Genomic DNA, 271,743 nt, shown 5'->3' with positions numbered 1-271,743 from the left:
GTGTGGTTGATTGGTGCGGGTGTCCCGGAGATGTTCCCTAAAGCGCTCTGCTAGGAGGCGCCCAGTCTCCCCAATGTAGAGGAGACCACATTGGGAGCAACGGATACAATAAATGATATTACTGGATGTGCAAGTAAAACTTTGATGGATGTGGAAGGCTCCTTTAGGGCCTTGGATAGAGGTGAGGGAGGAGATGTGGGCGCAGGTTTTACAGTTCCTGTGGTGGCGGGGAAAGTGCCAGGATTGGAGGGTGGGTTCTTTGGGGGTGTGGACCTGACCAGGTAGTCGCGGAGGAAATGGCCTTTGCGGAAGGTGGAAAGGGGTGGGGAGGGAAATATATCCCTGGTTGTGGGGTCTGTTTGGAGGTGGCGGAAATGTCGGCGGATGAGTTGGTTTATGCGAAGGTTGGTAGGGTGGAAGGTGAGCACCAGGGGCGTTCTGTCCTTGTTACGGTTGGAGGGGTGGGGTCTGAGGGCGGAGGTGCGGGATGTAGACGAGATGCGTTGGAGGGCATCTTTAACCACGTGGGAAGGGAAATTGCAGTCTCTAAAGAAGGAGGCCATCTGGTGTGTTCTGTGGTGGAACTGGTCCTCCTGGGAGCAGATCCGGCGAATGTGGAGGAATTGGGAATACGGGAGGGCATTTTTGCAAGAGGTAGGGTGGGAAGAGGTGTAATCCAGGTAGCTGTGGGAGTCGGTGGGTTTGTAAAAATGTCAGTGTCAAGTCGGTCGTCATTAATGGAGATGGAGAGGTCCAGGAAGGGGAGGGAGGTTTCAGAGATGGTCCAGGTAAATTTAAGGTCAGGGTGGAATGTGTTGGTGAAGTTGATGAATTGCTCAACCTCCTCGCGGGAGCACGAGGTGGCGCCAATGCAGTCATCAATGTAGCGGAGGAAGAGGTGGGGAGTGGTGCCGGTGTAATTACAGAAGATCAACTGCTCTACGTAGCCAACAAAGAGACAGGCATAGCTGGGGCCCAAACGTGTGCCCATGGCTTCCCCTTTGGTCTGGAGGAAGTGGGAGGATTCAAAGGAGAAATTGTTAAGGGTCGAAGCTACTTGGATGCTGCCTGAACTGCTGTGCTCTTCCAGCACCACTAATCCAGAATCTGGTTTCCAGCATCTGCAGTCATTGTGCATGAGGTAAAAGCATTCAGCCAAGTCCCTTACCTAATCAATCACGGTTGAAACATATGTTGAGTACACAAGTGGTGCCCCAACTAGCATTATTTACAAGGCCAGCCATTCAACCTTCTAGTGAAGTAGTTAAACTTATGTTATCACTTTAGTAAAGTTTATAGGTGTACTGTGGCATGCTATTGGAGGTGTTTTGACAACTTTGTTGGATTTTGAAATGAATGCTGCTGCCTATTGAAAGGGGGGTCAGGGGAGTTAGTGATCTGTCCACAGAAATCTGTGACAGTCATAGCTTAGGTTTTAGTTTGCAACACCACAGAGTGATGAAGCTAAGGTTACAGAGGAGGGAAGCTGTACACAGTGGGTAGGAGGAAGTGGAGGGGACAAGGAGAAACTGTTCACAGCCTCTTCATTCTCGATGGACTGTCCACCCTTTGAGGATTAGATGGTATATATCACAGAAACAAACCATTTGGTTTATGTGGCTCTTTCTGTAAGTTATCCTCTCAACATAATTGTTTCATAATTTCCCATCTTTCATCCATCAACTGTATCCCATCAACATGTCCCCTCAACCATAATCCTGGAATAAAACTCATCTTTGCGGGACTGGCTTCAAATTATGTGAAGTGATAAAGCTGAAAATGTGTATTGCATGTGCAAACTTATGTTAAGTTGACTAATGTAATGTAAGGTGCATGGTTAATATATACTTCAATATCATTTATTTATGTGTTTGGATTTTTGAATTTGAACTAACGGCTTATGGGTTTTCCGTAGACTGAAAAGCATTAATCCTTAATAATGGTATTTTTGTAATCATGGTGATTTATTTTTAGAAAAACACAGACAGATAACTTTGGAGGCTAATGGGAATATGTTTACAATGGGAGAATTTTGGAATGAACCAAGTAAACAGGGCTATGCATTTTCCTTTCAGATAGAAGATTTGGGAATTTGTTTTTTGGTGTTTGGGGAGAATTCTCCTAGGTTTGGAAATGAAAAGCCTTTTTCTAATTTCAGTTTAGGAAGTTCTACGTGATTCTTAGCTGAAGCTGGGTTTTGATCCTGAGAAAGGACGAAGGTACTTTAGGATAGCTAAAAATAATTATGAGCAACACTTCAGTGTAAGGAGTTTAATTAAAGTTCAAGACCAGGAATATTTGATAAAGTGATGTAAATCAAAAAAACTTTAGGTTTAGGCATATGACGAAACAAGGAAGAAGCTACCAGATTCTGACTACCAGGAATTGAAACCATAGCGAAGTCAAACCCTGTACAGGATAGAGAAGGGCATTCTCGCCAGTGGTTGAGTGCTGTAGTGGGATTCTGTTGGAGCTAATGGTGATACATTTTTATAGTGCGTTTCATAATCTTTAAACATGTGACCTGTAAATAGTTTAATTTATTTTATATTACCTTCATTTCCTTTGCAGAATTAACTCCTGCTTTATTGTTAAATCCAAATCTGCAACTTTATGCGCTTATGTTTCAATGAGAGACCATTTTATTTGAACCAAAATAAAAACAAAACATGATCAAGTCAGATTTCAGTTTGGAATCTGACTTATCCAATAATAACATGAGCTGGGATCAAACACTAAGTGAAAACCTCTTCCTGCATATTGAGTTAAGAGACCAGATTCAAGTATATTGTAAGTGAGAATGTGGCATGGTTTATCAGAGTTCTGCTTCCAATTGTATTACCTAAAGAGACTAACATCCATACTGTGGGGATATGGTCAGCCAAGAATCTCCATTTTCCATAAAACAATAAAATAATATCCTAATTAAAGCAAGCTAGAATTTCCAGAATAAACAGGACTCTTCACTAAACTCAAAATAAAAACCTGAACAATATCTAATTAAATTCTGAATATTTTGTAAGCAGTTTTCATTCCTTTCTTTCTGCTTTTGTTTGCTACACCTTCACACCAGCTACTCACATCCATATAGAGTAGTAGGCGATAGTAAAGGAACTGAGATTGTGTCTGTTACTTTGCATGCTCACCTACCTTCTGTAAAATAAAACAGCTTACATCGTTCTTTCTCTCACTAAAGGGACTTCCAATCTGTCAACCAGAACAGTGTAGGTGAATATACAGTTCAAGAGATAGAATCAACTTAAGACCTCAAAATTGTTATACCATAGTTCCATGAAACAGACACCATTCTAAATTTGGTGCATGGTGGCGAGATGGGAAGGCCTGGCACTGGTGAACCCAGAAGAGTCTTTAAGCTAGATACAAAATGTTCAGCAATTGGTCAGAAGCCATCAGTGCATGCATAGTATTAAGATTCATTGTGTCATTTTACCTTTTATGTCAGAGGATAAATGTTAGTTTCATCAGAGTTCTGATGTTATAATGAGTTCAATTTAAGACTAACTGATGAATGAAATATGTGAAATAAGCTTACTTTCAGTCCGGTTTCAGTGACTACAATGTTATTTGCTGCACAGAATTCCCCATAATTTTGCAGAGATCATGATGTGAAAAAACATTTCTCTATTAATATTCATAAATAGATGAAATGCACTGTATTGCTCATGAGGGACATCTTTGAGGTTTATTGGTTAGAAAAGGTTTTTAGTTGATTTTGATAATGTGTATGCAAGACCTCTGAAAACTACCCTCAAATTTCATTTTAATGTTCCGGGTATTTTTCTCTCATGTGCACCACATATTGAAGTAAGATTAAGACTAATTTATAGATGATGACAAATATTCCTGAAATTACTGATCAGTAAGGTACTTTGCGTTTTTTTAGTACTTGTCTGGTACAGATGTGTACATATTAATCTATATAACAACAGCTACTGCATCAGAGTTAACTTTTAATGAACTAAACTTTACATTTATACAATTATTAGTTATTCATCGATTATAAAAGACCGCATGTACAGATTGAAGAGAAATGCTGGATATTAACAAGACATTCTCACTGCATTTCCAGAATTTTAGTTAAAATCTCCACACCTCAAACAACAAAAAAAAATTAGTTGATCATTTCTGAATTATGATCATTTGAAAAGCCTATCAACTGTACAGCACCTACTGGATATCATGGAGTAGTTTAATTCAGTGCTTCTGCTTACATCGTGAATTGTTACACTATCATTCAAATAGTTTAATTTTTTTCAAATAAGATTACCATATTGCTCTTTTACAAAATTTGAGATCAGGGATGGTAATTAGTTGTGGGTTTACTTTGATGTCAACAACATCTGTCATTTCAGTGTACCTTGTCATCCTGCGTAAATAATCTCAATATTAAATGAAGTTTGTCAAACAAATAACAGATTACTATTGGCTACCATCACGTGTAAGTGTGAAACAATACATAGGGTGAAATTGTCCATTTCTTTGAATGGTGTGGACAATGGCAAAAAATTGGGAAAATACAGCGACAATGAAAAAAATCAAACTCTTGCTTTTGAAAACGAAATTTCCAATTTTTACCTTATGGTTTCAAGGGCAAGTTCTGAATTTTGCTAATGAGAGGTGACTTCTTTATTTCCATGTTTTCCATGTGATTATAGACTGATCTCACCTCATTTCTGTTAGCTACCCTCCTTCTCTGATGTGATGAATTAGTGCTTCAAAGTCAAAGAGTTTCCTGGCTGCAGCAGCTCACCGTTTGCTTCTCCGGCCTTCATCCAGTTTTTCCCAGCACATACCATCGACACTAAGTTTTTCCACCCTTCAACTATACAAGAGGCTGTCACTATCCTACCACATCATCATGGCTGCTTCACATCAACTCCCACACCCCTTCAGCTCGTTGCAACTTCACGTTGACACACAGAGTTATTTATGCTTTGCATACTTTTGCCTGTTGCCTTGGCCACAGAGATTCATGTGCATCTTAAAGCTTTTATCTTAACAGTTTTAGCATTTGCTCACATGGTGCTTACTTGGATGTTGCCAGCCTCAGGCGCTCACATAGTTTTTTAGCACATAGCTTTTACTTAGGACTGAAGAGTTATCAGCCTCTGTGACTTGCATTGCTGCTTAGTAGCAGAGTGACAGATATGCAGCTTGTTACTGTCCAGAACACTAAAGGGGGTGCACATATTGCTGTATAGCATTGGGCTACATTGATAATATATCTGCAACAACTGCATGTGCTTCGACCAAATCATCATGTCCTTTGTGAGAAAAAGGAGGGCTGTGCCCATTCGGGAGATGCCACAGTCAAGGAACTCATCTGATTACAGTCCATGATGTTGCCTACAATCAGTCAGGTGCTTGGTCCAACCACATTCTGGGGATCAGTGTCTTGCAGCTCTGAAACTGGGCCATGATCAGTCCTGGAGGTCAAGTGCAACTAGTCCAGGGATCACAGTTATATCAGTCAGGGTACCTTGAAGACACCTGTCAGGAGGCTGGGCCACTCCTCAGTCAGTCCAGGGAGTGGACCATGGTCAGGTGTAATGGTTCCGGTATTAAAATCTAGGACTTTCATGAAGGAATCTATAAAGTCCTGGGAAAAATGGGAAGCTGAAGTCTGACATTGGGGTTCGTTGGATTGTAACACTTCAAGATTGTAACACTTCAAGAGTGATGATAGTGAAAGGCAGTTATTTGATATAGAGGGGTGGGTTTTCAGAGTGCATAGGGTGTATAGAAAGCTTGCAGGAGAAGGGTTTATGAAGTAACAATCACTCTGGTGTCAACAACACATCTACACACACCTACACCCACACAAGCCCACACCCTTATCTCATTGTCTCACCAGAGAATAGCTTTTCGGTCTGGAAGGACCATGGTGATTTTACAATTACCAAAATGCCATGTCATCATATAAGGTGAAAGGTTGCCTGGTATGGAAGGTTTGAGTTGTAAAGAAAGGCTAGATAGGCTGGGCTTTTTATCACTGGAGCACTGCAGGTTGAGAGGCGACTTGATAGAAATTTATAAAATAATGAGAGAATAGATAGAGTTGATGATAGTTATCTTTTCCCTAAGATAGGGAATTTCAAGACTGGGGGGTGGGGGAGGGGTCACATTTTTAAAGTGGGAGGAGAGACATTTTAAAAAGACGATGCAATTTTTTTTACAGAGGGTGGTTCACATATGGAATGAACTTCCTGTGGAAGTGGTGGATGTGGGTACAATTGCAATGTTTAAAAGACATTTGGATAGATACATGAACAGGAAAGCTTTGGAGGGATATAGGCCAGGAGCAGGCAGGTGGGACTAGTTTAGTTGGGGATTATGTTTGGCATGGATTGGTTGGACCGAAAGTTTCTGTGCTGCCTGACTCTATGACTCTATGAGACGAACGTGGGGCCAACACGGACATGGCAACTCTCAATGCAGTGGGCTCAGTAGGTTTATGGGGAGCTTTAACTGTTATACAACAAGTCTGAATATAAATGGGGAAGCCTTAAAGGTCATCAGGAATGCAGGGACAGGAGCACAAAAGGAAATATGGTGGATGGGGGGTATTGTCCTTCTCGTCAACAGAGGTGAAAATCACTCACAAGAATACAAAGTTGAAAACTGGTCATCTTCTGACCAAACCCCAAATGTAACAACGGAGACAAAGTCCTATGGTGTATCCACTAGAGAAGGTGCAAATCTTGACCTACTCTTGGGAAATAAGGCAGGGCAGGTGACTGAGGTGTCAGTGGTGGAGCATATTGGGGCCAGCGACCATAATTCTATTAGATTTAAAATAGTGATGGGAAAGGATAGACCAGATCTAAAAGTTGAAGTTCTAAATTAGAGAAAGGCCAATTTTGATGGTATTAGGCAAGAACTTTCAAAAGCTGACTGAGGGCAGATGTTCGCAGGTAAACAGATGGCTGGAAAATGGGAAGTCTTCAAAAATGAGATAACGAGAGTCCAAAGACAGTATATTCCTGTTAGGCTGAAAGCAAAAGATTGGTAGGTATAAGGAATGCTGGATGATTAAAGAAATTGAGGGTTTGGTTAAGAAAAAGAAGGAAGCATATGTCATATAGACAGGATAGATTGAGTGAATCCTTAGAAGAGTATAAAGGCAGTAGGAGTATACTTAAGAGGGAAATCAGAAGGTCAAAAAGGGGACATGAGATAGCTTTGGCAAATAGAGTTAAGGAGAATCCAATGCGTTTTTACATATACATTAAGGACAAAAGGGTAACTAGGGAGAGAACAGGGCCCCTTCAAAGATCAGCAAGGTAGCCTTTGTGTGGAGCCGCAAGAGATGGGGGAGATACTAAACGGGTATTTTCCATCAGTGTTTACTGTAGAAAAGGACATGGAAGATATAGAATGTAGGGAAATAGATGGTGACATCTTGAAAAATGCCCATATTACAGAGGAGGAAATATTGGATGTCTTGAAACACATAAAAGTGGATAAATCTCCAGAACCTGATTAGGTGTACCCTAGAACTTTGTGGGAAGCTCGGGAAGTGATTGCTGGGCCTCTTGCTGAGATATTTGTATCATCAGTAGTCACAGGTGAGGTGCCGGAACACTGGAGGTTGGCAAACGTGGTGCCACTGTTTAAGAAGGGTGGTAAGGACAAGCCAGGGAACTATAGATCAGTGAGCCGGACATCGGTGGTGGGCAAGTTGTTGAAGGGAATCCTGAGGGACAGGATGTACATGTATTTGGAAAGGCAAGGACTGATTCAGAATAGTCAACATGGCTTTGTGCGTGGGAAACCATGTCTCACAAATTGATTGAGATTTTTGAAGAAGTCACAAAGAGGATTGATGAGGGCAGGGCAGCAGATCTGATCTACATGGACTTCAGTAAGGCATTCGACAAGGTTCCCAGTGGGAGACTGGTTAGCAAGGTTATATCTCATGGAATACAGGGAGAACTAGCCATTTGGATACAGAACTGGCTCGAAGGTAGAAGACAGTCTGTGGTGGCAGAAGGTTGTTTTTCAGACTGGAGGCCTGTGACCAGTGGAGTGCCACAAGGATCGGTGCTGGGTCCACTACTTTTTTTCATTGATATAAATGATTTGGATGTGAGCATAAGAGGAAATTGGAGATGTAGTAGACAGTGAAGAAGGTACCTCAGATTACAATGGGATCTTGATCAGATGAGCCAATGGGCTGAGAAGTGGTAGATGAAGTTAAATTTAGATAAATGCGAGGTGCTGCATTTTGGGAAAGCAATTCCTCACAGGACTTATACGCTTAATGGTAAGGTCCTAGGGAGTGTTGCTGAACAAAAAGACCTGGGAGTGCAGGTTCATAGCTCCTTGAAAGTGGAGTCACAGGTAGATAGGATAGTGAAGGTGGCACTTGGTATGCTTTCCTTTATTGGTCAGAGTATTGAGTACAGGAGTTGGGAGGTCATGTTGCGGCTGTACATGACATTGGTTTGGCCACTTTTGGAATATTGCATGCAATTCTGGTCTCCTTCCTATCGGAAAGATGTTGTGAAACTTGAAAGGGTTCAGAAAAGATTTACAAGGATGTTACCAGGGTTGGAGGATTTGAGATATAGGGAGAGGGTGAATACACTAGGGCTGATTTCCCTGGAGCATTGGAGGGGTGACCTTATAGAGGTTTATAAAATCATGAGGGGCATGGATAGGATAAATAGACAAAGTCTTTTCCCTGGGGTAGGGGAATCCAGAGCTAGAGGGCATAGGTTTAGGGTAAGAGGGGAAAGATATAAAAGAGAGCTAAGGGAAAACTTTTTCACTCAGAGGGTGGTACGTGTATGGAATGAGCTACCAGAGGAAGTGGAGGCTAGTACAATTGCAACATTTAAAATGCATCTGGATGGGTATATGAATAGGGAGGGTTTGGAGGGATATGGGCCCGGTGCTGGCAGGTGGGACTAGATTGGGTTGGAATACCTGGCCGGCAAGGATTAGTTGGACTGAAAGGTCTGTTTCCATACTGTACATCTCTATGACTCTGTGACTCTAAACGCAAAATGGGCAGAGTAAGTTCCTATCTTTCACTTTGGGGTAGAGTATAATACTTTAAATAAAACTCTACTAGGGTCAATTGTCATAACTTTGCATCCACTGATACTGCAATATTATCCATCTGCTACCAAATTGAATTTCATGGAAAGGTAAATTTCTTGGTAGCTTTTAACATTAAAAATTAGGCAATCGTTTCCATTACACACTTTGCGTCCATTGACCCCCTGCCATGACAGATACACAGTGATGCGATGCAAACTTAAAAGTCTCACCTGGCTTTGCCAGTTGTGCACTATTTTTCAAACCAGACATTAGGATCCAATGCTTCAAAACTATCACATTCCCATACATAACTGGAAGTAAGAAATGAATGGACTGTGATGTTCCAGGATGGCTTCTGTTTTGGGAGAGAGGGAAATTGTGGTGGACAAGTGCCTGAATTTCTCTCTCCCAGTGTGCATTAGCACTTTTCATCAGCACCATACACTGGGATAAGGTTATGCAGCTCAGAAATCCATAATAGGACATATCATTGGCCTCTTTGGGAACCCTCCAAGTAACACTGTGTAAAAGCAGAACATGCCACTTCCTAATGTTTCATGTGAGGGATCAGGAGTGTCACTAATATGCTGCTCTATTTCCAAAATGCTCCACAGACATACCTGAAAAGCGGCCCATGATTGTAGAATTCCATGTGGCCTTGGTGAACATACAATGACCGCATTGAAGAAGATATCAATTACAACACTGTCACCAAACTCTGCCAGAACAGAATCTCCAGTGGCTGCTGCACAGCTTCCAGAGGGAGAAGCAGCAGATAAAATCCAGCAGAATGCAGAGGACAATGACAAGACCCTGCATTTGGTAGCCTAGCTGTCATAATCTGCAGCTCTTGGAAACAGAATGCAGACCGTGGATGACCCAGGCCATCATCTCCAAACTGTATCATTGGCTGAAAGAGGAACTGTTCACTGACAGGCCATCCCATCCCAGTGCCAATCAAGTTAAAAACTGCTGGCTGTTCATTCCAAGGAGTAGTTGAGGTCCTGTGTATTACCTCTCAATCCTCAGCCCATAAATGCTCTGGAATACAGGTTTGATTACAGAGTCACTAATAGTGGGCAAACACAATTGTGATGTATGGTGTCAAAAAGATTATATTGAAAAGAGGTCTAGGGATTTTAGCAAGCTTGGCATTCGATATCCTCACTGGGGAATAATCATTAACCAAGCAAATAAAATGCTGAACTGCATTGCCAAAACAGTAGGGCATGAATCAGTGAAAGTCAGGCTCAAACTGTTTAATGTATTAGTCATACTGACTACTTTGACTACAATGTCCAGTTGTGATCGCTGAGACACAAGTGAAACATTCAAACTCTGAAGCAGTTCAGGGAACTGTCATTAGGCTGAACCTTGACATTAAAGCAGTGAAATAAAAAATGCTTGAGTCAGTTAAAAATCAACAGGAATGGATATATGAACCTAAATGGGGGAAATGGCCTTCCTTTTTTTCACATTCACCTTATGATTTTCTAACACTAGGTATGTGATCTTGAACCAACTCAACTTTGAACTGCCTTGCTGACATCCCAACACGAAGAATATTCACTAGATGTCATCAGACACATAGGCATTAGAAGAGAAAAAAATTGTCATAACTAACCGTACAACTTCATCTTTCACTCTTAATAAATTTGAAGCAGATGATATAATTTCCCATTATTATATTGGCATTCCTATGAAATGGAGTACTGACAGATACTTACAGCTGGATTTACAAATGGGGTTTGGGAACACAAAACCCTACATCTCACATCACAACTGTCTCACTTATGCACCGCTCTTTGAAATGAAAGGGCAAAGGCGATCTCAGCAGCAAATCAACAGTGCCAAACAGTTCTAAAAGGAGAGAGTTGCGTGATGGGTCAAAGGTAGGTGGCAGTTATAATGGAGCTTCCTTGTTGCTGAAGATATCAGACAGTACCTCCAGAAGGCCAGCAGCACATATGCTCATATAAGCATTCATATGGCCAAATGAGAGCTAATGTGCTCTTAGCAGGACTTATACACTTAATGGTAAGGTCCTAAGGAGTGTTGCTGAACAAAGAGACCTTGGAATGCAGGTTCATAGCTCCTTGAAAGTGGAGTCGCGGGAAGATAGAATAGTGAAGAAGGTGTTTGGTATGCTTTCCTTTATTGGTCAGAGTATTGAGTACAGGAGTTGGGAGATCATGTTGCGGCTGTACAGGACATTGGTTAGGCCATCATTGGAATATTGTGTGCAATTTTGGTCTCCTTCTTATCGGAAAGATGTTGTGAAACTTGAAAGGGTTCAGAAAAGATTTACAAGGATGTTGCCAGGGTCGGAGGATTTGAGATATAGGGAGAGGCTGAACAAGCTGGGGCTGTTTTCCCTGGAGCGTCGGAGACTGAAGAAAGGTTATAGAGGTTATAAGAAACCCTATAGAGGTTTACAAATTATGAGGGGCATGGATAGGATAAATAGACAGTCTTTTACCTGGGGTGGGCGAGTCCAGAACTAGAGGGCATAGGTTTAGGGTGAGAGGGGAAAGATGTAAAAGAGAGCTAAGGGGAAACATTTTCATACAGAGGGTGGTACGTGTATGGAATGAGCTGCCAGAGGAAATGGTGGAAACTGGTACAATTGTAACATTTAAAAGGCATTTGGATGGGTTTATGAATAGGAAGGATTTGGAGGAATATGGACTGGGTGCTGGCAAGTGGGACTAGATTGGGTTGGGATACCTGGTCAGCATGGACAGGTTGGACTGAAGGGTCTGTTTCCATGCTGTGCATCTCTATAACTCTACGACTTGTTTCAAATGTATGCTGATGTCGTATTTCTAACTTCTAACCTAACTTTTTTTTTGACTTATGATACAATATTCCATCAGCTTATCAGGAGGCTGGAGATATTGGAATCTCTATCAAGAACTACCAGGAAGGGTGACAAATACTTCCTCACCCTACTTGTGTGGCAGCTAGTTAAAGCAACAGCAAAAGTCTTTCTTAAAGTATACTTCAAACTTTCCAATATTTTCTTTCTGCTATTTTTTCCATTATTATAAAAAGGATGCTGAGGGTTAATTGAGGGAATGGTGTATGAAAAAGTAAAATTAGTAATTGAAACATTACTTTGATTGGAGTACAAAGTAACTAGACAACAAATTGATGTTGCAGGAAAACAACGGAGTACAACATAATTATTAATCAATGTACAACCTCTACCAGTTGGGCAATTTCCAAATTATCAAAAGAGAATAACGAATCCAGTCGGCTGCAATCATAAAGTGACAATAGCCCAAAAATTGCAGTCTCTCATTTTCGCATACAAAGCCATAGGTTACTGGGGTGTTTAAAAATAGCAGAGTAATCTCATAGTCTTGCACGATATTTGAACCACAAGCAATTTCTAAGCAAATATTATCAATGCTTTCATCATTTCTTTGCAGTAGTAGAAGAAAGTGGTTATTTATTTGATCCCAAAGAAATGATACAGTTGTGTTACAGATGTAGTCATAACAAACGAGTTCCCATTATTTGTAATTATTCCAGAGAAGAGAGCTTGCAATGATTGGAGTTTACTGAATGATAATCCTTGCTTTGTATTTCACATTGTATTTCGAGGTTTGTTTGTTTTTTCATCCAATTGCAGACAGATATATTATTGAGCATTGCTCTTGTGATGCAGTGGTAGTGTCCTTACCTTTGGACCAGGAGGCCTAGGTTGAAATTCCACTTGCCCCAGAAGCGTGTAAGAAATTTTATAGAATTAATGAGCTGATTAATAGAGAAGTTCTCTTTATCCCAGATCCGCTAAAAATGGGGACTTCATTCTGAGTAGGGTAATTCAATATTTCCATTTGAATTAAAAGGAAAATTATTTTACATATAATTTATGTCAAGCTAACTTCTCTTGTAACTTACGTTTGAAATGAATTTATCAGAAAATAGGAAATTCTGAAAGGATTTTCATAAACTCAGCTGATAGACTGAGTTGTTAAGAATTTAACATCGCCTCAATTAAGCAAATGTGTTGGGTCCAAAGTCCAATTCAGGAGAATCTAGTTCAGGAGAAATAGATTCAAAATGACTTCATGCAATGTTAAGGTTTTGTGGGCACTTCCTCTGATATCTAACCTAGTGCTGAAAATATGAAGTGGGCTTCATTTTAAAGCCCCACTGTTCAGTGCTTATAGAGTAGGAATTGAAAAGTAGATACAAGGTGTCAGATGTTATATTTATCTGTCTGAATAAACAAAGTCACAATGATTAAGGTTGTCATTATTGGCCAACTGATAGAAAGATATTTAAACTGAGGTGATTTAAATCCTGATCCCCATTCACATTGCAAGGCTTTTGTCAGCGATATTTATTTTATCAGAATGATGTAATTTTAAGCATCTTTCACTGGGTAAAGTTTACAATTTTCAATTGATTATTTGAATGAGGTACTAGATGATATGTACAAAGGCAAAACATTGCAGATGCTGGAAAACTGAAATAAAAACAGAAAATTCAACCAATCAGGGAGTACCTGTGGAGACAGAAACAAATGTAATATTTCATATTGCTGGCTTTCCTCAAAACTAGAAAAATTTAAAGATTTAACAGGTTTAAAAGGTTTAAGTCTCATCCGTTATAGGAAAGGAGCTTTTTTTAAGTTACACACTAATAAACTTACATGTGAAGGGTTGGAAGTATAGCACTAGTCATCTTGCTTTGAGGTAATTTGTTTAAAAAGACACATACATCACAGACTTTGTTTACACATATATAATGGATGTTGTACATCCTATGATGGGATTCTTGATATATGCAAACTCTGTAAACATCCTGAGCTCGATTACAGAATTAGACCTCAAAGTTAACAATGGTCTGGAGTAAGTCATGGATATTTCAACATTTCACAGGAGAGTGTGCAGCAGTATACGATTAGTTTATTTTATAACCAACTACCCAACAAATACATTACAATACGCAGATTTAAAAAGCATTGGCCAAAGAACCGTGGGAGATGAGGGAAAATGTTTTTACATAGTGAGTTATGAGGATGTCCTGCCACACATCTGCCAAAAATAGAAACAGGCAGCTTATAGAAGCTCCAAACTGTGAATGTAGGAGAATCAGGATAGGTGAAATGGAATCCAAATTGAGTGCCAGGGTATGCTATAAACAAATGACTGTGTCTATATTAATTACGGTGAGATGCAGTGGCAATTTCTATGTCATTTTGTACAAAATGTTGTGACATAGTTTTTTTAATTTCTGAAATAAATCTGGTTAGCTCATTCACAACCTGAGTCCATTAAGTGCATCACATTGTTAATCCCATTTTCTGGAGTGCTTGAGAGAATTAATGTGCTTGCAAGCTTCAGGGGAGTCCTAAGTGTGCAAACTTTCTGCAGGGGTAGAAAACACAACGCTGCTCCTTTAGCTTCATAGGAAATGTGAAACCCATTCAAAGGAAATGGAGTAAGATCATTGCAATAGATTGTTACTCATTTTAATAACTGAAATCCAATCATATTGTTGGGTAATGTGTTGTGGATTGAAGAGTGAGGCTTTAGCTCAGGAATCTTTGACAAGGAGGATGAGTGAAGTGATTACGCCATAGTTGAAGAGGGTGAAGACATGACTGCCAAGCTGGTTCAGTGTGCTATGTGCTTGATGTGGGAGGTCAATGACTCTGGTGTGTCTGGCTCATATAAGTGTGGAAAGTGTGTGCACGTTCAGCTACTGACAGAGCATATTGCAGCACTGATGAAAGAACTCGAGGACCTTAGGCTCATCCGAGAGAACGAGATCTTTCTGGACAAGACCTTCAGCGAGGTCATTACACCGACCACACCAGAAGAGAGCAGACGATGAGGAAGGCAGAGAAGAGACAGGTGCAAGAGATGCCAGGGGAAGTACCTGTCAGGAACAAGTTGAATCTTTTGGAAACAGTAGAGACAGATGACACTGCCAGTCCACGAGGCAGCCAGGTCTGTCAATCAAAAGTTGGCGTGGAGGCAGAGCAGAAGAGTCGGACATCGCACAGAGCCGTGGTAATAGGGGACTCCATAGTGAGAGGAACTGACCGGGGTTTTTGTGGCAGCAGGCGGGACTTAAGGATGGTGTGTTACCTTCCTGGTGCCAGGGTTAAAGACATCACAGACAGAGTGCAGGACATCCTCAAGGACGAAGGTGAAGAACCAGAGGTGGTGGTTCATGTTGGCACAAATGATGTCGGGAAGAAGAGGAAGAACATACTACAGCTGGACTTCGGAGAACTAGGAAGAAGGCTGAAAAGCAGGATGTCCAGGGTGGTTATCTCCGGTTTGCTTCCAGTTCCTCGGGCTGGTGAGGCCAGAAACAGGGAGATAATGGACTTGAACCTGTGGCTGGGGAACTGGTGCAGGAAGCAAGGATTTAAATTCTTGGATCACTGGGGTATGTTTTGTGGTAAGCATAAATTATATAAGAGAGACGGTTTGCGCCTTAATGGGTTAGGGACCAGCATTCTGACAGGCAGGTTTGCCACTGCAACACAGCTACGTTTAAACTAAGTAGCGGGCGGGAGGGGACAAACTGGATGTTTAAGAAGGAAATTGGAGAGAAAGTTAGAACAAGGGAAGTCAAGAAAGACAACTGTATCAATGAGGCAGAAAACTCAAAAAGGGATCATGCTGTAAGGCTGAGTGAAATAGGAGTTGATGGGAAGGGTGAGGGCAGTAACAAATTAAAAATACTATATATGAATGTATGAAGCATTAGAAATGCTTACGCTTCGGTTACGCCATGGGTTATGCTTCGGCGGGGCGGTGTGGACTTGTTGGGCTGAAGGGCCTGTTTCCATACTGTAAGTAATCTAATCTAATCTAATCTAAATAAGATGGATGAGCTTGAGGCTCTTTTGGAAATTAGCAGATACGACGTTGTGGGGATAAATGAGTCATGGCTTCAAGTGGACAGGGCCTGGGAAATGAATATTCAAGGCTACACGTGCTTTTGTAAGGACAGACTGAAGGGCAGTGGGGGTGGGGTGGCCATGTTGGTAAGGGATGATATTCAGTCCCTTGCGCGGGGGGAGCCTAGAATCAGGGGATGTAGAGTCAGTGTGGATAGAGCTGAGAAATTCTAAGGGTTAAAAAGACCCTCTTGGGAGTTATCTACATGCCCCCAAACAGTAGTCTGGATGTTGGATGTAAGTTGAATCAGGAACTGAAATTGGCCTGTCGCAAAGATGTTACTACAGTTGTTATGGGGGATTTCAACATGCAGGTAGACTGGGAGAATTAGGATGGTATTGGACCTCAAGAAAGAGACTTTGTGGAGTGCCTTCAATGTGGATTCTTAGAACAGCTGGAGCTGGAGCCTACCAGAGAGAAGGCAATTCTGGATCTGGTATTGTGCAGGGACCGCGAAGTGAAGAAGCCATTGGGAAGTAGTGACCATAATACAATAAGTTTCAATCTGCAATTTGAGAGGGAGAGGGTACAATTGGAAGTGACAATATTTCTGTTGAATAAAGGGAACTATGGAGCTATGAGGGACGAGCTGGCCAAAGTTCAATGGTGCAATAACTTACCAGGGATGACTGTGGAGGAACAATGGCGGATATTTCTGTGTATAATGGAGAAGATGCAGGATCAGTTCATTCCAAAAAGGAAGAAAGATCCTAGGAGGAGGCATGGGATGCCGTGGCTGACGAGGGAAGTTAAGAAAAATATAAAGTTAAAAGAGAAAAAGTATAACATAGCAAAGATAAGTGGGAAAACAGAGGACTGGGAAGCTTTTAAAGAACAACAGAGGATTACTGAGAAGGAAATAAGCAGAGGAAAAATGAGGTACGAAGGTAAACTGGCCAATAATATAAAGGAGGATAGTAAAAGCTTTTTTAGGTATGTGTAAGGCAAAAAAATGGTTAAGACTAGGATTGGGCCTTTGAAGACAGAAACAGGGGAATATATTACGGGGAACAAAGAAATGGCAGGAGAATTGAATTGTTACTTCAGATCTGTGTTCACTGGGGCAGACACAAGCAATCTCCCTGAAGTAACAATGGTTGAAGGACCTGCACTTAAGGGAATTTATATTTGCCAGGAATTTGTGTTGGAGAGACTGTTAGGTCTGAAGGTTGATAAGTCCCCGGGGCCTGATGGTCTACATCCCAGGGTACTGAAGGAGGTGGCTCGAGAAATCGTGGATGCGTTGGTAATTATTTTCCAGAGTTCGATAGACTTGGGATCAGTTCCTGCAGATTGGAGGGTGGCTAATGTTGTAAGAAAGGTGGGAGAGAGAAAGCAGGAAATTATAGACCAGTTAGTCAGTCCTCAGTGGTGGGAAAGATGCTGGAGTCTATTATAAAGGATGAAATTACGACACATCTGGATAGTAGTAACAGGATAGGTCAGTTCAGCATGGATTTATGAAGGGGAAATCATGCTTGACTAATCTTCTGGAATTTTTTGAGGATGTAACTCTGAAGATGGACGAGGGAGATCCAGTAGATGTAGTGTACCTGGACTTTCAGAAAACTTTTGATAAAGAACCACATAGGAGGTTAGTGAGCAAAATTAGGGTGCATGGTATTGGGGGCAAAGTACTAACTTGGATTGAAAGTTGGTTGGCTGATAGGAAACAAAGAGTAGTGATAAACGGCTCCATTTCAGAATGGCAGGCAGTGACTAGTGGGTTACCGCAGGGATCAGTCCTGGGACCGCAGCTTTTTTACAATATATGTTAATGATATAGAAGATGGTATTAGTAATAACATTAGCAAATTTGCTGATGATACTAAGCTGGGTGGCAGGGTGAAATGTGAGGAGGATGTTAGGAGATTACAGGGTGACCTGGACAGGTTAGGTGAGTGGTCAGATGCATGGCAGATGCAGTTTAATGTGGATAAATGTATGGTTATCCACTTTGGTGGCGAGAACAGGAAGGCAGATTACTACCTAAATGGAATTAATTTAGGTAAAGGAAAAGTACAAAGAGATCTGGGTGTTCTTGTACATCAGTCAATGAAGGTAAGCATGCAGGTACAGCAGGTAGTGAAGAAGGCTAATAGCATGCTGGCCTTCATAACAAGAGGGATTGAGTATAGAAGCAAAGAGGTTCTTCTGCAGCTATACAGGGCTCTGGTGAGACCATACCTGGAGTACTGTGTGCAGTTCTAGTCTCCAAATTTGAGGAAAGACATTCTGGCTATTGAGGGAGTGCAGCGTAGGTTCACGAGGTCAATTCCTGGAATGGCGGGACTACCTTACGGCGAAAGACTGGAGCGACTGGGCTTGTATACCCTTGAGTTTAGAAGACTGAGAGGGGATCTGATTGAGACATATAAGATTATTAAAGGACTGGACACACTGGAGGCAGGAAACATGTTTCTGCTGATGGGTGAGTGCCGAACCAGAGGACACAGCTTAAAAATATGAGGTAGACCAATTAGGACAGAGATGAGGAGAAACTTCTTCACCAGAGAGTGGTGGCTGTGTGGAATGCTCTGCCCCAGAGGGCAGTGGAGGCCCAGTCTCTGGATTCATTTAAGAAAGAGTTGGATAGAGCTCTCAAGGGTAGTGGAATCAAGGGTTATGGAGATAAGGCAGGAACAGGATACTGATTAAGGATGATCAGCCATGATCATATTGAATGGTGGTGTAGGCTCGAAGGGCAGAATGGCCTACTCCTGCACCTATTGTCTATTGTCTATTGTTGTGAGAGACACGTGCATCATCTTACACTCAAATGCCAATGTTGTATGTTTTACTGCCTGTCTATTTGACTAGAAACAATGTGGATGTATGGAACCATTTGCAGATTCTCTGAAAGTGTCATGGCTCCTTAGTTTAGAGTTTAATATATATATGGCCTGAAATTTCCAAAATGTCCTGACAGTGGTTATTCCAGTGTGAGTTGTGCATGGAGCCCTTGTCAAATCGCCATCTGAGCACACTTCAAATGATTGAATTTTCCACTGGCCAATTCCTCTATGCCTGGAACCCTTTGAAATTCTCCAGTTAAATTGGAGATTTCGGAGAGTTCAGATGTAATTAAGCCAAATAGTTACTCAGGAAAAAGTCAGACTATTAAGTACATAGTTTAACACTTCAGTAACTAGTCAACTGATCCCAGACTTACCTCACACATCCCCAATTATATTTCTCCTGGACTTAATCCCCAAAACTCTGAGCTAACATCCACACAGGAAACAACAACTGCCCCATAGGAACCTTGTTCCCCTTTGCCCTTACCAACTATGCCCCACCTCCAATCCCAATACCATTCTCCCTCCTGTTGGTCCCTTTCCAGCCCTCTCTGATGTCAACAGGTCCAGTTTCTCCCACCCACCCTGACCTCCACAAAACACTGCATCACATACATTGCCACATTGAGCCCTGGCACATGACAAACTTGCCTATCCTCTATCTACTTGGCATTCTATACACTAAGCATAGTAACCCCTATTCAGCCAGGGAAAGCACCCTTCCTCAGCTGGCACCTAACTTATCTGGCATCTATCCCAGTACTCATCTGGCTTCCTATCCCTGGTACATTCTCTCTACTCATGTAGAATCCTATCCATGGCACCATACTGTTTCTCAGCTTGCACCATAACCAGTTGACACCCTACATACCTGGCATGCTACCCAACGGGTATGCCATTCCCTCAACATCGATCATCCTACTCCTGGTACATTATCCTCTTACCAAGTAGAACCCTATTTAGCTGCCACCTCTCCCACCTGGCACCCTATTCCCCCTACCCTCCAATCAACCTTTCAACATGCTTACATTACTTAATTACAGCTTGAAAGCATCTGTCAAAATGACTGCCTGGACATTCAAATTTCAGAATGCAGCAATTCAGAATTTCTGCTGTGGAAAAAGGGGCCTGGTTTACTTTCATCAGATGGTGTTACACTAAGAAAAAACTGTCAGAATGGAAGTATGGCTCTGCATTTTAGAGGGAGACCTGAACAGAAATTCCTCTCAGAATTGCAGAGCTCCCTTCTTTCATAATGAAGGGACAGAGTGGCAATCTGTGCGCGATCGTCTCTCCTCAGAAAATCCATCCCATCATTTTGAACATAAACTAATTTATTGGGCAATTTTCAGCTTTAGTTTTGCCATATTTTATTCCCTCTCTTTCCCCCTTGGCAGGAGGGTGCACTTGGTATGAACAGCCCAGTGTCGGGTCACAGCCCCTGAGGTCAGAAACCAGGAATCAACATGAAATATCCAAAAATAACTTCACTTAAATTTTCCTTCTACAGGGAGATGCTCAAAGTTTCCCAAAACCCCACGCAGTGGCTCAGATTGAGAGCTGAGCAGAAGAGGAATCCAATAGCTTCACTGCCACCCTGACTCCCCTTGCAGACTTCTGTTGTCACTGAAATGTTGCTCTAATTAGAAACCCTTTGCCATTAGTCTGGCCTTCTCTGAGTGAACTAATCCCATCAGGGTGGAGGATTGGGAGGGAGAGCAAGAATTAGTGTAACACACCAGGCCAGGGGAGGGTTAAATCTGGCCAAGTTTTCTTTTCTAACTGCTAGTCAACCTCAAGAGGGTTGGAATATAAAAGCACCGTTGTGCTACTGAGACTTTATAAAGCTCTGGTTAGGCCCCATTTGGAGTACTGTGTTCAGTTTTGGTCCCAACACCTCAGGAAGGACATACTGGCACTGGAGTGTGTCCAGCGGAGATTCACACGGATGATCCCTGGAATGGTAGGTCTAACATATGAGGAATGGCTGAGGATCCTGGGATTGTATTTACTGGAGTTTAGAAGATTAAGGGGAGATCTAATAGAAACTCACGAGATAATACATGGCTTGGAGAGGGTGGACGCCAGGAAATTGTTTCCGTTAGGCGAGGAGACTAGGACCCGTGGACACAGCCTTAGAATTAGAGGGGGTAAATTCAGAACAGAAATGCGGAGACATTTCTTCAGCCAGAGAGTGGTGGGCCTGTGGAATTCATTGCCGCAGAGTGCAGTGGAGGCTGGGACGCTAAATGTCTTCAAGGCAGAGATTGATAAATTCTTGATGTCACAAGGAATTAAGGGCTACGGGGAGAATGCGGGTAAGTGGAGTTGAAATGCCCATCAGCCATGATTGAATGGCGGAGTGGACTCGATGGACCAAATGGCCTTACTTCCGCTCCTATGTCTTATGGACTTATGGTCTTAATACTTGCTGGAAAGTGTCTGAATTGAAGTTTCCTCAATTATGCTGCCAATGTTCTGGCTGTAATTGGGACATGCAAGTGCATAGTCTCACTAAAGCCCTTCTTGTTTAGCAACCATCCAGTATGTGGAGATGTGGAGAAACAGAAACAGATTGGGAAACAGATTTTGGAAAGGTGCAGAAGCCACAGGGTAGTAGTCATGGGTGATTTCAACTTCCCAAATATTGATTGGAAGCTCTTTAGATCAAGTAGATTGGATGGGGCGGTGTTTGTGCAGTGTGTCCAGGAAGCTTTTCTAACTCAGTATGTAGATTGTCCAACCAGAGGGGAGGCCATATTGGATTTGGTACTTGGTAACGAACCAGGACAAGTGATGAACTTGTTAGTGGGTGAACATTTTGGTGACGGTGACCACAATTCTGTGACTTTCACCTTGGTTATGGAGAGAGATAGGTGCGTGCAACAGGGTAGGTTTCACAAGTGGGGGAAGGGTAAATACGATGCTCTAAGACAGGATCTGAGGAGCATAAGTTGGAAGCATAGGCTGTTAGGGAAGAATGTCGTGGAAATGTGGAACTTTTTCAAGGAACAGATATGACGTGTCCTTGATATGTATGTACCTGTCAGGCAGGAAAGAGATGGTCGTGTGAGGAAACCTTGGTTGATGAGGGAAGTTGAATGTCTTGTAAAGAGGAAGAAGGAGGCTTACATAAGGTTGAGGAAACAAGGTTCAGACAGAGCGTTGGAGGGATACAGGATAGCCAGAAGGGAGCTGAAGAAAGGGATTAGGAGAGCTAAGAGAGGGCATGAAAAATCTTTGGCGGATAGGATCAAGGATAACCCCAAGGCATTTTATGTGTATGTGAGAAACATGAGAATGACGAGAACGAGGGTAGGTCCGATCAAGGACAGTAGTGGTAGACTGTGTATTGAGTTGGAAGAGATAGGAGAGGTCTTGAATGAGTACTTTTCTTCAATATTTACAAACAAGAGGGACCGTATTGTTGAAGGGGAGAGTGTGAAACGGAGTGGTAAGCTAGAAGAGATACTTGTTAGGAAGGAAGATGTGTTGGGCATTTTGAACAACTTGAGGATGGACAAGTCCCCCGGGCCTGATGGGATATATACTAGGATTATGTGGGAAGCAAGAGAGGAAATTGCAGAGCCGTCGGCAATGATCTTTTAGTCTTCACTGTCAACGGGGGTGATACCAGGGGACTGGAGAGTGGCAAATGTTGTGCCCCTGTTCAAAAAAGGGAATAGGGATAAGCCCGGGAATTACAGGCTAGTTAGTCTTACTTCGGTGGTAGGCAAAGTAATGGAAAGGGGACTGAGGGATAGGATTTATGAGTATCTGGAAAGACACTGCTTGATTAGGGACAGCCAGCACGGATTTGTGAAGGGTAGACCTTGCCTTACAAGTCTTATTGAATTCTTTGAGGAGGTGACCAAGTATGTGGATGAGGGTAGAGCAGTGGATGTAGTGTACATGGATTTTAGTAAGGCATTTGATAAGGTTCCCCATGATAGGCTTATGCGGAAAGTCAGGAGGCATGGGATAGAGGGAAAATTGGCCAGTTGGATAGAAAACTGGCTAACCGGTCGAAATCAGAGAGTGGTAGTAGATGGTAAATATTCAGCCTGGAGCCCAGTTACAAGTGGAGTTCAGCAGGGATCAGTTCTGGGTCCTCTGCTGTTTGTAATTTTTATTAATGACTTGGAAGAGGGAGTCGAAGGGTGGGTCAGTAAATTTGCAGATGATACGAAGATTGGTGGAGTTGTGGATAGTGAGGAGGGCTGTTGTCGGCTGCAAAGAGACTTAGATATGATGCAGAGCTGGGCTGAGGACTGGCAGATGGAGTTCAACCCTGTCAAGTGTGAGGTTGTCCATTTTGGAAGGACAAATAAGAATGCGGAATGCAGGGTTAATGGTAAGGTTCTTATTAAGGTGGAGGAGCAGAGGGATCTTGGGGTCTATGTTCATAGATATTTGAAAGTTGCCACTCAGGTGGATAGAGCTTGTAAGACGGTCTATGGTGTATTAGCGTTCATTAGCAGTGGGATTGAGTTCAAGAGTCGTGAGGTGATGTTGCAGCTGTACAGGACCTTGGTTAGGCCACATTTGGAGAACTGTGTGCAGTTCTGGTCACCTCACTTTAGGAAAGATGTGGAAGCTTTGGAGAGGGTGCAGAGAAGATTTACCAGGATGTTGCCTGGAATGGAGAATAGGTCGTACGAGGATAGGTTGAGAGTGCTAGGCTTTTTCTCATTGGAACGGTGAAGGATGAGTGGTGACTTGATAGAGGTTTATAAGATGATCAGAGGAATAGATAGAGTAGGCAGTCAGAAACTTTTTCCCCAGGTACAACAGAGTGTTACAAGGGGACATAAATTTAAGGTGAAGGGTGGAAGGTATAGGGGGGATGTCAGGGGTAGGTTCTTTACCCAGAGAGTGGTGGGGGCATGGAATGCGCTGCCTGTGGGAGTGGCAGAGTCAGAATCATTGGTGACCTTTAAGTGGCAATTGGATAGGTACATGGATGGGTGCTTAAGCTAGGACAAATGTTCGGCACAACATCGTGGGCCGAAGGGTCTGTTCGGTGCTGTATTGTTCTATGTTCTATGTTCTATGTTCTTTTACTTCCAGTGGGTGCTGTATTTTAATAAGTCTGCAATAATGAAATTTGATTACCTCTGCCATCATGACCCTTTTAGTAAAGCGGAGCATGAGAAAAGGGCGGTTCCTACAAAATAACACAGGATTGACTTAAAAGAGAAAATCATGGGATGGATAGGCAGCGTGGGTAAAGAACTTTCAAGACTTGATTCTTTAAATGAGAAGCTAGCTTAAAACATTCAAACAGGACTGCTTCAGGAATATTCACCAGGATCAGTAGATGATGACACAAGGAGGAATAATCATGTCGCATTCATAGTGTCATCAGAGATTTATAAAAATCCAGGCATGCAATTTTTAAAAAATCATTCATGGGATTTGGGTATCACAGGCTAGACCAGCATAAATTGCCTATCCCTAGTTGCCCTTAAGAAGGTGGTGGTGAGCTGCCTTCTTGAACTGTGCGAATCCATGTGTTGTCAGGGCAGCCATAGTGCTGTTCGGGAGGTAGTTCCAGGACTTTGACACAGCAACACTGAAGGAACAACAATTCATTTCCAAGTTACAATGGTGAGTGGTTTGGAGAGGCCTGGTAGTGTTCCAGTGTATTTTTTGACTTTGTCCTTCCAGTCAGTAGTGGTATGGGTTTGGGAGGTGCTGCCTAAGGCGAATTTTTGCAGTGGAAAAATGTAGATGGTAGGCACTGCTGCTACTATGTATTGCTGGTGGAGGAAGTTCTAGAGTCATAGAGATCAACAGCCCAGAAAAAGACCCATCAGCCAATCAAATCTGTACCTGTCAAAAACAAGCACCTGACCTATTCTAATCCCGTTTTCCAGCACTTGGTGCATAGCTTCACATATCTTGGCATTGCAAGTGCATAACTAAATAATTCTTAACTTTTATAAGGGTTTCTAGCTCTACCACTTTTACAGGCTGTGAGTTCCAGACTCCCATCACCTTTTGGATGAAAAACGTTTTCCTCACGTCCCCTGTAACCATCCTGCCTCTTATTTTCAATCTCGGCCCCTGAGGGATTGATCCCTCCACCAAGAGAAAAAGCTCCTTCCTCTCTATCCTATCCATGCCCTTCAAGTTTTATGTATCTTAATCTTGTCCCTCCTCTATTCCAAGGAAAACAACCTAATTCTCCAGCCCAGGTAACATCCTGATAAATCTCTGAATCCTCTCCAGTGCAATCACATCCCTCCTATAATGTAGTTTCCAGAAATGCACCTAAACTCTAGCTATAGATTAATCAACCTTTATATAGTTCCAGCATTATCTCCCTGCTCTTAAACTGTATGCCTCAACAATAAAGGAATGTATCCAATTAACAATGTATGATTATAAATGGGGTGCCAGTCAAGCTGGCTACTTCGTCATGGATAGTGTCGAGCTTCTTAAATATTATTGAAACTGCACCCATCCAGAGAGTCAGACAGTATTCCATCACACTTCTGACTTGTGCCTTGTGAATGATGGATAGGGTTTTGGGAGTCAGGAGGTGAATTACTCATTGCAGAATTCCAAGCCTCTGATAAAAAGCATTATCCCAAGGATGTTGGAAATCTGAAATAAAAACATAAAATGTTGGACAAGCTCAAACGTCTGCCAGCATCTGAGGAGAAACAGAGTTAACATTTTAAGTCATATCAGACTTAAAATGTTAACTCTGTTTCTCTCTCCACAAAGTGTTGCCAAGCCTGCTGAGTTTCTCCAGCATTTTGCTTGCATTCTGAACCTCTCACCTGGTCTTGCAGCACTGTATTTATATGGCTAGTCCAGTTCATTTTCTCGGAGAAAGTGAGGACTGCAGATGCCGGAGATTAGAGTCCAGGGTGTGGTGCTGGAAAAGCACAGCAGGTCAGACTGCATCCGAGGAGCAGGAAAATTGACATTTCAGGCAAAAGCCCTTCATCAGGAATGAGGCTGGGAGCCTCAGGGGTGGAGAGATAAATGAGAGAGGGGTAGGGCTGGGGGGGGTGGGGGGAGGGTAGCTGAGAGTGTGATAGGTGGATGGTGGTGGGAATAATGGTGATAGGTCCGAGGGGACGGTGGAGCGGATTGGTGGGAAGGGTGAAGGACAGGTAGGACGGGTCATGAGGGTGGTGCTGAGCTGGGAGGTTGGAACTGGGATATGATGGGGGGGAGGGAAAATGGGGAAACTGGTGAAATCCACATTGTTGCCATGGGGTTGGGGGGTCCCGACACGGAAGATGAGGCGTTCTTCTTCCATGCGTTGAGTGGTGAGGGAGTGGTGGTGGAGGAGGCCCAGGACCTGCATGTTCTCAGCAGAGCAGGAGGGGAAGTTGAAATGTTCGGCCACGGGGCGGTGGGGTTGGTTGGTGTGGGTGTCCCGGAGATGTTCCCTGAAGCGCTCTGCGAGGAAGCGTCCTGTTTCCCCAATGTAGAGGAGACCGCATTGGGAGAAACGGGTATAGTAAATGACATGTGTGGAAATGCAGGTGAAACATTGATGGATGTGGAAAGCTCCTCTATGGCCTTACACGGAGGTGGGGGCGGGGGTGTGTGGGTGCAGGTTTTGCAATTCCTGCGGTGGACGGGGAAGGTGCCAGGAGAGGAGGGTGGTTTGTTGGGGGGGGCGTGGACCTCATGAGGTAGCCGTGGAGGGAACGGTCTTTACAGAAAGCGGATAGCGGTAAGGAGGGAAATATATCCCTGGTGGTGGGGTCTGTTTGTAGGTGGTGGAAATAGCGGAGAATGATGTGATGTATCCGGAGGTTGGTGGGATGGAAGGGTGGAAGTTCATTTTCTGGTCAATGGTAACTCCAAGATGCTAATAATGGGGAATGCAGAATTGGTAAAGTCATTGAATGTCAAGTAGTGATGGTTAAATTTATGTTTTGCAGATCAATGTTACCTGGCACTTGTGTGACATGCATGTTACTTGCCAGTTCTCAGACCAAAAATGGTGTTGCCACATTTAGATAAAGACTGCTTCAGTTGCTGAGGAGTTACAAGTGGTGCTGAACATTGTACTTTCATTAGTGAACATCCCTACTTCTAACCTTAAAGTGGAGAGGGAAAGTTATTGACCCATTAAAGATAGCTAGCCCTATGACACGTCCCTGAGGAACTCTTCCAGAGTTGCCCTGAATCTGAGATGACTGGCTTCCAACAATCATCTTCCTTTGTGCCATGATGGAGGGGAAATGAGAAAACTGTGGTATGATTTCAAACAGAAGAACATTTCACCCTAATTCCTATTGACTCAGGTTTTGCTTGAGCTTCTTGATGCCACACTCTTTCAACTGTAATGGGAGTAACTCTCACCTCACCTCTCAAATTCAGCTCTGTCATCCATATATGAACCATGACTGTTATGGGGTCAGGAGCTGAGTTACCTTGGTGGAACCCAAACTGCCAGTGAGCAGGTTATAGCTAAGCAGATGCTGCTTAATAGCACTGCGGATAATCCCTTTGATTTCTTTACTGCTGATCAACAATAGACTGATGGTATGATTATTGGCTGAGTTGGATTCTTCCTGATTTTTGTGTATAGGACATTCCTGGGCAACTGTTCACATGGTCAGGTGGATGCTAGTTTTGTAGCTGTACTGGAACAGCTTGGCTAGGGGTGTGGCAGGTCCACAACATATGTCTTCAGCTCTATTACTGGAATATGTTCAGGCCCCATAGCCTTTGCAGATCCAGTACCTGCAGCCATTCCTTGATATTAGCAGATGTGAATCGAATTTGCTGAAGACTGGCATCTGTCTAGGCCAGATGCTGATGGCAGGATCCTCTGAAGGAGGCTGGGATGGATATTCCAGTGCATCTGGATGACGCATTGATGCAAGATCAGGCATTGTATGATGGTGCTGAATGCTAACATTCACGATCTGGGATTACACAAGAATAACCACTTGGCACTCTATTGCAAACCTATTGTTTCCACAAGTTTGGAATCTCAGAAATGGCGAAGACAGAAACACATGGAAGAAAATTACTATTACTTTGTTGGACTAATAGTTTTCTAAAAAAAAGTGCATATATTACTTTAATAATCACACTCCTATTTCAATTACATTGGTAACTATCAGGTAACAAATAACTCAAAATACATATTTTTTTTAAATTTTATAGCAGAAGTACATCGGTTAAATAGCTACAATGGTGTCTTTATGTTGATGAATCACCAATATCTCCTTTCTCCCCATTTCTATTCTAAATAGTCAAAACTCAAAGTAGAAACAATATTAACATACTTATTGGAGTTTATATATCTCAAAAAATGTGATAGATTATTTTCAACATGTAATTTCAGCTGTTTTTTGAAGACCCATGCAGAAATCAAAAAAACTTTAAAGGTGCAAATGATGCTGCAAAAACATGCCAGAGATGGAATGGTAACAGAATGTAAAGGGTTAAACCATTGTTGGGGAAGGGAAAATGTAGAGATGACCAAAGTTGGAAAAAAAAATGGTAGGGGAGCCAGAGAAAGTTTGAGAAGAAGAAAGTGTGTGCGAGACTCAGTGGAAGAAAGACTGAGTCAGAGTCTGAGTGCAAGTCAAAGTGAGATTGGGAGAGAAGGACAAAGAGGCTGTGTGCAAGTCAAGTTATGAGAAATAGGGAGCTTGAGAAAGTGTGAGTCAGAATGCGAGAGAAAGACACTGTGACAAAGTTTTAGAATCATTGAGAGGCAAAATCAGAGAAAGTGTGAGAATCTAATGACAGACTGAGGGGCAGCGAGAATGTGAGTAGAGTGAGTGAGAGCATCCAGAGTGCATGTGTGTGAAAGTCACTGGGACAGACTTGAGTGTGCGTCCTTGTAGGGTTTTGTCAGAGAGAGAAATTGAGAATATATGTGTAGTTCAGAGTGAGAAACTCAAAGTCAGATTATGTGTTTTAGAGACAGAGATAGCAGGGGTTAAAGCATGGCCACCATAGTGAGCGAGACAGAGGGGGAGAGCAGGGGACAGGCAGATATTGTGTATGGGTTCGTGAGAGAGACTAAAAGACAGACAGCAAGTGTTAAAGTTGGATAAGCTGAAACAGAGAAAGAGATGGGTACAGCAAGAGAGACAGAAAGGGTTGGAGTGAGTCAGGTTGAGTGCTGGGGGGTGCAGAATGAGAGAGACAGGGAAAATGAAAGACTGAAACCAAAAGGGGTTGGGATTGGATGAGGCAAAAGTTATAATAACTACCACCCACCACGTTGAAAAGGTTGAATAAGTGAATGTGTGTGCAGGCAACAGGGAGCTGCAGTATAATCGAGGGGAAATGTGAGACTGTCTTACTCACCCAGCCACATAGAACTCTATCCCAAATAAAACTAATCCCAAAATACACCCTGATAAAAAAAACATTGGAGACTGCGCGTGGAAACTTTGCTCCTGACTCACCACTGTAGAAACCGCGGAGTCATGGAAACAGCTAACACTATTCGTTACGGACACCCATGTGTTTTGTTTGCAATGTTGTGATGCAGTTTATATTTATTTACTCAATTTCACGAAAGCTGCTGCCTTTAGCTCTCTTTTCATGCGGTTTTAGCTGGAGGGGAGCCGTCTGCAGCAAGGAGCCTCGCGTCAGCACCACTGGCGGGGGCTGCACATCTGGAACTCCTTACAGATGTTTCCAAAAATGTCCAGATGCATCATTAAAGTGACAATTATTAAGATATTAGCGAGCATTCCTCCTGTTATACTTGTATAGTTTGCTAGCACGAAAAAAATTTAAAAGTGCAAAAAACGTTTTATTTTCATTTCTAAAACACAGTGCCTCAAATTGTTTAGGAAATTCGGTGTGTCGAAAACTCTCACATATTGCCCTGTTCGGTATTTCATCGCCACTCAAAGCAATAAGACACATTATTGTTTCTAGACACCCGAAATTTCTCTCAGTAACATCATTAATACATTGCAGTATTAAAATCATTTGAAAGTCTACGCTTCAACACGTTGTGAATAGCAAAGAGTTCCAGAAGTAAATCCATACCTTGATCCATAGACCTCATGATGTGATAAGGCACCACTCTGCAAGCAGCTCCTCTGAACATTTGCAGGCAGACCGGTTAACATCAGTATTCTAAACTGGAATTTCAATGCACATCGCAGGGTTGCGACTTCAGACTCTTTGTGAGGAAGGCAGGACAGGAGCGATCTGACTGTGCAGCCAGAGTCCGAGCTTCCCATGCGCTGCACTGACTTTCCCCTGTCCCAGTTCTTACTCACTACAGAGGGAAAACGCCACTTCCTTCCCAAGGATCAGAGTGTTTATAGTTTCGCTCCAGTAAAATAACGGGATTCCCTTTATGTTTCCTCCTGTTTAGTCCGTTGCCTTGACCACCTTGGCAGTTATCCCAAGCCGAACTAAGGGGTTTCCTGCAAACTCGTAACTCTGGAATCCATGACGTCGCCACAGATAAATGCCAAAGAATTTTTTGTGGGTTTCTTATTCAGAAATACAAGTGCTTCATTGTCAAATGTACTTCTCAAATCTGAAAGACAAAGAAATTCGGCAGCCCTTTTAAAAAAGAACAGCTACTTTTTACAGGCTCAGTACTCCTATAGGAATGTTGAAAAAGTCGCTCTCCTTTCGTTTCTCAATCAAACCATTTTTATTTTTATTACGTCAAAGCACCCTCTCCTCACCATAAAACATTTTACTTTAGTTTTTTTTATGCTATTGCAACTCAGCCTAGATCACCTCTAAGCACACCTTCAGAATTTTCTCTGCAGTTCAGGTAGGTCATTGACACCTTCGGGATTATTCAGAAAAGGTACTGAGTACAGAGATGATTTGGAATTCTCAGTTCTAAGGGAAATTCAGAACTTAGTTTATTTGTTAATTAAAGTGTGAGGAATCATGATCCAACTTTTCTGAATGCTGAAAAGAAAAGATTATCCAGATGCAATTCAGTGGCATGAATTGGGCTTAAAGTACAGGCCCAATGACAATGAATGTAAAATGTAAAGTTCTGTAATTCTTGATTTTTGTTTTTAATTCTGCGGATGAATGTTTCAAAATACAGTTGTGTCTTTAGTACTTAGCTGAACTACAAGCAGGAGAGAAACGTTCATACTTGCCCATCCAATTGTCAGAAATGCAATTATTCTACTTTCAAATATTTGCGAAGAACAGCGTAAATGACATTTTCATCACACTTTTAATGTGGTCAAATATTCAAAGGTGCATCACATGAGCATTTTAATGCAAAGCATGACACCACTTAAGGAGATATCAAGTCAAATGAGCCAAAGCTTGGTTATTGGGGCAAGTTATAAGGAATGTCTTAAAAGAGGAAAGTAAAGAGATGTAGAGATAGAATTTCACATTTTAGGCAACTGAACACATTATCACCGGTGTTAGAGCAAGAAACCTGGATTACACATTAAGCCATAAATAGAGGAACACAAATCCATGAGGATTGTGGGAAGCAGATTCACGGGAATGCCATCAGCTGCAAGATCCCCTCAAACCACTCACCATCCTGACTTGGAAACATATTGCTGTTCCTCCAGTATTGCTGGGTCAAAATCCTGAATTCCCTCCCCAAGGACATTAATGGTTTACCTGCAGCACATGGACTTCAACAGTTTGATCAGGCAGCTCAACCACACCTTCTAAAGGCAACTAGAGATGGGCAATAAATGCTGGCCCAGCTAGTGTCACCCATTTCCCATGAATGAATAAAAAGAAAGAGTGGGTTAAATATTAGAAGTTACCACTGTCTTGATTTTCCACAGTTAGCTAAGAGTTGACAACACATTTCCTAGACAGCTAGGTCAATAACTTCAAATCTACCATTGGTCTCTCTCATGTTTCCCTGGATTGGAGAGACAAAGGACTTGTTGCTGCTTTTTGCTAATAAGTAATCCCCATTGGAAAATATTCACAGGGAGATGATCAAGAGCAGCTGTCTTACACTCCCACCCAGTTACATAACATGTTGATCTCACTTACTAAAATGACATATAAAAGACACCCATCTGAGAAAGCTAGTGGAGCTATTGCTACTTTGGACTGTATCCCAATCTGATCGGATAGGAGGATCTAGAGGGCAAGGGGATGATTGCTGCTAGGTGTGGGAAGGAGGTCTCCACAATTTGGTGGGCACATAAAAGAACTTTTCAATGAAAGGAATTCATCTGTGTATTGACTAATATCGCTGAAAATGATCAAAGTGAAATAAGGATGAAAAGCGAGTAAGAGAAATAAAATGAAGAGAGACAATGGTGAAAAACAAAGTCCTGACGTGCATATATTCCATGAATGTCATGCCAACCAAAGCAAGACTCAGGTAATCGATTATATTATATTAAGAAAGATAAATAGACATATTCAGCTTTTGTTTATTTCACCTTTGTAATTTTCTCTCATGGCATTCCAAACAACTTTCCTTAAAAAACCAACTAGTTGGAAAGAGTCCAATTAGAATTTATTGATTTGTGGAAGAAACAGAACTGAAGTGCCCTTCCTCATTCAGAGCCTTGTGTTCTTATATTTACTTATTTCATTGAAGAGAACAAAAAAGAACTGATATTTGCATTTAAAAGAAATAGCTTAAAAATACATTCAGGCATTTTCTGTTCTTATTTCTTTGCTGCTGATTTTTACATCACAAGACTAGTGTTAATAAAGCAAGCCTTTATAAAAGCATAGCTTTTCTGTTGAACAAGCTTCAGGTAAAAGATGGGTTGCCTGCATTTTTCAATTTTCTTTTCTCCTTGACAAATTAAAGTAAATTCGCCACAAGACATACAATCCTGATATGTTCATGCCTATCATTGAAGACTTGAAGTTCTATAAACTACAAATCCAAAACAGAAATAGAAAATCCTGGAAACAATCAGCAGGGGAATTTGTGGAAAGATGTCATTTTAACATCTCAGAGGTTGACTCCTCACATGAGGCAAGGACCTTGTCAAACCAAAACCATGACCACCAATAGCCATATCCATTCATAAAAGCTTTCATTTCATTCAAGAAGAAAGTTAAAGATGTTACTTCCATGCCCTCAACAAGAGCAGCACTTTGGCTCAGTGGTCAATACTGCTGCCTCACAAGTCAGGGATCCAGGTTCCATTCAAGTCTTGGGTGACTGTCTGTGTAGAGTTTGCACATTCTCTCCATGGGTTTCCGCCAGGTGCTCTGTTTTCCCCTCACAGTCCAAAGATGTGCAGATTAGCTGGATTAAACATGCTAAATTGCCCATAGTGCCTGGAATATGCAGGGCTAGGTGGATTAGTGATGGGTCTGGATGGGGTGTGCTTTGCAGGGCTTGATGAGCAGAATCGCCTCCTTCCACACAGTAGGAATTTTATGATTTAACCAACATTCAATATTATCATAACAAATTATCTGACCATTTATCTCATTTTGTGCTTTGGATCTTGCACTATATAAAGCAGCTGCCATATCTGGGGTAGAAGAGTCCAGAATTAGAGGGTAAAGATTTAGGGTGAGAGGGGAAAGATTTACAAGAGACCTAAGCAGCAATGTTTTCACACAGAGGGTGCTGCACGTATGGAATTAGTTGCCAGAGGAAGTGGTGGAAACTGATACAATTTCAACATTTAAAAGACATCTGGATGGGTAGATGAATAGGAAGGGGTTAGAGGGATATGGGCCAAGTGCTAGCAAATGGAGCTAGATTAATATAAGATGTCTGGTTGATATGGACAAGCTGGAGTGAAGAGTCTGTTTCTGTGCTGTATATCTCTATGACTCTATCTGTCTTAATGGCAGTCAACATGTAAAAATAAATGATTAGCCACGAGGTACATTGAAGCATGAAATGTGTTACATAATCTAAATTAATTCCTTCAACTCCTGGCAATGTGGATCATGTTAAAATTGAAGATATGACATAAAAAAATTTGTATTTAAGTGTGAATGACAAATTTGGCATTTTAGAGTAATATAAAACATTATCTGAGGGACTATGGCAATTTTGGTCAACAGTACCCTTTACAACATCAAGAAATATTGTTTGCCATATCGCTCAGTGCATTATAGGACCAAGCTGCTGCAGGGAAACAATTGTAATTCTATTTGCATAAGAAAATACCAAATACATTATGCAGTTGATTATCGATCAATCTTGTTTCCACTCTGGTTTTTCCATTAAAATAGCAACTGTGATAATGCTTGCTTAAAAATTATTTTTTGGAGGTATTAAAGAAGAAGAATGGTTTACTTTTATTTAAGGAGAAGCTTTCTTTCAAACTTATCCTCTTTTTAAATCTTCATTTGTGCTTCCTACATCTAATTGAAATTATAATGGGAAGATTACAGTATAAGGGTATCAGATGACTGCAACATTGAAATCTGGGGCATTTTTATACTTTAGCCTGTTACGCACATTGTTAGTTTAAGGCATGTTGTATGCTGAAGCTGTGAGGCATTTGTATTTTGTTTCCACTCAGATCATTGCACATATCTGCTCACTATTCAAGTCCTATCTTTCAGGTCGTGAAGTCCTTTTCCCTGAAATTACCTCCTTAAGTCTCTCCACCTCTCATTCCCTCAGGCATTTTTTGAATCTTTCCTGTGACCAACCCTTTCATCATCTGTTCTAACATATCTTTCTTCATCTGATTATGCTCTTGAAAACATAAAAACATTATAAATAGAATCAAGAGTTGTCTACATGACACCTTGAACACGCTTCATCAATGAACGTGACATGGGCAATCTTCAACCTCACTGCCAGTCTTTCACCCAGTCCCCAAAACATTGATTAATTCAAAATCCAAACATCTATCCAAAAACATGCTGGGATATTAAACGATACTAAGGACACAATATAAATGCAAGTTGCTATTCTACAACTGGCTAAGAACCTCTGTGTTGCAAAGGGGTGGGGGGAATATCAAAAGTCACTGTTGGAAAAGACAGTATTAGGTTCTGCTGTGATGCGTCCATGGTAACTGGTCTGCTGACAGCTACAGTCTAGGCCATGGTTGCAAATTTAAGGCTTCCCAGTGAGACTATAATATGAAATCTGGATTACTGTCAGTGCACCTGTACTTCTGACAGACCATTCCAAGCAGGACATTATCATTGCCAACACCAATACAAGACATTTTCTCCAGTGATTGCACTCCCTTTGCGTGGCTGCTACTGCCTTTAGGGAGCTTGAAGCCATATGAATATTCATGGGAGATCCCTGATTGGAAAGTTTGAAAATCATTGGTCTAGCCTCACACGGGTGAGGTAGAGAAAGATTGCCAAGGCTGGTGGAATAATACTCTAGCATGAGTCACTGCCTTCAAGAGCGATGGGAGAAAGTTGGAATTGAAAAATAAAGCATGTGGGGGATTTTTATTGCAGATTTCACTGTCCAAGTTAGTTGATTATGAGATGGTGAAGTTTCCCTTTCCCAGTGTGGATCAGGCTATCCTGTCAAATGTATTATTCATGATGCACAGTACAAGTTGCCCAATCTAATTTAATGAACATCTGTTTAATGATTAGTTGCAAAGCCTTGATATAAATAAATCTTGATCAAGTTCAAATGTGTTCTTGATCCAGTTTTGGAATAAGCATTTGTTTTAAAATAGCTCCTTTATTCTGAACAAGATTCCACTGTCCTTAAGGCATGGAGACTTTTGCATTGCTGTCAGCAGATGTCTGTGCCAGATTTGTGAATTTTACTGTATTTAACAACACTTAGAGACATAGGAGCTATTAGTCACTTGGACTTTAGGACAGGAGATCCCATCAGCGTGTCCACATTGGCAGACAGTGCTTTTGCCCAAAAAAGTGTGAAACCACTGCTATTTCAATCGTAGCATGTGTCCATACATTGTACACGACTTATAAAATAGGTTTTTTGAAAAAAAATCAATAAAAAAATGTTCGGATCAACATTTGCTTTGAAAAAAAATCTTGGCTCCTTAGTTAACAGCATAAATTTGGAATATGCTATTAATCTCATCCCAATTTGTTCCCTCCAAACACACTTTTCTCGTTACCAATGGAATCATTTAAAAAGCTGGAACGGGCGAAGCCTGGAAATCGCAGTATGAGTTTGAACACAGAAAACCGCTGATTGTGTGCGCCAAGTGGTGGAGACTGGAAATATGTTAAACTAATGTTTGTAACCACGTGGAGACTTCCAAAACAATAACAGTTGTTTTGCCTCCTCTTTGTGCCGCCTTTGTTTGCACGGAGATCGATTAAACATGTCCTTGAGGAAAACACATGCCATAAATAACATCCACCTACAGAGGAGGAGCCTCTTAATGTTGGAAACAGAGTGTGCAGGCGGAGAAGAATCCACAACAAACAAATTGTTCCCCCTCTCCCCCCCAATTTTGATCCGACCAAGTGCTCAAAAGCCAACCACATCTGGGAAATTAAACCCTGTCCTGCCCTATGGTATGCAGTTCCCCCCATCACTGGTCTCTGCATTTTCCTTAAGAACCCGGCGAGAGAGTTTGATCATTGGCGTTTTGCAAATGGATGATTAACTCTGATGATGTCTAACACTGAAGTTTACAATTAAGAACCAAAACAGGTCTGGCAGCATCTGTGTAGAGAAATCAAAGTTAATGTTTCTGGTCCGGTGACCCTTCCTCAGAACTGGTACGATTATTGACTACAGAATTGAATTATAATTAAGACTTTGGCTTCTGATAGCATTTTGTAAAGGAGAAATAGTGTCGGTACTTTTCACAAAACCTTGCGCCAGCCCAGGTGAAGTTGGTTGAGGGGATTAGTCAGGAGTGGATTTTATGCAGGGATTTCTTTTCAAGCTAACGTGTCTAGAAGCGTTTTGTGGAGGTTATTTCATTGGGGTCTCAACAACTAAAACACAGCTGTCAAGCAAGTCAAAAGTCAAGGAAAGAACTGCATTCATATATCACCTTTTAGATTCATAGGGTCTCCCTTGGCACTTTACATCCAATAAGGTGCTTTTGAAATGATGTCATTGTTGTAATGTAGGGACTGCGGTAGTTAATTGGCATACAGCAAGTTCCCTCAAACAGCAATGTGAGGGTATAGTGGAAGTATCCCTTTCTCTGATCCAGGAGATTTGGGTTCAAATGGCACCTGCTCAAGGGGTGTATAATAACATCCCTGAACAGGTTGATTAGAGAAAGAAAACAGCGCTGTGTTAATGAACAGATCATCTGTTTTGCGGTGTTGTTCTTCAAAATATTGTTATGGAGTCTTCTTCACCCAAGAGGATAGACAGGGCCTCAACTTAAAGTCTATTTTAAAACAGTGTATAGTGGGGATGAAGACATTATACTAACGTCTGAAGAATTGAATTTGGAAGAGGAGGAACAAAGGTTAGAAAGACTTTGGTGGAATTGAGGGTGGGGTGGTGTTAGCAGTGGGGAGGCTGTACTGAGATATTAACATGAAGATGATAACTTTAAACATGAGCTACCGGGGGAACAGCTACAAACAGAATTATCATAGAACCCCCTACAGTGTGGAAACAGCCATTTGGCCCAAGAAGCCCACACTGACCCTCCAAAGCATATCCCACCCTGACCCATTCCCCAACCCCTATTATTCTACATTTCCCTTGACTAATGCACTTAACCTACACATCCCTGAACACTACGGGCAATTTAGCTTTGCCAATTCACCTAACCTAATCTTTGGACTGTGGGAGGAAACCCACACAGACACGGGGAGAATATACAAACTCTACACAGACAGTCGCCCGAGGCTGGAATCAAACCCCGGTTCCTGGCGCTATGAGGCAGCAGTGCGAACCACTGAGCCACCATGCTACCCCAAATTAGCAACATGGTAAACAAGAATGACCACAATTTATTTCAATCTGTATTGATGTTTGTTTTCTCCTGAAAGTAAGAGTGCAGTTTACAAGTACAGGTTATCTCCAAACCTCTGCCCTTCTGGACATGGAGGGAACACCTTTTCTCTTCTTTCGATTTCATTGCAGTAAAATCAGCTGGAGTATATTTGGAAAGGACTCAATTTGGCTGTATCTGAATCTGAAACCCAGCGATTGATATTAGTTATGCATGAGACAGAATTACAGACTATGAAAATCTGCAGTGGGAAAGGACCCTCACCACTTCTGAAGCCCCACCACAGCAAACACAGTGGGTCTGGTTGCTGTCAGAAACAGGATGAAAATGCCCCTCAACTTCAATGTCCTTTGTTCGCTGACTGAAATAAATTCCTGCTTCTGTAAATCCAAAGAGAAAGCCCACAGATTTTGGAAGGTCAGTCACATCGCATAAGGAGCTGCCAACACTTGCTGCTGAAACAAACAATCTCCCTGTTAGGATGTTAGTCTCAGTCCTGCCATGGGATAACCTGTTCATTTTGTACAGGTTCCATCTACCCCAGAATTTGCCACAATACTCAGAAATCAAAAGAACTTCTGCACTCCCCCCCCCCCCCCCCACCCCCACAAAAACCACACCATTTTCCCAGTCATGTGTTCATTTGCTTGATCTTCCTATTCTTATATTCACTAGCATGTGGGCCTTGGGACAGTCCTGTGATTATTGCCTTCAAAAGTCATGCTTTTCCATCTCTTGCCGAGCTTCCCAAAGTCTACTTTTAGCTTCTCATTATTCCTATATTCACATTGTTGTTGTCAATGTGGACTACAACCTCTGGATATTCACCCTCCCCAAAACAATATTCTGCAGCTTGTTCTATGACACCCTGGACCCTGACACCAAGGAGGCAGTATACTGTCCAAGATTCACATCGATGGCCCAGAAATACATGCCTGTTCCACTGACTATCCAATTGTATATTGTTATCGCCCTTCCACACTCCTTCTCTCATCCCCTCTGTGCTATTCATAGAATCCTTATAGTGTCAATAGAAGCCATTGGGCCCTTCGAGCCTGCTCTGACCCTCTGAAAAGCATTCCACCCTGACCCAACCCTTCACTCTCTCTCTTTATAATCCTGTAATTATCATGGCAAATCCATCTAGCCTCACATCCTGTCACACTATGGGGCAAACTAGCATGGCCAATCCATACCATTGATTGAGCGTTGCTGTACCACAAGCCTGGATGTTACTACATTTTTTCTGATGATAACCCTACCAGATTCCAAAATGGGAAATCAGGTAGTAAATGAGGTAGACTCAGCAGATTCCTGTACTACCTGTGTGGTCTTTCTAGACTACCCAACAGTTACTCTTTCCCGGTTCTTCCTGGTCTTAATCTAGTGGGGCCACTGCTTTAAACAAACCAGCCGTATCATTCTCAGCTTTGCTGATGCATCACAGTGACTGCAGCCATCACATAAGTTCCAAAATCCAGAGCTCAATTAGCATTAGTGCTCCATGATTGTAAGGTATCCATAGTCATTTGGGTGAACTCCTGAAAGCAAGAAATATATGGTAGAAAATAGAAGAGAGAAAACAGAGTGTGCTGTAAATATTCAGCAAGGTACTCAGATAGCATCTGTGGTGACCAACAGAATTAATATTTCAGCATATGATGTGTATCTAACTGGCATCCACTAAACCGTCTTAAAGCAAGGCCAAGCCTTACCCCTAACTCCATGCTCAATCTCAAAAAGCAGCAAATTAGTTAATCCCCCCATGTTATTGAATAACTATTCTTCAATCAAGTTCACAAAAATATATTACCTAGTTGTTATCACATTACTGATTATGGGAGCTTGCTGTGCTCATTGGCCACCTCATTTGCTGCTGACTAAACTTTAAAAGTACTTCATTGGTTGTATGATAGTTTAAGATGTCCAGTTGTTGTGAAAGATGCTATACAAATGCATGTTTTTCTCTTTCTTTCTTCCCTGATGCAGCGTGACAACTTTACCGAGGCAACTTCTGTTATAAATGTGCACTTAGAAATTTAGGCTGAAAATAAGAACAGATATGTATGATTTTAAAATGGAGACAGAATTATGTTTTTACACATTGATCCAATCGCCCCTACCCTCTAACCTTATCCAAAGATATAGCTGAAAATGTGTTGCTGGGAAAGCGCAGCAGGTCAGGCAGCATCCAAGGAACAGGAGAATCGACGTTTCGGGCATCAGCCCTTCTTCAGGAATCTGAAGAAGGGCTGATGCCCAAAACGTCGATTCTCCTGCTCCTTGGATGCTGCCTGACCTGCTGCGCTTTCCCAGCAACACGTTTTCAGCTCTGATCTCCAGCATCTGCAGTCCTCACTTTCTCCTCCTTATCTGAAGATATACTTTAGTTACTGTGTGCAGCTCCTCAGGAAGTTGACTGATACATATTTTTGAAAGCAAGTGTGGACTGTGACCAATCAAGGCAGGCCCCTTGCTACCTGTTGGTTTGCCCCACTCTGTAAAATAACCTATCCATCCTCACATCGAGGAATGCTTGATTTGAGACTTGTAATTTAGCATTGAGAAACAGAACAACATTCCAATTTGTGTGGCTTCATTTAATTAGCAGTAGCCAGAAAGTAAGACAGTTAAGTTTTTAAAAATGTTTTGTTTCTTTGCATTTTTATATACATGTGGATGTAAATCAGTTCAGGTCCCATTGCTTCGGATGCCTTCAGTATGGCATTTTTACTTACTTTCCCCTGTTAATAGTTTGTTTCATTTTTCGTGTTGTTTTGATTGCTTTGATGTCCAAGAATAAGATGGAAATGTATACTCCTTCGAGAATATGAATGTGATGTGTGATTCAAATAAAGAAGTAGATTCATGAAAGACCACTAACTGCAGATGCAGTGACTCTGAGGAATTTGGCCACCAGCTTCATTTCCTCAGGACATGCATCTGGAGAAATCAAAAGAGTTGTATCTTCAACTTCTCAAGGCAGGCTATACAGAGTTGCACCATTTGTTGCTTAAAGACACAGCCACATTCTTCTAATTTACCTCAGGAAATATCTGTCACATCAAAGACAGCTGCAGTATCAAAGATGAGATAGTTACTGGATTTGTACAAGTGCTTTGTTCAATGGGATTCATGGCACCTGGTCCACCACAGCTTGCAGTAATTTTCCTCATGCCATCTTCTGCTCTCCACCTCACCAGTTAAGTAACTGAGCCTCCCTCTCAGGGAATTGTGCAGCTGGAGAGGTGAGATCTTTGGGCATTCATGCCACTAGCGCCATATTTAGATGTAACTTACGCACCAATTCAAACAAGATATTGGCCCCTGTGCTGCTTAAGTCATAGTATTCAAGACAAAATCCAGAGGGGATTTCATGGGTTTAAATCACATCCTGAGATAGTACTGTATCCTGGATGAGGCAGGAGGCTTAGCAGTGCAGGGTGAAGTGCACACTGCAAGGATAAGTGTTTCTCTCTTCTATCTCACACTCATAGGGTCACCATTCACTCAACACATTCATCGAGGTTCCACAGACTGGCCCCTGATAAGCCCCATAACCATTAATGATTCAGCACTGACCATGAACTCCCACATCCTCTAACTATGGAACACTCTTGGGACTGATGTCTCCTTAAAATTCCAACTGACCTACTTAACCTTCAGGAATGACCACATCACAGTCCATGTACTGCAAGGACACAGATGCCCAATAGGACCAATTTCCTGGCCAACCCCCTGGACTGAAATCATATGAGCCCTTTTACTGACTGTGGTACTAAACATTCTGTGACTATATTCCCCCTTCATCCCAAGAAACAAATACTCATCCTTTTTGAGTTTCACACATGACCATTTGGCTGGAGCACAGGCAGTGTATTGCATAAGCTGGTCCCACATGCTACAGGTTTTATACTGATGCAGCACAGTCCACCTTCAAGTATGCAGAGGCTAGCAGCCATCAAGTAAGTGATAAAATGAATGAGTGCTAAGCAAGCAAGCAAGTTAGTTTCCACAAGATGCAACCTTTGCATGTGTAGGAGATGCCTTTGTCCCCCAGCTGGCAAAATGACCAGATAGAAACATGCAAGTTATAGGTGACCCTACACTCAAGTGACATTTCAAAAGACTTTGGTATACAGTCATTTTCTTCTCAAGATGGTCACTTTGTAAACTGGGTTCACTCTTCTTGAGAGAGAGGGGGAAAACATAGACACCTAAAAACATCTGTATCAGTACAGCACTGTCTTTATCTGTTTTCTCCAGCTTCACCTTACCAGTTGTATATTCAGAGAAACTTAATTTCCTTATCTCTACTGCAGTTATTGATTCAGAACAGGTTTTGAACTTTGTCTCATCTCAGATTTCATTGATCTCAGTGTGCTCTGAATAGTCAGGAGATAGGGTCTTTCTCAACCAGAAGTTTATCTTCTAGCTTCATTCCAATTTTGTGGGATGCAAAATTGTGTTTTGTAGCTATTTGGGCTTTACTCTATCTGTATTGGGTTCCTGTGTGAACTATAGCCATGAAAATGTTTTAAATTGTGTCTTCAAAAATTACATCCTCATGTAATCAGGTTTTATTTTATCTATATTTAAAACTAAACCTTCCTGAGGAGAAACAATTTGCATGCAATTAAAATTTAGGTTGTTTCAGATAACTGGGTATCAACACATGTTAAGGGGAATTGTTTAAGCAGCAGTCAGAGTACATCTCCTGGAAGGCAGATTCACTGTGGCAATATTACTTGAGCAAGATAAACACTGAGTGAATGACTCTGAAAAGAACTATCGTCTACACATTGATTAAAATTATATAATTAACAGAGTAAATGGTTTGCATATAAATAGGAAACTCAAAGAGGGTGATTGCTTACTTGGAATTGATGTGTGTAGTCAGTTACTTTAAATAACTCACCTTTCAACAACTTTGCATTACTGAGTGTCTGTCATGGATTCATTTTAAAAATAGAAGTTGTTGCAAACATTGTAGCCTAAATATTCAGAGGCTGTCAATCTGTGTTTTCTAATTAAATCAGTAAAGTAAACATAACCTGTTTAGGCTCCTCTTCGTGCTGCCAATTTGTTGGAAAAACCTTACATAATCCTGTTTTTTATTTGACATCTCCCTTTCAACTTTAACAGCACTGTGGAATAATCTGATTTTTTTTTACTGTGTAGGGTTCTGTGCCTGGTTTCCTGATGTACAAAATGTATTACTGATTTAGCAAAATTCTGGTCCATCAGATTGGGCATTCATCTGAAAACAAAATTACAAATCTATTTAGATGGCAGGCAGGAGTTACCACTGAAATAGACTTGTGGTACGTTTTGAGGTTTTAAGCCACCAGGCTGTGGCAGTTGTATTGGATCCTGGCCAAAGGAGCAGGGACCAGTACAAACATACAAAGCATTGGGAACCTTACAAACAGTTTGGAATCTTTTGATATGTTTCTACTGTGGCAGTAAATGCCATATATTCTTTTAGTTTAGTTTAGTAAAAGCAATTTGACTCAAGATCCAGGAGGTGTTTTTACAGGTGTCACAAGTTTCCCTGTTCGATCAGAAAATGACATATAAATTCCTCACAAATCTGACTATCCACAATGAAAAAGGGAACAGTGTGAATGGAACACTTTCCCATTTATTGCCTCTATTTCTTCAAATCCACAGGCAATTCTTTTGCAAAACTATGAAAATTAATTAAGATCAAAAATGTCTGCTCACCTTTGTGTACTTATAAATTATAATTATCAGACTCTTGGCTCACAGTTCTATTTCATTAAACCATAACTCAATTTTGTTAAGTATTAAGTACTCACACAATTAACAAAAAAACTGCACCATTGCAATAAAGAGTGACATACAAAACTATATGCACAGCTCTTTACCAGCTATAAAACAAACAACCTACATATTTAAACGCAGCATTCTAAACTTGTAAATCTATTCAGCAGGACCCCGCACTACAAATGAAAAAGAATTAGCAGCTATGGGGACTGATGGAATTTTACTTTGTGTTTGAACTTTTATCCTTTGCCTATTGAGATGAGTTGAGATTTCATCATTGTTGAACTTGATCAATATAACCATTTCCAATGAGGCATGGTTATAATATCTATAAAATTGTAACCAATGAAAAAGTCCATGGGATGAACCTATCCATTTTCAGTTAGTGAGTGTTTTGGTGAATGAGATTTGTGATGCACAGCCCATCGTGTCTAGGAGTGACTTTTCTCTCATAATCTTCTGCTTTTCACCTTGTTGATTATTCAACCAAGTTCTTCAGCAACCTTCTTGTGGAAATGGGTGGCACAAGAGACAGAAGTGCTGCCCACTGCTGGGACTTCTCCGCTACACACCTCTTCAGATGCTTCAAGCCAAAAACACTATAATCCTGACAGTGTGATCCTGCACCTTTGGTCTTGAGGAAATCACCCACAGAGGCTTCATAGACAGAGAGCTGGAGGTCTGCTGGAGGAAATGGAGAGCCAGGCCTTCCCCTGAAGTCAGACAAAAGGAAGCCACAACATCAGAACCAGCCAGCCTGGACACAAATATTGGCCCAGAAAACACTGTAGTGTGTGAAGATGGCTCATGATCTTCTGTGCTCTGCAAGAGTAAATGCCACCATCTTCACTCTGCTACATCAGCACTCACTCTAACTTGACCACTGCACAGACATCTCACCAAGGCCCATGAATTACCAAGCTCGCTACTACATGCATCATGTTCACTCAACAGCTCTCACCCACCCTATTATCCCAAACTTCAAATCGTCCCTGCCTCTGTGCTTCCTATTCATTCACTGGAGTCTTGTTCCATCCACTTTCATCACAGTTAGTCCTTCCCTTTGTTTTATTGCAGGAAATATTGCCCACAACCAGACCAAGACTGGTGGGCAGAGGCAGATGTCAGGATCTTTATTCCTGTTTAGGAGAAAATCCTCAATCTGGCCAAAGAAAGCACAAATACTCATATAGTGATGGAGAGACCTCAGTGACAAAGCAGATCAGTGAGGTCTATTCTGGTGTGTTTTGCTACCCTCCCATTACCAACAGCTCTAGCTCATTCTTAACCTGCACGAGCTTTTATTCCCCTGGTCAAGCTAACTCCCTCTCTTCTCTAAGGCAGGTGCTAGCAGTGCACAATGAACCTCCCCAAGATGTCAGAGTCGGACATCTTCAGCTTCACTTCTACCTCTGAGGAAGAGACCATTCAATTCTCTGAGGATAGAACAGCAAAGTTTCAGCTGCCCCCTCCACCAGCTCCAAGACTTTCACCTCGGGAGGTACTTTATTGAAATGAGACTTAGGAGCACAATCCGATGTGTATGTCACTGACGCTACAGCTGGTCAAGGAAGAAAGATGGCTTTCTCGGTCCCAGGTGGAAGACAATCTTATAGCTTGGATAATTTGATGATTAATGATGTTGTCAAACTGCATAGATAGCACAGGACCATCAGGCAACTTTGTCAGACACAGTCAGTCGGTCAACTGGACCAAAGGATGACGGGCTCCACAAATGCTATCAGTGCCATGCTGCTTCCAGGATGCATGTGTCAGGGTGCCTCCATGCACAGGTTTGTGATTGGCTTGGAGAGTCAGCTCCAGTACACTCAGATGTGTGCATGGACCCAAACCCCATTGTTGAGCATCCATTGTCAGGGCAAAATGGAGTGATCTGATTATTGTGACCTCAAATCAATGTGCCCCTTCCTCTTAGGTAGATGATGGAGCCAACAGATACTCAGACAGCGAGCTCTCCCACTGCACCTTCCCCATTCTGTGATAGCAAAAGCTTACAGAAATCCAACATGGGGTGCGGGTTAGGGTGGAGAGAATGGGGTCGTGGGGAGCGTGTATCTGGGCAAGATGCCCCAAGCAGGGTTAGGCCTGTAGACTCAAATGCCCCAGAGACAACTGCCCAAGTCTCCCAATTACAGATCATATTTCTCCACACTGGATCCAGAGGTTATGACTGCACATTGAAATTATAGGAGTGAAAGGAAGAAAAGCTTCATCTTGCCTCTTGTACAGCATGTGCAATGTAACCTGTATGCCTCTGTCTTTTCACTGTGCTTAAGTACATGTGACAACAAATAATTCAATTGAAATCAACAACAGTACATAACTGTAAAAAGCCTTCTGCTTTTGTAAATATATTCTCATTAGCACACTTAAAATATATGCTCTTATGTCATTTTCACTGACAGACCTTGCTAAATTGCACTCATTTCAGATATTAATCACTTCTTCATCCCAAAGATGAAGGATGTTATATTTACCAAACATTACTCAGTTCCGACACGGAACCAATTCCTGGACATCAGATAGCATAAGTATTTTGAGGACTGCAACCATGCTGTTACACTTTAATGTGGTCACTAATGAGACCAAGGACTGCGTGTAAGCTTTATGCAATGCACAATGTGCGGGGAATGTGTTTGGGCCTGGCCTGCACATGTCATTCCATGCTGATATACATCATTCCATACTACACACAGGGATGGGGATAGAAATTCTGGTCCTTCAGTGCTGTATTTTGCCCAGGCCCAAGCCTGATCCAAGCACACCCACAGTGTGTTTCTTAGGACTCTTCTCAAGTTGTTGGCTATCATGAGAGATTTCATGGCACTGCACAGCACTTGGATATGATTCCTGGCAGTTTTAACACCCGTCTAACCTTAGCCCCACCTGATGGTAATGCACTGTCTCATGGATTGCTGCTTTTTACGAACGCTGGATTGAAAATATCGTGTTTAAGTATTTAAAAGTTGAGTAATGCAAACATATCAGACATGCACTTAAATGGATAAATAGATGTTTATTCAATCAACAGAAAATGTCAAGGACTGCAAAAGTAACCGAGGCCATATTTCTTTTGAACTAAATATGGGCTGTTGCTATATAACCAACAGAATCTTAATGATTAAAGGATAAATCCAATTCATTCATCCTGGAATCTCATTTGCATATTTTCAAAGTTCCCTGTCTGATGTATTTGTGACCTCAGACTGGTTGCACTTAATCTGCAGGACTGACTGAGTTCAATTCCTGCACTGCAAAGGCATGATTCCCTCGGCTGTTAGAAAACCAAGCACTTGATTGATGTTGGCCAACCTCTGGATTGCAATATTGAATGAACCCCTTGATCGAGTGCAACCGTACTCTATAACTGACTAGAGACACCAGTGACCTCTCAATGGACTGATCTGCTTTGACTGCCATTTGCGTGAAGCACATGCAGTGTGTTTGCTACGTATAGCAATCACACATGCTGGATGTGTGATGTTGATACAGCTCAGTGCCATACAGCAACCTGTCAAACCCTCTGACTGCTCAGTGCTCCCCAACATGACAGAGTGCTTGACTCTCCCATGGTTCTAAAGGAAAGTCAGGCCATTGAGGATATGCCACGCAGCTTAGCACTAAAGAGTAAAACCATGAAAACACCTTGCAAATGTGTTGGCTATCATGAGAGATTTCATGGCACTGCACAGTGCCTGGAACCCTCCAAATAAATACAAAGTGAATAAACATTCAGAAAGTGAACTTTGGATGTAAAAACCATGTCTTTTCATTCTTCTCTATTTTTAATCTTGGAATGAAATAGAAAATCTGGTAAACTTTTCAGTCTGTTAAATTGATCCGATACAAATCTTGAGACCTAAGCAAAGATTGCATATTCAAAAAACAGCGCTGGAACTTATAGGAATATGTACTATTTCCATTCAAGAAGGTTTAACATCAACAGGACTCTGAGGTGTGGTCGTAATCCACTTCTTTGGAGAAGCAGGAAATGTAAGAAAGAGTAGGCCACATATTCTGACTGCAGCTGCTGGGTTACTTGGGAAATGGAATCAGATGTTGTATATTTTACCACATGGCTGCTTGAAAACAAGAAGAAACAGACTGTGCTTAGACAAGCTGCCACATCCAACAAGCATGAGTCAATCTTCCTTGTCATAAAAACCCTAAAGGCCTAATGTGCATAGCATTTATGCAGCTTCAGCCAATAGTTTCTCAAAGCTAGAAAGTTTGTCCAATCTAGAAAGGCTTTTCTCTTGAAGAGTTCCACTCAACCAGTTTACTTTCAATATGAAATGAGTGTTGCTTGGAAGAATTGCTGTGGATAATACAGATGTAATAAGGAACTTTATACCCTTTAATACATTTTCATAGCTTTGCTGCCAGATGAAGTCTGTCTGGCCTGATCTTTTAAGACTACAAAATATAATTGGTGTAAATAAGCATGCCCTGAGATTCATTTCTGATAATCATTGGATTTCTTGCTCTACTTTTATTAAGGTGAAATCAGCTGGTCTTTCGCATTATCAGAATAGAGTACAAAATAGCGGGCTGAATATTATTGTGGTGTTCGGAAACTGATCTTCCAGACATGGCCACTGGTATTTTTAAAAGTTCAGCCAAACACCAGGGAGTTTACTCACAATCGAATTTAGAATGGCGAGGTTGAAAAGCCAAAGTAAGGCCCGCCAAGACTCACAGATTAATAGGGAGAAAGTGAGCACTGCAGATGCTGGAGATCAGAGTTGAAAAGTGTGGCACTGGAAAAGCACATTCCTGATGAAGGGCTTATGCCTGAAATGTCAATTGTCCTGCTCCTTGGATGCTGCCTGACCTGCTGTGCTTTTCCAGTGCCACACTTTTCATCACAGATTAGTAACTCCAGTGATTGGGAGATGTCAATCTGAAGCCCAGGCAACTTTTAAAACATATTTTTAATATAGCTGCAATCCTGGAGGATTGACTGGTTGTCTGACCACAGTCCTGGAAGGAAAAACCTAGTAACAACTGAATATGAAATTGAGGGTAGAAACAGTACGAGAAGAAGAAAAATTAGACGAGTGGATAAGATTGAAACAGGACTGAAGAAAGCCAGAGAAGCAGTAAGATGATGTGTGGCTCACTAAAACAATAGTGACAAAGAACAAACAAAATTTTCTCACCCCCACTTGTGGGCAACTTCACTATTCTGACTTTGATCTTGAAAAATGGCTTGGAATCGAGATCATGGCACAATGGCCAATCGCACAGAATTAGTGGCCGGCCCTCTCCAATCCTAACCCTGACATTTTTTTACAAATGGGGTACAAATGTAATGAATACTCTTTTATGTACAAAAGTTAAGACATTTTAAAAAAGGGCTAATTAAGAACTATTAGAGACTCCAGTCCCCTTATTCTATACTAATAACACTTCATTTACCTGGTGTAAGTCTCAACAATCGCACCATGTACTGTATTATGTTTTATGAGAAGATGGTTTTACTGCTTGAGAGAATTTACATATGCTGTGTAAAGCAGTTCCTCACTATAGCAACAATACATCATTGTTTCTGATATAATGTTCATTCCTCTTGACCCAGGAATGCTATAAAACATCAAATAAGATTTTATTTGTACAATGCGTACCCTCACTAACAATCTAGTCAAACACACTGAATTTGGTTTGAATCACTGCATCAATATAAAATAGGTTTATGCAGCTCTTTTAAACTGTTAAACCGCTTTCAAACTGGGTTCTGTCTGAACCCAGTCATGGTGTTGCACACACTGTACCCATGCATAGCAAACCATTCCTTCATTCTCAACACTCAACAACAGGAAGTCATGAATCCCAAAGCTACTCCTTGTTCTTTTCAACAATAAAATACCAACACAAATTAATTTGCTTTTACAGTAAGACAGGCTGTCACTAGTCATAATATTCAACATAAATTTCACTTGGTATGTTAGTAATATTTTATGTCTCTGCAGACAGGCCAAGGCACACCTTCCTTCACTAACAACGTAGCAATTTGAACTTAATTCTACTTCACATTTTTAGTATGAAAAGGATGCCCCATGAAAATTCATTTGTTTGTTTTTCATATATTCTCTTCTCTGTGCTGTGGAATGCAGAGAGGTCATTTGACATATGTTGTAACTCAGTACACTATTTCCCCCCCCACCCACAAACAAAAAGCTATAACACCACCCACACGTTCTACTCATTTTCCAAATGTGACCTCTCCTCTCCATGTAATCGGTTCCACTGGGAATAGTATGGGACGAGTTTAAAAATTTCATACCAATTGTACATTTGTCAGTCAGTCATCAACAAATGTGGATTGTTCAGTTACTGAAGATACTCTCTGATCAACAGTGGATTTCTAAGTTTATTTTAGTCAGGGCCTTTTTCCAACTTTCAGACTGTGCCTTTTGCAGCTTTCCCAGGGAGGGCTCTGTGCCAGCTGCAAACTGGATGAGTCACCTACAGATAAGGCTCCTCCCATATCTCTCAGAACCAGTCACTGGGTGGAGCACTGGAGTGTGGCAGCATTGATTCGCTCCCGATCTAGTCTTTACTCCCACCTGCACAGGAATGTAGCTAAAATTAGAAACTCAGAAATGCAAGAAGATCCATCTGCTCCATCGTTAGTTGTTCATTATTCAACTGGGTAATAACAAATTGAATTTAACTAGGCAGGCTAAGCATTGTCCTAGCAAAAGGTATCACTAACATCTGCATAAGTGAATCATCAGTTATACATGCACTGCTTCAGTTATTACTCACAAGGTAGTATTTTTAATGTATGGACCTGCTTGTAGTGGGGAAGTCCAGCAGTGGGCTGGATTTTGCTGTGTTGTTTTTTTTATTCAGACACTGCACTACTATGTTGCTTCTGGGTTTCCTGGCCAAGAGCAGTGCATGAGCTTGTCACAATCCACATCTGGCTTCAATATTAAAGGCAGCCTTAACCAGAGTCAGAATCAATCCTTATCACAACTGTCAGAACACAGTAATAGAAATGATGGCATCTCAATGTGCAAAGCTTGGTTCCTGATCCACCTGGTTCTCTGAAGCATCCCAGAAAGGTCTTACTTCAGATTATACCCTTCACAATGGATGTGAGGAAGAGACCATCGACTGAAAGAGAGATAGTGCCTTGAAGTGGGGGCGAGGACCCACAGATGCACTCATGAATTCAGAGCCAAAACTGATTCAATGATTCATCTTCCACAGGGAAGATGCCAACCATATTGAAGTGCCATAACTTCTCTCCTTGACTTTGCAATTTTCCACTACCAAACACTCCTCAGGCCAACAAAACTTGTTCTCCATCCATTTATCTCACAAGGTACTTACTTATATCCACTCCTGAACATTTGGTTATGTGATATCTAAGTCTGAGACCTTGGATCTCACAGACAAATATCTCTTAATCTCCAATAACCTGACACTCTGGTGGTCTGTTGATTTCTAATGTCAAGAGTGTGTTGCTGGGAAAGCACAGCGGTTCAGGCAGCATGTGGAGCAGGAGAATCAACGTTTCAGGCATAAGCCCTTCATCAGGAATGCCTCATCCTCCACTGCAGCTAGGGAGACCATCACTGGAGGGTCACCTTGTATCCTTTGATCCTCTCTGCAGCTCTGTGTTCTCTTCTCCTGTATGGAAGGAAAGCAGAGAACTGTGAAAGTGAGACATAAATTATGATGACGAGACAACGTATTAGAAAGTAACTGTGAGCCACAAGACCTAGTCTGATGAGCTGGGTGCCCTGGGAGGAAGAATCCCAAATAAATAAAGGAATGCTAAACGATGCTCCCGATGATGGGGAGCTTTGGGGCTTTACACTAAGTGGAGTAATTTAACTTAATTTAATTTAGTTTGTTCAATTATTTATTGAATTTTAATATGGGTAGTTTTTTTTATTGTTATTTGCTTTGTGGAGTAGAGTAGTAGTTTATTGTAATTGTTGTTATACTCTCAGATTGTTATATTTTTTGTAATTTTATAATTTTGTAAAGAATAAAAATCTTTTCAATAAACAATATAAAAAGAAGGTATCTGTGAAGGATGGACATGAGATGGCCATATGATATGAAGAAACAATTGGAGGTATTGGATGCTGCAAAGGCCACGGGCCTTGACAACATTCTAGTAAAAGCACTAAAAAAATTGTGATCTAGAAATAGCATGTCCCTAGCCAAGCTGTTCCAGTGCAGCTACAACACTGGCATCTATCTGATCTTGTGGAAAATTGCCCAGGATTAATACATACATAAAGACCAGGACAAATCCAACCTATCCAATTACAAATGCATAATTCTACACTTGATCACCAGTAAAGTGATGGAAAGGGTCTTCAACACTTGCTTAGCAATAACCTGTTCACTGAGGCCCACGTTGGGTTTTTAAAGGAAGACTCAGCTCCTGACCTCATTACACCTTGACCTAAATGTGGACAAAAGAGCTGAATTCCAGATTTGTGGAGAAAATGAATCTCCTTGACATCAAGACTACATTTAACTGAGTGTGGCATTGAGGAGTTGCAGTAGAATTGTAATGAATGGGAATCAGGATAGAAACTCTCTGCTAGTTATTATCATACCAGACAAACAGGAAGATAGTCATGGTTGTTGGAGGCCAGTCAACTCAGCTCCAGGACATCTCTGCAACAGTTCCTTAGGGTAGTGTCCTCAGCCCAACTATCTTCAACTGCTTCATCAATGACCTTCCATCCATCATAAGGTCAGAAATGGGTGTGTCCGCTGATGATTGCTCAACATTCAATATCATTCACAACTCCTCAGATATTGAAGCAGTTAGTCAAACGCAACAAAATTTGGACAATACCCAGGCTTGCCCTGACAAATTTCAAGTAACATGACACAAATGCCAGTCAATGACCATCACCAATATGCAACAATATAAATACCGCTCTTTGACATTCAATAGGGTTGCCATCACTGAATTCCCCCATGATCAACATCCTTGGGGTTACCGTTGACCAGAAACTCAATTGGACTTGCCACATAAATAAAATGGCTTAAAGAGCAGATCAGAGCCTAGGAATACTGCAGCAAGTAACTTACCTAATTCTAGTTACTCTCTAATGGAAGAAAGCAGTACTCCAGTTCAAACAAGGCGATACTGAAGGAGACTTCTTTTTATGGGCTCTATTTCAAAGGCTTCTCGAAATGGATCAAACCAGTTGTCTAATAAACTAGCTTCAACTGAGTACCTGTAAATTCCTGTTGTAAAGCTGCAATTAAACTGCAAGCAATCAAATGAGCAACTTTTAGTTAACTGCTAAATTAACAGACTAGATTTTTGATTGAAATTAACCCTTAAATTAAGTTATTCCTTAAGACTTATTGCTGAAGACTCCCTGTTTCACTAAACTCCATTAACACACCAATGCAACAAAGCAGCATCCCAGTGCAGCATGGAATGCATCAGCTCCCACTGTAAATTCACAGCTGAAAAGTTGTTCAAAATGTTCTTTCCAACATTAATGGATAGAATTGTTAACAGAAATACTATCCTATGAAAAAAGAAGATTTTATTCTATTTGATCTTGTTCTGTTGATATTTTCAGTGTTTTCAAAATCAGTTTTGCCTACCATCATGGTCAGCATTTGTTTACCACCATTTAAGACTCCTCAGATACTGAAGCAACACACTTTCAAATGCAGCAAAAGCTGGACAATATTGAGGTTTGGGCTGACAATTCAAATTTAACATTCACACCAAGTGTGAATAGACTGGGGCTAGTTCCCTGGATATCGGAGGCTGAGGGGTGACCTTATAGAGGTTTATAAAATCATGACAGGCATGGATAGGGTGAATAGACAAAGTCTTTTCCCCAGGTAAGGGAGTCAAAAACTAGAGGGATAGGTTTAAGGTGAGAGGGGATAGATCTAAAAGAGACCTAAGGGGCAAATTCTTCACACAAACGGTGGTAGGTGTATGGAATGAACTGCCAGAGGAAGTGGTGGATGCTGGTACAATTATAACATTTAGAAGACATCAGAATGGGTATATGAATAGGAAGGCTTTAGAGGGATATGTGCTAAATGCTGGCAAATGGGACTAGGTTTATTTAGGATATCTGGTTGGCAAGGACAAGTTGGACTGAAGGGTCTATTTTTGTGCTGTATATCTCTCTGACTCTACCTGTGACTAAACGTGCCAGTACCAGGCAATGAATATTTCCAAAAAAGGGAGAAAGTAATCATCTCCTCTTAACATTCATTACTAACACTGAACTCTCATTATCAACATCCTGGTGGTTACCATTAACCAGAGACTGAACTGGACTGACCATTTAAACACAAGTTACTGCAAGAGCAGATCAGAGACTAGGAATACTGTAGCAGTAACTCACCTCCTGACTCTCAAGAGGTTGTCTACCATCTACAAGGCACAAGTCAGAAATATGATGGAATGTTTCCCACTCAACTAAATGATTACAACTCAACAACACTTGAGAAGCTTGATGAGATCGAAGAGAAAGTAGCTTTCATGTTTGGCACCACATCCACAACATCTTCAGAGGGCGGTGTGGACTAGAGACGCTGACTGGCCTGCTCCCGCATTATAGGGATTCAATGATTTTATATGGAGTACCAAGTACATAGGAACCTGCAAGATTCCGTCTCAGCCACTCATCACACAGACTTACAAATCATCACTGTTTCTTCAATGCTACTGGGTTAAAATGCGAGAGTTCCCTCAGTAATGGTATTATGGCTGTACCTACTCCAAATGCACTTCAGTGGTTCAAGAGATCATCAATTGGGCTAATAGGAATGGTCAATAAATGCTGGCCCAGTCAGTGAAACCTACATCCAATTAACATATAAAATATATAGGTTGAGTTTATCTGACACAATGATGCTAACTGTTTACTTTTGTGGAATGAAATCCATACACTGTTATTCTGTGACAATTTATAACATTCATGAAGTAAGAACAATAAAGTTAATGCCGCAATGTAACAATAATCTTCTAATCTGTGAGATGTCAAGAAAAACCATGAAGTTAATTTGTGGCAAACTCTTGCGACTATGTTCATATCCAGCGTGGTTACATCACAGACACTGCACATAAATAGTGAATCGCTAATGAAAGTAATTGAGCAAGTCAGCAAATTAAAGACATTGGCATCAAAGTATGGGATGACATCAAGTCTATGGAGTATAGACGAGGATTTTAGCTCGGGTATATTGTTATCTCCAGATTTAACTACATTCCAAAGGCATGAATGGGGCTTTCAGCAGCAGATGTGCTGATTAAGAACAAGCTCTCCAAGCGGAAGCTTTTCACTTGGGAAAAGAGACAAACGTCCTGGATTAGAACAGCGAATTCTCTGAAATGGGTTTTCTGTCTTTTAGCACCATCTACTGGGCAATAGTGCAATAAATGTGCATATCAGGGATCCACCTCACTCACTAATATCTAGAAAAATTGCAATCCCCATCACAAAAAGGCAACTGTATTGAGTAATTTGAAAATGTTTACCTCTTTTACTGAACCTGGAGTATTAATCGATTCATTAGCCACTTTATGAAAAAGTGCTTTTTCTTTGCAGTCTTTATATGGATTTGTACCTATGGTCCTTGGTATTTGATTATAGTTGAGTACAGTGGCCCTGATATTAATATTTAAAGTTTCTTAATATTCAAGATTCTGAGATGGAGTTGGACAGACTTGAGCAAATCCCCGAAATAATGACTACAAGTCAGTTTCTGCAATATATTTTGATTTCTAGGTTTCAGGATTCCACTTTGCGTGGAGGGTCTGATGCACACTCAGATGACACAAATAATGTGTCCCCTTATTGAGAGGCCATTGTGGAAATTTAATTGGAAGGAGGCAGTTGGGCCTTAGGATGGATGCACATAGAGTTTTAGGCCTTCACTCAGAGTCAGGGTGCACTACAAGCTTAATCTTGGATACAATCAGGGTCAGGCCAGACAGACATTACCTCAGGAATCAGAGGCCAAAACCAACCAAGAATGTGAACTGAGCAACTGGAGAGTTGTGCAGTACTTTTGGATATGATACAGGAAGTGACTTAATTACCTAACTAGGTCATGAAAAGTGAGAAAGATTAGCTGATTCATCCATTTTCTGGGTACATTGTCACACACTCCTCTCACTCTGTCTTGCCAAGAATACTCCACATTATCACTCGTTCAGTATGTCTGCACTTCCTCGCTATCCTGGCCACTGCTACTCCATATGCTGTTGTCAATCACTTGTTTATAGGATTGATTATACATTAATGATCTGGATGAAGAAACTATGGGCATTTTGGCTAAGTTTGCAGATGGTACAAAGACGGGTAGAGGAACAGGTAGTACTGAGGAGGTGGGGAGGCTGCAGAAGGATTTGGACAGGTTAGCAGAGTGGGAAAAGAAGTGGCAGATGGAATATAACATGGAAAATTGTGAGGTCATGCACTTTGGTAGGAAGAATAGAGGCATGGACAATTTTCTAAATGGGGAGAAATTTTAGAAGTGCAAAGGGACTCGGGTGTCCTAGTCCAGGTCAGGTTAAGTTGGTCGTTTGGAAAGCAAATACAATGTTGTCATTCATCTCGAGAGGACTAGAATATAAAAGCAGGGATGTACTTCTGGGGCTTTATAAAGCTCGAGTCAGACTACATTTAGAGTATTGTGAAGCACTTTGGGCTCAATAATCAGGAAGGAAGTACTGGCCTTGGAGTGGATCCAGAGGAGGTTTACGAGAATGATCTCAGGTATGAAAGTCTTAACATATGAAGAATATTCGAGGACTCTGGGACTAGACTCAATAGAGTTTAGAAGGATGAGGGGGTCTTATTGAAACTTAAAAATACTGAACAGCCTGGACAGAGTGGATGTTGGGCAGATGTTTCCGTTAGTAGGAGAGACTAGGCCCCAAGGGCACAGCCTTAGAGTAAAGGAAAGACCTTTTAGAATGGAGATAAGGAGAAACAGCTTCAGTCAGAGAGTGGTGAATTTGTGGAATTCATTGCCACAGAAGGCTGTGGAGGCCAGGTCATTGAGTGTATTTGAAACAGAGAAAGATAAGTTCTTGATTGTCAAGGGGATCAAAGGTTACATATAGAAAGCAGGAGAATGGGGTTGAAAAACTTATCAGCCATGTTTGAATGGTGGTGCAGACTAAATGGGCTGAAATGGTCTAATTTCTGCTCCTATATCTTATGGTCTTATGATTATTGAAAACACTGTTAATGATGGAGGTTGGAGACATGCAGTGAAGGATTTTGTAAAAGAGAGCAATTATTGGTGGCTTTCTTGGCTCCTCCTGATCTATCTAGATGCCTGTAGGACAATGTCAGCATTTAGGTGGTTTGTTCTAGAGCAAGCTGATGCTCATGTGGCTTTTGCTGCAATGAAAGCTTTTGAGTTTCATTGATGGGGTTTCTCACATGTGTCATGATCTATGTTTTTAAGACTGACTGTTCTGGCAGACTACCACATATGTGTAATTGAGGATATCCCTGTGACTGTGGGAAGTCAGCCAGAGAAACAAATACAAGTGCTTATCTATTCCAGCCATTGTCATCACAGAGGTTATTTGTGTAACCCTCAATTCTGGCCAAATAATTATCCATCCATCAGTTACCACATGCATTTTTGCAAATTAATTTTGCAGGTTAACAGACTATTGATATGGCTCTGGTAGTACATCATAGCAAGACCTTCAAAACCATAAGAAACGACCATGCACCATCAACTAAACAACATCAATCTTTTCTCTTACAGACAATATACCTTGGCCTGAAGTCTCTCAAACCCTTCTGACTGACACAAGAGTAAATCGGCACCTGTTTCTGACCTTGTCATTCTGCGACTGACTTTTCTATCTGCCAAGCAAAGTCGCCACTTTGAATAAAACCTATTGTGTATTGGTTGTGACACAGCTATGTGTCCCTAATTAGGCTGCACTGCCAGACACATTCAAACCAAGTTTGTTAAATTTGGATTCAGGAACTCGACTGGGGTCAGGAGCTGGAATGAAAACAAAAAAAAATGTTGGAAATCACAGCGGGTCAGGCAGCATCCATGGAAAGACAGCGAACTAACTTTTTGAGTCCAGATAACTCTATATCAGAGCTGACACTTATGTCAGACACTTATGTCAGCTCTGATGAAGAATCATCTAGGCCCAAAAAGCTAGCTTGCTTTCTTTCCATGGATGCTGCCTGAGCCGCTGTGATTCCCAGCAATTTTTTGTTTTCAGTACAGATTCCAGCATTTGCAGTAATCTGTCCCTACTCAAGAGCTGAAATGTTGGGGTGCAGACCTCTGGGGACAATATTGGCCATTGTGGAATTCTGGCTGAGCTGTAGCAACTGTACTCCCATTTGAACAGGCTTATGATCTCGCAGTTCCATAGCTTTATCTCCTTCATTCACACAGTTCTCATTGAGTGGCTATGACAATTTTCAAGCCTCAACATGGGTTCATAATGGGAAAAGGTTTGGGAAACACTGTATTAAAAAGGGAAACCATTCAAACACTGGGTGTGGACAGCGCTGGGTTATACATTGTAACTTCTCATCATCTTAAAAATATTGCGAAGACATTGAAAGAGAAATGATAAAGAGTAACATAGTTAAAAGGAGTGATTGCTAGAAAAATCAGTAAATAGCTGAAAATGACATTTAGGATATCCCTGGTGAAAAGAAGACTAGGTAAAAATCAAGCAAGTGGAAAATAATTTTGCCAGCACGAATCTCAGCAAGAGCTAAAGTATAGAATTATTGCATTCCTTGACAATGTGTTGTGGTCAATAAGAGGCTGATTGGTAAAAAAAAAAGTAAACATTTTGAAGGTTTATATACCATTAAAAGAAAGAAGACTGGGAGGTAGAATGAAGAAGATTAGACAGAAAAGGCAATGGGTGGTCAATATTTCTATGATTAAAACTAGTGTTACCTAAATTGAAACAAAGGAAGACAGCAAATCTATAATCAGGGAGACACATTCAACAAGGATGACATGGGAAAAATCTTTTAGTGAAGAAATAACAGATGGCTTTAAGGTATGTTCTGCAGAGCAAGGTAGTTGGGGAAAGGGATAGATGTGGCAGAGAAAGAAACACAATGAAACATAGAAACAAATTTGAAAAGGGGGTAAGTTCAAGTCCAGGACATTTAGATGTTCAGCAGAGAACATATAAATTCGAGCATTTAGCAATAATGACGGAAAATAAATAGGTAACAAGCATTCAGAATAAAGCAAATTGGACTGTGTGGGTGTGATGATCAAGGCTAGGTGAAAGATTCTTGGGGAGAATCAGGTCTGGGCTTGGCTCTTGCCTCTCTGAATTATAAGGTCAAATCCCATTTCAGGCTTCAGCATAAAATCAAGATAGACCTTCTACTGTGAAGGAGTGCTACACTGTCCGAGGTGCAGCGTTTTGGACAAGATGTTAAGCCAAGACATCATCTGCTTGTTAGGTAGATATAAAAAATACCCCATAGACTATTTTGAAGATGAATGAGGAAGTTTTGCCCAATTTCCTTCAAAATCTAACATTCAAAAACTGATGAGGTCATTATCACATTGGTGTTTGGGAGCTGGCTGCCACATTTCCACCATTACAACACTGACTATATTTCAAAAGTGCTTAATGTTTGGGAGAAGATTTGTAGCTCGGGTGCTCGTTGTTGTGGTTCTGTTTGCCGAGCTGGGAATTTGTCTTGCAAACGTTTTGTCCCCTGTCTAGGTGACATCCTCAGTGCTTAGGATCCTCCTGTGAAGCGCTTCTGTGCTGTTTCTTCCGGCATTTATAGTGGCCTGTCTCTGCCGCTTCCGGTTATCAGTTCGAGCTGTCCGCTGTAGTGGCCGGTATATTGGGTCCAGATCGATGTGTTTGTTGATAGAGTCTGTGGATGAGTGCCATGCCTCTAGGAATTCCCTGGCTGTTCTCTGTTTGGCTTGCCCTATAATGGTAGTGTTGTCCCAGTCGAATTCATGTTGGCTTGTCGTCTGTGTGTGTGGCTACTAAGGATAGCTGGTCGTGTCGTTTCGTGGCTAGTTGGTGTTCGGGTATACGGATCATTAACTGTCTTCCCGTTTGTCCGATGTAGTGTTTTGTGCAGTCCTTGCATGGGATTTTGTACACTACATTAGTTTTGCTCATGTTGGGTATCGGGTCCTTTGTTCTGGTGAGTTGTTGTCGGAGCGTGGCTGTTGGTTTGTGTGCTGTTATGAGTCCTAGTGGTCGCAGTAGTCTGGCTGTCAGTTCAGAAATGCTCCTGATGTATGGTAGTGTGGCTAGTCCTTTGGGTTGCTGCATGTCCTCGTTCCGTTGTCTCTCCCTTAGGCATCTGTTGATGAAATTGCGAGGGTATCCGTTTTTGGCGAATACTTTGTATAGGTGTTCCTCTTCCTCTTTTTGTAGTTCTGGTGTGCTGCAGTGTGTTGTGGCCCTTTTGAATAGTGTCCTGATGCAACTTCGTTTGTGTGTGTTGGGGTGGTTGCTTTCATAGTTTAGGACTTGGTCTGTGTGTGTGGCTTTCCTGTAAACCTTTGTGGTGAATTCTCCGTTCGGTGTTCTCTGTACCATCACGTCTAGGAATGGGAGTTGGTTGTCCTTTTCTTCCTCTCTAGTGAATCGGATTCCTGTGAGTGTGGCGTTGATGATCTGGTGTGTGTTCTCTATTTCTGTGTTTTTAATTATTACAAAGGTGTCATCCACATATCTGACCCAGAGTTTGGGTTGAATTTGCGATAAGACTGTTTGTTCTAACCTTTGCATTACTGCTTCTGCTATGAGTCCAGAGATCGGTGAGCCCATGGGTGTTCCGTTGATTTGTTCGTATATTTGGTTGTTGAATGTGAAGTGTGTTGTGATATCCAACATGAGCAAAACCAATGTAGTGTACAAAACCCCATGCAAGGACTGCACAAAACACTACATCGGACAAACAGAAAGACAGTTAACGATCCGTACACACGAACACCAACTAGCCACGAAACGACACGACCAGCTATCCTTAGTAGCCATACACACAGACGACAAGCCAACATGAATTTGACTGGGACAACACTACCATTATAGGGCAAGCCAAACAGAGAACAGCCAGGGAATTCCTAGAGGCATGGCACTCATCCACAGACTCTATCAACAAACACATCGACCTGGACCCAATATACCAGCCACTACAGCGGACAGCTCGAACTGACAACCGGAAGCGGCAGAGACAGGCCACTATAAATGCCGGAAGAAACAGCACAGAAGCGCTTCACAGGAGGCTCCCAAGCACTGAGGATGTCACCTAGACAGGGGACGAAACGTTTGCAAGACAAATTCCCAGCTCAGCGAACAGAACCACAACAAAAGTGCTTAATTGTCAGTAAAACACAGTAAGACTTCTGGTGGATGTGTAAGGATCTATATCAATGCAAGTTTTTTTAAAATTGGACAGGAAATCCAAGCAAATGAAGTCTTTTGACAAATTGAGATAAATAAAGAATCAGATCTTGAGGAAATTGTGTCACCTGATCCTCCACCTCACTTAAGTTTACAGTTTATAAATATATTGTAAACAAGGGTAGTGTGTGTAACATCACAGTCACATCTGTCTGGCGTATTTAATTCATTTCTACTTCAAAACCCTCCCGTACATTTTCAGAGTATAATGTACATGCAAACAAAGCAGTGAAGTGCATGTAATACATGTAAGTTACTCGGCTGAACTAAATCAATTATCTTCCAATTTGCCATCTTTTTTGACAGGTCCTCTGTAGCCATAATCCATCCGTGAATTTACACAATATGTCAACAGTCCACTCAACCACAGAAGTATCATTTCCAAATCTAGCCTGACTGTGGCTACTATATGCACTAACCAGCCACTATTATTAGATAAAGATCAGCAGTTTTTTTTTACACTTAGCTAATCCTTTGCTGAAGCAAATAGGAATGCTCACATTAGATTTCTGAAATGGTCCAACTTAGTGTGGATCAAGTATGGAAGTTGGAATCTTCCTAGTCTATGAGTCAGTCCCATAGCATTATTTCAGCAGTGAGGTGGCTTGTACTGCAAGTGGACTATATTAATATCAATATCCCAGTTCCAATCTCATTTTAGTAATGTACAGTAATGTAGATGCTGTTCTTAAATGAGGATTTTTAAAAAGGACCATATCCTCAGAAGTGTTGGCGCTTTCAGAAAAGAAAGTAAATTGGAAATGGAAGACTTTAGAGAAGGTTTGATTGTCTCACACTCTCAAAAGACTCTTGTAACTTTAACCAGTTTTAAAAATTTATACTTGCTTGCAGAGAGCTACGCTAAGGGAGATTCAGTAATAACGTATGTACACATATTCCAACTTGGTGTTACAACACAGAGACACGCAGCCAAAAGAAATCAGCCTTTCTATCTCTGCATTCAGAACACAGTAAACTTAAACCCCTGAATACCTTCAATGGTTACTCCAATGGTTCCTAAACATACGTTTGAAAACAAGTCGAAGACTTTGCCAATAATTAATTTTGGATACTAGTTTTGTATCTTAAACAACACACTTAATAATTTTTAAAATATATAATAATTTTAGCAGAGAAGATAAATTAATTAAACAACGTAATCTAATTGCAATTTTGCTTTAAACCTGAATAGTTTGTTTTCAGCTCCCTTTCACAGAGACAGATGGACAAACACAGGTAAGGGATAAATAAAAGAAAGTAGGAAAACTGTTCAGAATACTTAAATGGTTTACATGAAGCATTGTTTCATAGGCATAGATGGTGACTCCTTGATTGCTTTTCTGGAGATGTTAACTGAGTTACCTTTTCAGTTCACTCAGGCAAAAGGTACTAATATTTCATCTCAGCTTTCTGCTTTTATACCAAAAGCTGGCAGGGGAGATTAGGTAGGGAGCTTTCAAATCTTCACATCAACAGCCAAACATTTCTCTCCAGAAAATACAGTTTAAAAACAGGTCAACTCTGGTTCCTCTCTGCAAGACTGACCTTTTGTTTTCCTGAGGCCCCAATTACCATTCAGCATCTGCCAGCTGCTTGAATATAGGGCTCTTCCAGACTCACTGGAACCAATTCTCAAGTCCGTCTTCATTTATAGCTATTGCTATCTGTTTGAGCATAATGCTCTTCCAGGGATTGCTAATCAAGAATCAACTCACAATTAACCTCCAGGCCTGGCCTTAAACAAACAAAAGCATGTTTGGTCTTCCTTTTCATTTTAGTACAAGCTGTCTCCTAAAATCCCAAAGTCCTCTTCAGCCCACAAATTCCTAGTTCACAGCTTCAAACCAAATTTGATAAAGAAATAAACATAACAAAAAATCAGCAAGTGTTCTAACATCTGTCATACCACATTTGTCATGCCATAGTAGGAGGTATGATCAGTAAGCTTGCAGATGATATGAAACTTGATGATGTGTTAATAATGAGGAGGGAAGCCTTAGATTACAGAATGATATAGATGTACTGGTCAGATAGGCTGATAAGTGGCAAATGGAATTAATCCTGAAAAGTATGAGGTGATGTATTTTAAGAAAACTAACAAGGCAAGAAGTACGCATTGAATGGTAGGATCCTAGGAAGTACAGAAGATTACAGAAATCCTGGTGTGTGTGACTATAGATCCTTGCAAGCAATTAAATATGTGGATAAGGTCATTAAGACAACCTATGGGACACTTGCCTTTATTGGTCAAAGCATTGAACAGACGAGCAAGGAGGTTATGATGTTAATCAGGCCACAGCTGGAGTACTGTGTGCAGTTCTAGTTGCCACATTATAGGAAGGAAGTGAGTGTTTCTGCCTCCACCAGCAAACTAAGCAGCAAATTTTAGAAACCTACCATCTATCTGGGTGAAAATGTTTCTCTTCAAGTTTTTACTGATCACCATAAATCTGTGGCTCCTGGTAATGGATTTCTCCACCAGGGAATACAACTCTTTCCCATCCACCTTACCTATGCCCCCTCATCATTTTGTACATCACAATTAAATCACCCCTCAACCTCCATTGTTCTAAGATGAGCAATGCCAGCTTATCCAATCTTTCTCCATAATTGCAATTTTCAAACCCTAACAACATTCTTGTAAATCTCCTCTTTACTCTCTTGTGGGCAATTATGTCCTTCTTATAATGCAGGGATGAGAATTCTCCACCAAATTCCAGCTGTGACCTAATCACCATTTTATACAGTTCCAGCATTTTGTATTCGATACCCCATTCAATAAAGAAATTTTTCCACCTTATCTACTTCCAATATTCTTTTCACAATATGCTCAGTGGTTAGCACTGCTACCTCACAGCACTAGGGACCTGGGTTCGATTCCAGCTTCGGGCGACAGTTTGCATGTTCTCCCCATGTTTGCATGGGCTTCCTCTGGGGTGCTCCAGTTTCTTCCCACCATCCAAACATGTGCTGGTTAGGTGGATTTACCTTGCTAAATTGCTCATAGTGTCTTGAGATGTGATGGTTAGGTGGATTAGTCTTGGGAAATGCAGAGTTACAGGGATAGGGTAGGCGGGTGAGCCTGGATAGGATGTTCTTCGGAGCGTCGGTATGGAGTGGGTGGGCCGAATGGCCTGCTTTCACGCTGTAGGGATTCTATGATTCTATGATCTAATATTTTACTCGCCTCCTGAATAGATAGAATGCCTGCATCAATCGTCTCCTTTGCAAAGGCAGAGAAAACAACGTATCAAGAATAACCCTACCCAGATCTTTAGTATTCATACATAAGTTATCTTGTACATCTGATAAACCCTACTCTTTTCATGCTCTTAATGTGACAAGGTGATTAATAAAATATCTTAGAATTTTCTTGATTTCACAGACCAGTTTTGTATATGAAAACAAAGGCATGATATGGCTTTCTCATTTTATTTCTCCCCTGTACTTCTGTATTCCTCTAGGCTTTCTAAAGTACTGAGTCCTTTGTGCCTGCCATTAGCTTTCTCTTTTTGCTTTACCTTACCCTGTAGACTTCTGGGTATGAGAGTATCCTAGATTTCGAGTACCAACCTTTTTCCTTTGTGAAGATGTGACCAGTCTCAGAATGCCTTCTGCTGATTTTACACTAATTTCCGTTCAAGTCACTGTGTCCAGCCCACTTTCACTCGATCCTTTCTTAGCTTCTCCCCAACTGAGAACTTTTACTGTTATATCTTTGTTCTTTTCCATAATGATGCTAAATCTAACAGTGCTATGATAATGATCTCCAAAACAGTCACACATTGCTATTGCATCCACTTACATTCAAAGACCAAATCCAGAATTATGCTCCTTCTCGTTGGCCTGGCTATGTGATGGCTAATAATGTTTGCTTGTCTGTTTTAAGATTGTTTTACCCTCCCTGCCTTTCACACAATTCATGTTCAAGTTGATATTTGAAGAGTTGAAGACTCCCAAATATGACTGGTGTGGGAATCCCCAGCGTGGCAACATCTCAGCCAGCATGGTGGCCTCCCAGCGTGGCAACATCTCAGCCTGCATGGCGGTCTCCCAGCGTGGCATGGTATCTAAGAAGGAGGACTTTTGATGGTACATGGTGGTCTCTTAGCCTGTCATGGCCTTTGCATGGACTTCTGGTCTCAAGGTGATTTCAGTGTGATCTCCCAGCCTCTTGAGCTTCAAAGTGAAGCCTCATGCGGTCTGCAGCCAAGGCACAGTGGGCGCTGGAGACTAAGTGCCACAGTGGTCTGGATTGGAAGACCATTGTTCTGAACTTATTTTTGCAATGCCAGTTTTTTTATTTCTCTACTTTTCTAAGATCGTGTAAGTGAAGAAACTATGCTGAAAAATGTGTTGCTGGAAAAGTGCAGCAGGTCAGGCAGCATCAAAGGAGCAGGAGAATCGACGTTTCGGGCATAAGCCCTTCTTCAGGAATCCCTTCTTCAGATTCCTGAAGAAGGGCTTATGCCCGAAACATCAATTCTCCTGCTCCTTTGATGCTGCCTGACCTGCTGCGCTTTTCCAGCAACACATTTTTCAGCTCTGATCTCCAGCATCTGCAGTCCTCACTTTCTCCTAGTGAAGAAACTATACCTAGGTACCTTTTTACCTAAGATGGTGATGTAAGTGGTAACTTGTGAACTTTTCACTGTACTCATTTGAGTACATGTGACAATAAAAAGCTAATTCTAATTCATTGTTTCTGGAGTCAGAAATTTGCCTCCATAACTATTCTTCTGTTTCCCTCTCACGAACTTGAGGGGTTTGTAGTACACTTCTAGCAGCACAGCTGCTACTTTTTTCTTCTGTCATTCAGAATCACTTGGCAATTTTCTGTTTCCTGTTCCTTGCTCTGAAGTTGTTCTACCTGATTCTGCCTTTAGGTTCTCATGCCCCTGCCAATCCTGTTTAAGCCTTCCCTGACTGCATGAGCACTGTTGCTGGAATTTCCCTAGAGTTTTTGTGTTGCTGATGCACAGGCCACATCTTGCTCAGTCATAGGAGTGTGGTAACAACAACTGCTCTATGCATAGGGACTGTTGTTGATACGCAGAAGTCTTTGTTATCAAACATTGACTGTTGTAGTTTGTTCAAGGCTGAGCTGGTGCAGCTGATTTCTTTTAATCGCTTCTCCAAATCTTTAGTTGTTTGGTGCTTTCCATAACTGGTTCAAATTGCAAAATTGTGCGGTAAGTAGAATTGACATTGCCATTGCCATTCTCTGTAAGGACGTCCCTCTGCCCAACTTTCTGGGGAGTGGTAGTTGAAGGAACAGGCAGAGGATAGACAACTTACATTAAAGAAAAGGCTGGTAATGGCCTTTTTTTCTCATGTTCATAACCCAAGGGGGCACATTTCCAACATTGATGATGATTCATCCATGAATTCTCCCACAGGGTACTGGATATAACTTAGAGACTCTTAGTTAAAATTGTGATGAGGGGTACTCAAATGTTCTTTCTAGCAATTCTCATGTGAAGAGCTATTGTAGCCATCCTGAATAGGATTGCGAATGCATGACCAATGTCCTCAATAAGTGGAAGGTTCATGAAACGTTTCCATAGAGCCTCTCAATGGATACAGTATGTCAGTTTCATCAGCATTAATGCCGTGATCCCAGACTCCAGTGAAGGACTTAAGTGAATGTGCTATTCTGACCTCAATGAGTTTGACAAAAAAATCCATAATTCTGGGATTATATGTTCCCGAAACAAAACAAACAGACTTCATTGCCATGCAGGTCAACTGAAAGTTACAAGTCAAGGAGGCAGCATTCTAACAGCTCAAGGTCAAAGACCAAAGACAAATCTAGAAGATGAAAGGGTGCGATGGGAAGAGAAAGACCAAGAGATCCAACGGTACTGATCATCATGGCAGGCAATGCTTTTTTTGAGACCACTAGGAGCATGTGTAAAACAAGATTAAATAGACAAAATCGCCTTTGTTCATAGGAGAGTATTTCTGTTAGCAATGGAAAGAACATCTTTAACAATGCTTCAACTTTGAATCTATGGTGTTAGCTGGTGCATTCCATGCTGCATTGGAGTACTGCTTTGATGCATCAGAGTATAATTGAAATTTGGTGAAACAGAGGAAGTTGCAAGTGGTAGGTTTTAAGAAATAATTTAATTTGAGGGCTAATTTCAATACAAAATCTTGTCTGTTCTTTCATTCAGCAATTAATGAAAAGTTGTTTCATTGACTAGGTGCAATTTATTTGCAGTTTTAGAACAGGAATTTACAGGTTCTATCTGAAGTTAGTTAATTAGACAATTTGTTTAAACCAGTTCCAGAGGCTTTTGAATTAGGGATCATAAAAGGAGGGCTTCTTCAGTCCTGTCTTGTTGCACTGGAATACAACATTGTTGCATTAGAGAGTAACGAGAATTTGGAAAAACAGGTTGAAGTAAATCAATTCCTACTTTTCCCTCTTTTCTCTCATTGGTGAGTACTTCTGCTTGTTCATATCCTAGTAAGACCATAGGAAATTTAGAGCATAAGAGGAAAGAGGAAACACTGGGGGGATGACTGAGGAGAAAATAGAAACTGAGGCTCAAGAGCTGCACATTTACCTGCAGCCCAGAGAGAGTGAGAGGAGCCAACAGAGGGAGGTAACTTGGGGATCAGAAAGGGGGGGGGGGGGGGGTGAGGAAAGCATGTGATATCACATCACAACTTAAAGGCCTGTTTTAAATTCATTTTTAGATTAAAGGTAAATTAGAACAATGTTTTATACATTAAAGACCAGAAGGAAATTTAGAAATACAACTTAAAAACTAAATACTTTAGAGATGCAGGGCCAAGCAAAATGTTGCACCTACCTAATGTAGGAACTGTTCGATCCATTTGTGGTTTAGACTGGCTACATCTGGAACAAACGATGGTTGCTCAAGGAACTGCAGCTCAGATAAACTGTAGTCTGAGCTTCTGTCACTATGACACATCAGTGAGGGGGAGAGTTATCTGGATGCTGTGTTTCAAGAGGCAGTTACAACTTGTAAATTTAATACATCAAGTGGTCAGAGACAGGAGGGTGTGACTACAAATGACGCAGGTAGAGAGATCCTAAATTTAGCCTTGGAGGAGTCTCAGCTATGTCCACCAGGTCTGAGGTACATGTTCCCTATGTGCATGAGGAAAAGGATAGTGGGAAAATAGGGAAACCAACCACTGCACTGTGGTACAGGATGTCATTCAAGCAGGGTTGGTTTGCAAAAAGAAAAATGGTGTAGTGGGGGATTTTATACTTAAGGACACAACTGGCATCCATTCTGTGCAGGATCAGGAGGTGAGGTGTTGGTCTTGTGGTACTATTGCTGGACTATTAATCTAGAAACGTGGTTAATGTTCTGGGGACCCAGATTCCAACTTCTGCCACAGCAGATTATGAAATTTGGATTCAATAAAAGACAAGTAGAATTAACAATCTGGTTGTCAATTGTCACGAATAATGTCTGGATCATAATGTCCTTCAGGGAAGGCAATCTGCCATCCTCACCTGCTCTAATCTACATGTGACCTCAGACCTACAGCAGTGTGGTTGACCTTCAACTGCCCTCAGAAATGGCCAAGTATGCTGGTCATTGTATCAATTGCTATGAGGTCTCAGCAAAGAAACTGAACAGATCACCTGGCATTCACCTAGGCACGAGAAAAGACAATGGCAAAAACAGCCCTGTTGAAACTGCAAAGTCCTCCTTAAGAGTATCTGGGGGCAAGTGACAAAATTGGGAGAGCTGTCTCGCATAGTCAAGCAACAGCCTGAAATTGTCTGTAAGGTATGATTCTAGGAATATGACTAATGTTCTAGCAACTTAAGACTGGGCATCCATGAGGTGCTGTGGTCCATCAACAACAACAGAATTGTACACCTGCATATTCTGCAACCTCCTGACCTAGCATATCCCCAACTCAATCATTACCATCAAGCCAGAGGATCCACCCTGGTGCAATAGAGAGTGGAGGAGAGCATGCCAGGAGCAGCACCAGGCAGACCTAAAAATAAGGTGTCAATCTAGTGAAGCTACCAAACAGGACTGCTTGCATTGTCAAATAGTGTATGCAGCAAGTGATAGACAGAGCTAAGCAATCCCATAACCGACAGATCAGATCTAAGCTTTGCAGTCCTGCCAAGACCAGCCGTGAACGGTGGTGTAGAACTAAACCACTTAGTGGAGGAGTGGACTCCACAAATATTACCATCCCCAATGATGGAAGAACCCAATACATCAGTGCAAAAGGTAAGGCTGAAGCGTTCGCAACAATCTTTAGCCAGAACTGCCAGCGGATGATCCATTTCAGTGTCTTACAGTCGTCCCTAGCATTACAGATACCAGTTTTCATCCACTTCATGTGATTAGATTAGATTCTCTACAGTGTGGAAACAGGCCCTTCAGCCCAACATGTCCACACCACCCCTCTGAAGAGTAACCCACCCAGACCCATTCCCTTACCCTATATTTACCCCGACTAATGCACCTAACACTGTGGGCAATTTAGTATGGCCAATTCACCTGACCTGCACATCTTTGGATTGTGGTAGGAAATCAGAGAAACCGGAGGAAACCCATGCAGACACGGGGAGAATGTGCAAACTTCACACAGACAGGCGGGAATTGAACCCAGGTCTCAGGTGCTGTGAGACAGCAGTGCTAACCACTGAGCCGCCGTGCCGCCCCCACCAAGAAATGGTTGGAGGCACTGGATATTACAAAGCTATGGGATCTGACAACATTTGGGCAATATTTCTGAAGACAAGCTAGTATTAATGGGGCATGTTAACTTTAACATGGATTAGGACAGGCAGGCAGACAAGCACTTGTCAGAAAACTAGCAAAGTTTTGAGTGTGTCCAGGATATTTTCCTATCACTGTATGTCCTGGATACAAGGGTCAAGCAATATTAGTAATTAGTAATGAGCCAGATTTAACTAATAACCTAATTATTCATGAATATGTGTCAAATAGTGATCATAATGTGATTGAGTTCAACATAGTACTTGAAAGCAAAAACATGAATCAGCTACTAAAGTTTTAGAAATAGATAAGGCTGACTTTAATGAGATGAGACAGAGACTGTCCACAGTATACTGGGAAAATCAATACAAAACCAGTCTATTACACTTGAGAGGGAAAAGTTGCACTTCATACAAGAAATAACAGCTATGGACAACTAAAGAGAGAAGGGACAGCATAACACTAAAAGACAGGGCTTACAAAAAATGCAAGAAACAGCACACACATCCTGCGGAATGGGAAAGATACAAAGATCAATAAAGGGCCAAAAATCAGCTTATAAGAGCTACTAAAAGGGATTATGAAAGGAAACTTGCCAGGGCCAGCAAAATCAAAAAGAAATGTTATAGTTATCTAAAGGGAAAACAGGTATCAGGAACAATGATGGCCCACCAAAGACTGAAAATGGGGATATTGTGAAAGACTATGAGGAAATGGCAGGCATGTTAAATAATTATTTTACCTCAATATTTACAGTAGAAAGGTGGATAGCTTGTCAGAAGTTCTAAGAAGATTCATAGTGGATCAGGGACTAAATGAAATTAATGTAAGTAAAATATCAGAAATAAGGAAATTAATAAAATTTAAGTGATAAATTCCCCGGGACCTGACAGTTTCCATTGGAGGGGCTTATAGGAAGTAAAGGAGTACATTGTAGATTCCTTAACTATGATCTTGCAGAGTTCCCTAGATAAAGGACCGCTCCTTCTGGATTGGAAAATTGCACATCACTCCTCTTTTTTCAAATAAGGGTGACAGAGGAAAACCAGAGAATGACCGGCCAATTAGCCTAACATTTGTGCTGGGGAAATTATTGGAGTCAATAATCAAGGATAGGGTAACCGAACACCTCAAAAAATTTCAGTTAATCAGAGAGAGCCATCATGGATTCATAACAATTAGGTTGTGCCTGACAGACTTCAATGAATGTTTTGAATAGGTGACTAAGGTAGTGGACTGGGAAATGTCTATGGATGTTGTTTATATGGACTTCCAGAAGGCATTTGATAAAGACCCAAATAGGAGACTGTTAATGAAGGTAGAAGCCCACAGAATTGAGGGAAAATTCCTGACGAGGCTGGGAAATTGATAAGTGGCAGGTGACAAAAAGTAGGGATAATGGGTAGGTATTTAATTTATCAGGATGTGATCAGTGGAGTCCTACAAGGATCTGTATTAGAGCCTTATTTGTTCACATTGTTTATTAATGACTTGGAAAATGGCATAGAATGTCATATATCCACATTTGCTGATGATACAGTTAGGTGGCATTGTAGACAGTGTCGATGATAGTCCATCAATATCTCTTTGGAATGTTATGCTAAGTGAATAGGTAAATCAGATTGGGGGTTGGGGGTGGGTGTCAGGTGCCTGAAGCTTTAAAACAAACATGTGCAGAAAGTATTCAAGAAGGCTCATGAAATACTGATCTCGAAGAATGAAGTATACAGATGTAGAAATTATGTTGCAACTAAACCAAACTCTGGTTAGAACCCACTGGGAGTACTGTGTGCATATCATAGCACCATACCTTAGGAAGGATATATTGAGCTTGGAGGGAGTACAATGTAGGTTTACAAGAATGATACCTGGACTTCAGGGGTTAAGTTATGAGGAGAAATTACACAAATAATACCTGTTTTCCTGGATTTAGAAGGTTAAAAAGAGTGATCTGATTGAGGTCCAAGATCTTAATAGGAAGAGATAGTTTATTTCTAGCTACACTATTTCCACTGATTGAGGAATCTAGAAGTAGGAGGCATAGTCTGAGAATTAGGGTCAGACCATTCAGTTAGATGCTTCTATGTACAAAGGTCATAGATGTTTGGAATGTTCTCTTCCACAAATGGTCCACAGAGCACAATCTGTATGAATAGGCAATAACACCTCCTCCACAATAATCTTCAACACCAAAGCTCCACAAGGCTACTACGTACTCAACTCCCTACTATATACGTTATACACACACGATTGTGTGGCCAAATTCAGCTCTGACTCCATTTACAAATTTGCTGATGACACTACCGTAGTGGGTCAGATCTGAAATAACAATGTGACAGAGAACAGGAGATAGACAGGTTAATGGCATAGTGTAAAGACAACAAACTCTCTCTGTGTCAGCAAAATGAAGGAGCTGGTCATTGACTTCAGGAAGTGAAATGGAGGACATACCCCTGTCGATAATAATGGTGCTGAGGTGGCATAGTTTGAGAGCTTTAAGTTCCTTGGAGTAAATATCACCAACAACCTAACCTGGTCCACCCATGTCGACACTCCAGTCAAGAATGCACACCAACACCTCTACTTCCTCAGAAGGCTAAGGAAATCCGATATGTCCACAATGGCTCTTATCAATATTTATAGATACCCACCATCGAAAGCATCCTATCCAGATGCATCACAGCTTGGTTCTGCAACTGCTTTGCCAAAGACTGCAAGAAACTACAGAGAGTTGTGAATGCTGCCCAGTCCATCATGAAAACCAGCCTTCCATCCATTGACTCCATCTACACTTCCCACTGCCTCAGGAAAGCAGCCAACACAATCAAAGATGCCTCCTCCCCTGGTTATACCCTTTTCCATCAGGCAGAAGATACAGAAGTTCAGAAGCACATACCAACAGATTCAAGAACAGCTTCTTCCCAGCTGCTATCAGACATATGAATGGACCTCTCATATATTACAGGTGACCTTTCCCTGCACTTTCTCTGTAGCTGAAACACTATATATTTCATTTTGGTTCTATTTCCCTGATATACTGAGGTACAACCCCACCCCTTCCCATTTATCTCTCAGCTCCAATCCACAAGCCTCATTCCTGATGAAGGGCTTATGCCTGAAACATTGATTCTCCTGTTCCTTGGATGCTTCCTGACCTGTTGTGCCTTTCCAGCACCACATTCTCGACGAAGATATGACTTGTCTGGATATCACGCAAAATAATACTTTTTATGGTATCTCAGTACATGTGACAATAATAAATCAAATCAAATTATGGATGCAGGATGAGGTATTTATTTTAAATTTGAGGTTGAATTTTTTTGCTAAGCAAAGTTATGAAAGGGCATTAGCTAAAAGCAGATATATGGTTATGGCCATGGACCAACCTGAAAGGTTGAAAGGTGAAACATGCTTGAGGGGTTGAATGGCCTACCTCTGTTCCTGAGCTATCCCCAGTAACCACCAGAGTCTACAGGTGAACTACCATCAATGGGAGAGCTGGAACAATCAAATGCATGAAAACAACAAATCCTTTGGCCTGATGGTATCCCAGCAGAGGTTATCAAAGCTTTGGACTTGTATCATGAATCCATTCACACATCCTGTAGATTTGGGAGGAAAATTAAAAAATCCCTGAACTTTAGAAATGCAACAATTGGAACTACCTTCCAGAAGGAAAAGTCATGCTGTGGAAACTACTGAGGCATTCTCTTTGTATGTGTAGCAGGGAATGTCCTGACGTATGTTCTCCAGAATGATTACATCCTGAGGAAATCCTCCCAGAAACGTCAAACATTAGACATTCCAGAGAGTCTAACAAGGTATTTGTAGCTGAACAAATCCAAAAAAAATGTTATGGTATCACTAGGCACTCTCCAAAGCAGACATTGGCCTGACTAATGCACTTGAATCTAAATCATGACACTGTGTGGGTTAAGCTCCAAGGAATTGTGTCCAAGAAACAAACCTCAATCCTGCAATTACTTTGACACGACTGCATCTACCTTGAACGGGAGATCTGAAAGAGATCCACACTGGGGGTCAAACAAATTGCCTCCATGTTATTAACAATCTGCCTGACAGCTACTATTCACTCAAACATACAAACATCCTAATCAGCAACATACTAATTCAGCATAGCAGTAGGTCATTTGGCAATGGACCTACTGTCATTCAATAAGAAAATGACTAATCTGATTGAGGCCTCAAGCTAACTTTCCTGATTACCCGTAATACTCTTTCAGTCTCATCAGTTAAGAATTTATCTACTACTGCCTGAAAAATATTCTATGGCCTTGTCTCCACAGTTTTCCAGGAAAGAATTTTGCAGACACACAATTCTCAAAGTAAAAGATTATTCTTATCTGTTTTAATTAAGAGGCTTTATTTATAAACCTTGAACTACCCACTGTCTCCACTTCTAATCTCTCTTACTCAGGAAAAAATCCTTTTAGAATCTACCAGGTCAAGCCCCCTCAGAATTTTAAATTTTTAATAAGAACATTTCTAGTGTCAGGATTAAAATACCATCTGAATGGAAAACCTCAAACTCAATTGTTACTGTCAAAATTAAACCGACCACTGTTGATATACACCATCACAGTATGTGGATGACTGCAGTGTCCTGCTCACTCTGCATTAGATTTGTAAGCATTCTTGATTTGTACAATACACTGTAAAGCAAATCTGGCCTGACCTTGTCAACCCATATCTAATCAGCCAAATATTCTACCTCCAATTTACACTGAAGGAAACATTCTGGGATGCATTGATCACTTCCCATCCCTGGCAGCCATCTCTCTGAACGCTACCAATGAGGAAATGATCAGCCAACAGCTGAGCAACCCACCTCTTCTACAAACAATGTCAGCAATAAAGTTTTCTGCAAGTTAAGAAAAATCCAAAGATTCATAGCAGCAGTTAACACTACACTCCCATGTCACAATGGCACTTGCACAGTTTTTCAATGATGCACAAGAGCTCTAGAGACATCTCAGCTCCAGGATATCTCCTCAGGAGTTCCTCAGGATTGTTTGCAAGGTCCATTTATCTTCAGCTGCTTCACAATGACCAGATACTGAACACTGACCTTGGAGAGCAAGTTCATAGCTCCTTGAAAGTGAAGTTGCAGGTGGTTAGGATAGTGAAGAAGTAATTTAGTATGCTTGCCTTTATTGGTCAATGCATTGAATATAGGAGTAATGAGGGCAAGAATGCTAAATCTCTGTGCATTGCGGCTGTACAGGACATTAGCTAGGCCACTCTTGGAATACTATGTACAATTCTGGTCTCCCTGCTATGGGAAGGATGTTGTGAAACTTGAAAGGGTTCAGAAAAGATTTACAAGGATGTTGCCAGGGTTGGAGGGTTTGAGCTATAGGGAGAGGCCTAATAGGTTGGGACAATTTCCCCTGAAGCATCAGAGGCTGAGGGGTGACCTTACTGAGGGTTTATAAAATCATGAGGGGCATGGATAGGATAAATGGACAATGTCTCTTCCCCGCAGTGGGGGAGTACAAAACTAGAAGGCATAGGTTTAAGGTGAAAGGGGAAAGATATAAAAAGGCAACATTTTCAAACAGATGGTGATGCATGTATGGAATGAACTGCCAGATGAAGTGGTAGGGGCTGGTACATCATTTAAAAAGCATCTGGATGGGTGTATGAATAGGAAAGGTTTAGAGGAATATGGACCAAATGCGAGCAAATTGGACTAGATTTTTCTAGGATATCTGGTCAGCATGGATGGGGTGGACTGAATGGTCTGTTTCCATGTTGTACATCTCTATGACTGCATTACTAAGTCCGTTCCCAAATGCAGCAAGACTGTGACAATATTCAGGCTTGATCTGACAAGCGGCAAGGCAAAGAATGTCTCCAACAGGAGAGCATCTAATCATGAGCTCTTGATATTCAATGGAATTACCATCACCAAATCCCACATTATCACATCCTGGGGATTATCATTGATGAGAAACTGAACTGGATTAGGCATACAAGTATGTAACTACAAGAACAGTCAGACATTAGGAATTCTGCTGTGATTAACTCACCTCCTGACTCCCAAACATTTGTCTACTATCTACAAGGGATTGACCAGGAATGTGATGGGATACTCTCCACTTGCTTGGATGAGTGCAACTCCAACAATATTGAAGAAGCTTGATACCATCCAGGACAAAACAACCCGCTTGATTGGTGCCATGTCCATAAACATTCACACCATTTCCCAATGACACACAGAAGCAGCAGTGTTCCATTTACAAGATGCACTGCAGAAATTCACCAAACATCCTGAGACTACACCTTCCAAACTCATGACCGCTTCCATCTAGATACATGAGAACACCATCTCTTGCAAGTTCCCTCTAAGCCACTTACCGTCCTGACTTGGAATATGTATTGCTGTTCCTCCACTGTTGCTGGGGTAAAATCCTGAAACTCCAATCCAATAGCATTGTGGGTTAACCTACTCTCAATGGATAGTAGGTGGCTGAAAAAGGGCAGCTCATTGCCACCTTCTCAAGGGCAATTAGAAATGAACAGTAAATGTTGGCATAGCCAGCAAGACCAACATCTATTGAGAGAATTTTTTTAAAAATCCTGATCAACAGTGCTTCCAATGCATCATCTAGATTCATTGGGGTGAAAAAAGAAATATCAAGCATGAAAATATGGTGAATGTGGTGGTCAACATTTCAACAATTGGTGGACTAGTAGTGTCTTTAATCGATTATACAAACAAAATTAAATTAGTGAAATAGTCATTGAACCTATGTCAGAATCTTGCACTATGGATCAGATGGAATCCCACATGAGAAGGCAGATACTCTTGACTATTGAGTTTGATGGAATTAAATGTTTCCCATAACTCAATTAGAGATTAATGTCCTTTTAAATGCTGGCCAATCTCTTGACTTTTTTTCTGTCTTCTTAATATAGATGATTTAGTATGTCTTCATGTAGAAATGCAGAATTTTGAAGGGTTGCCGGACCTGAAATGTTGACTGTTTCCTCTCCATGGATGCTACCAGACCTGTCTCCTGAGTTTTTGCAGCACTTTGGTTTTGTTTCTAATTTCCAGCATCTGCAGTTTTTGTTTTGCTTGCAGAATTATGCCTTGCTTGCCTTTGAAGTTTAGGTTATTGAAGAATCCTCATTCATCTCTGAATGGCCAGGAAGAATGCACTACTTCAGTAATTTGTTAGATGGGTTCAGACAACCCAATTGTAAGTATTGTCCTGAGCTAATGCAGCTGGTCATAACAAGACATCTATAGAATCTGCTCTGATTGGCTTTGACCAAAATGTAAGAGGCTAATATTAAGACTATCTTCCAATTCTGATTCAATAATATCCACATACATCTGAAGAAATACATTTGTTCTTAGCAGGGATTGAGGTATCAGGGATGGTAAAATGCAGATCAGGTTCCCAATTTAAAATGTTTAAATTCCACCTTCAGATCTACACAAGTGGGCATTGTAGTTCTGGAGATGCACTAGAGATTTTGAGGCGATCATTAAGTTTTTCTGGTTGATTTGACAGTGCAATGTTTACTGCACAGGTATGTATAATACGGTTATAGCGTAAAAACTAGAGCAAGAATTTCTCTTTCATTGTTGGTGTAGTTGTTGCAAGCTGTTGTAAGGACCTGAGAATCAAATCTGGTCAGCTTCTCAGCCTGTAGTGGACCCACTCCTAGGTTTTTTTTTGTGATACATCCAGTGCATCCATGGTGAGCTTGGAAGGATCACAACATCAAAGTACACATTTACTTGGATGATAGAACATTTTTGAGAAATTGAAAAATATGCTGATTTTACCAGCATACAAATGGTGTGCTTTTGCAAAGACAAGGAGATACTATAATGTTGTAAAGGTACAAAAATGTTGAAACTGAGTCAAGTAAGTCACCTTTGTTTTACAGTGTTGGTAAGATCAGTACATCTTTTATTTGCTGAAAAAAAAATGATTTGACTCACGTCAAATTAACATTTCTTAGTATAGCAAATGAGACTTGTTATCAGGATTAGATGGAGCATTTATTTTATACTCATAGTAAATTCTTCTGGAAAGTGCAATGTTAAAAAAGGTCAAGGAGAAACTTTCAGATCAGCATGGCCCAACCTAAACAGAGGTTGTGAGCAAAAACCACCAAACTGCTCTCCCATTTTCCCTCTGCCTGTGTGGTTTTCCCCGGATTGTTTGTCTGTGTGCATGGGGGAATTTTTAAAGGATTTAAATTAAGTTGTATAGTCTATTCACTATAGTATAATTGTTTGTCACTAATGACCTGCAATAAATACGATTTAAGTACAAGATCAGAATTTTGTTTTTTTTTAAAACCTTCCATTTTTTGTGATGACTCCATAAATAGCAGGGCTTGATTTCTAGCATGTTATTCTAATGAGTCATATGTATGGACTTTTCCCAGTAGCTAAGCAAATCTTACTGTTTTGCATCAGACACCCAAATCTAGGAGGCACAACTCTTGATGTTGTTTAGACATCCTAAGAGAATTTAAAATGTTTATGTCCTAATTTTGACAATATACCTTTGAAGTTTCTTTGCCTGTTATTGATCTAGCACGGTATCCATTTTCCTTTCTGAAGTTAAGCTGGCCACTTGATGGAGGTTTGTCTGTATACCAGCAAGATTGTTTATAACAGCATTGAAGAGAAAAAAATTAAGATATTGAATTTTGTCTTATGCATTTTACAACAGTCAACAAAAAGACATTTGATAAGTACAGGAATAGGAAAGGTTTGGAGGGATATGGGGCAGGAACAGGGAGATGGGACTAGTTTAGTTTGGGATTATGTTTAGCATGGATGAGTTGGACTGAAGGGTGTGTTTCTGTACTGTATGACTCTGACTGTTAACTATGTATTTTACCTGTAGATTGCTGACTGCTGGCTGACATTTGATTACTTGCTGACTGTTCAATCTTGCTAGACATCATTAGCATTATATCTTTCACCTCAAGGTCATGTTAATGATAATTCAATAGTAATTGATTAACTCCATGGATTTTTTATTTTAACAGCAAAATACATAATTTTTAAAGCAGACGTTACAGCAAACCAACTGATTCTATATGTGCGCAGCTTGCAAACCCAAAGCAGAACAATTAGAGATGCAACTTTGCATTAACAAAGCATATAGAGTCCTTAAAACGTGACCTCAAAGACAATGTGTGCATGGAACACTGATAGCAGCTCAAACTGCAACAGAGGAAACTTTGATTGGTAGAGTGCACAACAAATATTAAACGATGAACTCATAAGAGATAGTAAAGAGTAAATATTACATTCAAGAATCATAAAACAGATTTGTACACGGAAAAAAAAGTCATTATTTCTGGGAAGAAAAATGTTCCACAGGTAAATGTTATGATAACCAGCTAAACTTTAGCACAGAGAAGCAGGACTTAGTAGATTCAAAAGATTAGCCCTGTCTGTCTACAGATGTTGCCAGACCTGCTGAATTTCCCCAGCCCTTTGTTTGTTTCAAATTTCCAGCATCCACAGTACTTTGCTTCTATTTCAGGTCAAGTTAAAACCCTGGCTGCAAAGGTTTTACCCACATAAATAGTCAGGCCAATCTGCAGGTTTGGTTTAGTGTGAAGTTCCAAGAACTAGTTTATACGTAGAATTGAAGACCACAGAACAACATTTACAGTTTGATGCAAATCCTGTATCACTATCACCTCAAAAAGGTTGCAAAGTAGCATCAGCTAGGCTACATTCAGTAGGTGACTCACTTCCCATTTATCACTCAATTAAAAACAGAACTGATTGGAACAAAGACAGGTTTGTATTTAGATAGCATTTAAAAAAAAGTCACTGGACATCTACAAGTATATTACAGGTAATGAAGGGTATTTGATATGCAGTGATTGTTGTTATGTAGGAAACACAGCTGCTAACTTGAATGATCTGAATCTGTTGTAATATGAAGAGGGATAACTATTAGCTCAAGACAGCAAATAATTCCCTTACAAAACGTGCCTTGGGATCATGGGATCAACCGCTCCTCTCACACCAAATCTAAAGGGCAGATCAGGCCTTAGTTTAATGTCTAATCTGAAAGATAGCATCTTTAACAATGCAGTGGTCCTTCAATATCACTTGTAGTGCTATGAACAAGATGTGGTATTTTCAGTTGCCGTGACAGAAAGCTACCTACCTTAGCACAGTATAGGAATATCAGCCATGATTGTGCTTAAACCCTGAAATAGGATTTGAATCTGGTGACTCTATTGCTGCAAACCAGGTGACAGAGATCACAGGTCCCAGTGTTGCTCCTGCTCCCGCCCCTCCCACCCAGTGCACAGCAGCCCTTCCCATGACCCAGCCTAAGCCCAGTGGCCCTTCCCATTGATCTAAGCACTGCAGGTCCCTCCAGAACTCTGGCTATTGGACCCTGATGTACCAACATCTCCCGGGCCATACTATCAACTGAACCTTCTTCAGCTGAAACACAATAGCCCGAGTATAAATGGGAAGCAGCTATGCACAACTATTTATCTGATATTAGGACTCTGTCGCAGTCCAAAATAATCAATTTGATTCACCTGTCAACCATGGCTTCATTGATAGCACTTCTCCTCTGATTCACAAGGTTCTGTGCACAAATCCCACTCCAGGGACTCAGTGCATTAATCAAAGCTGACATTCCAATGCAGTGCTGTACTATCAGAGCTAACACTTTTTTGCTGAAACATTAAACTAACCTCCCGTCAACATGCTCCAAAGATTATTTTAAGGTAAACATTGGAATTATTCCCAGCAGTTGGGTAATCTGTATTCCATAGTCAATAACACAAAAAACAAACAACTGCTTATTATCACATTGCAGAGTCTAGAAATTTGCTGTGTGTCTTGGCTGCTCTTCCTCCTAAATCAGTGACTGCACTTTTAAAATACTTCTACTTGCTATAAACACTGAAATGCATGGTGAAAAGAGCTACACAAATATTTATCAGTTGGATTATCGATTGAAGTCTCACGTGTTTTATGTACAAAGCATAAATATACAACTGTTTAAATTATATTAACTCAAAATTAAATACTGAAAAAATTATTACTTAGAAACTGCAATCCCTAGATTTTGCAGCTGTAATGATGGCAAAGCTGGTGACATTCAGCACTATTCCTCTGTGAAATGAGGAGCAATTAATGGCATCCTAAGTGCATGATGCTTTTGTAAATCCAGAAATTGTTGTCAGTAAACTTCAGCTTCTCAGGCTGCCTTGTTGAAGGTTTTTGTTTAAACTGCTGCGAATAGTAGAAATCACTTGATTTGACAGGGGGAAATTTTCATTTTTAGTAGTCTTGGTTTGCAAACCCTTTAAAAATGACTGTAGTGCAATAGGTTTTCCAACAGGATACAAAGTCATAAATTACTACAGGACAACCCTGACTACTAATTTTGCATTAAATGAAATGTTAGATATATCCATGATGACAAAAACTCTTCCATAAAATTTTAAAGGAATGATCTTTAATAATTCATAAGTTTTTTTTTATTTCTACCTTCAATGTCTATTTCATTTCTGTAAAATGACTGAAGTGCAACATATAATCTACAATTTTTACTTCCATGCTTTGTAATTGAGAAAATGTTTCAAAGTGACTAGTTATTTAGTGTGATGATATTACTGTTTCTGGACATTAGAATGAACTTTAGGAAAGGTCAAATCTACAGCACACATTTTGCTAGACTTTTATGGACAGCTTTCTTCATGTCAGGAGCAAATACCGTCATTTCAGTGTTGACCACAAAATCCAGGCCTTTTGACCTACCACAAGCACAGAATCAATGCTAAATTTGTCTACACAAAAGTAAAAACACATCAGATGATAAGCACTTTACAATGTTTGACATAAGATGTAGCTTAAATAGAAGTTATCCAACAAATTAAGAATGTAACAAAGACATTGGAGTTAATTCTCCTGTACATTGCATGTGGAATGAATTATCATTGACACACCAGTTTAGTCAGACTGATTGTTGTATACATTTTCTATACTTAAAACAATTTGCTCTCCAAAAATGTTTGCCATAAAATCAAAACCTGCTACCTATTCACAAAGTTAACCAAATTGTATTCTCAGGTTGTTGACAGTTGACAAATTATGGATTTCAGCATGAAGAAGTAGCTTTCAACTTACGGGATATTTGAGTCTTAAAAGTTTTGTTCTCTGCTTATAATGTTAGTGACTTTCCAAGCTGTGTGGTTCTGGAAAAGCACAGCAGGTCAGACAGCATCCAAGGAGCAGGAGAATTGAGGTTTCAAGCATAAACCCTTAATGTTGATTCTCCTTCTTCAAGGATGCTGCCTGACCTGCTGTATTTTTCCAGCACCACACTCCCGACTCTGATCTCCAGCATTTGCATTCCCCTCTCCTTACTTTACAAGCTGGCCTATTATCTATCATCTTTTCCAGCAGCAACAGCACACAGTATGGGTTAAGTGCCCACGCCAGCTTGCTACACACAATATTCTAAACACAGAATTAACTTTGCTTATCTAAACTAGTTCATGGCAGAGTAGTTAAGCCACTGGAGTTTTAATTAAAAAATGATATAATCACTGAAAAGCTAGATCATATACATGTCCCAGAAATGATTCTGCCCTGCCATGATGTAGAGGTGCCAGTATTGACTGGGGTAGACAGAGTTAAAAAATCACAACACCAGGTTATAGTCCAATAGGTTTATTTGGAAGTACAAGCTTTCAAAGCAATGCTGCTTTGTCAACTATCTGATACCTGATGAAGGATCAGCGCTCTGAAAGCTAGTGCTTCCAAATAAACCTGTTGGACTATAGTCTGGTGTTGTGTGATTTTTAACTCTATTCATTGCAAGAGAAGAGTCGGGATAACAAGTCATAATTAAAAATAAGTAAAAGCTAATGTAATGTTTGAGCTACCTGGGAGTCATTTAATCATCTAGAAGCCTGCCCAGCTTACAGATGGTGTATAAAGATACAAAAACGAAAAAAGAAAATGAAGCTATTTTGTGTATTTATTACAGTATCATTCATTGCACTCTTTAAAAATAACAGATTTTCCACAGCACAGACACACTGACAAGACACTGGATCAACACAATGTTCACAAGATTTTAATTTTATCCTCTACAAAACACTAAGATAACATCAGCACTTTAGAACAAAACAAAGGTTTCATTTTTAATAAAGCAAATCTGGCAAATGGTAGATCTGAATTATGGGGCACCAAACTCAAACGAACAGTGCAAAAAGTGACAGCCATTTCTTTGGCACTGGGAATATTTATATATTTGGAGAAAGGTGGTAGAATTTTAGTTTGCTGAGATCCAGGAGGTGAAATGACATTCAACCATAAAGGCCATATCTGGAGTTACCATTAACAATATTGCACCAGTACCCGCTATGGAGTCAAATTTAGTAACTGAATTCATTATAATAATGATTTAAAATTGTTCAAGTATCTAACAGAATAGAAAATTACACAGATCTTAAACAAGCACCATTTAGACCGTTGAAACTAGAGATTCATCAGTGCAAATTCAAAAATAAAGAGGAAGGGGTGGGAGGAAAACTAAAAAAAAACAGCAGTCATGATTTATACCAAGTTCCATTATATGAGCTTTGTTTGAAGATGTGCTTTTTCTTATCCCAGTCAGGTTTAATACACCAACAAGTAATTAAAACTTAGACTGAAACTTAACATATAGTATTAATCAGCACCCCCATAAAGCTGATATATCCTTAATACATTATTCACAGTATAACCTTTAAAGTGAAGGCTTTTCAAAGCCCCATTCCAAAGAAAACTGCATAACAAAACCTGACTGGACTTTCTCAGCAGCTGTGGGCAACCACAGGAGAGCCATTTGACTTCTATTTAATATCTGAGCTACTACTAAAAGTCCAATGGGCTCAAATTTGATTAGTGTCTAGCAGACCAGATTTCTGTCGCAGATCCTTTTCACTCCAAACATAACTGGGAACAATTTTCTCAATGCCAGAGATCCCATACAGAAATCACTGTCCAGCTCCCCCCACCCATTACATGGTCTCTGGCAAGCTCCATTAAATTCTGTGCAGAGTGTCAGAATATGTTGGTGTGCCTCAGAGTTATCACAAACTGGACTTTAAGGCAATGAGATGCAGAGGACAGGTGTTCATAAAAATAGTGGGTGATCTGGTCTCTATCACAATGCAAGTACATTAGTTGCATTTGTAAATTTACAATAAAAAAGCATGAATGACTAGGTAAAATATCCATAAAAGCAATTTGTACACTTCTTCTGAATGACATAGGAATCTTTATAAAGGTGATACATCAATTTTATTTTGTTATTGCAGACAATACCTTTCCTCCCATAGCAGCCATTGTTAGGGTTGTTCTATGATCTGATTCCAAAGACTTTGCACTTTTCTTTTAAGGGCAAGTAACAATATAAAAATTGTCTCCCACATGCATTATTTTGCTTTCATTATTGGTTATGGGATTTTAAAAAAAGCTCATTTAATACACAAGCTGCTTGCAGAGTTGATTTTAATCTTGCACCCCAAACATTTATTGTAAATAGTTTATTAAACAGTGTTCAATGAGGTTTTACAGTGGGCTGCCTTCACACGTGATGGGTAGTTGCAATCTTGAAATGCAGGAGATAAAACCCACAGGTACTTCCAGATTAGTCATGCAGAATCAGTAATGATGTTCAAGATTTCAGTCAATCAATTGATATTTTGCAGAAAAGTCAGTACCAAACGTTTGCAATTTAATTCTTCAAAAAATTGAGAAAGCTCAACCATGAATATTACAATTGCTTTTTTGTTTAAAGAAACAAGCTATTGCAACTCCTATAGCCTATAATCCAAAAACAAGTGACTTCAGAAGGAGAGTAACTGAGCATTTAAGAAACATTTGTATTAATCCATATGATCTTCCCTTTCCCACAAAATCTTGTGCCAGTTCAGTGGATAGCAAAGTTTTGCAATTCTATTTGGAACCTAGAGAAGTTGCTGTAATGAGGACAAAAAACAAACGAGTCCCTGGCCTTTGTTGAATGAAGTTCATGTTATCCCTTTGCACGGATTGGCTTGGTAATCCATTTAAAAAGTATTAATCACTTGATACCTTAAACATGCAATGGAGCTTTAGCCACTAGGAACTATGAATGAGCAGAAACATAGAACCACAAATACTTTATTTATTCAGCTTATAGAGTTGATCTAATCATCTATTTCAGACATTGCTTTCATATATCTTATTGCAGTTTCCTACAATCTGAGAGAATGGGCCCAGGCTTGAGAAATGTCAGTTGCTACCTGGATGTAGGTTTGCTCGCTGAATAGGAAGGTTCATTTTCAGATGTTTCGTTGCCATACTAGGTAACATCTTCAGTGAACCTCTGGACAAAGCATAGTGTGGTGACTAAACATCTGAAAATGAACCTTCCAGCTCAGCGAGCAAACCAGCATCCAGAACCTCAACCTGAGCTACAAATCTTCTCAAAACTGGCTAGTTAGATACCTATTGGAGAAGATGAGACTTCTTCTGGAGAAGAGAAAGGTGAGGAGCATTAATAGAGGTATTCAAAAGCATTATAAATTCAAGAAACTGTTGCTCTTGGTTGATGGATGAATTTAAAAAAACCCAGAGAATATTGATTTAAGATTACTGACAAATGCGGAAATGTTGATGAGGATTTTTCATGCAATGAGAGATGAGATCTAGAGTGCATTGCCTGAGAATGTTGAGGGAACAGGTTCAATTGAAGCACTCAAGAGGGACCTGGATTATTACCTGAAACAAAAAAAATCAAGCAAGTGCAGAGCTATAGGGACAAGACAGGAGTGTGGCACTTGATGAAATGCTCTCTTCAGAGTCAGCACATGCACAGAATGGATGGAATAGCCTCCTTCTGTGCCGTAACCATTCCAATTTTGATGTTAACATTTGCCTGCTACAGGCGAAAAGAATGATCTTCCTTGGCTCTACTTAGTAGTGATGTGATTGATCCTAATAACATCATAGATTTCCCTTTATGTATTTAGAGAAGTGTTGAACAAACTAAAAACGAGTTACCTCTGTTGAACACCCTTTTACTCTCAAGCTTGTTAGAACAGTGTTCGAGTAGCTCAGAGACAGCACTATTGCCCATTTCTTGTTCAATGTAATAAACCAACTGGAAAACTTGCACATTAATCAAATCTCAATGATCAGAACAAAGGGATGGTAACAACAGTGTTAGGTACATAATTTAGCTATATTTACCAAAGACTTTTGTGCAGCAGTTGATTTTTTTTTTGCCAGCAGACTTGCAGTTTCTTAGTTTGCACCTATCTTGAAGACAAATGCACGATTACCACCCACATTTTACCCACTTCCAGAAGCTCTTTAATGCTCTGACCTTCAATGTTTAAATATGATTACTTGCTTTTCAGAGGGTTTATGTCATCTAAAATTATTGGTGGATGTACCAAAAGGAGTTAAAACAATAGGCTTCAAGGTAAAAATCTGCACATTTAAGGACATATGACGATGCAGAGCCTTAGCATTCTGTACATTGTGATCAGCAGAAATAAAAGAATTCAGAGGGGAACAGTCATATCTAAGCAGTAACCAGCACCATCAGCAACAACAGCAGCAGCCTGGTACTTTGTTTTGTGTCAATGTTCACAAGTACAAAAGGCTTCAGGCCAGCTGGATTATAAAAGGGAACAAAGTCCATGTAGGTACTCTTTTCCTCAATCTCCACTCCAGAACTGATTTACTTTCAATACTTCAGACACCACCATCTCAATTAAAAGTGGGTTTAAAACATTTTTCACAAAATGTGTGGTTTTCATAGAAAATAAGAAAGCCCATTAAAAAATGAAATAACTGAAATACATGCTAAGAATTTGGGGAACACACAAATATGGTGGCAATTAAAAGGAATGGTACATTAATACTTTTCAGGTAAAAGCAAGTATCCAAGGAATGTCCTGTGTGGCCTTAAATTGTAATCATTATCCAGGGTACTTGTAGGGACTGTAGAAACATTTAACAAGTGTAAATATACCTACAAGGTTCTGTGATTTAAAGTGTTCAGAAACATTTGGAGCTATAAAAGGAAATGAAGCATCTTTTTAAAAAAAAGTCAGCAAGTAAATTAATGGCTTGAGAAAAGGTATTTTAGGAATTGCACCAAATGGATTAAAAGGGCATCAATTAACACAGGAGGACATTTCACAGGAGTGATATGATTTTTATCATTAGTTCAATTATAAACAGGATAACAAATTGGTTTAATTGTATCAAACACACATCTTAACCATTGAGGCAATTAATAAGGATATAGCTCTATAAAACTAAGAGTAATGCACACTGACAGACGAAGACCATTTTAAAATTTATGCCCACTTTGTTGTTCATATTTTCATGCACTATTATTTTTCAAACAACAGCAAACTTTCTCCAACTTCCTGTCAGGGGGGTTTGGAAAGCAGCTACTTTCTCTTTGCACAAGGACAGCTAGGTGACATGCGTTCATAATTCACTCACCTCTCTCCTGCCAAGTGCTTCTTCAATCTCAAAGGGAAACTGAGAAATTCATGATAAGGGTTGGCTGTAGCATTAACACTATAATTAAATAATGGTTGGCAGTTGACCTGCATCAGGCCATACTAAATTGATCACAAATATATTACACTAACTTTTTCTTTCAAATGCAAGAAAATAGGTAAAACACAAATCTGGACTTCAAATACTTCAGTTAGACAGTTGTCTTTTGACCTTTACCTCCTTCCCAACCACATGGGATGAATGCAGATTTCTCCAGCTTTCTCATTTCCCCTCCCCCCACCTTTTCTCAGCCCCAACCCTCAGACTCAGCACTGCCTTCTTGACCTGCAATCTTCTACCCGACCTCTCCGCCCCCACACCCTCTCCGGCCTATCACCCTCACCTTTATCTCCTTCCACCTATCGTATTCCCAACGCCCCTCCCCAAGTCCCTCCTCTCTAATTTTTGTCTTAGCCTGCTTGGCACACCCTCCTCATTCCTGAAGGGCTTATGCCCGAAACGTTGATTCTCCTGTTCCTTTGATGCTGCCCCAATCAGTTAGTTGAGTGAGTATTTGTTCAGTCTCTGTTACAATAAGATGCTGCAGGAGATTGACAGCATTGATCAGCAAATGGGCTGGAAGTCCAATGAGTCTTGGTTTGTTTTCCTCCAGTTACAAGGAGCACAAAGAAAGCACTTCAAACACTATGCCTTATTTATGATGAAGGTAATGAACTTATCTTGGATGCAGGAGTATATTGTGAATACAAATCTTTCATCTTACAGCATTCATATTTGGTTGTCCAAATTCACAAAAGCTTCAAAATGAAGTGTCAGCAACATAATAAATACAGCTTTTAAATCCTTATCAGACATATTACTTACACACATTATTTTAAAAGCATACATACATGTGTTGCCCGTATTGGGCACAGTTATAATACATCCATGTAAACTTTACAGCCTCAAAGTAGTACAGTCCTTTTCTTTAGGACCAAGAATTCAAAGTCGAAAATCAACCTTCCAATCTCACAGCAAGCATTGTAATGACAATTGAAATCATTAAGTCATTGCTGCTTTTAGTTGTAAAAGACCCAGGTTGATTGTATAAGTAAAGCTTTTCAAAAAAAAGTAAAATGTTTACAAGCAATGATTAGTGTGTTTGACATGTATAGGTTTCCACTGTATAATAAAAGGTGATATGTACATTTTACCTTGCACAAGTTCAATTTAAAGAACAGAAGGGATGGTTACGATCACATACGATTTAACCATACTTTTCATTCTAGATTCACCAGGACACAATATCATCTTTTCAAAAATAGTATCCACTTCTATTGCATAATTTACAATTAAGAATGTTTTCACATTAGCACTCCTGACACAATTACTCTATTCTTTTTACTGTTCTCTTTTATCATGTCAAGAGAGAGCCATGAAAACAACCACTTGTGGCTGGGAAGGTGAAACAAGTCTTTTTAGTGCTAATATTATTTGAAAGTAGGAGTAGATGTTGTGAAAAGAGAATGTGGCTTTGCAATTATTTTACAGGAAGTTTAAGTCAGCATCCTTGTTTCATTCATCAAAGCAACAGATATCTAAACTGAGAAAAGCTATGAAAAAAGCCTTCTGAATACAGAACAAGAAATGTAGGTAATTACCACTCTGGGTACCTTACTTTAAGAAAAATTGTACTGGTTATAAAGTGCACATGTGATCTATGACACATTCAAAACACAGATGGATTTATAACAAAATAGAAAGTACATTGGCTCTATGAATACATCGATTTATGAACTAAGTATTCTAATATAGATGAACAATTTGTTTGTGTGTTCATTACCACAATTCAAATAGAAAGAGGCCTCATGGCACTCCCAGTGGAACAGTGTTTTAGTCATTATCTTGACGAAGGGACTCTATTATCAGTCTGAATTAAAGAGATGCTGTACTATTGTAACTGTAACTAAGGAGGAAACACGTAGACATAGTTGAGACATTGAAGAAAATATGTTAATTCATCCAGTCAATACGTACAACTTATTTGGAGAATGGAAACAGATCAACAATTTGATCAAATCCTGAACAATAGTGGAAATAGGTCACAAACAAAATAAAACAATGTTCGAAAAGGGACAATTTTAAATAATTTTGTATTGGTGGCTGAATCACTGTTTCATTGAGTGGTTGGTGTTCGGTTTTCTTTAGTTTTTTTTCTGCCTGACCTACTTTTGAACAATACCATGATTCCCTTTCTGACTCTGGTAGCAATTAAAACCTATGACTCTGAAGCATTATACTGCATCTCTGGTAGTGTCTGCTGGCCAATTGTTATTCATCAGTCGGTCAAGAGTGTCACAGTTATAATTTTAGTGCATCAGTAGTATTTGAAATTGTCAAATAAACTTCTCAAATTGTTGGATGTGGATCCCTAATGGAATGGATTATTCTTCACATCTCACCATCTACGAGGTAAGCTTTGAGTAACTGGGAGGGGAGAATCTTCTTCTCAGATATTTCAGTACGTACAGGGGAAAGCAACTGATGAGAGTGATTACTGTGACTTTCCACAGGAAGGATAGGGTAATGATGAAGTAGACATCTGCAACAGAAAAGCAAACAGTGTGTTAGTTACAAACACAGCGAGTATTACTTTTGCTTCTAAAGTGTATTGAGTACTATTTTTTTGGATTTAATTGATAGAACTGGCTGTGTGAATTCCCTCATACAATGTCACTCTTATTCTAATACCAACTATAGGGGACTGATGACATTAACGAACATGAGGTCATCAGACATTGTGAGCCGCCAATCGGATTGGAGAATTCTCACAGACAGCAAATCTAGAAGCAAATAACACTTCACTTACTCCCTCAATTTCAGAGCAAAGAAAGTCAAGTCATACAAATGGGATTAAGATAGAACTCGAAGGCTTCAATTATTTTTTAAAAATCAATGGAATTATTTTAGAATGGAGGGCATGATGCTCCAGATTTCTACAATTAGTTTCTCAGAAAGAGATGTTGTTTAGCATTAATTGTGACATACTATGTCAGCCAAGACTCAGTTGCTTTGCATCTAAGAAGGCATAACTTTAGAGAGACAATAGCTCTATAAATAGTTGAAATTCACATTAAATCACTGATTCTACATTGAAAGCACCTGCAAATACTGCAATAAAGTACCACATGGTGCCTTTGTGGAGCAGGGTATCAATGATAGCAATCTCTGGTTTTGCATTTAACTGTGTAGACATGTCCAAGGTTAATGTCAATTTGCTACGATAATGTGGAAAACATGGACACTATCTTTGGAAAGAGAAATTTCAGGGCATTCTAAAAAAATTCATCAGTGTTAAATTTGTAATTCTGCAGTTCAATGCATCAGTTCTGTTGAAAAGTGATTGGACCCTTAATTTTCTCATGCCACAGAAAGGAGTCCAGTTTCTTCCACTTCTTGAATCAATTCCTCTGGAGGCAAAGAGGCAGGAGAAGCTACCAAGTCTTCAATCTGGGCTTCAAAACAGTCTGCCCTAAAGGGACACTCAAAAACCAGGTGTACAAATTACCTCAAAATAGACAAATAATTATGAAATCCAATATTATTACTAAAGCATCTGTGCATCACTACCTACAAACATGTACTTCATAATATTTACCTATTTACTGATAAGCTTTAAGAGTTGTGTGTTGTTCTTTCATAGCTGGAATGCACTTGAATCCTAGCACAGTCTGAGGGATGAAAGTGTCTTGATTTGCCAGATGCATTGGTACATGATTTGTATTTGGGCAGTTTCAACTCAAGTCACTCTAAGCATCAATAATGTGCATATGACTTACTTTATACAGACATGTTTGAGAACACGAGGACAACCTTTTAAACAAAAATTCATTCATGGGATGAGAGTGTTGCTGGCTGGGCAAACACTTAAAGTCTATCCCTAGTTATGCTTCTTCTGGTTAGCTGACTTCTTGAACTGTTGTAGTCTATGTGCTGTAAATAATCTCACAATGCCATTAGGGATAGAATTACTGTTGCTTGGTCAAAATCCAGCAAAGGAATAGTGATAGTGAATGAGTGGATGGGAGATCAAATTGCAGGTGATGGTGTTCCCATGTATCTGCTCCCTTATCCTTTTAGACGGAAGTAGTCATTGATCTGAAAGTGCTGTCGAAGCAGACTAGCCTGAGACAGCTCTCACACATTTGGTACTATACCCCAGATGTTAGCAAGAAGGATTCTGCAGGGCTGATAGGTCTGTTTTAGCCACTATTGTGTCTGGTCTCTAGGTTGAAGTGGGGTGGTCCATCACTGCATGGTCTTGATTCCTCCATGACCAAATAACCTGACAACTTCTAGTTTCAGTGTGAAAAAATGAGTAATGTGTTGTTGTAAACGTCAGCATCCATGTATTCCAGCTAGATCAGTGCATTCCAGAAAAGGAGGGTCATGACTTCTCAACACAATTGAAGGTGTAAATGTGACTAATTTAATGCTGTATGGAGGCTAGGTAAAAATGGGGCGCATAATACAAACATATGCCAAACAATAACAGTTTCACTTTTGTCAGCAGATTTCTTGAATGTGTCAGAGATATTGTAAATTACCTGTTATGAGCAGTGATATCCAATTTCACAGATAATGATTTAGAAACAAGACTGCATTTTGTATTTAGAATTGGATCATTGGAGTATTACACACTAATAGGGATTTAGGATACAGTGAATCTGGGAAGCAGTGACAGTGAGATGGTCAAAGTCACATGGACAGTTCACAATGAAAACATCTAGCCGTCTGGTTGAAAAACTGGATAGAGGCAACTGTCATGGAAAAGCTTGGTGTTGTGGTGGGCAAGTAGAAGAGGGATGAAGCAGAGCTCCTTGGTAATAATGATGGCTTCTCAGTTCCCTCTTCTCAGTGTACATCTTTACTTTCCTATTCCAATTTTGCACTCTTGTTTGCTTGGCACCACACTCCTCTAATCGCTGAACCTTTCTTGTCTTCTAACCTGTCCCAACCTCTTCTGTTTTCGTTTCCTCCTCTCTGCCCTTTCCCTTCATGTGTATTTGCTTAGGCTGGTCACTTCTCTACCTATTACCAGTTCTAAAGAAAGGTCATTATCTTGAAAGACTAACTTGTTGCTCCACAAATGCAACGTCCTGTATGTTTCTGGCAATTTGATTTTATTTTTGATTTTCAATATCTGAAGTAATGTGCTTTTGTAAAGGTGAGGAATTGGAGATGAGAAGAGAATCACATTTTATCTCCCACTATTTCTTAGAGTCATTGAGATGTACAGCATGGAAACAGACCCTTCGGTCCAACCCATCCTTCTTGTTGAAATGCTGCTGTTTGAACAATTTCTCCAAACTTACATTGCAACAAAGAGGGAGTTTTCAATCCAAGTGGAGATTGAGTGAAATCGTAACACATATCAATGGACTACAAGGTGACACCCGTATCCGCAGAGTCATTTTCTGCTGTTTCAGTTACCTATGGTTTACCACGGCCCAAACATATTATAGGGAACCTTCCAGAACCAGGGACCGGAGTCTGCAGGAAAAGCGAATTTCCCATTGAAATGAATGGGTTCGCTCCTTTCTGCGGTTTCAGCCTTCCGTGGTAGGTCTTAGAACACATCATTTGCGGGTACGGAGGCATGGGGGCGACTACTGTACATTCAGTTACTTTGCAAAAATAAGGCGGTGAGCTGCACGACATCCTCTTCCCGAGAGTAGAAGTTAGACCGTAATGATGTCACCAAAGCCATATGGAAGTGGAAGAGTCACGGGCAGAGTAACTCCCACACATCCTCTAGCCAGCTAGTGATGTCACTACAGCAACAGCCCACTCTCAGCACATATGCACTTCAAGTTAATCTCCTCACAATCAGGGTTGCTGTTGTTTGTAGATACAAGGCCATGCAAAGACTTATTGGCATGATAGTCAGTGGGAAGTTAAATTTCCTGCTGAAACACCAGCTCATCACAATGATTTTGTTTTCCACTATGACAATTGAAACCACATTCACTTACGTTAATACTCAATAATTAAACATTTCACTGAAGTGAATAGAAACTGAAAACCCAGAATAATTTTCCATCTCCGCTAACGTTTTAATTCTTCCAAACTGTTTTAGCTATGAATATATACATCCTTTGACAAATTTGGACAATTATTTCAGCAACATCATTAACTTCATTTGCAGTCAGTCTTTTATAACAGTTGACCATTTTTTTGTTGCAGGAACAAGGGATAACAGCAATGAACGATTATTCTGATGGTCACCAGTAGTCATTTAGACAATGGTTTCAACCTAACTGCCCTACTCATTCATTTATCAGTGGATAGATTATCCAGTTTTGCCTTTTTTTAAGGCTTTTCGTATGACATGAACATCACTGGCAATGCATGCATTTACTGCCTAATCATAATGGTCCTGAAGAAAATGATGTTGTGCCCCTTTCTGGACTGGCTGCAACCCATCTTGGTCCACTCACAGCTCCAGGATGGAGGCTGGATGACTGTGGAGGCATGGTGACATAGCTCCAAATATTTAACTGGTATGAGACTCAGAGGAACTTGCTGGTGATGGTGTTCTACTGCTATTGTTCTTCTAGGTCATAGACATTGCAAGGTTGAGAAAGTGCTTCCAGAGGAGGCTGGTTGTATTACTGCAGTGTACCTTGTAACTGGGGTTACAAGCAGGTTGCATTGTCCTGGGATAGTGTCAAGCCTGGAGTACTGTTGGAGTTGCATTTATTCATGCAATTATTCCATCAAAGTCCTGTCTTGTGTTTTGTAGATTGTAGACAGACTTTGGAAAGTCAAACAAGTGAGTAAACTGCCACAGAATTCCCAGCCTCGGACCTGCTCCATGAACCACAGTATTTATACGATGTACCTGCCATAAGACCTAATTTTGTGATTTAACTTTTAGTGTAGCACATTATTCAAATGCTTTTTGAAAATCCAAATGCACTATACTCACTGGTTTCTCCTTTTAAAATCTTTAATTATATTATCAAAAAAACACTAGTAAGATTTATCAAGTATCATTTTCCTTTCATCTACCTGTATTGGTTCTGCACAACCATGTTATCAAGACTAATTGCCCTGTCATTGTGGTCCTAATATAATCACTACAGCTCTCAGACTAGCAGCAGCAGTTCCTCAGGGGAGAGTCCTAGGTCCAACCATCTTCAGCTGGTCAAAAGTGGGGATGTTCACCAATGATCGCACAATGTTTAGCACCATTCACAACTTCTCAGATACTAAAGCAGTCCATGTCTGAACACAATAAAACTCAAATATCAAGGCTTGGGCTGAAAAGCGACAAGTAACATTCATGACACACAAATGCAATTCAATAACAATTTTCAATTAAGAGGCAATCTAACAAACATCTCTTGACATTCAATGACATTATCATTCATTAACATCGTGGGGGATACTACTAACCAGAAGCTGAACTGGATTTGCCACAGGAGCACAATGGCTATAAGAATCGGTGACAGGCAAGGAACACTGTGGTGAGTAACTCAACTTCTGACTTTCTAGAGGTTGTACACCATCTACAAGGCACAAGTTAAGAGTGTGATAGAATACCCATTGCCAGGAAGAGTGCAGCTCCAACAGCAATCAAAAAGCTTGACACCATCTAGGGCATAGCAGCCTGCATGACTGGCACCATACATTCCTGAAGAAGGGCTTATGCTCGAAACGTCAAGTCTCCTGCACCTCGGATGCTGCCTGGCCTGCTGTGTTTTTCCAGCACCATATTTACCAACATCCACTTCCTCCACCACCAACACTCAATAGCAACACTATACCATGCACAAGCTGCACTGCAGAAATTCACCAAATATTCTTAGAAAGCACCTTCCAAACCAATGACATCCACCACCTAGAAGGACAAGGGAAACAGATACATTAAAACATCATGACCTGCAAGTTCCCTTCCAAGTCACTCAATATTCTAACTTGGAAATTTATCACCTTTCCTTCACTGCTGCTGAATCAAAATCCTGGAAATCCGCCCCCCTAATGGCATTGTAGATCTACCTACAGCACATGAGCAGTAGCAGTTTAAGAAAGCCGCTCACCACCACCTTTTCAAGGGCAACTAGGAATGGGCAGAAAATGCTGACCTAGCCAGTGACATCAATAGACCATGAGTGTGTAAAAATAATCTGACCTATAGTTCCTTTCCTTTCACTACCTTTGGAATTATAGGATTACATTTGCTACCCTTTGATCCCTGAAAAATGCTTGAAGGTCAAATCAGTGCATTTGCTCTCTTTGTAGTCAGGGTGCAGCATTATATCTAAAGGGATTTGTTGCCTTATGGTCCTATCAATTTGCCAGTACTATTTTTTTTTACTAATACCAATGTCTTTAAAATTCCTCATTTTCACTCTATCTTCAGTTCTTCACTGCCTCTGATAAGTTTCCTGTGTCTTCTATCACAAAGAAAAATAGAAAGCATTTGGCAATGTCTCTGCTTTTTGATCTGTTGGCTTTCATGTAAGGGCCCCACATTTACTGTTAATCTCTTACTTTATACATATCTATAAAACAGAATGCAAAAGCTTTTAATGTCTCCATCTAGTTTACTCTCATATCCTATTTTTTAAATTTCTTGGTTATCATTTTCTTTAATTACTCAGGCTTTAATCTTTCTTTAATCGAGTATTATCTTTAATTGCCCTAGTTCACCAGAATGGGAATATTTTTCCTTTTGATTTAATAAGGGAATGTATGATCATTGCGCTTTGTGAAGCAATTCTTTCAATGCTTGCCATTTCCTATCTACCATTACATTTGCAAAGCTAGCCTTTCAATTTCCTTCACCAACTCACCCCTCAAACCAAAATAATTTGCTTTGTTTAGACTGGCATACTTCATTGGAGAAATAACAAATCCATTCTCAGCTCAATATCAAATTCTAACCCACTGCATATTTTATAAACATGAATACCTATACTTCTACTACTACGTACTAGCTGGGACGGTGTAAAATTGCAAGGAATCATTTTTATAAAATGAGATTGGGAAAGGATTAAGAAATTCTGTTTATTCGTTCATCGAAGTTGTGACATTGACTTACCAATGAACTCATGCAAGAAGACAAGCGAAGCAATGTAGCAGCTGAGACTGAGAAGTTCCGCCACAATCATGAGCCAGTGCCAGGTCTGGATAGTTAGCGCCACCATCAATAACTCAGTGAGAATAAGTGAAGTAAAGGAAATGGCTACTGCATGCACAAACTCTGAGTCAAACAACAGAAGAGCTCCATACATTATTATACCACCTGGAAAAAAGAAAGCAAAAAATACTTTTATTCTTTTTTGAACAGAGATGCTGACACTGACAAATGAAATAGTCCTGCATGTACAACCCCCATCTCTGAATCAGAACATTGCTGGTTGAAAATTAACTTTAGGCTTTCACTCCAGAGCAGTACCAAGGGAATGTGACATGGTTGGTGCTGTAATTGCTCAGATAAGATATTAAACTAAGGTCTTTTTAGGCCCTCAAGTAGATGTCAAACAATAACATTCCACCATTTAACGAATAGCAGGAATGTTCTCCTGGATGTCTGATAAAAATGAATCCTTCAATCAATACCACAAAATCTGGTCATTATGATAATTAGGTATGTGGGATCCTTCTTTCCCCAAATTGGCTGCTGAATTTCCTATATTGCAAGAGAGTGACTGCACTTCAAATAGTAGTCAATTGTCCATAATATCTTTGAACATCCTGAGGTCATGAAATGCATTTTTTTTCTTTATTTCATATCTATTTATGATAAAGTGTAATTTCCATACCTTGGTATATACTAATTAAAACCCAAATCAAGAAGGTTTTAAAGGAGAGTGGCCGGCCCTGAAATAGAGAAAAGAATCAGTTTTGAAGATACTCTTGCACCTTGCTGTTCAAGTCAACACAGAACAGAAAATCTACATATTTTACAGTTATTTTTAGATTTAGACTGTAAAGCTCAATAAACACATTTAATTTAGGTTTCTTTGGAAACTAATCAATTGACATTTTTAACAAGTAATTGAGTTATTCTCGTATTTGGAGCTTTTAAGTAGTATCAGTTCCTGGAACTGGTGTTTTAACTGCATCAGCTGTAGCATAAATTTCCATTGCATCTTTGTCATGTTAGACTTGGAGTTTTGAAATCTGTCAGCATAGATTCAATGTTGCAGTTGTAACATTCTTGCTGAAAAGATTATTTTCCGTGCTGGGAAAATGCCTCATGAACTTTATTACCTGAAGTCATCAATGGGCTGTGTTGAAAAGGAAATGGGTCCAATCATGAGAAAAAGTTTCCCCACATTTTATGATGCAAACAATAAACTAATCCTTGCCTATCCCTTCTCTAGCAGAGGTCATCATTTATTAATCAACTTTACTATTCACTTAAGACCAAAAATAGAACATGGATTATCTATAAATATACTTCCATTGCTTTCTTCCATTAAAAGGTGTAAATTCTCCTAGTGTCGTATGAAATTCTATGTTGTGAAATATTTACAAATGTTTAGAATAGAGATTATGGAGGCAGGCAATGAACTGTCCCACTTTGATTGTGTTTTGAATGGAGACTTTTTCCGCATTACCAGGCAACCACAAAGTATCCCAGCTACTGACCATCAATCTCAGAAAAGCTGTGGCTAGCACATCTGAGAGACTCGTAATCCTGAAGTGACTGCGTAAGACCACAAACTGCTGCATGTGATTGTCATAACCACTGTACTGTAAGGCCAAATAGAATTGTACTAATCCAAAGCCCCTCTGTTCAGTTAAAGCACTGTAGACATAATACAGAACCTCAATAGGTAGGAATATCCTTAATAAAGTCCATATATTATCCACAAATTCACAGATCTCAGCCAGGAGAATGATGGGAACACAACCATCGATTGTAGGACTTCAGAATGGAAGTTGAGAGGAATAATAATTAGCAAAGCATCACCCAGTTAGCCAGCTCAAAGTACAAAGTTTGATGTTGAGGAAAAGTGCAATGACTCTCCCTCCAGAGTTAATGCAGAAACTAACTTCATATTTTATTGTTGGGACACTTGGTAGTGACATCATCAGGAATCACTTCCTTCCAGACTGGATGGGGGAAAAATGGGAAAGTACTTCAATGGGAATGGCTTCATCACTTATTAGGCCCAGTGTGGGCAGCAGTCATCCACAGAAGGACAGAGGTTCAAGTCCAAGTCATGGCCATCACTCACCCTCACCTCCCTTGCAGTTAGATCCCTTTTCAGTATTCTCAATCAGGCTATTCAGGTGACTCTAGAGATTCTGTTGATTTGTGTTGTGTTCTAGTGAACAAGGAGGAGAGGAATTGCAGTTGAGATTTATTTGACCGAAGTGTGTTGCCAATGAAATTCTGGTAAAAATGAGGACAAGGATTTCAATTGCCCTTAGTCTCCAGTATGTGGATGTCACTGGAGAGTTCCTGTTCCTGCCCTAGAACATGGTTCAAGATGATGAAAATAGAACACATTCAGAAACATACATTAAATGTTAGTTTCCTTGTGGAATCCTTGAAACTAATAAGCATTCAGAGCAGAATTGAGAGGGCCAGAATAAGAGATTTCACAGCACCTGTTGTTAAGAAGTTTTGATCCTTGTTGGCATCAAGGGCTGTGCATGTGAAAATGCTGTAGAAACTCAATTAATATGTAAGTCGCCAGAAATCCATTATCCTTCATCCTAACAAACATTCCTTAGTACACCTCCATCCCTCACAACTGTTAGTTCACACTGAATGAGTCAATGCACTACCTCAGTGGACCTTATCAATAATGAGTTTGCAGTTATACAATGTCTTTATTATAAAAAATCTTTTCAAAGTATTTCCATTTGTTCTGAACTGAGCTTCAAACACTACTCCCACTCAGCACCAAGATGGTTTACAGCTGACTCCACATCATTTATCATTTCCAGCCTTACATTACTTCTATCATCACTGAAATTCTCATCCACTTGCTCATTACTTTAAAACTGGACTGCTCGAAGCCACTTTGCAGCATCCTATGCAATACACCCTTATTCAAAGCTCCTCCACCTTCATTCTCTTCTGCATCAACTGTGGCTCAGAAGGGAAGGATGGAGAATAGGAAAGTGATAGTGATAGGAGGTTCAATTGTGACAGGAACAGGTAGGAGATTCTCTAGTCACGAGCAAGACCCCCGGATAGTATGTTGCCTCCCAGGTGCCAGGGTCTGGAGTGTCTTGGATTGAGTCTACAGGATTCTTGAGGTGGAGAGTGAGCAGCCAGAAGTTGTGGTACACATCTGTACCAACGGCACAGGTCGGGTAAGTGGATGAGGACCTGAAAAGTGAAAAGTGAATATAGGGAATTAGGTTGAAAGCTAGAAGGCAGGATGAGCAGAGTAGTAATCTCAGGATTGCTACGAGGGCCACATGCTTTTGAGGTTAGGAATAGAGAGAGAGCGCAGCTGAACACGTGGCTGCAAGGCAGGTGCAGGAAGGAGGGCTTCAGATCTGTGGATCACTGGGATACCTTCTAGGAAAGGTAGGATCTGTACAAGAAGGACGGGTTGTACCTGAACTAGAAGGGCAACAATATATTGGGTGGGAGGTTTGCTAGAACTCTTCGGGAGGGTTTAGACTAGATCGGCAGGGGGTTTTGAACTGGAGCTACGGATGAGATGATGGACTAGGTCGTGAACAGCCAGATACAGTGTGCAGAAAGTCTGAGAGAAGGGATAGACACTTGAGAGGGCAACAGCACAGTTAGTGTGATGGGGTGAAGCGTGTCCATTTTAATGCAAGACATATCAAGAACTAGGGTGATGAACTTAGTTCCAAGTACTGATCCATGCTCTATGATGTTGTGGCCACTACAGAGACTTGGATATCACAGGGGCAGGAAAGGTTGCTGGATATTTCAGGGTTTAGATGTTTCAAAAGGAATAAGGGTGGGGGAGTGGCATAGCTAATCAGGGATAGTATCACAGCTGCAGAAAGGGAGGTCGTCGAGAAGGGTTTGTCTACAGAGTCAGTATGGGTGGAAGTCAGAAACAGGAAAGGAGGAGTCACCATATTGGGAGCTTTCTATAGACCCCCCAATAGCAACAGAGATCCAGGTGAGCAGATTGGGAGGCACATTTGGGAAAGGCGTACAAGTAACAGGGTTGTCGTCATGGGTGACTTTAACTTCCCTAATATTGATTGGAACCTCCTTAGTTCAAATAGTTGGGACGGAGCAGTTTTTAAATCAGGTGTGTCAGGAACGGTTCCTGACTCAATGTAGATAGGCTGACTGGAGGGGAGGCCATATTGGATTTGGTGCTTGGCACAGACATTATGGAATTTTTTTTTATTTTGGGGAAGGAGAATTATAATGCTATTTGGTAGGAACTGGGGCACCTAAATTGGGAACATATGTTCTCAGGGAAATGCATGACTGAAATGTGGAGGCTGTTTCGTAAGCACCTGCTGATAGTGGGACAAACCTGTCAAGCACTGAGACAAGGAAGGGGCGTTAGTTTGAAAGAACCTTGGGTGACAAGGGATGTGGAACTTCTAGTCAAGAGGAAGAAGGAAGCATATTTAAGATTGAGGAGGCAAGGATCAGACAGGACTTTAGCGGGTTACAAGGTAGCTAGGAAGGAACTGAAGAATGGACTTGAGGGGTATAACGGGGCATGAAAAAGCTTTAGCAGGTAGGATTAAGGAAAACCCGAAGGCATTTTGCGCTTATGTGAGGAGAAGGGGATGGCCAGTCCGAGGCTAGGGCCGATCAGGGATAGTGGGAGGAACATGCACCAGGAGTTGGAGGAGGGAGGGGAGGTTCTTAATGAATACTTTGCTTCAGTATTCACTACTGAGAGGGGCCTTGCTGCTTCTGAGGACCACATGAAGCAGACTGATACGCTTGAATAAGTTGATGCTAAGAAGGAGGATGTGCTGAAAAGTTTGAAAATCATATGGACAGATAAGTCCCCTGGGCCAGACAGGATATACCCAAGGTTACTACAGGAAGAGAAGGAAGAGATTGCTGCACCTATGGTGATGATCTTTGTGTTCTCACTGTCCACTGGAGAAGTGCTAGATGATTGAAGGGTGGCAAATGTTATTCCCTTGTTCAAGGAAGGGCATAAGGATAGTCCTAGGAATTACAGACCAGTCAGTCTCATGTCTGTGATGGGTAAAATATTGGAGAGGGTTCTGAGAGACAGGATGTATGACTACTAGGAAAACCATAGTTTGACGATATATAGTCAACATGGCGTTGAGAGGGGCAGGTCATGCCTCACAATTGAATTCTTTGAGGATGTGATAAAACACATTGATGAAGGTGGAGTAGTGGATGTGGTGCATATGGATTTTAGCAAGGCATTTGATCAACTTCCCCATAGTCGGCTCATTCAAAAAATAAGGAGGCATGGGATACAGGGAAATCTGGCTGTCCAGATATAGAATTGGTTGGCCCATAGAAGACAGAGGTTGGTTGTAGATGGAAAGTATTCAGCTTGGAGACTGATGACCAGTGGTGTTCCACAGGGTTGGGTTCTGGGACCTCTGCTCTTTGTGATTTTAAGAAATGACTTGGATGAGCAAGTGGAAGGGTGGGTTATTAAGTTTGCCGATGACACAAAGGTTGGTGGAGTGGTAGATAGCCTGGAGGGCTGTTGTAGGTTACAACGGGACATTGACAGGATGCAGAACTGGGCTGATAAGTGGCAAATGGAGTTCAGTAAGGTTCCTCATGGGAGACTGATTAGCAAGTTTAGATCTCATGGAACACGGAGAACTAGCCATTTGGATACAGAACTGGCTCAAAGGTAGAAAACAGAGTGTGGTGGTGGAGGGTTGTTTTTCAGACAGGAGGCCTGTAACCAGTGGAGTGCCACAAGGATCAGTGCTGAGTCCACTACTTTTCATCATTTATATAAATTATTTGTATGTGAGCTTAAGAGGTATAGTTAGTAAGTTAGCAGATGATACCAAAATTGGAAGGGTAGTGGATAGCAAAGAAGGTTACCTCAGATTACAGCAGGATCTTGATCAGATGGGCCAATGCGCTGAGGAGTGGCAGATGGAGTATAATTTAGATAAATGCGAGGTACTGCATTTTGGGAAAGCAAATCTTAGCAGAACTTATACAATTAATGGCAAGGTCCTAGGGAGTGTTGCTGAACAAAGAGACCTGGGAGTACAGGTTCATAGCTCTTTGAAAGTGGAGTTGCAGGTAGATAAGATAGTGAATAAGGCGTTTGGTATGCTTTCCTTTATTGGTCAGAGTATTGAGTACAGGAGTTGGGACGTCATGTTGCAGCTGTACAGGACATTGGTAAGGCCACTGTTGGAATATTGCGTGCAATTCTGTTCTCCTCCCTATCGGAAAGATGTTGTGAAACTTGAAAGGGTTCAGAAAAGATTTACAAGGATGTTGCCAGGGTTGGAGGATTTGAGCTACAGGGAGAGGCTGAACAGACTGGGGCTGTTTTCCTTGAAGCGTCAGAGGCTGAAGGGTGACCTTATAGAGTTTACAAAATCATGACGGAGCATGGATAAAAGGTCTCTTCCCTGGAGACTTCCCTAGAGGGAATAGGTGTAGGGTGAAGGAGAAAGATATAAAAGAGACCTAAGGGACAACTTTTCTTGCAGAGGGTGGTACGTGTATGGAATGAGCTGCCAGAGGAAGTAGTGGAGACTAGTATGATTGCAACAATAAAGAGGCATTTGGATGGGTATATGAATAGAAAGGGTTTGGAGGGATCTGGGGTCAGGTGGGACTAGATTGGGTTGGGATATCTGGTCAGCATGGATGAGTTGGACCGAAGGGTCTGTTTCCATGCTGTATATTTCTATGACTCTATAACCTAGAAAAGTGTGAAGAGATTCACTTTGGAATGTCAAATTTGAATGCAGGATACAAGGTTAAAGGCAGGATTCTTGGCACTATGGAGGAACAGAGGGATTGTGGGGTCCATATCCACAGATCCCTCAAAGTTGCCACCCAAGTTGATATGGTTGTCAAGAAGGCATATGGTGTGTTGGCTTTCATTAGCAGGAGGATTGAGTTTAAGAGCCGCGAGATTATGCTGCAGCTCTATAGAGCCACACTTGAAATATTGTGTTCAGTTCTGGTACCTTATTCTAGGAAGGACATGGAAGCTTTAGATAGGGTGCAGAGGAGATTTACAAGGATGCTGTCTGGACTGGAGGGCATGTCTCAAAAGGAAGGTTGAGGGCTTTTCTCATTGGAGCAAAGAAGGATGAGAGGTGACTTGATAAAGGTGTACAAGATGATGAGAGGCATAGATAGAGTGGATAGCCAAAGACGTTTACCCAGGGCGGAAATGGCTATCACGAGGGGTTATAATTTTATGGTGATTGGAGGAAGGTTTAGGAGAGACAGAGTGGTAGGTGCATGGAATGCACTGCCAGCAGTGGTAGTAGAGTCAGATACATTAGGGACATTTAAGCGACTCTTGGATAGGTACATGGAAGGTAATACAATGAAAGGTACGTAGGTTCATCTGATCTTAGAGGATGATAAAAGATCAGCACAACACCAAAGGCTGAAGTGTCTGTACTGTACTGTTCTATGTAACTTCCATGTCTCTTACCCGTTATCTGTCTTCCACCACAAAATTTCCGATCAACGTTTGCAGGATATGGTGTGTCGTGGTTTTATTTCAAATTTCATTTTTTATTTTTTATTTCAAATTTCAATAGCGAGCAGTAAGATTGGATTCAATAAATCTCGTACTTGTGGGGTTATCACCACAAGAAAATACCGTACAGCTGTAAAACCCAGATGGTTTTCTCTGTTAAAAGTTATAGAAAAGTCACAGTGAGCTTAAAATTTAACTCTGTTTCCCACACCACAGGTGGTGTCAGTCCTGCTGAAGTTGTCTGGCACTTTCCCATTTTATTGGCCTACTCTCTACCTACCCTCTGTGACTTTGGTCTCATATTATAGCTTACTCTTGGGTCAGGATTTTAGTTTCATAGTCAAGATTCCAACTTGGAATCACTTCCTGTTTCTGACCCCACAGAATGTTGGTGTCATCCTCTTAAACGAAATTTTTGTTAGGTTGGCCAACTGTTAGCATCTAGTGGGATCTGAAGGCAAGTTAGACCACGGAAAAGAACTCTGTTACACGTTAATTAAGAGACAACCGAATGAAAACCTAACTGGGTATATGGGGTGATGTGGAGGTGCCAAATGTTGGATTGGGGTGGACAAAGTCAAAAGTCACAAGTCACATGAGACCAGGTTATAGTCGAACAGATTTTTTTTTTAAATCACAAGCTTTCTGAGCACTGCTTCTTCATCAGATGAAGTCAGGTATATAGGAAACAAATGATCAACAAATTTGAAATGTGCAATATAATAATAGAACTCTGACCAGAAAGATATTTCCCTGGTCTCTGTCAAACCAACATAATCTCTGGTGCTTAAAAATCAATTAATTCTCAGATGGTGGTGGGCTCTCAATAGGAGTTTCTCCAATCATGAAAATACATGGAGTCCATTAAGGTAAGAGGGAGAGGGCACAGAATACTTTAGGATGGAGGTACCTGCTCAGCCACAGTATCAGACTAATTTTGTAGACAAAGAAGGAGGGATGGTGAGCGTTTTAAGTGGCTGTGGGACGTATTGATAGTGCAACATTCATAGGGAGACAGAGCACTTATTCTCTCAGTCTGCCAGTTGGAGGATGCCCCTTCTCCCTGACGATACTTCAGTCATTTAAGGGACCGATCTGCCATGTAAAAAAGTGACATGGAAGAAAAGGCCTTAACAGGCCCCTGAAACCTTTTATCAACCATAGGGGCAGAAAACGGGGAATATTTGCTGACAACTGCACAAGTGTTCAGCACCATTCCAGAGTTAGGTACAGAAGCAATATTTGTTCATATGGAGCAAGACCTAGAAAACAGTCAGTCAGGATTAGCCTGATTGAAAGCAAACCATTGAATGTCTCTCTACCAACAACCAAGGAGTTACCTTTGACCAGAAACTAAACTGGAACAGTCATATAAATATTGTGCCTACAAGGACAGGTCAGAGACTGGAAGTTCTGCAATGAGTAACATACCTCCTGACTGCCTAAAGTCTGTCCACTACCTATAAGGCACAAGTCAGGAGTGTGATGCAATACTTTCCTGAACGGGTTCAGCTCCAGCAATGTTCAACAAGATTTACACCATTTAGAACAAAGCAGCTGGCTTAATTTGCATCATCCACTCCCCCCATCACCAACAAACTCTTGTTTAGATTAACATAAATTCAAGCAGTGAGCAGCAATATAAATGCATCTTGTGACATTCTCTCCATACAAAAAAGTGCACAGTTTTGAAAAGTGCTTGACAATGGTGACAAAAGGCTGATTCTGTTACAAGAATGTCTGTAATTCAGAGGTACTTCATCAGTTGTATAGTACATTGGTGCATTCTGAGGTCATGAATGGCACTTATAAACGCAAGGTCATCTTACTTTAAACAAGATACTAAAATGAAAAAAGTTGATTATAAAGTTCAAATAAGTCAAATATTTCATCTAATATATGAAAGAAGGTTAGATATACATTTAGATATTTATATAAATAATATAGAACTTGCAAATCTAAACATAATTAGTTCAATTGGTAACATTCTAAAAATTACATTTAAATGACATACATTCCTTGCATAGCATACATTTATAATAAGAGGTTTATTCTACTACATACCTTCGTAAGATCTTTGTATAGTTCTGGATAAAGCATTGCAACTTCTGACTTCACATCCTTGTCCAGAACGAGAGAGAACACTGGGAACATGGTATAAATTGTTGAATACCTGAGAAGATAAACATAAAATATCATTTCATTTTCACTTCTACATTTCTCCTTTGATCAATAACTAAAGCATCATGATTTTATAAAATGATTTCCTTAACTTTAGAAGGTGCCAATATTGGAAAGGCTACATTTCTCGCCTATCCCTTAAGATAACTATCATGGACTCTATCCTGCTGTGGTGTGCGTTCAGGTTAGAATGGTGTAAAATTGGAGAGTCACTTTAACATTACAGAGCTCACATTATCTTGCTGCCTTAGTCTGCTGCTTGTAGATATATGTTTTCCGTCATAGATACACCTTTTTGGGTGTATCCTGTGCATAACACAGCCACTGTAACCTGCCAATAAAGATATGCATTGGCATATCCATTGGCAGGGTCACCAAACAAATTGCTTGCCTCCAGATGATGTTGTTGCAGTTGAATCCATCCCAATGAGTGGGGAGTGTTTACCATTCTCCTGACTTTAACTTAGACTTTGGAGGTTCACCAAATGAACCACTTCTCACAAAATACCCAGTGTCTGCTTTTTTTCCTTGTTGTGAATGTGTTTGAACACAGCAGAACCATCAATAAACAGACCCAATCATGGACTTAAGGCAGGAGGAAGACCACTGAGGAAACATTGGGTAGGAATAATCATTCATTCTTAAAAGAACTTCTGATCAATGTCCGGGGACTTGGCTCATTGGCCTTGAGTAATTGCAATTACCTGCTTTTGCCTCAGGTTTAAGTCAATGAGACGTTTCCCCTTCAACTGCACTAACAACACGAGTAAAAAAAAAACTAAAGCAGTCCCATAATAGAAATTGAGAGAGTTAGATAGTAGATTAAAGAGGAAGATCAGTAAAGTTATAATCCCTGGATCAATTCCAGTGCCACGCATTACTGAGTGTAGGTATTAGGAAGATCAGTCAGATAGATGCATGGCTAAAGAGATGGTGTCAGAAGGAGAGCTTAAGATTTTTGAATCACTGGGAGAGCTTCTGAGGTAGATGGGACCTGTACAAGTTGGATGGGTTACACCTGAACTGGAATGGGTCCAATATCCTTGCAGGAGGTTTTCTTGTGCTGTTGGGAAGATTTGAACTTAAATTACCAAGCCAATGGGGCACAGAGTAGATGTACATCAGGAGCAAGGTTCAGTCAGATATAAAAAAATACTAATCCAACAGGCAGAGGGGACATGGGCATGATAAGGCAAATGGGAGGATCAGAAGGTTAAACTGAACCCATTTTAATATAGACAGCCTGACTAGTAACTGGCATTGAGCAGCACATGATATTGTTGCAATTACTGAGACATGTTTGAAGGAAGGACAGGATTGGTAATTCAACTCTCCAGGGTATAGAAGTTTCAGGAGTGATTAGGGATGTAAGAGGGGTAGGTTATTACATTATTGAGAAAGGAGATGATCACTGCACTAATGAGGGAGGATGTCTTAGAAGGCTCTTCAAATGAGGCATGTGGGTAAAGCTTAGAAATAAAAAAGGTGACGTGCCAGATAACTGGTGATATCAAATATGGTTAATTTGTTCAGAAGGGCAGCAGGGATTGGCCAATAATTACAGGTCAGTTCATTTGGTGCCACTGTTAGGGAAATTATTGAGAAAAAAATCATAAGGACAGGATTAAATCAGTATTTGGAAAGGCAACGGTTGCTTATAGATAGTCAGGGTGGATTTTTTGGATGGAGATACTGACTAATTTGAGTTTATTTTGAAAACGTGACTTAATACATTGATGAGGATAGTACAGTTGATGTGGTTTACGTGGACTTCGGTAAGATCCCAGAATGAAAGCTGGTTCAAACATTAGGAGCTCATGGGATCCAAGGCAAGTTGGCAACCTGGATCCAAAACTGGCTTACAAATAGGGGGTAAAGGGTGATTGTGAAGAGTTGTTTTTCCAATGGCAGTCTCTAACTAGCAGTGTATGACAGGGTTTGTGCTGGGACCCTTGTTGTTTTTTTATTTACATTAACGATTTGGATATGAATGTAAAAGGTATAATTAGTAAGTTTGTAGATGACATAGAAATTGGTTGTGTTAATCGTGAGAAGAATGTTCCCAGGCTATAGTATGATACTGATCGGCTGGTAAATTGGGCAGAGCAATGGTAGATGGAATTTAATTCTGATAAGTGAGAGGTGAAGCATTTTAAAAGGCCCAATAAGGGAAGGACATACACTAATGAGTGGTAGGTACTTAGGGAGTACTGAAGAACAAAAGGACCTTAGTATACAAGTTCATCGATCCCTGAAGATATCAGCACAGGTAGACAGGGTGGTGAAGAAGGCATGTGAATGCTTGCTTTCAATAACTGAGCCACAGAATATAGGATTAAGGAAGTCTTGTTACAACTTTATAACATTGGTTAGGCCACAGACAGTACTGTGTGCCATTCTGATTGCCACTCTATCAGAGGATGTGACTGCATGGAGAGGTGCAGTGGAAATTCACCAGGGTGTTACCTGGGATGAAAATTATCATTTACAAGGAGAGATTTGATAAGCTGGGTCCATTTTCTATTGGAGCAGAGGAGATTGGGGGGAGGGGTGTGGGGGGGAAAGAGGGAGGGAGGGATCTAACACTGATGTACAAAATGATGACAGGCATAAACAGGATAGATGATGAGAATCTTTACTCTGTGTCTAAGATCAGAGGACATAATCTCTTCATTCAGACGGTGGTAGAAATATGAATGAGCTGCTTGAGAGGATGAAGAAGGTAGGAACTCTCGCAACATTTAAGCAGCATCTGGACAAGCACTTAAAAAAAAACCAAGTCATAGTAGGCAATGGATCAATGCAGGTAAATGGGATTAGTATAGTTTAGTATTTATTGGTCAGCATAGACGTGGTGGGCCAAAGGGCCTGTTTCCACACTTTTTAAAAAATGTTCAGTAAACCCATCTAGTCATTATTGCTTAAATTTGGTTTGGTTCAAGTTTGAATAATGAAGATTCTGGGATCATCCTTATTTTTTCATGCTTGGTTCTTCTATTGCATTTATTGTTATTGTATCCTTGGCATGTTTACAGTCTATCAACCCATATCATCAAGTTCCAGCTCGTCAATAACTCTCACAACTAGGTTCATAACCGTAACACTAATGAGTTTTAAAACAGCACCTGACGATCATTTAGCAGCATAATGTCTCAATATCATGTTCCTGTCCTTATGAAACAGTGCTTTACCAGTAAGACTTTTCTAGCAAGAGTATTAAAATGTACAAGTATAATACTTTTCATCTATCATACTTCAGGTGTCACATTTTCTGTTCCAATGTACTACAGATCAATCTAATCGAAGACATTCCTTGCTACTGATTTTTGGAACAAATTTGCATGTGATCCAAAAATCAATGTAAAAAGAGAAAACAAAATCAACCATTTGAAACGGAAGGAGAAACTACTCCACCATTAACACAATATGGGGGTCCCCAATTTACAAACTTCCGATTAATGAATACAATCCCATATCAGGGTGCAACTTTAAAGATCTGACATACAAGCATTTCCTATACTTACAAATGGCTACTTTCATACTGGCCAGCATTGTGTTTCAATTTGCATATAACTTCACTTGCCAGTTCACAACCCAGGACTGCCTGTACTCATTAACAGATCATGTCCAATCTCAACACATCCAAAATTGTACTGAGCACACTTGAAGATGAGGAAACACAGGCAATTCATCCTGAGAACACAGCACACTGCCATGGATTATATAGAACTGCAATAAAAACAGTAAATGCTGGAAATACCCAGAAAACCTAGTTAAGGCAGAAACAGAGTTAGCAGCTTATTTGGTCTGATAATGCAGTCACCAACCTGAAACATTAATTCTGTATCTCCCTCCATAGATGCTGCCAGAACTGCTGGCTATTTTCAGCATTTTCCATTTTTATTTCATTCGGAGTTCTGACTCTCAGCTTGAAATGTAAATCATTTTAATATGACACATGCATCCTGCTGAGTTGCAGTTTCAAATTAACAAGTGTGTTCCAAATACATTCCAATCTCTAAGTTCCTGCATTACATCCAAGTGACCACTCAAGTGCTGTTTGTTTGATGACTAGGATCAGTGTTCTTTGAGCATGGATTCACCATAGCAGAATAATGCATTATCAGTTATATGATGACTCACAACTTCCCTTACAGCAGCAAATCATCCATGAGCAAAATCACAAGGGGATCTCCACAAAAGTCAGCGATTTACTGTGATATTGTTCAGGGATGATGTCCATGTAGACATCACAGTCCTAGGTCTGAGTTTATCACAGATGTAGCCATTCTGAAATTCCAGTGTCCTTCTGCACTAGAGCCTAATACTGACAAACATACATTGGGAAGTTTCATGATCAGATAAACACAACAAATCTAAATTGTGAAGGGTCTATTAACATTACAATTAGACTGTGTTGTTAATAAGGCATGATTTTACATTACAAGCATATTATATATGAAATAGTACTGTAATGCATCCCTTACTAATTAGTGTAATATCTGACTGAACAATTGAAGCTCCATTTGTTTTAAAATAATTCTAAAAGTAAATTTATTTGCATAATAGTCACACAGAAAATTAGAAGAAAATGAATACTATTACTCAAACTGTTCCTTATGATGAAACACCAAAGGTAAATAGCTACTCAGATTTAAACAGCCACATTTAGAGCAAATTTTACTCAAATCAATTTTAACTCCCCTATTGAGTTTCATCCTTGCTCAGTGTACCATTTTCTAACTAATGAAAGTGACCAATAGTTACCTGAAAGCCTACTATAACTTACCCTTCAATTTCCTCCATTTTGAGGAACCTTCCTTTCGGAAACCCTTTGGTATCAGGTACCAGCTACCAGCTAAATTGAGTGTATTAAAGTTGCCATTGTCCTGATGGACCAGGAGGTTGCTCTGTCATTACAGAGATGACTGGTGGTGGTTTAACCTTAAGATCACCACATCCCAGGCGAAGGGAGAGGTTTAGAAGGACTATCCTTCATGGTAACTTCATCTGGTACAGGAAGTGAACCCATGCTATTGGAATCACGGTGCATTGCTAACTAGCCATCCAGTCAACTGAGCTAGCTGACCTCCTTGAACATGTGTAGGTTAGGTGCATTGGTCAGGGGAAAACAGATTAATAGGATAGGGGAATGGATCTAGGTGGGTTACTCTTCAGAGAGTTGGTGTAGACTTGTTGGGCCAAATGGCTTATTTCCACATTTAGGGATTCTATTCTACATTACATATTACTCAACACATTATAAAAAAAATCTCAAAAACTTCTGAAACAGATAGAACATCTGACAATTTTCATTTCAAATGCACGAGGGTTAAGAAGAAATTAATGAATTTCTTTTAAGAGGCCAATATGAGGTAAGAAATTAGCCTTTTTGTCCATGAATTATTCACAAACTTAATTTTTACTGTACTCCAGAGGCTAATTCAGCTTTCCTCAAGTAGTATAATTATGGAAGGTGCATCAACCCATGTATAACTAAAATGATACAATTTACTTACCCTATAACAAGGAAACCTTGATACAGAGGAATGGAAGCAAAATAAAATACTGAAGAAAAAACAGCCTGTGGAAAGACAGAGTTAATTAACAATTGGAACTGATTTAACTGGCAAAATTGGACATATTAGTAATTACTTTTGAAACAGACAATTACAGAAAATATTAGTGGGCTAGTGGTGTAATGGAATCACTTCTGATCTTCTACATCACTACATCTGACTTCTGCCAAATCTTTGAGGTTTGTGCCAGCTCCCAAGGAGAGTGGAAATACACCAGCTCATTGTGTCCTAATAACTGGATTCTAAGCTGGCAGGAGAGGAGACTGGACATCTTGTTGTTCTTCAACTCGATAACAATGTAAAGAGAAGGTCACTGCTGTCAATATTTAAAAGAACACTGTCATCTGTCAATGTCCATAATTCCAATAACTGTTTACTAATATCATACTATTACTTGAGTGCATGTTATTTTTGTTGGCGAAAGGGAACCATATTCCTTTTACAATACAACCAACTCTGCACAATAAATCATTGAGTTTTTCTTTCCTTCTCGATGTATTTAAAAATTCTTTATGAGAAAACATAAGGACATTACTCAGAGCATTAAAAGTTACAAACTCAGATGTGCAGCAATTAAAGTGACCTGGTCTTTTAATAGACTAACCCCTGTGCAATAGGGAATCAGAGGTAGTGTCAATCCAAGTCAGCAAGGTACATTAGTTGTCTTCAACGAGGTAAAAACAATGACTGCAGATGCTGGAAACCAGATTCTGGATTAGTGGTGCTGGAAGAGCACAGCAGTTCAGGCAGCATCCAAGTAGCTTCGAAATCGACGTTTCGGGCAAAAGCCCTTCATCAGGATGAAGGGCTTTTGCCCGAAACGTCGATTTCGAAGCTACTTGGATGCTGCCTGAACTGCTGTGCTCTTCCAGCACCACTAATCCAGACATTAGTTGTCTTGTCTTCTTTCAAATTTAGGACTGTTTGGAATGGTTTCCCATCGACTCTGGCTTTGCTAGAGTGCGTTGACAACAAACCCGGTCAAATAGACTGAAAGAGAGAGAGGTGACAACCGACACAGGCATGTGCATGTGTGCAGGGTGGGTAAAGGGGAGAAGCTGCACTGCACTGGAATGATCAATGTCTGCACAACTGTGGGCAGACCAAAGCTTATGTAAGGAAGGTCAACATTGTAATCCTTAGTTCACAGGACATCAAAGGGGAAGGTGAAGTCTAATTGAGGGACAGTCCAAGCTGATGGATAGCTGGTCCAGGGGAAGAGGGTCCAGGGGAGGGGAGGGGGGGGGGGGGGAGGGGGGGGAGTAGTTCTAATGTGCCATGGAGCTGACTGGGAGAAACTCTGCAGTGAATGGCAGTTGATCAAGGGTGATGGTGGGTGGCTCAGGAGTCACCAAAAAACAAGTCTGATGGAATGATGGTCATGATTGTTAGAGGAGAGGGCAAAGGGATGGTGCAGGTTGATGCATTGTGGACAGGTCCAACAAGGAACTTCAACGCATTTTCAAAAAAATGATAAGCAGCCAGAATGACACTGCTGGACGGCAGGGAACCTGGCCACGTATCATTTAAACGTGATGCATGATGTTTCGACTGCTTGAGATAATGGCAGGGCCAGTGACTTCCTGCCCATCCTAGCTACAGGATTGGCTGGAGCCCTTGCCTCTGCATATTTTATTGGTTGGCCACCTCAAGCTCCATTTCCAAGCAGAGGTGGCATGCATTCCAGACCTGCTGTCAGCACTGTTAAGATGGACAGATTCCATTCTTAATGGTGGCACGGTGGCTCAGCATTTAGCACTGCTGCCTCACACTGCCAGTGACCAGAATTCAATTCCACCTTCAGTGACTGCCTGTGTGCAGTTTGCACGTTCACCCAGCATCTGCATGGGTTATCACCGGGTGCTCCAGTTTCCTCCCACAATCCAAGAATGTGCAGAGTAGGTGGACTGGCCAGGGGAAACATAGGGTTAAGATGATGGGGAGGTCTGAGTGGGATGCTCTTTGGAGGGTCGATGTGGACTTGATGGGCTGAATGACCTGCTTGCACACTTCCACAAACAAGAACTGAAGAAATATCGGGAGAGCAAAATGCAATAAGGATCCTGAACAGCTGCGATAACTCTGACTGAATTTTTTCCCCTCTGAACTTCAGGAGCACTGATGCATATTACATGACAACGGCTATAAAAAAAATTCTGGAGAAACTCAGCAAGTCTTGCAGCATCTATAGAGATGGAAACAGTTAATATTTTGAGTACAGTGACCCTTCTTCAGAACTTGCCAGAAACTTTATTTTTTCCTTTCAGTCATTAAGGAGGTCAAGCTCCAACAACTCGGAGGTACCTACTCCCCTCTCGAAACTTCCTCCCTCCGGAACTTTCCTCCCTCGTCTTCCCTCTGCCTCCACCACCTTTCATAACCCCACCTTTCATCATGTGTTTACTATCCCTTCTGACCTTCTGCTCTCTGATGCTGAAGTTTCATACTGTCCCGCATCCATAGTTCTGTTTTATGTTTTGCTATATTTACTTATTTAGCTCAGTCAGCACAATCTGACAATTGGAACTGCTGCTTTTCTAGACAGTGCAGTTAGTGTGCTGTTATTCATTAGTCCAGCAGGAAACCACTTCTTTGTTATTCTTTCAACAAAGATAAAAATGGTTGGTGTACATAGATTAAAGACATTTGCCTAGCTCTAAGCTGGTTTTAGAAAGATTACCCCTTCTATTGCTTAACTTCCTCCTGCAATATCTCAGAGTAAACAGATGGAAACTGAGATGAGTGGTGGTGGTGGTGTGCAGTTGGGGAAAGGGGGACTTCTGAAGGGAAAGGATAGTCATGATTGCTCCCTTTATTGTGAAATAATATAGAAAATTTATTAGAAAGAAAAACACCATGAAAGATGCCCTTAAAATGTTGTGACATTTTGCTTGTGGTTACGGATGCTGACTGAACTGCTAGCCCACAATTCAAACCAGCGGTCTTTTGTTGCTGTGCAATGCTGTAAAGTTTCAAAACTTGCTTCTCAGGGAATAGTGGTTTGCTTACCTGCATGGTACTAATACACAGGCTCCTGTGGATCACAAACTGGCTAAGAGCTGCTGACCTCTTGTAGCTGTTGCGTCCGTGAACCATCAGTAATCTACCAAGGTGTTTGAACTGAGTTATAGAGAAATCAGATGCCAAAGATGCTTGCTTTCCTTCCTAGAGAAGTTGAAACAAAACTCATGACTTTGCTCAGCAGTGTGGGTTTACCTCAAAAACAGTTTCTGAAAAGCATACTTACAAGTTGGGATGCAAACAAAGATAGCAATGTCAAATTTTCAGTTAAAAAATCACAGCACTAGGTTATAGTCCAACAGGTTTATTTGGAAGTACTAGCTTTTGGAGTGCCACTCCTTCATTAGGTGGTTGTGGAGTATGCAATTGTAAGACACAGAATTTTTGGCAAAAGTTTACAATGTGATGTAACTGAAATTATACATTTAAAAATACCTTGATAGTCTGTTAAGTCTCTCATCTGTGAGAGTGACCATGATAGTTTCACTTCTTTCATATGTAAATCACAATACTTGTTTAAAAAGTTGCATTCTCAGGTTAACTGTAACAATTGGTGTCAACCCAGATAATGTGTTGAGGGTGTTCACCCCTGTGTGCTGTTGTCTGTGCCATAATGTTTATACTGATGCTAAAAAAATGAGTTAACATAGTCTTACATGGATTCATGCAGTTTTTGAGCAAAGTACAATGTAACTCTGCAAATACTAATTCACTCCACAAATATATGTGTATATGTGTGCCTGTGGGTTTGTGTGTGGGGTGGGGGGTTCTGAGTGTCTGTGAGACAGTGTGTATGTGTGTGTATAAAGGGGTCTAAGTCTATGAGAGGGTGCACGTGAGAGTGTGGAAGTGTGTTTGTGTTGGAATGAGTGTCTGTATGCGTGCGTGAATGTATGGGAGCGAGAGCGTGTGTGTGCGCCCGTGCGTGTGTGTGCGCGTGTGTGGGTGTCATGAACCCAAGGTCCCGGTTGAGGCCCTCCCTATGGGTACCCATAGTGTGGGAGCGTGTGTCTGTACACACACACACACACCCTCTCATAGACTTCGACCCCTTTACACACACACACACACACACACACACACACACACACGCATATGTTTGTGGGGTGAATTTGTACTTGCAGAGTTACATTGTACTTTGCTCAAAAACTGCATGAATCCATGTAAGACTCTTAACTCATTTTTTAGATGAGAATCAATCTAAACATTATGGCACAGTCAACAGCACACAGGGGGCGAACACCTTTAACACATTAACAATTGGTGTCAACCCGGGTAAAGTTAACCTGAAAATGTAACTTTTTAAAAAAAGGTTGTGTGTGATTTACATATGAAAAAAGTGAAACTATCATGGCCCTTCTAACAGATGAGAGACTCAAGAAACAATTAAGATATTTTTCAATGTATGATTTTGGTTATATCACGCTGTAAACTTTTGCTATAAATTCTGCGTCTAACAATTGTGTACTCCACAACAACCTGATGAAGGAGCAGCACTCCGAAAGCTAGTGTGCTTCCAACTAAATCTGTTGAACTATAACCTGGTGTTGTGTGATTTTTAACTTTGTACACCCCAGTCCAACACCGGCATCTCCAAATCAAATTTTCAGGTGATCAAGGAAATCAATTAAAATAATCTGACTATAGCAGCATGGACTAAATTGAAACCCAGTTAACAGAAATGAAGGACAGTATTCCAAGTCATCACACCATTGCATTCCATTACTTAAGTCGAAGTCAAAAGATGTTTAACCTTGTGTCATTCAAATTCTGGCAGATTGCACAAATAGCATGGTGTCAGAGGACATGCATTCCTTTTTATTTTGTATACCATCAGATAAGTATAGGTTACTTTTAATTGTTTTAAGTAATAACTTACTCCAGTTCACAATACTTCTATAAGTATTGACCTACAAGGAATTAATGTGTCATTGTTCCTAATTACTATATTACCAATTACATAAATTATATTGGCTGCTGTTTAATTAATGAATTCCATTGTTTTATAATACAGTTTTGTATTTGTTAACGGAAACAAGAAATTTGTGAAAATCATTTGATCTGAACAGTTTTAGTTAAAACCCATTTTTGGTTAATTTTCACAGATCTTTGATACCATCAGAATAAATATACACTGAATGAGTTTCCAAACATTATTTCTTTGAGTTTTCCTCAGATTTCTGATGGAACATGCTTTTGCTTGCGTATGTCTGCCAATTAAAAATTACCCATCACCTTCTCTCCTTGAAAGTAGCCTTGGGGGCCACTACTCCTCACTTAATTCCTGTTTCTTGTGTCTGTGGACCGTGACCTTTTGCTTTGAAAATGCTTAGCTTCTTCCTCAGAAACCTAATTTTATTGAAACCTATAACATAGGAGCACCACACAATTCAAATCAAAACCTTGAAAATGTGTTTTTAAAACCATAAATTGCACGAAGCCTTATTTTACAACGCTGACACAGGCAGATTTGCAGTCCTGACTCATCTTTCTCATTTCCTCATCATGGAAAGCTTGGAATCAGTTTAATTTTCTGGTGTGACCTAAATTACAACAGTGAGGTGCTCTCAAAATGTAGTGAATATCGCGCTCATTCTTGCAACACTCCCTGAAATACTAGCTGCAATATAAAGGTAAAATTTCCGGAGATTCACTAAAGCAGAGAATCAACCAGCTGCGCAAGACCTGTGACATTGAAAGCAGACACCACCGGTTGAAATTCAAAGAGTTTTAATGGAGCAACTCCATGTTAAATTTCACTATTCTTTGACTATCAATTATTTAAAATCACCTGCTTTTTTAAAAAGCACCTTAGCAAGTTCAAACCTCGCAAAACATTGTGTCTCTCATAATTTAATACATAATTAGAAAATTATGCAATATGTATACAGAATCGGTCACAATTTGATATAAAGTGCTGCAGAAGCATTGTCAGAAATCATGCAATGTGCACCCTGGCTTAATCCAGAACTGCAAATGATGTGGGTCCATATCATATATCTGACCATCGCACATGTCTGAATAAATGCTCCCATGAATCTAACTCACGTGTTGTACCTCATTCACAGCTGAATATTGCAAATTGGTTAATTTGAGTTAGTTCAACCAGTATAACTGCTGTAAAACATCAACAGAACAGCTTAAATCTATGAAAACTAAACATACCAATAAGTTTACAAATGCCAACACCCTTACCTTGCCTTCAATCCCTACTCCACAGTCAGCAGCCTGGATCATACTGACATCGTTTCCTCCATCACCTGTAACAAAATGTGCATAGATTTAAAACTGACTTGGATTCAACACAGTAGCACATTAGTTCCCACATTACACACAAGGTACCTCTCAGTTCCAGGTTGTACAGTATGAATATTGGGTAGAGTAACTTCACATTATTCTGCGTAATATCAGGACTGGCTAGATGGCATGTAAATGGTTTGCAGATACTAGATTGTAGTCACCTAATCACCCGTGGGTATGAAACAGTCTGACAGCTCAGTGACAACACACATCACTTTGTGATTAGTACAATATATAACCGCAGGCAACTCAGACATTTCTGAACATGATCATCCTAAAACAAACTTTAAAATATTGAATATTCTGTTCAATTTACTCTATGATAAATTAAAATATGACTGATTTCCCCTCTGAAATTTCTTTGACATGAAAGTATTACTCCTTGTTTCCACAAGTATGATGACAATTCTTCAAATCTCTACCCTTTTCTTCCGTCTCCCCTTACAAGTACTCGCTGGCAGACCAACACTTTTATTACCCGCCCCACCCAAACATGAATCAGGTCAATCTTATTTTGCCAACTCAAGTACCCTGTATGGCTTCTAACCTTAGATTTGCAGAGTAACCTCTTAAAATGTTAGCGCAAGAGTGTTAGGGAGACTTTTACTAATTTTCCCTTTAGAGTCATAGAGATGTACAGCACGGAAACAGACCCTTCGGTCCAACTTGTCCACGCCGACCAGATATCCCAACCTAATCTAGTCCCACCTGCCAGCACCCGCACCCTCCAAACCCTTTCTATTTATATACCCATCCAAATGCCTTTTAAATGTTGCAATTGTACCAGCCTCCACCACTTCCTCTGGCAACTCATTCCATACACGTACCACTCTCTGCGTGAAAAGGTTGCCCCTTAGGTCTCTTTTATATCTTTCCCCTCTCACCATAAACCTATGCCCTCTAGTTCTGGACTACCCCACCCCAGGGAAAAGAGTTTATCTATTCATCCTATCCATGCCATCATGATTTTGTAATCCTTTATAAGGTCACCCCTCAACCTGTTGTGGTCATAACGGAGATGTGGGTTTCACTGGGGCAGGAATGGTTGCTTGATGTTCCAGGGTTTAGAACGTTTAAAAAGAACAGGGAGGGTGGAAAAAGAGGAGGGGGTGTAGCATTGCTAATCAGAGAGTGCATCACAGCTACAGAAATGAAGGTTGTTGAGGAAGGTTTGTCTACTGAGTCAGTATGGGTGGAGGTTAGGAACAGCAAGGGAGCAGCCACTGCATTGGGGGTTTTCTACAGACCACCAAAAAGCAGTAGAGCGATTGAAGATCTCATAGGCGGGCAGATTCTGGAACAATGCAGAAGTAGCAGGGTTGTTTTTATGGGTGATTTCAACTTTCCCAATATCGACTGGAACCTCCTAAGTGCAGATGGTTTGGATGAAGCCAATTTTGTCAGGTGTGTTCAGGAGGGTTTCCTTACTCAGTATGTTGACAGACTGACCGGGGAGAGGCCATTTTGAATTTGGTGCTCGGCAACGAACCAGGGCAGGTGTCAGAGCTCGCGGTGAGAGAGCACTTTAGTGACAGTGATCACAATTGCCTCACATTTAGCATAGCCTTGGGAAGTGAAAGGAGCAATTACCGAGGGAAGATATTCAATTGGGGAAAAGGAAATTATGACGCTATCAGACAGGAGTTGGGATGTATAGATTGGAAGCAATTGTTCCACAGAAAGGGCACAGCAGACATGTGGAGACTATTTAAGGAGCAATTGTTGCGAGTGATGCACAAATTTGTTCCTCTGAGGCAGGTAAGAAGCGGTAAGATTAAGGAACCTTGGATGACGAGAACAGAGTAACTTCTCATCAAAAAGGAAGAGGGCAGCTTATGTAAGGTGGAGAAAGCAAGGATTTAGCACAGCTTTAGAGGATTACACGCTTGCTAGAAAGGAGCTCAGAAACAGATGGAGGAGAGCCAGGAGGGGGTACGATAAAGGCTTGGCAAGAAGGATTAGGGAGAACCCAAAAGGTGCTTTACTCATACGTGAGGAACAAGAGAATGATCAGGGAGAAGGTAAGGCCGATCAGGGATCGCGGAGGGAACTTGTGCATGGAGTCTGAGCAGATAAGGGAAGCCCTAAATGAGTTTTTTGCTTCGATTTTCACCAAGAAAAGGGAACTTGTTGTAAATGAAAACTTAGAGGAGCTGGGATACAGTCTTGACCAGATCAAGATTGATGAAGTTGATGTGCGAGAAACTTTGGAAAACATTACCATTGATAAAGTCCCCAAGGTCAGACCAGAATTATCCGAGGCTGCTCCGGAAAGCGAGAAAGGAGGCTGCTCAGCCACTGGCGAGGATATTTGTGTCCTCACTCTCCGTGGGAGTCTTACCGGAGGATTGGAAGGAGGCCAATGTTGTTCCTCTTTTCAAGAAGGGTAATAGGGAAATTGCTGGCAATTACAGACCAGTCAGTTTTAGGTCTGTGGTCATCAAAGCTTTGGAAAGAATTCTGAGGAATAGGATTTATGACTATTTGGCAAAGTATAGTGTGATTAAAGGCAGTCAGCATGGCTTTGTGAGGGACAGGTCATGCCTCACAAATCTTATTGAGTTCTTTGAGGTGGTGTCAAGACAGGTCGATGATGGTCGAGCAGTGGATGTGGTGTATATGGATTTCAGCAAGGCATTTGATAGGGTTCCCCATGGTAGGCTCATTCATAAAGTCAGGAAGTTTGGGATACAGGGAGATTTGGCTATCTGGATTCAGAATTGGCTGGCTGACAGAAGGCAGAGAGTGGTTGTAGATGGAAAGTATTCTGCCTGGAGGACAGTGTTGAGTAGGGTCCCGCAGGGCTCTGTTCTTGGGCCTCTGCTCTTTGTAGTTGTTATAAAATGACTTGGATGAGGAGGTTGAGGGTTGGGGTAGTAAATTTGCAGGTGACACAAAGGTTGGAGGTGTCATCGATAGTATAGAGGGCTACTGCAGGCTGTAGTGCGACATAGACAGGATGCAGAGCTGGGCTGAGAAATGGCAGATGGAGTTCAACCTGGATAAACGCAAAGTGATGCATTTTGGAAGGTCGAACTCGAATGCTGAATATAGGATTAAAGACAGGATTCTTGGCAGTGTGGAGGAACAAAGGGATCTGGGTGTGCAAGTACATAGATTGCTCAAAGTTGCCACTCAAGTGGATAGGGTTGTTAAGAAAGTATTTGGTGTTTTGCCTTTCATCAACAGAGGTATAGAGTTTAAGAGCCATGAGGTTTTGCTGCAGCTCTGCAAGTCCCTGGTGAGGCCACACTTGCAATATTGTGTCCAGTTCTGGTCGCTCTACTATAGGAAAGATACAGAGGCTTTGGAGAGGGTGCAAAGACGGTTTACCCCAGGATGTTGCTTGGACTGGAGGGCTTGCCTCAAGAAGAAAGGTTGAATAGGCTCGGACTTTTCTCTCTGGAGAGAAGGAGGAAGAGAAGAGACCTGATCGAGGTGTACTAAATAATGAGAGGAATAAATAGTCAATAGCCAGAGACTTCTCCCCAGGGCAGGATTGACTGGTACGAGGAGTCATAGTTTGAAGATATTAGGAGGAAGGTATAAAGGAGACGTCAGAGGTAGGTTCTTTATGCAGAGAGTTGTGAATGCATGGAATGCGTTACCAGTGGTGGTTGTGGAAGCAGAGTCATTGGGGACATTTAAGCGACTCCATGGACATGCACATGGACAGCAGTGAGTTGAGGAGTGCGTAGGTTGTTACTATATTTTACATTAGGATTAAATTTCGGTACAACATCGTGGGCCAAAGGGCCTGTTCCGTGTTGTACTTTTCTATGTTCTATGTTCTAACCTCCGATGCTCCAGGGAGAACAGCCCCAGCCTGTTCAGCCTCTTCCCATATCTCAAATCCTCCAACCCTGGCAACATCCTTATAAATCTTTTCTGAACCCTTTCAAGTTTCACAACATCTTTCTGATAGGAAGGAGACCGGAACTGCACACAATATTCCAACAGTGGCTTAATCAATGTCCTGTACAGCCATAACATCATGTCCCAACTCCTGTACTCAATACTCTGACCAATAAAAGAAAGCATATCAAATGCCTTCTTCGCTATCCTATCTACCTGCAACTCCACTTTCAAGGAGCTATGAACCTGCACTCCATGGTCTCTTTGTTCAGTAACACTCTCTAGGACCTTACCATTAAGGTGTATAAGTCCTGCTAAGATTTGCTTTCCCAAAATGCTGCACCTTGCATTTATCTGAATTAAACTCCATTTGCCACTTCTCAGCCCATTGGCCCATCTGGTCAAGATTCTGTTATAATCTGAGATAACCTTCTTTGCTGTCCACTACATCTCCAATTTTGGTGTCATCTGCAAACTTACTAACTGTACCTCTTATGCTTGCATCCAAATCATTTATGGAAATGACAAAAAGTAGAGGACCCAACACCAATCCTTGTGGCACTCCACTGGTCACAGGCCTCCAGTCTGAAAAACAACCCTCCACCACTACCCTCTGTCTTCCACCTTTGAGCCAGTTCTGTATCTAACTGGCTAGTTCTCCCTGTATTCCATAAGATCTAACCTTGCTAACCAGTCTCCCTTGGGGAACCTTGTTGAACACTTTACTGAAGTCCATATAGATCACATCTACTGCTCTGCCCTCATCAATCCTCTTTGTTACTTCTTCAAAAAACTCAATCAAGTTTGTGAGACAAGATTTCCCACGCACAAAGCCATGTTGACTATCTCTAATCAGTTCTTGCCTTTCCAAATACATGTACATCCTGTCCCTCAGGATGCCCACCACTGACGTCAGGCTCACTGGTGTATAGTTTACTGGCTTGTCCTTACCACCCCTTCTTAAATAGTGGCACCACGTTAGTTATCGAGGAAGTGAAAGGTTGTGATACTTGGGACGATATTTAGGAATAACCAAGAGTCAGAGCTTAGCTCAAGTAGGCTGTAATGTCAAACATGCATGACGCAACTACTTTAATTTCTGATTACTTTGTCCCAAATTCAAGAAAGGATGTGAATAAACAAATACTTCCAGGGGAAGACTGGTGGTGTTGTATATCCTGTACATAATGTGTCTTAATGGCAAGCACTCACAATAATTTAAAATACTGAGACAGGAGTGTCATGTTTAGCATTTTCAGTGCTTAAAAAGTTAATAGAAGATAACTGTTGACTGCCCATTTTGTAAATCCAGCGGGATCATTAAACGTCTTCCAATATTGCCTCCAGTTACACACTATATTATGCTGGATATAACAACTGGTTGCCATGTTTCACTTTTCTTAAGACAGCTGTGCTTCGCTTTATGTACTGAAGGAAACACGTCTGCTCTTTCAGCTCTGCCTTAAGATATGTTGTAAAAGAAATATGCTGCCTTGCATGTAGATTTAAAGCAACATCCACTACAGTGTGTGGTATTTAATTTCTGCATCGACACATAACTGCCAACTGACCATCAGACAAGGGCCAAGTCAGAGGCACTTCACACTCTAAGGTTGTGAACTTATGTAAATTATTCTGACCTTTGACATATGGAAGATTTGGACTAACAATCTACCAAGAACAATGCTTCAAAAGGCCTGCTCACAGATTTGCTTATTTTGTTTGTTAGAATCTGTGGATAATGGACGGTGTTGAAGTCAGTGGTGCCAAGTACATTCAGTTCCTGAGGGAAAAAAATTAATTGTGTTATGCAACAGCGTCACCTAGTTTTTAGTTAAGGAAATGTTACATCTCTGATGATGTGTTTCACTCATCTGTTTATGCTTACTCTTAATTCATGTGATTTGAGTTGCACATAAGAGATCACAGGTTTAATCCTGTGTTGATCAAGCTCACCTAGTGGACATCTTCGGAGCAAAATCGTTACCATTCATGACCCAGGGTTTAAATAAATTTAGCAATAAGGGTACTGCTGGAAGTCAATCACAGTTTCCACTCAATGACAATATCCAGTCAGTGACCCCACACCACCTGAAAGAAATATCCTGCTAACATGCGTGCTCCAGCTGTACATGTGACAAATAGTGCAGTAGCAAAGGGCCAGCAACTGAGGAACTGTGGTCAAGCAGAAATCACAATTCCAGGGAAGAAGGGGAGAAAAAAAATGTCAAGAGAGAACTTAAGTACTGTTGGATCTTGACATGTTTTACTAGTGTGCTGCTTTTTTGTGGTCAGAAGGTGGCACTGTTTGATGGCGGTGGACTGCAGGTTCTGCTTTTGATCAGAGTTTACATAACATTCATAGGAAAAATTTGTAGAGGCCCGTTGGCTCATTACATCTTTACTGCCAAATTTACAGTATAATCTACAATAGTCCCCCTTCCTCACACTATGCCTGTAACTCTGAATGTTATGACATTTCAAGTGTTCATCCAAGTACTTTCTTTTTTACATGTTGAGGTAGGGCATTCAAAACCTCCTCCCACTCCCCACCCTCATCCTCATCCTCTGGATGAAAAACATTTCCTTTGAATTCCCATTAAATCTTCTTCCTTTCACTTTAAAATTATGCCCCCTTGAAACTGATCCTTTGACGAAGGGTATCAGTGCTTTCTATTCACCCAGTCCTTACTCATCATAATCTGATGTATCTCTATCAGAATCTGATGTATCTCTATCAGGTCCCCCTTTAACCTTCTCTGCTCCAAAGAAAACAATTTGATTTTATCCAGCCTCTCTTCATAGCTGTAACGCTCCACACCAGGCTCCATTACCAAATGCTCCTGATCAATCTCCTTTACACCCTCTCTGGTGCAATCGCATCCTTCCTATAGTGGACAAGCAGAACTGCACACAGTCTTCCAGCTGTGGCCTAACCAAAATTCTGTACAGATCCAACATGACCATCCTGCTCTTATCATCTAGACTGACTGATAACGGTTAAGTGTTCGGCTGCTTTCTTAACTACTCTCTTAGCCTGTGCTGCCACCTTCAGGGATTTGTGGACAAACACTCCAAGATCACTCGGTTCCTCTGAGCTTCCTACTGTCTTGCTATTCATCGAGAATTCCCTTGTCTTGTTCCTTCTTCCAAAGTGCATCAGCTCCACATTTTTATCAGGGTTAAATCCCATCTGACCAATCCATTTATATCTTCCTGTAGCTAACACCTTCCTCCTTACTGTTAACCATCCAGCCAATCCTTGTTTATCCACAAAGTTACTTATCATCAACTCTGCACCCTCCCCCTTCCCCAGCCTCCAGTCACACAACTGCCACCTTCTGTCTGCTGTCACTAAGTCAACTTGCTAAGTTACCCTGCATCCCATGTGGCACTTTGTCAAAGGCCTTTCTGAAATCTATATAGAACTACATCATCAACTGCTCTACCCTCATCTACATATTTGGTCAGCACCTCAAAAAAGTTCCACCAGATTTATTAGGTATGACCTCCCTTTGACAAAGCAATGCTGACTATACCCCATCAAACCATGTCTTTCTCTCTCACTATTTTCTCCAACAGTTTCCTGCCCACTGACACTCTCTAACACCCTTCTTGTGAACTGGAACTACATTAGCTGTCCTCCAGTACCTCCCCTACAGCCAGAAATGACAAAAACTTGAGTCAAGGCCACAGTAATTTCCTTTCATATTTGGTTCAGAGGGGCAGGGGCATGTGCCAAGTCTTGGGAGGAGCGTATCAGCAAAGTGAGGCAGAAACTAGGCAGATGGAATTTACGGTCGCTCTCCATCACGGGAAAAACCTTGGTCATCAGGTGTGAGGCACTGTCATTGCTGTTATACGTGGCACAGGTCTGGCCTATTCCCAGAACCTGTGCTGTTGCAGTCACCCGGGCCATCTTCCATTTTATATGGAGATCAAAGATGGACCGGGTCCAAAGGGACTCGATGTATAAAGATCTGGGCAACAGGGGGAAAAAAAATACACCCAATGCCACCCTCACCCTGATGGCCACCTTTGTGTGTGGCTGCATCAAGCTGTGCGTGGATCCCCGGTACGCAAACACCAAGCGTCACTATGTACTGAGGTTCTACCTGTCCCCGGTGTTGCGAAGGATGGGCCTGGCCTCGCTGCTGCGGAACGCTCTGAGTAGTTGGACCGTTCCGTATCACCTGTCCTTCGTGGAGAAATTTATGAAGTAAAACAAGTCCATCAGGAAGTGGTCAGCACGTAGTGTCCTTGATACCCTTCGGGAAAAGGAGAGGGCGGATCCTGTCGAGCGGTTCCCTGAGCAGACTGTCAAAGCCATTTGACAGAATGCCTCACTGCCAGAACTTTCCAACAAGCAGCAAGACATGGCTTGGCTGGTGGTGAGAAGGGCTCTGCCTGTGAGATCCTTTATGCATGCCCGGACTCTCTGCCACACAGCACGCTGCCCTTGAAGCGGCAGCAGGGGGGACGAGACTGTCACACACCTCCTTCTGGAATGTGCCTACACAAAGGAAGTCTGGAGAGGAATGCAGTGGTGTTTGTCGAGGTTTGTCCCGAGCAGCTCCATGACGCGGGACTCCGTGCTCTACGGTCTGTTCCCCGGGACGCACACCAAGACGAACATCAACTGTGCCTGGAGGATCATCAACTCAGTGAAAGACACTCTTTGGTCTGTCCGAAACCTGTTGATCTTCCAGCTGAAGGAGCTGACCCCAACTGAGTGTTGCGGACTGGCACATTCCAAGGTCCAGGACTACGTGTTGAGGGATGCACTGAAGCTTGGGGCAGCTGCCGCCAAGGCGCGGTGGGGAAAGACCACCGTGTAACATCTGCCTGCCAAAGAACAGGGGACCCACTCAGTAAGTGGGCTCCACTGACGCCTCAGCAAAATATCAGGATGGTCAATGTACAGACTTGTATATACAAATGATTAATTCCGATCTCTGTATGTAAAGAAATGGAATGTAAACGTATGTATAGCAAAAAAATTCCTTCACAGCCTCCCAGAGTAGCTTGGGATACAACTCATCTAGATTAGCTCACTTTTAAATCTGCCAAAATCCCCAATACCTCCTCGCTTCTTATACCAAACTGCTCGAGAATTCACAGGTACATCTTCGCAAATTTGGCATTTGGATCCCCTTTCTTTCAAGTAAAGCTAGATGTGTAGTACTAATTTAACACTTTACCAATGTCCGCTGGCTTCACACACAGATTACCCCCTTGGTCCCTAATAGGTGCTACTCTTTCACTGGTTATTTTCTATGCCTTGACATCCTTATAAAATAACTTGGGATTATCCAAGTTGTCCACCAGCCTTTTTTCATGCCCTGTCTTTGCTCCCTAATTGCTCACTCCTTTCTATAATCCTCTCGGGCATTATTTGTTTTGCTCTCTTTGTAGATGTTCTACATTTCCATTTTCCTTTTTATCCAAACCTGAATAACCCCAGAAATGCAGGGTTCCCTGGGCTGGATGCTCCTTTATTTCACCCTAAAGTGAACACTTTGGACCTGTACTCCTCCCAGTACCTTGTTCAACAGCTCCCTGCTGTTCTAATGTAGATTCACTCTCAAGTAACTGTGCCCAGTCTGCTTTGGCTCTACCAAGTCTATTTTGGCCAGATCCTGCCTTATTTTAATAAAGTTTGCCTTATCCCTTTCAAAGCCTTATTTTAAGACCATCTTTTTTCCTTTTTCATTAAAGCTTAAAATGTACCATTTTGTGGTTGCTATCACTAAAATGTCACCTTGAACATCTGTCAAGCCTCACTCGCCAGAATTAGGGCCAGCTCTGCATTGCCCCTTGTAGAAGCGTCTACCATATTCTTACAGGTTGTAAATTAATGTGGTTAACCTTTCACTATTTTTACATTAAAAATCATCCCATTAATAAAAACTCAATGAATATTTTGCTTCTTATTCACTAGTGAGGAGGACTTTGTTGTTTGTGAGGACAGTGTGAAACAGGCTGTATGCTCAAACAGGTTGATATTAAGAAGGAAGATGTGCTGTAAATTTTCAAAAACGTGACGATAGGTAAATTCCCTGGACCAGGTGGGATGTACTGAAGGATATTACGGAAAACAAGGAAAAAGATTGCTGTGCCTTGATCTTTGTGTCCTCACCTGTCCACTGGAGTAGTACCAGGTGATTAGAGGGTGGCAAATGTTATTCCCTTGTTCAAGAAAGGGAATAGGGATAACTATGGGAATTGCAGGCCAGTCAGTCTTATGTTGGTGGTGGGCAAATTATTGGAAAGGATTCTAAGATACAAGATTTATGATTATTTGGAAAAGCATAGTTTGATTAGTCAGCATGGCTTTGTGAGGGGCAGATCATGCCACACAAACCTTATTGAATTCTTTGAGAATGTGACAAAACACATTGACGAACGTAGAGCAGTGGATGTGGTGTATATGGATTTTAGCAAAGCACTTGAGAAGGTTCCCTAAGGTAGGCTCATTTGCAAAGTAAGGAGGCATGGGATACAGGGAAAACTGGCTGGATACAGAATTAGTTAGGTCATAGAAGACAAAGGGTGGTAGTAGATGGAAACTATTCAGACTGGAGCCCGTGGTCCAGTGGTGTTCCACAGGAATCAGTTTTGGGACCTCTACATTTTGTGATTTTTATTAATTACTCGTAGGAAGTGGAAGGGTGGGTTAGTAAGTTTGCCAATGACACAAAGGTTGAAGTGGTTGTGGATAGTGTGGAGGGCTTCAACGGGACATTGACAGGATGCTGTGCTGATAAGTAGCAGATGAAGTTCAACCTGGAAAAGTGTGAAGTGATTCATTTTGGAAGGTCAAATTTGAATGCAGATTACAGGGTTAAAGGCAGGATTCTTGGCACTATGGAGGAACAGAGGGATCGTGGGGTCCATGTCCACAGATCCCTCAAAGTTGCCATCCAAGTTGATATGGTTGTCAAGGCGGCACATGGCATGTTGGCTTTCATTAGCAGGTGGACTGAGTTTAACAGCTGTCAGGTTATGCTGCAGCTCTGTAGAGCCCTGGTTAAACTACACTTGGAATATTGTGTTCAGTTCTGGTCACCTCATTATAGGAAGAATGTGGAAGCTTTAGAGAGGGTGCAGAGGAGATTTACCAGGATGCTGCCTGGACTGGAAGGCATATCTTATGAAGGAAGCTTGAGGGAGCTCGAGCTTTTCTCATGGGTGCAAAGAAGGATGAGAGGTGACTTGATAAAAGGTATACAAGATGATAAGAGGCATAGATAGAGTGGATAGCCAGAGACTTTTTCCCAGGACAAAAATGGCTATCATGAGAGGGGCATAATTTTAAGGTGATTGGAGAAAGGTTTAGGGGAGATGTCAGAGGTAGGTTCTTTACACAGAGAGTGGTGTGTGCATGGAATGCACTGCCAGCAGCAGGAGTAGAGTCAGCTACATTAGGGACATTCAAGCGACTCCTGGATAGGCACATGGAAGATAGTACAATGAAGGGTATGTCAGTTAGTTTGACCTTAGAGTAGGACAAAAGGTCAGCACAACATTGAGGGCTGAAAGGCCTGTACTGTGCTGTACTGTTCTATGTTCTATTATTGCTGTTTTGTTCAGCAAGACATGGTAACAGTAACAGCTTTGTATCCCTCATATTTTCAACACTCCGAGAGAGGTTTAGGATGTAAATTGGATCTGCACTTAGTGTACTCATTTCCAATGCAGCCCCTGGTGCACACCAGTTTAGTGAGGGGATTTGTGTGGGTGATAGGATTGGTCTGCAGAGCGAACAGAGTGCAACTGATTGAGTTGCAGCAGTGCAATTTCCAACTTTAACACTCCAGATAGTACCCTCTTTTAAACACATAAACAACTAATTATACATTCAGCACTGCATCATTCTGCTGTACGTGTTTTATAAACACAGACTGACAATGATTTGTCTGTACACTTGCTCACTATATTAAATTTAAAAAGAAGTCACCATAAAACAAATGTTCGAAAGCAATTTTATCAAACAAAGCAACTAATATTTCATGTAGAAGTCAAATAAATCATTCTCATACAATCTCTTAGTGGTCTCTTGCCTATCCCAGTGTTCCTATGCAATGTTACCCCAATGGCTTCAGGTCTGGGTTGGTGGAAGGCTGCTGCCTTTCACATGAACTCAAGCTATTCTAGAACTCTAAAAACCTGGCCTCATACTGCACCATTTAAGAACAGAGGTCACCAGTCTGGGCTGGCTAGTGACAGGCAGGATCGATGGAGGGCAGATTACTGTGGGATCCTGCAAGCCTTTTTGAGCATGGGTAATTTGAGCATGGCAACAGTTTGAATCTGCATGGTCACAAGCTGAGATTGTGAGATTTCAGTCAGAGCTGCTATTATAGCACATGGACATGTGCACTGCAATGTAAATGAGACATTGAGAATCGGATGGGACTTGAAGTTGGAGTTCACAAATAGGTTTCTGGAGTTGGCCACTAGTTCCTTCCAGGAAAGGATGAGTTCCAAAATTCTGTGCCAAGATGGTACATGCTCTTTGATATTGATAGCTAGCTTTCAGGCAGGCCTGCCAATGTGCCATTTCTTTGTGCATTTCCATTAGCCATTCCTTTTTAAATCAACAGTCTCCTCTGAAGCCTTGGTATTAAAGATTGCGTGATCTCATATGCTAGGGAGCTGGCACCTGCAACAACTCTCTATTTCTGCCTTGCCAGTAGGCCACTTGTTCCTGCTTACTCATCCCTACCCTCTAAAACGCGCACAGTGCTAGAAGCTGTGCTGCAGGCTCTGAGCGTGATATCAGGTGATGGTGCTTCATCACAGTCAGTCAGTCTCTTCCTGCTCTTGAGCTCACTGTTTGTGTGGAACTGCCAGGTCAGGTGACAATCCCTGGGTATCTGAATGGATCAAGGCAAAAGAATAAGCTTGCAATGAAGGAGGTGGGGCTTGGTGGGAGAAAAACAAGAGAGTTGCATGCTTATATTATATGCAGATTGGGAATCAGAACAGTTTGTGGAAAGAGGGCAAAATGGAATATTGGAAAAAGGTCAGATCAGAATAGTCATCATCAAGTTTTTTTTACAATGTCACTGCTGACTGTTTTGGCAGTCATAGTAGCTGGAATGATGAGTAATACAGACTTCTCCATTGGAATGGAGAACAGATAGCCATACTTGTTCTCACTGGGTATTTGTTCCTACCTTCTTTTATGCATAAACTCATCCACCAAGAGAGGGGGATGTGTCCGAAACAAATGCGCCATATGGTGTGTCTGTCATGGTCGACTGCCATTACTTGGAATAAGGATGTGAGACTTGCAACTGTCCGAGGTGTATGAGGCTGATGTATGAACCATGAGTGAAGGAGATTGTTGGTAGGTGAGATAATGGGGGGGGGGGAATGGGGCATTTAGTGATTCAGCTAGGTTGGGTCTGTTCATTTCAAATGTGCCATCTGAAGATCCCTTTAATTGTGTGATGACACTGAATGTCATTTGGCATTGCATCCTGATCCTTAGGTTGTATTCCTGTCATTGATCACAGCACTTGGTTGTTCTCATTACTTTTGCAGAATTCATTTGGAAAGTTCCTGGTCCCACGAGAACAGAAAACCTTTCCCTACATGGAACCTCCTAAATCGAAGTGCTGCATCAGAGGATTTATCAGCCCATTCTGACCACATACATGGGATCACTGAACAGCTACACCACAGGAGGTCAGAAAACTTGCCAAGACCATGCTGGTTCTCTGCGAGAGCAAATTAGTCAGTTCCAATGCCCTGACTTTCACATATTTGCCTATAATTTATTTTTTAAACCTCAAGTGCTTGTCCAAATCCCGTTTGAAATCGATAATCAAATGGGTCTCTGCCACCCTCAGGCTTCCCCGCATCCAAACTGCTTCAGTAACGAATATCAGCATCTGCTCAAACCAAAACACACATCCCCTTTCAGATACAGGAGGTCATTTGGAACTCTTGCTTTCTATCCCTGAATCAGGCCTACCACATTCAATCACATCACACTGCTCTGCATTAAAATTTCATCTATTTGTTGGCCCACTCTACCAAACTGTCTATGTCGTTTTGAAGTTTTACACTAGCCTCCTCACACTTTACAATACTTCGAAGTTCTGCATCATCTGCAAACTAAGGTCTATAACACACCAGGAAAATCAAACAATCTCTGGAGAACTCCAGTGCAACTTTTCTTGCAGTCCAAAAAAAATTCATTATATTAGCACTGCTGCCTCACAGCGGTAGAGACCCGGGTTCGATTCCAGCTTCGGGTGACTGTCTGTGTGGAGTTTGCACATTCTCCCCATGACTGTGGGGGTTTCCTCTGGGTGCTCCAGTTTCCTCCCACAAGTCCAAAGATGTGCAGGTTCAGTGAATTGGCCTTGCTAAATTGCCTATAGTGTTCAGGGATGTGTCGGTTAGATGGGCTAGTCAGGGGAAAAGTAATAGAATAGGGGAATGGGTCTGGGTTGATTACTCTTCAGTGGGTTGCTGTCGACCTGTTGGGCCAAATATCCTGTTTCCATATTGTAGGCATTCTATGATTTATGATACTATGATTCCTGTTACTCAGCTAATTTCATGTCTTGAATTTTGCCCACCAGTCTACTGAGTGGTACTTTAACAGAATGACTTCTGAAAGTCCATGTTCAACACATCAGCAGCATTGCCCTCATCAACCCTCTCTGTCACCTCACTAAAAGAACTGGAGGTTAAATATCATTTTCCCGTAACAAATCCATGCTTGCTTTCCCTAATTAAGCTGCATTTCCCCTTATGACTATTAATTTTGTCCTGAATTATCATTTTAGCAGCTTCCCCACTGCACAGGTTAGCCTGACTGGCCTATACTTTCTCGACTTATCCTTGTACTCTTTACTGATCTATGGGGCAACATTTTTCAGTTCTTCAGTCCTCTGGCATCATCCAAGTTTAAAGAAAATTGGAAAATTATGGCCAGTTCCTCTACAGTTTCAATTTTCATTTTCTTCAGTACTTTTGGCTGTAGAGTCAATTCTGATAAGATGCAATTGTTCTATTCTCGTGCAATCTTGCATTAAAAGAAAATTGTGCAATAGCTGCGCCATTTAAACTAATGGAGTCAGAATCGTGTTATAGTCAATACAGGTAGGGAAAGTTCACTTTCCACAAATAATGGTCTAAATTCTTTAATCACGTTAAGGCCAATTTGCATTGAAGAAACATGCGTTATATTAGAACTGAATGCATTTCATCCAGTGTTGATGTTTTATTAACATAGACAGGCTATCCAACTCCTTTTATATCAATTTTGAGCTTTTGAAAATGTGTGAACTACATTTCTTTTCACCATGGTCTGCTCAGCATTTCTTTCTTGGCAAAGACAGAGGCCATAGCCCCTGTTTCTCCTGTAAATCCTTTCCTTGTTCTCGAACCTCCAGCACTTCACCCCTTAACTATTTCTATGTCGAATGAAGGCTTGTGAATTCCATTTCATGTCAGCTGCCATTCTCCTTTAAAAGTCTCTCTTTGCTGCTCTGATATGCTTTTCAATTTCCTCCTGAATTTTGTATATTCAGCCTGGTTCTGTTATTGATCAGACGACATCCAAACATACATTCTCTTCTTCATCTTGAACTCCAACTTTTTTGTCAACCAGAGAGCTCTCATGTGTTTGTCCTAACTACATCCTCTTTAAGGGAATCCTTAAAGTTCATTTTGCCTGCCATTCCTCTGATTCCAGTTCATTTGACTCTGATCCATTTTTAACTCTTTGAAGTTGGCTTTCTCTCTGTTATTTATTTGGATTGTTCCTTGTCCTTTTCCATAACCAATTTAAATCTTATGATACAATGATCAATAACTCTCAAACATTTCCCTAGTGACACTTGATCTACTTGACTCACCGCATTTCCAAGAACCAGGTCCAACAATGCCTCCTTTCTGTTTGGATTAGAAACATATCCTATAGAGAATTCAACTCAACACACACTCAGAATTCTTGCCCCTGTCCATATTTTAAACAACTATCCCTGTCTATACTCAGATATAGAATGTCCTCTATTGTAATAATTCTACATATTTCTAACTTCTATGCAAATTTGTCACTCTACATCTTTCCCACTAATTGGCAGCCTATAAATTACACCAAGTGATGTCACTGCACTTTATTTCTTCTTTAGCTCCAGCTCTGGGGCATCCTCTCTCTCCAGCACTGCAGTGTCTCCTTAATCAGTACTGCCATTCCCTCCCCCTTTAATTCTGTCCTTGTATCCTGACCTTGTATCCAGGAATATTTAACAACCACTGTTGCTTTACTTTGTACCAAGTTTCTGTTAGATTCACTTTTACTCTAAACCCACATAATAACTTCAACAATTTCCTTTTGCAGTGCTATCTATATCTCCAGGTATACTGTAGACCTTGGCATCTAATACTACCTTCTTGATACCATACCCTTACCAAACTAATTTAAACATTCCCCAATAGCGCAAGCAAATTGCTCTGTTCAGATGCACCCTGTATATATCTCATCTACTTCAAAGGTGGCCCCAGAAATTTGTCTTTCCAGCTACACATTGTCTGCTTTAATCATCCAATTCTTATCGTCACTTGCAAGTCGTATCAAGAGTACTCTGGAAAGGACTACTACTGACGTCCTCCTTGCTGATCTCCTACCTGGCTCCCTAAATTCAGCCTGCAGGAACATCTCCCTCTTTTAAGCTATGTTTTTGACACCAACGTGGACCATGGCGGTTTACCATGCCTCCTGAAGGTACTCTGCTTCAACTCAGTGATATCCTTGACCTTGCCAACTGAGACAAAAAAAAACATTTGGGGAATAGGGTTTAAAATGTTATGGAAAAGAAAAATTAACAGTCTTGGGGAAAACCTCAGAGTTGTAAAGGAATCTAGGAGAAAGTGAGGACTGCAGATGCTGAGATCAAAGTCAAGAGTGGAAACCTGATGAAGGGCTTATGCCCGAAATATCGATTCTCCTGTTCCTTGGGTGTTGCCTGACCTGCTGTGCTTTTCCAACACCACACTGTAAAGAAATCTAACCCAGGTAGATTATTTTCAAATTAGCAGGCAAAACAGACATTGAAAATAATGGGAGATTCCAAAGAGGATGCAGTTCAAGTATTGAGTAGATACTGCCACAGACAAGTCATAGATTTCAAGTGGTTTGCAAACGAAGTCAGTCAATTTGATATGAGGAAGAAAAGACTCTCACACAGCAAATGGTTCAGGTCTGACTGGATGTGTGGTGAATATAGGTTCAAGTGAGGCTTAGATGGCTATTAAAACAAACATTTGGGAGGGAAAAGGGTGGCAGAGTAGCACTAAGTCACGCTACTCAGGTGGACAGTTGCTACAAACATGATGGGCTGGGACAGTTGTGTACTAGTTATGTTCCAAACAGTTCTGTACCATGACAATTCTGTGATCATGTGGTGTGAGGGGAAGGGTATCCAAAGCTAGTGATCCCAGGATGATTAAAGAATGTGGTTACAATGAGACAGAAGGAGGTTTATGACAACCTTATGCTTCATAATACATACAGGAAATACATATTCTAAGAAAGGAGTAAGAGATAAATGAAAAATTATGAGAATAGATTATGCTAACATAAGAAGGAAATCTAAGAGTCTTTTATATAAATACAAAGAGTATGGGGTTATCAGAAGTGGGTGGGAAAGATTAGGAACCAAGAGGAAGTACTCAAATGAAGACTGGAGTCATGGTCAAAGTACTAAATGATTATTGTGTATTTTAAAATAAAAGGTGGCATTGTTAAAGGAAGAAACAGTTGAACCTGATATTGTCACGTTTGACTAATGTGATTCAAGTTATCAGGGGAGGTTGAATGTAGCAGTAGTTGAAGTTATTTAGATAAACTTTCACAAGGCAGTAGAGTCAATGACCACACAATAGGTTTACACTCAAGGATAATGTCCTATAGTCAAAACAGCAGCGTGGATACTCAGTTGGTTAAGGAACAGAAAGCAGAGAGGTACTTAAAAATTTGGCAGTCTTCCAGGTAGAAAAGTCACTGCCCGTCTAAAGGTATAAGGTTGAAAATTGCAGAGGCACTGGTCACAATATTCCTGGAAAGTTGTTTTTCTCTAGAAAGAGAAAATAATATAGTAATGTTTCCAAGAGTCAGTACATCGGACCACTGCTCTTTTTGAGGGACATTAATGACATTGACTTGGGGATTGAGAACTCGAGCCCACAGTTTACATTTGGCAAACTCAAATGTAGCAAAAAGGAGAATAGCAACAGAATTCCAGAGGACATAGGGAGACTGATAAAACGGGCAGGAACAATGACAGATGAAACTACTGTAAAAAATGAAGTGATGCATTTCATAAGAAGAATGAAGAGAAGCGGATGAACTAAATGGTATGATTTTAAAATGTGTACACAGAACATAGAACATTACAACACAGTACAGGCGCTTTAACTCTTGATATTGCACCAACCTGTGGAACCAATCTAAAGCCCATCTATCCTACACTATTCCACTTTCATCTATATGTTTATCCAATGACCATTAAAAGTTGTTCAGTCTACTATTGTTGCAGGCAGTGCGTTCCATGCCCCTACTACTGAGTACAGGAGCAAAGTGACCAAAGGATGGACCTGCACAATGGCTCAGTGGTTAGCATTGCTGCCTCACAGCACCAGGGACACGGGTTTGATTCCACCCAGGGCCAATGGTCTGTGCAGAGTTTGCACATTCTCCCCATGTCTTTGTGGATTTCCTCCAGGTGCTCCAGTATCCTTTCACAGTGCAAAGATGTTCAAGTTAGGTGGATTGACTATGCTAAATTGCGCTGTAGTATCCAGGAATATGCAGGTTAGATGGGAAATATAGGGTAGGGATGGGTCTGTGTGAGATGCTCTTTGGAGGGTCAATGTGGACTTTTTGGGCTGAATGGCCTGTTTCCACACTGCAGGGATTCTATGGAAGTTGTAGAAGATTGTAGGACAAGGTGAGACAGCTAGTAAAAGTATATAGTCACCCAACCTCATGCATAGAACACAAAAGAAAGGAAGTTGCGCAAAACAATTATAAATCACTGCTTTGTCCTTTGCTCTAGTAGTCTATCTATAATCTGGGCACCACACTTTAGGAGGCATGACAAGGATTTAGTGAGGCTACAGAAGAAATTCACTGCAATAATTCAAAGGATTGGGGTGAGTTATGTAGATAGATTGGATAAGCAAGGGTTTTCTCCTCAAAGCACAGAAGGTCGTCTTTTTTGCACCACCACACATCACTTTGCTATTGCCTCAGTACCAACAAGAATTATCAGCTCCACATTGGAGCTTACAATTCTAAGTAAGATATATTAACTGTGCCTCTTCTACTTCCACTAACACAACTTGCAGTGATTTATTCCTGGGAACTATTACTTCTTACTGCTACTTCCACTCCATTTTCTAGCTGACAACTCCATCCTGCTCTCTGACCACTGTCGGAGGTTAGATTTGACAATTATTTTGACCCTGCACTGAGCTTCTGATCCCATGTCCTCTCCATCCATTTTCACTTCTTGTCATTGCTCTCTGCACCCATGTCAGCACATCTGATGCTGAACCATATGCCCATGTCTTGAATATCTCTGAACTATTTCAGTGACCTATACGTTACCATCCGTAAAATTCAGCTCATCCAAAACTCTGGCACCGAGATCCTAATTCACATTGAATTCTGTTCATCAATCATATTAACACTTGCTGGCCTGCATGTGTTCTCATTTCAAAGGCACCATGTTAATGCAAAGGACTATTGTTGGAGAGGGCCCAAGCTTCAATTCCTGAGGTAGTGGTTTCCAGTCCAGGGGAGTGTTGGATTAGTTGTAAAGTCTCTATGGAGGTAATACCTTTCAAGAAAAGATCAATTTCCTTTTTCATGTACTACATGTCTATTTACTGGCTTGAAAAATGATCAATTGTTACTAGAATTCACAAATTTAATAGGAAAGTGCTCTTTTTGTTCCCGATATTGCGTTAATTGTCTGGTTGGTAATTCATGATGCAGCTTGGACAAATCTGCAGAACTAACAGCTTTAAATAGTTTGGTACAAAGGGACCAAATTCAATGAATTGCACTGGATTAAAATTTTGGTTTCAGCAAGCATCTTTGAACTAAAGAAAGCAGTGCAAACGTTTGCAACAAATTTATTAAATCAGGTAATAATCAGAAAGAAGCAAAGAAAAATCTCTGTAAAGAAGGAAGCCAGTTAGCATAACATGCCTATGCCAGCCAAAGACAAAGGAATTTAGCTGAACCTCTGCAGGTTCTCGTCCATGCCCTGGGAGGTATTGGCATTTCAAGTACATATCCAATTAAGTACATAAACTACTTCTAACTTAATCAGCCTTTCGGGTACAGAGTTCCACAGCACACCAGCCTCTGGATGAAACCATTCCTCCTCAACTACCTCCTATTCCTCCTGGCAATTGTTTTAAACCTACACCCCTAGTAACTGAACTCTATGCTAAAGGAGACAAAAGCTTCTTATTCTCTCATGATATACATTTCTCCTTGGCCTCCTTTGTTGCTCAGAAAACACCACCAGCCTATTCAATCCTTCCTCATAGTTGAAATTCCCCATTTCTGGCAATATCCCCATAAATTGCCTCCAATCTCCCTTTATTGCAATCACATCCTGTAATTCAGTGCCCAGAATTGTAATGGTGCTTCTTTTTGTGGTCTTCACATTTTTTTTCAGAAGTATAATTTTTGCAATGCTGAATTTTTAATTTTTCATACACTGTCTAATTTATTGTGGTTGTGTGGGATCTTATTACAATACAGTCAGCTAAAATTAATCCATGAAATAGGGTGTACAGTTAGCGATATTTTCAGTTACAGAATGAGCTTAGTCGCAGATGATTAGGCCATAAAACTAATCACAGACCACAGCATGATGTATAATAAAGCACAGAAAGTGACAGGAAGAGAGCACGAGAAAGAAAGCAAGACAGAAAACAGGAGAAAGAGAATGAACACAATGCAACAATGTGCTTTTCAAGTGGTTTCGACGTTCACTTCTAAACATGTAGCACACAGTGGAAAACAATAATGATGCAAGGAGGTTTGTGGTTTCTCACCTACTGCACATGTTAATTTCCGAGTCCTCTGCTGCAACAGGCGTATGATTTGTGCTTTCTGTGTAGGAGCACATCGACAGCACACTACAGCAGGGCACTGACAGGCCAGCTCCATGAACTCATACTCATAGAACTTCAGGCACACCTACAACAGAGTGAAAATAAGGGAGGTGATCCCAACTGTAACATATTCAACATGTGTTAGATTGTACGCAGAGTAACAGTGAACACACAGCTCTGTTCTCAGCAAATCAATAGGACCTCCTAGTAAAAACTGAATCACAATCATAGTTTCACTAATGAACAATCCAGTTTTATGTCAAAGGCCTTCAGGATTTGCACAGCCAAACACAGTTCCCACCTCATTTCATGTTAAAGCCTCACATGGCCAATCTGTTTCACACATTTTGATGAAGTAGCAATGATGAGCTGACAAACTGGCTGGTTGATGTCAGTGCTCCTCAAACGGTGAGGCATAGCTTGACTTTTGAAGATTTAAGACTACTACACCTTCAGCGTGCACATACAAATTATGTTATGCTGCTGCTGTAGGACACTGACACATTCTTCCTTCCTCTTGTTTTATTCCCAGAGTGAAAAGAGGCTCCACCATCAAACTACAACCCACTTTCCCAGAGATATCTGTGACTGCTTGTTGGAAACCTCAGTGTAGCAAAAAAAAAGTTGAAAACTTCTAAGTAATCCTTTTACTGGGCTCTCAGCTTGAAATTCCACACACTGCCCAGTCCCCTATTGATCTTGAATTTATCTGGCTGATTAGATGGCTTAGTGCTAGGTACTTAATGTCTAAATTAGATCACTGGGACTTCATTGGTGGAACTGAGCAGGACTGAAGAAAAGCCACCTCAAGTTGTATGCTTAGGAGGGAACAGCACTAAGCTTTACTAAAATCACCTACAATCTCCAGACTCAAACATAATGTCTTTTTTTAAGGCAAACAGCACCTGTAAATTCACATCAACACAAGAGGTAATGCTTTCTGGGCAGTAGGAGCTAAAAAGAAGAAAATTAGGCAAAAGTAATTGACTCACCAAAATCATAAATAAACCCACTTGACCAATAATGTCATAACCCTGAGCAATTAAACAAAAAAAAGGCACAAATACTCACTTCCAGTGAGTCACCAGATATGACCAATGCACAATCATGTTTCCTTCTGAAAGCATTAAGCTCTAAGTGAGCTTCTCCTCGATTCGTTATCTGAAAATAAATGCATCAGTAACAGACTAATGTCTGAAATACTTACAGTCAATACGCAACCATGAAAAAGAAAATTTGATAATTGTCATGAAAAATTGTTAGAACTATATTCTGGCAGGATTTAATACCACCAGGAAAAGGTTGCAGAGAAAGAGAATTGACCAGAACAAAATCCATTTAGAGGAAATACAGTTCTATCTTTAAAATTAAATACTTACATTCGTGATTCAATATATACATGTCAAATGTAAATATCTTTACAGAATGAACAAAAGACAAGCCAACTATTTAGCACAGAACTGACAAAACATGTTTCAACCTTGTTGCAACATTGTTTCCTTGAAAACTGAGCTAATGTTCTCTTATTAAACTGAGAGTACAATTCAGTTCAAGTAACAGACAAACTACAAAGTATTATTGGGAACAAACAGGAAAGAAAGAAGAAGCAGCTTCCTTTTTCAAGTGCCAGTGGCCAGTTTCTTCTCTGTAATATTTGCAGCAATTGAAAATTTTTAAAAAGCTGAACACTTCAAAAAAGTTAGATTCTTAAAACAAGGATTGAGAGTAATGTTGAGTTTTTTTTCCTTGTTCCAAACAAGATGGTTACACACTAAAAATAAACCCATTGTATTTGAACAGTGAGCCCTGCGTTGTTGGCTCAGTGGGTCACTGCATCACCTATTTCTTGATTGAGGCCACACTCATTTCAACTAATTGGAGGTAATTGTTGAAATGTAGTTCATTTTTAGTGCTGACTGAAGTATATCAGCAATTACACAGTGGAGAGAAACTGGAATCTACAATCTTGGAGTTCAAATGAATGGGCTTAAGTTTTCAGACAAGGCATCAGTGAGGGACAATTTGTCTTTACAACCCTTTTCCTGGCAATGGAGGGAAAGGGTGGAGGTTGTAAGAAAAATCAGCCTTTAATTGCTATCTGTTGAGTCCTATGGATAGGCCAAGTAATGATATTTTGTTTATTGAATTGTCAGACATAGCTTGGTTGACAGATAAAGTATGATTGATTGAGCAGTGGATTTGGGGTACCTGTGATTTTCTATAGATATATACACTGTGAAGAATAGCATCTTCAGAAGTTAAAGAGTTTTGAATCCTGCTTTATCTCCTCAAATATTTGCAAATGCATTTGTTAGAAGAAAGTATAATCATTTTGAAAGGTGCTCTTGGTATTTAAGATGAAGAACTTAGTACCATGCAAATAAATGGGGATCCAGTGGTGGCAGTGACAAAATCATGGTGGAAACACTTACAGTTCGGAAGATGTGAATGTCTTGGTTCCTGGTTACTAGATGTGCATTTTTTGCTGTACAAGTTGCTGTTTCAAGTTTGTCCCCAGTGAGCATCCATACCTAGAAGAAGCAGTGATAGCATAACTAGCACTATGAGCAGTGCCTACAATGATGTAAAATGGCATAGAATGTAAACTGGAATTTTAAAAAAATTGGGAAACAAAACTGGATCGATAATGATCTGAACACTAAACAAATTACGGTGCTACAGGAAAGAGGCAGGGAGTGAGACTGGCTGAATTGCTTTAATGCTTGCTCCCAGCAAGAGCAATGGGCCAAACATTCTGTCTGTGATGTAACCATTACTGCCTCTTCTGTATTAAGGCATAAAAACTAAGAAAATACCAAGTATTCTGAAGTCCAAGTAAAGCTTCACCAATAAGGCAGTCTCAGACTAATCGGAGATTCTAGAGTACAGTGTATCCTCAACTTTAGTCCTTTATTTTGAGATTATAGAATGATTGCAGCAGTCTGCTAAGTCCACACCAGCTGTATGCATGAGCAATCCAGCTAGTACTATTGTATTGTCCTTTACCTGTTGCTATGCCAAAAACTAGATTTCACTTAGTAGCTAATTCCCTTTTGAAAGATTTGATTGGATTTTCCGCCATCATCCTTTCAGGCATGAGGCCCCAGATCATCACCATTCTCACAATGTAAAAATGGCTTTCCTCAGACATCGTTGGTTCTTTTGACAATCACCTCGAATCTGTGCATTGTGATTATCAACTGTTTTGTCAAAGAAAATTTCATCCCTATCTTTCCAGTCTAGGGTCCCATGATTTTCCCACGTGCACTTCTCTGCTCTAAGAGGAGCAACTCCAGCCTGTCCAATCCATCCACATGAAACCTCTCAGCCCTGAAGCCATTGTGGTCAATTGTTTCTCCTGAGCCCTTTTTTTGGCCTTCACTGACCAAAAATACACATGTTTAAGGCAACAACAAATATGGTTTCAGAATAACAGTCTAAATTAGTCACCTTTGTTAGTCATCCGTGGCAGAACCTTGGCTCTGCTTCTTACCTTTATCCCAGCATTTCTCAACATCTCTAAGGTAGGTCTGACGTCAACTTGTAGCTGGTCCTCCACGCCAGTCAGACAAAGGAGCTCCATTTCCATCTCCAAACTCTCAATCACAGTTGCCACTTTCAATGATCGATCGTGTACACTTAGTTTTGCTTGATTGTAACGAGTCTGAAGAAGAGACATTTTTATCCATTCGTTCCAACCCACAATATTCTTACCAGGCAATTTTTGCCACAACTTAGTCTAATGAATGAGAGAGGTTACAATAGTTTTAAAAGAAATGCTATTTGATATTTTTCCAAAATGCTTGCCCCTTTGACATACCATAGTTCCACTCATGCCCTTTGATACCTTACTAAATGGCCAAACTAAGGGGTTGTAAATCCCCAGTCAAATCCCACTGTGTGGGGTACCTAATCTCCTGGGATAAAGCCCACTGCTGTAGTAGTGGGTATGTTCACCGAGCTGTGAAGTTGATTTGCAGATGTTTCATCTCCTGCATAAGGGATATTCTTCAGTACTTTGGAACCTCCAGTGAAGCTCTGTTGTGCTGTCTCTTCTGGAATTCATTTGGTTCCATTCCTGCTGCGTCCAGTTGCCTGTTCCAATTGTTCATTGCAGTGGTCAGTATATTGGGCCGAGGTCAATGAGTTTGTTGATGGAGCCTATGAATGAGTGCCATGCTTCTAGAAATTCTCTGGCTGTCCTCTGTTTAGCTTGTCCTGTGTTGTCCCAGTCGAATTTCTGGTCCTTGTCATATGTATATATGGATACGAAAGACAGCTGGTCGTGGTGTTTAGTGGCTAGTTGGCATTCATGGATGGTTGTCTGTTTGCTCTATATAGTATTTTCTGCAGTCTCTGCTTGGAATCTGCCTTACACATGATGGATATTGGGTATTTTGTTCTATTGAGTTGTCTGACCATACCTGTTGGTTTATGGGCTGTCATGAATCCCAGTGGTTGGATAGGTCTGCCTGTTAGTTCCGAGATTTATTTTATATATAAAAGGTGGAGTGGTTAGTGAGTTAGGTCGTGGCTTGACCTTGTCGCATTGTCTGTCTGCCAGGCATCTGTGGAGGAGGTTGCAGGGATATCCGTTCTTGGCACATACTCTGTACAGGCGTTATTGTTCTTCTCTTCATAGGTTGGAGTGTTGCAGTCTTTTTGAACAGGGTCCTAATGCAGCTTCTCTTGTGTGTTTAGGTGGTTGCTGTTGTAGTTCAGGACCTGGTCCATACCTGTGGCTTTTCTGCAAACCTCTGTTGTGTATTCACTGTTCTGTGTTCTTTCTACCATCCCATCCAGGAATGGGAGTCGATTATTAGTATCCTCTTCTTTCATAAATTTGATCTCTGTGAGCATGGTGTTGATAATCCAATGTTTGTTCTCGATCTCTGTTCTCAACCACCTAAGTGCTACCTATGACAGGTGGCTCCAAAGCACTGAAGATGTCACCCAGACAGGGGATAAAATGTCTACAAATCAACTTCCCAGTTCGGCGAACATACCCACAACTACGGCAACTGGCACCTGAGCAACAAAACTTTACGCAAATCTTGAATAAAGCATATTGTTCAGCAATCCCCATTCTGAGTCCAGCGTGTAGTGCTGGAAAAGCACGGGTCAGGCAGCATCTGAGGAGCAGGAAGATCGACGTTTCAGGCAAAAGCCCTTCATCAGGAAATCCCCACTCCAAGGCTATCCAGCTATTCTGAATGAAGGTCTCAGAGCTTGCAAGTTTGCAATTATAATTCATCACTCTCTCTCTCACATATATATCCCCCTTATATTTCTTTGCATAATTATAATGGAGTTCAAATAATTTTGAAATTATTTTGCATTAATGACATCACATAATACTCAAACTAAACCAGAAACAAAACAAAGGGTTACACAGTGAAATCTCACCTATTCAAAGATCATCTCTGCCCTGGCTTCCTGTTCCTCCAAGGTGCCAATGGACCCATGTGGGACCTGGGATAATTATGCTAACTCACCCCACCCTCAGAACAGTTCTGGCCATAATTATCAGAGTCTTGATAGCGCATAACAGTGTGGAAACCATCATAGTAAGCAATCATTGACCCTTGGCTTCATATTTCTACATTCCCCACAGTGCCTTCGAGAAAGCTTTCAGGAATTGGAAAATAGGTTGATTACCTTTTCCTCTACCTATCTCAGGACAGACAGTTTAGCTCTTAAATTGTGAACCTGCACAAATTGAGATCAAACTTGGCATCATCCTAACTCACTGAATAAACTGGTTAGGAAATGTTTTGATAAGAAAATATGCAAATAGAGATTAAGTTACCTCAAAATCCTGGTATTGCTCTTCCGTCAGGGACTTTTTAGCAACAACCAACACTCGAAGTCCTTCTCTAGCCATGTTGCCACACTGTCATCAAACAGCAATCAGAATATCAGAAATAAGTCAGCCCGTTAATTAGCTTTCTGACAGATTAGTTTATACACACACACGGCATGGGATTCCTAATAAAACATCCTATTCAAATAACATGCATGTTATTTTGAGACAATTGACATATCATATGGCCTCTAATTATTCACTGGTTATTTCCCATGTACATCACCTCATTTACATTTATTACAACTCAAATAAATTAATGAACAAATTATAATTGCATTTACTTGAAAGAATACTTTACAGGAGCAGGATTCAACACAAGCAAAAGTTAGATATTACTGAAGTTTTGCTCTTGCCAGGCTTCACTAGCTCTTTCCAAACCGCATGTGCTAAAAATGTTTCTGTGCTCTGTGTTCATTCAAAAAAATAAAACTCTTGCTCCTCACTAAGTAGGAGGTTTGTGAATTTGACTTTGAGAGACACAAGGGCCAATGCTACAACAAGGGGCAGGTATGGTATGTGATGAGCAACTAGATCATATCACAGGGCTACATGAGGCTGGTGAAATTTTGGTCTCACGTTTCATTGAGTGTTGGGTTGAGAGTCTTCCACCTTGATCTAGTGGAGACTGCTAGCCAATGGGCAGGGAGCAGATTTTGAGCAGAGGGTGGCAGCTGCTAGAACTCAATCGGACAGTCCTCGGCATGAACTAAGTAAACGCTGTGTCTGGACTGAACTGCAAATACAGGTTGGAGGAATAAAGATTGTGGCATGGCTGGAAACAAAGATCTCCTCGAGACCTAAACGATGCCAGTGTGTTTCTGAACTACTGCAAGAAAATCAAGAAAAAGATTAGTCCTCATTAATAAGCAGTCATTTATTGTAAAGTTTCATTGTGAAGAATGTTCCAGCAGACTTCAACATCATGTGTGTGGAAAACATATGCCTGCACAGCAAAGTACATGTTAGAGGGGTGAAAGAATGGGTTTCAAGGTGATTTAAAAAGTGACAGAGTGTACAGAGTTTCAGAAGGAGAAAAAAGTCCCGAACATATAGAAAACTCTGTCCAAGTTAAAGCTATCATTGGCCATCTGTTTCATAGAATAGAATCCCTCTAGTGGGGAAGCAGGCCATTCGGCTCAACAAGTCCTTATTGACCCTTTGAAGAACATCCCTCCCAAGGCCCATCCTGTCCCTGTAACCTTGCATTTCCGACGGCTAATCCACCTAGTCTGCACATCCCTCAACACTCTGGGCAGTTTAGCATGGCCAATCCACCTAACCTGCACATCTTTGGACAGAGAGGAAACCGGAGCACCCGGAGGAACCCCACGCAAGCACAGAGTGAATGTGCAAAATTCCACACAGACAGTCGCCAGAGGGTGGAATGGAACCCAGGTCCCTGGTGCTGTGAGGCAGCGGTGCTGACCACTGAACCACCATGCTGCCACCAACCATACGCATAAGCTGCCATGATATCCAAGCTTTTGCCTATTTATGAGGTCCATACCAGATTGCTTACATTCCTCCAATACCTCCAGACATCAGGAAGAGAGGGGTCATTGGCTATGAACAGTGTGATCTTGACTACCCTATTCTCATCAGGTGTAGGGTTTAATGTTAGGGTTGCAAAATTAGCAGCCCACCTTTATAAATAATAAAAATCAAGACAGCATATACAGTGGTCATTTCTGTACGGATTTTAAAAAATGTATTAGAGGATATTAGTGCTGAAGTCCAGAGGGGTGCAGCCACTGGTGGACCTGGTCTTTTGAATAAATGAACAATAAAAAAAAGGGGAACATGACATACCTCTTCTTCGAGCCAATCATTGTACTGAACAATTCCCATCATGACCACATCAGCCCCTTTCATGTAGAAGGTAATCTCTCCTGTAGATTCATCCTAGAGAAGAACACAATTGCAAGAAAGAGGAACAGCTCAATTATTCTGTTCAAAATCCTATAGGATAATGCAAATGATCTACACTTATTTTTTGATTCATCTCAACCTTAGCCAATCAATGGTCACCATCTCAGATTACTAATCATTACAAAAAGTAATTTTCACTTATACCACTACTTCAATGTTAGAAATGTTCCAACATGCTCCGACAGCACATTTGTGGAAAACTCATCTGCATGCCTACACAGCAAAGTACAAAGCTTAGGAGGAGTGATAGGATGGGCTTCAATTTGATTTAAAAAGAGAGAGAGTGTACAGAGTTTAAGAAATACTAAAAAAACGTGAATTTATTTTAAATCACTGCCCAAGTTAGCAGACATCGTTGGTCATCTGTTTGTGAAACCTAAAGCCATGTATTTTTGATTGCAAACAGAAGACAGCCATTTGCCAAAGCACATCAAAGGAATTCTCGAGGGAGAATTCACACAAAAAAGAAATCACATCTCAGCTTTTCCTCAGGAAATGCTGTATGAGGAGATGAAACACAATTGGAATTTACTTTTGTTACTTTATAATGAAGGATCCTAGAAACTATCCTTCAGTGATTACTCCAGCTCATTTTCAGAGCTTGCTGACTTCACTTTGTTTCATGCTGACCTGTCTGCACAAATACCCTTCCAGCATTCAATGTCCTGATGTGTAGCCCACTAATTTCTTATAAAACAGGGCACCAAGCTTACATGACTTCACTGCAAAATTAAATGCTCACAAATGACAGTTTTGTTTCAGCTTGACATAATTAGCACCCTTCAATTTACTTCAAACCTTAAAGTACATCCAGCAGGTTTAACTTCAATACACAATGCATTTTAATTTTTCTATAAAATGAGGTAAACACACCAGTGAAAAGGCGACTAAATCCTTTCAAATTTCCACAGATAGTTCTAAACAAGCCCTGTTATAAAATCACTCACTTCAGAGGAATTACTGCAGTGGCATTGGACAGCTATGTGGTCCATCTTTAAGTGTGGAAAATTGCTTATTGTTGTAGGTTTAATAAATTCAAGCTCAGCTGACATCTTGTTAAAGTCATTCTTTACTTTTATACAACAGACTGGCTAAATTGACAATTGATGACTTCTCAAGATGGTTGATGTTTGGCTAAACTGGTTAGTTTGGATATACTGCTCATGGATCAAGAAGTGAAATGCAGTTAAACATAGATAGTACTAACTGAGCTTATAAATACAAAATACAAAGCTGGACTTCCTGTCTCATTTGAAGCAACCATAATGTTTACAAATACTGATGTAGTATCTGCAGGCAATGCACGTTGGCCATTTCCCCGGGCAAGTTCAGCAGGAGGTTGTAACTTTCTCAAATGATCCCAGACTGTAGCTTAGGCCTTTGTAACCTTAGCGTGTATATGGCAGCTGAAGAAAAAAAAAGGAACAAACTAGAGAAAGGATCATCATCCTGCTAAACAACAGGCAGCTGCAAACAGATATGTGTAACAACAACATTACATTTAGCGTGACATGATTAGGATAGTAAAGTTAAACATGGTGAATGAAACATCTATAATAGTGTGTTCTGAGGTATACACCATGTCTGTTTCATAGCACAGTGGCTCAGTGGTTAGCATTGCTGTCTCACAGCACCAGGGTCCCAGGTTCGATTCCAGTCTCGGGCAGACTGTCTGTGTGGAGTTTGCACATTCTCCCAGTGTCTGCGTGGGTTTCCTCCAGGTGCTCCGGTTTCCTCCCACAATCCAAAGATGTGCAAGTCAGGTGAACTGGCCATGCTAAATTGCCCATCATGCTAGGTGCATTGGTCAGAGGGAAATGGGTCTGGGTGGGTTACTCTTCGGACGGTCGGTGTGGACTTGTTGGGCCAAAGGGCCTGTTTCCACACTGTAGGGAATCTAATCTAAAAAGAAAAGTATTGGTAATCCAAGATGGAGGATGGGAAAAATTTCTGGCAGTAAGAGCTGCTTGTTTTTCTTTGAGGAGGTGATTTCCTCAAATTCCAGGAGCAGCAATTACTGTTTCAACAGCAGTTTTAAAAGGAAGAAGGAGCAGACAAAGGAAGCATATGGCGTGTGTGAGAGAGAAGGAAGGGAGAGAGAGAAGGAAGGGAGAGAGAGAAGGAAGGGAGAGAGAGAAGGAAGGGAGAGAGAGAAGGAAGGGAGAGAGAGAAGGAAGGGAGAGAGAGAAGGAAGGGAGAGAGAGAAGGAAGGGAGAGAGAGAAGGAAGGGAGAGAGAGAAGGAAGGGAGAGAGAGAAGGAAGGGAGAGAGAGAAGGAAGGGAAGGGAAGGGAAGGGAGGAAATGAACCTGCCTTTGCTGTTTGAATTCGTGTATCGCTGGACATCGGAGTGCATCTGGGAAAATTAACGAACAGTGAAATTCGCAACTAATCTTGGAGGAACTGTTGGGCGAAGTTCACAGCACAGAATCAGATAAATTAATTGTTGAAATAAGTCTGTCCAAGAGAAAGGCTGTATTAGTGAGTACAGTGGGTTCTTTCTCGATTATATGTTTTTGGAGATGACTCTCTTGATTAAACTTAAAATATAAGCCATAGATATTAATTTTACCTGGGGCAGTGTTTGTAGAGGAATAAGACTGTGTTATTTTCTGCATCTGTCGATTGTGAAGGAGCAAAAATGGCCTTTGCAGTGCTATGTACTTCTTTTCAGATGTGGGAGTTTAAAGAGAGTTTAAGAGTTACTGCGGATTATATCTGCCATAAATGCTGTTGGATGCGAATCTCATCAGATCGAGTGAATCGGTTGGAGAGACAGATAGAAGCGATGAGGAATTTGCAACAGCAACAGTATGTGACGGATGGCAGTTATAGGAAGGGGGGAAAAGTCTCAGATACAGTCACATAGATGGGTTAACTCCAGGAAGGGTAAGAAAGGTAGGCAGCTAGTGCAGGAGTCTTTTGTGGATATACCCATTTCAAACAGGTATGCTGTTTTGGAAAATGTAGGGGGTGATAGATTCTCAGGGGAACCAAGCACGAACAACCGAGTTTCTGGTTTTGAGACCAGCTCTAATGCAACGAGGGGTACGTCAGCTTCCAAGAGATCAATTGTGTTAGGGGATTCTGTAGTCAGAGGTACAGACAGACGTTTCTGTGGCCAGCAGAGAAAGTGCAGAATGGTGTGTTGTTTCCCTGGTGCCAGGATCAAGGATGTCTCAGAGAGGGTGCAGAATGTTCTCACGGGGGAGAGGGGCCAGCAGGAAGTCATTGTCCACATTGGAACCAACGACATAGGAAGGGAAAAGGTTGAGACTCTGAAGGGAGATCATAGTGTGTTAGGTAGAAATTTAAAAAAAGGAGGTCCTCAAGGGTAGTAATATCTGGATTACTCCCAGTGCTACGAGCTAGAGAGGGCAGGAATAGGAGGATAGAGCAGATGAATGCATGGCTGAGGAGCTGGTGTATGGGAGAAGGATTCACATTTTTCGATCACTGGAATCTCTTTTGGGGTAGAAGTGACCTATACAAGAAGGACGGATTGCACCTAAATTGGAAGGGGGACTAATATACTGGCAGGGAAATTTGCTAGAACTGCTTGGGAGGATTTAAACTAGTAAGTGGGGGGGGGTGGGGGAACCCCAGGGAGATAGTGAGGAAAGAGATCGATCTGAGACGGGTACAGCTGAGAACAGAAGCGAGTCAAACAGTCAGAGCAGGCAGGGACAAGGTAGGACTAATAAATTAAACTGCATTTATTTCAATGCAAGGGGCCTAATAGAGAAGGCAGATGAACTCAGGGCATGGTGAGGAACATGGGACTGGGATATCATAGCAATTACAGAAACATGGCTCAGGGATGGGCAGGACTGGCAGCTTAATGTTCCAGGATACAAATGCTACAGGAAGGACAGAAAGGGAGGCAAGAGAGGAAGGGGAGTGGCATTTTTAATAAGGGATAGCATTACAGCTGTGCTGAGGAAGGATATTCCCGGAAATACATCCGGGGAAGTTATTTGGATGGAACTGAGAAATAAGAAAGGGATGATCACCTTATTGGGGTTATAGACCCCCCAATAGTCAGAGGGAAATTGAGAAACAAACTGAGATCTCAGCTATCTGTAAGAATAATAGGGTAGTTATGGTTGGTGATTTTAACTTTCCAAACATCGACTGGGACTGCCATAGTGTTAAGGGTTTAGATGGAGAGGAATTTCTTAAGTGCGTACAAGAAAATCTTCTGATTCAGTATGTTGATGTACCTAGTAGAGAAGGTGCAAAACTTGACCTACTCTTGGGAAATAAGGCAGGGCAGGTGACTGAGGTGTCAGTGGGGGAGCACTTTGGGGCCTGTGACCATAATTCTATTCGTTTTAAAATAGTGATGGAAAAGGATAGGCCAGATTTAAAAGTTGAAGTTCTAAATTGGAGAAAGGCCAATTTTGACGGTATTAGGCAAGAACTTTCAAAAGCTGATTGGGGGCAGATGTTTGCAGGTAAAGGGACGACTGGAAAATGGGAAGCCTTCAGAAATGAGATAAGAAGAATCCAAAGAAAGTATATTCCTGTCAGGGTGAAAGGGAAGGCTGGTAGGTATAGGGAATGCTGGATGACTAAAGAAATTGAGGGTTTGATTAAGAAAAAGAAGGAAGTATATGTCAGGTATAGACAGGATAGATTGAGTGAATCCTAAGAAGAGTATAAAGGAAGTAGGAGTATACTTAAGAGGGAAATCAGAGGGGTAAAACGGGGACATGAGAAAGCTTTGACAAATAGAATTAAGGAGAATCCAAAGGGTTTTTACAAATATATTAAGGACAAAAGGGTAACTAGGGAGAGAATAGGGACCCTCAAAGATCAACTCGGAGAAAGTGAGGACTGCAGATGCTGGAGATCAGAGCTGAAAAATGTGTTGCTGGAAAAGCGCAGCAGGTCAGGCAGCATCCAAGAACAGGAGAATTGACGTTTCGGGCATCAGCCCTTCTTCAGGAATGAGGAGGGTGTGCCAAGCAGGCTAGGATAAAAGGTAGGGAGGAGGGACTTGGGGGAGGGGTGTTGGGAATGCGATAGGTGGAAGGAAGTTAAGGTGAAGGTGATGGTGATAGGCCGGAGAGGGGGTGGTGGCGGAGAGGTCGGGAAGAAGATTGCAGGTCAAGAAGGTGATGCTGAGTCCAAGGGTTGGAACTGAGATAAGGTGGGGGGGGTGGGAAAGAGGGGAAATGAGGAAGCTGGATAAATCTGCATTCATCTGTTTTGGTTGAAGGGTTCCTAGGTGGAAGATGAGGCGCTCTTCCTCCAGGCGTCGTGTTGCCATGGTCTGGCGATGGAGGTGGCCAAGGACCTGCATGTCCTTGGCAGAGTGGGAGGGGGAGTTAAAGTGTTCAGCCACAGGGTGGTTGGATTGGTTGATGTATGTGTCCCAGAGGTGTTCTCTGAAACTTTCCGCAAGTAGGTGGCCTGTCTCCCCAATATAGAGGCGGCCACATCGGGTGCAGCGGATGCAGTAAATAATGTGCGTGGAGATGCAGGTGAATTTGTGATGGATATGGAAGGATCCGACGAACAGTCCATCTTCAATTGCAACATTTAAGAGGCATTTGGATGGGTATATGAATAGGAAGGGTTTGGAGGGGTATGGGTCGGGCGCTGGCAGGTGAGACTAGATTGGGTTGGGATATCTGGTCGGCATGGACAGGTTGGACCGAAGGGTCTTTTCCATGCTTTACTCCTCTATGACTCTATTTATTGGTCATTTAAAAACAAAGACAGATCCAAAATCACTAAGAGGAAGGATAAAGCTGTGGCTAAACAAGTGAGTTGCTGGATTCATAGAGATATGCAGCACAAAAGCACACAGTCAGTTCAACTGGTCCATGCCGACCAGATCTCCTAAATTAATCTAGTCCCATTTGGGTCATATCCCTCTAAAACCCTTCTTATTCACATACGCATCCAGAAGCCTTTTAAAGTCGTAATTTTACCAGTCTCCACCACTTCCTCTGGTAGCTTATTCCATACATGCACCACCCTCTGCCTGAAAAAGTTGCCCCCAAATCCCTTTTAGGTCTTTCCCCTCTCACCTTAAACTTATGCCCTCCAGTTTTGGACTCCTCTATCCTGGGATGAAGATCTTGGCTATTCACCCTACCCATGCCCTTCATGATTTTATGAATCTCTAACATCATCTCACAGCCCCTAATGCTCCAGGGCAAAAAGACCCAGGGTGTTCAGCCTCTCCCTAAAGCTCAAACCTTCCAACCTCAACAACATCTTTGTAAATATTTTCTGAACCTTTTCAGGTTTCACAATTTTTGTTTTAAAACAGCAAGGAGACCAGAACTGTACAGAGTATTCCAAAAGCCAAACCAACGTCCTGTACATGCCGACATCCCAACTCCTGCACTCAATGCATTGAGTAGTAAAGGCAAGTGTACCAAGTGCCTTCTTCACATTCTTAACAACTGCAAATGAACTACTTGGTAGCTGTACAGTTTCAGAAATTGTACATTCATTAACATAGCATTTTTCTTTCTATTTGCATTAATTACTAATCCTGCAATTTCTATCTCTTCCACAATTATGAACAAAATATAGCAAGCATTTGATAAAGTCATGTGTGAAAGCAGTATAACAAGTTGGTTCACTAATCAAAAAACAAAACAAAAAAGGAAAATGGAGGGTGACGATCAACAATTTCTCCCATTACTAATATGCCCCTACATCGCAAATTGTCCAAACGTAACATTTAAAGATGAAAACTGTCATCGTCAATACTCAAAAGGCCAAGATGGTGAAAGCTCATCCTGTTGGGGAATAAAATGGAATGATATTGCTCCAGTCAATATACAAGAGGGTTGCTAAATTTGATTGGATCTGTTCCTGGAGGTTTCATCATGTAACCACCAACAAGCCTCATCCAAAGAAGCCAGTTTCTTTTTTTTTCCCCCAATATTTCTATTAGCAATTATTATGACCAGTCCTGCAGTGAGGTTCCACAATTTATTACAGGTTCAGACAGATACTTATTATCAAGCTCCCAGACAATGAGGACTGAAGTGGCTCTCCTTCTTAATTTATTCACCCCCTCAGGTAGTTACAACAGGGTAATTTGAAAAAGGTCCTTAAAATTGATGCCTTCCTTCCTGACCAAATTAACTTATATTTTAAAAGGATTACCAGCATTTCTTGAGTTACAGAAATAATTAATTTATGCAATACCAAAAGTGAAAGAAATAATAATATAATATACATATGCACAGATTAAAAATAAAAGGGAGTCCAAAAAAAAGCTAAAATATATGCATGGATTAGTCTCAGAGTTCACAAAAATAGACACTAGGCTGTTATATTGGTTGCTAATTAATAATACTGCCGTTGGTAGGTGAGCAGTTGATTGAGATTCTGGGATTTGTAGGTTCACTGCTAGTTTTTTCTTAAGTTTCCTTTCGATAGGCTTGCTGCATTTGGAGCAAGAGATTATCTTTTGCTTTTTACCTGCAGTGCAGCTGTGCTCAATTGCTCTTCACAAGCTGAGGACTTCATAGCACACTGGTCCACTATTATGCCCAGACCATGGATTGAACACTAGATCTGTATATTTCTGGAAAAGTACCACAAAACAACTGCAACTTGTGTCTTGATGAACAGGAAACAATTTTCTGCCGAAGGTCTGGGGGAGCAGAGCAGTCAACTCCTCTGATCTATTGTGACGACAGCGATCGCAAACTTAATTTGTTTTGACTTTAACTTTTAGAACATTGAACAGTACAGCATAGTACAGGCCCTTCAACACTCAATGTTGTACCAACCTTTTGTCTTATTCTAAGATCAGACTAACCTACACACCCTTCATTGTTATAATTTTCTATGTGCCTATCCAAGAGTTGCTGGCCAAAAGGTCTCCTAGCAGGTGAAAGGAAGCCTGGTGGCAGGAACCTGTAGCTAGGGAACACTGAAGTTGGACCCAACATTTGGGGGAAGGCTGGCAAATAGGAAGGCTGGGGTCTGGGGCATTGATGATCTATGCTGCAAATGGCAAAGGCTTTCTTGAAGGGCTAGGGAAAGAGGGTTAGATTCAGCTGCCCCTGCTCCATAATGAATGCTGAAAGAATCCCTTGCATTGGGCAACAGACAACTGCCAACTCCCTTTCACCATCTAGCTTCCTTGAATTCAACAAGCTAGTGAAGCAATAGTTAACTCCAGCTTAGACTCGAAATTGAGCTGTTGGACCTGGACAAAAATTATATCAATAAACACCACATCTACCTACTGAGGGAGGTAAATGCCCCAATAGCCACTGCTGCAAAAGTAGCCGCAGGCACATCTGCTGCTGCTCTGTTTCATTCTCTGTATTTCAGTTATGAATACCACAGATTACTACCTCCAGAGCAGTCTGGACAAGCACAAACTCAGAGCCACGGAAATAGACTTCATATCTGTGCTTTGGATTCATCAAAGAGATATAGAATTAGTGAGGACCACAGATTTAAGTGGTTAAAACTATTAGGAGCATTATTGACACATCGATAAATACATCATTTGAGGTGATGGGTCAGCATAATCAGAAGCATTTTGTAATGAGATCATCTTGGATCAAGGGAGATCATTTTTTACAAGCAGCAACCTACAAGGTTTAGAATTTTGCACCACATGTTTGATAGCCATGGAGCAATCATCCAGAAATCTTTTGCTGATTCCTGAATTGGCTGAGGTTTGTGTCTATAGTTTTGTGTCTCTCCAAGGGGTTGAGTGCAGGAAAAGCATGAATCCAACAAGAAACAGCATGCGTGGAACTAACTGATTGTTTGTATACTGTAACAATGGATCTCCACTAGGATGGACAGCAACCACAACTAATCCTTTTTCTGTCTGAAGGCCATCTTTTCAACCTCTCAGTCACACATGCTACCGGAAACATCCAGTTGGCATGACACAGAGACTGTACCAAATTACTTAATGACCACAAACAAAACAAATACAGAAATCGCTGGGAAAACTCAACAGATCTCGTAGCATCTGCGGAGGGGAAACAATTAACGTCGAATCTCGTGACCCTTCTTTAGAACACAAACAGAACTCGAAATGTTAACTCCATTTTCTTTCCACAGACAGTGTCAGACCTACTGAGTTTCTCTGCTGAACTCTCTCTGTTCTGGCTTGTTTCAGATCTTCATTGTCTGCAGTTGTTTGCTTAATTACCACAACTGGCTACCTGCCATTTGCAAATAAGTAGCCATTCCACCCCTGACTCAATCTGCACAAAAACAGCCTGGAGGAGTGATGATGCCAACAAATGATGTGCTGGCAAGCAGCACAAATTCCTGGGCTCACCCACCTTTGGTATCACATTATCAATCATCAAAAACTCTGCTTACAGTTTCTGTCCACCCATCAACCTGTCCTTCTTGCCACCATGTATGAACAATGGTTGTACAGATGAGTACCAGGAGTCCAGTGGCACACAATGAATCATATTCCAGCAAAGATTCAACACAGTAACAAAACTGGACCAGAGCACAGAGAGCAAATGCAAAGTAAAAAGGAAACAAAAAGGGCAAGAATTGCACCTTATTTTTCTTTTTAATTCTCAGCATCAGAAAATTCCTCCATTGGCAAGCCTCATTAGATTTTATTTAGGGCATGCAAATCCCCCAGAACCAAACATCAGCCTCCTCATTTGCTAAGTTTGCGGTAATTATTCCTTCCCATTCAACTGAGGATATGCCTTAGAAGTGTCAGATAAAAGCAAAAATACTGCAGATGCTGGAAATCTGAAAAAATAAAAACACAGATAATGCTAGGACAGTTCAGCGGGTTTGACAGTATCTGTGGAGAGAGAAACAGAGTTCATGATTCCAGTCCAGCATGAATCTTCAGTTCTGTCTCCACAGATGCTGCCAGACCCGTTGAGTTTTGCCAGCATTTTCTGTGTTTGCCTTCAAAATGTCACTGTGCTCCTCTGTTCATCAGCTAACACAAAATTTGTTGGTGTCCAACGAATATGAGGCTTCGATCAGCAGGTCTGGGTTAACAACCTTTGTAACTTGTGCATATGCATAGTCATTGATTTCAGCAAGTAATGGACTGTGGCAAATCACACGACATTGAACAACCCCTCCACTAGTTATCAACCTTTAATCAATCATTTATTTTTCAGGAACAATAATTGGATTAAATACTTCAAGGAACATGCTTAGTAATGTTTGGTCTTTTCCTGAGCTCAAGCATCTCCTGGCATTTAAACTACATGCCCATACTCAGCTTTTAACCATAAAAGTATCAGGCAGTGTTTAATCAATGACTGCTGGGTGACAGAATTTAATAGGAAGCTCCTAGCTAACTTGTATGAATGTGTGTATTTTAGCTGCAATACCTGCAGCTTGTACTTTTACTGGAAATATCATCCTCATTTAGGGAAAAAAAATTATAAGATAGCCTGTTGAATTTGAAACAAACTGCAGGTAACTACTGGCTCAATAATTAAAGAGAAGTCAAGAATAAGTTCAGGTCAACATTTATCAAAAGTTTGATCAAATAACAGTTAAACTATAAACAGTTTTTGTTTAGACAAATGTTTGAGAGATTAAACAGATCAGCATTTATGTATTTTACCACACAGTACAGGAAATGACTGTAGCTAAAAATATTAACATGGTCAAAACAGATGATAAATATTGCAATTTATTTGTGTTGCTAAAATACCATGGTTTCACAACTGTTATACTTTTTACCTTAAATGGCAAAAAGTCTTCAAGCATTCCCTGTTTGCATTGATATTGCTGATCTCACCCATGCTTTAAAAATATTATATCTTTACGAGAGGAGAAAACAGCTTGGGATAAAAATGCAAAAGCTTGTTTCTGTGAATTTGTGCAATAAAGGATTGCACCCAGCACAGATGGAAGGTGCGCCAGTGTTAGTTTTCCTGACTTTGTTCTGTTATCTGATTTCAGTCTGTAGTTGGTTTTTGCGACCTTGGACTAACGAGGGGTAACTCTAACTCAGTTAGAGTTTCTGCGCATGATCCCTAGTCAGCAACCCAAGCTGAATGCATCCATATGTCAATGTCAAATAAGGAAAGGATCAGCTGGATTGGAATGCTCCCTGCAGTTGAATAGCTAGCTGACACAAAATGGCATGAATGACGACTGTATGAGCAGTTAACATTGAAAATGCCCAGCATGACAAGATTGCAGCTGCAAACAGACGGCTAACCTCCTCAGCGTTTTCACATTTTCCTGCTTGTATTACAAATGTCCAATTTCTGGCGTACTTTGTCTTATGTATTACTGAATAAGGGCCGCTTGGGTGACATACTGTCAAACTATATGGACCTGTGGAACAAAAGCTGAACCTCGTAGGCAAGAGTGATAGGGAAAATGGAAAGCATAAAAGACAAAAATAAAAAGCAAAAGAATGGCACAAGATAACACCTAACCATTTATTTCCATGTCCTCTTCCACCACTTACTCTGACAATGATTCCCATGCGCTTGCTCTCATAGGTAAATGGAAACACTTGCAAGATGCTGAAGTTCAGAATATGTCCTCCAGGTGTCCTCAGCTGCATAGAGGATTGGTCCCGGCCAACGAGAGTTAGTCCTACACACTCTGTCCACTGTACCAAAGACACCTGAAACACAACAAGGATGGAACGTCACCCAAGCTGCTGGAATTCAGAGTTTAAAGGTCACTGCATTGAAGAATGATGGGGGAGGGATAGTTAGTCAAAGAAAACTAATCAACTGTCAGGTCCAGGTAACAGTACCGTTTCAGCAAGGCAACGTTGTAAGGTAGACAAATGCCTGATAATGCTCTAATTTCCTGAGGGAGTTTAAGCACAGTAATTAACATCAGTTCAGATTAGTTGTAGCAACAATCCCTTAGAAATTATGTTTCAATCTCTGCAAAGACTGATGACTTTCCAGTGACTGTCAAAGGATCACACAAGATTGTAAAATGTAAAACACGTGATATACCAAAAGAAAACAAAACGTTACCTTAACACTATTTAGGAGGTCATTTTTACTTTAAACTGGATGAAAGAAATTCCTTGTGACTTTTAACATGTCTGATAATCCTACTCTATAGTTTATATATCAAACTGTCTCTTAAGTGAACATTTCATCCTCGAGGAACCATTCTGAAGCTGTGTCAGTTCCCAATAGCTTGCTTCCTTTCTTTTCCTTTTCCAAACAAGTAACTCCCTCTGCCATAACTGACTTTCACTGTGAAGATCACACCGGAGACTCCTTCCCTCTAGCCTCAGCTTCTCTTACAGTCCATTTCATATTCTGCTGAGCACACGCAAGCTCCCACGAGTATTTGGCATTGTGACCAAGTGTGAGCAATTTCTTCACTTCATTTGCCGGACTAGCGTCCTCTAAATCCTGTTCTGTGCCTCTCCATTGACTGCAGACCCACCTGGGAACTGTGTCACCTGAAGCTACAATGGCTTTCCGAGGACTTTTTCTCTCTTAAAACTAATCTCCATGCCAAAATGAATCAAATGGGCCTTGTATCTATGTAAAATTGCTAATTAGCTATCTTCTAGATCAATAACTCTATTCCATCTTGGAATTAAACAGTGTAATATGTAACACTTTATATAACACTCTATGGATTACACAGTAATTGTCTCCCCACAGTCTTCCCAACTGCTCCTGTTACTTGTCTACAGGCATGAATATGTAGCACCTTCTTCCTTGTAAAACAGCCTACGACCATCCCAACCCCTAACCCCCAACCATTCACAAAACATAACATTGTACTTGCAACAATTCAAAGTGATATACACAGAGAGAGATAATCACAATAATGTTTTGACATGTATTGATTATTGACAGGACTACATTCAACATTCAGCTGTGGCACGGCAAAAGTTCAGAATCAGTTATGAGGAGGCAGAGACAATGAAATTCTCCAAACCATCCATCTAATTTCAAGAATCAGAAATAGACTAATAAAATAAAACTCTCTGCCATACACCTTCTGAATAATGGGACAGGAATTTGAGGCTGGCATTTGGGGGCTTCAGCTGACATTCATTGCCATTAAGGTTAATCATCACTTAATTCACTCTGACAGCATTTCGATGTACTAATTATTCTGTCAGATTTTACACATTTTTCTTCTGCTGAAAACTGGGAGGTTAAGTGTCACCACCTAATGTCATGCTCAGAATCAGCAAGATTGATTGGTTTATCTGTTCTAGTTACCTTACTGATCGTGAGGAGAAGTTTGCATTACTGATTGACAATTATTGTAGTTTGTTCTACTGAGTTACTTAAAGTAACTACTGCTGGTGGGCCAGCAGGATAAGGCAGTATTTTAGCACTCCAGTCATTTATTCTGAGGGAGGAGGAAAGGGAAGGAATGGAGAGACGATGATTTTCCACAGGGAATATCCCACTTGTCAGCAAAGACGTGTTTGGGGAGTAGATATTGATGATGGCACTGTTTATGATTCTATCAGTCAGTTAACTAATGAGTTAATGGAGGCTGATAAGGCTGTGAACAGTCAAGTTAAATGTTTCCTGTTCTTTGTAGTTGGGTATACTTGGTCTTCCTTCACATTTTCCAACGATTGAATCACTTCAGGAAAGGGGCGGAGTTCAGAGGGGGGAAAGATGACAGTTCTGAAGAATTGGTCTTCAATTACTCCTCCAGTGCTTTCCCCAAATTCACCATGTCCATGCAAACTGACTGCAATTCCCTCGATCCAAATACAAATAATCTGTGAAGCACTCTGCCTTCTGAGCCCGATATCAACTGATTTTAATGGTTCCCTCTCACAGATACTGTCACTCTCTCAAAATCTTCCAAATATGCTACATCATCATCTCGCTTTTCATGAAAGCTATCCTTGATCCTTCTGTCCCTACAAACTACAGCACAATCTCCAACATTCCATTATTCTCCAAAGCCTTTGAACACCACCTGTTGTGTCCTAAGTACCTGCACAAGCTCCCCACTATTCCATGTTGAATATCTCCAAGAAAATGTCTGGGAAAGTCACAGTACTAAAACATCCCTTGCAAAGTCTCACATTTCTTGTGATTGTGACTGTGATAAGCTATCCCTCTTCGATCGACCTACAGCTTTTGCACAGTTGCCTACACTCGTAAGCCAGCTGAGAGGTACTGCCAGAGATTGATTCCATTCTTACTTGAACCATTGCTCAAAAATCAGCTGCCACAATCCCTCCTCAATTCTACCTCTGAAGCCTCTCTGGAGGCTTCCACACTTGTCTCCTTCTATGTAGTGTCCCCATATGACCTATAAAGACATCAAATTCCATACATATGCCAATGATACTTTGTATATCTCACCACCAACCTTTGGATTTCTTTACAATCTGTCACTTACCATATTGTTTGTCTGACATCTAAATTGGAAGAACAAAAGAAATTTTATGCATAATTATAAGCTTTTGTCCAAGCGAACGGACAATCCCCTTAGTGATTTGTTCTGAAGAGCGGTCACTGGATCGGAAATGTTACCTCTGCTTTACCACTTCTGCTGCCGGTCATTGGCGGTCTATTCTGCACATTATTCACCAATTTTTTTTAAAAATGACAAGTTAAGCCAAGCACTTCTCCAGTGACTCATGCTAATTTTAACTGTACATTGTAACAACAAAGGTAACAGTTTAGTCTTGAAAGACTATATTTGTAATAAAGACCATCCTGGAACCAAGTAAAGTCACTATTTTAGTGCGTGCAATCCCTCATGGCACTCTAACATTTCTTCTTTAAATACATGAATTTGATTAATGTAGATCTAACTTTGAGTAGAGTACTCCCCACCCCCACCCTCCTCTAGCTTCTCTCTCCACGCTTCAGGCTCACTGCCTTTATTCCTGATGAAGGGCTTTTGCCCGAAACGTCGATTTTGCTGCTTGTTGGATGCTGCCTGAACTGCTGTGCTCTTCCAGCACCACTAATCCAGTAATATAAAAAGCTGCCAAGACACTGCTGTAGGTAGTGCCATTCCTCTCTGTACCCTTGTCACTTCAATCTGCTGGAGATGGCTCCTTTTACTCTGTGGTTTCTGAATACCAACATATACAAGTACAGATCTGTATGCTAGATAACCCCACATCTCTAACCTTTTAAAAATATTAAAGCAGTTGATATATTTATTTCTTTTTGCTGAGTCATTATCCCTTAATTCAGGATCCAGCAAACTCAACAGCTTTTGAGAAGGGACAAGGAATTACACAGCACTAATTTATTTTACAGGGCTCGGAGTCATGCACCTTTTTCAAGCAAACTTATGGGGAAAGCACGATGCTTTAAACACTTCAAATACAGGGGAGGAACAGAAGAACATGACTAGGTTCTCTGTTCCCCAACAAAGATGGAATGTTGAAGCATCAGACTTAGCAATAACTACAGATTTGAAATTTTTAAAACTCACTGTTACTTTCCAAATGAGGGTTAAGGTTAAAAAGATTTGATTAGTAGTGACAATCAGGGTGGAGTTAACATCTGACCTCAATGCCCCAGATTAAAAGGACAGGAGAATCAACTAAGATTTGCTCCCTACCTTGTGTGTATGGATGTTACATCAGCAACACCCAGTCGAGCTAGAAATATTCTACCCACAACACGACTGCCACATTCTCCAACTTCAACAGCAGGTTCACTGAACAAACGCTAGCGCACTGTTTGACATCGACTGTAAAAGCACTCAGGCACAACTCCTGCAAGAACCAACTGGAATGACCAGACATAGGATGGCTGAAAGCATTTCTTCTGCTAAGTTTTGTTTTCTCCATTGTTAGGAGGAGAACAAAGAAAATAATTAAAGAATACCCAAACTCTCCTTGAAAAATGGCAGCATTGACATTAGTGACTTGGAGGAGCTTCCTACCTACTGACCAAAATCAACTACCTGTTCATCAAGCTGCATCATGCTTCGAATCCAACTACCTTAAATGATTAGATTAGATTCCCGACAGTATGGAAACAGGCCCTTCGGCCCAACAAGTCCACACCGACCCTCCAAAGAACAACCCATCCAGACCCAGTCCCCTACATTTATCCCTTCATCTAACACTGCGGGCAATTTACCATGGTCAATTCACCTAACCAGCATATCTTTGGACTGTGGGAGGAAACCAGAGCACTTGGAGGAAACCCATGCAGACACAGGGAGAATGTGCAAACTCCACACAGACAGTAGCCTGAGGCGAGAATTGAACCCGGGTCCCTGGTGCTGTGAGGCAGCATTGCTAACCACTGTGCCACTGTGATGAGGAAACGTTCTGGCAGAGACAATGGGGCAGTGTATTGACACAGGAATAGTTATCCAGAGAACCAGGTAATGCTTTGAGGAGCCAAGTTTTAATCCCACCAGTGAAGATGGTGGATTTTTAATTCTAAAGAATTCGGGAATGAAAAGTTCAATGATTGTCATTATCAATGGTCATTAAATATGCACCGGTCATTTAGGAGAAACAATCTGCCATCCTTACCTTGTCTGGGCATGTGATTCCAGACACACAAAATGTGAGAGTGTGTTAACTGCCTTTGAAATGGCCCGAGCAAGTCACCCAGTTATATCAAACCAGCATAAGATCTTAAAAGAAATTAAACTGACTGGACTAACTGGTACTGGAAATGACAATGGCTAACTCAGCCCTATTCACCTTGCAAAGTTCTCTTTACTAACATCTGCAGGCTAGCACCAACATTCACAGAGCAGTTTAACAGACCAGTCAACAGGCTGACATAGATACACTCACAAAATCATACTTATCAGACCATGTCTCAGACACCCGCATCACTATCTCTGTATATGTCCTGTCCAGAAGTGATGACACTATGGAACATAGTTGGGTGAGAGTTGCCCTGAGAGTCCTCAAAATTGAAGAAGCCTCATGGTATGAGATTAAACATGGGCAAGGCATCTCTTGCTAATTACCCCTACCGGTCATCTGATAAATCTGTACTCTTCCACATCAAACAGAACTTGGAGGAATCACTGAGAAAGAGTGCAAAATGCTTCTGGGTGGGAGACTTCAATGTCCTTTACCAAGAGTGCCTCAGCAGCAACACTACTAACTGAGCTGGTCATGTCCTAAAGGATATAGCTGCTAGACTGGCTCTGTGGCAGGTGGGTAGAGAACAAGAGGGTAAGACATACTTGACCTCATCCTCACCAATTGGTCTGAGAGAGATGCAGCTGCCCACAATGATATTAGTAGGAGCAGCCACTGCCACAATCCAAGTGGAGATAAATTCCTCAGTTCATACTGAGGATGCACTCCATCATGCTGTATGGCAATACTATTGCGCTAAACAGGATGGATTTCAAACAGATCTCGTAACTTAAGATTGAAAGATCATGATTCTGTGGGCCGTCAGCTGTGGCTTTGGTAGAAGAGCGATGTTTCATACAGCTGCTGTGGTTGCAATGGCGGTTCTTCATTGCCATTGTGGCCACGTCAGATGGTAGCCTACTTTGACATGTTCAGTGGCACGGCCCAGGATTTCATTGGTTCAGGTTAGCGGCAGTTCGGCGATGGGGTGGTTTTGGCCCAGCATCCCTTCAGACAGCTCCTACAATGTCTTCTGGTTTGGAATCGGTAAGGCTTGTGGATTCTGTGGAATCTTGCGGTCTGAGATTCCAGCGAGCGGCTTGGATGGATTGCTTTGGCAGCTACTTTCGGCGTATTCTGGTGGAGGAGGTCATTGTCTTCTTTAGCGGCGGCTTTCTGCAGTAGTACTATCTTTTCCTGAACCCAGGAGCCGTGAATTGAAAGAAGATGGACTTTATCTTAATTTTAAAATGTTTTGCTTATCTATGCCTTCTGTTATTAAGATAGGTGCCATAGTATGGTTGAAAAACGTGGTGCTGGATAAACACAGCAGGCCAGGCAGCATCCGAGGGGCAGGAGAATCAACGTTTCAGGCATAAGCCCTTCTTCAGGAATGAGGCTGGTGTGCCAAGGGGGCTGAGATAAAAGGGTAGGGGGGAGGGGGGCTGGGAATATGATAGGTGGAAGGAGGTGAGGGTGAGGGTGATAGGCCGCAGAGGGGGTGGGGGTGGAGAGGTCGGGAAGAAGATTGCAGGTCAAGAGGGCGGTGCTGAATCCGGGGGTTGGGACTGAGATAAGGTGGGGGAGGGGAAATGTGGAAGCTGGAGAAATCTACATTCATCTCGTGTGGTTGGAGGGTTCCTAGGCGGAAGATGAGGCGCTCTTCCTCCAGGCGTCATGTGGTCAGGGTCTGGCGATGGAGGAGACCAAGGACCTGCATGTCCTTGGCGGAGTGGGAGGGGGGAGTTAAAGTGTTCAGCCACGGGGTGGTTGGGTTGGTTGGTGCGGGTGTCCCAGAGGTGTTCCCTGAAATGTTTCGCAAGTAGGCAGCCTGTCTCCCCAATGTAGAGGAGACAACATCGGGTGCAATGGATACAGTAAGTGATGTGTGTGGAGGTGCAGGTGAATTTCCACACACATCATTTACTGTATCCGTTGCACCCAATGTGATCCCCTCTACTTTGGGGAGACAGGCCGCCTACTTGTGAAACGTTTCAGGGAACACCTCTGGGACACCGCACCAACCAACCCAACCGCCCCGTGGCTGAACACCAACTCCCCCTCCCACTCCGCCAAGGACATGCAAGTCCTTGGCCTCCTCCATCGCCAGACCCTAACCACACGATGCCTGGAGGAAGAGCGCCTCACCTTCCGCCTAGGAAACCTCCAACCACACAAGATGAATGTAGATTTCTCCAGCTTCCCCTCCCCCACCTCATCTCAGTCCCAAACCCCGGATTCAGCACAGCCCTCTTGACCTGCAATCTTCTTCCCGACCTCTCCACCCCCACCCCCTCTCCGGCCTATCACCCTCACCCTCATCTCCTTCCACCTATCATATTCCCAGCGCCCCTCCCCCAAATTCCCTCCCCCCTCCCCTTTATCTTAGCCTGCTTGGCACACTAGCCTCATTCCTGAAGAAGGGCTTATGCCCGAAACGTCGATTCTCCTGCTCCTCGGATGCTGCCTGGCCTGCTGCATTTTTCCAGCACCACATTTTTCGACTCTGGTCTCCAGCATCTGCAGTCCTCACTTTCACCATAGTATGGTGACTTAAACACATTTCACTGTATTTTTTGTAAAAAACACAAATGACAATAAATAACTATTCTATTCTAACTGTGCTCAAATACAATCTGTAAACTTCGGCCTGGCACTCTATCACTCTCAAGCCATGGGATCAACCCTGGTTCAGTGGAGGGTGCAGGAGGGCATGCCAGGAGCAGCACCAGGCAAGTCTAAAATTGAGGTGTCAAACCGATGAGGTTACAATACTGGTTACTTGCATAACAAACAGCATAAGCAGTGGGCAACAGATAAGCAATTCCACTATCAGTAGATCAGATCTAAGCTCTGAAGTCATTGCATACCCAGTCATGAATTGTGGTGGACAATTAAACAACTCACTGGGGTAAGATGAACTTAGGGCATGGTTAGGAATATGGGACTGGGATATCATAGAAATTACAGAAATGTGGCTCAGGGATGGGCAGGACTGGCAGCTTAATGTTCCAGGATATAAATACTATAGGAAGGATAGAAAGAGAGGCAAGAGATGAGGGGGTGTGGTGTTTTTGATAAGGGATAACATTACGGCTGTATTAGGGAGGATATTCCTGGAAATACATCCAGGGAAGTTATTTGGATGGAACTGAAAAATAAGAAAGGGATGATCACCTTATTGGAATTGTATTATAGACCCCCTAATAGTCAAGAGAAAAACTGAGAAGCAAACTTGTCAAAGAGATTTCAGTTATCTGTAAGAATAATAGGGTGGTTATGGTAGGGGATTTTAACTTTCCGAACATAGACTTGGACTGTTGTAGTATTAAGGTTTTGATGGACAGGAATTTGTTAAGTGCGTATGAGAAAATGTTTTACTCAGTATGTGAGAGAAGGTGCAAAATTTGACCTCCTCTTGGGAAATAAGGCAGGACAGGTGACTGAGGTGTCAGTGAGGGAGCACTTTGGAGCCAGCGACCACAATGTTAATAGCTTTAAAATAGTGATGGAAAAGGATAGACCAGATCTAAAAGTTGAAGTTCTAATTTGGAGGAAGGCTAATTTTGATGGTATTAGGCAAGAACTTTCAAAAGCTGATTGGGGGCAAATATTTCTAGGTAAGGGGATGGCTGGAAAATGAGATGCCTTCAAAAATGAGGTAACGAGAGTCCAGAGACAATACATTCCTGTTAGGGTGAAAGGAAAGGCTGTTAGGTACAGGGAAAGCTGGATGACTACAGAAACTGAGGTTTGATTAAGAAAAAGAAGGAAGGATATGTCAGGTAGAGGCAGGATAGATCAAATGAATCATCAATAGAGTATAAAGGCAGTGGGAGCATACTTAAGAGGGAAAGCAGGAGGACAGAAAGGGGACATGAGATAGCAAACAGAATTAAGGAAAATCCAAAGGGATTTTATAAATTCATTAATGACAAGAGGGTAGCTCGGGAGAGAATAGGACCCTTCAAAGATTAGCAAGGTAGCTCATGCAGGAGATGGGGTAGATACTAAATGAGTATTTTGCATCGATATTTACTGCGGAGAAGGGCATGGAAAATATAGAATCTGGGGAAATAGATGGTGACATCTTGAAAAAATGTCCATATTACAGAAGAGGTGACGCTGGATGTCTTGAAATACATAAAAGTCAATAAATCCCCAGGACCTGGTCCGGTATATCCTAGAACTCGGTGGGAAGCTAGGGAAGTATTGCTGGGCCATTTGCTGAGATATTTATATCATCGATAGTAAGGTCAGCTGCTTGGAAGACTGGAGGTTGGTTAATATGATTTAAGAAAGGTTCTAAGGAAAAGCCAGATTAACAAGCCTGACATCGGTGGCAGGTAAGTTGTTGGAGGGAATCTTGAGGGACAGGTTATCATGTATTTGGAAAGGCAAGGACTGATTAGGGATAGTCAACATGGCTTTGTGCATGGGAAATCATGTCTCACAAACTTGATTGAGTTCTTTGAAGTAGTAATTCAGATAAATGCGAGGTGCTGCATTTTGGGAAAGCAAATCTTAGCAGGACTTATACACTTAATGGTAAGGTCCTACGGAGTGTTGCTGAACAAAGAGACCTTGGAGTGCAGGTTCATAGCTCCTTGAAAGTGGAGTCGCAGGTAGATAGGATAGTGAAGGCGGTGTTTGTAATGCTTTCCTTCATTGGTCAGAGTATTGAATACAGGAGTTGGGAGGTCATGTTGCTGCTGTACAGGACATTGGTTAGGCCACTGTTGGAATTTTGCATGCAATTCTGGTCTCCTTCCTATCGGAAAGATGTTGTGAAACTTGAAAGGGTTCAGAAAAGATTTACAAGGATGTTGCCAGGGTTGGAGGATCTGAGCTACAGGGAGAGGCTAAAAAGGCTGGGGCTGTTTTTCTTGGCGTATTGGAGGCTGAGAGTTGACCTTATAGAGATTGATAAAATCATGAGGGGGCGTGGATATGATGAATAGAGAAGATCTTTTCCGTGGGATGGGAGAGTCCAGAACTAGAGGGTGCAGATTTAGGGTGAAAGGGGAAAGATACGAGAGAGACCAAAGTAACAAGGGTCTGAAGATTCTCTGGCCCATAGTAAGCTAGTCCCTCCTACATATTGTTTTTTTTTAAAACATTCCCTTTTAAAAAAATACCCAACAATAGTGGATATACAAGCTAGTCTCACTTCTAGTGGAGTGTGCAAGTGGAACTGAGTGGGCTAAGGTTCCGATGTGCACCAGCCTGGTTTTGGGCATTAGCATGCTAATAAAGTCACAGCCAAAGAACTACCCCCTAGACACTCCTGTGTTACAGGTAAAGGGCACATTCTCTGTATTTGAATGCAGCTAGCTAACAAGCCAGATACCAGAAAACAAGACAACAAAAGGACCACCTCTCCCCCCCAAATGCTGGAATTCATCCACAGTCGAAAAGAATCAAAACAACAAAATCTCAACTAACCTGCACAACCAAAATTTTGAAATTAGCTTTTCAAACACCAATGTTAATACTACTGATAACACCCATTGCAATGGTCACAATGCTCAATTATCCGCTCTGCAAATAATTCAGAAAAAGTGGTGATCTTTTATTATACATTCATCTTTACTGACCTACTTCTTACTCCCATCACCCAGCCAGTTAGCTCCTTCCCCCTGCAGCACTCACTCAGATCCCCTTTTACCTGCCTAACCCACTACCTGTAAACACCCTCTTGAGCCTGTTCACTGACCCAATCAGAAGGCTCTGCCCTGAGGGGAATGACTGTCTCCCAGAATAAAGTTTCTAAATTTCTACTGTGTTGTGTTACAATTTCTTTTTAAGGAAGTTGATGTTGATTTTAAAAAACACAGTCAGGGTCTAAAGGAAATGTCAAGATAAGAGGTACATCCAAATTTGCAAACATTTTTGTACTAATTATGAGCTGTATCCCATCCCAGGTCTGCTTGAAACTCCCATAGCTTACAATTAGGGACACTAAATAAGCCGTTAAGAGAGGCTGTGCGACATGAAAATAAGCTGGTTTATTTTGATTGGAAGCAAAACAGGTCAGTGAGACTCACTGGATAAAACACAAACAAGGGAACATATGACCCACAGGCCCTGTGAAATCAAATTTCACGGCATCTATCAGATTTTTATATTTATTTACTTCTTTTGTAACAATTTGTTGAAAACATTTTCTTCAATGGGAAGAAAATTTTATTTTGGGTATATAACACTTTTCCAAATGACGACTGTGACCCTAAGAATGTACCAAGATTTGTAAGTCTCCAGGAGGACTCCACACTGCAAGTCAGCATTTGAAAGCAACCATGACATTGTAGCTGGAGTAAGAGCACCCAGGATTTTCCCAGAACAGCAGTTTTCCTCCGTGGCATCTACTTAGTCTGTCTGGCCTTGGTACGGTCTCTAAAATCAAACTGCTGTCTGCTCTTCCACTTCAGTCTCCCGTTTCCTCGCTTGCAGAGACAGTTCGAATGGAACCTATTGCAGAAGGCAGCAGTTGTTAGTTAAGGCTTGGATCGGCAACTGAGTTTATGCTACTGGTTTCTGTTTGTCACATGTTGCAGGAAGACATGCTTGAAATGGTGGAAAGATTGTAAACAGTTAACCTACAGACCTACATATTGCCAACTGAGTGAATCACTTTTTAATAGAAATGTTAAATTGCCAAAACAATGAATAAAACTCATTGCACCAAATGACTGAATGCATGGCAACGTGACCCTAAGCATAAAGATATCCACAGCGCTATCCACTTTGCAGGAGAAACAGGGAGGAGACTGATGTGGGTAAAAGAAAGGTGGGATTCAGAACGGCAGAAAATATTCAAAAAGATATTCTATTATAGTCTCAGTTCCAATGATCAATCATATCATAAAATTCACACAAACACTCCATTTAAACATTTTTAGAACTTGAGAAGATTAAAAGGTGTATTTAACTTAGCCTCTTTTCAAAAGTCCCCACATCAGCCATTAGCATCCAGATGGTGGAATAGGCATCACTACTGAAACTCCTAAAGCTTCCTTTACTCGAAAGAACAAACTGGGTCCAGTTACAGGTCATGGTGACTTTTGTTAATAAATAACATTAGTCCACTTTGCTTAAATCTTTGACCCTTAGCCTACAACCTGACAGTTTCCAACTCCAAGGTACAACAATATCATGTCAAGTCAACAAAAGCAGTAGTGAATGGGTGTGCTGACAGATTCAGTTGCTTGCTGGAAGTGTGACTTTAGAACAATAAATTTCCAGATACTGTCAGGCAGTTTGTCATTCAATGAGCCACCTCAATAACACCACTTAGATGGAACTTCTGCCTGACCTTTCATATAACTGAACAAAAAGACTTGTAATTATTAATTCTGAAAAATAAAGTTTATGGAACAAAGCAAGGTAGTTGTGGTAATCTCCAAGGACCAGAGTGATAAAATAACAGGAATCTGTTTGCATATCCTGAACAACTGAAGCTCTTTGAAGCACTAGCATGTAGGTCAGATTTTATAGCAAAGGTTGGCAAATGTTTATGATGAGAGAGCAAGAAGGAAAAAATAAACTTAAATTTTCCAAAGAAGGATAAGTACTTATGTGTGAAAACACTTTTCTTTAGAATAAGCATTGAACAATTTGGAAGACTTTGAAGGTTCTATATTTATATATCTGACCAGATAAAATCCAATATAAAACCTGAATCAGGTATCTTTACCACTATCAAATAAAAAATTACTTGTTTGCACTGAAAGTGAAATACTTTTGCTGAACATCTATTTTTTTCCATCACCCAAACCTAGAGTACATAGGTGTAAAGTGAGAAGGGAAAGATGTTAAAGGGACCTCAGAGGCAACCTTTTCATGCAGAGAAAGGTGCGTGTGGAATGAGTTACCAGAGAAAGTGGTGGAGGCTGGTACAATAACAATGTTTAAAAGGCATCCAAATGGGTACATGCACGGGAAGAGTTTAGAGGGATATCGACCAAATGCTGGTAAATGCAAGTTGATTATTTTGGCAAATCTTGTGAGCATGGATGAGTTGGACCAAAGGGCCTCTGTGCTTTACATCTCTGATTCGATGAGCAATCTCATCAAATATTGGACCAGAACTTGCTGTCATAGAACATCTTGTAGTCTCTGCTGAGTGTTAGATTTACCCCTGTATTCTTTAGCTCAAAATATGCGTATGGGTCCTGATTGGCCACACCAACATCAGCCACCTACTGGGTTTCTGCAGTCTTTCTTATTTCAGAACTTCAGCATGTGCACTGTTTTACTTTTGAACCAATAGGTATCTCCGCTATTCTAGATTTATTGTTTGGATGATGAACAAAGAAGGGACCACAACTTAATTATTGAAGAGAGATAAGATGTTAGGATAGATTGGATCGAGAGAGACACAGTCAGGGAAAGAAGTAACTTAAAATTCATTTTAAAAGCTTCCTAAAGTTAATAAAATTCTTGAAGAAATGAGACTTGACACTTGTCACAAATGTTGATGCCAGAGTTGAATTTACAGAATAATAGAATGGTAACAGCACAGAAAAAGGCTGATAGTGACCCAAGCTTTTAAACTGGGATTTAGACAAATGCTCTTGCTTTGCCCAGTTCCTTGAACTTTTGGGCTCATTTAAGATCAACTTTAGGCACATGTAGACCTGGGTTACAGGAATGGTCACTGCCTGAGCTTCTAATCAGCACTGGGTACATCTAATGTTTCATTAGAAAACAGGACCAGGCTAAACAGGGTCATTGGAGAGCTGAGGACTGTGAATCCCTAGCCTTTTGTAAGTTGTTCTGGGCCCAAGTAAGGGTCCGCACTCAGTGATACAGCCATGGCCAATAATGGAAACAGTAAATCTTTGGCTGTGAAGCTGCTTATAGGCGAATAATCCTTTGGGAAGATGATTGTGTTTTGTTTAAGCACACAAGAAGAAATCATCAAGAACAAAGCATAAGTGTCAGCTTCAGGAAATTTCATAGAGTTTCCCACCATGCCCCCTGGCAACACTTCAAGTAGTCTTTGCTGTTCACATCTGGAATTACCCAACAACTCCCACTGCATGCATCCTTTGGAGTTGTGCATTCAGAGGTGAAAGTGTTCACTGCTGCCAGGGCTTTCCAGTATAGATATTCTGGACATCATATTTAAGCCCCAACCATGCACCAATATAATGCTGTGAGCCAAATGTGTTGCAATATGACATTTTGGAAAGAGATAGCAGAGAAAGGCAAGTTGGCATTCCACTTAGCCATCAGAAACATGAAGGCCCTGCTGGATGAAGTTGTACAGAGGACAACCATCCTCTTCACTGAAGAAGACCGCCAGAGGGAACCCACTGCATCAAAGCTTGCTGCTTTTGGGCGGCACGGTGGCTCAGTGGTTAGCACTGCTGCCTCACAGCACTAGAGTCCCAGGTTCGATTCCAGCCTTGGGCAACTGTCTGTGTGGAGTTTGCACATTCTCTGTGTCTGCGTGGGTTTTCTCCTGGTGCTCCGGTTTCCTCCCACAGTCCAAAGATGTGCAACTCTGATGAATTGGCCATGTTAAATTGCCCATAGTGCTAGGTGCATAAGTCAGAAGGAAATGGGTCTGGGTGGGTTACTCTTCGGAGGGTCGGTGTGGACTGGTTGGGCCAAATGGCCTGTTTCCACACGGTGGGGAATCTAATCTCAGTCAGAAAGAGCCACCCAGATCAGTGCAGTGTTAAAGGAGTGCTGCAACGTGCTTTGCAAGGTATAGTGCCAACAACCTGTCTCGACTATCCCGTTTTTATTCTAACTCTGGCACTGCACCACTAAGCCTGCCTGTCCTCTCCACTTCTACTCACATAGATCATCTCACCACCCGTCCTGCTCCTCTTCTTCCAGACAGTTTTATCTCACTTGATCCTTCCAGCCATCTTGTAGCAGGAGAAACAAGAGTCTCAGAATAGTTTGGAAATGGCAAGGACAGGTTGACATTTGTCTCCACCTGCCATAACTTACATACAGTTTTTAGATCAGAGTGGTGCTGGAAAAGCACAGCAGGTCAGGCAGCATCTGAGGAGCAGGAAAATCGACTTACATACATTTGAGAAGAATTTCACATTAGCAGGAGAGGTTCAAGTCCTCTTATTTGGAGAGACCGACATCTCCATGTCCAGGCAACCAAGTAAATAGTGATATGCTGAACTTCATCCCTGTCACCAATGCTGGCAACCCCCATGGACGCAGGACACAAGCAATCCCGAGCCATGCTAAAAGCATGTAAAAGCTGTTGTCTTACGAAACCATTTGACTGCTCTCTCAATAGAGAGAGGGGTGACTGGCAGCAAGGGTATGAGGGTCACCACATCTTTGGTAAGGGGAGCGTTGGAGGAGAAGAAATCCTTTGCAGTAACCTCAGCTGGTGCGGGAATTGAATCCAAACTGTTGGTGTGATTCTGCATCACAAACCAGCCATCCAGCCAACTAAAGCATAAGATAATTGGGAATGGCAGAGGCCCAGAAAACACCATCACCTCTAGCCATTGGTTATCTGATCAGAATTTCAAGTTAGGAATCGATGTCAGTATCTGGGAAAATCACTGCACAGAAATGAGGTGGAATTTGCATCTTGTCGGACAATGATAGCTTCCTCAAATGTTGAGAATTAAATTTTTCCTATCATATTCTCCCAAATTTCTCATTATTTCACATGCCATGTAGGGCTGGGCTGATGATAAACGTGAATGGAATCAACTTTGGCTGTGATGCTCCCAATGATAAAATCATCTGCTTTTACTCAATCCCATTATTCATATGTATGGAATGATTAACTGAGCAAAATACAGGAGGGTGACAATTACCTAGGAAATAAGCCAACACCTTCAGAGAAGGTGGGGAAAGGAGCAGAGAATAGTCGTGAGAAATGATTACTGAAGTCATATTTTTGAAACATTTCTAACAAAAAATGGGTCCATTCAGTCATCCATTCACTTCAGACTTCCTGAAATAAACAGTGCCAGAGAATAAGTTGTAACTTGTGCTATTGACTTATGGGTCACTACTTAAACACAAAGAACATCCTCACTGGAAGGAGGAGAAGCAGTTGGGGAAATATTATTTAAGACTGTCCCCCCAAACAGGACCCAACGAGTAGCTTCCGAACATCACCGTAGAAACCAGGTAGATGGCTGTCAATTACACTCGCACTAGTGTAACAGTTATGTACATGATAATGCTATCAGAAAATATTAAAGGAGAGCAGAAAATACCTTGTAATAGTGTGTGAGAAACTGTTGAACTGAACAGATAGTTTTAAACATGCCTTGGATATCCACATTCAGTTAACTGCTTTAATAAAGCAGCTGTAATAAAGGGGGCACAAATAATGACTATCAAACAAATCACATTCTTGCACAATCCTTTTTAATGTCCTTGATACCAGTTTTCCTTTAATACAGAAAATGGCCACCTTCTCCAATAAATTATCATAAAGATCAAACCCAGTCTCTCACCTTTGACCCAGCGGTGCCGGAGATTTGAAAGGGCACCTAACACTCAATGAACTTTTACAATCCAGTTCCTGACCTTTGCACTCCTCAGACCACTAACACAACTCCTTCCTGTCTTGTCATCCATCACTGAAATCAGAGCATTGAAGCTTTCTTGCTAAATGCAAGCTGGCGTCAAGCAGGAATGGCACTATTATGATTTCACTGTAATTTAGTTGGAACACTAAGGAGATATCATATTCCTGACCTGTCACTGCTAGATGACTTAGCAGAAGAAAAAAAAGCAGTTTGGTATTCATCACCACTTGTCCGTCCTAGAATGTGAACAACAAGCTCTTCTGGGTGTTCCTGAATTGACAAATACTTTTCCTGTACTAATTTATATCCAACTTTAAAGAGAAGGCTCAGTGCATTGAGAAATCTTCCGTTTTTACTACCAATCACATAATACTAGTATCTGGTACTTTACTGACAGTACATTAAAACAAAAAATAAATACTGAGGATACTGATTTATAAGTTGACCTTTAAAGCCTCAAAGATTCTCTCCAAAAACAGGAATCAATTTATTCATTACATATAAAAGTGAACCGCCAGCCTGGGTGTGGGTGGTCACTATATTTGTCATTTGTCACACGACTGCTCTGTGTGGCCACGTCTTAGAATGCATTGCAAGGACGTGTGGAAGTCTATTGCCTGATTGATCCCTTGCATCCAGTTATATGGTACTGGTAAGTAATACATCCGTTTAGGTTGGGGTGAAAAGTTGAGGTTGACTACAAATGCAAGTATAGCTATGTCATGGCTGAATATGAACAAGTTATACTCAATTACAGGCAATATATAAATTTTGGGACCAAAAAACTGAAAAGATACAGACTTGGTTAACTTGTATGTTGTGGTCCACGATACAGAATTGCATCTACAAACATTCAAATGTCCAAGGGTACTTTTACCTCTCTCAAAGTATGACCTTGTCACCAACTTCCCTCTGGCTTCAGAGTTGATTTAATTTACACAGAATAAAAGCAAGGAGGAAGAAGTCACAGCTGCCCTCTGAGCTAAAAGGCCCTATATAAAGTAATCCCTTTGGACAAGCAGTGCTAAACCAGCAAGTGCATTCTGAATCATCGGAATAGATCAGATGCTGAAGCAGGTCCTTCTCACCATCGCAGGCATTACAGGGCATTAGAGGACTCATTTCCACATGACTTTTTAAATATTCAAATCAAATCAAATGATTCCCTTCCTTCTAACTACAAAGAACTTTGTCTTATATATTTTAATAATATTTCCATTAAATTATATATTCTTACAGCTAGTTTTAATGTTCGGAGTTAGAAGGAAGAACGCATCCTATGTTGATGCCCAGAGTTTGTTCAGTGAACATCAGAGTCTGAGAAACCAGAAAGGTAACACTGGTGTCATGTGATATACCTGTCTTAGCACAAAAGAGCTATTTCCATAACCAGCTAGAAGTAAAATGTAAAACTGCCAGGAGATGCTCAGATGAGTTGGTGAGAAGACTCACTGGTCTCAGTTGTGCAAGCACAATATAAAATCACATGCATCTCACCTGAACGAAGCAACTGGCAGTACAAATAGCCTTGGTTTGGACAGGGAAACCCAACCTAGGCTGCCAGTCATTTGCATTATCCAATAAGCAGAAGTGCCAATGCAACATTGAACACAACGAGCAAAGGTGTGATTAAAACAAGGATCAATGCCCGCTATATATAATTGTCTTCTTCACTGTTAATGCTCATAATCATTTGGGAAAGGCGACAGGTGTAGAAGAGATTGCAAAATAAAAATAATGGGGCATCACAGTGGCTAGCACTGCTGCCTCACAACGTTAGGGACCCGGGTTGGATTTCACCTTGCAACAACTGTCTGGTGGACTCTGCACATTCTCCCAGTGTTTACATGGATTTCCTTTGGGTGCTCTGGTTTTCTCCCACAGTCCAAAGATGTGCAGATTAGGTGGCTTGGTCATGCTAGATCACTAGGAGAAAGTGAGGACTGCAGATGCTGGAGATCAGAGCTGAAAATGTGTTGCTGGAAAAGCGCAGCAGGTCAGGCAGCATCCAAGGAGCAGGAGAATCGACGTTTCGGGCATGAGCCCTTCTTCGGGCCATAGTATCCAGGAGATGTGCAGGCCAGGATAATGCAGGATTACGGGGTGGATCTGGGTGGGATGCTCTTCGGAGAGTTGGCGTGGATGCAATGTTATAAAATATATAAGTGGCTGGCTTCTACACTGTAGGGATTTTATGCATAATGATGGTCCTTCATTTCTCAGTGACTGCTTCTATCCCTCAAATATTCCCTTTATATTTCTTCTGTCCTTCCCAGGACTTAACAAGCAGCTGATAATCAGGCAAACAACTAATATTAATGCTGGCCACAGGAAAACATTGCTACAATCATGAAAATGATGTTTGAGATTCAGTTTTCTGTTTGTTAAGTTTCCAACTTCCTAATTTGGGCACACAATGATTGGTGCACCAGTTTTCAGCATCTGAAAACAAATTAAACAAGATATTACTGAATAACATTATGATTCTGAAAGGTTTAATTTTGGAGACCATATTAAGCTTTACCCAATCTGACATTGTCATGTAGTCTTAGGGAGGGAAGAGAGGAAACTGGCTCTTGATCCTGATGGAGACTAATGCATTATCATCACCTCCTGATCAATTAGTTACACATAATAAAAGCTATGTAACTTTTCCTATTGATATCTTATCAAGATTCCATTTATTGCAAGTTAGTAGTAGTAATTTTTTTCCCAGTGTTCTGTCTGCAACATTGGGCACTATTTTTCAAAATCATTTTTGTATGCATCCCAAGTGCAACAAATTATTATTTGAAGCATATGCATTAAAAATAAGATCACCGTGGAATCTAAAGCCCACAACACATTATGTTTGTTATTTCTCTCTTGTATAATATCAGTGAAAAGCATAATGAGCTGAATTTTAGTACCGCTGATTACGAATAGGAGTTATATAGAGTTTCTACAGCTTTTATTTCTTGGGTAGCAACACAGTTTGGTTTATTCATAACATTCAGCATTTAAAAAAGCTGACAGAGGCAAAATTACACAGTACATAATAAATTCCGAACAGATGAGTTTTTTGAAGTAGTAACAAAGAGGATTGATGAGGGCAGAGTGGTGGACATGATCTATATGGACTTCAGTAAGGCATTTGACAAGGTTCCTCATGGGAGACTGATTAACAAGGTTAGATCTCATGGAATATAAGGAGAACTAGCCATTTGGATACAGAACTGGCTCAAATGATAGAAGACAGAGGGTGGTGGTAGAGGGTTGCTTTTCAGACTGGAGGCCCGTGACCAGTGGAGTTCCACAAGGAACGGTGTTGGGTCCACTACTTTTTGTTATTTATATAAATGATTTGGATGTGAGCATAAAAGGTATAGTTATCACGTTCGCAGCTGACATCAAAATTGGAGGTGTAGTGGACAGTGAAGAAGGTTACCTCAGATTACAATAGGACCTGATCTGATGGGTCAATGGGCTGATAAGTGGCAAATGGAGTTTAATTTAGATAAATGTGAGGTTTCCTCTGGAGCGTCAGAGGCTGAGGGGTGACCTTATAGAGGCTTATAAAATCATGAAGGGCAAAGATAGAATAAATAGACAATGTCTTTTCCCCGGGGTGGGGGAGTTCAGAACTAGAGGGCATAGGAGGGTGAGAGGGGAAAGACATAAAAGAGACTTAAGGGGCAACTTTTTCACGCAGAGGATGGTACGTGTATGGAATGAGCTACCAGAGGAAGTGGTGAAGGCTAGTACAATTGCAACATTTAAGAGGCATTTGGATGGGTATATGAATAGGAAGGGTTTGAAGGGATATGGGCCGCGTGCTGGCAGGTGGGACTGGATTGGGTTAGGATATCTGGTCGGCATGGACAAGTTGGACCGAAGAGTCTGTTTCTGTGCTGTACATCTCGATGACTCTATTAAAGCTGAAATTGTAAATTTTACGAAGACTTTTCATAAAATAACATTTGTACTGCATGCATTCTAAAACCAAGTAAGTAGCCAACTATGAAGTGCATTTAATTAAAAACCATAGTATCATTAAGGACAGTAATGGATAGAATTATTACTTAAACGGAATCAAGATTTAGATCTAGCTTTGGAGAAACAAATTCTCATTTAAAATATGCAAATTACATTGTAGTACTGAAATTTCAAAACAAAATGCTTGGACAGTTACAACAATCTACCAGAGTTCAAAATTATCATTTTTCAAAGCAATTTTAAAACCAAAAGAATCGTTAGACAGATGTGAATTATAAATTCATCACCTGACATGGAATATTTGCCTGAAACTGGACAAGCGCAACTTCAGCATAAAGTAATCAGATATCTGTCCTGAGAAGGAAATCCATTGTGAAATCTCAGCAGCTAGTCATGGCTCATACTGTCCCCCCATTAAGGTGCAACCCCTCTTCACTGTCAAATATGCCACAATCTCAACTTCTGACACCAGCAACACAAGTTATTCCATTTATCACCAGACTTATCACTATTCTTATCAAAAAAGCGAGCACTGCAATCTTGAACAAACCTGGAGGAGGAAAAAAGCAGCAGCAACGTGAAACGGCTCTCAGACACCTCAATGCAATCAGGTTCAGATTGTCAGTGTCCCTGATGAAAATAAATTAAAAAGCAGCATCGAGAAATGCATCCCATGGAGACTGTGAAACATGTATCTATTCAGGCCTACAGGGTTGTGGCCTTCCATTTTATACCATTTAGCAATTAACAAAAATCACGCAAAGCGTCAGTTTCAGAAGTAACAAGCTGAGCATCTGAAGATATGAAGAATATTAATAATGAAAAATGAATGCAAAGCATAACTCTTAGCAAGTGAACTTTGATATCATGCACATTAGATAAATGAGAAGGGACTAACCTCATCTGGACTGGCTGCTTGGTAAATCCGACATGCGTCCTCATAGTTTTGCTCAGCTTCAGCTTGATCAGTTGAGTCAGGCCCATGAGACTCGTAGACGGGTGTAACGTTATGGCACAATGCGATCGCTTTCACTGCTTCATGGACACGGACACTGACAGTTTTACGTATCTTAGGAGCTGTTGAAGGGGGCTTATCTTGTGAAACCACTGGCTAGAAAAGAAAATAATCCCAGTTGAATTTGACACATGCTTTGAATTCACCATTGTTGAGATGGGGCAAAGAATAATGAAAACACACTGCAAGAGCTTTGCTATTTGAAAATAGCAAAAAGCTGTCATCTACAAGTTAGATTGATCAGGATTTGCAATTTGTCCCTAGGTTACATCAACCATTATTATAATAAACATAAAAAAAAACAAATGAGCACCTTTACATTTGTTATTCTGCCTGATTTATCTGTACTCTGACTCTCTTAATCTGCATAATGAAATATAACTGCACAAAAGGTCTCTTGTTATCCAAACACAGAACTACCGACTACAAAAGTGTTTTCTAAATAACAAAGCACAATCCAAGCAAGGGATTTATTTAATGGAGAATAGAGACTTCACTGTAGCTTAACGAAGCAAATAATTAAAAAAAAACACGTTGGCAGAAATTCGGTGGTGAGCAAATGCACTAGTAAAGTTGGCTGTGTGTCTAATTTTTAGCCAATTTTTCAAGTGACATCGAATTTGATTTTGTAAGCAATATCTAGTGGGTATAATGACAACTTTTGTTGGGTCTTACACAGCTTTTTAATTCCAACTTTGCTAGCTATCTACAAACTTAATAAAGCACACTGGTAATCTAAAATCAAACACAACCATAACCCACATTTTACAGTAAGTATTATTCTTTAGACCAACATTAGATTGCTTTCCAGTTATATGAAGTGCATTAATGGAAATAAAACTTATCTTCAAATACTGAGCTATAAATCCTGACGTCTTTTAAAACAGTTGAGTACTACATGTTGTCATCAGTTAATAGGATGGAACACCTCATCTTCAGCTCCAAGAGGATCTTCAAAGGGTATAGAATTTAACTTATTTTCGATCAGGGTACCAGTGACAAAATAACCATTAATGTCCGACTGTTCTTCAGGGAAGGCAAACCGACCATTCTCACTTGATCGAGTTAATCACTCAGTTTCCATTGACGTGACCCAAGATCCTTAGTGCCAATGTTATCCACAGTCCAGCAGATCAAAAAAAAAGGTTTCTGAAAATTCTTGAGAAGAAGCAGGAGACTGAAGGTGTTTTAAAAGGTACAGAGTTCTGTCCATGATCTACTTGTCATCACTGGTACCAAGAGCAAACTTGAATTCAAATGCTTGTGCCTACAGCTTTAAACAAAACATGTTGAACTTTGATCAATTATAGCTCATATTTTAGAATAGTTCAGTCTGACAGTAGTCTTGATAGTTTTTGTTTGTTGCAGGATTAATGGAAGCTGCATGATCCTATTAAAATCTCAGCCAGCCAGACAGCAGCAAACATTTGCAGCTCCGGAGCATTTTATATGAATGAAGTGGAAAATACATTGCCAGCTTAGTTAGTTAGAAGGATAAAACTCCTCAGTGGTCCCTCATTGTTCAGGTAAACTGGATAGTATCTTTTGATTCGAATACATTTAATGTTATAATAAAGTTGCCACAGGTGAACATTAGGTAGACATTTTCTAAATTCCCAATACTTAAATCACCAAGAGTGATGCAGCCCAAAATCTGAACGTTTGAAATAATTTTTTTCACTACTGTGAAAAGCAAGAAGTGGCTCTCACCACAGCTCAGCAAGCTACAGTGGAATGATCGAAAAGGATCGATGATTTACTAAATGTGCTAAAGCATAGCATTTTGGGTGCAGTGTCATGCTTTGACATGTGACCTGAATGTGCCAAGAAAGATGAAAACTAGCCTTTGACCAGCATCCAGCAAACTCAAATGTGCATTTGTGGGATTTAGAGGAAGTCACAATCTGGCTAGTTGCGATGACTCTGCAGCAGAATAAACAGCCAATCACCACAAGGGCTCAACACTTCAATAAAGACTAATCCAGTAAGGCACTGCAGAGTGATATATGTCCCTGAATACACATACTAGTCTGGAACAAATGTTTCTAGCAAAAGTGAACAGGGAAAGGTTAATGGGACGAAAGAAGCAAAGGTTGCTAACAAATATATTGGATAGGAGTGTTATCTTATGAGATTAAAAGGTTCTGTTGCATAGCTTAAAGAACCAGTATTGAAATGGGAGTTTAGATCAGAGTGGTGTTGGAAAAGCACAGCAGGTCAGGCAGCATCGGGCAAAAGCCCTTCATCAGAAATAGAGGCAGGAAGCCTCCAGAGTGGAGAGATAAATGGGGCATCATCAAATGACTCACCCTGGGTAGCCTGACTGGGAACAATCTATTTTGAGATCAAATGATTTTTTTTTAGGAAGGGGAGACTAACATGAGTGAATGACAACCAGATTAAATTATCAAAGTTTCGCTTTAATTGCCTGAAGACTTCATAATAGGTGCAGCAACAAATTGACTTCACAAAAATATAGGTGCTTTTAAAAAGGGCTTAAACGTATTATATATCAAATGCAATAAGTTAAAATGAGCTGGAATTAAAAAGATAACGCAAAGGTTTGGATAATGTACAAAAACTGGAATAGAACCCACTGGCAATGGGACATTATGGAGTGAAAGTTGCTCTAAGGGCTGAAGGTTGATCCACGAGTCAGATGGTTCCACATTTGTATTTGCCTTGCCAATAAATTGCACTTCCTTTCTCTTCTGTTCCATTTCAAAGAATTCATTCATGGCTGGATATAGCCTCACAGGTACCAATGTCAAGCACTTTCTGGAATTTTACCTTTGCTTGATGTATGAATCTAAACAAAGCATGAGGCAGAGTCTTCTCAGTCACTGAATGATGTGGGGAAAAGCAAGAGGTTGGGAGAATCACTGCAGATCAGCAGCAAGAAGGTTCCTGATGTCGGGAGCAGAAAGCCCCATCTTCCAATCAAATTTTGAACAATGAGCTCAGATTCTCATGAGAGAGGCCTACTTACATGCACTATCATCCACAATATGATGTTGTCCCACCTCGTTAACATGCAGCTTCCTGTTCTCTCACTCACTGCATGAAAATTCCCAGCATAATAATCAGAGCAGTAACCAGCTTACCACTAACTCCTCCAGCCCTCCATCATGGACACTAGTCACTGACATCTCAGGGCATGCTCAATGAGCAGTGACTGCTTACACTGCCTATCAAGCAGAATGTCCAGGTCTCCGTCAGCAAAGTAGAGCTCCAATTTCTTGCTATCCCATTCATCTAGGGCAATGGACAAGAACAGTGTGGGACAGCTATAGACTGTTGGCACAAGACTGAGTACATGTCTGGCCTTTAAATATGGCATGGTGCCAGGAATCCCAGGATGTCCTGGCAATGTACGGCACGGTGTGGCAAGTGGGAGAATAAGATGAGCAAGGCGGTGTAGGGGCAAGGAACATTGATGTTGTGGCATGTTTGGGAAGTAGCACCAGAAAATCCACCAGGGTCGTAGAGAAAAACCCTCCATAAAACTCACTGAAAATAACACTTTACCAATTTCTGATAAAATCATGCTAAACAAATGGCTATGAATCACAGCAGAGTCCAATCATATTCCTGATACCATCACCCACAATCCCGGGCGGAATGGTGGCACAGTGGTTAGCACTGCTACCTCAAAGCACCAGAGACCTGAGTTCAATTCCCGCCTCAGGCAACTGACTGTGTGGAGTTTGCCCCTTCTCCCAGTGTCTGTGTGGGTTTCCTTCGGGTGTTCCGGTTTCCTCCCACAGTCCAAAAATGTGCAGGTTAGGTGAATTGGCCATGCTAAATTGCCCGTAGTGTTAGGTGGGTCTGGGTGGGTTGCACTTTGGTGGGTCAGTGTGGACTTGTTGGGCCGAAGGGCCTGTTTCCACACTAAGTATCTAGAACGTGTTCCTAAAGCAGGATCCAATCTGCTATTTTGGACAATTCAGCAGAAATGAGCTTCTCCTGCTCTCTACAACAAACTCTATATATCACAAGCAAGCAGATAAACACACTTCTGGCATGTTTCAAGCAAAATCTACCTTGTCGATGTGCTGCACAGAAGTGCAATCTTCTCAGGCTGTAAAATACAGTCAATAACTATAAATGAATTATTTATTTGTGACGACATTTGAATAAGGGATCCTTTTTGATAATATATGAATTCAGAAACGAAACATCATGATAATCTGTCTAAGTAATCATACAAAAAATACAACGGATTGTATTAGACTCAATGAGACCTTGGACTTAATAACTTAATCACTGAAAGGAATTTAGAATTGCATTGTTCCTAGACTAAGTGATGGAAATCGGAGCTTATATTAAATTATTAGTCTGAGTAGTAAGTAGTACCAGTAACTACTAGTCACTTGGACATGGATTACCTGTGTATATGCACTAAAAACGTGGCTTTCTACTTCATCCATAGAATCCAACCCATAAGATACCGTACCCAGGTGAAGACGTCTGAACTGCATCTCATTCTTTGTAAGAGTTCCTGTAAAATGGAGAGAAAGACCAAAATAAGATAGAGATTTTGAAATTTATGGAATGGCAGCTTAGTTCCTGACATAAGGCATAATGCTCTTTAGAGAGCAAGTGCAGATACAATGGGCCAAATGGCCGCCTTCTGCATGTGACAATTCTGTGATCCCATGGTGCTCCTACCTTAAGGACTATATAGAAAGTCATATTTCTCTACCTCATTGTTTATCCTATCCATTTAGTGACACAGTGCCAGCAAATTTGCCCAACTGATTTCATGTGTGAACCTACACTTTCATTTACAGATTATTTATCTATGGGAGGAGGGCAGGGTGAGGAATTAACACCATTTCATATGATACTGTGCTCACCTGATTGCAAATGAAGAGGATATAATCCTGTTTTCCAATCAGGATTTCAGTCCCTCCCAAACCGATCTGATAGTCTCTTCGTGTGGTAAAACTCCGAGTTGCTGAGGGGAGGGGGCCTGCATTAATGGCCTAATTGGTCAGAGGGTTGGATGACTGTCCACCACCTTGTGACAGTAGCAGGAAGACAAAGGGAATGCCAGCCTCTGCTATTATACACATTTTTTTTTTAAAAAAGTGGTTAGCATTGCTGCCTCACAGCGCCAGGGACTCAGGTTTGATTCCACCCTCGGGCGACTGGCTATGTGGAGTTTGCACGTTCTCTCCAGGTCTGCGCAGGTTTCCTCTGGGTGCTCCAGTTTCCTCCCACAGTCCAAAGATGTGCAGGTTAGGTCAACTGGCCATGCTAAATTGCCCAAAGTGTCCTGTAATGTGCAGACTAGGTGGGTTAGCCATTGGAAATGCAGGGATGGGGTAGGAGGAGTGATCTGGGTGGGATACACGTCAGGGGATTGGTAATATAATTCTATGAGAATGTGGGCATTGCTCATTAGGCCATTTATTGCCCATCCCTAAATGCCCAGAGGGCTCTTAAGAATTAATCACATGAGCCACTTGTATACACAGTGGGCCTTCTGCTCTCCTGTTCACTTCAATCTGTAAGGCAACAGCAAGCGGAGTTATGGTTGCTTTCTGCCTTTTAGATTGTGCTCAAGGTCCAGATACTATCAGCACTGATTGGCTGCTGACATTACCGCTGGCCCAATTAGGGAATTCTACAATAAACACCACCACATTGGTGATGGAATGTCATTGAGGCAACAGGTCTCCAACCCTGTATTGAAAATCCAGCCCCAGAACACAGTTATGTCAGAAAAACCTTATCCCTAGTACCACCTTAGTGTATTTCCTCTCTGGTACGTTGACATCTTTTTAGAATTGAATGTAGCCCAAACTGAAGATGTTTTTCTGTCTTAGACCTCCAATGATTTGTTTCTAACATCAAATGGACTATATCCATTTTCTCAGCCTCATCAACTTATTCCCTCCATTAAAAGATCAGTAAATCTGAATCTCTAAAGGTGTTTATGCTTCTTCTTCTGTTAATGCTTTACCATTCAGCGCATATTTCCTCTCCTTATTTGCCAGAAGAATTAAGCAGCAGCAGGTTTTTTTTGACTACTTCCCCTCAAGATGGGAAAGTATAGAACACCATCATCCTTTCGTCACTCACTTTGGCTTCTCTTAGCTCAAAATATTTAAAGTTGTGATCTAGTCATTGAAGAGTAACTTCATTAGTTTACTATAGAAGGATATACAGCACCCAAGAACATAAAAGGGAAATTCTGTCTGTCTGTCTTTAAAATAACAACATTCAAGCCTGAAATAATATTTTGGTCTAGTGATCACAAACTAAAAAACTACCCAAAGGAAGAAGGGAACAGGGTGATTTCAGGATAATCAACAGAAAGAAGAAATGAAGTATATCACTTCCTTTGGGAATTGCTCTGTCATCTATGTTTATTTTGTCTCAGATTTTATTCAATACTTCTTCTGAGGCAGACAGCTTATTATTAGAAAGTTGCTGGGGCGGTACAGGATGCTACGACTTATAACATGAAAGCTAAGAATGAATCTAAGTCACACAATTGTACTGCACAGAGGAAGCCATTCAGTCTGAAGTGCCCATACTAGTGCTCTGAAAGGCTTTTTAACATAACCTAATCCTTCATGTCCCTTTTATGTCTTTGGTCTCAAAATTTCTTGCATTTTTACAGATCCTGCTTGCTCTGCTGCTGATACAAAATTTCATGTCCTACCTCTGAGTATTTTTTTTAGTCTATTCTTTTGAAGATGATCTTAACTTTATGTCCATTAATTATTGACTCACTGAGTAATGGAAATAGAAGCTGGTCCAAACTTTTTTTCAAAGCCTCTCTTCGTCTTGAGCATCAAGTTTTGTGCTTTGATGAAGAGCCCCAGCTTTTCAATTCCCAACTAAACACTGCTCTCCTTCGTATCATATTATTGAACCCTCTTTTCAGCCTCTCCAAGGCAAGTGCGTGAGTACAATCCCAAAAAGATAGCCATTACCTGTCTTGTCTGTGAGTACATAAGATATTCTCCCAAGCTGTTCTGGAATGGTACTGGCCCGTACCAATGTGCCAGGAATTTTAGAGTCTTTCCTAATCATCAAGCTGTAGACCATCTTTCCCATGTCCAGGTTAACACGTATACTACAGAGATCAGAAAGAATAAATTCTGATAACAAAACAGATCACAATGTATCTCGTCACATAAACATCCAGGAACTGGTGAGTGTACTGAATACATGAACGTTTATGTAAATACAGAAGAAGGTGTGACCAATTAGTTTTGGGCTATGTGGTAGAACATATTTGGTGTGGTTTCCAATTTATAATTGACAAATCAGATAAGCTTCAGTGGAAATGATATAACCACAGAACATTTCTTTTTCTTTTCTCCCTTCTGCATCTCAAAGACATGTAAACCCATTTTAAAATGGATTTTAGGAACCCTCTAGTAGCTATAGAGTGCTTCACCCAAACATGCACAAGCCTTAATCCAGTAAGTTTCAAACAACTACCCAAACTCAATGGAAAATTACAGCTCAAACCATAACACATTCTCACTGTTCTGAAGGGTCACTGAACCAAAAACATTAATTCCACTTTCACCCCACAGATGCTATCTGACCTGCTGAGTTTTCTGTTTCTGTTTCTGTTCGATTCCTCCCTTATCCTGGATATTTTCAACAAGAATTGTCAAACTTTGACAAGGTTAGAAATCCGGCTCAATTTTTGACACCCCCCTCCCCCCCCTTCAATCTACTAATATTAAGATGTGTTACAGCACCTTGAACTTTACTCTTGTAAGGATTATCTATTGCAAGACAGCTGAGATGATTTAGTCTAGGTCCTTCCTGGAGAGTCAATAGAACCATTACTTCAAAAGGAAATCTGATGAGTTCACACTATGTCGGAAGTTAGAGTTTTGAAACTTCATCTTGACCCAAACTGTCCTCCAACCTATGCACCTTAGGTTTTAAAACATTTAGATACCAATATAAAATATTAGAACTATAATAAGGAGCTCTTGCTAAACTATACAAGGCATTCGACAGACAATATCTAGAATACTAATTTGGTTCCCTTATGGAAGAAAAGATATACTGGCATTGAAGGCAGCTCAAAGAGTGTTCATTAGGTTGATGCTGGGTCTGAGGGACTTCCATGTGAGGAAAGCCTGAGGAGGTTGGGCTTGCACTCACTACAGCTCGGAAGAATGAGAGGAGACCTTGTTGAAATATACAAGATCCTTATAGGCTTGGCATGGTAGATGCAGAGAGGTTGTTCCCGTGGGAAGAGTCTAGAGCCAGAGGAGACTTGAGTGGAAGGAGGGTCACCCGTTTAAGATAAAGAAACATAAGATTTTTTTTCCTCAGACAGCAGTCAATCTATCAACCTTTTTTTAAACCACAGAGGACTTTCGATTTTTGGTCATTAACTATAGTCAAGGCTGAGACAAACAGATTTCAAGCCCGTAAGGGAATCAAGGTTTATAGGTATAAGGCAGAAAAGTGGAGTTCAGGATTATCAAATTACCCATTGAATGGAAGTGCAGACTCAGTGGGCAAATGGTCTACATCCATTCTATGTCCTATGGTTTTACTGGAAGCCAGATGGTGTGTGGACAACCAGGCTGCATTGATTGGGCAGATTAGGACATGAAGCTTTATGATGCGGGTGCAAGTCTCATTGGCATTTCTCTATTGAACTCAATGACAGACTGTCAAATACAGGTGGGGAGTGCTTTTCTCACAACCTTTTTGGATACAGGAAAACCTCCCACAATCAAGCTCTCAGCAACTCCACACCCAATTATTGATAATATCTCCTCCTCGCCCCCTACTCCAACCTCTCCTACAAGCCTGCTGGTCTCCCCAGGATCCTTAATCACCCTTGTGATAATGACCATCAAACTCCCTCCCTCTCCAAACATCATGCCTTGCTCCTACTGCCCCACACATCAGATCATCCTTCTCCAGTGACCTTCACTCTACTACTTCCTGATAAACTGAAAGCCCAACCCAGCAATCAGAATGGTGTCTAAGTTTTCAAGCACAACCGCACGATTGAATTCAAACTCCAGAGTTGAAATTCTGAATTTCCACTTTTCCCATGCCTTACTGCTTCCTGCCGGTAAGAGAAGCTAAATAAAATGCCACAGCTTTTGTTCTTTATACAAATCTTGCCAGTGAGGCTGTTGTAATCTAACAAACATATCTTTCAGGCAAATATTTGGAGATTTCAGCTGGGAGATGCAAGATTGCAGGAAAGTACTACTGACAGAACTTTAAAATTAGTACATATACAAATGTTATTGCAGATGTTATTAAATGTTTTGATAGGTGTATTTAGATAAACTGGACTGGCAAGGCCATGGGAGGTAATCATTCCCAGGGTTAACTCCTTCATGAAAGGAATGGGAGAAGACTGCAAGAAAAAGAAATGCAGATCTAAATAGAAGGTAAACAATTGATTTAATGCTTAGGGTGCTTGTTTTAAGCATACTGAAATAAGCAACGACAATGAAGAGAACATTTTGTTCCACTTTTGTAAAAATCAACCACCCAAAAAAAGTGCACATAGTATTTGCAGCAGAGCACTGACAGTGGAGTATTGTGTCGAATGAACACCATAAATGCATTGATACTTTCTGCTTCAACCACCCCACATTCTGGGTCAGAAGAATGTCTAAATTTGTTACTTGTGCTGTTAGTGCTTTCTTTATACTTGTGCCTCCTTTTTCTAGGATTATCCACATCTACCCGATGTAACACTTCCATAACCAGGGTAGCCTTCACTCAGGTTTTCTCTTTTGCAGAAATCATCAAAATACTTGGGTCCAATGTCATCATTATTTATTTTGGTGGCAATTGTGCTCTCATTTCTACAACAACTTTGTAAATATTTTCTGCACTGTCGTCAATGTTTCAAGGCTTTTTTGTTGTCAACACTGAATAAATCCTCAAAACAAAACATGCAACATTCCCAAATAGGTTAAAAAAATACAGGAGTGCAAACTGAACTACTCAGGAAATCTCTTGCTTTCCTACATACCCCTTAGGGTAGAGAGATAAGAACACTTCCAGTGCACTGCAACAAAAGGTTTTCTACAAATTTAACATAACCTACTTGATTTTGTATTCTTTTCCACCAGAAACTAATTCCACTATCTTGTCTGGACACTTTTAAGCTTAACCAAGTTGTGTTGCCTATAGTAATGATTTGCATAAACACATTTCCAAATCTCTTTCTTCGATTGGATTCAGTACACCTTCCAAATAATGAAGAGCTTTACATTTCTCCCATCAGATTGCATCATTCCTTTTCTTTCACCATAATTAATTTTGTTTTCCGATTATCTATCCATGTTTGTCTTTTCATCTTTTTGGGTTGGTCTTCCAAACTCCAGTGTTTTCCTCCGACTTGGTATCATCTTCAAATTTCAACACAGCCCACTCAGACCTCAGGTCTACATCAATCATTCAATCTGTTATCCTGTGAAATAACTCTTATCTCGGACTTTCTACTTTATAGCCATTTTGCAAATTATTTTGTCAGCTGCCTAGAGTCAATTGTGTCACACAGTTGTGTCATAAATGTGCGCACACTAAAAGACCTTCTGAAAGCTCAAATCTTCCACATTCACTGCATTGCTTCTGTTCAGATAGGATATAATGGGAATGGTGTTCTGAAGGGCTTGGCGCTGACATTATTGTTTACCATGTGCATCCATGATTCAGAAATTAGCAAAACAATTCAAAATTTGCAATACAGAGGAACCTCGATTATCTGAAGGACACGGGCAGGGAGTATTTCATTCGGTTAATCGAATTCCGGATAATATAGTTTAGCCGAGCATCGGGACATTTCGATCTTGCCGGATAATCCGATATTCAGTTAGTTGAATGCCGGATAATCGGAGGATGCTCTGGAATACTAAACTGGAGCATATATGTAAAGTGTAAACTGATGGGACAGTGGACACAGAAAAGGAAACTGGAAACCAAAAAGGTTGTTTTTGGCAGTAAGAAACAGACCACATCTTACCTGATTGGAACAATTTGGGAAAACAGAAGGAAGAAGCGAAACAAGTGGAGATACCAGCGACCCCGGAAGTGCTGCAGGGAAACCATGACAAGCGACAACACCACCAAAGCGACAAACAAAATCTTCATCAAACAGTTCACCTCCAGGTCAAACCGTCCCATCTAGAAGAAGAAAAATTAAAATCAACAAAAGTTCTACTTTGCATGTAGATTCATAAATTTAGCTCTCCAGCCCATTTTCTCCAGAAAAATATTTTGATGTGAAAAATGTGACATGCATTCACTGTTTTTTATCGATTGAGAAGTGGCAGCTATCTTGCCTGTGATCAAGAATTTTATTTCAGAGATATGGCTACAATAGGCAAAGTTGCCAACCAACAAGAGACACCAAAGTGTCCATGTTTTGGTGTAATTTCTTTGTTGACATAATTCCTGGTTCTGAGTTAGACTGATAGATATCACTGGTTAAAACCAACTAGGTAAAGACAATGACTGCAGATGCTGGAAACCAGATTTTGGATTGTGGTGCTGGAAGAGCACAGCAGTTCAGGCAGCATCCGAGGAGCAGCAAAATTGACGTTTTGGGCAAAAGCCCTTCATTTTTATTCCTGATGAAGGGCTTTTGCCTGAAACGCCGATTTCGAAGCTACTTGGATGCTGCCTGAACTGCTGTGCTCTTCCAGCACCATAATCCTGGTTTCAGTCCCATGCAGAGGAGCAGATTTGGTGCTCTTCCTGCTGCCACCTTGTGGTGAATATATGAGAAAAGGCATTAGGCCAAAGTTAACTGGTGCTCCTCCCTACGTGAGGAATAAACTCTTAAAAAGATTTAGAAGCAGGAAAAGTTGCTTAACATTAGTTATTTTTAGCTTGTATGATGGGATATCACGTCTATTTAAAACACATGGATCAGAAATGTTGTGTGCTATTCACAGCGACATCAGCTATATTTTAAACTATTTCTGCAGCATAAACGGAATGCTTTGCCAACCCCCTTCAATATAAAGAAGAATCAAACTGGACTCAAAACACTAGCTCGGTTTCTCTCTGCAGATGATGCCAGAATTGCTTGGTTTCCACAGCATTTCCTCACTTTGTTATCGTGGGCAAGTTATGGACTGAATCCTGAGGGACAGGATGTATGTGTATTTGGAAAGGCAAAGGCTGATTAGGGATAATCAACAAGGTTTTGTTGTGGAAAATCATGTCTCACAAATTTGATTGAGTTTTTTGAAGTAGTAACAAAGAGGACTGAGGAGGGCAGAGTGGTGGACATGATCTATATGGAGGTAAAAACAATAACTGCAGATGCTGGAAACCAAATACTGGATTAGTGGTGCTGGAAGAGCACAGGAGTTCAGGCAGCATCCAACGAGCAGCGAAATTGACGTTTCGGGCAAAAGCCCTTCATCAGGAATAAAGGCAGTGAGCCTGAAGCGTGGAGAGATAAGCTAGAGGAGGGTGGGGGTGGGGAGAGAGTAGCATAGAGTACAATGGGTGAGTGGGGGAGGAGATGAAGGTGATATATGTGGACTTCAGTAAAGCATTTGACAAGATTGCATGTGGTAAACTAGTTAGCAAGGTTAGATCACACGGGATACAGGGAAAACTAGCCAGTTGGATACAGAATTGGCTCGAAGGTAGAAGACAGAAGGTGGTGGTGGAGGGGTGCTTTTCAGACTGGAGGCCTGGGATCAGTGGTGTGTCACATGGATCATTGTTGGCTCCACTGCTTTTTTTTTTAAAAGATTTAGATTAGATTACTTGCAGTGTGGAAACAAGCCCTTCGGCCCAACAAGTCCACACCGACCCGCTGAAGCACAACCCACCAATACCCCTACATTTACCCCTTCACCTAACACTATGGGCAATTTAGCATGGCCAATTCACCTGACCTGCACATCTTTGGACTGTGGAAGGAAACCGGAGCACCCGGAGGAAACCCACACAGACACGGGGAGAATGTGCAAACTCCACACAGTCGCCTGAGGCAGGAATTGAACCCGGGTCTCTGGCGCTGTGAGGCAGCAGTGCTAACCCACTATGGATGTGAACATAAGAGGTATAGTTAGTAAGTTCGTAGATGGCACCAAAATTGGAGGTGTTGTGGACAGCGAAGAAGATTACAACAGGATCTTGATCAGATGGGCCAAAGCCTGAGGGGTGGCAGATGGAGTTTAATTTAGGTAAATACGAGGTGCTGCATTTTGGGAAAGCAAATCTTAGCAGGACTTATACACTTAATGGTAAGGTCCTAGGGAGTGTTGCTGAACAAAGAGATCTTGGAGTGCAGGTTCATAGCTCCTTGAAAGTGGAGTCGCAGGAAGATAGGATAGTGAAGAAGGTGTTTGTTACAGTTGCCTTTATTGGTCAGTGCATTGAGTATAGGAGTTGGGAGGTCATGTCGTGGCTGTACAGCCATTGGTTAGGCCACTTTTGGAATACTGAGTGCAATTCTGATCTCCTTCCTATAGGAAGAATGTTGTAAAACTTGGAAGGGTTCAGAAACGATTCACAAGGATGTTGCCGGGGTCAGAGGGTTTGAGCTAGAGGGATAAGCCGATTAGGTTGGGGCTATTTTCCCTGGAGCGTCAGAGGCTGAGGCATGACCTTAGAGGTTTATAAAATCATAAGGGGCATGGATACTATGAGTAGACAAAATCTTTTCCCAGGGGTGGGAGACTCCAAAACCAGAGGGCATAGGTTTAAGGGGAGAGGGGAAAGATTTAAAAGGGACCCGAGGGGCTTTTTTTTTACGCAGAGGAATGAGCTGCTGGAGAAAGTGGTGGAGGCTGGTACAATTGCAGCATTTAAAAGGCATCTGGATGGTTATATGAATAAGAAGGGCATAGAGCGATATGTGACTAGATTAGTGTAGGATACTTGGTCAACAGGAGGGTCTGTTTCCATGCTGTGCAGTACAGCTCTATGATTGAAATCAATTTCATTGTAACATGTGGACAGTGCAAAAGGAACAAGTCGATGAAATGTACCTTTTTAACTGAGTACAAGGCAATGCAGAGTGCTAAACCCAAATATGTTCCAATGGAAATGCCATGAACAATCATAGCCAACTTGCCTGGTTGTATCTCCATGCCATTCATAATCCAACAAGTCATCAATCTTTTCTCAAGCTACATAAATTCTTCTTGAAGTTGGTTTTCTGGAAATATCACTCTTAATGAGTGCAAGATGAAAACTTTGACTTCATGTTTCTTGTTAGTAATGTTTAAGTTCTGTACTACCAAGCAATTGTTTGGTGAGATTTGTTTAAAATTCTGTGCTCACCAAGTTAGAGGTAATTATTACTGAACAGTGGAATGTGAATGGTTTTAAGAACTCCAACTTAACGTAGAATGCCCAATATTAAACACAAGACATCTACGCAAAGTGAAAGTCCCTCTATCCAATTTCTGCAATGCACCTTAGCCCAGACTTCTGGACAGCATCCTGAACAGTAGCGATGTCTGACATCCTGCACCTTGTGTAAGTGAAATGAACAATCTGGGTTTGGATGCACCTTTTCCCATTAGGAGCTGTTTTAAGCTGCTCACAATTCATTTCCCCAAAAGGACCCTTCCTGCTAGCAGACATAGAAACTCTAAGCTGAATTTGAACAGGAGTCCACAAATTCTCATCTATCCCAATCCACAGTAAACTTTATATATTAGCATGCATTCCCCATCGAGACTACACAGATATCTTTTCGAAAGCTGTACAGCCAATAGATAAAGCCCATGAGATTTTAATGGGTTGGTATTCCTGCCAACCCAGTCCTTGGCTTCTTGAGAAATGGGAATATCTCTGGCAGCTGAGAAGTCACTCAGCTTTCAGCTCATGGTTTTATTTTAAAATGTCACTGACATCACTACAGAGTATACCTCTGATGGCTTAATTTTATCTTTCAGTATTTACACATTCTATCAAATCAACAAAAATAAAATCATTAAAACTTTGCATAAATACGGTGAAACCTTTTCTAAATACTGGTGTTTAGAAATCATCAAAAACATATGAGAAATGGCTCCCTGTACTAGTTGTTAGGGAAATCTAAAATATACATGAAATACAATTTCACAGAAAATATGAACATTAAAAAATTCTCCCAGTAATTTGCAATGGATGGAGATTTACAAGGAGAAACAAACATGGGACTTGTTGCTAAATTTGTTCTACACCAAGATTTTCAAACTGTACCTTGCTTTTTGGGTGAGAGGTATTCATAACACTTCTCATCTCTTTGCCTGTGTAGATAACAACACCCACTGCAGTACCTGGGAAACAGATTACATCAATAAAACACAAGTAAGCGAGAGGCAGAAATACATTTTGTTCTAAAGAACTGATTAAAATCAGTCTGTTCCACAGGTTCAGTAGATACTATAATGGCCAACATGATGTATTTTGCTTTTCATAAGTGCATGTGAACATTCACATTGTACAATATTAGGCAAGATAGAAATGTCCCAAGGATTTTATGCTCAAAATGTTAGCTCCATATCGCATTCTGGAGATATTGCTGTGTATTTCCATTACTTTCTATTTTATTTCCAATCTCCAACATCTGATTTATTTGTTTTTACAAAAGACTTAGAGTCGATCAACGACCTTTGTGAAGTAAACTGGTTTCAGCTGACAGCAGTAAGGATGTTTCAGTTGGCTATAAAGATCCTGAGATTGGAAAAAGGTAAAAAGATGGCAAGTATAAAAGGGAGAGGCAGGATGGGGGAATAAAAATGAAAATATACAGCAAGGGAAAGGGGAACTTGGAGTGGATAAAACAGATCAGCATTACTTTCACAAAATTCCAATCCCAGGGATTCTCAGTTTGCTTCAGAAAAGGAAAGTCCTACAGACTTCACTGCACCAGCAATCCACACATGGCAATTTGAACAAAGAGGCATTTCAGCATTTGTAAATCAGAATGGAGTAATTACCCAATTGCTCGATCACATTTGACCTTACAACTTAACAACTATGTATTGGGGAAATATACAGCCAGCATTGTTTTTCAACACAGTCACGCTTCAAGAGAATAGAAGGTCATTATTAAGAGCCAAACTTTGACATTTTGTTAACATAGTTTTGACACTGGGCTGTATTATATTATTTTAGGGCTATACACCATATAGTTTACAAAATATCGGTGGGATGATTATTAACTGGAATACATGCTGGGCAAGTTGTGGGAGAGGCATGTACAATGGCTACTTGAGGGGTCCAGCAAAAAGCTCTCTCCATGGGCCACAAAATATACACAGTGGAAAGCAAACAGTATAGTTTAAAAAAACAGTAACAATGGTATTTCCCCTTGAACACAATGTGTCAGAAAGCAGTATATACAAAACATACTGGGCAAAGATGTACGGCAAGGTAAAAGTGATATCCAGTAGCTAAATTAATAAAATATTTATTTAAATACGTATAAGCTGAAAAGTTTCAGGTTATGTTGAAGTTAAACTGCTTGTGCCACTGATGAAACACCAAACACAGTAGTATGAAGTGAATTTACAAATACAATAGCTAGCTGCAGCAAAGCCTATCGGATATGAGTCACTGAGAATATCAAGGATGGCAACATGTTCCTGATTTATGCTTCTTCTCAACTCTCAGTTCAATCTCATCCTGTTATCTAACTCAATGAGTAAGCTGCTGATGATGTAACACCTCACTAGGGAGCAAGCTAAAAACCAGTCCCTCTACTCCCAGAGTCATCACAAAACTTAAAGATTGCATAAAAGTATATAAAATTCACAATTTACTAGTCTTTCAGACTCAGGTTGAAATAATGTATGGACCAGGTTTATGTATGAAATAAACATACTATTTATGACAAATAAAGTGATTCTAACTACAGATCAACAATTATGATATATAACTCTACTAGTTAAGACGCTAACCCACTTATAAAATTTCCCCATGACATGTACACACATCCCGACAAAAAAAATGTTTTGGTTGGAGGGAAGAGACTGGGACAGCAGTGCAGTGGGCTCTGTCCACAGGAATTGCTGAGATGATACTTTCACTGGTCAGAATGCTGCAACTCAACTTTCCATCTTTGTAAACTTTCATCTGTTTGCAAAAGGCACAGGATAACTGGTTCACATTTTATCTGGGAGAATGCAACAACACTCTCTGGAAAGGACCCACCTCGCTGCTTCAATTCAAAGAAGGTTTACTAGACCAGTACCTGGATCAGATAGGCTATCTTAAGATGAAATATCAGACAACCTATGCTTGTATCATAGAACATAAAACATTACAATGCAGTACAGGTCCTTTGGCCTTCAATGTTGTGCCGACCTTTGGAATCAATCTGAAGCCCATCTATCCTACACTGTTCCATTTTCATCCACATGTTTATCCAATGATCATTTAAATGTCCTTAAAGTTGGCAAGTCTAATCCTGTTGCAGCCAGTGTGTTTCATGCCCCTATTACTCTGAGTAAAGAGATGACCTTTGACATCTGTCCTATATCTAACACCCCTCAATTTAAAGCTATGTTCTCTCATACTAGTCATCACCAACAGAGGAAAAAAGGCTTTTACTGTCCATCCTATCCAAACCTCTGATCATCATGTCTCAATTAAGTCTCCTCTCAAACCTCTTCCACTAGAGTTCAGAAAAAATAGGAGCAATTTCTCTGAAACATCCAGGATTGTGAGGGGTTTTGACAGGGTGGATGTGGAAAGGAAGAATAGCAGAAGAATACAGAATGAAGGGTAAAACAAAACAAAGAACTGTTGATGTGGGAAATCTGAAACAAAAACAGTAAGAGCTGGAGAAACTCAGCAGGTCTGGCAGCATCAGTGGAGAGAAAGCAGAGTTAACATTTTGGGTCCAATGATCCTTCTTCTGAGGAAGGGTGACTGGACTCTAAACTACAACTAAGACATGAAGTTTAAAAATAAGAGATCTCCCACTTAAGGCAGAGTTGAGGAGTTCGGTTTTCTCTCAGCCGGCCATGAATCTTTGGAACTCTCTCTCTCAGAAGGTAGCAAAACAAAGAAAAGTCTTAATATTTTTAAGGTAGATGTGATAGGCAAAGATGTGAAGGGATACTTGGGAATTTCGAATAATCAGATCAACTATGATCTTATTGAATGGCTGAACAGGATCCGGGGACAAGTGGCCTACTCCTGCTCTTCAGTCATGCTGCTATTTTCATTACGAACACCACCAGCATTTGCATGGGTCTCACCTCACACAAACTTAGCATTCTGGAATCACTTCAGCTAGTTAGCCTGTGAGATGCCATGCTGGCAGCAAATCAACAGGTTTCAACTTATATAAAAGGACATGCCTGTGTGTGTTCCTCTCTAGGACTCTGCATAGACTAGAGGAGCAGCCTAACCTGTGAAATCCAGGTAGGCCTTCACAGTGCTGCTAAAAGCCATTTTACAAAAATGAACAACACAACCATGATCGTCCTGAAACCATTTGGCAAACTGCTGCTTGTTTCTAAAAGAAAACAAATGTACACCTTGTGTACTGTGACATGTTTTTACTTCATTCATTCACATCATGTACTAGTAAACACATAATAAAAGCCCATGCTAATGTTGTCATAAAGACAACTTCTCCTGAAATACCCACTCACTACACAGCAAGACCCAGTTGACGGTAGGCACATCAGGTGGTTTCAGCAAATTGTTAAACAAGAAAGTCATAGATTTCTTATCTGTTCCACAAGGGTAGAAGAAAATCACCTTACCAGAAGCAATGACAGTACTGGCCCATAATGTATTCTCTATGCTCAAACTCTCATTAATTGGTGGATCACTATCCTCCTAAAACACAAAATGAAGAATTATTCTTTCAATTTCAATAGTTGCAACATATTGAATGATCACTGTTCCCTAATTGCCAAACAAAACTCTAAGTATTATCAAATCAATCTGAAGACTAAAACCATATATTTTTCAGTTTGAATATACTGAGTTGGACAATACACCTGGTATCTCACCAAGTTACTATTTTTACTATACTCCAGCCAGAATCACCAAATGAATGGAGTACCCCCCAGTTCTCTGAAGTCTCTGAACCAAGATGTGTTTGATCCTCAGTGTGCCAAATTACTTGTTCGCAATAGGATGGTGCCGTGGCCACGTTAACCATCAGCAGCCCCTTTGATTAGGAAAGGGGCAAAACTGAGAAAGCTTTCCACTTTTGGTCTGGGTCCAGTGATCCTTGTTCAAACTGCATGAATTGCAACACTTGGAGAGAAGAGCACTCACTGCAGTTACAATCCATAGTGGAATAAGCAGGATACATTTACTTCAGGAACTCTCATGAATAATAGTCACTTGGATAAGGTTTCAGAGACTGACCCATCCAAATGGAATGTGCCACAGGGAGGAGCCAATCTCTTGGAGACAATGGGAGAAGATATTGACATTAAAAAAAAAGTAATAATGCAAAACAGATACACCTATATATTCATGAAAAATAAAACAAATTGAAAAGACCCTTTCAATCCAGGTCGTTCTGGTGTAACATGTGTTTCATTAACACAAATTGACTATAATGCAATCAATGAATTGTGGACGCTGTTCGGATAACAAGACCTATCGAACAGATATAGCAATTTTCTACAGCACAGGGTTGCAGAGGAACACAACTGTCGCATTACAGCAGAATGACCTGTAGAATCATTCTGAAATGGAATGGTGATAATATTTGATCTACTATAACATAGGGGAATGCTGAATTCTTACTAACTCACCCGAGTGAAAGTCCCAATAAAACTGTGAATATCAATGTTTGGTTCTTCTGCATAAACATAAGATCGTATTTGTAACAGATCCTGTGGATTAAAATGAAACCGAGTAAGGACAATATCTGTGTGCTGTTATATTAGGTTATGGTCCTGTTAGAGATAGTGCAAGAGCCTGCACTGAGCGGCACTCAATCTGATAATTTTTCATTTTAAAAACATACTTTTTCATAAAAATATACACAGTCACTGAAGCAGTTTTGTTCTGTATAGTAGCATATGGAGAAAGAAACAAACATTTGAGTTTGACTCAATCCAACAAACACAATTTCTTACTTGTATTAGACTCTATTCATATATATTTGAGACACTGAGGGGCCCAACAGCTGAATGGACCCTCAACTAATCTCAGCAGAAAGACATTAAACTGTGGCCTTTACACACTGGACCTCGGTGGCACCTGCCCCAAGCACGGACTGTGCCTGGAGTACCACCAATTTGGTGAAAGATGCTCTTTGGTCTGCTTGAAACATGTTGGTCTTCCACAGCATGGAGTTGACTTTGACCGAGTGCTGCAGACTGGCTCATTCCAAAACCCAGGACTACATGCTAAAGGATGCACTAAAGCTTGGGGTACTCAATCTGATTATGTCATACCAGTTTGAGTGGGGGGAGAAAAAAGGCAGAACATACAGTGAAGACCTATATCCTCAGTCTCACGATCTTAGTAACAGTGCCAAACTTGCTGAGTGCATGTACCTGATTGGTATCGTGCAAAAAACTGCACCTTGTTTCAGAAAAGAGCCTCTTCTGGCTAAGATTCATGTGATGGCAACAAAGTACCTCAACCACAAATGGGTAGTTGTTAGCATCAACAAAACAAAAGCACCATAATCGGACAGGTGCCATATGAAGATAAACTGAACTAGTTTCACTCATGGGAAATAAGCACAGATTCATTTTCATTGACTTTATAGATTCTGTTCAATGCCGCGTCTATTTACTCATGATTTAGTTTTTTTATGAGCTCAAAAGATTTATGGTTGTTTGTTGGAAGAAAGATGTAGGTTGAGCACTTTGGGAATGTCCTGATATGCAGTAAGTACATGAAGCCAAAATGCCTGCCTTTTGTATATTCTATGTGCTGCTGTATTACAGCTCAAATAACCACAGATAATCTCCTGCTTATAAATTGACACCTTCATATGTTTCAGTTGAGGCACTCTGTATTAATCATTTAGAGGATAGCACTAACCTAGGGAAGCAATAATACAATTCCAATCCGCTTCATACAAATTGAATAAATGGGTTTTTTGAGGCTTCATATTGACTTTCCACATGAACCTTAAAACAGGTTTGGTCTTACAGCTGGGCGGCTCCCATGTTCATGAGAAAGTGAGCTGTTATCGGTCAGAAATGTGCTCTTCTCTCCTTTAACTCATGCCCTCCCAATGCACCTCCAGTACTCTGAGCATGTTGCTCTGTGCCACTGCCTCTCCCTACTTTGTTACCCTGGGCTCAGGCTGTCTGTGTCTCAACCAACCCCCACCCCAGCTTCCCACTTTCTGTATACATTCACTCTCCTTTATTTTCCCAATGCTTTCTCTTTGGTCTTTCCCTCACTAGATTCCTGACTGAGCTTGGGAATAAATGTTCAGGCTTAGTTCAGAGGAGAAGCATTGGAATACAGCAAAGATCTTTCATTTCCCCAGCGGCATGGTGGCTCAGTGGTTAGCACTGCTGCCTCACAACACCAGGGTCCCAGTTTCAATTCCAACCTCGGACAGACCGTCTGTGTGGAGTTTGCGTGTTCTCTCTGTGTAGGTTTCCTCCCACAGTCCAAAAGATGAGCAGGTCAGGTGAATTGTCCATAGTGTTAGGTACATTAGTCAGAGGGAAATGGGTCTGGATGGGTTACTCTTCGGAGGGTTGGTTTGGACTGAAGGGCCTGTTTCCACGCTGTAGGGAGCCAAATCTAATCTAAGCCTCTTTCATATTTGAACTGATGTTTCAGCAGAATACCACACTAGGAGAGGCTCACAATGTCAAAAGCACGGTTTTCAAATTTTTACTGTATATCTGTGCAGTGTCCCTTAGAGATATCATTCAGAGCCAGCCTTTGGTCAAATTCTATGCTTTTGACGAGTTGGGAAATATGGAAAAAAACTCAACTGACCTGTAGAAATTAATTGTCGGGATCCTTAATGTGGGGGTTTCCGTCCATTATCGGTTTGAGGTCTTCCTGCTTAACAGGATGAAAACCTACAAAACTAGGCAGGTTGGAGTGTGAAAACGACAGGTTGGAGTCCAGTCATGGTTTGTGCAGGCTGGGAATCAGATACTGGAGTTGGGGTGGGGGGTGCTTACATGTTATCTTGATGGGTATGTAGGAAATAGTCCTACTCCTACTGATCCATGAGTAGTTCTGAACCCACGTAAGCTTATGTTTCAGGCTCTCTCCTGTTGTTTAAGCTGCTGAGTTTCCCATCGTCTGTGAAAGTCAGTCATAGAAGGCTAAAACCAGAAGCCCCAGTAAAATATAAACATGCATTCTAATCTTACTATTTAATCCATGAATTTATTTCTCACAAACAGGTTGGTTCTTGCCCATCGTCCTGCCTCTGTTCCAATCAGAAGTGGTTAGGTTCAAAGTGGGTTGAGTTTCAGCTTCAAAAGCTTTGTGCTTTAACTTTTGAAGGAACCAAACCATTATTTTTTAAGTTAAAACTGTGCCCAGAAGGTCAGCATTCACATTTGCAATGCTTGAACTCTCCATTTCCTCTCTCCACCCACATTTGCCTGACATCAAGACTTAGTCCAACTGGAAGTTCAACCAGATAAATATTGAAAAAGATCAAAACCATTGCTTCCTGACCCACTCGCAAACTTTGCATTTATCCTACTGACACCATCCACATTCATTTTGAAATGCTTGTACTTCATTTTGTCCCAGATTGAACTTTTGACTCCATCTCCTCTACATCATAAAGATATTCACTTGCATCACTACAACATTATGAAATGTCTCAATTTATTGTTGAAACTCTCATTGACACCTTACCACTTTGAGACTCGACTCTCTCTGTACTCTCTAGGCTAAGTTTTGTAAATGTTAGCCCATTCAAAATTCTACTACCTGCATACTACTCAACACCAACTCACTCACCCATCACTTCTATCTTTGCTGACATATTTGGGTTTCTTTGTTTCAACATCAAAGTGTATATCATGTTTAAATCCGTCCACAGGCTGGTCCTTATCCCATTTACTATGACAGTCCTCCAGATTCCTCTCTGATTATTAACTCTGATCCATCCTCCCTTCATCCCTGCAGTATTTCAGTTGTCAAAATGATACTCTGGAATTTTGTTTCTAATGGCCTTAATCTCCTTTTAATAACCAACCAACCTAGGTTTTTAACCATCCTCTTTGTGTGTCATTACAGAGGAACTTCAATTATTCGAAAATCGATTATCCGAAGGAGATCTCAAGATCCCAATGGAAACATTACATCAAAGACATTTCCAACTGCAATTGCGTCTTTTGTTTACTGTGATTAAATAGGCACTGTCTCCAAATGACTTACTGCCCGCCCGCTCTCTTTCCCCACACTTTCCCTGGAGTTCTATACAGGGGTATACTCTAAACCCCCCCTTGTTCACATAATCTCTCCAACATTGTCCTGTCCAGGGCAAAGGTGCAACCTGTCAAAAAGTTGCAGTAAAAAGTTGTTTGTGAGCCTGTGACTGCATGTGTGCGCGCGTGTGTCTGTGTGTGCATGTGCGCACGCTATTTGGAGACTCACCCCACAAAGGCAACTGCAGCAGTCTTGTTGTTGGTGTCCAGTCTAGCTGCCCGGAGACGCAGAAGGGGGCAGCATTGGATGGGGTTTGGGGCTAGGGGGACAGGTTGCACGGGGTTCGGGGCGAGGGGGTGGTGTTGCACAGGGTTGGGGCAGGGGGAGGTGTTGCATGGGGTTGGGGGCGGGGGCGGCTTTGCAAGCTGGGGGCGGTGTTGCACAGGGCAGGGACAGTGTTGGGGGCAGGGTCTCGCACGCTGTGTACTGTTGCAATCTCCTGAATGGGGAGCAGACTTTAAAAACTCTGAGCCCCAAAGGGAAGGCATTTAATCAATTAACCGAATAATCAATTATCCATATGGAATAGTGCCCGCCTATTTCATTTGGATGATCGAGGTTCCCCTGTATTTGGCTTATCATTATTATTGCAGTTATTCAAGGGACAGATCTCCCAAGCTCTGATGGGGCTCAATGAGCACTGATCACACACCAATTCCTCCTCAAAGCATCAGTTTTGACATACAGTGAGTGACAACTATGGGCAGCAACCACAGATTAGCCCAGTGATGGTCACCCTCGCGTACGATTCAAGCAGAGGTCACTGGCCACCATTAAAGACTCAGAGGCACTCAAGCTAATGGTGGCATCATTGCAAACAGTGCCTGCTCAAGGCAGTTTATCACGTACAGGCAGATGATTACCTTGTAGTTATGTAAAGTGAACCATTCACGATTGCTATGTGAAAGGGAGTGGGGGCAGTCAGTTAATTTTTACAGCAGAAACCGCAAGTCTTCCTGATATGCAGGCAGAAATATTTTAAAAAGTTTTAAAGATGGCCAAATTATAAAAGGATCTTTAGATAAAGATTAGTTGTGTTGCTGCTAATGGATGACAATATAGAAGGTGATCTTCTTGAGGTATTCTTACTTGTTCCAACATCTAGCCATATAGTTTGGTGAAAAACAAAAACAAAAACAAAAACAAAACATTCAGGGAAGCACTGGTAGCAAAATAACAACAACGTTCAATGAAAGAGCAAAGCACTGCTGCTGACATGTCATTTGTATTCGAGGCAGGGCAGAAGAAGGCAAGAAATCATTAGAAAATAAAAGCTGAATTCTGTCAACCACCTCTCTGTGGAGAAATTGCTGGTGAAGGGAAGGGAGAACAGTCCTGGTTGTTTCTACAATACTTACAGCTGCTATGGGTAATCTCTGAGTACAGCCAACAGGCAAACGCATCTTCCAGTCAGTCTCACCGTCTAGCTGGTCTGTACGAATAAAACAGGAGCCTGGAAAAGAAGGGAGGCAACTCATGTACAAAACATAGGAAAATAATACTGATGCATTAATGCCACCACAAAGGTAATAGGAAGTTTACCAAATCGTTCTCACCGTCATCCAAGTTCACAAAAACAAGTTGAAACTACACAGCTTTAATTAGTGGGGACCAACCAGAGTGCTTCTTATTTTTCAAATCAATTTTCAAAGAAAACTTATCCAAATAACTGAGTTTTTAATTTCACTTTTAAACTGGAGTCAGAAACATTCAGAATTTTTGTGTGAATGTCACACAGACCCACCCAAGGCACAGAATTTATAGGAGTGTACAGTTAACATTAAAACTAAATGTCACCCTTCCCACCGATTAGTCAATACTTTCCTCCATCTCCTCCTTGCCATTGCAGACGCTACAGAAGAGTCCAGGAATTTTTAGAAAACCTAATTTAGAACTGGTTTGTTGCAGTTAGGTCCATTCCGGAGGTCAATTAGCACAGCTAGTTCACAACACTAGACAGCAGGACAACAGCAGTAGTGGTCATGTTATTTTTCAGATCACCAAGATGGTAATAAAAGCAAATAATTCTGCACTAACTGCGCTACCTATTGGGCACTCCAATCAGTGACACAGCAGTGCATTTAAACTGTTGTTTTCCTCATGACTCTGAAAGGGCAAGTTAAATTGAGATCAGTGCCATGAGGTCTGCTGCCAGAATCACTGGAGTTCAGTAGATGTGGTTTCTGGCACTCACCTCCACAGTTGGGTGTGTGGTGTGTGTTCGTATGTGTGTGTGTGTTCATATGTGTGTGCATGCGCACGCGTGCATTCATGTATGGTAATATGTATGTAGGTAAGCAGGGATGCAGTCCTGGCTGACATGGAACGTATTTCCCTTGTTATTCTGGGTCTGTTGCAGGACCAAGACTTGGAGTCACCGACACTGGTATGAATGAACAAATCAGAGAACAATTTACTTGTTACCTCGACAGCTGATCTTGACCATTTGAGTTGAACAATGAAGAAGATACCAGTGGAGTGCCACAAGGATTGGTGCTGGGTCCACTACTTTTTTGATTTATACAAGTGATTTGAATGTGAACATAAGAGGCATAGTGAGTAATTTTGCAGATGACAGCAAAATTGGAGATGTAGTGGACAGCGAAGAAAGATACCTCAGATTACAACAGGATCTTGATCAGATGGATAAATGTGAGGTGTTGCATTTTGGGAAAGCAAATCTTAGTAGGATTTACACACTTAAATGGTAAGGTCCTCAGGAAGGTTGCTGAACAGAGACTTTGGAGTGCAAGTTCATCGCTCCTTGAAAGTAGAAAGCAGGTAGATAGGATAGTGAGGGAGGTGTTTGATATGCTTTCCTTTATTGGTCAGAGTATTGAGTACAGGAGTTGGGAGGGCATATTGCGGCTGTACAGGACATTGGTTAGGCCACTATTGGAATATTGCGTGCAATTCTGGTATCCTTCCTATCAGAAGGATATTGTGAAACTTGAAAGGGTTCAGAAAGGATTTACAAGGATGTTGCAGAGTTGGAGGATTGGAGCTATAGGGAGACATTGAATACACTAGGGCGGTTTTCCCTGGACCATCGGAGGCTGAGGGGTGACATGATAGAGGTTTGTAAAATCATGAGGGGCATGGATAGTAAATAGACAAAATCTCTTCCCTGGGGTCAGGGAGTCCAGAACTGGAGGGCATAGGTTTAGGGTGAGAGGGGAAAGATTAAGAGAGACCTATGGGGCAATCTTTTCACGCAGAGGGTGGTACATGTATGGAATGAGCTGTTAGAGGAAGTGGAGGAGGCTAACCTAGGTTGCAACATTTCAAAGGTACTTGGATGGGTATATGAATAGGAAGGGTTTGGAGGGATATGGGCCGAGTGCTGGCAGGTGGGACTAGATTGGGTTGGGATATCTGGTCAGCATGGACAGGTTGGACCGAAGGGTCTGTTTCCATACTGCACATCTCTTATGACTATGACTTTAAGAGTGAAGAAAAATTCCTAAGAATTCAAGGTTCTGGCACCTTCCTGGGTCACGATGGCTCAAATATTTTGAATAAACCCAATGACCTACTGCTGGGCTAGATGCAAGAGTTCACTCCTGCTTTTTTAAAGCTCTTTCAAAACTGCTCTCTCTGGTCACTGTTCACTGATAGAGTCAGAGATGTACAGCATGGAAACAGACCCTTCGGTCCACGTTGACCAGATATCCCAACCCAATCTAGTCCCACCTGCCAGCACCAGGCCCATATCCCTCCAAACCCTTCTTATTTATATAACCATCCGGATGCCTTTTAAATGTTACAATTGTACTAACCTCCACCACTTCCTCTGGCAGTACCACCCTCTGAGTGAAAACGTTGCCTCTTAGGTCTCTTTTATATCTTTCCCCTCTCACCCTAAACCTCTGCCCTCTAATTCTCGATTCCCCCACCCCAGGGAAAAGACTTTGTCTATTTACCCTATTCATCTCTATAAAGTTGTTATAATGTTCTGTAAACTGTACCATTCAGAATTACACAGGCACATCACACAATGATAAAAGGCTTAAAATGCATTAAAAATGCAATTCCTGCAAACACGAAGAATTGTGAATTTTTCCAGAAATGGGACAGTTTGAATGCTATGCACCTAATTGCAAACAGTTGCAAAATTTCATCCTGAGTTGCAGTTTATAAATGAACTAGAGCAAATAAATGTGATCCTTTCCACCCATGTATCAGTACTGCCATCTATTAATAGGTTTTCTTCTATAATCTCCTGCGCTTATTTTCACTGGTCAGTACACAAGTTGGCATTTTTAGTTTTTCACACCACATCAACCTTATTGGCAGCCATGTGAATAGGGCCCTAGCCATCTGCTCACCATGTAAGTTTGGTGCCTACAAAAGGACATATAAAAATTATGCAGCTATTATCATGCAGAATTGGATAAATAATCAATTGCTGTATATTGGGTAAACTCATGAAAAGGGCCTGTGACCACCGTATGTGGAACTGAAGGTAGCCAGTGTACCTCTGATTACCCTGGAGTGGGAAGCTGCCTCAGAAATCCACACAACAGGCAAAACGAGACTCACGAGTGGCTTGCTCCACAATTCAGAGGCTGCCATCAAGCCAAAGAGAAATTTTGCCAACCATACAAATGAATAGTGCGTCATTGTAGTGGGAAATCTATGTCACAACAACTGACAGATCCCATCAAGCAAATTAAAAGGGAAAATGCTGGAGAAGCTCAACAAGTCTGGCAACATCTGTGGAGAGGGGAACAGATTTTTCACAATCTTCCACCTCCTTTCAGTTCTGAAGGAGAATCATATTGGACTCGAAGCACCTCTCTCCACAGACGCTGCTAGACCTGCTGAGTTTCGCCAGCTTTTTCCACTTTTATTCCAGATTTCCAGTATTTGTGGTATTTGACACGTATCCAACATGTCCCTTGACCACCCACATCAGACTGTGTGCCAAACCAGCCCATGCCTACAAACTTCAGAAACAGTTGCTCGTGAATCTCTTTAGATTTTACATAAATTGCTGAGTGTTATACTTACCACTTTTGTCTGATGTTCGAAGGAAAATCATGTCAGCAGGTACCCTCTGATTCTGAGAAAGTGAAAATCAGAAATCAACAGAAATAACCAGAATTGCCAAATGACTCCCAAATGAAGTTACTAACAACATTTCACCGAACAGGAGTCAGAATCAATGTGAATTAAACATGAAATAACAGGTAAAAACAATGACTGCAGATGCTGAAATCCAAATACTGGATTAGTGGTGCTGGAAGAGCACAGCAGTTCAGGCAGCATCCAACAAGCAACAGGTATCTAATACTTCAAATTAAAGACAAAATTTACTTTTAAATAGTCAGTACAGGAGATGCGACTTAACAACTACAAGCACCTACATCATTCCCTCATTACATGCAATTCCAAAGCTGTCAAAATCAGCTTTTGGTGTCGAACACTCTCACATTCTCATTCGACTGCTTTGACCCTCGAGTCACATTCACTGCCAGCCATGTTCTATCTAAGGTCCCAGAGGATATGGTTAACGCTGACAACATGCATGTCCAAGAATCCCCTCTCTTTCTTGCCAGCGGTGTAGTCTCCTTTTTAATTGGCCAACCAACCAATGCCTGGTTCCACTACAGCCTCTGGAATTCTACAGTTTAGTACTAGCAAACAGAAAACTGACTTTTTCATGGTGGCTTTGCCATCTTCATATCAAACAAATTCAGGGTTCCCCTTTCGAGCTCTGCTTTCTCTACTTTATTCTATACAGCAGTAGTTCTTTCGACTGTCCTTCGTGTATTTATCCACATGCTCTACTGTTTTTTCCCTTCATGTTTGTATTGTTTTGGGATTAAGGTTTGCCAGATCACATTTGTCATTGGGAGAAAGTGAGCATGGCATATGCTGGAGATCAGAGTCAAAAAGTGTTGTGCTGGAAAAGCACAGCAGGTCAGGCAATTAATATAAATTGTGTATTTCTTGAATAATGACAAATACTAGTTGAAAAGTATGGCACTGGAAAAGTACAGCCGGTCAGGCAACATCCGAGGAACAGGGCAATCAATGTTTCGAGTATAAGATCTTCATCAGGAATGTTGATTCTTGATGAAAGGCTTATGCCCGAAACCTCAGTTCTCCTGCTCCTCGGATATTGCCTAACCTGCTGTGCTTTTCCAGTGCCACACGTTTCAACTAATATTTGTCATTATTCAAGAAATACACAATTTATGTTAATAATTCACAGTGGGCTATGCTGGCTCAACACAATTTATTACTCATCCCTATTACCATTGAAAAGGTAATAATAAGCAGCCTCCATGAGCTGCTGAGGTCTATTTGGTGCAGGTACATTCATTATACTATTAGGGAGGAGTTCCAGATTCTGACACACAGTGACAGGAGGATGAAGAGTGGCTTGGAGAGGGACTTGCAGGCTCATCAGCTGTCCTGCTCCTTCTCTCTAGATGATAGGAACAGTGGTTTTGAAAAGGTGCTATCTAAGGACCTTTGGTAATTTTTGCACTGCATCTTGGTAGATGGTACACTGTCTTTTACTGTGCATCTACGGGAGTGAAAGTTGTGAAAGTGGACTCTTTTGCTTTGGAAGGTGTCAAGCTTCTTAGTGTTGTTGGAGTTGCGCTCACCCAGGAAAGTGCAGAGTATAGCATCACACTCCTAATTTGTGCCTTATAGATAGCAGACAGTATCTGGGCAGTCAGGAGGTAAGCTACTACTGCAGGATTCTTAGGATTCTTTTGATTCTTCTTTCCAAAACGCATGTCCTCACACCTTCCTACATTAAACTCCATCTGCTATGTTTAAGAGCACTCACTCAAGCATTCTGCATCCCCTTGCAGATTCCTTATGACCTCATCATAACATGCCATGCCATCTATTTTGCATCAGCACCAAATTTGGATATTTATACCCTCTCTCCTCCTCCATGTCATGAATGTAGATAGCAAATAATTGGGACCATAGGGGTAGACCTTGTGGCATTCCACTAGTTACATCTTTCCATCTGAAAAAGACCCATTAATCCTAACAGTCTGTCTTAAATCAACCTTAAGACGATAAGACATAGGAGTGGAAGTAAGGCTATTCGGCCCATCGAGTCCACTCCGCCATTCAATCATGGCTGATGCGCATTTCAATGCCACTTACCCGCACTCTCCCCATATCCCTCAATTCCTTGCAAGATTAAGAATGTATAACCTCTGCCTTGAAGACATTTAATGTCCTAGCCTCCACTGCACTCCATGACAATGAATTCCACAGGCCCACCACTCTCTGGCTGAAGAAATGTCTCATTTCCATTCTAAATTGACCACCTCTAATTCTAAGGCTGTGCCCATGGGTCCTAGTATCCCTGCCTGATGGAAACAAATTCCCAGCTTCCACCCTTTATAAGCCATGCATTATCTTGCAAGTTTCTATTAGATCTCCCCTCAACTTTCTAAACTCTAATGAATACAATTCCAGGACCCTCAGCCGTTCATATGTTAGGCCTACCATTCCAGGGATCATCCATGTGAATCTCTGCTGGACTTGATAGAGTGCCAGCATGTCCTCTCTGAGGTGTGGGGACCAAAACTGGGCAGAGTGTTCTAAATGGGGCCTAACCAGAGCTTTATAAAGTCTCAGTAGCACATTGTTGCTTTTACATTCCAACCCTCTTGTGATAAATGACAACATTACATTTGCTTTCTTAACCACGGAGTCAACCTGCAAGTCAACCTTTAAAGAATCCTGGACTAGCACCCCAGATCCCTTTGTACTTTGGCTTTAGGAATTTTCTCACCGTTTAGAAAATAGTCTGTCCCTGCATTCTTTTTTCCGAAGTGCAAGACCTCTCATTTGCTCACATTGAATTTCATCAGCTATTTCTTGGACCACTCTCCTAAAAACTGTCTAAAAATCTTTCTGCAGCCTCCCCACCTCCTCAGAACTACATGCTTGTCCGCCTAACTTCATATCATCGGCAAACTTCGCCAGAATGCCCCCAGTCCCTTCATCCGGATCATTAATATATAACGTGAACAGCGGCAGCCCCATCACTGAACCCTTGTCACTAGCTGCCATTCGAAAAGGAAACTTTTATCCCAACTCTCTGCCTTCTGTCAGACAGCCAATGCTCAATCCGTGCCAGCAGCTCACCTCGAACACCATGGGCCCTAACTTTAGTCAGCAGCCTCCCATCAGACATCTTATCAAAAGGCCTTTTGGAAGTCTAAGTCGATAACATCCACCAGGTTTCCCTGGTCTATCCTACCTGTTACCTCTTCAAAGAATTCTCACAGGTTTGTCAGGCACAACTTTCCCTTACTAAATCCATGCTGACTTGTTCTAATCTGACCCTGCACTTCCAAGAATTTAGAAATCTCATCCTTAATGATGGATTCTAGAATTTTACCTACAACTGAAATTAGGCTAATCAGCCTATAATTTTCCATCTTTTGTCTTGATCCTTTCTTGAACATGTGAGTTACAACAGTGATTTTCCAAACATCTGGGACTTTCCCTGACTCCGGTGATTTTTAATGATTACAACCAATGTCTCTATGATTTCTTCAGACACCTCCCTCCAGTGGGGCTAGGAGATTTATCAGGGTTTTGACCTTTTAGCTTTTCTAGCACTTTCTCTTTTGTAATGGCTACCATACTCAATTCTGCCCTTGACTCTCTTAATTGTTGGGACATTACTCAGGTCTTCTACTGTGAAGACCGACACAAAGTATTTATTAAATAATCTTCTATCCATGGTAATACATTATCCCCAATACCATGAGGTTCTTGTACAATAATATTTTGCATGACAATTTCCTTGAGAATACCTCCTGGAAATCAAAATACACTATACCCACTGGTTTCCCTTTATCAACTCCGCTAGTTATAACCTCAAAGAATGCTACTAAATTTATTAAATATGATTCCCCTTTCACAATGATTCTAACCAGTGAGAATTTATTTACTTAATATCCATTAATTCTAGTTTTGTTCAGACTCCCTGACCCCACACTCATGGCCCCAATGACAAGGATAATCACTCTTACTTTATGTCTGGAGTTCATACCTTTTGTCCATGTTTAAACCAAGGCCTTAATGAGGCTGGGAGATAAGTAGCCCACGCAGACTCCAAACTGAGGGTCAGTGACTACATTATTGCAATACAAGTGCTGCTTGATAGCACTGTTGATGACCCTTTCCATCACTGCTGATTGCATCAACTGCAAAGGGATCAAACTGCAGAAATTCCTTTTCCAAACATTGTTAAAAACAAATTAGATTCCCTAGACATTTCTAAGAAATTACAAATTTCCTTCACTGTACTATTTCGAGGTTAAAGATCATTACAAGCTGCTCAAGGTTTCCATACACTCTTTTTTTTAAAATCAGGATCTGCAATGAAATTACATTTCCTGTCAATAGTTCATTTGCTTATATTCCACAACTTACATGGTATTTCATGGCATAGAACTGGCAATTTAGCCCAACAGGTGAAAGTGAAGACTGCAGATGCTGGAGTTTAGAGTCAAGATTAGAGTGGTGCTGGAAAAGCACAGCAGGACAGGCAGCAACCGAGGAGCCAGAAAATTGACATTTCGGGCAGGAGCCAGTCATCCTGATGATGGGCTCCTGCCTGAAATGTTGATTTTCCTGCTCCTCGGATGCTGCCTGTCCTGCTGTGCTTTTCCAGCACCACTCTAATCTTGAATTTAGCCCAACAGTCCTTTGCTGATATTTATGTGCATAAGATCTGTACAAATTCTTCAATGTGCTATTTCATTCATTTTTGTAAAATATTGAGCTTTCCCTAAATCTGTCTTAATCTCTTCAACCATTATTTGTGACAGCAAGTTTAATGTTCTCAGCACTCACTGATTAAAAATGTTTTCCTAAGGTCCTTGGATTTTTTTGTTTTTGTTTTTTTCTGATCACATCCTCAGTGGATATTAGCATCATCTTCCTTCAATACTCTTTTCATCTATATTTCAATATCATTCACCCATCCAACCATTATTTCTTCTCTTCTATTTTTTACCCTCAATTTCTCCTTCAATTATTGCCAGGATAAGGCAATTAGCTCTTTATTTCCAATGTCCATACTTGGCTATCTTCTCTCTAATTATACTTCAGAAATCTTGGTCATATGAACTCCTAACCTTGATCAAAACTACTCATTTCTCCATGTCCATCCAGCTATTTCTGTGCATTCTCTATATAATAGCGACATTTCAAAAGCCATCCTCTCAACCTCAGAGTCCAATTCTCACATTCATAAAACACCAGTGTTTCTCAAATCTTTCAGTATTCAACACCCCCTTCTTATCCTTGAAATCATGCAACACCCCCAAATCACCAAAGTCTGTTTTTGCACATATAACTACAATACACTGCAGTGCTGAAAACGGAAAATTTGTGTGAAGTATGTTTTATAAACAAAAAAATGTTATCATTTATTATTGTCCTTACTGTCCACCTACTTTTTGCTCACTCTGTATAAAATTTAGTCTGTAATAGCAAAATAGTCAACGCAATCCTTGTGGTTCATGTTGTCTTGCTAGATCATATACATCTGGTTCAATTTTTGTCAAAAGCCATCTCAGGTCACCACACTGAACAACGTCCATGCGACTGCGGGTCTTCTCTTGCATTCTGGCAATGGCACGGAATCCTTTCTCGACCAAATAAGAGGTAGGAAATGGTCGTGCAAACCGCTTTGCCTCTTCACTTAATAGTGGGAAACGACATCAGGTGGCATCTTGAATCCAAAATGGGGGCTCACCCATTTGCAAAAACCAAATTTTCATTGCAGCGTCAGTTTGGAGCTCTATCATTTCTTCCCGAAGGCAAATGTCCATTTCTTCTGCGCACGAGATAAAGGGTTCAGTCAGCCATGTAGGGATCTCCATCTCGATAAGATCAGCAAATCGTATTTTCATATCATCCTGCAGTGCACGAATGTGAGCTATGTAGATAAGTAATTGATCATCAGTAACGTCCTCCACGATATTGTTTAAACTCAGGAACTGATAAAACGCACGACGACTGATATTCCGATGAAAGAGATCAAGTTTCGCAATAAAAGATGTAACAGCATTAGTTGCTTTAATGAAACTCACAATATCTCCTTGTATCTGCATGATCAGTGAATTGCACTGATCAAATATACCCGCAAGATATGCACAGTTGTGTTTTACGGTTTTGACTTTCATACAAAGGTTTTCATTATTTCTGTGTAGGAATTAGATGATAGAATCAAACAGTTCACGGAAACGATGGAGGCATTTTCCCTTTCGAGAGCCATCTCATTTCTATGTGCAGCAGCAATTGCAGAAATTCATCTTCATTATCTTTACAGAGTTGGCAGAGAAGTTGTTCATTCAGAGCATGTCTCTTTATATAATTTACCACATCTATCACCACTTGTAGAGAATGGTTGACGGCTTCACTAAGTTTCTTTGCAGCCAGATGATGCCGATGGATAATGCAGTGTACTGTGAAAACATGTGGCACTTCTCTCTTTAATAATGTGTCAAATCCCCGATGTTGGCCAGTCACAGCACGCGCACCATCCATAGCACAAGCAACAATGTTTTTGAGGGAAACAGCCTGTTTATCAAAATAATCCTTGACACAGTCGAAGATAGTCTTACCTTTGGCATCTGTTAGTAGATCCAGAGCAAAACATAGTTCTTCTCGTATTTTATTTTTGTCGATGAAACGTACGTACCCCAAAAGTAAAGCTTGATTTCCGCATATAGCGCTTTCATCAATTTGTAAGGTGATTTCTTTCGAAATCAAAAGTGAACATAATTTATCTTCAACATTTGCGGCCATTTCATCAATGCGCCTTCTCATGGAATCATTGCTAAGAGGAATACGCTTGATAGTCATTGATGGTTCCTGATGTAGCACGGTTGATCATACTTCGGCAATAGCTGGAAGCACTAACGATTCACCCACGGAATGAGGTTTACCACATTTTGCAATTAGCTTTGCTATGTTGTATGATGCCACAAGGCCATCCACGTTTGTGGCTCCCATCTCTGAAAAAGCAGTGGAAATTGTTGGTTGCTGATTGAATTTATTCTTTAATGCTTGAAAATATGCCAAATCTTTGTCCTTTTTGTCACTGCCGTTTCTTTTCCAAATGTTTAATAAGACGGGAAGGCTTCATGGCCTCGTTGGAAAAACTTTGTTCACAGAGTAAGCACAGTGGTAACTGCTTATTTGATGGAGATTGAATAAAGCCATATAGCAAATTGCCCATGCTATACTGCCTGCATTTTTTCTTATTCGATGAGGCCATTTTTACACTGTCGCTCAAATACCCTGAAGGAATCATGGATAAAATCATCATGATAAGGTAATAAGACGCTCAGACAAGTGGCAAAATTTGATTAGCTAATTAACTGTAATGTGCATTCATTCTGCCACCTGGTAGAATAGTTGAAAAGCTGCATTTCGTCTTCCTAGAAGCAACACGAGTTAGGTGATATTGATCTCAGCAGTGAAATAAGTGCCAACTGCGAACGAGTTCAAATGGTTTGCCATTCACAGAGAAGACATTCAATAATAGCGCAGCAACCAGAGCGCACGCCTCCATGGGTGCAGGGAAAATAACAGACTCGTGTTATGCGACTATCCATCTGCACACAGCAATGTCCTTCAAGGAGACGGCAGTCTTCCAAGTGATTGGTAAGCTCTCTACAAAGTCGTTCAGTACCCCCTTGCCGCCTCCTTTGACTTCAATGCCCATCGAAGGAAGGCAAACGCCCCTCAGGGGGCGCTCCCACCCCCACTGAGAAACACTGCTCTACACAATGGACTTTACCATTCAATTTTCCAGCTTTACTCTAATGTCTTTGGACTTTATAGTCACACCTTGAATCATATCCAATTTAACTTGGATTTCAGTATCTAATATAACACTGGTGTCTATTAAAGCAAGTGTCCTTATTGGATAAATCAGTAATTATTTATGGCCCCTAGATCTGAATTCATTGCAAGTGGAGACGTTTATGCCAAGCCAGTGAAACTCATAACATAAAAAGGCTTTTTATCAGGTCACTTCTCACGTTTCTCATTTCTAGAAAAATCAACATAAGCCATACCATCCTTCTTCATGTTTGTACCTTAGTGCTGGGAGCAACTCTGTGAAACTTTTTGCACTTTCTCTTGTGCTTTTCTTCACCTTTTGTAACATGGAGTCCCAGAACTGTGCACAGTACTCCAAGTACAGCTGAACAAAAGTTTCACACGTTTAACATAACTTCTCTCCTTTTGAATACAATATATCACATTTATCTCCATTGAACCTCATTTGTCATTTATATTTTTTGCAAACTTGCAAACTCTTGAATTTGTCACAGTTTTTTCTCAATATCAATCAAGCCCCTAATTTGGGGTCATCCATAATTTTGTTATCTTACTTCCAGTTCAAAGTTATTTCTATGAACATTTTGTTTAAAAACAAAAAAGTTAACATTCGGCAAATACAGATTTACTGATCAGGGCCAGTGAAGCAAAATGTATTAAATTATTACAGTTTAAAAAAAAGTTACATTTCATTCAACATGAAACTTTTGTACTTTTTATAACACTGAGACTAACATACATAAAAGCAAAACTTAGCATTAATTTAAGTAAGGAACCACCAAAGTGGTCCCAGTACCAAACTTACGGAACACCACTGAGCACCTTCTAGCAATCACTACTCTCCAGTTCTGTTTGCCACCAGTTTCTTATCAATTCTGCTACCTGTCCCCACCAGCACGTGTTCTGGCATCAGTCATGCCCTTATCATGCAGCACCCTACCATGGGCCTTTTAACAGTCATGCATATTGCATCAACTACATAACCATTGTTGACAGTTTCTGTTGCTCCTTCAAATAAAGCAATGAGCCAGATACCACAGTCATGGCAATGTTCTCAGCTGAATAAAGATGTTTCCCTGAAAGTCCTTCTGAGTTTTTTTTTTGTTTATTGTCATCACAGATTTAATGGAGCCATTAGCATCATTGACCTCAAGGAAAATTTCCCAAAAGATCCTTCTGACCCCACACCTGTTTAAATTTGGTACCCAGTCAAGGGGATTCTCTACACACCCAATAACAATGATGCCATCAGGCAGCCAACCACATTAAAAGTATATTCCCAGACAGCAAACCGGGAAGTAAAAAAGCTCTGAACTGCTTCACCACATTAAATATTACTAACTGGAAAATAAGCATGGGCCGAAATGAAAAGTGAAAATATCAGGTAAGTCTTTGAAAAAAAAACTTGACATGCAGATTTTTAAAGTATCAAATGTAAATTTACCATTTCAGATGAGGTGGTTTTGGCAATAATTATCAAAATAAACCCAATTACATCACATTTAACACTCTGTCACATGACTTTTACAAAATAGACTAATAGTATAAGAGGAGAAATCCTCATCAATTAAATGATTCCTCAGTGATTACATACTGGGCAATTATCAACCAGGCACCCTTTTTGACAAGTTCTACAATTCCTAGTTTAACTCCACATTTGGACTCCAGACGCTGCTGTCAGTTTCAGAGGAATAATTACGGTGAATACTAAATATTTTCCCCATCATTACCATCATGAAACCAGATAAGTTTGCTCATGTATGATCTTCCTTGTTGAACACTGTGCTGCCTACTCGTTATTAATTTTCAGTTCCCAGATGTTTCTAATATCTTTCTCATAACATTGCGACTATATTTGAAATAAATGATTATATTTAAATCCAAATGAAATTACTAACCTTTTCGACAATAATCAAATCTCCCACTTGTATGTTTGAACTCTTGACAACCATAGTCCCTAGAGTGATAAAGAAAGAATACATGTTAACATGAACTTTAGCAATATCACAGATTGCATCTAATGCCCCTTTATATTGGTGTGTGAAAGCTAGGGAGTGACATATCAGAATTTGGGAAAATACCTTTTTTTCCTCAGCATCCATATAAATTTATTTTCAGGAAAGGGGTTATTTAATGTTTATTCCCAATGGTGATCCTTACCTCGCTTAGGGGCAGGGGTCAGAGCATTGAGTATAAGAGCTGGGAGGTCATGTTAGGCCACTTTTGGAATATTGTGTGCAATTCTGGTCTCCCTGCTATAGGAAGGATGTTGTGAAACTTGAAAGGGTTCAGAAAAGATCTAGAAAGATGTTGCCAGGGTTGGAGGGTTTGAGTTATAGGGAGACTGAATAGAATGGGGCTGTTTTCCTTGGAGTGTTGAAGGCTGTGAGGGATGATCTTATAGAGGTTTATAAAATCATGAGGGGTCATGAATAGGATGAATAGACAAAGTCTTTTCCCTGGATTGGACGAGTGCAGAACTAAAGGGCATAGGTTTAGGGTGAGGGGGAAAAGATATAAAAGAGATCTAAGGGGCAACCTTTTCATGCAGAGGGTGGTGCGGGTATAGAATAAGCTGCCAGAGGAAGTGAAGGAGACTGGTATATTTACAGCAGTCTGTAATTAAAAGGCCTCTAGATGGCTACATGAATAGGAAGGTTTTAGAGGGATACAGGACAAGTGCTGGCAAACAGGACTAGATTAATTTAGGATATCTTGTCAGCATGGACGAGTTGGACTGAAGGGTCTGGTTCCATGCTGTACGTCTCTATTACTCTATGATAATGAAGAAGATCACTTAGAAATACAGATCAAGGGCTGGATTGTTGAGGGTTGACAGGGATGGAACCATAAGAAAGTGGGTCGGGAATATCTTGCCATTGGCCGATGTGCTCTCTGCAGCCATTTTGAAAAAAAGCCTGGGTCAAGGCAGAAAGACTGTTTACCCTCTCATTACAGGTAACTAATTAAACAAATCAAGGAGGTTTTTGAAGTCCATCCCTTGTACCGAGTGAAATTTTCCCTTCAGTAGGCAGGTCCCTACTGGCAGGTGAAACCCAGTTGGTATGGGGCTTCCTGACAACCAAACCGGGAGCCAGAGCTCCAGTGGGTTTCTGAAATCCTTCCCTAACTGCTGCCATGTCACAATGACTACAACTGCAGTTACAGCCCACCTATTGAGATATTTCCCTTCCATAAGGACAGGGTGGCAATTGTGGCTTCTTCTCTTTGTATGTCTTCTGAAAAGAAAAAGTGTTTAAGGACACTCATGATGAAAATGACCCCATAAGTGGAGGGTTTCCTATTGGCCATCCAGCTTTGGGAGGCCATCCAGCTTTGGGAGGCCATCCACTATCGAGTTTAGCAGCAAGTATGCCCCAATTTAATGGGCACTGCACTGAAGTGCAGTGCAAAGTTGAAATCCAAAGTCAATTTCTAGACTCCTGAAGCAAAATCCAATCCTGGGAGTTCCTCTGTTGAATTACTCAATGTGAGACATTGCCATTCTCTGTGGGCAGTTATCAAAGTTTGAATCCCACTTTAATTTTTTCAGAAAAAATGATACAGAAACATTATCCTTCCCCACACTCCCTGTGGTAACAGATGGATTGGGAGAAAGATCCATCATCCAGAAAATGAGTTTCATGGGATTGAGAGGTAGTACTAAGGAAGAGCATTTTGACTTAAGAGAGATGATATAGAAGTTTAGGTCCTGCAAGTTTTTATATTAACGCTCAAAAGCAAACTTTATTTTAAAATCTCTATACCTGTCCCACAATCTCTCAAGCCTCAGAATAACAGTTCCAGCACACTGTATACTAAAGAAAGCATTGTATTCTAACTAAACATGGAACAATGCTCAATGCTTTACAATTACTGCTGTTGTTGCCCTTTATTATAGAAGATACTCATTATAACCGTAACACAATTACAACAATAAAGATCCATTAAAGGATGGTCCATTAGCCTACATGAAATCAATTTAAAATATTCAAGAGACACAGATAATCATAAGCTCATCAGATGACAATGTTTTGACAAGTGGGTAAATTATCTTTATTCTCTCCTTTGTTGACTTCTGATAATTTTCCTAACCACTGTCAATGCTTCTGGCTTGGTCAATAGGAAGTGTTCAAGAGCAATTGAAGGGCAATATTTAGAGTCTATGTTGGGTCTATTCTCAATAACAATCTGCATACATTCTTTCTTTGCTCAGAGATATCCTTATCAATGATTGTTGCTAGGCAAGTCAAAACATTAAACTAAAAGTAGTAAACAAAGTTACACGTGTATTCAAAACAGGAATGTCCAATTGGAGATGGTGGTGTCATGGTGATGTCATTAGACTTAGTAATCTAAAGACTCAAGATAAAGCTCTTGAGGATATTGGTTCAGTTCCCATCATGGCAACTCATGGAATACACATTCAGCTAATAATTCTGGAATTGAAAACTAATGTAAATAGGGACTGTGAAACTGTCATTGATCATTATTAAATCCCTCTGATTCATTCAAAACCTTTATGGAAAAAGGGGTGGGTGGTGAGGAGAGTGCTTGTTCATGACCCAAAACTTCAACATGGAGTCTTTTACTGTGAAGGGGCTGTTGTGCTCCACATGGTTCTGGCCAATCAGAAAACCCTACTACATTCACCCCCTTTTAAAAAGTATATTGGGAAGATTTGCAGATTAAGGATCAAATGATTTGGACTGTTATGACATGTGGTTCATGACCATGGCATCATTAAGGCATACTGGAACCTGGAGCTTTTGGCTCAGGGGTAGGGACATTACCACTATGCCATAAAAGAATATCAATATCATTTGAAGAAATGAGGTGAGGAAAGAATTAAAACACTTATTTGCATATTATGTAAGACAACTTTCCATATTCATATGAAGAGACTGTGTTACAACAATAAGGTTTTTTTGAATCTATTTTCAGTTTAAATAAAACACAAAGTCCTCTACAGCAGAGTTTTAAGTATGAGAAGTTTTTTTTGATTATAAAGCATCATTTAAATGCAAGTGATATCGTTATATAATGTCATAGAGGCAACACATCAATCAATGCAAGGATATCAGGATTTTCAGCACAGACATTTTTAAATGCATTTTGTTTGAGGAAGTTTTTTTCCTCAGAGATGTTACAGAAGAGAGCCTTAAGCCCAGCTGCAATGTATGACATTTATTATTATCAGGAAGAAATTAACAGAAATGACAAGGGCCACATTGGATTTATTGCTTAAAACACTTCATGTACATCTCTTGCAGGATGCAGCTTCAAATTAACAATAACCAGCCCCGCTCCTTGACAGTCCAGCAATAACCAGCATTTGCTAATACTTGTACTTTGTACCTAGAGTCATCAAACATGAGTCTTATATCACACAGTGTGTTTCAGGTCAAGTCTTGCAGTATTTTATAATTTGCTAACAGATAAAATAAATAAAACCAAATCATAAAACTAACAGAACTAAAACAATGAAGTTCAAAATTATTTCTCTTCCTTCTGGTTCACAACAAATGTATTTGTTCAGTCTCTACCATTTAACGGCTAACAAATCAATTGACAAAAGAGCAACATAAGACATTATCCTTGTAATACATCAAGGAGAGTAGAAAATGCAAAATCCTACCAGATTTTCGAGCTTGGATCATCTCACCAACATGAAATTCATGCTCACTGGTAAGAAGAAGATTTACTTTTAAGACTAAAAGGGCATTCCAGGAGTATTATTGAGTTGCAGGGTGAAATTTCTTGGAGGCACTCATGCCATTGGGCAATTAGTTTTGCCTGCAGTTGCGGTTTTGGTCCCCAACGTCACCTCAAGGACACCCTGCCTTTGAACAGGGTAAGGGGCTGGGGGCATGTTTTAATCAGGGACAGTCATTCTCAAAACAGGGGTCCATTGCACAGCCAGGGGGTGCAAACAGGAGGAACAGCAAACTCCTCCCCCTACACCAACACCCTTCGCCGCCTCACCAAAAGCTACCAACATTCTCCTGACAACCTTACCTTCCAGCCATTTAAGGACCTCAACTGACCTAAGAGTGGACAGCGTGCCTATCACCTCCCCTACCAATTAAAACAGGTAAACAATCAGCATGGCACTCCTTGACGTAGCACTCAATTCTACCTTCATCTCATTTCAGGCAGTGGGAGCAAAACATTCTTTCTCCTTTTAAAATCATCCTTTTTGTATGATGATTTTTGTATAATAAGCAAGATGCGCACCAAGACTCATTTTGGAACATACTGCTATCTTTTACTGAGATTACCACTTCGTTTGAAAGGCAAGTTAACACACCTCAGGAGGGAATGCCTGGTGTAGTACTGAAGTAATTCAGAACAGAAGGTCCCAGCTTTATCTGATAAATTTGCAGAAATTGTGTCAGCTCCCATATGTAAGCTCTACTATTTCACCCCTTAACTGACTCGGTACTCCCACCTGCTTATTTGATACCAATATTTCATGGATTATTATTTCTTCTAGCCAACAGCTGGAAGCCCAAAGCCAAGTTTCTTGAGCCCCCACCACAAATACATGTCCTTGTCACCACTTCCATCTGTCTCTCAACAATGGACTCTGATGAATCCGAACATTCAAAATTTCAACATCTTATTTTACACTTGGCTGAGCTTCCAGGTGGTGGTGAAGAACTGGTCATGATTCTCACTTGTGATTACTTGTCAGCACTCACTATCCAGGTTTACACGTGAAGAACAGTCACAGAGGCCAAACATTGAAGAACTTCCCACACACATCCCAGCAAATGGTAGAAGCTTTAATAAAAATAGGGAGAAAATACCAAAAACGTTGAGGGACTATTCATTAATTTTGAAGCAGTTTTCTCTTTCACAACAAATCAAACTTTGGAAAAAACAAATCACAAACTATGGTGAATGCATTTGTCTTAAATAAGTGTTCCACCTATATAATTCAATCTTACGGTCCATTAGTAGAGAATCTAATCATCTTACCTCTATATTCAACAACAACATCATTGAACCTGCAAATATTGAGAAGTACAAAATAGAAACATAATTGGCACCAGCCACAGAAATAAGGGTGGCTACTTGAGCAGGTCAGACGCTGGGATTCACTTCCTGGTGTCCAAAGCCTATCCACTATCTTCAAGTAATGCATTTATTGTCCATCCTTCGTTACCCTTCAGAAGATGGTGGTGAATGTTGCACTCCATGTGCTGTGGGTTGACCCAGTGACATTTCCAAGTTAGAATGGTGAGTGGCTTGGAGGGGAACCTGAAGGTCATTGATGAAGCAGCTGAAGATGGTTGGAGATTAGATACTACCCAGAGGAACTCCTGCAGAGATGTCCAGGAGCTGAGATGATTGACCTCCAACAACCACAACCATCTTCCAATGTGCTATGTATGATTCCAATCAGTGGACAGTTTGCCTCCTGATATCCATTGATTCCAGTTTGCCTAGGGTAGGGGGTTGGGTTACTCTTCGGAAGGTTGATGTGGACTTGTTAGGCCAAAAGGGCCAGTTTCCACATGGTAGGGATTCTATGAACCGTTCAGGTCTTCAGAACATCACATCTAGATGCATCACATCTTGCCTTCATTCAACATTCATTAATGTGTCTCTGAGCAGTGAGACTGGACAAAGAAAATCTCATGGAATTTTCTCCTCTGTATCCAAGGGGTACTGATGTCAATTGCAGAGTATCAACTGTAATCCATTGCCCATCAGATTTCTCAATACAAATGCAAATCAATGCTGAAACCTTCTGTTCTTTGTGGCTCAGTCTACACCAGGGAGTGCATTTACAAACTGAGCAACCTAAAGAAATCTTTGGGGTTAACTTTAACTTTGGGTGATACTGCAAAATAAACAATATTGAATTGGCCTTCCGGCAGATTTCCTGCTTTTATTTCCATTAATTTCAACAAATAAAAAATGAGAATGATGTATAATGGAAGGACAAAGGATTTTGTCTATTATCACCATAAGCTGATGTTAGCATTACCCAACAGTCACCATAGTTGGCTGACTAAGATTCAGAATGTTCTGCTCACCAATCTACATTAAAGGAACATATTTATTCAATAATTATTGAACCAGCTGCATAAAAATGCTTCCAAAGATATCAATGGACACAAATGGTACACAGAAGAAAATACGTACGGAGACTCAAACACCCCCCTCAGGTATCAGGGAGCATATTTTTGTTTCAAAAGGATAATTCAAAGGAAAACTGACTAATCATCAAGAAAAATCAGTTTTAAAACCTTTAAAGAAGTCAGAAATACAAACACACCTTAAAAGGAAGAGTACTGATTAGTAAAAGCAGATTGTGTTCAGTTCTCTGTCCCAACCTCGCACACCCCATCTCAGATTGGATTAGTTCCACAACATCGAGATTTCATGGCACTGTTATGGCCATCTGTCAGGGTTAAACACAGCAGCCATCACATAAAAAATGAGGTCAAGTCAGAGCCCTGTCAGCACTGTATATCTTTCAGTGTGCTTGGTCAATTGTTCATACTCAAACATCTCTGCAGGTCTTCGCAAGCCACACACAGGATTCTTTCCATTGGTTGTAGCAAGTAAGTGGGAATTCAGAGCAGCTACAAACTCTCTTATAAAACTCAAGTACAATAATGAAGTCTCTAATTCCTACTGTGAGGATCACAACTACTAATTCAGAAATTGATACAACTAAGAGGAATCTGAGGTTCAAACAAAGACTTCGAGATCAGTTTTATGTTGCTGGTAATATTTCACAAGTTTTAGTATTCAGTAAATATTTGGTCTTCACATCCGTAAGCTTTTATTTTGTTTAGTGTTAATGTCAGAGGGTGTCAATAACAAATCACTGTATTTTTTTGCGAAAGGAAGGGTGAAGATGATTTACATTTACTTAAAAATCTTCTAATAAAGGAGATTTAAAGCACTGAACCTAAACTAAGTTTGGACCGAACAGCAGTCCTTTTCTTTAAACTAAGCCACTTTTGCTACACAGATGCATAAATCTCCAAGAGCGGAGAATGGAGGGGGCTCTGTCTCATCACTTGTATAGTAGTGCAGAAACAACATACATGCTCTTTCAGAACAGAGCCTTTGACTTTAAATTTTGTTTAATTTAGTTAAATCCCACTGTTTTAGCAGCTGGCACAGAATACAAGATGCAGGAGAAGGGCCTTAGGTGCTGACCTCTTGCTGTGAGCTTGCTGTAGATCTGGGAGTTCACTTCTTTGTCACGGACATAACATCGGATCTCTTCCACTGCCTCTCGAATGACTGTCACTGCCAAGACAAAACCCTGCAAACCAAAAATAAAAGATGCAAGTCAATAGATTCTGTGCTGGCAAACAGTTTTATTTCTGTGCTTTACCCTCACAAAACACAATGCCAGGAGCTTGTGTTTAACAAACTAAAATAAGATGTACACTGTAGTGATTGCCTCTGACATTGAGCAGTATGATTTAGCAATTCCTCATGAATAGTGGAGGATGAACGGTAGTATTTGGAGGGTAGGTGCATCACTACTACAGTAAAGACTGCACCTGACCAAGTACGATGCTGTAACAATCCATTTCATGTATTAAAGCAGGTTTTCAGAAGTCACCTTTGAAAAGTGCCTCTAAAGATCTTCTGATATTTAGTATTCACTGATATCTAGCATCCCTCCAGACAAAATGATCCCAGTTTTAATTCCTGATACATGATGATTTTTCGCTGCAGCAATAGTTCATGTGCTATAGTCACAGCACCAAGGCAAGGGAGGGTGTAACCATTCTTCCAAGTTTCCCATTCCTGTTTACTATGGAAATTGGGCAGGACCTGTCAGATTCAGTTGTGACCTTTTCCATGGTTGAATAACTTGACAACTCTTACTAGCTGAACTCAGAAAAAATGGGCCACTTGAATACAATACTAGTGGGCTGCTGACAATAACGGAATTGTACCTCAGTCACGTTCACCACCCCCCCCCCCCCCCCCCCCCATCCAGAAAGTGAGAGGTGATATTGATGAAAATTGGTTTCAGAATAGGTAACACCCAAGAATGTTTTCAGACAAACACAACATGAATTTTCTGCCAACGTCTTGACTTTGTTGAGTAGAATAGAATGCCTAAAATCTTGGAATCACTGAAGATGTAGTTGATGTTTGTGATGAAGGGACTGCAAGGTCTTTCTTGGTTGATGAGCTAAGATGAAGGGTTTGAGTTACAAGAAGAGACTGAATAGGCTGAGACTTTTTTTTCCTCTGGAGTGTTAGAGGCTGACGGGCAACCTTACAGAGGTTTATAAAATCGTGAGGGGCGTAGACAAGGTGAATAGCCAGGGTCTTTTTCCCAGGGTAAGGGAATTCAAAACTAGAAGGCATAGATTTAAGGTGAGAGGGGAAAGATTTAAAAATGACCTAAGAGGCAATCTTTTCATCCAGAGGGTGATGCATGAATGGAATGAGCTGCCAGAGGAAGTGGTAGAGCAAGTACAATTGCAGCATTTTAAAAAACATTTGGACAGATACACAAATAGGAAAGGTTTAGAGAGATACGAGCCAAATGCAGGAAAAATGGGACTAGTTCATTTTAGGATGCTCGGTCGGCATAGACAAGTTACACCAAAGGGTCTGTTTCCATGCTGTAGGACTCTAAATGGCCTTTTATATCTATAAGTGTATGCATCAGCAATAGAGACACTACCTCTAACTTTAGTGCCACGAAATTAGGGATGGACACAACTAACTAGTAATCCTATTGTAAAAGGTAAATGCGTGAAGTTAGGTGGTCAGGTGGGGTTGTGATGTTCCCTCCCCAGGTGAACTGTATGTACTCAGTACTATAAGGATAAATATGACAAGTAGCTACAGTGTCTTCCAGCCAATATATAAAATAACATTTCCAGGAGAGGAATGTGGATGAAGAAAAAAAAACAGGAAAATAAATACTTAGCACAGTTGGAGACTAGTGCTTGAATGCTACATACTTAAACTCTTGTGTTTGATGTATAAATTAAGCCTGTGTCTAATCAATAACTCCTGAACTGGGTCTGCACTGGAGTATTGGATTCCATTCCAGAATGGCAGAGACAAATTTCAAACCGAGCCAAAACTATCTGAACTCAACTCCAAATCTGACTAATTACGTTCTGCCAATTCTCAGCTGTTGGATGGAACACAGAATCTTGGGGATGGAGACACTTAAAATACCAGTCTGGCCCATCTCTCATTCATCAGGCAGCTGCAGAAAACCACAAGGCTATTAGCAGCATTGGCTATTTCTCCTCTTGGCTGAAGAATAGTAACAAGTGCTACTATAACTGAACAGAAGCAGGGAGGGATGACGAGCCTTGTTTCAAACAATAAAAGGATTAGCTGTCTGGCTTAGGAAGACCACCATAGCCATCCAAAAAACAATTAATTCCACTGAAGTTGCACACGAGTCAGTTTACATGTCCCCACCACATGGCCCCACCTCTCTGTCAGAAATTTTGTTATAAAAGCATCGGTAAAATTGAACATCTTTTTCATAAAAGATAAAGTAACATCACATTAGGTTTCCTGTGACCACCACCACTCACCTCCAGATATTACAGTGCAAGGGAAAAATAAAATGATGACAATTCAGACACTCTGCTCGTACAAAGTAGGACATATCTTCAGCAGTTGAAAAATGTCGTGCTGGGAAAACACAGCAGGCCAGGCAGCATCCAAGAAGCATGAGAATTGACGTTTCGGACACAAGCCCTTCATCAGGAAGGGCAGAGGAGATGACCTGGGGGGTGCAGTGAGAGAGGGACTCACTGAGATCCTTGTAAAAGGGAGGAGGAGAGCTTCTTCAAGGTAGGCATCCTTGCAAGAGGATTCGCAGTAGGTTAAGATCAACTAGGAGAAAGTGAGGACTGCAGATGCTGGAGTAAGAGAGTTGAAAAATGTGATGCTGGAAAAACACAGCAGGCCAAGGAGCAGGAGAATCGACGTTTCGGGCACAAGCCCTTCTTCAGGAGATCAACCTGCCCACCCACAAAGTTAATACCTGACCCAGGTAATTTTCCAACCCCAGGGCTATGGAGGGTCTTCAAGTTTTGTTGGGGAAGTAACCTAGAGAGGGCACAATACCCTTATGTCAGTAGAAAATATACTTTCAAAATGCTGAAGCATATTGGAAGTGTAGTAGGCACATTGACCATTTAAATTCTCTCTCTGGAACTTAAACTCATGCTGATCACGTGGGAGCAACAAGCTTGTTAATCAACAAACATTGCTATGGTGCAACAATTAGCAAATATGGAAATGCCTCATCCCCCTCGCCCCATTTTCTAACTCTTAATGAAAGCTGATGAATTATGACAGCTTCCAATTACACAGCTAGGAAGCTATTAATAATAAATTACTGATTCTATATGAAATAACATCACTGCAATTCCTGAAATCTCCTTGAATATGTACTCTTAGTTGTGCAATGAAATTTCCTTCAACTGCAGGCATTTGTTACTGAATTTTCTTCTAAATTGATTTATTTCTCTTTATATTTGAATTCGATTTTTAGGAGTCTGGCTCCATTCATAATTTTTTTAAAAAAAAGATTTCACACTTTCCTTTGAGAAAATGAATTATCCACCCCATCAGCTGCGCTCATTTGTGCACAGCTGTATGAGTTAATCAACCAAGTGGCAAAATCAACATTTTCCAAGTTGAGACTGGAGCTGACTCTGTTGATTTAACTATCTATTCTTTCAGGTGGGACTAAGGAGAATCAGATCATTAAAAAGGTAAGCTGTTTTGTCAGTGTTTAAACTCTACTCTGTCCCACATGTGGCATCCCAATTCTCTTGAAGAAGCTAACAAAATTACACAGAGAGAAAAAGAGAACGGCGAAGAAAGCAAGCAAATGGATTCATGACTTCAAAGCACATGTATTTACCAACTGAAAAACAACATAACTCTAAGTGATTTATTTCTTTCCCAGCAACAGGAATTGCTTGAACAAAAAGAATATTAAATTGTCCCTTTGTCAATGAATCAGTTAACTGTTAGATTAAGTCATCTCAATTGGTGTAAGAATAAATACCCAGAGTGCAGTGCAGATTTCAACACTAATTTCCTTCTGCATTCTCCTGATGAAACAGAAGGAATCTTAGAATCCTTACAGTGCAGATAGAGGCCATTTGACCTATACCGACCCTCTGAATAGCATCCCACCTAGACTCTCACATTCCCCCCTATCCCTGGAACTCTGCATTTCTCATGGTTAATCCAGCCTGCACATCCCTGGACACTATGGACAATTTAGCATCGCCAATCCAGCTACCTGCACATCTTTAGACTGTGGGAGGAAACCACAGGAAACCCAGATAGACACAGGGAGAATCCCTGTATACAATTTGCACAAACACACGAGGTTGGAATCGAACCCAGCTCCCTGGCACAGTGACGCAGCAGTGCTAACCACTGAGCCACAGTGTTGCCCAGACAAAATAGACTGTCGTCAGGTGGGAAACACTTGCATAAAAGTTGGTACTCTAGCAGTATCTCAGGCAACTGGCCATGAACCAAATGAGCCAACACAATTGGTATTAACTGGATATTCAACTGTGGAGATGTCAAAACCAACTTCATTGATCAAACATCTGTATATATGCATGCACACATAAATTGTTTAGCAGCATCATTGAAATGCAATCAATAGCCAAACCACAAATGTTATCTGTTCCTTAAGCACAGCAATATTAAGGCAAATTGTGGAAACCCAACAGAGATCAAATAACTCAGGACATACTCGGGTTTTCAAATGGATCAGTAGAACTTCGAACATTTTATAATCCTATCAGGGTAAATCCAGTTGTCTTGTGCTTTGAATATCAATATGAGGAACACAAACAACGTGTTATCTTGCATATCTCACAACAAATCCACATTAGGTAAAAGTTAGGGAAGCCTGTTCTTCAAAAGTAAAGCAAAATGATTACATAAATATATTTAGCATAATCACAAAAATCATACAATTCTAGTTATGGTCTGCCAGAGTGCCAAGCATCTGTTGAAGAAAGTTCCAGAAACTTAGGTATCATTATATGGTGTAGAAAAAGAACTGGACCTCTGACCAACACAAATTTATGTAGGAGGTTGAGGGGTGATCATACAGAGGTTTATAAAATCATGACAGGCATAGTAAAGCGAATACCAAGAGTCTTTTGCCCCGGGTGTGGGAGGTCAAAACTAGGAGGCATATTTTTAAGGTGAGAGCAGAAAGATTTAAAAAAAAGGATGTGAGGTGCAACTTTTTTTTTACATAGTTTGTGCATGGAATGAACTTTCAGAGGAAGTGGTGGATGCAGGTACTGTTACAACATTTAAAAGACATTTGGATAAGTATATGAATAGGAAAGGTTTGGAGAGATATGGGCCAAATGCAGGCAAGTGGTACTAGGTTGCTTTGGGAACATGGTTGGTATGAACTGGTTGGACCAAAGTAGGCACACTGGCCATTTAAGTTCTCCATGCTGTATGACTCTATGATTATGATTCCATAAGTAGAATCTGCAGCATATACAGTATCAATTATAACTCTTTGAACAAATACAAAAAAAAAGTTATAAAAATATCAGCTGCTGAGCAACAATATGATAGGAAGCATATCCAAGTGAACTGTGCTAACATATAAGCTAGACAATAGATTGTTCAACTACTATATGCGCAAAATCCCTTCTCCATAAAGTTAATGCCAACCAACAAAGAGTATTTGGCAGGCTTACTAACCCAACAAACTCCAGAGTGCAGATGTTCTGGTAAAATGTTTATCATTACAGTTTGATTCATACACAGCAAATATTGACTGGGCTAACTGTCAAGATAAAGGGTCTACACATAAATATATTTAATATAAATGCATGATATGCAGTTACAACAATGACCATTTAAATATATGACTTAACTAGTTAAATTTAATAAGATACATTGCATTTGTAATACAACAACTCAAATTAAAACTTTTAACCGGAATTGACTGATAAGGCAGCAAGTCAAACATCAGGATTACTTGAACACATCAATTTCCATGTCTCATTGTAAAAGTTCAAGGCCAACTCCTGCTTGACCCCTGCTGGGACGAGACTGGTGGGTAAGATTGCATAACAATAACGAATCACTGGTAATCCATAGAAATGCACCCCAATATAAGATTAGTGATTAGAAGGTGAATGTGTTCTGAGTTTGAGCCAACACCAAAATGGAAAGAAGTAGTGAAACTCGAAGACTTCAAGAAATCCTCCTGCCTCTCTTGGCCAACGAGAAAACCATCACACTTATTTTGACAACCTTTTGGCTACAATAGGTTTCATATGTCAATTATATGGCTCAGCATTAAAATAATGTTAGAATCTGAATTAGGTCACTGTATCCCAATTTTTGCATCTACAACGAACATTGGTGACAACCCGGGCTGGAAGATCAACTGTGTCCCAAACTAGACCCCTGAAACGATGCAGAATGTAAATAAAGCAAGAAACTCAAGTAGCATGTTGTCATAATTTTAATCCATTCTCTATAAACTTTGATTAAAGTTTAGGTTAATTTAACTGCAATACTGTATTCAAATAACCTGCTTCATTTTTTTTAAACCTTTGGAACAATAGGATAACGTCAGATGATGAATGGTGGACTTACCAATGGAGCCCAATATGTATACAGGGCGCCAAGTCGCAAATCTGGTACAAACTGGGAACACGCCAACAGCAGGAAGTAAAGATTAAAGAAATACTTAAACTGGTTAAAAAGTACCTAAAACAAGAGAGAGAGACAGAAAAAAATGCATTGGATTCTAAACGAAAGAATGAGTTTCGTATACTGAAGAACAAGTCAATTTCAAAACAACATAACATACAAAACTGTTTTATTATAATGTGTTTGATTAATTATCCTCAACTTTCTTTGACCTCAAAAATGATCTTTCAATAACACCTTAGGAGAAAGTATTGAAACTATACACTCTCCCCAAGGATGGAATTAACAGGAATATTTGATGTGGAGCAAATATTCTGTTTTTGGTACATGTGGTAAATTGCATGCAAATTGTAATTGAAATAGTTTGCTTTCTTTATAATTCAACTTTATTCTCAAAGATCTTTACATAATCACAGTTTTTTTTTTAAACCAGCATAAACAGGCAGCAGTAATAAAATATAATTGCTTTCCTTTCCTTGCATTATGAAACTGCAGGGAGGAGAAAGTGAGGACTGCAGATGCTGGAGATCAGAGTCAAGAGTGTGGTGCTGGAAAAGCACAGCATGACAGGCAGCATCTGAGGAGCAGAAGAATCAATGATTCACAAGCTTCATTCCTGATGAAGGGCTTATGCCCGAAACATCGATTCTCCTGCTCCTCAGATGCTGCCTGACCTGCTGTGCTTTTCCAGCACCACACTCAAATATGAAACTGCACTCTGGTACTTAAGAATTGTAACCTGATATGGTTTATTTGATGGATCGGAAAACAAGTACTTGGTCCACCACTCGAATGACCTGTTTTTAAAATTACGAAAATGACTTTAATGCTGTACTTTAATGCTTTAATCCAATATTTGACAACTTTTGTAAAGGAACTACAGGTGCCAGTCAAACCCACCAGCTTGACTGGAAATGTTCCTGCACCCTGTCCAACATGGGGAGGGAGGAGAAGTATGGGAAAGCAAAACTGTGGGGTTGGGGCCCTCTGACTGCACAGGGGACCCAGAAATGTGACAGCCTTTCCATTCACCGACAAGCAGGCTGCACGGTTAAAAGTTGCCAGGTCACATATTGGAGTGTAGGCCTCTCTCACCAGATGTTAAAAACATGACAGGGGCAATCAGGCCAGTAATTGTCATATCGCTGATGGCACTCTACTCTAATTTACTGACTCATCGTTCTATTTTCTCAGTCACACATGACCCCAAAAATTCAATTCCATAGATTAAATTAGATGGTACAAATAACAGGGGAAAAAAGTTGACACACTTTAATGGAGTTCTTCAAGTCTACTTCAAATTAGATTTAGAGTTTTAAGTTCAGGTTAAAGATTTTTCTCTTCTTATACTTTGGTCCTGTCCTCCCTTGGAATTCTTAGCTCATGGTTTAAGCACAGCTGCATAGGCCTTTTTCCATTTATTTCATAGGATGTGTGCATCACTGGCAAGGCCAGCATTTATTGCTAATCCCTAAATACCCTTGAACTGAGTGGATGCTAGACATTTCAATGGGTAGTTCAGAGTCACCCACATTCCCATGGGATTGGGATTTCCTATTAGCCAAGCTGGGCAAGGATGGCAAATTTCTTTCCCTGAAGGTCATCAGTGAATCAGTTAATTTTCATCAAGGATGACTGTCATCATGGTCACCAGATTTATTAATTTAATTTAGATTCTATGACATGATTTGAACCCATGTCCCCTGAGCATTATTATAAATCCACTGACATTACCCTTAAGTTACAGGCACCTGGAAGTGGATGCACATGGTTATTGTCAATGGGGCATGCCATGAGGTGTTAGAAACTGATAAGAAGCCAGCAGTAAGCTGGAAATCCAGGAAACCATTATTAATATGTTGTCAGAAATTATTGCCATCTTGTTTCTATCCAGCAGCTCGAGGAATGGGGAATCTGAATATCAATAAGATGAGGTCATGTAATAATGAGAACGTTAACGTGTTGTTAACAGGCCTCTTGCTGCTCACTACTGAGAATCAAATCTTGTTGTTTAGCACTTGGTTGAAAAATGGGGACGTTTTGCTCTTGCCATTGGGAAGCACTTGCTGGCCATCTCTCACAATTCTCACATATTTCTCACCAGTGTAATGATACTGGTGTAGAATATTCCCAGCCCTTATGTCATTCCAAATTAATTTGGAGAATTCAATGAAGGGAAAGGATTGAAGGGATTTGGAAACAGACAAATTAGATTAGATTCGATTCGATTCCCTACAGAGTGTGGAAACAGGCCCTTCGGCCCAACCAGTCCACACCGACCCTCCGAAGAATAATCCACCCAGACCCATTTCCCTCTGACTAATGCACCTAACACTATGTGCAATTTAGCATGGCCAATTCACCTGACCTGCACATCTTTGGACTGTGGGAGGAAACCAGAGCACCCAGAGGAAACCCACGCAGACAATGGGAGAACGTCTGTGTGGAGTTTGCACAATCACCCAAGGCTGGAATCGAACCTGGGAATAAATAAAATTGCAACGTTTTGCTCAACTGGATGATGAATACCAACACAAACTAAATGATCCATATGCCCAGTTTCCATGGGGTAGCACATTTTAAAACAAATAAAAAGATCTGCCCTAACATAAGCTAACAGCTATCCTACTGTCCTAATTAAAACAGGAAATACCTGGTGACTGCGCATTACATCAGTAAAAGATTCTGAGCTTCAGTCTCAGTAAGCTCAAAAGGTGAGTGCAGCAAGACAGCGGTGAAAACCTGCACAAGATGTCATGTCTGCTGTCAACTCTTTGTAACAGTCTGCATTTGACTCTTGGGAACCTTCAGCTAAAATACTGACTGACAGAAAGTCCTGCTGAAAACAACCACCTACATGCAAGTACAAATTATTTTAACACTGAGGAATTATGGTTTTCAGGTCTATTAAGGTAACAGCTGCTATCTGACACAGAAGAAAAGAACTACCAGGCAATGGGCTCTAACATTTTGTGCCACAAGCTCATGATGTAAAGATACTTTACACAAGAAACTCTTGACCTTAACACCACATTTTAATGCATTTGCCCTTCTCAGTAGGTAAAGAGGGGTGAGGGAAGTAGTAAGCTTAATTAAATGTATCCACACACAAACAACCAACTGAATGTTGTGCACTCGTAGAAGCAGGCCACCTGGCAATCCTCTTATTTAAGGGGGTGTAAAGGGACTCGAAGGAAATCTGAGTAGGCTCATTTAAGCAAAGTAGATATTGCAAGAGTTGAATTGCCTGATACATGTGAGTTAACAGCAACATTCCAAATCATTAACTGATACATGCACAAATTCATGCATACGTATTTGCACAATCGAAAAGAAACACATTCAAACAAGTTATGCTCAAATCGAATACGTATTTCTTTATGGGTGACTTCAAACAGTTTCAATGATTGTTAAATGAATAGTGAATGACAAACGAGATTCATCAAACACACACCCCAGGAAGAAAGGTGAAGAAGTTGTATTTTTGATTATTGATAACATTCCGTGGGTATTTATGATCTCGCTTCTCTGGATGTCCAAGCCACACTGTGCGCGGTTTGAAATCCCTTCCTCTACAGCACCAGCCACAGCATCTGTTGAAAAAAATATATATATTTAGAACATGTACTGCTTAATGAAAATACTGATATTGTGCAACAAAGACTTAGCTTTCAGGGCAATCACAGTGTCATTTTACATGATGTTGCTATATATTGTTTCATTCACCTCCTGGTTAGTGAATATTGTGCTTTTACTGAGATTAGTGTAGAATAAGTATAAATAACAAGTTTGCATCTAATTAAAATGTATGCATAGCTTTTCCCCTGAACAAAACAGTGAATCCGGCAAAATGTTTGCATGTAAGTAAATTTACTGCGTTCAATACTTTTGTTAACATTTCTGATTCATTAAAACCCTTAGGAAAGTGACATTTAGTTCTCATTTTACACCTTATGTAAAAAAGTCTTTGTCAGATAGAACATAGAACATAGAAGAATACAGCGCAGTACAGGCCCTTCGGCCCTCGATGTTGCGCCGATCAAAGCCCACCTAACCTACACTAACCCACTATCCTCCATATACCTATCCAATGCCCGCTTAAATACCCATAAAGAGGGAGAGTCCACTACTGCTACTGGCAGGGCATTCCATGAACTTACGACTCGCTGAGTGAAGAACCTACCCCTAACATCAGTCCTATATCTACCCCCCCCTTAATTTAAAGCTATGCCCCCTTGTAATAGCTGACTCCATACGTGGAAAAAGGTTCTCACTGTCAACCCTATCTAACCTCCTAATCATCTTGTACACCTCTATCAAATCACCCCTAAACCTTCTTTTCTCCAATGAAAACAACCCCAAGTGCCTCAGCCTTTCCTCATAGGATCTTCCTACCATACCAGGCAACATCCTGGTAAACTTCCTCTGCACCCGTTCCAGTGCCTCCACATCCTTCCTATAGTATGGCGACCAAAACTGCACACAATATTCCAGATGCGGCCGCACCAGAGTCTTATACAACTGCAGCATGACCTCAGGACTCCGGAACTCAATTCCTCTACCAATAAAAGCCAGTACGCCATATGCCTTCTTCACTGCACTATTTACCTGGGTGGCAACTTTCAGAGATCTGTGTACATGGACACCAAGATCCCTCTGCTCTTCCACACTACCAAGTAGTCTACCATTAGCCCAGTAATCCATCTTTTTATTACTCTTACCAAAGTGAATCACTTCACACTTAGCTACATTGAACTCCATTTGCCACCTTTCTGCCCAGCTCTGCAGCTTCTCTATATCCCGCTGTAACCTGCCATATCCTTCCTCACTGTCTACAACTCCTCCGACTTTCGTATCATCCGCAAACTTGCTCACCCAACCTTCTAACCCTTCCTCCAAGTCATTTATAAAAATGACAAACAGCAATGGTCCCAAAACAGATCCTTGCGGAACACCGCTAGTGACGGCACTCCAAGATGAACCTTTGCCATCAACTACTACCCTCTGTCTTCTTCCAGAGAGCCAATTCCTAATCCAAACCTCCAACTCACCCTCAATGCCATATCTCTGTATTTTCTGCAGTAGCCTACCATGGGGGACCTTATCAAACGCCTTACTAAAATCCATATACACCACATCTACCGCTTTCCCCTCATCTACCTCCTTAGTCACCTTTTCAAAGAATTCAATAAGGTTTGTGAGGCACGACCTGCCCTTCACAAAACCATGCTGACTATCCTTGATCACATTATTCCTATCCAAATGTTCATAAATCCTATCCCTTACAATTCTCTCTAAGACTTTGCCCACAACAGAAGTGAGACTCACTGGCCTATAGTTACTAGGATTATCCCTACTCCCCTTCTTGAACAAGGGAACCACGTTTGCTAGCCTCCAGTCCTCTGGCACTACTCCTGTCAACAAAGAGGACACAAAAATCAAGGCCAATGGCTCTGCAATCTCCTCCCTTGCTTCCCAGAGAATCCTAGGATAAATGCCATCAGGCCCAGGGGACTTATCTATTTTCACCCTTGCCAGAATTTCCAACACCTCTTCTCTACATATCTCAAAGCCATCCATTCTACTTATTCGTGCCTCAGTATTCATATCGACAACAATGTCCTGTTCCTGAGTGAATACTGACGAAAAGTATTCATTCAGCGCCTCCCCAATCTCTTCAGCCTCCACACGCAACTTCCCATTACTATCCTTGATTGGACCTATTCCTTCCCTAGTCATTCTTTTATTCCTAACATACCTACAGAAAGCCTTAGGGTTTTCCCTAATCCTACCCACTAAGGACCTTTCATGTCCCCTCCTTGCTGCTCTTAGCTCTCTCTTCAGGTCCTTCCGGGCTACCTTATAACTCTCAATCGCCCCTATTGAACCTTCACGCCTCATCTTTACAAAGGCCGCCCTCTTCCATTTAACAAGGGATTCCAATTCCTTATTAAACCACGGCTCCCTCACCCGACCCTTTCCTCCCTGCCTGATAGGTACGTACTTATCAAGGACACTCAATAGTTGCTCCTTGAACAAGTTCCACATATCAATTACGCTCTTGCCTTGGAATCTACTTTTCCAATCCACACATCCTAAATCATGCCTCAACGCATCATAATTTCCCTGCCCCCAGCTATAACTCTTGCCCTGTAGTACACACTTATCCCTCTCCATCACTAGAGTAAAAATCACCGAATTGTGGTCACTGTCCCCAAAGTGCTCAACTACCTCTAGTTCTAATACCTGGCCTGGTTCGTTACCCAGAACCAAATCCAGTATGGCCTCACCTCTTGTTGGCTTATCTACATATTGTGTCAGGAAACTCTCCTGCACACATTGCACAAACACTGACCCATCTAACGAACTTGAGCTATAGCTTTCCCAATCAATATCAGGAAAGTTAAAGTCTCCCATAACAATCACCCTATTTCTGTCACTCTTCTCCTGAATCATCTTCGCAATCCTTTCTTCAACAATTCTAGGACTATTAGGAGGCCTGTAAAAGACTCCTAACAGGGTGACCTCACCTCTCCTATTCCTAACCTCAACCCAAACTACCTCAGATGACAAATCTTCGTCCATCTTCCTTTCCACCACTGTAATACTATCTTTGACAAGTAAAGCCACACCCCCCCCTCTTTTACCCCCACCTCTGACCCTACTAAAACATTTAAACCCTGGAACCTGCAACAGCCAATCCTGTCCCTGATCTAGCCACGTCTCCGTAATAGCCACAACATCGAAGTCCCAGGTACCAACCCACGCTGCGAGTTCACCTACCTTATTTCGTATACTTCTGGCATTAAAGTATACACACTTCAAGCCACTCTTCTGTTTACAGGCACCCTCCTTTAAGATTGATGCCATATTCCTAACCTCTCTACACTCCAGGTCCTGCACCCTAAAGCTACAGTCTGGGTTCCCATGCCCCTGCAGAGTTAGTTTAAACTCCCCCCCCAAGAGCACTAGCAAACCTCCCCCCAAGGATACTGGTGCCCCTCAGGTTCAGGTGCAGACCATCCTGTTTATAGAGGTCCCACCTTCCCCAGAAAGAACCCCAGTTATCCAAGTACCGAAATCCCTCCCTCCTGCACCATCCCTGTAGCCACGCATTTAACTGTTCTCTCTCCCTATTCCTCGACTCTCTATCACGTGGCACGGGTAACAAACCAGAGACAACAACTCTGTTCGTTCTAACTCTGAGCTTCCAACCTAGCTCCCTAAAAGCCTGTCTAACATCCTCAGCACTCCTCCTACCTATGTCATTGGTGCCAATATGGACCACGACTTCAGGCTGCTCCCCCTCCCCCTTAAGGACCCGGAAAACACGATCAGAGACATCACGTACCCTTGCACCTGGGAGGCAACATACCAAACGTGAGTCTCTCTCGTTCCCACAAAACCGCCTATCTGTGCCCCGAACTATCGAGTCCCCAATTATTATTGCTCTGCTCTTCTCCACCCTTCCCTTCTGAGTAGCAGGGACAGGCTCCGTACCAGAGGCCTGAGCCCCGTTACTTACCCCTGGTAAGTCGTCCCCCCCACAAGTATCCAAAACGGTATACTTGTTCTTGAGGGGAACGACCACAGGGGGTCCCTGCACTGGCTGCCTCCTCCCAGTCCCCCTCACTGTCACCCATCTATCTGCCATCTTTGGAGTTACTACTTCCCTATAGCTCCGATCTATGACCCCCTCTGCCTCCCGAATGATCCGAAGTTCATCCACTGTTTCCCAAAACAACTCATGTTATACTTATTATCAAGTGTTAGCAATATAGATCATTTAAACTAACTGAAAAGAAAATTGTTTCTTAACTATTGTTTGACAAATTTGACAAATTGAATACTATCTACAAATTAAAGCAAACTGCAACAATTTTGTGACCACCTTAGCATCTGAAGAAATTGCATAAAACATCTGCCTTCTCTGAAAGACTTGGAGCAATTCGAGGAACGGCAGGGGAGTTCTGGTATATTGGCAAATATTTATCCCTCAGTCAGCCATTTCATGTCAGTGCTGCTTCTGGGTCATTGTTGGGAGCAGGCATAGTTGTCGGGTGGGCCTACATTGACTACATTTCAAGGATGATTAATAGCCTCTAACAACCTAAGCCAGGTGGGATACACAAACTCAGGTGCATAGGAATACAGAACTGGGTAATGAGAAATTGGTTTTCATAGAGTCATAAGAGATGTACAGCATGGAAACAGATCCTTTGGTCCAACCTGACCATTCTGACCAGATATCCCAACTCAATCTAGTCCCACCTGCCAGCACCTGGCCCATATCCCTCCAAACCCTTCCTATTCATATACCCATCCAAATGCCTCTTAAATGTTGCAATTGTACCAGCCTCCACCACTTCCTTTGGCAGCTCATTCCATACCCGCACCACCCTGTGTGAGAAAATGTTGCCCCTTAGGTCTCTCATATCTTTCCCCTCACACCCTAAACCTATGCCCTCTGGTTCTGACCAATACTCTGACCAATAAAAGGAAAGCATACCAAACGCCTTCTTCACTATCCTATTCAAGGGGAAGGAGAGGAAGCAGGAGAAGAAGTCAAACAGATTGCCTTAATTTCAACTGGAAAGCGATATGCGTATTTCTCATACTTATTGTTGAACATTAGTGGCACAGGAGAAACAAGTCAAAGACAACAGTTAGTAGAAGAAAAAAAAATGAAGCAGACTGTATCTTCATTCTCCATAATGATGTTGGATAGTGATTGGTTTTGACAGCAGGGCTTGATACCTAATGAATGAAGGATATTTAGAAATTGTAGAATGCTTCTATGACAATCTCTGGAACAAAATGCTGTTGAACCAATGAGCGTTAAGTCTGTTTTAGCTCTGGTGTTGTGCAATGCACCAAGGCTAATTCGTAAAAGATCCACAGGAAATAATACTATTGATTCTGATAGTCCAGTCACAACAAGACTCTTAAATAATAATAATCATCAAAGCAATTTCCATAGATATAAAGAGAGAGATTGTTAAGATTTAACAAATACATTTTTCAAATAAACTTTAGGATCTGATAGCTGTACAGACAGTGGCTACAAAATTCCCTAGAGTCTGAAATGGTCTCAGGAGATTTAAAATATTCATGTTTGGTGTACTCAAAGGAACACAAGTTAACACTTGGGTAGAGCAAACAATTAAGAAAACAAATGGCACATTGATCTTCATTGGAAGAAAACGTGATGACCAGAATAAATAAGTCTAGCTACAGAGCATACTCATTAGGAGTGGTGTGTGCAATTTTGTTCTACTTAAGCAAGGGTATACCAGCACTGAGGGCAGTGTAGCAAAGCTCATTTGATCATTTCCCGAGATGAGAAGGACATCCTTTGACAAGATGCTTAATGAATGGGTCAACATTCTTTGCAGTTTGGATAAACAGATGTGATTCAATTGAAACATTCAAGATTGTGAAGTGGCTTGACAGGATATATATAGTAAATCGCCAACTTTAAAGTGGAATGACTTAAAAAGTAGTAACTAAAGACAATTTAGTAATCCTGAGCTCGAGGTAGGTGCAGTACTAGCAGCAACCACATCCTTGCCAGAGGCACTGAGCAGTGAAAAGCTGCCAATCTGATTGTCTAACATCTCTCAGTGAGTGAGCCTTTTGCCCTGGGGTCTGTGATGCTAGGGTACTGCACTGCACTGCCCTGTTAAGTGGTATTTATCTCTGTGAACTTTCTCAAAAGGAGAAAGCACAGGGTATTTGCAGTCTCTCCAGCTGGCAGGAAGATATCCATCATCTCCATTAAGTACTGTCCAAGGTCAATGGTGCTATGTCTCAGGAACTTTGCAGTTTTACGTTGTTGAGTTCTAATAACACTGCTACACACACCTCTGATTTGTATTTAAGTTCTCATATGGAGTAAGAAGCAAGACCTTAATGGGATAACTTGTGTCTTTTCTATTAAACAAACATCCATTGTACTTATAAAGGTTTATAGTTTGAACATTTAAATATCATGATGATGACGACGACAACAATGATATCTGACTGGTAAGAAAAGAAAGGTAGAGAGAGACTCAGCCAACACAGGAAAGTTGTGCATGAAAGATTATTCTTTCTTCCACTAGATATGCAATTCATCACATATATATTTATACTGATATACTGGCACCAATTTTAAGTGAAGAATGCCATTTTTTGAATATTGAATACATCAAACATTTGTACTTCACCCAATATCAGGCAAGGACCATTTGCTTAACTCAGCCTATGATGTTCAATGGAACTGGGTCTACATAAACATAAAATAAACTATTCAGTTTGCAAGATGTGTGTCTGTGTTCATTTCAAAAGCACCAATAAAAAGGTTGCTGGATTAGGAAATGCATATGCATAGAACACATAACACAGGCAGAATTAAAAGAAATTCTTCCCTTCCAGCTACTGGAACTGAACAAAACAAAATTATACCCATTATTGATTAGGTAAAAACAAGGACTGCAGATGCTAGAACCAAGAGTTGTGCTGGAAAAACACAGCAGGTCAGGCAGCAGGAAAATCAACGTTTTGGGCAAAAGCCCTTCATCAGGAATAGAGGCAGGGTGCCTGCACAGTGGAGAGATAAATGAAAGGGGGGTGGGGAAGAAAGTAGCATAGAGTACAATAGGTGAATGGGGGTAGGGATGGAGGTAATAGGTCAGAGAGGAGGGTGGAGTGGATAGGTGGAAAGGAAGATAGGTAGGTAGGACAGGTCATGGGGACAGTGCTGAGCTGGAAGGTTGGAATGGGGGTGACGTGGGGGAAGGGGAAATGAGGAAACTGGTGAAGTCCACATTGATGCCCTGGTGTTGAAGTGTTCTGAGGCGGAAGACGAGGTGTTCTTCCTCCAGGCGTCGGTGGCGAGGGAGTGGCGGTTGAGGCGACCCTGGACCTCCATGTCCTCGGCAGAGTGGGAGGGGGGAGTTGAAATGTTGGGCCACGGGGTGGTGGGGTTGATTGGTGCTGGTGACCCGGAGACATTCCCTAAAGTGCTCTGCTAGAAGGCGTCCAGTCTGCCCAACGTAGAGGAGACCGCATCAGGAGCAACGGATACAATAAATGACATTGGTGGATATGCAGGTAAAACTTTGCTACCTTCCTCAACCCTCCTCTCGGACCTATCACCTCCATCCCTACCCCCATTCACCTATTGTACTCTATGTTACTTTCTCCCCACCCCCACCCCCCTTTTCATTTATCGCTCCACTCTGCAGGCATTCTGCCTCTATTCCTGATGAAGGGCTTTTGTCCGAAACGTCAATTTTCCTGCTCCTCTAATGCTGCCTGACCTGCTGTGCTTTTCCAGCACCACTCTAATCTATACCCATTATTGCTAACTGACACAGTCACTTAAGATATTTTCTAAACATAATATGCTCAGCATACAATTTTTGAAAATGATCTTTAAAAGGCTGCTAAAGGTCAGGTGACCCATACAATTTCTTCAGCATTTATGTATGGACTCGGAAGCATTTCCACGCTTTGCAAAGTTGCTAACTGAATGGCCATGAACAAGTCCTTTGAATGGACAAAAGAAAAAAAAAGTTTTGAAATTCACATCTATTGTTTGTGGATTAACCAAAACTCAAAATCTATGCACTCTGAAATTCACTGTCTCCAAGTCGAAATGCTAACAAGAAAACACGGTGACTCAGTGGTTAGCACTGCTGCCTCACAGCACCAGGGTCTTGGGTTCAATTCCCGCCTGTCTGTGTGGAATTTGCACATTCTCCCTGTGTCTGTGTGGGTTTCCTCCGGGTGCTCTGGTTTCCTCCCACAATCATCAAAAGATGTGCAGGTTAGGTGAATTGGCCATGCTAAATTGCCCACAGTATTAGTCAGGGGTAAATATAGGAGAGGGGAATGGGTTTGGGTGGGTTTCTCTTCGGAGGGGCGGTGCGGACTTGTTGGGCCGAAGGGCCCGTTTCCACGCTGTAGAGAATCTAATCTAAAAAAAAAACTCATTAAACTGTAAGCAGATGTGGATGGTCACCATCCATCTCTCACTGCACAGTGATGCTTTTGAACTTCACATAATTCTGGGTAGACAACAGGAAGGGTTTATTGGACCAAAACTGATCATAACAATAAACTTGATTAATCCCGATAAGAGGAAGATACCAATCAATCTGCAAGCAACACAGCAAGAAGCAATGGCAAAGGGAGTAACATTTGGGCCTTAAAACCACAAGCACTGTGAGGGCTCTGAACTTCTTCCTTTTCAAGTCTACCAAGACAGAAAACTGGTCTCCTCATAGCAAGAAATGAAGACGACTCAGTGCCCAGACAAAAATCGCACCTCTGAGAAATTCTGCAATAATCCTGATATATGACTCATACCAAAACACACAGATTAACCTGCAAGATTAGAAATGTCTTTTTTACCAGGCCTGAAACCTGTTTCTCCCCAGAGTTCCTTCGTTTGTAACTTCTGACAGTGTACTATCCACTTTAATGGTATTTTTCTTCTGCTTAACACATATGTGAAGTGAATGAGTGACATGTCATCAGATTTTCAGGACAAGTGCATGAATAAATAATCCTTTTTGTTTAAAATCCACACAAAAAAAAAATCACAGCTGATTATTCAGATTTACTCTACGTTCAGGGGTTAATAAACATATACACCTTCCTTTTCAAAAAGATGCTGATTATGTGCAGTGACAAAATTGCCCTCCGTAACACTGATAGTAATGACTCCAAAGCTCCAGCAGGCACAGTGATGTGCCATTTGGATATCAGAATTTTTAAAACACTAACGTCTTGATGTTGCATTAACTAATGTATACAAACCATAGGATACCATTAAATTAGCACAAATAAGTAACATTTTATCTTCATTAACTCTATATTTGAAAAGATTGAACAGTTTTAAGCATACGCTGGCAAAGGAAAAACAATATACCACATAACAGTTTGTTAAATTCTTGATATTTAAATTGACCTACTAGAATTGATTTTTTTTTGAAGTAGGCTCTCTCATTACCTCACAACCTTTGGATGAAAAATACTCAGATGACAAAATATCCGGTTAAACTTGAAGAGCTTTACAAATCTCATTATACAGCCTTCTGATAGAGCAATGTGTACACAAGTATTTGAAATAATATGCGCTGAACACAAAGGAAATGGACTCGTACAACATCCCAGCTGCAATATTGAAGATATGCTTAAGAAACAACCACACCCTTAATTAGGCTCCAGTACAGCTATTCTACTGGTATCTGCCTGATGATATGAAAAATCGTCCTATGTACACAAAGCAGATAAATCTAATCCAATCCATGACTGTCCCATCAATCTCCGTCATCAGCAAAGTTGTGTTGCTGGCAGTGCTATGAAGCAGCGCATATACCTACTAACCAATGCACAGCTTGCACTGGTGACAGTGTCACTCATCACAGCATAGTCTAACGTGGACTAAAGAGCTGAAATTTAAAAGAAACATTGGAAATGCACAGCAGCTCAGACAGAACTGTGAAGAAAAACAGAGTTAATAGGCAGAATCTTGTTAAGGTGTCAGGAGTCTTCCCTGCCATTTGGAGAGAGCTGATAAGTGACCTACACCACCATATTTTAGGAATGCCAATTAGGCAGTGAGAATGCCACCAATGGGTGTTCCCCTGGAATCAATGCCCAGGGTGGTCTTGCCCACTGAAAACTGCTGGCCAATCACGTGAGGAGGGCGGCAAGGGTGGGAGTGAATGCTCTTAGCAGATTGCTCCCTCCCCACCCAAAATTCAGTCCTTTGATCAAGCACTGGGTTTTTGATCACAGAAACACAGGGGTGAGAGATCCATGGGAACATGGCTACCTGCGAGTTTCCTTCCAAACTCCATCCTATCCTACTCTGGACTTAAATCACTGTCATGAAGTCAAAATCCTGGAAACCCCTTCTTCAGTGTTGCAGACTGCAGTGACTACAGTGGTTCAAGGTGACAGTTCACCACTACCCTCTCAAGGACAATGTGGAATTGGCAAAAAAAATGCTAGCCTTCAAAGAGATGTCCACATCTGTTAACTAATGATACTATGGATAAAGATTGTTATATTAATGTTAACATTTGAGATTCTTTATTATTATGGGCAGTATTTTCAACTCCAGATTTCTCTAACTGATGAGTCTCAAACTATTGTTTTCAGAACTAATGTTTAATTATACTGTAGCTGCAAACTTCCAGTTACTAGCTGTGGTGCTATTATACAAACAGCAATACCTTGTTTATTTGTTCTGTTATGAAACTTTTTTTTTAAACCTATGAGAGTTATTAATTGTATTCTTCAAGTTGGTCACAGTATACAATGGGTTGCATTTCTGCAGTAGGCATCCATTCCAGATCAGCTGATGAGCAAGTTAGATATTGCAACCAACTTTGAAGGAAACACATCTAAAGTTACTGAACAATGTGACTGGAGTAGATCAATGGGCTACAAGGCTATTGACAGTAAATTTATTTGCAGCAGCCCTTGTAATCACTATTCAGGGTCCTGGAAATGGCTGACTGTAAAATCTAGTTTGAGTGATACAGTTTTAATATTTGGCTGTGTGATCGCTCCAATCAAACCCACCACCCCATGGCCCAATATTTCAACTCCCCTTCCCACTCTGCCGAGACATGCAGGTCCTGGGCCTCCACCATTGCCGGTTCCTCACCACCCGATGCCTGGAAGAAGAACGCCTCATCTTCCGCCTCGGAACACTTCAACCCAGGGCATCAATGTGGACTTCACCAGTTTCCTCATTTCCCCTCCCCCCATCTTACTTCAGTTCTAACCTTCCAGCTCAGCACCGTCCCCATGACCTGTCCCACCTGCCAATCTCCCTTCCCACCTATCCACCCTATCACCTCCATCCCCACTCCCATTCACCTATTGTACTCTTTGCTACCTTCTCCCCAGCAGCCCCCCTCCCGCTCCCCCCCCCATTTCTCTCTCCACTCTGGAGATTTCCTGCCTCTATTCCTGATGAAGGCTTTTGCCCAAAACGTCAATTTTCCTGCTCCTCAGATGCTGCCTGACCTGCTGTGCTTTTTAAGCACCACTCTGACCTAAACTCTGGTTTCCAGCATCTGCAGTCCCCACTTTTTGCCTCTTTCAATCATATGCCTGCTCCTCAATATCTTCAAAAAAAAAAGTAGGCCATGAAAACACCAGGTAAAACCAAGACCGATTGGAATCCTTGCTAATTTTATTCAATACGAAGTTGAAAATACATAGCAATAGTTAGGATAATGTACAGGCTTTTCTCCATAATGGGCTGGCCAGCCCTTGACCAAAATGACAAACACCTTATCGATATACTGGCTCATTTTTCTTTTGGAGTCCATAGGAAATGTGTTGAGTGTGCAGTAATATAAAGGGGGTGAATTGTATGTTATCTTCCCAGGGATGATCAGGCTGATACATGTGCAGCTTGAAGAGAGCATCACCAATAACTACCTTGCAGAATGGTTTGAAAGGTGGCTATAAATGTGGTGGCTTTTGAGAGATCTGATTCCATTGCTGAAGTCACAATCGATGCTATTTTTACAAAGTCTCTGTTCACATGTATAAACATCCCTACAAGATCACTGTAATATGTTTATCAACAGTTGAAACAGACTGACAATGTCTATTGCTTAGAATCTTCAGCAAAAGTTCCTAAAGTCCATTTTATACAAATTTTGTATTTTTTAAAATAGTGACAACACTTTGATTTAAAATGAAAACATTTATAAAAATGATTCATCAAATTTCTGAGTATGGCCTGTACTCTCATACCATTCACACTCAGGACATGAAATCATTCAATTGTGAACTAACTCCCAAGTTTTACTGCCACTTCATACAGGAAGATCCCCAACACTTATGTTTAATGTTTGCAATAAAATTCTGATTCATAAATGGACAGGGCATGATTTCCTATTTTTAAAAGAAAGTGTGTGTTGTAGGTATGCTGGGTGGCAAGTGACATGACACTCCAACTCTAAGGATTCAACCTACCGAGCATCAATCAGCTCTTTAAGAGCTGGCAGATAGACTCACCTATCTGCTCTGTCATCATATCACAAGTCTCGACATTGCCTGGCAGTTTCTGGTTACCCAGGACACCACAGGTTTGAGTCTTAAGAACGGCTGGTCAAGAGCTGCACCTCAGAGAGATACTGCAGCAAGAAAGTAACTAATTTTAATACTCTCCTTAGGAGGTGGGGTTCACAAGAATAGGGACAGAACGGGGAGGGCAGAGTCAAGGAGGAGGTTGGCGGGGTTTGCTTTCAGAGCCTTGCTCCTCCCTGCCCTCCCAATTCAAGCCTCCAATTACCCCTGGATTGAGGAAATTGGAGGTCCAACCTCACCAACCATGCAGGCATTTTGCCCTGGTTTTGGGAAACTAGCCACCATTCTAATTGGCTGAGAAGGCAGGAAAGTAGGAAGGCGGTAAAGCAAAGCCCTGACTGGCCATGAACTGACTACTTAAGGGTGTTAACTGGTGGCAGGTCAAGAAAGTTACCAGTGGATCTTCTCAGCCAGAACTTAACTAGTGAGGTAGGGAGAGGGGACTGAATACCTCATTAGGGTCAATCTATCCCATTTATTTCACTGACATGGCACCTCCAGGTAGGAGAAAAACAGTGATCAGATTCTAATTCCCTTCAATTTGTAGTGCAAGCAATGAAATATACTACATGAACAATTCAATGTCAATTTGCTGGTTACATTGCCTTGGAGATTGCGTGATGTTGTTCATAATTTATTCTTAACTCTTCCTAAAAGTAGAGAACTAACAAAGTGGCAACCCAAAGAGGCTAAAACTCTCAAATTTATTTACAAGTTAATTTTACAAAAGAATCAAAGAATAGAGCACGATAACAATTCAGTAGATAAGTAAACAAATCAATTAAGAAACTGTCCATTAGGGATTCAAATTATAATCTTTCACAACTTAAATGCTGGAAATAGAGTCATAGAGATGCACTGCATGGAAGCAGACCCTGTAACTCGTGGGGCTAAAGGCCAGGGATCAGTATTGGAGCCTCAACAGTGTAGAATCTATAACAATGACTTTAATGAATGACTAAATATATGGTAATTAAATTTGGTGATATCAGCAAGATCGGTTAAAAAAAATTGTTAAGAGAAGATATAATGTCTGTAAAGGTAGAAGGATAACCTAAGTAACTTTACAAAAAAAAATTGGCAGATGAGGTATAATGTCCATTTTTGCAGCATAACAGAAAAATGGTATACTATGTAAATGGACAGAGATTGCAGAACTCAGAAGTAGATGGGCTTCTAGGTGTCCTGGTGTATGAATCACAAACCATTAGTTTTTAGGTACAGCATTTGTTGTCTGAATCACTTTGAATATCAGGCTATTGTGTCCATCACAACCTTTAGACATTAGGCTATTGTGTCTACAATCTCATTTGGTGACCTGCCCACTCCAGCCTCCAAGCTCACAGTGCCCCTCATTCCCACACAGCCTACTTTTACCTCTTTCCCAAAAATTGATAAACTGGACTGCCTGGTTAGACCAATTGTTTCTGCCCATTCCTGCCCCACAGAACTGCTCTCTTCTTCCCTCAACTCAATTTTTTTTCTAGCTTCGGGCCAGTCCATTCCTACTTACATCCACAATTCTTCTGACTCTGTCAACTTCATAATTTCCAGCTTGCGGGCTCCAGCCACCTCCTCTTTACTATGGACGTGTAAACCTTTTGCACACCCATTCCCCCATCAGGACAGTCTCAGGGCTTTCTGCTTCTTGCTGGAAAAAAAAAGGCCTGAACTGTCCCCATCCACCATCGGTCTCCTCCACCTGGCCAAGCTCATCTTCACCCTGAACAACTTCTCCTTTAACTCCTCTCACTTTCTTCAGATCAAAGGGATGGCCATGGGTACCCACATAGGCCCTGCTTCTGCCAGTTTCCTTGTGGGATTTGTGGAACATTCCTCTGCCAATACTATTCAGGTACCTCCCCACAACCCTTTCTCTGATATCATTAGTGCTGCCACCCCCTGCAATTTCCCCAATTCCAAAATAGATCAATTTTATTATTAAATCAATTTTGCTTCCAATCTCCCATTTACCTGATCTAGCTCAGACTCCTCCCTTCCCTTCCTTTACATCGGTTTTCATTTCTGGGGCTAGGTGTGCACCAATATCCACTATAAACCCACCGACTTCCACAGTTAACTGGATTATGCATCCTCATACCCTGCTACTTGTAAAGATTATACCATTCTCCTAGTTCCTCCATCTCTCATATCGTTTCTATGATGCCACTACCAGATATAGTCTCCTCTCCTTCCTTGTCAGCATTCCACAAGAACCATTCCCTCAAGTAATCCTGGTCCACTCCTCATCCACTCTCAATACCTCTCTACACCTGCGTAGCACTTCCCATGCAACTGTAGAGGTAAGACCTGCCCATTTACTTCCTCCCTATCCAAGGCTCCAGACACATCTTCCAGGCGAAGCAACGATTTACTTCACTTCACTCAATCTACTCTGCTGTATTTGCTGCTCACAATGTGATCGCCTTGACACTGGGGGAGACAGAACACAGACTGGGCAATTGCTTTATGTTCTGTCTGCGGAAAAATGACCCTGAGCATCCAGTTGCTCCCTGATCAAGGTTTGTCTTGGGCCTGCTGCATTGTTCGAACAGGGCTTGGTGTAAGCTGGGAGATTAGCATCTCCTTTTCTGCTGGGGACACGCCAGCCTTCAGGACTCAACATCAAGTTCAATCATTTTAGAATTAGAACACCTTCTTCTAAGTCCTTTACTCAGCCACTGAGCACCCCACAGCCGAGGCCCCATCATAACATGAGCTGCTTTCAGCAAAGCCAACACGTTTTCACCCAATAACAGTCCCTACTATCAGCTTTTCTTTCTCCCTTGCTCACCATTATCCATTTCTTTATCTGCCCAACTGCTGGGCTCTCTCTCCAGGCTCCATCTACACCTATCATCTCATTCCTCCCCATCATGCCTGATCCCATCTTCAGCACTTTCCCAGCTCCAAATCAGTTCTGGACTCAAAATGTTGACTCTGCTTTCTCTCCACGGATGCTGCCAGATCTGCTGAGGTTCTCCAGCAATTTTGGTTTTTATTTCAGGTTTCCAGGATCTGCAGCTCTTTATTGTTTTTCTTGATAAATGAACATTGGTGCTTATGGCAAGGGGAATGGGATACAAGACTGGGTATGTTTTACTGTGACTGTATAGTACCTTGGTGAGACCATAGTCTTTTTAATTTTGAAAGGATCGAATAGTATTAGAGTTCAGAGGAGGTTCGGTAGATACCTTCCTGTGTTGATGGACTTATCTAATGAGGAATGGGTGAATAGGTTGGGCCTATAACAATTAGAGTGTAGAAGAGTGAGAAATAATCTTATTGAACCATATTAGATTGCTGATTGGACTGGAAAGGGTGGATGCCAGGAAGGGGTTTCTTCTTTTGGAAGAAACTAGAACTAGGGGACAAAGTTTAGCAATAAGAGATCTCTCTGTTCAGTCAAACATGAGATGTTCCTTCTCTTAAAAGGGTCATCAGTCTGGGGAATTTCTTCACCAAAAATGCAATGGAGACTTGGTGATTGAATACAGGTATGTGCAAGGCCAAGTTAGATAGATTGCTGATAATTGAGAGGTATGGCAAACAGGAAAGGGAAACTCAGACTGCAATTAAAACAGCAACAATCTTCATGAATGAAGAAGACGGTTCAAAGGGCCAAGTGGTCTACTCCTGAGGCCCAAGTTAAGGTCAGTATTCATTTTCTTCTTCAAATCCAGCTTCACACAAGTCGTAATAGTGACCAACACCTTCAGTGTTACACAATTGGGGCTGTTTTTAGTTGCACCACAGCCAACGTATTCTTGCTTCATAGGATAACTGCACACATACATTTCCAACTTAAGTCACTGGATAACCATCAACAATGAAAATCGTGACTGGTTTTATCTTACCATTTCACTGTTTGTCAGAGTAAGACTTACTGCTGTTTGATTCAGTACAGCTAACTGAGTACAAAAGACAGATCTAATGCAAACACTCTTCTTACTGGTATCACATTGAGTTAGTGTCCTTATCCTGCAGTGTACGCACAAGTAGTACGCAACATACCCATCCGTATAGGAATCATATCACAAGACCACGTACACACAAGCATTACGCTGGCTACAGTGGCACATGTCAGCTTTCTATTTTATAACTAAAGTTTGTTAAAAATGTCAAAACTACATAACCATCTATTAAGACAAACTATTTTTATAGATGGGTATTTGTTAGATTTACTATTAAACCAGGAGCTCTTATACCATATATAGTATTAAAGTATGCCAAAAGTTACACCCTTTCTTTATCACCATCCCTGTTTTGTACGTAGACAATGGCATTTAATGGACACACCTCAGTGCAAATACAAATACAAAATGTGAACAAACTGTTAATGTTGTTCAGAATTTTTCCCCTTATGAAAGTAAATTCTGAAGCTGCCTTAACATCGTTAAAAGAAAAACCAGCCAGTAATAAGCAAGCATATAATCAAGGCCCAATGTAAACAGTTTTATTTAAATGTGGAAACAAGCAACTGTGAGACAGAAGGAGGGGTAAGGTCAAAGAAAAGCAATGGAAAAGGGTGCAAGTTTCCCTCCCAAAGACAATGATTGACCAAAACAGGTAGACGTTAAATGTTAATTTTGAATGGAACACAACTAATCTAGCCTTTAGAAACCAAAAACATCAGGCCTTGTCAACACATACTTGGCTACTCCATAGAACCCATTGTTAGCCATGAACAGTCCCCATTAATAACTATTCACTCTTCTAACCAGAATGTTACTCACTAATTTGTCTGTCCAACTGTACTCCTCTCTCTTTGGGCTCTATCCCCACCTATCGTTTATTCCTTAACTCGCCTCCATTCTGTCTTCTGCACAGAAACTGATACCTTCCTAGCTATCATCAATTCGGAGGTCACTGCTGCCAGACCTGCTGAGCTTTTTCCAGGAATTTCAGTTTTTCTTTCTAGCCTTTCAGTTTTTAAAGCAGAGATAGTTGAATCTACTAAAAAGTAGTAAATACAGAGGAATCTCGATTATCTGGCAAGATCGCAAGGTCCCGGTGCTTGACTAAACTATGTTAGCCAGAATTCGATTAACAGATCGAAATACTCCCTGCCCTTGTCCTTTGGATAATCAAGGTTCCTCTGTAAACTCTGGGGAAAGAGGGAAAGGTTTGTTTTTGATCTGCAAACATAATCCAAACAGCTTTGCTGAGGTTTATTCAGGTGCCGGAAAAAACGAATTGATGGTAACCAAGGGACGACAAATTCAAGACAAAAGGACATAGTGAGAGAGAGAGAGAGAGAGAGAGAGAGAGAGAGAGAGAGAGAGAGAGAGAGAGAGAGAGAGAGAGAGAGAGAGAAGACATTAAAAAAGGGTGGTACAGTGGTTCAAATTCCATCATGGAAGATGGTGAAATTAAAAGCTGATTGATGGGTGATGACATATTCACTGTCGATTGTCATAGACACCCATCTAATTCACTAATATCCTTCAGGAAAGGAAAATGGCTCCCTACCTGGTCTATGTATGACTCAAGATCCACAGATAGATAATTGACTCTTATTTCCTCCCTGGCCAACAGGGGATGGGCAAAACAATACTGGTCTAGCCAGTGAACCTACATCCTGTGAATAATTTTTTAAAATATCACATTTAAAGCAAAAATCTTTATCCTGTAATTATGTCTGGCACGTTCTTGGATACCCTTAGAAATACACTGGAGAGCACAGGTCCTTGCCACAATGTATTAATTCAGCATTGCTACAATTTTGCAGCTTTTCTTTAAGGTTTTTCCTTGTCTGGTTAATGCTCTGTAACCACAAAGCTAAAAGAAAAAAATTAAAATCTTCCATTTCCAGAGGCAGCTCCAAGTCTGAAAATTCTGCTGACATTTCAACGGCTATGACAAAGTCCACCACAGCAACTGAACAAACCCACAACATTCTAAAATTTGGAGAGCTGGTGTTGGACTGGGGTGTACACAGTTAAAAATCACACAGCATCAGTTTATAATTCAACAGGTTTATTCAGCTTTGTGCATGGGAGATCATGTCTCACAAACTTGATTGAGTTTTTTGAAGTAGTAACAAAGAAGATTGATGAGGGCAGAGCAGACGATGTGATCTATATGGATTTCAGTAAGGCGTTCGACAAGGTTCCCCATGAGATACTGATTAGCAAGGTTAGATCTCATGGAATACAGGGAGAACTAGCCATTTGGACACAGAACTGGCTCAAAAGGTAGAAGACAGAGGGTGGTGGTGGAGGGTTGTTTTTCAGACTGGAGGCCTGTGACCAGTGGAGTGCCACAAGGATCGGTGCTGGGTCCTCTACGTTTTGTCATTTACATAAATGATTTGGATGCGAGCAAAAGAGGTACAGTTAGTAAATTTACAGATGACACCAAAATTGGAGGTGAAGTGGACAGCGAAGATTACAACGGATCTGGACTAGATGGGCCAATGGGCTGAGAAGTGGCAGATGGAGTTTAATTCAGATAAATGAGAGGTGCTGCATTTTGGGAGAGTAAATCTTAGCAGGACTTATACACTTAATGGTAAGGTCCTAGGGAGTATTGCTGAACAAACAGACCTTGGAGCATAGGTTCATAGCTCCTTGAAAGTGGAGTCACAGGTAGATAGGATAGTGAAGGCGGCGTTTGGTATGCTTTCCTGTATTGGTCAGAATATTGAATACAGGAGTTGGGAGGTCATTTTGTGGCTGGACAGGACATTGGTTAGGCCACTGTTGGAATATTGCGTGCAATTCTGGTCTCCTTCCTATCGGAAAGATGTTGTGAAACTTGAAAGGGTTCAGAAAAGATTGACAAGGATGTTGCCAGGGTTGGAGGATTTGAGCTATAGGGAGAGGCTGAACAGGCTGGAGCTGTTTTCCCCTGGAGCGTCAGAGGCTGAGGGGTGACCTTATAGAGGTTTACAAAATTATGAGGAGCATGGATAGGATAAATAGACAGTCTTTTCTCTGGGGTCGGGGAGTCCAGAACTGGAGGGCATCGGTTTAGGGTGAGAGGGGAAAGATATCTGGTCGGCATGGACAGGTTGGACCAAAGGGTCGGTTTCCATGCTGTACATCTCTATGACTCTATGAAGCACTAGCTTTCGGAGCGCTACTCCTCCATCAGCTGATTGTGGAGAATAAGATTTAAGACAGAATTTATAGCAAACGTTTACAGTGTGATCTAACTGAAATTATATATTGTAAAAGACCTGGATTGTTTGTTACATCTCTCATCTTTTAGAACGACCACGTTGGTTTCAGTTCTTTCATATGTAAATCACAAAACTTTTTTTTTAAAAAGTTACATTCTGAGGTGCACTTTAACAACTGGTATCATGTCAGTCCAGAGAAGGTATTGAAGGCGTTAACTCCCAGTGAGGTTGTCTGTGCCACATTGCTCATACTGATTCTAATCTAAAAAATTGATTTACAGAAACTTACGTGGATTCATGCAGTTTTTGAACAAAGTAAAATGTAATTCTGCAAGTACAAATTCAACCCACAAACTTATATGTGTACATGTGGGTGTTTGTGGGGGGGTGGGGGGGGGGGGGGGGGTTGAGTGTCTGTGAGAGGGTGTGTGTATGTGTGTGTGAGTGAGTGTGAGTGTAAAGGGGTTTAGGTCTGTGAGAAGGGGCGTGTGTGTATAGGAGAGAAGGTCTGAGAGTGTGTCCATGCACATGTGTCTGTCTGTGTGTGACTAGTGCAATAGGGTCACCTGTAGTGGGACATGAACCCAAGGTCCCAGTTGATGCTATCCCCATGGGTACCGAACTTGGCTATCAGCCTCTGCTCAGCCACCTTTCGTTGTTGCCTGTCCCAAAGTCTGCCTTGGAGGACAGTCACCCGAAGGTCCGGGGTCAAACATCCCAGACTGCTGAAATACTCTTCGACTGGGAGGGAACACTCCGGCTGGTGATTATTGTGCGGTGTCCATTCATCCGTTGTCGTAGCCTCTGTTGGTCTCGCCAATGTACCATGCCTCAGCGCATCCTTGCCTGCAGCTTATGAGATAGACAACATTGGCTGAGTCGCACCAGTTCCTGCCACGCACATGGTGGGAGATGTCCCCACACGTAATGGTGGTATCCATGTCAACATTCTACCATGACAAGGTTGTATGGTATTGTCCTGAAAGCTGGGCAGTTTGTCCAGTACTTCCCAGGAGCCGAGGAACTACGCCATGTCCTTCGCGGCCTGCAACACGTTATCAATGAGAACGAGCACCTTGCCAAGACCTTGCCCACACTTCTACTTCTCACCTTTCAACAGCCACCAAATCTCAAACAGATCATTGTTCATAGCAAACTGCCTGGCTTTCAGGACAATATCATGCAACCTTGTTATGGTAGACGCTGTCGACACAGATACCACCATTACGTGTGGGGACACCTCCCATCATGTACATGGCAGGTACTCATGTGACTCAGCCAATGTTGTCTATCTCATACGCTGCAGGCAAGAATGTCCTCAGGCATGGTGCATTGTCGTAGCCTCTGTTTGGTCTTCTACCTCGGACCTTCAGGTGACCATCTTCCAAGGCGGACTTCGGGATAGGCAACAATGAAAAAAGTGGCCAAGCAGAGGCTGATCGTCTCAACTGGGACCTTGGGTTCATGTCACACTACAGATGACCCTACTGCACTATGCCCACAGACAGACGGACACACATACACACACCCTCTCATATCCCTCCCCAACACACACACCCACATACAAGTGTGTGGGGTGAATTTGTACTTGCAGAATTACATTTTGCTTTGCTCAAAAACTGCATGAATCCATATAAGATTCTATAAATCTGTTTTTTAAGATTAGAATCAGTCTGACTATTGTGGCACAGACACCTTCACAGGGAGTTATACCTTCAATACCTTATCTGGGCCAACATGACACCAATTATTAAAGTGCACTTGAGAATCAGAGTCATTGGGAGATGTACAGCACCCTTTGGTCCAATCCGTCCATGCTGACCAGATATCCCAACCCAATCTAGTCCCACCTACCAGCACCCAGCCCATATCCCTTCAAACCTTTCCTGTTCATATACCCATCCAAATGCCTCTTCAATGTTGCAATTGTACCAGCCTCCACCACATCCTCTGGCAGCTCATTCCATCCACGTATCACACTGTGCGAAAAAGCTGCCCCTCAGGTCTCTTTTATATCTTTCCCCTCTCACCCTAAACCTATGCCCTCTAGTTCTGGACTCCCCAACCCCAGGGAAAAAGACTTTGTCTATTTATTCTATCCATGCCAGTCATAATTTTGTAAACCTCTAAGGTCACCCCTCAGCCTCCGACGCTCCAGGGAAAACAGCCCCAGCCTGTTCAGCCTCTCCAGATAGCAGCACCTCACATTTATCTGAATTAAACTCTACCTGCCACTTCTCAGCCCATTGGCCCATCTGGCCCAGATCCTGTTGTAATCAGAGGTAACCCTCTTCACTGTCCACTACACCTCCAATTTTGGTGTCATCGGCAAACTTACTAACTGTACCTCTTCTGCTCGCATCCAAATCATTTATGTAAATGACAAAAAGTAGAGGACCCAGCACCGATCCTTGTGGCACTCCACTGGTCACAGGCCTCCAGTCTGAAAAACAACCCTCCACCACCACCCTATGTCTTCTACCTTTGAGCCAGTTCTGTATCCAAATGGCTAGTTCTCCCTGTATTCCATGGGATCTGCAGTGGCACAGTGGTTAGCCAATTGAACCCGGGTTCAATTCCCGCCTCTGGCAACTGTCTGTGTGCAGGTTGCATATTCTCCAGTGTCTGCGTGGGTTTCCTCTGGGTACTCCAGTTGTGCAGGTCAGGTGAATTGGCCGTGCTAAATGGTCTATATAGTGTTAGGTGAAGGGGAATGGGTCTGGTGGGTTGCTCTTTGGAGTTTTGGTGTGGACTTGTTGGGCCGAAGGGCCTGTTTTCACACTAAGTAATCTAATCTAAAAATCTAACCTTGCTAACCAGTCTCCCATGGGGAACCTTGTTGAAGGCCATTTAGATCACATCTACTGCTCTGCCCTCAATCCTCTTTGTTGCTTCCTCAAAAAAACTCAATCAAGTTTGAGAGACATGATTTCCCATGCACAAAGCCATGTTGACTAACCCAAATCAGTCCTTGCCTTTCTAAATACATGTAGATGTATTCCCTCCAACAACTTGCCCACCACCGACGTCAGACTCACTGGTCTATAGTTCCCTGGCTTGTCCTTAATACCCTTCTTAAACAGTGGCACCATGTTAGCCAACCTCCAGTTTCCGGCACCTCACCTGTGATTATCGATGATACAAATATCTCAGCAAGAGGACCAGCAATCACTTCTCTATCTTCCCACAGAGTTCTCGGGTACACCCGATTAGGTCCTGAGGACTTATCCATCTTTATGCATTTCAAGACATCCAGCATTTCCTCCTCTGTAATATGGACATTTTGCAAATGTCACCATCTATTTCCCTACATTCTTTACCTTCCATATCCTTTTCCACAGTAAACACTGATGCAAAATACTCATTTTGAATCTCCCCCATTTTCTGCGGCTCCACACAAAGGCTGTCTTACTGATCTTTGACGGGCCCTATTCTCTCCCTAGTTACCTTTTTGTCCTTAAATGTATTTGTAAAACCCCTTTGGATTCTCCTTAACTCTATTTGCCAAAGCTATCTCATGTCCCCTTTTTGCCTTCCTGATTTCCCTAAGTATACTCCTACTACCTTTATACTCTGAGGATTCACACGATCTATCCTGTCTATACCTTACATATGCTTCCTTCTTTTTCTTAACCAAACCCTCAATTTCTTTAGTCATCCAGTATTCCCTATACCTACCAGCCTTCCCTTTCACCCTGACAGGAATATACTTTCTCTGGATTCTCGTTATCTCATTTCTGAAGGCATCCCATTTTCCAGCCGTCCCTTTATCTGTGAACATCTGCCCCCAATCAGCTTTTGAAAGTTCTTATCTAATACCGTCAAAAATGGCCTTTCTCCAATTTAGGACTTCAACTTTTCGATCTGGTCTACCCTTTTCCATCATTATTTTAAATCTAATAGAATTATGGTCACTAGCCCCAAAGTGCTCCCCCACTGACATCTGAGTCACCTGCCCTGCCTTATTTCCCAAGAGTAGGTCAGGTTTTGCACCTTCTCTACTAGGAACATACACATACTGAAATCAGAAAATTTTCTTGTACACACTTAGCAAATTCCTCTCCATCTAAATGCTTGACAATATGGCAGTCTCGGTCTATGTTTGGAAAGTTAAAATCCCCTACCATAACCACACTATTATTCTTGCAGGTAGCTGAGATCTCCTTACAAGTTTGTTTCTCAATTTCCCTCTGACTATTGGGGGGTCTATAATACAATCCCAATAAAGTGATCATCCCTTTCTTATTTCTCAGTTCCACCCAAATTACTTCCCTGGATGTATTTCCAGGAATCTCCTGCCTCAGCATAGCTGTAATGCTATCCCTTATCAAAAATGCCACTCCTCCTCCTCTCTTGCCCCCCTTTCTATCCTTCTTGTAGCATTTGTATTAAACTGCCAGTCCTACTCATCCCTGAGCCATGTTGCTGTAATTGTTATGCTATCCCAGTCCCATGTTCCTAACCATGCTGAGTTCATCTGCTTTCCCATTTAGGCCCCTTGAATTGAAATAAATGCAGTTTAATTTATTCGTCCTACCTTGTCCCTGCCTGCCTTGACTGTTTGACTCGCTTCTGTTCTCAACTGTACCAGCCTCAGATTGGTCTCTATCTCCCTGGGATGCCCCCACCCTCACCTTACTAGTTTAATTCCTCCCGAGCAGCTCTAGGAAATCTCCCTGTCAGTATATTAGTCCCTTTCCCATTTAGGTGCAATCTGTCTTTCTTGTACAGGTCACTTCTACCCCAAAAGGGATTACAAAGATCCAAAAATGTGAATCCTTCTCCCATAAACCAGCTCCTCAGCCATGCATTCATCTGCTCTACCTTCCTCTTCCTGCCCTCACTAGCTCGTAGCACCGGCTGTATTCCAGATATTAATAGTCTCGAAGACCTCCTTTTCAAAGTCCTGCCTAACTCTCTGTAATCAATCTTCGGAATCTCAAACCTTTTCCCTTCCTATGTTGTTGGTTCCAATCTGCACCCTCTGAGACATCCTTGATCCTGGCACCAGGGAAGCAACACACTATTGATTTTTCTCTGCTGGCCACAGAAACGTCTGTCTGTACCTCTGACTAGAGAATCCCCTAACACAATTGATCTCTTGGAATCCGACATACCCCTCATTGCATTAGAGCCAGTCTCAATACCAGAAACTTGGCTGCTCATGCTACATTCCCCTGAGAATTCATCACCCCCTACTTTTTCCAAAACAGCATACTTGTTTGAAATGGGTGTAGCCACAGGACACTCCTGCCCTAGGTGCCTACCTCTCTTGCCTTTCCTGGAGTTAACCCATCTACGTGACTGTATCTGTAACTTTCCCCCCTTCCAATAATTGCCATCTATCACATACCGTTGCAAATTCCTCATTGCTTCTAACTGTCTCTCCAAACAATCTATTCAATCTGATAAGATTCGCAACAGCATTTATTGCAGATATAATCCGCAGTAACCCTTAAACGCTCTTTAAACTCCCACACCTGACAAGAAACACAGATCACTCTACTAAAGGCCATTTTTGCTCCTTCATAATCTACAGACCCAGAAAATAACACAGTCTTATTCCTCTCCAAAACACTGCCCTAGGTTAGATTAAGAGTTATGGCTTATATCTTAAGTTTAACGAAGAGACATATCTCAAAAAACATATAATCAAGAAAGAACCCACTCTACTCACTACTGCAGACTTTCTGTAGCCACTTAAAACAATTAACTTGTCGGATTCTGTGCTATGATCTTCACCCAAACAGTTCCTCCGAGATCAGTTGTGAATTTCACTGTTTGTTAATTTTCCCAAAAACACTCCGATGTCCAACAATACATGAATCCAAACAACAAAGGCAGTAACTGTGCAGGTTCACTCCGGTGTCAGTTTCTTTCTCTCTCTCCTGCATGGACCTCACCATGTGCTTCCTTTGTCTGTCTTCTCTCTTTTAAAACTACTGTTGTTTTGACTGTTTTTTCTCCCCAAAGTTCCAAAACAATGCAACAGCATATAAAAAAGTAATTGCTGCTCCTGGAATTTGAGGAAATCACCTCCAGCTCCTAAAATACCTCAAATTAAAAAAAGGAGTCGCTGTTACAGACAGAATTTTTCCCATCCTCCATCTTGGATTATCCAGATTCAAAATCCATTGATACTAAATTATTTCCCCTTTTCTCCATGGAAAAATCAACAAAATATCTGAACCTATCACTGCCTCTTCCTGTTCCACACAAACATTTTGTAGGATGGATTTTCCTGACAGCAGTCATAGCCAATTTTCTTCCCCACTAATTTGAGGTGTACTCTGCCATTATCCTATGTAGGGTCAGCAAACCGAGTCCTTGACAACTTACTTGTCTAGGTAGCTCAATATCCACTGCACCCTATGCATATAGACATTCTTTCAAGACAAAACCCTAATCATTTCTAAAGCTTGGATCACTGATCACGAACTGTTTTACAATTAATCCATTCAGATTCGAAGAAGGCTTCAGTAAAACAATTGTGTTCACATTTCTGCTCAGATCCTGGAAGAATCACAAATCCTGCAGGAAGACAGAATATAGCTTGGTTTTAATGGTGTTACACAGTTGAATAGCCTATCAATCCCTGGTGTCCAAACACATGCTTGAATAAAAGACACACAAGCATGGTAACCAAGATCAATTACCATCCTCTGAACTGCACACACCATAAATTATGAAGTTCTAAGAGAAAGAAAAAACAAAAAGAGGACAAACCTTTCCGTTATGATTTTGGTTTCTCACAACACTATCTGTGATAGCAAAGCAGCTTCCATAAACAGGACCATTCCACCTATGAAGCCTATGAATTGAACATTAGAAGGATCCAGTACTATGCTGTGCGGTTAATATTTACTCATTTCTTGAGTTAGAAAGCAGAAAAAATAACATGAAAGCCAAAAATGTTGGCAAGCTACTCATCATGTTCAAAGTGCCCTACCAACTCAAATTTCAGAGCGCACTTAATTGTACTTATTGGAAGATGGACATCATTCAGAACAAAAATAATTTTGCAGCAAATAGCAGTACAATATAGAGCTTTACTGGACCAGTAAACCAATTTCTAAGTCAAAATAAAGCCCATTTTTCAATTTAGATAGTTTTGTTTAAAACAGATGTTTGGAACATTCCTTTCCACTAAAAGGTTGTGAGCAATGTACAAACCAATAGTTAAAACAACCAAACAAGATATGGTCAAAAGATGTAGTTGATATACTTGTCCAAACAGATTCTGACCTCAGTTCAAATCAGGCTTATTATAACAGACACATCTTTGAAGAAACTCCAAAATCTCTTTGGTGACCAATATATATTATTTTCCCCACCCACCTTTGCCCCAGCCCCACACCCCCATTTATCTCCAAGCTCCCTCCCCCTCACCAGTTCTGATAAAGGGTCCCGACTTGAAATGTCAACTTTCCTACTCCTCTGATGCAGTCTGACCTGCTGTATTTTTCCAGCTCCACATTTTATCAACTCTGACTGCCAACATCTGCAGTCAGAATTATTTTCATTGCTCTTCTCCATGGGAAATGAAAAATAAATGCCTACCTCAGGAATTACATTTTACTCTGGGTACACCACCGCCTCTATGAAAAATGATGAGTCAGCAAACTATCACATACTTTGCACAGACCAGACAGAATTTTTAAGCCATTACCCATGAAATGTTTCCACATAGAGCAAACTTGTAAATCAATCTACAAACACAAAGGAAATCAGGAACATCAACTGCTCCAATTTCAAAGATTTCCAATTGCAGTCTAGATAGAATTCATCTGAAATGGCATTTTGCACCAAACCCACGTCTGTTCACATATCATTCCACAAGGATAGGATGGAACTTTGAATTCCTAACATTTTTTCCCTATTCAACTTAAGTCCACTGGGGAACACAACATGAAGCAAAACTATATAATCAACTATAAATATATTGAAGAGATTAAGTGTGTCTCAAAGTCATTAAAATAGAGTTTCATTTATGTGCTTTTTGAATGTCAAACATGCCAAAGTTGAAGAACACCCAAAGATGGAGCCATCGGGTCTCCAGAAGTGACAATACAAATAGTTTAATTTATGAACTGCTGAACAAGTTTAGATTAGGCTTGTTTAAACTTGTTGAGCATTTGGTAAATTCTATTACGGTTGATTGAGGCTAATTCAGTCAACTATATTGCCACATGTATGACCATAAACCAGCAGAACAGGTTGACATTTGGTATGCATCGACAGAGTTACACATCAGTAAGAATTAAAATAAATTTCAAGATTGTCTCAGCAGTTCAGTCATTGAACTATGTTCCCACTCTCAGTCATCTCATTCGAATACATTTCGCCAAGGATCAAACATTGGAGCGCCTCCTTAAAGATATTCTATAAATGAAGCTCTTGGTATCTGGATACAGAATGCAGCAATATTAGCAACACAAATGGACTAAATAATATCAAGATTCCTGTCAAATTGTTGCTGGCCTGCTGTACACAGGTCTACATCTACTCAGACACTACTTTTCCAAGTATTCACCTTCAGCAGATACACATTTAGAAAGTCTACGATATCCATTTGGATTCCACAATGCTGATAAACTATATTTATTTTTAAAAATTGCACAACACCAGGTTAAAGTCCGACAGGTATATCTGGAAGCACTAGCTTTTGAAGCGCTGCTCCTTCATCAAGTGGTTGTCATTGTGGTGGACTTTGAACTAACAAAATGGAATCATCACCAAATCATATTGACACAGGCATTACACTGAAGCATCAATTTACATTTTCTCTATCTGGAGTCTGGCAGAGCTGGAGTGTAGTTCTCTTTTTATTACAGGTGTTGTGCATTCTGTTCATTTCAGAGACCAGGAAAAAAAATTCAATAAGTGACTAAAAACAATTGAAAATTTTTCTTCAATAAATTAACTTACTTCAAGCTATCATAGCTGATGAACAATGCTGAGTCTTGACACACCGATGACTAATTTTTTTAAAACTTTACCCACTATATTAATAGAGCTTGTGTTGTCATTCCATAAGAGTCAACTTTTGGTACTTCTGCAATGTGGAGCTGCCTACCACTCAGCAATGCAATGCCGCATTGAAATTGTTGAAAAGTGTCACTTTTCCCATTTAGTGTGACAGTATTGAGAAAACACGTTGCAAGATCCTCAAGCAATAACATCCATTAAAACTGATACTTGAAGATATAGAAGACTGAAGATTTAAGATGGAAACCCAGTTTGAAAGTTGTGATTAAGTGTTTTATAAATCATTCCATATCAACCAAATCACCACCCACTATAAAACAAATGTTGTATTTAATGCCTTTTCACATACTTAAAGGGATTGTTGTTCTATCACAATCAACAAAATTGTATTACCAAATCTAACCTCAACAATTAAACTACAATTACAGTTAAAGACTCCCTGTGGTTAGTGTACAAGACAGTTTAATTTACATACCTGAAGTTCCTTCTAACATAGCAACATCTTAGTGAGAAATAAGACTGAAATAACAAATCTAACATTTTGAACACTTATAGAGTCAGTGAGTTGTACAGCACAGAAACAGACCTTTCAGTTCAACTCATCCATGCTGACCAAATATCCTAAATTAATTTGGTCCCATATCCCTCTAAATCCTTCCTCTTCATGTACCATTCCAGATGCCTTTTCAATGTTGCAATTGCACCAACCTCTGCCATTTCTTCTGGCAGCTCATTCCATACACACACCACCATCTGCATGAAAATGTTGCCCCTTAGGTCCCTTTTAGATCTTTCCCCTCTTACCTTAAATCTATGTCCTCTAGTTTTGGACTCCCCTACCCTGCAAAATTGACCTAGGCTGCTCACCCTAGCCGTGCCCCTCGTGATTTTATAAAGCCTATATAAGTTCACCCCTCAGCCTCCAAAGTTCCAGGGAAAACAGCCCCAGCCCCAGCCTATTCAGCTTTCCCCTATAGCTCAAAGCCTCTAACCCTGACAACATCCTTATAAATCTTTTCTGCACTCTCACGTTTAACAGCACCTTTCGTAAAGCAGAGAGACCAGAACTGAACACAATATTTCAAAAGCAGCCTAACCAATGTCCTGTACAGATTCAACATGACTTCCCAACTCCCATACTCAATGTACTGACCAATAAAAGCAAGGGTCAGTATGAACTTGTGGGACTAAAGGGCCTGTTTCTATACAATAGATAACCTAATCTAATCAAGCATACCAAATACCTTCTTCACTATCCTATCTACCTGGGACTCCATCTTCAAGGAACTATGAACCTGCACTCCAAGGTCTCTTTGTTTGACAACACTCCCTGGGACTCTACCACTAAGTTCTGCCCTGACTTTCCTTAACGAAATGCAATACCTCACATTTATCTAAATTAAACTCCTTTGGCCCATTAGCCCATCTGATTAAGGTCTCGTTGTACTAACTGTCACTTCTCTTCTGTGCAAGCCCACCTTGAAGAAGTTCTGCTCCTCTCTCTGATGAGATTTCCATTATCCCCACCTATTGTTTACTCTTGACCCCTTCTCCACAGCCTTCCTTCTGTACATAAACTGGTAGCTAGGAAAATATAATCAGTTCTGAGGAAGGGTCACTCGACCGGAAATGTTAACTCTGATTTCTCTACATAGATACTGCTAGACTGCTGAGCTTTTCCAGCAATTCCTATTTTGCTCCTGTTGTACTCTTCACTGTCCACAGCATGAACAATTTTGGTGTCATAGAGATGTACAGCATGGATACAGACCCTTCGGTGCAACTTGTCCATGCCAACCAGATAGCCTAACCTAATCTAGTCCCACCTTCCATCACTTGGCCCATATCCCTCTAAACCCTTCCTATTCATGTACACATCCAGATGCCTTTTAAATGTTGTAATTGTACCAGCCTCCACCACTTTCTCTGGCAGCTCATTCCATACATATACCACCACTGTCTGCGTGAAAAAGTTGCCCCTTAGGTCCATTTTAAATTTTTTCCCTCTCATCCTAAACCTATGCCCTCTAGTCCTGGACTCCCCCACCTCAGGGAAAAGAGCTTGTGTACTTACCCTATCCATGCCCCTCATGATTTTATAAACTTCTATAAACCTCAGCCTCCAGTGCTTCAGGGGAAAAAAAGCCCCAGCTTATTCAGCCTCTCCCTGTAGCTCAAATCCTCCAACCCTGGCAACATTCTTGTAGATCTTTTCTGAACCCTTCCAAGTTTCATAACATCTTTCCGATAAGAAGGAGACCAGAATTGCATGCAATTTTCCATAATTGGTATAACCAGTGTCCTGTACAGCTGCAACATGACCTCAACTCCAATACGCAATACTCTGACCAATAAAAGAAAGCATATCAAATGCCTTCTTCACTATCCGATCTACCTGCAACTCTACTTTCAAGGAGCTATGAACCTGCACTCCAAGGTCTCTTTGTTTAGCAACATTCCCTTGGACTTTACCATTAAGTGTATAAGTCCTGCTCGGATTTGCCTTTCCAAAATGCAGCATCTCACATTTATCTAAATTATACTTCATCTGCCACTCCTCAGCCCATTGGCTCATCTGAGCAAGATCCTGTTGTACTCAGAGATAACCTTCTTGGCTGTCCACTACACATCCAAGTTTGGTGTCATCTGCAAACTTACTAACGATAGCTCCTATGTTCACATCCAAATCATTTATATAAATGGTGAAAAGCAGATCAGTGTTGGGTCCACTTTCGGCACACTGCTGGTCACAACTCCAGTCCAAGAAACAACCTTCCACCATCCTCTCTCTTCTACCTTCAAGCCAATTTTGTATCCAAATGGCTAGCTCTCCCTGGATTCCACACAACCTTACCATGCTGAACCTTGTGAAATTCCTTGCTGAAGTCCATTTAGAAAATGTCCACAGTTCTGCCTTCATCAATATCTTCCATATTTAAATATTTTGTGTATCATATTTTGTTTTTCCTTTTCTAACTTCCACAAATAAATACAAACACACAGAGATAAAACATGGAAACTGAATCCCTCTCTAGTCTATTTCACACTGGATTGCTTGCTTATTGGTTGCTTATGTTGACTCTCTTTTCCTCAGTCTTTGTTGCCAATTCCTTTTTCTGTTTACTTACTTGTAGTTTTCTGTATTTTTCACAATCATTTTTGTTTGTTTTCATCTTTGCTCCATATTTATTTCCACTCCTTTTTTAAACTCATGCACCATTCTAAACTCCCACCTGCTCCTCAGGAGAAGCAGTGCACTTACATTACAATAACAAAAAACAATGTTATCATTGAAACAACACAAGATACATTAGTTACATGTATTCTTCAAGAACTTCAGCACTTAAGACATCAAATATTAGTATTTCAATGCCCCATATATTGGGTAAACTCAGCAATTTTTCTTCTCAATGGCACTTACTTTTCACAGGAGTTTCTAATGATGTAAACACCAAAATTATGTTCAAAGGCAAAATTTGATCACATAGCTCATTTTAACCACATTACATATTTACATAAATAGAAATAATATCATACATGTATCTTAACGTAAATGTTCAGAGTTTAACTCAGTGATATCTATATAAATTTAAAACATCAAACAAATGTGCAGACACTTTAACAACAGCGCCAAGGTTAAAGTGACAAAGCTTGAGCGCAGATCATAATTTTTAACCAGAAACAAACTTCAGACTATTCCTTCTGTAAGGCAACAAGCACTTGCTGATATAATTTGCCCATATTCTTTTTCCACCTTTAACTGTTTACACCAATCTGATTGTACTGGCAACTACTGGATTAGTGGTGCTGGAAGAGCACAGCAGTTCAGGCAGCATCCAACGAGCAGCGAAATCGACGTTTCGGGCAAAAGCCCTTCATCAGGAATAAAGGCAGTGAGCCTGAAGCTCCATGCTTCAGGCTCACTGCCTTTATTCCTGATGAAGGGCTTTTGCCCGAAACGTCGATTTCGCTGCTCGTTGGATGCTGCCTGAACTGCTGTGCTCTTCCAGCACCACTAATCCAGTAGTTGCTTTCCAGCATCTGCAGTCATTGTTTTTACCTCCTTGTACTGGCAACTGTCAAGCTGTTTTCCTGGTTATCCTAGTTGAAATGGTTGCATGCATTCCAGGATCCAAACTCACTTCTATTCCAATTAATTCCATCTCTAATTCAATTTTGTTTTTAAAAATCTTATATATTTTCTGGTGTATTTACAATTAGTTGTCAGACTACTGCTACATCTCAAGACAAGGTTCTAAAAGTGTATCATGTTAGAATTTCAAGCCAACCCGAAGAAAATGAAATGTACCAGTCAGAACTGCTCCAAAAACAATGGAGATGTACTCCCTTTAAAAGGTCTACGCATCGCATCTTATCTGTTGTACAGGAAGCTGCTAATGAAACTCACGTCCAAGTTAGTTGCTGCAGATATGAATAAAATACCTCCTGACTTAAAATGTTGCACTATGTATACAATATTCTCACAACCTTTAGTAAACTATCAAATGGAAGTTTGAGTCCACACTTGCTGGGGGTGAGAATACCGGACTTTTTTTTCTCCTCAAAAAGGTGTCCTCCTAATAGTTAAGCTAGCAACTGTCAAATCTGGCAGGTTAAGAGGCGGCTATCTGGCACTGAAAGGTCAGCGGTTACACTGTCACGAGTGGACACTGCTGAAGTAATTTACAAGGCATGACGTCACCTCAGTCCTGACGGCCAGCAACAAATATAGGCTATAAGAAGGGCCAAAGGACCAATAGACAACCAAGGCACTTCTTCCCCTCCCCCCCATCATCTCTCTACAGTTGTAGATGCTGCTGTTGTAGCCAATTATTGGCCAGCACATTCCCCACTGAATGAAGTCTATGGCTCTAACGCCCACACCCACACAATAAATGTCGTCTCTATTCACCTTATAGCTCTCACGCCTCACATGCAGAGATTAAATCCCGGATGCAGGCAGCCAATCTGTCTGCCGGAGCACCCAATAAACAGAGGGGCTACCTCTAGTGCAGCACCCTATCATCCTGTGGAACCCATTGCGTTCGACGGCACCTCCACAGGGTCAGTTAAAAAGCAAAGGTTTACGCCCCCAGAGCAAAACATGCCATTCTTACAGCAGATGCTAGTTAACTTCTCTTTTGCTCAGGTAACAAATGGTGCCACCATGCAGATTGTAAGCAAACACATTCCACCTGAAGGAAAACTCCAACTGCAGTCAGGTTCTTGACACTTGCGTATCATGGTCGGGGGGGGGGGACACGATGATAAAGCATATTCAGTGTTCGGACAGAGTGTTCTACAAAAAGCCTATTGTGTGTAAATTGTCGTTGGAGAAGTTTTGCTTAGGGTTCCACCTAATTCTGGTATTTATTAAGCATATGTGCTCTTGCCAGAGAAAGGTTGTGCCTGATATTTCGTTGTGAGGGAAGGTGTTGATTTGAGGACCAGGAGAAGCTCCACCCTGAAACCAGGCGACATGACAACCCCATGAGCTCACAGAGCAGCGGGTCATCCCCTGGGCTTCTTCCAGTTCCAGTAGCCCCAGAGACAAAAACAAAAATCTTTCAGCAGCACTGTTTCCCCCCGCACTAGGAACATGATAGCCCTGCCTGAAGATCAGAATTCCTAGATTGTTGATTTCACAAGAACAAGTGTTTCAGACGGAGGGAGCGGCACACTCTCTCAATGGCGAGAGAAAGCAGGAAGGAGCTGGGTAACATAACGAGCGTGCTCACTCCCCCCCCCCAAAAAAACCCAGGACAGCACACACCGTCCAGGAAATACGACTTAAACATCTTTCAACTCAAGACAGGGTCTCATTAACACACCACACCTGACACCGTGCCCCCTCCCCCAAAGTGGGTTTTTGTTTTTCACAGAAATCGACAACAAAACGATTTGTGCACAAATCTCAGCCTCTCGTACCCCACACGGGTTTGCCTCTCGGTGTGAACAGAGGAGGAACCCGGCGGTTCGCATTCCCAGTCAGCAGTAAATTATTCATGAAGGCGCCTGAAATTGCTACAGGCTGAGGGCGAGGCGTCTTCGCTCTGAAATGGATCATCACCCTCACTCGGTTGGAGCGATAGGGAGGGAGGATACTAACGAAGGGGCACGGACGGGGGGACGGGACTCTGTGCCTTTTCCAACGCCCAGAGGGCTGGATGGTCACAGCATTGTTCCCCCAAGCAACGTTACCGACAAACCAACAGCCATCGCCACCCCCGCTTCCGAACAACACAGGGATCTGACACCCTGTTTTATTCCATGCCTTTATCCCGATTAAAATAAAAACAAACCCTCCCCTTTGATCCAGCCAGCAGCCGCCCGGCCGGGGCTCCCAGCTTGTCTCTTACCCGCTCCTCTGTTTGGAATCGTGGATTTTCTTGTGGCGGACAGGCTGCAGAGGGATACTATCCGACATATTTGCAGCACTAACTCTGTCTGTGTCTATCTGGTGCTGGGTGGTGTGCTCTACCCGGCAGCCTCTCTCTCTCTCTCTCTCCTTGTTTGTCAGCTTGCCAGGGTCAAAGGTACAATTGGGATACAGCCATGGCAACGATTTTAAGGCATTTCATGGACACCAGTGGACAATTACAGAAGACTGGCCTGTCATTTCTCGCTACAAAGCGGTGACAATCACTCTTGCTCGAAAATGCGCCCCATTTTCCGCCCACCTGCACTGAGGGAACAATTCCTGGAATGGATTTTACGGATAATCTGAGTAAAATGTGATTTTGCTGAGTGTTGGCAGCCTGTTCCACACTTAAATCCATTCAGTTCTTATCCAAGGTCGGCATGCCCTTTCTAACAGTTGCTGAATTATTATAGGTAATAACTAGACTATTTTCGTTCCTGCCCCTGGCATAATCCAAGTCCACCATCCCCTACCAATGATTTGAGCTCATGGCCACTGTGAGAATCAACTAATTGAGGAGTATCCTATTCTCTAAGGCTTAGTACAGTATCATAACAGACATAAGAACTTACACACTTCAAAATTATTTAGACTGAAGTCTGGTTTGACCATGCAGGTAATTGCAACTAACCAAAAAGGTAACAATGAAAACCAATATTTGGTCTTACACTGTTGGGCTTCACACACCAAGGTTGTGAAACTTTGATATAACTTTCTCAGAACTTCTCATTGATCTCATTTGAACATTCCTTAACATTTTAAATGAGTTTGCAATCAATGGCACTCATTGGATCATAAATGCAACACATTCACAGAGGTCTACAGAATCGGAAAAGGCCATTCAGCCCATCAAGTCTGTGCAGGTCAAAAGCAAGCACCTAACTATTCTAATCCTAGTTTCCAGCTCTTGTTAGGAGGGGTTCTGTCTCAATCCCACCTACTAGAATTCCCACTAGTCTCTGGGTGGACAAAAAAATTCACATTCCATCTAAAGCTCCTGTCACTTATATCTATGACCTTAGTCTACCCTAACTACGGCTCTTAAAGTTTTATATATCTCAATCAGGCACTTCACTCCCTCAAGTCTCCTCTGCTCCAAGGAAAACAACAATTTCAGTCTATCCAATCTATCTTCATAATAAATATTCCACAGCCAGGAAATCCAATACTGTAGTTTTAAGAAAAGTAATAAATGAAAAATACGACAAAGTACTGCAGATGCTGAAGATCTGAAACAAAAACAGAAATTGCTGGAGAAACTTAGCAGGTCTATAGCAGCATCTGTGGAGAGAAAGCAGAGTTGAGCCCAGTGTTCCTTCAAGGACTTCATTGTCAACTTTAACTCTGATTTCTCCCCACTGATGGTGCCAGATCTGCCAAGTTTCTCCAGCAATTTCTGTTTCAAAATAAAAATATAGCTTTAAATGGATGCT

General features: G+C 41.1%; 1 protein-coding gene across 1 annotated transcript; it reads right to left on the bottom strand.

The window, feature by feature from the left end:
- Window positions 1-86,831: 86,831 nt before the first annotated feature.
- On the bottom strand, window positions 86,832-270,482 carry atp9a (ATPase phospholipid transporting 9A). Its single transcript, XM_072556529.1, has 28 exons — window positions 270,249-270,482; window positions 235,120-235,258; window positions 231,609-231,722; window positions 225,150-225,258; window positions 217,862-217,920; window positions 208,119-208,170; window positions 204,464-204,558; window positions 199,478-199,558; window positions 198,467-198,542; window positions 194,946-195,022; window positions 190,750-190,910; window positions 186,707-186,849; window positions 184,145-184,257; window positions 179,640-179,852; window positions 158,154-158,315; window positions 146,605-146,697; window positions 144,739-144,822; window positions 142,423-142,593; window positions 141,362-141,460; window positions 140,001-140,090; window positions 138,870-139,014; window positions 117,807-117,871; window positions 114,600-114,755; window positions 111,531-111,595; window positions 105,895-106,003; window positions 96,982-97,039; window positions 96,258-96,461; window positions 86,832-89,750 (listed from the first exon to the last, which is right to left on the bottom strand). The coding sequence occupies exons 1-28, from the start codon at window positions 270,314-270,316 to the stop codon at window positions 89,614-89,616; spliced, it is 3,138 nt and encodes a 1,045-aa protein (XP_072412630.1). The 5' UTR covers window positions 270,317-270,482; the 3' UTR covers window positions 86,832-89,613.
- Between the last annotated feature and the right edge of the window lie 1,261 nt (window positions 270,483-271,743).

This window comes from Chiloscyllium punctatum, chromosome 37, assembly GCF_047496795.1.
Source record: "Chiloscyllium punctatum isolate Juve2018m chromosome 37, sChiPun1.3, whole genome shotgun sequence".
NCBI lineage: Eukaryota > Metazoa > Chordata > Chondrichthyes > Orectolobiformes > Hemiscylliidae > Chiloscyllium > Chiloscyllium punctatum.
Note: the sequence above shows the minus strand (reverse complement) of the source record. Positions and strands in the feature narration are given on the sequence as shown.

Coding starts and splice junctions, on each gene's coding strand:
- atp9a (XM_072556529.1), bottom strand. CDS start 270,316: ATGTCGGATAGTATCCCTCTGCAGCCTGTCCGCCACAAGAAAATCCAC. Junction 225,259..231,608: donor ATACATATTGGGCTCCATTG/GTAAGTCCACCA, acceptor TTTGGTTTGCAG/GGTTTTGTCTTGGCAGTGAC. Junction 204,559..208,118: donor TCGAACATCAGACAAAAGTG/GTAAGTATAACA, acceptor CTTCTTTTCCAG/GCTCCTGTTTTATTCGTACA.